The following is a 288,358-nucleotide window of genomic DNA, read 5'->3' on the forward strand; positions in this document are numbered from 1 at the left end:
TATCATTGTGATCTTGTTTATTACTCTCGTTTTCTTCTGCTTGCTTTCTTTTTTCTTTCTCAACAGGTGATCCAGGTGATCGATATATGTATTTTTTGTCTGCTTATTCTGTTGGTTTTTGTTTTTTGCCCTTTTTCCCCGTCCCTCTTCTCAGGTTTTTTTCTTTCCCTCTTTCTTTCTCCACATTCTCTCCTCCAGTCAAGTCTGTCCCGTATTCAGCAAGTGAAAATAAAATAAACAATAAAAAGTTGAATCAAATGGACCATTACGGCAAGGCTGGGATGGTCCATTTGGTAAAGTAAATCCGTTGGGCATCTTTCTTCGCCTTTAGACAATAATTCTGATGGCAAAAGAACCAAACGGGACAGGTTAAAAAAAAAAAAAAAAAAAAAAAAAAAAAAAAAGAGACAGCATAATTTGTCAGGTGCTTCCTCTCTTAAGAACACATTGGAACATTTGCACCCCCCCCCCCCCCCCCGTTTCAAATGTATTATTGTCGTAATAACACGAAAGTTATTAAGATTATGTGCCTCCATAATCTGCCCCTATTCAACCTTTTGAGGACAGATGTAGGATAAAAGAACATTAATCATGTTCTTGATAATTGGAGGTTGAGGGTGCATGTTGTGTGGCAGGTGGTGGGCCAGAACCATCTCCCAGGCATCGACCAGATGGACATTGAAGCCTTTGAACACAGCCTTGAGTACCTTTAGCCGCTGAAAAGTGTACCAGTCGCTGTTGACAAATGCACCAGAGGGTGTAAAAGATTTGGGATTTCCAGTCCGAATGACAACCACAGTGCCTGGAGCCCTGGACAGTAGCCTTACCACTGCCCTGCGGATGGACATCAGTCGGCGGATGTAGAACTCAATAGGGAAATTGTCAAAGTGTGCCCAAATGCCAAAAACTACTACAGTGTTACTACCTCCAACCACATTGTCCAACTCATTGGCAATATAGTGCAGCTCCACGGATGGGACATTGACAGTACGCAGAGGAGGACCGTGGGCGCGGTGCGTCACAAAGATATTGTTTGCATAGTCCAGCGCCATTAAAGGTCCGATAGACTTGGGGCTATGCAGGTTAAACTCCTTTAGATCTAAAAGAATTCCAAAAGGAATACGTTAAGCTACATAAATAAAATAGGGTGAATAACATAATGTTGGTCTACAGAAGGGTTTGCAGAGAAGCTACCTGGTAGTGATGCATTAAGGTACTCAAACCACTGCCTCATTGTGGAGTCTCCATACATATGGACCACCTTTCCTTTCAGACACTGAGTGATGGCTGAGGAAGTGTTGAACTGATGAACTGTGGTGCCATCTAGTGCTCGCCACACACCCTGGTAGTAATAGCCAGAGGGTTCAGACTCCCCACTGCTGCTGCTCACCTCTGACTGACCTGGTAAGCAGGAAAACAAATAATTGTGTGTGTTTTTAACTTAAAATGAAATACCAAAACAAAACCTTTCTTTAATCTGTCTGTAGCAATCAAACCCAAGTCAAATTCTTAAAAATGTATTGCTTAATTTTTCTAATTTTGATTTCATAAAACATCTGGTCAATGGAGTGTTCTACTCTTACTCAAATAAATGGGTTTTGACATCTACTGTTTACATTCTCCAACAGATCAATATAAATGTACTTAACTAGTGATTTGCAGAACATTACATGTACAATTAAGTTGAACAATTAAAACCTACAGCACGAATCAGCAGGGGATAATAATTTTGTTGTGTTTAAGTTAAACTTATCAAATGCATGAATGTATTTCAAAAGCTGAAAAAAGCTTAACAAAGAAGCTTTACACTTGGAAAGCCTGACACAGCATTGCACCAGTTCAGCTGTTGTATGGCAGGTGTGATGTGATCAAAAGTTCTTGTAACCAGGCCACAATAATCGTTAACATGATTTAAATTTGGTCAAATTTGCTTGAAAATTGGTCTTTTGCTTGTAAGAGTGGTTTACTGAATAACACTCTTTGGCATCAAACTCTGATCATCACTGGAGCATTTTTAAAAAACTTTTTGAGACACAAGTAAAAATTACAGAAGATTATCTACTGAATGAATAGGTACTGGTTCAAATCCAGGAGCCAGGACATGGGCCCATCCTCCTGCAGGCCCACAACCCACTGGAGGCACTGTAGGGGTCGTGTGCACTGTGTGCCGGGCGGCAGCCAGGAGCGGAGGCCTCGGCGGACTGATCCCCGGCTACCAAGACTGGCAATTGGGACATGGCATGTCACCTCTCTGGTGGGGAAGGAGCCTGAGTTAGTGTGTGAGGTTGAGAGGTACCGGCTAGATATAGTCGAGCTCAACTCAACGCACCGCTTGGGTTCTGGAATCAGTCTTCTGGAGAGGGGCTGGACTCTGTCTCAGGCCATAACGAACACCATGTTGGAACATAAAAGTGCCCATAAGTGCACGTGGCACCAGGACGCTCTAGGCCGCAGGTCGATGATGGATTTTGTAATCATATCACCAGACCTGTGGCCATATGTTCTGGACTCTCGGGTAACCCTCACTATAGTGAGGGTGTGCTGGGAACGCCTAGTAGAGGCCCCAGTCCATGAGATCTTCAATGGATACCTCTGGCAGAGCTTCAACAGCATTCCAAGGGAGACTGGGGACATTAAGTCTGCATAGACCATGTTCAGCACCTCCATTGCTGAACCTGCTGCACTGAGCTCCGGCCACAAGGTGGTTAGTGCCTGTTGTAGTGGTAACCCCTTAACCAAATGATGGACACCAGAGGTGAATGGAGCCACCGGGCTGAAGAAGGAGTCCTATCAGGTTTGGTTAGCCTGTTGGACTTTGGAGGCAGCTGATAGGTACCGACATGCCAAGCAGAATGCACCTCAGGCAGTGGCTGAGGCAAAAACTTGGGTGTGGGAGGAGTTCGAAGAGGACATGGAAAAAGACTTTTGGACTCCCTCAAAGAGATTTTCGCAAACCGTCAGGTGACTCAGGAGGGGAAAGCAGTGCTCTACCTGTACTGTGTATAGTGCCAGTGGAGCGCTGCTGACTTCGACTGAGAAAATTGTCGGGCGGTGAAAGGAATACTTCGAGGACCTGCTTAATCCCACTTTCACATCTTTGTGGAGGAAACAGAGTCTTGGGATGAAGGGAATGACCTGCCAATCTCTGGCGGCGAGGTCACTGAAGCAGTTAAACAACTCCTTGGTGGCAGCACCCCTTGCTGTTAATAAGGTCCGCTCTAAGTTGGTGAAGGCCCTGGATGTTGTAGGGCTGTCCTGGCCGACATGCCTCTACAATGTTGCCCGGAATTCAGGGGTGGTACCACTGGACTGGCAGACTGGGTTGGTCGTCCCCATTTTTAGAAAGGGGGACCGGAGGGCGTGTTCCAACTACGAGGGGATCACACTCCTTGGCCTCCCTGGGAAAATCTATGCCAGGGTGCTGGAAAGGAGAGTCTGTCTGTTAGTCAAACCTCGGATACAGGAGGAACAATGCAGTTTTCGTCCTGGTCGTGGACACCGGATCAGCTCTTTATCCTCGCGAGGATACTTGAGGGTGCATGGGAGTTTGCCCTACCAGTCTACATATGTTTTGTGGACTTGGACATGGCATTCGACTCGGGGTGTCCTTTGGGAGGTGGAGGACTTTTACTTAGGTGGACTCAGAATCTCATCGCAGATGATGTGGTTCTATTGGCCTCATTGGCTTATGGCCTCCAGCTCGCACTGGAACGGTTTGCAGCCGAGTGTGAAGCGGCGGGAATGAGGATCAGCACCTCCAAATCTGAGGCCATGGTTCTCAGTCGGAAAAGGTTGGTGTGCTATTAAATTCAGTTCTTTGTATTCTTTTAATGGTGAAGAAAGACACGGCTCAAAGTGGTCTAACTCAAAAAATTATCTTTAATTTTACATTTTCCGGAAAATGGAGACTGAGCACAGAGACACCAGCTCAAGTCTGAATGTGTTAGCAGCCAGTCTGGTTATATTTCTGCAGCACGTCACACACACCGTTTACTCAGTTCCTCTTTTCTTTGTGTCAAATTTCCGGTGCAGCTTTGCACTAACTTCCTCTTTCTAAAGTCTGTTGCCAGGGCAACGTGTCACCCTTAACCTAGTTCTTGTCTCGTCTGGGTCTAGTTTATAAAAGCATACATAAAACAATGTAATCAGCAAATAAGCACTAAGAATATATATTAAATCCATGACAGTGCCCACACTGGGTTGGGGATGAGTTCCTGCCCCAAGTGGAGGAGTTTAAGTATCTTGGGGTCTTTTTCCTTAGTGCTGGGAGAAGGGAGCCAGAGATCGACAGAGAGATTGGTGCTGCGGCTGCAGTGATGTGGACGCTGCACCAGTCCGTTGTGGTGAAGAGAGACTGAGGGTAAAAGCGAAGCTCTCAATTTACCGGTCGATCTACGTCCCTACCCTCACCTGTGGTCATGAGCTGTGGGTAGTGACCGCAAGAACGAGATCGTGGATAAAAGCAGCGGAAAAGGACTTCCTTCAAAGGGTGGCTTGCTTTCCCTTAGAGATAGGACAGGGTGAGAAGTTCGGCCACTCGTGAGGGGCTCAGAGTAGATGTGGAGTAGCCGCTGCTCCTCCACATCGAAAGGAGCCAGTTGAGGTGGTTTGGGTAGAAGGATCCCTCCTGGGCGCCTCCTGGGTGAGGTATTCCAGGCATGTCCCACCCGGAGGAGGCCCCGGGGCAGACCCAGGACATGCTGGAGAGATTATATCTCTCGGCTGGCCTGGGAACGCCTTGGTGTTCCCTCGGACAAGCTAGAGGAGGTGGTTGGGGAGAGAGAGCGGTCTGGGCTTCTCTGCTTAGGCTGCTGCCCCCACGACAAGGTGCCAGATAAGCAGAAGAAGATGGATGGATGAAATGACAGTCATAGCACAAATTGACAAGCATAAAATAGTATGTTTGTACCAGTACGTTGTTTTCTAAAGACCTTTGAGCTTCAACTTAACAAATCTCAGCATAGTGTGCAAAGAAAGTGGCAGGCCTGAAAATAATCAATAAAATATCTATAGCTAGCTGTCCTTAAGAAACAGGGAAAAACATCCAGCAAAGGACCCAGACCCAGAAACTGAGATTGCATCTGGCCCTTCAGTTGATCAATCTACTGTTTGCTAAAGCCTCATCAAAATAGTCCTAATGGAAGACTTATCATCAAGGAACTATTTTTATGATAGGGAAACACAAAAACACAAAAAAACATAATCAGATTTTAAACCACAATGCAATACCATCTGGGAAGCATCTGATTGCCAACAATTTCCTTTTTCACCATAGCAATTACCCCAAACACTGCCAGTGCAGTCAACGCATACCTGGATAGAAAATAAAACAAAACACACACAATGGAACAATAGCATTCATAAATAGGGATGGGAACTGAGAACTTTCTCTTGTACATGTTGCAGGTACAGGGCTAGACAGGGAGACGTGGCTTGTCATTCCTGAATGCTCCGCCATTATTTATTCCACTTCATACTCATGCACTATTTTTTTCACCTTTTAGTATACAACTCTTTGTTTACTTTTTCCAAACATATCTCACATAAAGAATGGCATAATCATCACCATCTTGATATGTGCACTGAATTTGAGTAAACACTTTATGGCAAAAAACAAGCAAGTATAACAATACACGATAAAGGTGGAGCCATTCGGCAACATTACAAAACGTTGAAGGTGTGTGTTGAGTATTGCAGCATCGACAGCGATCAACTCGAAGGAGAAAATGACGGAGGCAAAAATGTCCTTAACAATTTGGGAACTTTATTGAACCCGCGGCAAAACCTTTCTCCTGGGTGCCATTTTGTTGGGGGTACACTTCTTATTTTTGGGGCGTGACAACGCAGCATAGCGCCCTTACAACAAACAGTGCCTCCTTGTGGTGACAACCAAAACACCGTCTCTGTCAAACATACTGTACAACATGAGTACATACAATGAATATCTTAACACCCCCTCTTGTACTCAGGTTGCTGGAATCTAAAGAAAAGTTGTACAATAAACAATTGTACACTCTACCACACTTCCTTTTTCTTTTTCTCTCTCTTTTTTTTCCTTTTAAGTACCAAACATAACGTCAGCAAACTTTGCAAGTTTTGGCTTAGAAACAGGTTTGGTCATAACATCTGCAACCATTTCTTCAGTAGTGCAATATAACAGACACATTTTCCCTTCATTTACAATGGACCTTACAAAATGATATTTAATGTCCACATGTTTGCACCTCTGTCGGCTCACAGGGTTTTTAGCCAGGGTAATTGTTTCCTGGTTGTCCTCGTACACTATTGTTTGAGTGTATTTGTAGTCGTCTATACCTTTCAAAAGCTGTTCTAAATATATACACTCTTGCATAGTGGAAGCCAGAGCCATATACTCTGTTTCACAGGTAGAGAGCGCCACAGTGGGCTGTTTCTTGGTCTTCCATGAAACTAAAGAACTGTTGTTACATAGATGTACACAGTAACCAGTAGTGCTGCGTCTGTCGGCGGTGTCACCTGCCCAGTCAGCATCACTGTAGGCCACTAGACCCAAATTTTCATCTGTGTTTCTCCTAAAACACAACTTCTTGTCTTTGGACCCTTTGAGATATCTCAACACACGTTTCACAGTTCCCCACTGTTCTTCTGTAGGCTCATGGAAATGTTGTGATAACTTGCTTACCACAAAACTCAGGTCAGGACGGGTACCTGATGCGAGGTATATAAGGCTGCCTACAGCCTCTCTATACATCCTCACATCTCTCATCGTAGTAGCACCTTCTGTGTAACACAACTTGTGATCACAGGGAGTTTCTCTGGGTTTACAGTTCTGCATGTTAAACCTCATCAGTATCTTGTTGACATATGTTTCTTGTGACATTGTTACACATCCATCAGACTGAGTGAAATCAATACCCAGAAAATGCTTAAGTCTGCCCAAGTCTTTCATCTTAAATTTGACTGAAAGCATTTCTTTCACATCCTTCATTACCTTTTCATTGCCAGCAGCAATTATCAGGTCGTCCACCCAGATGATCATAATCACCATGCCATGTTTTGTCTCTTTGGTATAAACACAGTGGTCTGCTGGGTTTTGCCTGAAACTGTTCACTGTTAGGTATTCATGCAAGATCTTATTCCGGTTACGACCAGATTGTTTTAACCCATACAAGGATTTTTGTAATCTACAGACTAACCCTTCTCCCTCTTCATAACCTTCTGGCTGATCAATGTAGATTTCATAATCAATGGGAGCGTGTAAATACGCTGTCTTCACATCCATTTGATGAAGTAACAGGTTCTCCTGTGCTGCTTTCTGTAACAAAACTCTTATGCTGGTTAAGTTGGCTGTTGGTGAGAATGTCTCTCCATAATCTATCCCCAGCTGTTGGCTGTAACCCTTGGCTACGAACCTTGCCTTGTATTTGTCGTTTCCCTCAATGTCACTCTTAACAGAATAAACCCACTTCCCCCCCACTGTTTTCTTACCCTTTGGCAAGGTGGTTAGGGTGAAAGTGTCATTTTCCCGTAACGAGTGAATTTCTTCATCCATGGCTTTGATCCAGTTCTTTGAGTTAGCTGATTCTATGGCTTCCTTAAATGTGTTTGGGACACCACACACTGCCCTGTAGCAGTAGTCTATGGTAGTGTGGATCTCATCGCTGCCACTGTTGGCAGCTACAAAGTCATTTAAATGTCCCGGTTTTCTTCTCTCCCTAATAGGATACCTTTTGTTGACAGATCCATCACTTGCCACACTTGAGCCTTTTCGTTCACGCTCATCAGATATACCACTTTGTGGACTTTTGTCCGTCACAATAGGTTCTGAAACCTCCTCATTGTCCTTGTCACCTTTCTCTGAAGGTCTGTTAGCCATAGGCTGTCTTACTCTGCTACAGTCATCATTTAGTTCTCCCTCATCTGTCTGCGTTTGTCTTTCTACATTTACTTTGCTCACAAACTTAACAAGTCTATGTTTCTGAACTTTCTCTGTTTCGGGGTGGTAAACTAAGTAGGCGGGACTGTTCTTATCATAACCTACAAAGAAACCTTGGTCACATTTTGAATCAAGTTTCCCCTTGTCCTGTTTGTATGCATAGCACACAGACCCAAATTTCTGCATCCTTGACAAGTCTGGCTTTTTACCTGTCAGCATTTGGTAGGGCGTTTTCCCTGTTCGCTTATTAAAGCACCTGTTCCGTGTTACAGCAGCAGTTTGAATGGCATAGTTCCATAGGCATTTCGGTAGCTGACTCTCAATTAGCATGCACTTGCCCATCTCGAAAAGAGTACGCCACCCCCTCTCGGCTGTACCGTTCTGATGGGGTGAGTACGGGGCTGATGTCTCATGCTTAATGCCATTTTTTCTTAACAGGATTTGGAAATCTCTGCATGTGAACTCTGTCCCATTGTCTGATCTAATGCATTTTACATGGTGCAACATCCGCTAGAAATTTCTCTGTTGCCTGCACTGTATCAGTTTTCGTCTTCAGGAAATATACGAACACTGAGTTTGAATAATCATCAGTGAATGACTGCACATATTTGTACCCATCAATAGATTCAGTGGCTATCGGACCTGCTAAATCTGTGTGTACCATTTGTAAAGGAGCCTCTGCTCTTGTATCAGGATCTCTGTTTCGGGTTTGTGCAAACTTTCCCTGGATACACACTTCACATTCCTGGTCAGGTCTATCAGTTCTCCCCTTAATCTGCATACCGTTAACCACACCCTGCAATCTTACTACATCTTCATAGTTGCAATGACCTAATATCTCATGCCATGCCTGTATGTCATGACAGGTGTTACACTCATCATTACCCTCAACTGCAGTCTGCAAATAGTACAACTTGCTATACACATGAATGTTAAAGTTAGTACCGTCTTTGTGGGTCAACATGTCCTGCCCTTGTTTAAAGGTGACTGTTGCTCCTAATGCAGTGGCTGATTTTACGGAGAATATGTTCTGGGGGTATGATGGAATAAACAGTGCATCTTTCAGCGTTGCTTTGCGTCGCTGGCCTGTATTGTCAATCAGGAACACCTCTGCGTCCCCCCTCTGTTGGGCGATGCCTCTGCACTGGGTACCGTCTGCCAGTTCCACGCTGTGTGACTTCGCGTTGTCGAAGCTCTTGAACTTGGCGATGTCATTAATGATGTGTGAGGTAGCCCCAGTGTCGACCAACAGGTCTTTCTCCTCAATGCTGTATGCTGACTGCTGGACTTTGATGTCTGCGCCCTTAATCCTGAAGGCATAATCCGGCGTTTCTGCTTTGGATCCGTTGCCGCTCTCATCTGCGACCTTCCGCGCGCCATCTTGTTTGTCTTTATGTCTACATGTGGTATCACTGTATGTGTTGCTTTTGCAATGCCTACACCACGTCCTCCGTCTGCACACTTTTGCTCGGTGGCCTTTTAGTCCACACTTGAAACACACAATGTCCACATCGCTCTTATATCTGCATTGTGCGCTGGATCTCGTGTGCTCACGCCCGGTTCTTACTCCTGTTTTCATTACGTTGTCGCTACACTCCGATGCGCTTGACTTTTCGGTGTCTTCGAAACTCCGTAGCTTTGTTTTGAACTCAGCAAATGTCATATCGTCTTTAGCGTGGGTAACGTGTATTGCAAATGGTTTAAAACTTTCAGGTAGTCCTTTTAAAACCATAGCAATCAATAATCCATCACCTAAAGTCTCACCTGCATTGCGCAGTGCTGTAATGGCGGCCTCTGCTCTGATGACATAGTCTGTGACAGTCTCTTCCCTCTTTTTCTGAAGCGATGTCAGCATGGTGTACAGGTTGATGATTCGGGGCTTCCCCTTTCCAGCGTAGTAGTCCCTCAATATTTCTAATGCTCTTCTCCCATTATCGGGGGCATCTCTCATAATCAGTGAGAGGCTTTTATCGTCCAAAAATTGGATTAACTCGGCGTAAGCGTCAGCGTTCTTCTTACCGTCTGCCGCTACTTCAGCCTCACTGTTCGATTCCTTCAGAACAGTGTCTTTTAATCCCAACAAGTGCAAATATCCTAGCACCTTAGTTTCCCAAAGTTCATATTTGGTCTCATCTCCGTCAAACATGAGTCGAGGCAGCCTGCTTGCTCCTCGTTGATCCATGTTGCTATTTAGCCGTTAGCCCGCTATCCGTTGCGGCTCCGGATCTTCATAAGAAAAAAAAACTCCTCTTCGAGTCGGCCCTGGGCCCATAACCTGTTGAGTATTGCAGTGACAACGCAGCATAGCGCCCTTACAACAAACAGTGCCTCCTTGTGGTGACAACCAAAACACCGTCTCTGTCAAACATACTGTACAACATGAGTACACACAATGAATATCTTAACAGTGTGTGATGCAAACTGACATGCTACCAATATCATGCTGCTAAAGCAGTAAACAAGCATTTACAAAATAAACTCATTTACTAGACTCAACAGTGTTCTGTTATTTCAGCTTCTGACCTTACATGACTAATCTATCTCTCTGTATCTCTATCTATCTCTCTATCTATCTATACATATATACATGCACTTTTATGTTCTATTTTGGACACAATACTAACCTGTCAACAGGAAAGGAATGATTAGACAGGGAGACGTGGCTTGTTGTTCCTGAATACTCCGCCATTATGAGAAAATAGTGTGTGCTTCTGGCCGCTAACAACAGGCGAACTCATGGTCTCACACTGACACCTACTGGTATAAAAATCAAGCAGCAGCTACAATGTCCCTGACTAGCCCTCCTAGTACCCTGTTACCCTAAATGAGGATTTTGCTCATTTTTTGATTTTTTAATTCTCAATCTATCAGTCATTTTAAAGACTACTCGTCTTAAACTTGGCCAGGATGTGTTTTTTAGGATTATTTTTAAAATTCAATGATCCCTCTATGGTGTAGCGTATAAAAAAAGGAGATTGGCATATATGCCAACACTGTTTGCCCTCATACCTTTTTTGTGCCAATTGAGTCCCATTATAATCATATATTTCAGATATACTGTAATCCTGACATGTTATAACACTTTTCCCATGAATACCTAATGGATCTAAGCCTCTGTCTTCAGAATAAAAGAAAAATAGGTTTTGGATGAAATGAGCACTCTCATCACCAGATATAGGCAGAGCTCCACCTTAGACATTTTCAGTGGAGGCCTTGTCTTGAATGTAGGACCTGGTTATCTTACCTTGCAAAATGCATGACAATAAAACAGCTAACCACCACATTAGTCTTGATGTGCTGGGATTGATATTAGGTGTGAATGTGATTGAGAATATATATATATTGTGTGTGTGTGTGTGTGTGTGTGTGCGTGCGCGTGATTATCAAAGGCCAAAAGGGCTGTGTTTATGTTTTTTCTTGATCAAAAGAGCCTCCCCTCTCTTATTGGATGCATGGTATAGCAAGTTTATGCAGGTGCACCTTTGAAGTCTGTGAGAATAGTTTGCAGCCTGGTCTTACTGGTCATTTCTGCACAGACACCATGAAGCGCACACTCAATTTAGAGGAGGCTGTTGCTGCAGTTTTGCATTCTTCCGAAAGCAAAAAAGATAGCACTAGCAGTGCTATTATGAAGCATGAAGAGGCCCTGCCATTTTTTCTTCCTCTCATTTTAACCCCAGGACCAACCCATTATGCAATTGCTAGGATGAGCAGCCCTGTGAGCACTTTTGATCTTTGTTTTGTGGAGGACATTATCAGCTAATTAGCTGATAATGATTAGCTACAGCTAATCCTGCATTTTACTAACCTGCAGCAACATGAAGCTACAAAGAGCCTGTGGAATAGGTGAAAGGATGTGTTGTTTTTCCTGTCACAATGTCACAAAAAAGATTCCTGCAAATTAATCTGGCCCTAAGATTTGACGATTGTCTTTCCCGCCCAGGTCGCTGCAGGGGGGACAAGCTGGCTCCTATAAAAGGATGGCCCTGGTGGGGACTCTGAGGTTGAACAAACCTGAGCTGCCCCACAGCTGCTGATGATTCAACACAGAGAGGTACTGTCCTCTGTCTTTGCTTTCAGTTGCAACAATGCTGTGGTATCCTGCATGCCAAAGAAATCAAAAAATATTCTCGTGCTGAGCACTAGGCAACATGAGCCACAAGTTCAGGACTCTGGCAAGAAAAGCCCCAGACCATCCTGGACTATAACAAGTGCAAAGGGGCTGTGGATCATCTGGACCAGGTAAGCACAATTATACATCAATTATTTGCCAAATTATTTACTGTTACTCATTGTTATAACTGATAAAGTCCCATCAGTTATCTGATAACATAAATGTGCTTATGTTTGATGCCCATAGGCAGAAAGAATCTCTTGTCTATGGCTGTATAAATCTATTCATGTCATCTGATCATTTCTTTTTCTTTTGCAGGTTTGTGGCACCCACTCCTACCATTGGCAGGCATGTAGGTGGCCCATGTGTCTGCTCTATCACATGATTAACATGATTGATAAAGTGCTACAACGCTTTTGTCCTCGTCACTGCTGTGGACCCAGACTGGAACAGAGCAAAGCACTACAGGCAGCGTCTGTTCATAGAGCAGGTTGGCAGAGCCCTCATCACCCCAACCATGGTGAAGAGAAGCCACCTGCCTAGAACACTGTTTGCAGCCAGCCTGGTCTTACAAGCCCACTGCCAAGTGCAGGAGAAGGAGGAGCCTTCCAAAAAGCGGAAGCAGTGCGCATCGTGCAAACAGCGTAGCACGATCTTAACCCCCTGCTGCAAATGTGGTGCTCCTGTCTGCAAAATCCATCTGAAAACGTTAAGTGGTTCATGTTATAAAATGTAAATTACATCTTCTGTCATTTACAACATTACAACAAGTTGAACTTCTGTTCAGTTTGTTGTTTCATCTTTGTTCACTTGGAGTATGCATCAAAATCAATGTTGTTATCAGTTCTTGACCTATTCAAAGCTGTATTAACCTCATGCCAAATATTTTATTTTGCAACTAATTTTTGGAAAATATTGCAGATTTTGGGTTTTTCTCATTAAAAAACAGGGGTCTTTATGACAATAAGGGCATAAAAACAAAAATATTTAGAAAATAATGAAAAACTTTATACCTATGGTTAGGTCTGAAGTTGTTGAAAAGAATTAATTTATATACGATATTGCTATATCACCTGTTGCCTTGGGACCTTCTGGGGTCCCAAGGTTAAACTGTCTTTTTAAATTTTAAATATACTACAAGGGCTAGATACTAGGTCTCTAGTTGAAATTCGTTAATTTAGGGCATTTTCAAATGAAAATATCACTTACATTTAAAGTAAAATAACTTAAATATAAATGAATTCATACAAATGTGATCACACATTAGTTGGTATCACATACAGAACTGGTTTCCAATAGTCCAGTTCCTTGGAATTCTAATTCTGCTTGTCGATCCTGTTTATTGGTTTCAGTTGCACTTGCACTTCCGTCAGCTGATTTCAGTTTGCAATGTTGGAGGAGGAAAATAGCAACACCATCTGCAGTGTGGATATAGCTATTACTTTTATTACTTTTAGCAGTACAATGTAGAAACTGCATAATCAGCATGCAAACTCTAAACTAAGAACCCAGAATGATGTTAAAGCTAAGTGAATTCTGACCCCAGCCCAGCAGCCAGAACCTGAACTTCAACTTGTAAGAAACTAATGAGCAGTCAGGTTGCCACCTCTGTTTCTCCCTGTCCATGTTTCTATAGCAGAATCACTGCTATTTTCAATTCCCATTCCTAGTCATTGATTGGCTTCCAACGATCCTGGATCTTGAAGTCATTGAAGCAATGGGGATCTCACTGACAGAATGACAGATAAACAAGAGACAGCCAGTGTTCAACAATGGGCTTTAAAATGCCCTTCTAGCCCTTCTAGATGAGAGATCAGTCTAATTTTAATGAGGTAAAGCTCATTGTACTGCCCAATTCCCAGAAGTTTCTTTGTAATTTGATAACAGACCCCTACAGTAAGTTAATTTCATCCAAATCTTGAACTATGCATACATAAAAACACTCCTAGCTGTTGGTGTTATCAATAAAGTATCAATAAAGTTCTCCAGATCTCCTGATCACTTACTCTTAAAATAACCTTGACACATTCTATAGGTCTCCAATATCCGGAAGATGCTAGTAAAATGTTGTGAAAGTTTTTATTTTTTTATTCATGTCTGACCTGCCAACTGCTTATAATATATATCACAACATTTTTTTTTTTAAATATTTCATTATGAAGATGTTAGCGTACCTTTCTGTTTTGGCAAAACGGTGACACTGGCTGGTCCTGATGCCGGAATGGAAACTTTCATATTTACACCTCTGAAGGAAAGCATACACAATATAACGTCTTCACAAAACTGGGAAAGAACGTCTTTTTAAACTAGAAAATTAAATGTATTATGCACAGTACATCATTTGTTAGTAACTCCAGAAATTTAACACAGATAATGCTCACCTCTGAAAAAGCTTCTCCATGGTTGTCAGGTTTTTTTTATATCCTCCATTGTAGTTGCTGATCCTGGCATTACAACTCAGATTTGTTGGCTTGTAGCAGAACCATGGCTCACCTGTATGGAGGTCAGTGTAGTTACACACAGGCTGCTCAGTTGGACGTAAACATACGTTACACGTGGTCGTTCTAGTGAACAAGCTTGAGCGGAACTGGCTCTTGAAGAAGATCCTGTCAGGTTCCTCTATGTTCATCCTGCGCAGCTCTGTGACTGCCTCACTGGGATGAACCAATATCACCTGGTAGGACAAAGAATCAGAGCATTGAAACAGTATCACATAAATATGTATAATGATGACAACCTTTTAGAACAGACTCTTTTTGATGGTAAGTAATTTATTCAGATTGTCTTCATGCTTGCACGCATGCAGACAATGACAAAGTCAAAGTCAAATGTATTTATATATCACAATTATATCACAATTGCTGCACAATTAAGATAATTAAAAAAATAAACACATAGGGAGACATGATAAGAGTTAAGAAAAAGAATCATAAAATTAGAAGATTTGAGTGAGAAATAAGATAAATAAGAGTAATACAAACTCATTCTGATTTAAAAGCCAAGGAATAAAAGTGGGTTTTCAGACGGGCTTTAAAAGTGTCCAATTTTGGGGACGTCCTGATGCGATGGGGCAGTTCATTCCACAGTTTAGGAGCAGTTACAGCAAAGGCCCGATCTCCTCCGTGCTTTAATCAGGACCTCGGGACAGCCATGAGCAATTGATCCGCAGACCTCAATGATCTTGCAGGACTGTACCAATTTAAGGATGTTTAATGATATTCTTTTAACTATGGATTCTAGCAGCCTTGCTGCCCTCTTGTTGTTGTACCTAACAGCAGCCTTCGACACGGTCGACCATGATATCCTGCTATAACGGCTGGGAACATATGCTGGCCTAAAAGGCTCTGCTCTTCAGTGGTTTTTATGTGGAAGGACTTTTTATGTTAACATGGGCCTTCATAGGCCCATAATAGCTCCTCCTAATTATGGTGTACCTCTATTTTAGGTCCTGGCTTCTTTGCACTTGTAACTTGTAATGGAGACCAGGAGTTCCATTACCCTTACTTGTATTTTTATTAATTGACTGACAATCGGTAATAAAAAACATAAATTTTTGGTCAGGGATTCTTTATTAGGTTTATTTGGGTCAGTATTTAAGTGACTGCTCATGAAAGGTGAAGAGACGGGGACTGGCCATCCATTCTGTGTCAGGAAAATAACCTGATTTAGAGTTGTTCACATTTAACCGTTTGTCTGTAACCAAAATTATTTGTATATGTAAAAAGTAGTGATGGGTCCAGCAACACTGACGCACCGGCGCATGTATCAAGCTCACAGAGCGAAACCTGTATCGGTGCGTGCGTCGCTTTAAGAAAAAGTCACGTGATCGATACAGCTGCTGTATCGCTCATTGCCAATGTGCCAAACTGTGTTTAAAAGGTACCGCATCCGCATCTGCCAACGGAATGAGTCGCCACCAAAAAAACCCACGAAATTACTCTCGCAAAGATAAAAAAAAATACACATTTCTCCATAACAAAACGGAGCCCAAAAGAAAAAGAAATGTTTCTGCTGTGTGGGATCATTTTGATCTTTTAACTGCAAATAAGGTAATAGTTTGTCTTTGTTTCAGTGTAATCTATCAGAATAGGAAAAACAGCAATGTGACTTGCAGTGTAAATTATTTCATTTTATGCAGGTTAAATGTCGCATCTGTTCTGCGGAGCTTTTTACACAAACAAAAGCACCTCCTCAGTGTTTAAGCATTACAGAGCCAAACATGCAAATGAGGAGACAAACACACCGAAATGAAAACAGGTAGGCCTAGATAGACACTGAACAGCTTTATCATCATTTTTTTAAATTGATATGTGTTTTATTATTTTGAAATCAAGCATGTATGAAGACTGTTAGTATTGTGGAGTGTCGGAGAGAAACATTCCAAGATCAGAGGATCCTCTAACGTACTGGGGGAATAGGAAGACATCTCATCCGAACCTTTTCCACCTGGCTTTACAGTTTTTGTACCTCAGCTTCATCTATGCCTGTGAGTTTTCCAAAGCTGGGAAATTGTGTCAAAAAAAAAAAAAAAAAAAACGCAATAGACTGAATGCAAAAACATTGGATAAACATATTTTTCTGAATAGAAATTTATAATAAACTCTGAGTCAATTACATTTAAATGGGTAATATTACATTCACAATACTTTCATTTTAATTTTCACTTAATGTCATTCACAATATATTTTAAAGATGTCTACAATATTTGCAACGTAAAAGATATAAATTGATTCCATGGAAAGTACAATACCTTACAGTGTATACAAGGATGACTAGGTCATTGAATCAGTGTCTGTTGTGAGTCTCAAGTTGCCTGCAATGATATTTAAGGTCCAGCAGGTGTCAGTATGGAGCAAAACAGCAACACTGTGTCGACACAGTATCGATACAGTTTGGGAAATGTGCTGAAACTAGTGATGTGAGGTTCTGTATCGAGGCTTCAAAGCTTGTGTCGAGGCTTGCTTAGTTTATGGGAGGAGCTGAAAATGATGACGTCCGAAGCCTCGCTGCCTGGCTGTACCACGCGACTGGTTCAGGAAGTGGTTCGAACTTTGCCGCGAGCTATGACAGCGATATAAACCCCTCAGACTTCATTCAAAATGTGGGTGTTTGATGGAGAGTTGCGGTTAGTGAGAGTTTGGAGGTTTAGGAGAGTGAGGAGAGAAAGTCAGGAGAGAATGGAGCCAGCTAAGAAGAGGAGGATGTCCTCCCCTGTGTGGGAACTTTTTGATCTTATTCCTCCCAACAAGGTATGTAAATTTCTACAGAAGATGTATTTTCATAATACTGATGGTGCAATACAATTTATGTTAAGCTGTCTTTACTTTTGTACAAGGTGAAGTGTTTGCTATGTGCCAGGGAGCTGGAATATAACAACAACACCTCATCCATGCTTAGGCACTACAGAGCTTTGCATGAGAATAAGGGGGACACCGATTGTGGAGCAAGACCAGGTGAGCCATCAAATGCCATGATAATATAGCATGCTGCAATGTTACTAAATGATATAACAATATTATACAACTGTAATAAGTTACGTGTGTGATATTTATATTTGTGCTTTGTTTTTATTGTCTTTCCTCAGGAGAACAATCTCAAATAGATGAAGACCTGGTTAGCATGGTGATTGAGGACTCCCAGCCATTTAGCATTGTGGAGGACAAAGGATTTAAAAGATTTGTTAAATCATTAAATCCTAGCTATGTTCTCCCCACTAAAAAGGTCATAACAGCAGTGAAAATGTAGTTTTTACAGAACAAAATGTGAACAGGCAGGACTGAGGCTCAAAGCCTCAGTGTGTAGCTACACTACACACTGAGGCTCAAAGCCTCAGTGTGTAGCTACACTACACACTGCTTCACAGCCACGTCGCACTTTTAAACAAAATGTTTTTTCTTTCCTTTAGGCCCTGAAAGTCATGGTAGAGGCCAGGTACCAGGAGATGAAGGAGAAAGCTAAGGCCAGCGTTGAGAAGGCAGCAGCTGTGAGTCTGACATCAGATATGTGGACCTCCATCAACACAGACGCCTATCTTGCAGTCACCTGCCATTTTGTTGATGAGTCCAGCACATTAAACACCGTTGCTTTAGGAGTGCAATATTTTCCTGATGCACACACTGCAGAAAATATTGCACAAGTGACAGGCTCACTCATGACAGAATGGGCAATTACTGACAAAGTCACATGCCTAGTAACAGATGGGGCTGCCAATATGGGGGCTTGTGCAAGGGAGCTACGACTCAAACATGCCATATGCATAGCTCACACCCTGAACTTAGTGGTGAAGAAGGCCCTTGACCAGACCCCTGAGGTCTCTGACATCCGAGCCAAGTCCAGGAAGATCGTGGGATATTTCAGGAGCAGTACCACTGCAAAGGCAAGTTCTTAAGTGGCTTAATTACAGTTTCTTTAATGCTACTTAAGTGTATAGTTCTGCTCCCTTGACAATCTAATGTATGCTCTTTTAATTGTATTTTGTAAGGAGAGGCTTTCAGTGGTGCAGGAACAACTAAGGAAGCCTCAACTCAAACTAATACAGGAGGTGGAAACCCGCTGGAACAGCACTTATAATATGCTGCAAAGACTGTTCGAGCAATGGGAGGCAGTGGGTGCTGCTTTGGCAAGTCTCACAACAGACATCCCACCTGTTTCATCTGAGGAATTTGGTATAATTTCAGAGTGTCTGGTTGTCCTAGCACCATTTAACGATGCAACCACTGAGCTCTCTCAGGAAAAATTGGGTGTCTGGGTCAAAGGTCATACCTTTGCTCACTATGCTGGATCATTGCCTCAATGAACAAATGGAAAAATCACCATCCTTTGGGTCTTCTCTGGCTCAGAAGCTGAGGATGCTATTGAGAGAGAAGCTGGATAAAATACAAACCATGAGCATTATGTTCCTTGCGACACTGCTGGACCCAAGGTTCAGAAAACTCTGGTTTCTCAGCCCTGCAAGAGCGAGCGAAGCAGAAAAACGACTGAAAGCAGAATGTGCTTCCATAATGAGGGCCTCCACCACCTCCTCTTCCTCCGCACCACCACCACAGCCATCAACGTCACAAACTGTTGAGGCTGTTTCCCACGGTACTATTGTTATTGCATTTGAGTTGCATTTATATAAACTGATTGTTGGGTTTTCCTCTGTATCTATTATTGTACGATCTACTGTACAATATAAAGCGCCTTGAGGCGACTGTTGCTGTGATTTGGCGCTGTATAAATAACATTGAATTGAAAATTGAATTATTAGTATCACATAAAACTCTCCTTATTGTTTAGGTAACAACCTGTGGCGTCGCCTGGATGAAAGTGTCAGGCAGGCACAGACACAAAATGTGACAGCAGACGCGAATATTGAGGTCCAACGGTACATGATGGAGCCAAATATTGGAAGGCTGGAGGACCCCCTTAAATACTGGGAGAGACAAAAATATGTCTATCCTCACATGTATAAGTTTGCACTGACATACCTGTGTACCCCTGCCTCATCTGAGCCCTGTGAGCGAGTGTTTTCAAAAGCAGGGGAAATATTGTCCAAAAAATGAAATCGCCTACGACCTGCCACAGTGGAGAAACTGTTTTTAAATAAAAACCGATGATGTGTCCCCTAAACACTAATCACTGTCCATACCTCAACGTTACAAAAGCACAACCACTTTCCATACCCCAACCACACCTCACCTCACAGTAAATGATCATTTCCATTTTAAGCATTTCCAAATAATCATTTTCCACACTGCCAGTATAAATATACACAGTATACTGCCATCACTACAATATACATGTTTTACACACTCCTTTTGTTGTTGACATTTACAGGCTGTGTGCAAAATACCACACTCTTCAAATTCATGCCAACTAATATTTTTACGTCCAGTAGATGTCCTACTAGAGCAAATGAAGCTTCAAGACGCTTTGCGCTGGGGTGAACCAATTGGATGAAACGCTTCAGTGCTTCATGAAACTTCATCTGCCCATCACTAGCTGAAACGCTTCATGAGGCCTCATCTACCCATCACTAGTAAAAAGAGAAGTGTTAACAGTACTCACCTTTCCTGGTTGCTTCTTTTGCAGGATGTGGAGCAAAAGAGTAAAAGCAGCTCAATCACCTGCTTATGAGCTCCTGGACCAATCAATGTGCCAGGCTAGGGGAGTGGGGTTAGGTTGTTTTAATGTATATAGAAGTGGTTGAAGTCTATATGTTATTGAGTTATTTGTAGGACTTGTTACATATCTGAATATGTCTATCATATGTTATATTGTGGTTGGATATTTTCTCATGGGGAGGTTTATGTTTTCATTTGGTTTGCTGATCCCCAGACTTGGGCTATTCCAGCTGTTCACCTGAATGTGTAGAGTATAAAAGGAAGCCATTTGTTTTTAGAGGGGTTGGATTCTTTGCTGTGTGTTGCTGTGTCAACATGTGTTCTCTTTAATAAAGTCTTCTATTTGATGGATACATTTTACTTCAGTCTTGTGCCATTTAATTGGAAGTGGCCCGTGACCGCCGGCCAAAACTGACACAGCTAACCAAGGTTAGGCCATACCTTCCAGCTAATATCTTTGAACGTGTTATTCACTTGTTCATTACTTACAGACTGGACTACTGCAATTGTCTGTTCTTTGTTTTGGAATAGGCCTCTCTTTATCGTCTCCAGTTGGTCCAAAATGCAGCTGCTTGTCTGCTAACTGGCACTGAAGGGAAGGAACATATCACCCCAGCTTTGGCCTCTCTACACTGGCATTTTAAAGTTGTACTTTTTGTTTTTAAATTGCTTAACGGCTGAGCCCCTTCTTACCTGTCTGAGCCCCTTTTTATTTATGCTCCAGAAAGGACCGTGAGGTCCAGGTCAAAACTAACCTCAACTATTCAACGGACTAAACTTAAAGTCTCGTTACGACAGGGCTTCTCTGTGGCAGGTCCCAGACTCTGGAATAGTCTTCCTCTTAATATTAGATCTGCTCACTCGAACGTTTCAAATCGTTACTAAAGACACAGTTTTATGGTCTAGCTTTTAACACACTTTGACATTTTTCAATATTTTACTGCAGCATTGTTTTAAGTAGGTAAGGTTTATTTATTAAGCGCTTTTCGTAGACAGGCAGTCACAAAGCGCTGTACACAAAGGTTAAAATAAAGAAAATTTAAGTAATAAAATAGACAATATATATAATGCAAATTCAAAAGTGTTGATTAACAAAAGGCCTGTTTAAATAATAAAGTTTTTAACTGCTTTTTAAAGGATTCCACAGAGTCAACAAACGTAGTTGTGGTGGTAGACCGTTCCACAGCCTTGGTGCCACAGACTGAAAGGCTCCGCCCCCTTTCGTCTTCAGTCGTGTACGGGGAACAACCAACAAACTCTGAGCCTGTGAGCGAAGACAACGAGCTGCAGTGTATTTTATAAGAAGCTTGGATAAATAATCTGGGGCCATTTAGTGCTCTGTATGTTAAAACAAGAATTTTAAAATGAATTCTAAAATCTATTGGGAGCCAATGTAAAGAATATAAAATGGGAGTAATGTGAGCACGCTTGCTAGAACGAGATAGTAGCCTGGCCACTGCATTTTGTGTAGCTTGGAGGCGAGAAAGAGGTGATTTATCCTTATCATTAGCTGGTAAACAGGGCACTGCAATAATGTAAACGTGATGACACAAATGCATGAACAATTTTTTCTAATTCAGCTGAGGAGACCATATGTCGGAGTTTAGAAATGTTCCTTAAATGAAAGAAGCAGGAACGAGACAAAGACTTTACATGTAAGTCCAGGCCCAGAGAAGAGTCAAATATTACTCCAAGATTTCGAATATTTGACTTGGCAGAAGGACAGAAAGAGGCAAGAACCTGACTGATTTTAGAATGTAGTTCAGGAGGAGCTACAATCATGGTCTCTGTTTTATTTTTGTTTAAAACAAGATAATTGTTAGAAAGCCAATCAGAGATTTGAGTTAAAGACTGGACTAGGGTGGACAGCCTATCCAGCTGGTGAGGCTTAAAGGACATATACAGCTGAATGTCATCAGCATAGAAATGATAAGAGATGTCGCTAAAAGATTGAATAATGCTAGCTAAAGGAAGAATATAAAAAGAGAATAATAATGGACCCAAAACTGAGCCGTGTGGAACCCCACAGGTGGCAATGTTAGAGGAGAACCTATCAGTCCTAACAGAAAAGGTCCTGTCTGATAAGTAGGAAGAAAACCAGTCTAAGGCTGATCCAGATATTTCAGCCAAAACCTTCAACCTGTTAAGTAGGATTTTATGGTCAATATATAATATTATAGACCCTTAAGAGAGTGGTCTCAGTGGAGTGCTGTTTTTGAAAGCCAGAATGAAAAGGGTCAAAAATCTGTAATCTGCATAGTAAGGACCTGAACTGATTTTCTACAATTTGTTCCAGTAATTTGCGTAAAAATGGCAATTTTGAAATAGGCCGGAAGCTAGGATCTAGATTCTGTTTTTTCAATAGAGGAGTCACCTCAGCATGTTTAAAATAGGACAGAGCACAGGCTTGCCTCAGTGAATTCTTGATGATGGATAGCAATGTGGGACCAATGATGGTGAGAGTACCAGACAGGACAAAGGGAGGTAATATATCTAAAGAGCGTGATGAGGATTTTTACCTATTACTGTAATTAAGTCATTACGTGTGATTGGAGAAAAGGAAGTAAATGACCCAAAACACCGAGGGGCATCTTCATAAGGGGAGGCACTTGAGGAGATTTTGGATCTCAGGTCCATCACCTTATTTGCAAAGTGATGGAGAAAAGTATTACAGTCTTCATCAGAAAGTAACGCAGCATGCTGAGTTGGAGGAGAAACAATACTGTTGATGGTATCAAACAGAATTCTTGGGTTATTCTTATGACGATTTATAAGATTATTGAAATAAGAGGATCTAGCCTCTTTCATGTACTTGTTATATAAGTGAAGATGATCTTTGAAGTGCTCACGATAGACAACCAGACCAGTGGACTTCCAGAGACGCTCTGCTTTTCGACAGGAGCGTCGAAGACCACGAGTCTGATTACTTAACCAGGGTGTGCAGGAACTAACAGAGCAATGCCTAGTTTTAAAAGGAGCAACCTGATTGAGAACGGCAAGACAGCATTTATTAAAAGAGTTAATATGGAGTTCAACATCGTCAAAAGAAGTCTTAAAATCAAAAAGGGAAGAAAATTTAGAAATAACAGAGTCATCAATAAAGCGCCTGCGCCTAATAAAACCTTGGGGAAGAGACTCTGAGTTGACAGACACATTAAAAGAGACTGACTTATGGTCGCTAAAAACAACGTCATTTAAATTCAAGTGGTCAAGGGAAATGCCATAAGTGAAGACCAAGTCCAGAGTATGCCCAGCAGTGTGAGTAGGGCCTGATACATGGCCTGCATGGTAAATGGCCTGTATTTGTATAGCGCTTTACTTAGTCCCTAAGGACCCCAAAGCGCTTTACACTACATTCACCCATTCACACACACTGGTGATGGCAAGCTACATTGTAGCCACAGCTGCCCTGGGGCGCACTGACAGAGGCGAGGCTGCCGGACACTGGCGCCACTGGGCCCTCTGACCACCACCAGTAGGGTGGTGGTCACATGCTGAACAAAATTAAAAGAGTCCATGATGCTCAGGAACTCCTTAGGGGAACTCCAAGGTGCTTTGCATTTTATTTATTTTCATGGCTTTTTACATTGTTCACTTTGTAAATAAACTTAATAAGCTTGACCTTGACTTTAACCTTGATAAATTTTCCAGTGATTGAAAAAAGGACAGACAGTGAAAGAAAAAGGTCCCTACAATTACATTCAACATGAGTGTTAGGATTACCTGAACCTGTGCACTTCCTTCCCAGAGTAAAGAGAATACAGCAGAGTAGGTGCCATTGAGATAATCTGTTATATGCCCTGCCACACCTGCACCAAGAGTCAAGTTGTTCAGCCGGGCTAGTAAGACATCTCCGCCGGACTTCTTTGGACGGCCCTGGAAGTCATACATTTTTATCATAACCTCCAGTTTATCACCTATGTACCACTGTTCTCCCCTCTTCCCTGGGAGAATGGTGAAGGTGCTATGGGCTGGATCACTGGTGTTGTTCAGAGAAAGAGGAGATGGTAATGGTGGAGTTTTAGGCCAAGCGATGGACTCTAGTACAAGGTGTTCTTCAAGAGCTTCCTCAGGGGACAATGGTTTTAACTTGCAGAAGTTAGAATACATGTCAGCAGGTTGGGTGACAGTGGCAGCTCCTGGGATGATGATGGTGATGTCCAGTTTATCCCAAAACTGAAAAATTGATAAAGTGTGGCAAATACAAAAAATAGCAGATATACTCATTCATAATTCAGCTTTAGTTTTTAACACAATATGATGAAAGATTATTTTTGTGCTGGCATCCCTACTTTCATTGTTTTGCATAGGTTAATGCAGTTTGTCTGCCACCTTGTATTTCAATAGAATAATCATGGAATTAAGACATATAATAGCTCTGTGCATTTTTAGCCTTGCTTGAGCCATTATCCAATTTCAAAAAGAGTAAAGACTGCTGCCCCAATCTATCACTCTGAGTTTTCCCCTTAGACCAGCTGCCTAAAAGCAAACAACAGCACAGCTAATGCCGAGCTACAGAAGAGAAAAAAAGGTACACTAAAAGTGTCTGAAGTTTTATATATATATATATATATATATATATATATATATATATATATTTTTTTTTTTTTTTTTTTTAATAACTTTTTTCAGCAGATATTTTTTTAACAGTAAGGCAAGCATGCTGCACACTTACAAAGTTGTTATCAGCTAAAAGTAAACAATGTAATGTTTAAGTATATAGAATTATAGGTGGCTGCTCACTACAAATATACTCCAAAAACTGATCAACAGATGTGTTTCAACCTCCCATGTCTCAAAATAAACATTTTAAGAAACTGTAGTGTGGTAGAAGGAGTCGATATTACCCAGAGACTTGATTTGATATGAATCATAGTATGGCTGCACATACAGTACATCATTACTTACAATGCATTATTACAGAAACTTGAATCAAACTCAGAATTTGAACCTTGGGCAGAAGGTTAAAGCTGATAATAAAGACATTATTTGCCTGTAAGTGTGTGGAAAAACTTGTGCTTTAAATTTGTTTACTAGTATTTTTTCAAGTCTCGGACCACAAATCCTGTGTCAGAGTCTGTGTTTGCAGACTGTGTGGAGGTTGGATTGTGGACCCAAAAGCAGACACATGGAAACAAAACGTGAGCCGTATATTCAAAAATAGAAACGGGAGGTACAGAAATTCTCTTCTCTGTTGTCTACCTCATAAATCTTTCCATAAATTGCAGTTAGTTCAAAACACAGCTGCTCGTATTGTTTCCAGAATTAGATCCACTGAACGTAGAACAGCTGTTCTTAAACAACTCCTTTGGCTTCCAGTTCACCTCCGTGTCAATTTCAAGATCCTGCTTCTTACTTTCAAAGCACTTCATAACCTCGCTCCTCCATATTTATCTGATCTTCTGCATACGCACTCACCCCATCGTACACGCCGCTCTGCTTCAGCTTCCCTTCTGTCTGTTCCACCTGCTCGCCTGACTACCGTGGGACTCAGAGCCTTTAGTTGTTCTGCCCCAAGACTTTGCACTGGACCACAAATTCTCTCATCACTTTTAAGTCACGTCTCAAAACCCATCTATTCAAAATTTCATACACCTGATTCTGTCTTAGTCCATTTTTACCTTGCTCAGCTTTTATACTTTCATGCTTTTTGGGTTTTTTTTGTTATTCACCTTATGTCTAAATTTTATTTTGCCATGTTTTATTATATTGTATTGTATTGTTGCTACTGTTCTGTACTATTGTAAGGTGACCTTGAGGGTCTTAAAGGTGCCTATGAATGAAATGTATTATTATCATTATCATTATTATTATTATTGAATTTTAAGTATTTTTTGTATTAACATCTAATGAATAATTTGTATATTTTTTTAATTAATACAAATATTTAATTATGTATTAAGTTAATTCATTTTGGTACTCGAGGTCCTCCATAACTTCAGGGTGTCATGGTCCTGAGTCTGACGACTCAGTGTTTTGTGTTTCTTTATATTATTCTATGTTCTTGTTTATTCTGTTATATCTTTTGTTAAGGTTTGCCATTTGTTAGGGTTTTGTTCTATGCCTGCCTGCTCCCACTTCTCTCTGTTCCCTCTGTCTGTCTATGGCAGGGGTCCCCAATCCCAGGCTCCGAGGGCCGGTGTCCCTGCAGGTTTTAGATCTCACCCTGGGTCAACACACCTGAATCACATGATTAGTTCATTACCAGGCCTCTGGAGAACTTCAAGACATGTTGAGGAGGTAATTTATCCATTTAAATCAGCTGTGATGGATCAAGGACACATCTAAAACCTGCAGGGACACCGGCCCTCGTGGACTGGGATTGGGGACCCCTGGTCTATGGTGTCACACTGTCTGCTTGTGAATCTGTCTGTTAAGTTCAGTGTCTTGTCTGGTTCTCTGTGTCTGTGAGTTTCCTGTTTTATTCTGAAGGTCTCTGTGTCATGTGAGTGTGTTCAGTTTATGTTTCCCCTGTCCCGTCAGCTCTGATTTCTCCCAGGTGTGTTCCCCTCCTGTCTCTCATCCCCTGATTACTGCTGTGTGTATTTAAGCCCTGTGTGTTCTCCTGCCTGTTGCTGGTTCGTCTGCATTATCTCCCTCCGTCATCTGTGTTCATTCCCTGCTTCATTCTGTGTCATCTACCTGCTCCCTTCTTCGCCATTTCAGGTCTGTGTTTTGTTAGCTTTCTCCAGTTTAGGTTTTGCTTAGTTTCCGTCACACCTTTGCCTTTTCTGTTTGTATTCCTCCTCAATAAAAGCCCACTCACATCACTTATGCCTGCATCTTGGGTCCTTTAATAAATTCCACACGGCTCGCCTCGCTGACCATGACGCAGGGTTGAAGTAAATGGCCTGTATTTATATAGTGCCTTAATAGTCCCTAAGAGCGCTTTACATATCCAGTCATTCACCCATTCACGCACACATTCACACACTGGTGATGGCAAGCTACATTGTAGCCACAGCCACCCTGGGGCGCACTGACAGAGGCGAGGCTGCCGGACACTGGCGCCACCGGGCCCTCTGACCACCACCAGTAGGCAACGGGTGAAGTGTCTTGCCCAAGGACACAACGACCGAGACTGTCCAAGCTGGGGAGCGAACCGGCAACCTTCCGATTACAAGGCGAACTCCCAACTCTTGAGCCACGATCGCCCAAGTCTTTAAAGCTTAAAGTTCCTACTTCAGTTATATTGACTAATGTGGTGGTGAACAGAAGCAAAGCTACAAAAAGTGTCTTAGTAAAATAAATGATGCACCCAAACCCTTTTTTTTTTTTTTTTAAATTTGTGCTAGTTGCCCTTTCTTTTCTTGTTTCTGATTTTGAGAAAGTAAATAAAATTAAGAAAATTAATTAGTAATTAATTACAAAAACAAATAATAATAATAATAAAAAAACTCACATCCAGAATGTCCATGATGTAAATAATCAGGATCAAGACAAACACAATGAGGAATACGAAGATGTAACCAAGCTTCAGAAGGCAGGTGGAGTGTTTACACACTAGGAACTTCATGATTGGAAAACAGTCCTCATTTCTTGTTGCAGTGTTGTGCTGTGACCAGTTCACCTGGTAGTGGATGTAAAAGTGAGAAAAATAATATATCCCAGTTTCTTGACTGTGCTCTGCATTGTGTATGTGGAAACGATCTTACTTTCACATTCCTGAAAAGTAAACAGACAAACAAGTACATAAAGTCTAGTGATTCGTTGTTTCCAACTATAAATGTTTGGAAGAGTCTTTAAGAAATATTTGTAGTGAAAGAAAAGTAATGTGAATTGAAACAGCAAATGCTTTAGTGTACATACAAGTGCACATGTGGACAAAACAGAATTTCCAATGCTTTCATCATTCTAACATCTTACTTTCTTCATAAGGTATCAGGAAAACTGTCTAATGTCATGTGCTGCATAATCTAATAAATATAAAATACTTTGTAAATAAATGTAAAATTTCAATCAGGAAAGAGGTACGTCAAAGGTATAGAAATATACAGTTCAATAAACAAGTAAGAGCAAAGTACGAGACACAGAAGTAATGTATATGTAATAACTGGAATATCTTCTGCAGGAAAATGTGGATAAACAGTGTAAAATTAGCCACAGTGTTTATCCACAGAAATATGTGTTAAATAGCCTTCTTAAGTGTTTAAACAATGTCAGTAATACTAAGTAAATCAGAATCTGACATTTCTTACTTTAGTGGAGGAGATTATTTTGCCGAGGATCCAGTTCTGATGCTGACTTGCTGTTCAGTCCTTTTTTCCTGTCTTTGCTTCAATCTTGTTGGCTTCCAGGTAATTAGTGCAAAAGGACTGTGACACGATATAGCACGTCAGCAAACATACATCACACATGTACAATCCAAGAGTAAATTCAAGTTGGTGCTTTTTGGATGAAACCAACATACCTTGCTCGTTTAATTTTTGGTGTCATTGTCAGGAAGTGGGCGGAGAGAAAGGTCTTTGGATACTCATCTTTGCACAGAGGGTGTTCTTTTATTATGTCAACAGACCAGGCAGATGACAGAGAGAGATATCGTTCAGGTCAGTTGTGAATTTATTATCAGACAGCTGTAGTTCAGTTTACCTCACCTCCAGGCACCGGCATGAACTGACAATCCATCACGTTTTGGTTCATCGTGATATCTACAGACCTCCAAACTTCATGTGGCCTTCAGATAAGCTTGAGAACAGTGCATAGTAAACTAGATGAAATAGGTTTCCATGGCTGTGCAGCTCGATCCAAATCCTACAGCATCAACTACAATGCAAAGCCTTAGATGAAATGGTGTAAGGCACACTGCCACTACACTCTTGAGCAGTGTAAACGTGCCCTTTGGAGTGACAATTCAAAACTTCTCCATCTGACAATCCAATGGATGAGCTAGGAGAACAGTACTCGTCTGACTAGGTTGTACCAAATGTAAAGTTGGGTGCAGGGGAGTGTATGGGGATGGCCCCTTTCTGTTCCAACATGACTGTACACCACTGCACAAAGCCAGGCCCATCGATGAGTGAGTCTGGTACAGAAGAACCTGACTGGCCCACATAGAGTCCTGACATCAACCCGACAGACCACCTTTGGGATGAATTAGAGCAGCGACTGTGAGCCAGGACTTCTTATCCAACTTCAGTTTCTGACCTCACAAATGCGCTTCTGTAGGAATGGTCAAAATTTTCCATAAACACTCTCCTACACTTTGTGGAAAGCCTTCCCAGACTTGAAATTGTTACAGCTGCAGAGCCGACATCAAAAGAATGGGATGTCACTTAAGCTCATATACGTGTGAAGGCAGGCGAGCAAATACTTCTGGCAGTATCATGTGAGTGTGATTGTTGTTTTGTTTCAAACTACCTCTGGGTGCTTTTTGGTTTCTTTGAGCCCCAGCTCCTCTATGTATCAAAGTTGTTTTAGCTAAGACACTGAGTACATGTAAAAGACAGACTTGGACATGGGTTTATGAACTAGGCATCCCAAGTGTGAAACCAAAGGACACTCATATTTATGTGGTACCTAACTGTCAATCACAAAGTAGGTTCAATGCTGAGCACATCCTGTTTCAGCATCCTTGTAGATACTAAGAGTCTACAGGATAAAAATCCTGACTAATAGGATTTGAAACTAGAATTTAATGCCAGAAATGTATTTCACACCTAAATCATACATACAGAAATTTAACATTGCAGCATGGACAACAGGCGACATGAATTTCTCCATGAACTTATACTTTTGTAATCACAGGAGTGTCCCATAGAAAGGATGTAAGTTTAAGGCACATTCTTATTTCTTCATTTTTCAACTCAGAAGGTGCGGCCATTTGTTTTATGCAGTCTATCATCTAAACACATCTCTTTATAGACATACACTCTATAACTGTCTGGGAAATGATCTACAAATATTTCCTTTATGCCAGCTCTCTGTTATGGACATTGGCATTAAGGCTTCACCTTTGCTTTTGTTTTTTTGGTACCACAGATCCTGAAGCCAGAATGGAGACCTTTATGTTGACATAATAAAATGCCTTAATAAAACAATTTAAGAGCTGATAACTGAGAAACAGCTGAGCATTGCAGTATTATCTTGGTTTGGTTTTATGACTTTACAGCTTCAGTTCAGTCACCCCTTGACAGATTGTACCTGACACAGCAGGCAGCTGTTTTAGCAAAATGGCCCTAATAACCACTGAAGAAACATCTATTAGACACGGTGGAGAGTGGATCATTTTTCAGCTTAAGAGGAATATATTTCTTTGTATCATAGCTGGAGAGCAGAACATAGAGTGAACAGTGGAGTTGTACTTGGTGGGTGTACTTGTGTTCATTTGTAACACAAGTATAAATGAAGAACTTTGTAAAGCACCTTAAAAACCTGAAGCACTATTTTTACTTTAAGTCCTTTATTGTGATTCAGACCAGTGTCAGGGTTTTACCTTTCAGATATTTTTCATCACTGTGGCTGTGATGATTTGTTAAAATCTTCACATCGAGTATTTAATCCTAGTATCACAATGTGGTTCTTCTGGCTCGTAGAATCACATAAAAACACCTCTGTGGAGGTCAGTGTAGCTGCTCACAGGATGCTGAGTCAGTTCCAAACAGATGGGTCATAAAGTAAATCCTGTTCTCTGGTTAGTCTGTGCAGCTGTTCACTGGGGTGAACTAGTGCTTGTGTGTGTATGTATATATATACATACACACACACACTGTTGTTGTATTTTGTGTATATATACACACAAAATACAACAACAGTTGCTCAAGGCACTTTCCCTTTTGAATTGATGCCTTTTTTAGATTTCAGTGCTGCTTTGCTTGTGTATGTATAAATGAATATATATATATATATATATATATATATATATACATATATATATATATATATATATCAGGTACCCTGCTGGGGTAATAGGCTGGCCAAAGGAGGAGATAGAAGCCACTGACATAAAGACAAGAAAGCTCCTGACCATGCATGGAGGGTTTCACCCCAAGTCCAGCACCCTGAGGCTGTACGCTAAGCGGAAGGAAGGGGGCCGGGGACTGGTGAGTGTCAGCACCACAGTCCAGGATGAGACAACAAACATCCACGAATACATCACGAAGATGGCCCCAACTGACAGCGTGCTCAGTGAATACCTCAGGCAGCAGAAACCCAAGAAAGAGGAGGAAGGCGAGGAACCATCATGGAAGGACAGGCCCCTGCACGGTATGTACCACCGGCAGATAGAGGAGGTGGCTGATATCCAGAAATCCTACCAGTGGCTGGACAAAGCTGGACTGAAAGACAGCACAGAGGCACTAATCATGGCAGCACAAGAACAAGCACTGAGCACAAGATCCATAGAGGCTGGGGTCTATCACACCAGGCAAGACCCCAGGTGCAGGCTGTGTAAAGATGCCCCTGAGACAATCCAGCACATAACAGCAGGGTGCAAAATGCTAGCAGGCAAGGCATACATGGAACGCCATAACCAAGTGGCCGGCATAGTATACAGAAACATCTGTGCCGAGTATAACCTGGAAGTCCCGAGGTCAAAATGGGAGATGCCCCCAAGGGTGATGGAGAATGACCGAGCTAAGATCCTGTGGGACTTCCAGATACAGACGGACAAAATGGTGGTGGCTAACCAACCGGACATAGTGGTGGTAGACAAACAGGAGAAGACGGCCGTAGTGATCGATGTAGCGGTTCCGAATGACAGCAACATCAGAAAGAAGGAACACGAGAAGCTGGAGAAATACCAAGGGCTCAGAGAAGAGCTCGAGAGGATGTGGAGGGTGAAGGTAACGGTGGTCCCAGTGGTAATCGGAGCACTGGGTACGGTGACTCCCAAGCTAGGCGAGTGGCTCCAGCAGATCCCGGGAACAACATCGGAGATCTCTGTCCAGAAGAGCGCAGTCCTGGGAACAGCTAAGATACTGCGCAGGACCCACAAGCTCCCAGGCCTCTGGTAGAGGACCCGAGCTTGAAGGATAAACCGCCCGCAGGGGCGAGATGGGTGTTAGAATATATATATATATATATATGTATAAATACATACATATATATATATATATATATTCTCTCCTGTCTGTTTGCATCCAAGCTTTACATTGCTGCCATCATTTGGCTTGTAAGGAAGAGGACTACCATACTATTATATATATTATAATCTGTATAGCACTTTAAAAGCCCCTTTCACTTTATTAAAAGCACCTTATCAAGCAATTTATTTAGCGTCACACTTTAACCAAGGATTTGCACAGAAGAAGTTTAATTATTTAATATTCATTGGGTATTTTAAAATCAGTTGCATCAATAAGCTACAATAAGTTGTGTGCATGGAGATGAACACAGGTACCCCACTGCTGAGGTTTACCTGACAGTGGGAGGTCTAACCTACTTGTTATTGGTAGCTGTGGTTCCCAGTTTGCCATATTCAGTTGGTGATGACATCCCCACTCTTTTTGATCTGATACACCAGTCAGATTATGACCCCAAGTGAGTGTGGAGAAAGACATTCAAGCCTTAGGTGATGAATCTGGAGGCTCACTTCCTCTAGATATGACAGTTGAACCACCGAAACCGACTGACGTAATGAATTAATTAAATACACCATTAAATAATTAATTAAAATTGGAAATAATTAATTACATAAATATTTAGGACACATTTAATTAATTAATTATTGACACATTTAATTAATTAATAACACATTTAAATAATTATCGACAGTTTTAATTAATTATTTAATGATTTATTTATTTAATTCATTTTGGCACTATGTTCCCTTCATGTCTCACCTTGAAATCATTTTATCTGTAAGCCTCACCCATGAAACTAAGGGGGCGGGGTTAACGCTGCCACTGCAGCTTCTCTAACATTTGATTGGTTGCCGTAAAAAGTAAGTCAAGACAGGTCGATCCTAGATAATCGATTGCTTGTGTGGACTTGGGGCAGCCAGGTATCCCAGAATGCATTTCAAATCACAGGCCGGTGCTCGATAAAACGCAGTGTCGGAGCATTTTTCTGCACAAGATAAGTAAATATAGTTTGTTTCCTGAGCGCAGAGCTGCTGGAGCTTTTCCCAACAGAGCACTTTATAGGCGAACCCACTTTATCAGCGGCTGATGTCCAGTCACCGGCACACAGCTTTGAAACCTCACCTGAGTTTTAGCTCTCAGTGGTTAAACACTGGACTTAATTCATTCAAGTTTTGTCTGTCGGGTCACGTTTACTTCGCTGTTTTATTTACAACTGAGCAAATCGGTTTGGCTGAGGGTAAAGTTACGTTTCAGAACTGCATAGTTTTACTGAAGTTTAATGTGTATACTGTAACAACCATCAGGTGTCCTGCTCTGCTGCTCCTCCACCCCTCCTTCTCCTGGGGCAACAACACACTCTACATCCAACTCTGATCTCCTCATTTCATCCCCATTCTGTGCTGTACTGACTGCAGGTTCAGCCTCCACCCTCTCTTTCGACTTAGTTGTAGTCATGCAACCACTTACCTCACTCCACACCAAAGCCGTAGCATTTGTGGGAGAAAAACCGACTTCAGCTCGCACTGGAGGCACAGCCTCAGGCGGGGCAACAGCAGCCTCACCCCGTTTAGTGCCTGCTGCCCACTAATCCCCTCGCCACTATCATTCACAGCAGGTCCTGCTGCAAGCTGTCTGTGAGGACACATTATTTTCTTATGACCCACATCTCCACACTCAAAACATTTCATGTTCCCGGGACTAGCATACAGAGGTGTGGACTCGAGTCACATGACTTGGACTCGAGTCAGATTCGAGTCATTAATTTTATGACTTGTGACTTGACTTGGACTTTTACACCAATGACCTGGGACTTGAATTGGACTTGAACCGGTTTACTTGAAAAGACTTGATATTTCACCCCAAATCTAAAATTTAACATGCATATTATATAGAAAGTGTGCACCATTAATTCAATTCATTCATTCATTTATTCAAACCACACTCCGTACGTATGTGTGCGTGAGCTGTAGTACAGCCAATCAAATTAACCAGATTTATTTTTAAGAAGAAAAAAAACTGCTCAAAAATGCTGCAAGGAGTTATTTTTTTCAGGTACACAAACTATGAAGTAGTCAACAAAAAAATGAAATGCAATATGCAAAACATGCAAGAAGAGAATCACAGACAGAGATGGAACAACTTCCAACTTTGTCCGACAGTTGAAGTTGCATAAAGAACGGTAGGTGGTGCTTCTCTTTTGCTACGATGAGATAGCTGACTTCATCAGGCTATGTTGATGATACTGTTTGGTTTTAATGTGTATGATATTTTTGTCATGCTATTTTAAAGCCGGTCCTACAAGCGCATCCAAGAATAACATGCAGCTTATCTCAGAATTGTCGGTGAAAATTATTCTTGGAGCTAAGTTTAATTGAGCTGCATTTTATAGAGGTGCAATTTCACAATTTGCGTATATTTTCTAAGTTCACTATTTCATCATGTGTTGAGAAAAACAGAGATTTAAAAATCACATGGTCTAATATTTACATTTAACATATAACTGCAACATTCTTTTTTTTTTTTTAAAGACTCGAAAGGACTTGAAATTCAAAGTTTCAGACTTTACTCGGACTTTCACACCAGTGACTTGAGACTTGAGGATAAAGACTTGAGACTTACTTGAGACTTGCAAAACAATGACTTGGTCCCACCTCTGCTAGCATACACCATGTAGAACCCTTCTTCATGTCTGACACGGAAGGAGACATCCAGTGTCTGTGTGGGGGAGTCTAAAAACATGAACACTTGCCTCCAAAGGGACTGAACATGCTTTAACTTGGCGTCCTTACAGCCCAGACTCACTGTACGGAAGCCACTTGCAAATTTCCCAAAGCGCTTCAGTTCTTGATCCAAAGCCGCATTGGGACTAAACGGAGGCACCCCCGACACCGTGATCTGAGTGGAGGGCACTGCAAGGGGTGAAACCTGCATAAATTCATCATTTAAATACAGGCCACTCTCTATAAGCTGATTGACAAACCCCTGCTCTTTCAAAAATATGACAACCGCTTTATTCATACGTGAAGCGTATGAAATGTTTCCATGTCCCACCTGCTCACCTACAGCCAACAACACCTGCTCGACAGTGGTGCTCGGCTGTGGCACCACCCTGACTCTGTCCTACTGGACGCCATCCCTGTCAAACTGAAAAACAAACTACAGAATCACAGACAGCTATGAAACGATCATACAATATACATAGCGAGAAAACTGAAAAAAAGCATTTAATGAAAAACTCACAGACTCTCACTCAGACCCACCAAACTCACTACCATCAAACTCCCAGCATGCAGTGCGAGAGAGAGACAGAGTTGATGTGAGTGTCTGTGTGCAAGTGTTTTATCATAGAATGTACTTGAAAAATGAGAGTGTGAGACTACAATAATGCCAAAACCCCCTGAGAGTCAGAGGCAAACAGGGAAAGACCCAGGAGACTTTGGCCGTCCACGTCACCCAAGAGAGCTGATCTGAGGCCACAGCTGATCTGGGAAGTAGCAGGGAGGGGAATCCCCCGCCCTCAATACTAACATCTAAGAGGGACTAAGGCACAGTGAGCCTCAGTCCCAGGCCTAGCCACATGCACATACACACAGAGAAACTGCACAGACCCGCACACCCATCCTCATCCACTCCAACCTCTGAAGTGTGGTGGACAGGTGCCACTCCAGAGCTTCGGTGACACAGACTGGACATCCAGACATGGGCCAACCCACCCCACATGGTGGAGCGGCCAGGGGGCCACAGCATTAGTGTTTATTTCTTAAAGGAAACACCACTCAAAGCCTGTTTGTATACTTTCTGCCCAGTTTGACCCATTTAGCAGAAGTCAGCCTGTTTAGGGCTCTGATATCTATTCTGTATGACATAAGGAGTTATGACATGGTCTGATTTTCTCACCCAATAAAGGAATATTTCATATATCAGTCTACTCTTCATTCTATCAGAAACAGTAACAGTAAATTTTCTTTTCACCCATATTTGTAAGCATTCAGAAAGATTTAGTAATGCTAACATATTAGAAGAACAATATGTATAATACATCTATATATACACTGTAAAAGATACTTGTCTTTGAGTAAAGATATAAAGTGATAGAAATTTTAAATACTTTAAAAACTTGAATCTTTACTGAAGCTCAGTATTTGACACAGAGTTCAAGCTCACTGCTGTAATAAATCTTAATTGATATAATAATAAATAAAATTGACAGAGGATTTCTAAAAATCACCCCGCGGCTACTTAGCTGAGACACCTGAGTTAGAAAACACAAACACTGCAGTTGTTTTTACTCGCGAGGATGGTCACAGAGCGCTTGTACTCGCATGAGACACTCACAGACTCGCACTCTGTCACCGTCTGCGTTCTTTATTTATACAATTGAAATGAAAACATTTGTTCAGTGACATGAGCATGTGCGTATGTGATTGTGTGTCTGTGCGAGGTCAGAACTGCTTGTTCAACTTCTTACTATTGCTGTGGAAAGATTCAGATACAAATATCAGAACACGTTTCATAAAGAACAATCAGTTCTGAGCAATGAAAAGAGCAATCAGTTCTAAACAAGAAAAAGATCATCATGCAGCATTCTATCACAAATAAACTTATGTCATTAAAAGCTTATACTGACTAAAAAATACAATTTTCTATTGACAAAAATATTGGCCATATTGTATTTACATTACCAAAGTGAGATGACTTTAGTCTCATGTGTAACATTAGCTAACTGTTATTTACTAGCTAATCTTAAAGTTACAGTTGGATACAGAAATGAAGCCCAACAATCATGTTTGTACAGTCCCGTGGTCTCAGCCTCAGATACTCAACTAATCAAAACATCTAAAAAAAACCAACAAAAACAAACGAACAAAAAACATGTTTTCTCCTTCATTTCTGTCAAACAGTTCTGTATGAAATGTGAGCAGCGCGACAGAGGCTAGACCGTCCCATTTCACAAGCCTCGCATTTCCACCCTTCTTGCTCTTCGGAGTACCCGGCCCACGTAGACCATTCTCCCGAATTTCTCACAATTTCCACCCGGACAACAAAATTGCTGGGTGAGTTGTAGGTTCGTGGAAAAGTTGGTTAGCAGTTGGTTAAATGGAATCCACACCTGGAATCACCACCAGGTGTGGACAACAGGTGAGATGACGAAGGCTCAGCCCAGAGGTGGAGACCACAGCACTGTGGCAGAACACTGCCACTCACCCAGAATATTACAGGCCCCTTAGTTCCTGCAAAAGAAACTCTTAATGTTTCAGCAAATCAAGATGTTTTGGACAATTTCTTGCTCCCAACTTTCTGGGAACATTTGATCCCTTCCTGTTCCAACATGACTACACACCAGTGCAAAAACAACAACAACAACAACAACAATCTTTATTTATAGAGCACATTTAAAAACCAACGGTATGCCAAAGTGCTTAACATAAAACAAGGAAAAATCAGGGTCATAAAAATGTAAAAATGTAAAATGGTAAAATTATGTTCACAGGGAAAGCCACAAGTACACAATGGGGATATGACATACACAGCACGAATAAAAGCATAGTAGGAGAATTAATCGAATAAATCTATGCAACAAGGCCGGCATTAACCGGTGGAAAAAGCAAGATTAAACAAATAGGTTTTAAGTCGCGATTTAAAAGATTGAATAGAATCAGACGCCCGGATGCCAAACGGAAGGTTGTTCCACAGCTCTGGTGCAGCCAGGGCAAACGCTCGGTCACCTCTAGACTTCAGCCGAGATCTAGGCTGCACCAACAGCAACTGTGAAGATGTTCTCAGAGCCCTAGCTGGAACATATGAGTTAAGGAGTTCCTTAAGATAGCTCGGTGCTGTGTTATTAGTGATTTTAAAGGTAATCAGCAGAATTTTAAATTGGATACGGTATTTCACAGGCAGCCAGTGCAAATCAGCTAGGACGGGAGTGATGTGGGCAAACTTCCTAGTTTTGGTTAGAATGCGTGCTGCAGCATTTTGGACAGTCTGCAATCTATGAAGGAGAGCAGAGTGGAGACCAAAATAGAGTGAATTGCAGTAATCCAGCCTTGAACTCACAAAGGCATGGATGAGCTTTTCCAGGTCTTTATGCGGGATATACTGCCTGGCCTTAGAAATAAGGCGGAGTTGGTAAAAACTGGATCTAACAACAGCAGACACTTGTTTATCAAGTTTAAACGAGCTGTCAAGTAACACGCCCAGATTCCTCGCAGTATCAGGAAAGGAACTAGTGAGAAAACCAAGAGCATCACGAAGTTGGGCACGAAGAACATTACTGCCAAAGACCACAATTTCCGTTTTCTTATCATTAAGGATAAGAGTATTTGCCAGGAGCCATTGCTTGACCTCGCACATGCACTCTCGAAAACAATTCAAGGACAGAGCTAGGTCATCATTTAACTCAAAGTAGATCTGAATGTCATCGGCATAATAATGAAAAGCGATGTGATATTTCTCAAAGATAGCGCTTAAAGGAAGCATGTACAATGAGAACAGAGTAGGGCCTAGCACAGATCCCTGTGGGACACCACAGCAGGCAGGTACAGTGGAGGAAGAGCAAGTGCCCAGGTTAACCGAGGAGAGCCGATTGGAGAGGTATGATTTAAACCAATCCAGGGCAACACCCTTGATGCCTACAGTATGCTCAAGTCTCGCCAATAGGATGTTATGATCAACCATGTCGAATGCCGAGGATAAATCCAATAGCACTAGGACCGCGGAGCGTCCATTATCAGCGATTAGTAGAAGGTCATTAAGGACTCGGAGCAGCGCTGTCTCAGTGCTATGATGTGGTTTGAAGGCCGATTGGAATTTATCATTAATGTTATTCTCATCCAGGTACGCCTGGAGTTGAAGCAAAACTATCTTCTCAAGAATTTTGGCCAGGAACGGAAGCTTGGAGATCGGCCTATAGTTCGCATAATCATTATAATCGAGGTTCCTTTTTTTAAGGACAGGTTGAATTATAGCATGTTTAAAGGCTGATGGTACGCAGCCGGAGAGCAAGGAAGAGTTCAGTAGCGACAAAATACTAGGTCCAATTGCACTGAAGCAGTCCTTAACTATACGCGATGGGAGAACGTCATATACGGGATTAGTATTATTCAGTTGTTCAACTAGACGCTCAAGAGTAGGGAGAGAAATGGGTTCAAACTGATGGAAAGTAGACAAACAGTCAGGTGTAAACGCAGGGCCTGTCATTAAAGGAAGAGCAGATTTAAGAGATGAAACTTTATCTAAAAAATGATTTAAAAATTGTTCACAAAGAACCGGGGAGCACGGCAGCGGCATAGTAGGGCAGGGGTTGACCACAGAATTAAAAATTTTAAATAAAATTCGAGGGTTGTGACCATTGACTGAGATAATTTTTGAAAGGAAAGCTGCTTTAGCCACTTTGGCAGCAGTTTGAAACTTCAAGCGGCTGACACGTAGGATATCATAAGATGCCTGGAGTTTATCTTTCCTCCACCTCCTCTCATCACGCCGACACACACGTCGTAGGGCACGAACAGAGTCGCTTAACCAACATTGTGAGTAAGTTCTGGGGCGCTTCATTTTAATAGGTGCAACAATGTCGAGGATAGAGGAACATGTAGTTAACAGGGTGTTGGCAAAATTCTCAACCATATGAGGGGTAAAACAATCTAACGTAGTAAATGCAGAATTCAGAAAAGAAGCAGAAAAATTCACCACAGTATCAGCATTAACTGTACGCATAGGGCAAAGAAGGGCTTCAAGGTGCAATTCGGTATTACCTAGGTCAACATCAAAGATAACCGGGAAGTGGTGCATATATCCACGCCATATGTAAAGACCAAATCAAGGGTATGGCCTTTAACATGGGTTGGTTCATTCACCCACTGAGTAAGATTAAAAGAGTCAGTCAATGCAAGAAAATCTTTGACCAATGGGTCATTCATACAGCAAACATGTATATTAAAATCACCAGTGATAATAACACAACCATATTTGAAAAGAATGGATCCTAAAAAATCAGCAAATTCAGAAATAAACATCTTGTGGTATTTAGGCGGACGATAGACCACAACACACAGAGTAGTCCGAGAGCCAGTTAGCTCCAATAACTGAGCTTCAAAGCTAGGGTAGACGGAGGAGGATAGCAGCCGAACTTCATGTTTGTTTTTAAAAACCGAGGCTAAGCCGCCACCTCTGCCAGTGAGCCTCGGTGAGCTAAAAAAAGCACAGTCAGGAGGGAGAAGCTCAGAGAAGGGGATGAACTCACCCGGAGAAGTCCACGTCTCCGTCAGAAATAGAATGTCCAGTCCCATGGTGAGGAAAAAGTCATTTAAAAGAAAAGCCTTATTCGACAGAGACCTGACGTTAAATAAAGCTATCCGTGTCCGAGGAGCTAGGTCATCAGCGGTGGCACATCGCAGAACGCTGAGGTTGTTATGTTGGACGCCACGACCGAGCGACGTTATCCAGGACCGAACAGGGAGGCAAGCCACTGGGAGGGCAGGGTAGGTTTGAGGACCAGCAGGGCAGATCCAGCGATGACTCAACAGTCTAGCCACAGGGCGACTTCTGGTATAGTGGATGAAGCGTGAGAATTCACGGCTCGCGGAAGGATAGCCCATAGCCATGGCTTTAAGGTAAGCCTTGAAGCGAACGCGAACGCCACTCCTTTTACCCCGTTTCCTGAAGCGTTTCCTGCGCAGAGTGGGGAAAGGTAAGTAGGTCGCACTGGAGGGGGAATCGGGCATTAAGGGGATTGCATCGCCCAGGGTCCCACAGAGGTCCGGTCGTTGGGAATAGGAAAATCGAAGGTTCAGAAGCGTGTGTCTGTCATAAGTAATTAGCGTGCAGTCACCTAGTGAACATAAAACCAAGGATAAAACAACAAGGAGTGCTACGCCAAGGCGCAGTCGAAGACGGCCAGCCATGCACACCGGCGCCATCTTGGCCGGAGATCTAGAAGCAAGGTCCATAAAGACACGAGCGAATGGAGACTGCAAACCAGTCCTTCTCGTCTGACTGGCACTCCCATCACTTCTGTGTTCTTTCTTTTACTGAAACATAGCTTCACGGAGGCATCGCAGACCACACTATCCAGCTAGACAGGCCAGCTGGGGTGGCTGTGGCTCAGGTGGTAGAGCAGATCAGCTACTGATCGGAAGGTTGGTGGTTCGATCCTAGGCTTCCCCAGTCTGCATGTCAAGTGTCCTTGGGCAAGATACTAACCCCAAATTGCCCTCCGATGCATTCATCGGAGTGTGAATGTGTGTGAATGTAGTTAAAGTTTGCACTTGCGTTTAGAAGTGCTTGTATGAGTGGGTGTGAATGGGTGAATGAGGCATGTTGTATGCAGCGCTTTGAGTACTCCGGGAGAGTAGAAAAGCGCTATATAAGAATCAGTCCATTTACCAGCTAGCTACGGCACCAAAAGAGACCCACTATCATCGAAAAATACGGGCAGTGGTGGACTGTGTGTTTACATCTATGACAGCTGGTGTAGGGATGCAGCTATTGTGTCTGTGCATTGTTCAGAACTTGTGGAGGTCTTAACAGCATCCCACCTAGTGCAAGCACTAATGCTAAAGCTATTGGAGCACTCAATGAACTCTACAAGATTATCAGTGATCTGCAAACAGCCCACCCTGACAGCTTCTTCATCGTCACTGGGCATTTTAATAACGCCACACTTAAATCAGTCCTACCCAAATTTAATCAGAACATTGACTTGCAACAAGAGGCAACAACATGTTAGACCTTGTTTGTGTAAACAAACACATCGTACAATCAAACCACATCTCCAGACTTCTCACCCCAGTCTACATACCCATCAACAAACAGATCAGACCAACCTTCAGAGAGGTGAGAACATGGCCAGAGGGGGCCATACTGTTCTGCGAGATTGCTTTGATTGCACAGACTGGGATCTGTTTAGAGAAGCTCCTACATACACAGACACCGTGGACCTGGAGGAGTACAGAACCTCAGTGACCAGCTACATCAGCAAATGTATTGAAAATGTCACTGTCTCCAAGACCATCATCACCTATGCAAACCAAAAAACCCTGGTTCTCTGCAAAGTTACGCAACCTGATGAAAATCAGAAACTCTGCCTTTAAGTCCAACAATAGAGAAGGTTACACCACAAACGACCAAGTACTCTGTCTGGCCACAGCAGATGTCAGGATGACACTTTGCAGAGTAAACCCACGAAAGGCTGCAGGACCTGACAACATACCTGGCTGGGTGCTTCGAGAGTGTGTTAGTCCGCTGCTGTTCACCCTGCATGACTGTACTGTACTACAGCTCAAATCACATCATCAAGTTTGCAGATGACACAACAGTGGTGGGTCTCATCACCAACAACGATGAGTCTAAATAAAGAGAGGAGGTACAACACCTGGTGGACTGGTGTCAGAATAACAACCTGTCTCTAAATGTTCAGAAGACTAAAGAGATGGTTTTTAACTTCAGGAAGAGCTCAACGACCCACACCCCGCTGCACATCAACGGATCTGCTGTTGATATGGTCAACAGTGTGAAGTTCCTGGGTGTGCACATATCAGATGACCTCTCCTGGAACCTGAACACCGGCATAATGAAGAAAGCCCAACAACGTCTTCCCTTTCTTAGGAAACTGAAGAAGGCCAGTCTCCCTCCTCCCATCCTCACCTCATTTTACCAGGGAACCACTGAGAGCGTCCTCTGCTGCTGCATCACTGCATCATCTCTGGTACGGGAACTGCACTTTAGCTGTAAATAAGTTTCTGCAATGGATAGTGAGGACAGCAGAAAGGATCTTTGGAGGCCCTCTCCCACCTCTACGACAAACACATCATCCGATGTGCGAACAGCATAGTAAAGGACACTTTCCACCTTTCACATGCACTGTTCTCCCTCTTTCCATCTGGCAGACAGTTTTGCAGCATCGAAAGTTCCACAAATCCACTACAAACTGGACCTGGGAACAATATGCTTATTTGCACACTCAGTCACATTGTTACTGAACACACATCTAAATTATTCTATGTTTGCACATTTTGCATCTTGCACATGTCTTCGTCCTGTGTCGTCTACAATATCCTGACCATAACTTGAACCTGGTATTCAATACCTACTGCACAATCCACCTCATATTGTCCCTGTCCTGTCTTTGTTTATTGCACAGTTAGTATTGTATAGTTATTATTATAGTATTATATAGTTAGTAATTAGTACTTTTCCCCCCTGTTTTTATCCCTTAATTTCACCCAAATTTAGCAAGTTATTTATAATTCTTAGTTTTATATCTCTTTGAGATATATCTGTTATATGGGGTGAAACAGCATTTTGTTATGCTGTATACTGTTTTTGTATTGACAATAAATTTCTTGAATCTTGAAACATTAGTTCCACATGACTTTTCTGCCAGGGAACTTGCACCCCAACTGTCAGAGGTCTACGCCCCACCAGTGAAGCGCCACACACTTTGAGAACGATTGGGTTATGTTATACTTTTTGAATGATCTTTTTCTGTTTTGCATTATATTTACTGTTCCTGGATTCTAGGATTCTGTTCTGTTTCTTTTCTCCGTGTGTTGTGTGCTTAGTCTCAGTTTTCTGTCTTTCTTCCCTGTGTTCCATGTCTAGTTACTTCTGTCTCTGTGCTTCTTGTTCCCTCTGTTCCAGAGTCGGTCATGTTTCCACGTCTATTGTCTGTGTTTTTTTGAATTGTCTCATGCTTCCTGTTTTACTTTGATAGTCCATGTCCTATGTCAGTGTATCCTGCTTTGCTTCCTGTATCTCGTTATCTCAGATGAGCCCCAGATATGCTTCCCTCCTGTTTTTCTTTCCCTCATTATTCCCTGGTGTATGTCCATTGTCATGTCATACCCTTACCGTGCTGTTTTTTTTTCCCTCCGTGTTTCTGCTAATGTTCTGGTTCTCTGTTTTCCGGTTTTCTTTTCTAGTTTCCCAGTTTTCTAGTTTGAGCTTCGTGTTTTGAGTTTCTAATTTCAGTTTTCTTGTATTTCATGTTCAAGTTTTCTCCAGCAATAAAGCTGCCACCTTTAGTTAATCATTCTGTCTCAGAGTCCTGCGTTTGGGTCTTACATCCTGCCTGCCAAAGCTCACACCTTGACAGAACGACACGACCCCGACATGGACCCAGTGGACTCAGCCCAAGAAAGTGACCTTGCCCGCATCCTAAGCCTGGAGAGGCGAATTTCCCATGCTTCGGATAAAAGGACAATATCCATTGGGCTAAAAGCCATTGAAGCCATTCATGATCTGAGGCAAGCCAGGGAGGCAATACAGGCTCTGGAGGTAGCTGACCTCATCTGCTCCCAGGCTTGTACGTGTAATGGTGGATTTAACAGGTGTTATTCTAAGAGGGAAACCCTCCCAAAAAAACGGACGGAGCAGTGGAGCAGCCAAGGCAATAAACGATATAAAAACTGTATCACTAAAATGTAATTTATTATACAAAGACAGTTAAAAATGTAAAAGCAATTAAAACAACCCCGGCCAGGGAGAACACAGAATGAAAATCAATAAAACATAATCATTAAAAGTCCAGTGGCGTCCGCCACGGCATAAAAGTCACTAAAAGTCAAAATCCGGCCAATCGGAGCGGGCAGGGAAAAACCCGGTGGCGTCGTCACCGTCCTGTCAGTGTCTCCGCTCAGGGGTGCTGGAAGAGAGGGGCAGCGACAGTCACTATTGTTTACAGTGGCTCGGTTTATTGTAGTACGATAAGTCGCGAGACTTACCCCGGATGGGCAGAGCTCCAAACTCTGCCCGCCGCTTTTCTGTAGCACGCCAGCACTATTGTCTTGCCGTGGGAGGTAGGGCGCTGTCCCGCTGTCCACTGATTCCCCACCGTAGCGTAATCTGGCCTCCAGCTATTCCAGCAGCAGAACAGCTCCCTCTGCCTCTCCACTCGCTGGCGTCGTATGCCCTCGCCACGTACTGCACGCCAACCTGCACCAGCCCGTCTCACCAACGCCGCCGCCGCTTGCGGCCGTCACCTGCCACTCGCTATTTCGCCATCTCTGCTGCCCGTCTCTCATGCCTCCAATCTGCCAGGCCCTCTTATTGGCTTCTGAGACCTCCCAGGTGTGTCAAGTTCATAATCAGGGAGGGGCGGAGTCTTTCCAGGACAAGTCAAACAATAAATACAATAAAAACATGCAATAAACCCACAAGAACAAAACACAGTACAGTATTAAAAAAAATTTTTTAAAAAAAGGAAAACACAGCAACTCATGCACAATAAAAAACCCTAGGTAACTTGTCCCTTTCCACCCCGTGACATCCCCCCACACTGAAAGATTAGCAGTCCCTGCTAAGGCCCAGCTTCCGGTCGTGCAATCTTCTTGGAGTACTGTTTCCACCCCGTGACATACGCTGCTGCAGTAGCGGCGGACAGAGCTCTCCGTGATGTTACAACGGCAGCAGTGGCAGCAGGCAGAGCTCTCCGCGATGCTAACAGCAGGTGGGCTCTGCCGTTGAATCACTCACCCTCCATGTCCTGTTCCGGCCCTCGTTCGCATGCCTCCTTCCTCACGGCGATGTGGTCGGAGGATGAGGAATCAGTCACCAGCTCTCTGCCCTTACCGGTCTCCTCCGTTATCTCCGGTCCCTCTTCTGGTAGTAAGCAGCGCCGCCAGCGCTCCTCTCCACAGCTGGATTCAGAGCAGCCGGCTGTGGTGAGTGTGAGAGAGACACTTTTTCTGCTCCTCGTGAGACTGAAATTACAAAGATAGCTTTTCCTGAAACTGCAGTGACGTTAAATGACTGTTTTTGTTCTGCTCCTTCCGAGCTCGGAGTTACAAACCTTGAGTCTGTCTTCCCTACTGAAGGACTGTGTCTGCTGAAGGACTGTGTCTACTGATGGACTGTGTATTCTGAGGATGTTTCTCCAAAATTTTTGGATTGAAAAGATTCTTTTTTGTGTTCCTTCCGAGCTTGGAAATTCAAAAACTGTTTCACCTGGGCTGTTCTCTTTCGGAGACTGTTAACCTCTGCTCGGAGGGTGTAAACAATGTTTCATCTGAGCCATTCATTTCAAAGACTGTATTGCTGCTAAACTGGTCCTAAGAGCCTAAGACCCTCCCCAGGGCTTCCTCAGAGGCTGAGCTTCTCATCTCAGCATATTCCAGACCCCTGCTGACTGTCAAGCCAGTGCAATTTATTCAGCCACCGCCACCATCGGCTGAGAGCTTAGCAGAACCCTCTTAGCCCCCTTCAGCTGCTTAATCTAGGAGCTCTGCTTGGCAATCTCAGCTGTAAAAAAAGCAAGCTCCACTGAGAGCTCAGACGAGCTCATCCAGCCTTCAACGGACTTTGTTTTGCTGCAGCGTGAGGGGCATCCTGAGCTTGCTGTGCACCCTTCCACGCGGCTGTCCATCTCCGCTGGGGGCTCTGAGGAGTCCATCCAGCTGTCCGCAGTTTCCACACCGCTGTCAGTGTTGGCTGGAGGTTTTGGAGAGTTTGTCCAACCATCCGCGGCTTCCACACCACCGCTTTCCTTGCTAGTGGCTCTTGCTAGTGGCTCCATCCAGCTGCCAGCACACCCTTCAGTGCAACGGCTTGCGGCTGTCATGCCACTGCCTGCAGCTCCGCCACCTGTGGCTTCCACACCACAACCTACTCAACTGCCTGTTCAACCATTCACAGCTGCCATACCGGCACCAGCTGAACCGCCTGCAGCTGCCACACTGCCACGCTACGTCTGGCCCTGCCTCGTCTGGTCCTGCACGCCAGCCATCTGCCCCTGAACCTTCAGTCATGTCCACATCCAGCACCGCTGGTCCACGTCCAGCATGGCCTGCACACCAAACCACACCAACATCATTCATCCATCATATCACAGACACTGGCCGCCTTCCAGACCATGTACCAAGGAGCGTTGCTGCTGCCGCCGCCGCCTTCTTTGGGTCTGCCTCCGGATCTGTTTTCCTGCCGCTGCTTTGCATGCGGCCTGCCTTCGGACTGGCTTTATCCACCTCGGTGCTGCCGTTTTGTGCGCGATCGGCCTACAGATCTGCTTTGCTTGCACTGTCGCTGCTTTCCGCATGGTCGGCCTCCTCAACTGTGTCTGTGCTGCTGCTTTCCATGCTCCAGAACTGTCTTTTTGGACATTTGGACTCCTTGTGCTCCTGTTTCCTTTTCTTTTGGTCTGAAAAAATAAAAATACTATAGTGGACAAAAATTTGCATAGCAGTCTGTGGAGGGTATTTGGGGAATTATATAGAGGAGGATTTGAAAAGATGCCACCGCTTTCAGAAGCCTTTCTGAAAGCGGTGGGTGCAATTGATGGCTGCCACATCCGCATCAAGTGTCCAAGCGGCCCGGATGGTCAGTGCTATACAAACAGGAAGCTGTTTCCATCTATCATCTTGCAGGTAGTTTTCCATCTCTCTGGCCATATTCGGCACAGATTTTTCTGTATACTATGCCGGCCACTTGGTTATGGCGTTCCATGTATGCCCTGCCTGCTAGCATCTTGCACCCTGCTGTTCTGTGCTGGATTGTCTCAGGGGCATCTTTACACAGCCTGCACCTGGGGTCTTACCTGGTGTGATAGACCCCAGCCTCTATGGATCTTGTGCTCAGAGCTTGTTCCTGTGCTGCCATGATTAGTGCCTCTGTGCAGTCTTTCACAGCCACTGGTAGCATTTCTGGATATCAGCCACCTCCGCTATCTGCCGGTGGTACATACTGTGCAGGGGCCTGTCCTTCCATGATGGTGTCTCCTCATCCTCCTCATTCTTGGGTTTCTGCTGCTTGAGGAGCACACGGTCAGTTGGGGCATTGTTACTGATGTATTCATGGATGTTTGTTGTCTCATCCTGGACTGTGGTGCTGACACTCATCATTCCCCGGACTCCTTCCTTCCGCTTAGCGTACAGCCTCAGGGTGCTGGACCTGGGGTGAAACCCTCCATGCATGGTCAGGAGCTTCCTTGTCTTGATGTGAGTGACTCCTATCTCCTCCTTTGGCCAGCTTATTATCACAGCAGGGTACCCGATCACGAGCAGGGCGTAGGTGTTGTCAGCTGACTTCTCAGGACTTGCCTGACCCTCTGCAGGTACTTGGTGGTTGCAGCTTTTCTAGCGACCTCTTCATGGTTCCCATTTGCCTGCGGGATCCCCAGGTACTTGTAGCTGTCCTCTATGTCCGCAATGTTGCCTTGTGGTAGTTCGATCCCTCAGTTCTGACTACCTTCCCTCTCTTTGTTATCATCCGACTACACTTCTCCAGTCCGAACGACATTCCGATGTCATTGCTGTATAGCCTGGTAGTGTGGATCAGTGAATCGATGTCTCGTTCACTCTTGGCATACAGCTTGATGTCATCCATGTACAGGAGGTGGCTGACAACCACTCCTTTCCGTAGTCAGTATCCGTAGCCAGTCTTGTCAATGATCTCACTGAGGGGGTTCAGGCCTATGCAGAACAGCAGTGGGGACAGAGCATCTCCTTGGTAGATCCCGCATTTGATGGTGACTTGTGCTATGGGCTTGAAGCTGGCTTCTAGTGTTGTTTGCCACATTCTCATGGAGTTGCTGATGAAGGCTTTTAGGGTCCTGTTGATCTTGTGCAGGTCTAGGCATTCCAGTATCCAGTTGTGTGGCATCAAGTCGTAGGCCTTCTTGTAATCAATCCAGGCAGTGCACAGGTTGGTCAGTCTGGTCTTGCAGTCTCAGCTGACTGCTCGGTCTACCAGTAGCTGGTGTTTTGCGCCTCTGGTATTCTTGTCAGTCCCTTTCTGTGGCCCACTCATGTATTGATCCATGTGCTTGTTCATCTTAACTGATATGATGCCTGACAGGAGCTTCCATGTGGTGCTGAGGCAGGTTATTGGTCGGTAGTTGGAGGGGACCGGTCCCTTCTCGGGGTCCTTGAGGATCAGGACTTTCTGGCCTATGGTTAGCCATTCAGGGTGTCTCTCATCAACTAGTAGCTTGTTCATTTGTGCTTCCAGGTGCTCATGGAGTGCAGTCAGCTTCTTCAGCCAGTCGGCGTGAACTATGCCGGGGCCTGGTGCTGTCCAACTCTTCATACTAGAGACCCTTTCTTGGATGTCTGCCACTGTGATGGTTACTAGTCCCTGTTCAGAAAGGTTGCTATGGTCTGTTCTGAGATCGATTAGCCACCGAGCATTGCCGTTACAGGTTGTGTTCTTCTCCCATATGCTCTTCCAGTATTTCTCCGTTTCTAGCCTTGGTGGTACCGTTCTTATATTGTTCCCTTGCCACTGAGAGTACACATTGACTGATTCCATGGAAAACAGCTGGTTTACTCTCTTGCCTTCAATCTCTTTGGTGTACCTCCTCAAGCGGCTGGCCAAGGCTGTGAGTCATTGCTGTGCAGTTTCCAAGGCCTCAGGTATGGACAGCTTGCTGTACTTGTTAGGCACCTTCTTCATCGCCCCCTCTGCAGCTCCGAGAGTTGAGTAGCCTCCCTCTGTGCTACCTTGACCTTGGCCTCTAGTCTCCTTCTCCATGGAGGGTACTGCTCCTTGTGGCTGTTGTTGTGGAAGTTTTCCATTTAATAAAGCCCGCAGACAAGCGGTGAGCGGTAGCTAACATCCTTTAATAAAAATACCAAAGAAGAAACCAAGCTTAGTAAGGGAATGCATCATCGCAGGGCAGACGATCAGCAGTCAACGTCACCGTAGGATCTCTTCAACCTGGGGCGCCTCTGTCAGTGCGCCCCAGGGCGGCTGTGGCTACAACGTAGCTTGCCATCACCAGTGTGTGCGTGTGTGCGTGAATGGGTGAATGACTGGATATGTAAAGCGCTTTGGGGTCCTTAGGGACTAGTAAAGCGCTATATAAATACAGGCCATTTACCATTTATTTTGGATTTTGCAGTTGTTCAAAATCTCCTCATGACGATCTCTAGGAAGCTATGTATTACAACCCTCTGCTTTAACTGCTCTCTGAGTTGTCAGCCATGCTGGAAATGGTCCCTGCTTCTCACTGGTCCTCTTGAAGCCTTCTCTCCCAGTAATCTGCACCTCAGTCGCTCCTTCCACTCCACTCACGTCACGATCCCTGCAATTTAAAAGTGAAAGCTCCCCCGCAAAACCCTCTTTTGCCACATGGTCTTCGCCATGCATCAACTTAACACAATTAGAGATGCACAATAAAGTTGCACATTCTTTCTTAAAAATTCCAGGGCTTTTCCCTTAGAGAAGCTCTGCTCCAGGACTGTAACCCTGTGTTAACCCTGCTGTAAATCATGTGATTAAATCACATGATTGACCCTCTGCTGTGGAAAAAGTGATGTAGATGTTAGCACAGTGCATCTGTATGCACACTTTCTCACAGTGACCCATGATGTTGCTGTCACCTTTTTGCTCCTGTAAAAAAAACCATACATACATACATACACCATTTTGTCATGTTGGGGTGATCCACTATCACCATCATATTCCTGGCAGTTTCCACTGCCAGGAATATGATGTAATTTCAAAAAAGAAAAAGAAGAATTTAGACTGGAGTACCTCGCTGAATCATTTTAGACAGGGACTCACTATCTGATTGCATCCCAAATAGCTCGGTAGAGCAGGTCATCTACTGATCGGAAGGTTGGTGGTTTGATTCCTGGCTTCCCTTAGTCTGCATGCCAAATATCCTTGGGCAAGATACGTTTCCCGAAATGTTGTGTAGCGCTTTCAGAGCATGGTCCTGGCTCGTTTGACCCAGCGTTTTGTGTTTACTGTCATTATTATCTTATGTTCTAGTTTATTCTGATTTTGGTATTTTGTTCAACAGTTCTTAGGGTTTTGGTTCTCAGTGTTTTGTTATTCCTGCCTGTGTGCTCTCCCGGTGCTACATTCGTGTTCCTGAGTTTGTGTTTGTAAAACAGTTTGTGTTTTCCTGTTTTACTTTGAAGGTCTGTGCCTCATTATGCCCATTAGGTTCAGCTGTGTGTCATTTCCTGATTACCTTGTGTATTTATAGTGTGTGTCTACCTTTGCTCGTCGTCGGTTCATCTGTCTTATTTAGTGTTTCTCCATATCTCTCTGCTTCTCGCCTCGTGTCTCCCCTGTGTTATGTTTTCAGGTCAGCTTACTAGCTTTCCCATTTAAGTTTATTTTTTAATTCTTACCACCGATTTGTGTTACTGACACCAATCATCAATAAAGCTCACTCGCATCACCGCTGTTGTCTGCAACTTGGGTCCTCCTTCTCCAAACACCACTGCTGGGTTTATATTTTATTATTGTCATTTGTATTGAGAAACATATAATCATTTATGCTTAGAAGTATATAGTTGATTTCATATTGAAAGAATGTCTCATCCTAGGAGGTCTGTAACAACCCTATGTAGCGTGAAGAGGGGAGTGCGTTCACTCCTCTTCAGAGTGTTCTGGCATAGATCACACACCTCCTAGGGTCATGAGAGAGGTCGTATCTTCTTTTGCTGATATATGGTATAGCAAACACACGTATATCTGTTTGAGTGTAAGAGCCTTTTGTTTAAGTGAACTGCTGGACTCCCTGGCGCCAGTAGGTGGGGGGGGAGTCTTCGCAGGGTCACACCTTGACCACACACACACACACACACACACCTACACACACACACACACACACATACCTACACAACACACACACAAGGTACTCTTCGTTCACATGTATACGTATGTAAGACGTCATATGTTAATGAACTTATGCATATTCATGTAACCTCAATAAAGAGCAGTGTTACGAGGGAGCAGACGAGAGCAACTGGGGTCAAGCGAAGGAACGGCGCTCGTCACAGTTGTCTCCCTCGTGCACGAGATCGAAGAGCTCTGTTTGGTGTCCAATGCTTTTTGCTGTTGTAGTAGAATTGTCTCGTTCCAGCGAGGGGTTTGTGCTAGACAGACCCATCACCACACAACTGCTGCCCCAGCCATGACAAAAAGAGAGAATTTGCCTGTTATAGGCTATCCATTAGCATATTCAAATGCACAACAGGACCAATGGACAGTAGGCTTCTCATTTAGTGAAGCTCTTCTTTTAAATCTATGTATGTATTTATTATTTTTGTGATGGCATGGAAGTGCAATGGACCTGTGCGGTGTAACCCCTCTGTCCAAATCAAATTTCTACCAAGAGAGACAAATTAAGAGACTTTGACCTTGACTTTGAAAGTGCATGAGAAAATAATAAATAGGAATTTAACACCACAAAACACATTGTCACAAATTAGCTCAAAGTAGGTGACAAGAATGGAGTTCACACAAGAAGCTTACTTAAATATAAAATAATTTATTAAACATAAACTAATCATGACACAAAGATCACTAATCGGCAGTGTTGGGGAGTAACAGAATACATGTACCGGTGTTACATATTTAAAATACAAAATATGAGTAACTGTATTCAGTTACTGTTACTGTTTATAAAGGTGATATTCAGAACACGGTTACTTGGTGAAATAAATGGATTACACGGCGGTCTTTTCCTGTTTCATATGTTAGGCTCAAATGCCCGTGGCTCAATCTCGCAGCCCATGTCGCTCCTACTTGCAGTCCGCATAATGACGTGAAGAAATATTTTTTTTAATTATTATTCAAAAATTTATTTAATATGAATGCAACAGGCAGAGTGTTACAGGCATAGCCCTAAAGAATGTAGCCTGATGGGCAGTGTAGTCCGTGCTGCAGGGAGAATGGACTGCCATACCTGTTATGTGTCTGTGAGCGAGGGAGGGAGAAAAAGGAAAAGTATGAGCTGTAACCGAGCAGAAACGGGAGCTGGAAGCATGTAAATATAATAATAACCACTGCAGCCAAGAAGAGAGCCTGACGAGCCCAGTTGTAAGTAAGCTATTAAGACTCGACTGTACACTGTGTTCGTGTTTTCCTCCGAAACAATAAGTTCGGTTGGAACAGCCTTTCAACGCCTCTATCTGTCTCTCGCTAGCAAAGTAGTTTTCGGCTACGAGACCGACATGGAACCTGACATATTAGCCAGAGGTCGCGGAATAGTTTTCTATACGAGATCGCTGCAAAAAGTGCAGCCTTACCTAATGTCCACCTACTGTTACTCATTTTATATTAAGATTTAAACATCTAGTTGATATTGGTATGGCGAGTAACCTTCAGTAATAGTAATAAATCACACAGCATGTAGTTGTAAAAAGCATGACCATATTGCAGAGAGCGTATTCCTCTCTCGATAGACCCAACACCACAGTTCGGATAATGTTCTTCGACTTCTCTAGTGCCTTTACCTTACCCTAACCCTAACCCTAACCCTGCCTACAAAAAGGGTCTGAGCCGGCTTTACTTTCTCCAAAGGCTCAGATTCTTCAATGTATGCATCAGGCTGCTTTATACAGTGGCTTGCAAAAGTATTCGGCCCCCTTGAACTTTTCCACATTTTGTCACATTACAGCCACAAACATGAATCAATTTTATTGGAATTCCACGTGAAAGACCAATACAAAGTGGTGTACACGTGAGAAGTGGAACGAAAATCATACATGATTCCAAACATTTTTTACAAGTAAATAACTGCAAAGTGGGGTGTGCGTAATTATTCAGCCCCCTTTGGTCTGAGTGCAGTCAGTTGCCCATAGACATTGCCTGATGAGTGCTAATGACTAAATAGAGTGCACCTGTGTGTAATCTAATGTCAGTACAAATACAGCTGCTCTGTGACGGCCTCAGAGGTTGTCTAAGAGAATATTGGGAGCAACAACACCATGAAGTCCAAAGAACACACCAGACAGGTCAGGAATAAAGTTATTGAGAAATTTAAAGCAGGCTTAGGCTACAAAAAGATTTCCCAAGCCTTGAACATTCCACGGAGCAGTGTTCAAGCCATCATTCAGAAATGGAAGGAGTATGGCACAACTGTAAACCTACCAAGACAAGGCCGTCCACCTAAACTCACAGGCCGAACAAGGAGAGCGCTGATCAGAAATGCAGCCAAGAGGCCCATGGTGACTCTGGACGAGCTGCAGAGATCTACAGCTCAGGTGGGGGAATCTGTCCATAGGACAACTATTAGTCTTGCACTGCACAAAGTTGGCCTTTATGGAAGAGTGGCAAGAAGAAAGCCATTGTTAACAGAAAACCATAAGAAGTCCCGTTTGCAGTTTGCCACAAGCCATGTGGGGGACACAGCAAACATGTGGAAGAAGGTGCTCTGGTCAGATGAGGCCAAAATGGAACTTTTTGGCCAAAATGCAAAACGCTATGTGTGGCGGAAAACTAACACTGCACATCACTCTGAATACACCATCCCCACTGTCAAATATGGTGGTGGCAGCATCATGCTCTGGGGGTGCTTCTCTTCAGCAGGGACAGGGAAGCTGGTCAGAGTTGATGGGAAGATGGATGGAGCCAAATACAGGGCAATCTTGGAAGAAAACCTCTTGGAGTCTGCAAAAGACTTGAGACTGGGGCGGACGTTCACCTTCCAGCAGCACAACGACCCTAAACATAAAGCCAGGGCAACAATGGAATGGTTTCAAACAAAACATATCCATGTGTTAGAATGGCCCAGTCAAAGTCCAGATCTAAATCCAATCCAGAATCTGTGGCAAGATCTGAAAACTGCTGTTCACAAACACTATCCATCTAATCTGACTGAGCTGGAGCTGTTTTGCAAAGAAGAATGGGCAGCTTTGCACATCTGTAGATGTGCAAAGCTGGTAGAGACATACCCTAAAAGACTGGCAGCTGGAATTGCAGCAAAAGGTGGTTCTACAAAGTATTGACTCAGGGGGCTGAATAATTACGCACACCCCACTTTGCAGTTATTTATTTGTAAAAAATGTTTGGAATCATGTATGATTTTTGTTCCACTTCTCACGTGTACACCACTTTGTATCGGTCTTTCACGTGGAATTCCAATGAAATTGATTCATGTTTGTGGCTGTAATGTGACAAAATGTGGAAAAGTTCAAGGGGGCCGGATACTTTTGCAAGCAACTGTATGTTTTATCAGTCTGTTGTTGCGAGCACCATCTTCTTTGCTGTGGCATGCTGGGGTGCAGGGCATCAAAGCAAAGGATGCTCGAGAGGAGTTGATCAGTGACAGAATGCTGCCATGACTGCTGGCAGTTATGGACAATGATTCCCATCCCCTCCATAACACACTGGACAATTTGAAGAGACGTTTCAGCAACAGGTTCCTTCAACCTCACTGTCTGATGGAAAGTTACAGGAGGTTGTTTCTTCCCGCTGCTATCAGACTCTTTATTTCATCCACTTGAGTCAGATCCACACATGTGGAACAGAATTAATCACACCTCACTGCACCCTGTCACTTTTGTGCACTATATCTAAAACAGCAATAAAAGTTGGCAAACCTGGAGATGTCTGTGTGATCTGGGGGCGGGCCAGTCTTCCCCTGCCTCCTGCAAACACTTACCCAAGGAAGGTTACTGAGGTGGAGTGAAACTCACATTTTTCGGTTATCCACAAGGTGCTGTAGGATGAACTAGACATGAACTTAATGCTCCTCCATGGTCCTAGAAAAGATCAGAATCTCATCCAAATATACAAACACGAATGTATTCAGAAAGTCCCTTAGGACGCCATTGACATGAACCTGAAATACTGCAAGTACATTAGGCATGACCAAATACTCAAAGTGACCCAAGGGTATGTTGAAAGCTATCTTCCATTCGTCCCCCTCCCTAATATAGACTAGGTGGTAGGCGTTGCAAAGGTCTAACTTCATGAAAATTGTGGCACCACGGAGGGGTTTAAAGGCTGTTTTAATCAACGGAAGAGGGTACTTGTTTCTTACTGTAATTTCGTTTAAACCTAGTCTATGCACAGACAGAGGGTCTTGTCTTTTTTGGCCACAATGAAAAACCCTGCACCTACTGGGGAAGATGATGGGCGGATGAATCCGGCAGCCAGGGATTCTCAAATATATTTTTCTACAGCCTCTCTCTCCGTCCTGGAGATGTTAAGCAGCTGACTGGAGGGCAATGGAGCTCCAGGGAGGAGGTTAATAGCGGAGTCATATGGTCTGTGAGGTGGAAGTGATAGTGCTCTGTGTTTACTAAATATGGCCTTCAGTGAGGATCCTGGGGGAAGAACTAAGGTGAGACAACTGGCCAGGCAAAATCACCACTCCAGCTGATGATTTTACCACCAGAACCATCAATATGTGAATTGTGTTTTGTTAACCAGGGGAAATCTATGATTGGGGCGAGTTTGGAGAGGTAAAAGTGAAAAAGGTGATTATTTTGCAGTGATTGCCTGATGTGATGAGAGAGACTGGATCAGTTTGATGGGAGATATGAGATAATACTTGATTATTAATAATTGGCAATTCTGTGCCAATTAGATTTTTGCTCAGTAGTGGAGCATGAAAAGCACGGGAGTTTTGATCAAAACAAAGTGTAACAGGCAGCATTAAACAGTGCTCTAAGCTGTTTTACATCCACCCACCCCCAAAGTTACCGGCAGACGGAGCCTTTAGACCAAGCTGAATAGTTGGCTTAACTTAATAAAAAGATTTGTTTCAGTTTTACAGCTTGACAGTCGCACTTAGCATGTTTAACAAACAAAGCCACAATTAATAATTTAATCACGTTTACATTCATGTTCATTTCACAATAATAATAATAATGATAAGGTCAAATATATGAGAAACTCATTTCATCCATCGAAGTAAATACAGTTTACACTAGTTATTCACTGCAGGGCAACTTGCATGTGACAAATAAAGGCTTTCTTGAAATGGCGTGTCACAAATTTAGAAGATCATCATTTAGCCTGGAGAAACAGTTTGTTGCTTTATAAGAAAGCCCTCCACAAAGCCAGAACATCTTACTATTCATCACTGATTGAAGAAAATAAGAACAACCCCAGGTTTCTCTTCAGCACTGTAGCCAGGCTGACAAACAGTCAGAGCTCTACTGAGCCAACCATCCCTTTGACTTCATGAACTTCTTCACAAATAAAATTCTTATCATTAGAGAAAAAATTACCAATAATCATCCCACAGATGTAATATTGTCTACAGCTACTTTTAGTACCATTGATATTCATTTAGAGTCTTTTTCTCCAATTGATCTTTCTGAGTTAACTTCAATAATTACTTCCTCCAAACCATCAACGTGTCTTTTAGACCCCATTCCTACAAAACTGCTCAAAGAAGTCCTGCCATTAATTAATGCTTCAATCTTAAATATGATCAACCTATCTCTAATAATCAGCTATGTACCACAGGCCTTCAAGCTGGCTGTAGTTAAACCTTTACTTAAAAAGCATCTCTAGACCCAGCAGTCTTAGCTAATTATAGGCCAATCTCCAACCTTCCTTTCATATCAAACATCCTTGAAAGAGTCAAACAGCTAACAGATCATCTGCAGAGGAATGGCTTATTTGAAGAGTTTCAGTCAGGTTTCAGAGCTCATCACAGCACAGAAACATCTTTAGTGAAGGTTACAAATGATCTTCTTATGGCCTCTGACAGTGGACTCATCTCTGTGCTTGTCCTGCTGGACCTCAGTGCAGCGTTCGATACTGTCGACCATAATATCCTATTAGAGCGATTAGAGCACGCTGTAGGTATTACAGGTACTGCACTGCAGTGGTTTGTATCATATCTATCTAATAGACTCCAGTTTGTGCATGTAAATGGAGAGTCCTCTTCACACACTGAGGTTAATTATGGAGTTCCTCAGGGTTCAGTGCTAGGACCAATTCTGTTTACATTATACATGCTTCCCTTAGGCAGCATCATTAGAAGACATGGCATACATTTACACTGCTATGCAGATGACACCCAGCTCTATCTAATTATGTGGATTTTACATATTATCTTTGCATTGTTTCTGGGGGTGGTGTATCAAGGTAATCCATGCATGAAAACAAATCTTTCTGTCTGTCTAATCCAGTCAGGAGAAGAGGTTTCTTCTTTTGCATTGCCTTTCTGGCTTTTAATAACCTGCTCTCTGTATCTGCATCTGACATCATCCTACAGCCACCGCCTTCACATCTGTCACGGCTGGGCATAACTAGGATCAAGAGAGACATGAACATAATTTTGAACAGGAGCATGAGAGAAGCTATGAGACAAAAACATAAACCTGAAAAATCAAAACACTTGAAACCTGACATGACGTGGGGGAAGGAAAACAGATGACCGGACATTGAACAGAGGACTTAAATACATAGAAGCGTAATGAGGGAAGTGAGAACACCTGGGGAAACACAGCTGACACAAATGAACCTGAACACCACAGGGAGAGCAAAAATAAACACACTGAACATGAAACACGAGACTCTTCAAAATAAATCTGGAACAAGGAAAGGACATATACATTACAACATGTAACACACTGACATGAAACACGTGAAACACCGGGGAGACACGGAGCACCAGGAGAACCTACATGGACAAAGAGGCATCGAAGAAACATAAACCAGACTAAAAACTCAAACAAATTAATAATAATACTAGAACTTAACATATCTCATAATAACAATCCTTAATACAAAATAACTCAACTATACTTTTAACTTAAGAATAACACGTGAATTTAACATGATTTCAACATAAGAAATCAACAATACACAATAAGTGGAAACACTGGCTCACAGCCCCTGACATGATCTGCAGTTTCTGACAGGGAGCTGAAGTCCAAAACTTTCACCAGCAAAGCCTTCCATCCCAAATCTTTTTAGCTCTCCTTTTTAATATTTAGTACAGCAATTAAGGTATTGGTCAATAAGAGACAGATTTTGCTTAGCTCTTTAATACAATGCTTTTAGGTCAAACTGATTGATCAGTGGTGTCTTGAATGTTTACCAAATCCTCAATATTCTTTTTCCCAGTAGAATGACGGATGTCAGATTGTTTGAAAATAGTCCCATGCCCCTTTTCAGATTGATAGCCAACGGTAATTACTTCTCTAAGATCATTGCATTCAGTGATCTGCTCCTCTATCTGCTGACGTAACATAACCCAGATCCTCCAGCATCCATGGGATGGTGCCAAAAATGATACGGTAAGTGATGACAACAAGTAATCATAGAAGCCATTTTTAATAAAAGACAAGGACATTTCAGTTACTAGAAGATGAGATATGGTATAATAAATATGTGTATATAGAAATGGAAGTGAGCTGTCTCTGAAGAGTAACGTGTTCAGGCATGCGGGAGGTAGCGCTACTCCTCCAGTTGATTGGCTTCATTGGTGCCTCCTGAGTGATGAGTTCCAGGCATGTCCTACTGGGACACGCTGGAGAGATATCTGTTGTATGTTGGCTGGATCTCCTTGGTGTTCCCCCAGATAAACTGGAGGAGGTGTCTGGGCAGAGGGAGGTCTGGGCTTCTCTCCTTTCGCTGTTGCCCCTGTAACCTGGCTTAATAAGTGGAAGAAAAATTTCCTTACATGAATTTTTTTGTTGTAATTCTAAACATTTTTGGTTTACGGTGTTTTGGAAAACTAAATAATAACGGAAATGCAATAATAAAAATAATTATAATTGATATTATTAATAGCAGTAGTAACAGTAACCTATTCATTTTAACTTCCTACGGCAGCCAAGTGTGTCACTTTTTTTCACACATGAGTGGGAGTTTAGAAAGTGTGAACCTTTGTTCCTGAAGTACAAACAAACTCAGGTAGAAAAGTATTGATAAGTCATTTATTTTTGTAAATTAAACATTCATACACATAATGTAGCCACGGATTTGTGCGCACACACTGTTAGAAAAAAGTCCAGGTCTTAATGTGTGTCATAATCCCAGCTCCTTGACCCAGTGACAGCTGCTTTTCTGTTTGACTATTAGTTTACTTATTATTCACATTATTTCTTTGTATTGCTCCTTAGCATTTTCAGTCTTGAGTATTTAGTTCCAGTTACTCTTTGTGTTAGTTTGTTTTACAGTTTTTCTTAATTGATTTGAAGGCATCTGTTTCTCACATCACTAACACATTAAACATTATCATTGTCTTTACACAGCTATTGTAAAAACAGCTATTTGTTACTGTGTTGATGCACTTTTCACATTCTCATCGAAACAATTTGCACTTTTGTCAAATGCACACTATTCTAAATACTGTCCAGCATTACATTAATGTTTTTATTCAAGTTACTTATATATAAATAGCAAACACAGTAACACATTGTCATCAGTTTAGTTGCAACGAATAGAAATAAATGTTTCCTTTTTTTAGCAAACAGGTGTGGCCTTTAGTGTGATCTTCTGTTAGTGTAGCCTATCTGCTTCAAAGTCCGTGCTTTCAGAGAGCTCTTCTGCATAGCATAAATGAGTTACTATTGCCTTTATATCAGTCTAGCTTTCTCCTCTGATATTAACAAGATATTTTTATCCAGAGAAGTGTTGCTCACTGGATATTTTCTCCTTTCAAACCATCTGCAGCATACCCTGGAGATGGTTGTGCTGCAAAATCATCATCAGTGTTTGAAAGACTCCAGCTCAACAACCATGCCATGTTCAGTCATCTTTCTCCCTAATTCTGATGCTTCGTTTGAATTTCATCAGGCTTCATCTTGACCACGTCGACATGCCTAAATGCTTTGAGCTGCTGCTGATGTGAAAGGCTGATTGGATGTTTTGATTACTGTGACTAGCAGTGGAACAGGTGTACCTAATAAAGTGGCTGCTGAATGTATGTAGCGTGACCTTACTAGAATATACTCTAGTTGAAGTTCTCAGATTGTATCTGTTTTCTGATACATGGTTTCATGTAGTTTTTGATTTTCTTTTTTTATAAAGTTTTAAAAACTTCACATTTCAGTTTTGCACAACTCTCCAAAGTCAGTAAAGTTTTGAGTGAAAAAAACATTCTGATGACTCCACCTTTAAAGCCTGGGAAAAGTTTTTATTCATTCATCCCAGAGTTGCAGTGAGTGACTTACAATTCATGCTTTGACAATCTTTTGCTCAGGTGAGTCTGTGTTATGAAAAACGCCCTGTTTTGGAACTGCATGAAGAGTGGTGAGAATAACTTTCCTGCTCTGAGAATTGAGCCAAATCAAGCCAAATAATTGTAGTAATAGTAGTAATAATACCATAGCTTATTTGACATCTTCTTCTAACGTTATATTCTAGCAAATTATCTACAGATCAAAAGGATAGCAGGTTTAAATGTACCCTCAACGGTATAGTTATTCATCAATAAATAGGACTTGTGTTAAGGAAAGACTAATTTCATGAGACAAACCAGTGGTAAATATTTCATTACAATGTTAGACAACAAAAACTGAAACTTGTTCTGATGATGCAGGGACACTAATGTGACCTAAAAACTGACTGGGTGCTTATATTGTGTCCAAAACACAGTATGCATCTAAATGCATCTATACTACAGTATAGTTCTTTGCTGGGGTCACAGTCCAAATTTATTGTTTTTATACTATTCATATGTGAGCCAATCATTACATTCAAGATTAATCAGTGATTCCTCAAAAAAATCAACTGTTTTACTGGTTTGTTCACATCAGCGTTTTTTCCCCAGAGTGACAAATCCACAGTCGATGTAAACTTAATGAAAAGATTTGTTTCAGTTTTACAGCTTGACAGTCGTACTTAGCATGTTTAACAAACAAAGCCACAATTAATAATTTAATCACGTTTACATTCATGTTCATTTCACAATAATAATAATAATGATAAGGTCAAATATATGGGAAACTGATTTCATCCATCGAAGTAAATACAGTTTACACTAGTTATTGGGGTTTTTTTTGTTTATTTTTGTACAGATTAAAACAAAATATTTGATTGGTATGGAGTTATTTTTGTGCCACTATTCTGAGCACATGCAAAAAGAAATTGCAGGTGTAAGTGTTGCATTTTGAGGAGAAATTTATTTTGAGCGAAGAAAAGCTAAATTTGAGTGACCAAAATGCATCGCTGCGTGCAAAAAACAGCCCCTCTCGCTCCATTTTTGCATTTGCGCTCGCTCTCAACGTGTTGCTCGCGCTCTCAACATTCCTGCCCGTGCGTGCTCAACTCTTTCTCTACACCGTTATATTTGTGCCACAAAACCAGCCAATCACAGACGTGGATGCAAAAAAAATCTGATTGGCTGTTTTGGTCTCCAATCAGCTCGAAAAGACGAAATGCAATATCCCAGAATGCATTTTGTCCAAAAATGGCAGAGGAACGCTGAGTAGCGGAGTTTGAAATATTACTCTTTCTGGGTCACAAAATAAACTTTTAAGATATTTTCATGCGAGAATGGTGCTGTGTGAACTTCAAATATCGGCTTGATTTATCAAGACATCACATATTTGCAAAAGTGCTCTAACGTTTTCGGAGATGCCTGTTACCCACCAGCTGACCGCATAGCTGGACTGGCCATCGGGCATACCGATGGTGATTTTTCATTTGTTTGTTTGTTTGTTAGTTAAAGTTCAGCTTCAGTATTAAATAAAACGGTCCAGTTATGAAGTCTTACTTGGAGAGCTGTCAGTCTATTTTGAATTTCACCCGTCATATTATGAAAATGTTTCCTTCTGAATTTAAATATTTTTTTATGTTACATTTAATTCAGAGTCAGCTGTTTAAATAAGAACATCAGGGGATATGATGGGTGAAATTCAAAGTATACTGACAGCTCTCCAAGTAAGATTTCAGTATTAATAAAACAGTCCAGTTATGAAGTTGAACTTTAATGTCAGCCAAAGCAGTTTACTCAGGAACAAATCAAACACTGAAATAAACCAAACATTAACATTTAGAAGTTATCTAAGTGACTTATATATCATGTTTAACCCAAGTAGCGAAAGACCGGGGGGTGGGGGGTTTGAAAACGATGTGCTGGGAGTCCACGCCTTGACCACCTGATCAGCCAGGGCTGGACTGGGACAAAAAATCGGCCCGTGCATTGAGACCGGCCCACCAGGTATTATAGGAAAAACCATAAAGCCTTTGAATGAAGACTAATGCTGTGACAGTCATGTACACTGTCTTGTTGGTATATATGTATGATTTCTATACAGTTTACATCTCCTGGTTTCATCTTCATGTTTCCCTCTCACCACATATCCAAACCGACATCATGACCAGCAGCTTTTACAGCTGTGGCTCCAGCAAACATCAGCTGATACTAGAAATTAATATTAAATAAATTCCAACAACAGCTTATTGAGCTTAATAAATTTCTCCTCAAAATGCAACACTTGCAAAAATGTTTTTATGTGCGCTCAGAATAGTGGCACGAAAATAACGCCATAGATTGGTAGCCATCCTTGTGTCTTGTATTCATGCAACTCATGTGTTTCCTGTTTTTCAGAAGTTATTGAATCAGCATGTTTTGTTGTTCAGGTGAGTACGCACATTAATAACAAAATAGATGTCTTGTCTATTACCATCAATTACATAACATTGTTAAGGTAAAAGAATAGATTTATACTTCATAGAAACTGATTGTAAACAGTTTTCCTGATCTGAAAGATGATTAAATGTGCAAAATCAGTGTTTTGTCTATTAAAGACTGATGAGCCTGAGCTGAGTTCCTTACCTGACAGCTGTCTGATTGATTACTTTGCTATCTCATTAATGTAAAGCGGTGACCTAGGCCCAATTGGAACTGCATAGTTAATACGTTACATCAAACCAGGAAATCAGTAACTGGATCTTTACAAATCCAGAATCAAACCAGAATCAATTCACGACAGGGCACAGTTATTTCCCATCCCTGTATCACTGAGAGGTATGGATGTTGAAGACCTGTTTTTGAAACTGTTCCCAGTCTGGCTTGCAAAGTGGCAGCTCTGCTTGGAAGTGCTTCCAGAACCTACAGGCCAACACAAGGTGATTAAAGTTCATACATTCACAGTGTACTAGTACAGTGTCCATGTGGATGTAGCCTAAGTTACTGTTCTTTAGCTGTAACTGACACGTACCCTAAATACATCACATGCAGGTAATTATAAAGTTAGTCAAAAGAGAGCAGCATCAAGGATTTTCCATTTCCAGCATTACATGGTTGTGATAGCTAAGCTAAGAGTTATTAGGCTTGAAAATGGCAAAGAATATTCTTAACAAAATAGCCAAATAAACATGGCAACATACATGCTGTAAAAACAGACACGTGTCTGAGTGCTCCTCCTACATAAATTAAAATACATCAAAATTATATTTTGCTAAATAAATTGTACTGTGTATTTTGATATTTGTGTATAATCAGATATGTTAATGTGTAACTAAATGTGCGTATAGATATTTATCAATGATAGTCTTCAAGTTTAGCTCTAAAGCACTGAAAATGCAGCATAGTTATTCGAACAATTTACAGCATGACAAAGAATGCTCAAACATGTGAGATTAAATGTCTGTACTTGTGGTGGTAGATGTCTGGGTCTCGGCTGATGCGGTTCTGAAAGCCGATGTACAGGTCATCCCACAGACAGCCATGCAGCACCACGTACCTCATCACTCCAATCCTGTTTTTAATCTAAGATGAAACCAAGAAGCATGAGCGTAACTGCATGTAAATAAAGTATCCAGGCAGAACAGGATTTTTTCCACGAGTTCCAGATGTTAGATGGCAGATGTGATTATCTCCTCGTGATACGCTGGGAGTCATGAGGAAATCACTATTATTCACATCCTGTTATGCTGCTGTCTGTTTGTTTAGTGACTCACCTCCAAGTAGGCGTGCTCTCTGTCAGGTCTCTTTGTGGGGAACGATAGATCCAGAAAGTCCACCAGATAGTCATAACCATCAGTGAGGCATTCAAACTTGTCATCTGTTTCAATGACCTACACAGAGACACATTCTGAGTAAGACAGCAATGCAACAGAAAAAAGAGTGAGCCAAGGAGATCATTAACAGCTAGAAGGAAGCGAAGAGGTGATGAGGAATCAGAGCATAGAGCTAGTTGTTTGTTTTTTAAATTTCATCATTGCAGGATGTTACCTGCACATGTATTACCAGCTTCTGGTAAGTTACTACAGAGGCTGCTGTAGCATGAAGGAAAAGAATTATTAAAAAACATATAAAAATAAAATTTCTGCTCAGATGTAAAAAAAAAAAACAACTATTTATTGCTTTAAAACACTGAACACGTCTCTATCATAGCATAGTTACAAGTACAAAAAAGTACAAGTAAAATAAGGGACGAAAACCCCAAAAAGGAAACCCAAGGTATGTTCATCAAAGAAGAAAGCTTAGTCTGAAAACATCTCAGTTCTTTTGATTTTTGTTGAACTTCTACATTTTTCCATTGGATTTTGTGCTTTACAAGGTTAACGGAAAGTAAAATGATGCACACATCACTACTATGTGCATGAAAAAACCCATTTCATTCATAATCACATTGCTCACTGCTTGGCTTGTTGGATAAGTTCAGTACGGAAGATCTTTAGTCACACATCTGTCTGCTTCCCAGGTTTTTGGGGGCTAATCTCAGCTTCACATCACTTTCACAGTCAAGCTGATTGTGACATCACTGGTCTAGTCCAATCATCTTTTTTCAGGCCAATCATCCTCCACTCCGCACACTTTAATTCTCATCTGTTCTTTTCCCTTGCAGACGTCTTCATGCAACCCACCTCCTCCCCATCTCCGCCTCTCCCATATTACTCAAGCTCTATCCAAACCTCCACCTTCATCTCCACCCAGACTCCCATGGTGGTCCTGCCCTAATCCCTGTCACTGCTGGGATTATGTTCTGCTGCGATGGGCCTTCAGACTACAACGGCAAAATATCTTAATTGAATTCTGTACATTGACGAATCATGCTCAGTTCCTTCTAATGATCTCTCCTTATTGAACATCCACTCATCCATCTGATTTTCCAGTTCATGTTGGCTTTCACGGGGCAGGAGGCAGGGCACATCCTGAGTGGGTTGCCGGTCTAATCTCAGGGTCAAGACGCGCAATAGTTTTTATTTTGTTTTTTCTTAATGCTTTCTCCCCCAACCATATAAAAATGGACAAAGTAGATATTTTTACAGTCCTTTATTGCAGGCTCATGTGTTTTATTTCGTTTTTGGAAGCAGTAAGCAGAGAAATGCTTTTAGGTAGAAAAAAAAGTAAATGCAGATAAAGGTCAGATGTTGACTGCAGGACAGTTCATGACAAAAAAAGAGTCAAACAGCTCTGCAGAAGAACTGTCCAGAACATTTACCCGCACAACAAGGTTGTAGTTTTGAAAGCCAGCCCACGTGTAATAAACCTGGATCCAGCTTTGATGTTTAAATATGTCCGACTTGATGGCACTGTCCAGCTCGTTCACATACAGGTCGAACTCCCAGCTGTCCTTGTAGAGTTTTGCACTGGCTGGTGGATTGATGATGGCCTCACTATGGGTGGTCATAGCAAAGACAGTTGTAAAGAAAGTATTTCATTTAGCACCTGGGTGTTATTTATATGATCATTTTAGTTTTTTACAAGTTGTCTTGTGCTGTTTCTACTGATGATAACAGTTGAAACAAAGTAATAACATGATGTCAGCAGATAACATGGACATGCAGTCAGATCTGATTTTCTGACTGACATGAGATAATTGAGTAGCTGTAGCTTGTTGTAACTCGGTTAGTAAGAATAAAAGTCACACACAGCTACTGCATACATATAAGAAATATATAAAGTCGAAAAAGACAGGCTGAAGCTACTGTCCAAAGCTTTTGAATTTTACATTTGCAGTGCAGACTGTGAGTGTTTGGACAGTGAGACTTTTTTTTTTCTCATCAGACTCTCAGAAACAAAATGACCTGTTTATTCACTGGCCTTTTAGTTACTGACATTAGTGTTTAAATGTCTATGGTCTATGTAGTTGTATTAGACAGATGGAATAAGAGTCTCTTTCTTTCCCACAGTGACAAAGAATGGAAAACAAAGAATGGAAAACTTCTGGCGCTGCTCCGAGCTGGCAGCCAGTATCAGCAGCTCCGACCTGACCGAGTCCTTTATTCTCTTTTTTTGTTGTTATTGTGTTTCTTGTTCTTGTTTTTTTTATTGTGGACTGTACTACTCCACAATGGAGCTCAGAATATTATGGACAATCGTGTTTTTTGATCACATTTTTTACGGCATCTGTGTCCGGAGAGTGCGTGGAGGTCCGACCTCCCATTGTTTACAGCAGGGATCAGCTGTTAGTCCTCGGAGCCTCCGCTGCCCTGCCTACCGCCGAGCGAGCCAACATCCCCCGCGAGGTGAGGAGGAAGTGACGCGGCACTCGGGCAGGGATCAGGCATCGCAGTAAGGTTAGGAGGTACCGGCCAGTGATTCCATCTGTTATTATATTATGGGGAACGTGAGATCTCTCCTCAAAGATGGCGGCGCGTGCACACGCAGCGGCTTCTCTCTCTCCCAAACAAACTACTTTTTTGTGTTTTTTGTGTTTTTCGTCCTGTAAGTTGCAGTGTCTTTGTAAGTCTTCGTCGCATCTATCTGTGTGCAAGCGAAGATATGCCCGAACATTTCTTCTCGACATCGGCAGAAACAAACTTTTTAAGTTAAACTCTGTGGACACTGAGGAGCTGAAAGATCTGGGTCTGCTCCGAAGGCCTACTCAATCACCGACCCCCACTCCTGCACTTCGCCCACAATGGAAGCGCCTCAAGCGGTGTGAGAGGAAGCAGAAGAGGGGTAAGCGCGGTGGCATCCGAGCTAGGCTAGCGGCTAGCCCACACAAACCCGCCGTCCCCTCTATCGTTCTGGCCAACGTACGCTCGCTAGAAAATAAACTGGACGACATCCGACTGCTACGTTCATCTCATAGGAATGTAAAGGACTGCTGTGTTTTTGTGTTCACGGAAACATGGCTCAGCGACAGTGTCCCGGACCATGCCATTCAGCTCGACCAGCTAACATGCTACCGTGCTGACAGAGTCATCGTCGCGGGAGGTAAGACCCGCGGGGGAGGACTTTGTGTTTACATCAATGATGCCTGGTGTCGCGATGCTGTTGTGGTCTGCAAACACTGCTCACCAGTGCTGGAGTTTATGGTTATTAAGTGCCGGCCATTCTATCTACCGAGGGAATATACAGCCATTCTACTGTGCGCTGTGTACATCCCTCCCTCCTCCAATGTTAACAACAGGAACGAGGCACTGAATGAACTGTACCAGCACATCAGTGAGCAGCAGACAGCCCATCCTGATGCTTTTCTCATCCTGGCTGGGGATTTCAATCATGCAGACTTAAAGTGCGTGTTTCCAAAAATACAACAACACATAGACTTTCCAACAAGGGGAAATAACACACTGGACTTTGTTTACACCACCCGGAGAGGAGCTTACAAAGCTTTTCCCCTCCCCCACCTCGGCGCCTCAGACCATATCACTGTCATGCTAATGCCTGCCTACAGACCGCTCGTTAAAGTCTCCAAACCGGTTCGTAAGCAGATACAAGTGTGGCCAGAAGGGTCTTCAGAGGCTTTACAGGACTGTTTTACCATTACAGACTGGAACATGTTTAAGCAGGCTGCCACCTATAACAACACCACTGACCTCCAGGAGTACGCAGAGACTGTTACTGCCTACATCAACAAGTGTATTGAGGATGTAACAGTCACAAAAACCATAACTGTCCGGGCAAATCAAAAACCATGGATGACAGGAGAGGTCTACAGGCTGCTGAAAGCTCGGAATGTTGCCTTCAGAGAAGGAGACGAGGCGAGCCTGAGGACAGCTAGGGCCAACCTTTCCCGTGGCATCAGAGAGGCTAAGAGACAGTACTCCAGGAAAATATCTCATCACTTCAAAGACAGCAGAGACTCACGGAGCCTGTGGCGGGGCATTCAGACCATCACAGATTACAAGCCCCCACCACAGACCTGTGATAGCACTACCCCCCTGCTGAACGAGCTGAACACTTTCTTTGCTCGCTTTGAAGTCCAAAACAGCACCACTGCACAGAAGACCCCACCCCCTCCTGGCGACCAGGTGTTGACTCTGTCCCCGGACAGCGTGAGGAGATCCCTCAGCAGGATCAATGCACGTAAAGCTCCGGGTCCTGACAACATTCCTGGTCGTGTACTGAGAGACTGTGCGGTGGAACTCACTGATGTCTTCACAGACATCTTCAATATATCACTTATCCAGGCTGTCGTCCCCACATGTTTTAAAGCCACCACAATCATTCCAGTTCCAAAAAAGTCATCTCCCTCCTGCTTTAATGACTACCGTCCGGTTGCACTCACTCCCATCCTGATGAAGTGCTTCGAACGACTAGTCATGCAACACATCAAGACTGTCCTGCCCCCCTCCCTGGATCCCTTCCAGTTTGCGTATCGGCCCAACCGCTCAACCGATGATGCTATCTCCACTGCTCTCCACTCAGCACTCACACACCTGGACAAAAAAGACTCATATGTTCGAATGCTGTTCATTGATTTCAGTTCAGCATTCAACACTATAATCCCCCAACAGCTCACTCAAAAACTGGTCCAGTTGGGGCTTAACACCTCTCTGTGCAACTGGCTGTTGGATTTCCTCACCGGAAGACCTCAAGCAGTACGGGTCGGCAGTAATACATCCAGCACCATCATTTTAAACACGGGGGCCCCGCAGGGATGTGTGCTGAGCCCCCTCCTCTTCACTCTGCTGACCCATGACTGCACTCCATCATACAGCTCCAACCTCTTCATCAAGTTTGCGGACGACACAACGGTGGTGGGTCTCATTAGCAACAGGGATGAGACCGACTACAGAAGTGAGGTGAGACGCCTGGCCACGTGGTGTGTTGACAACAATCTCTCTCTGAATGTGGAGAAGACGAAGGAGATTGTTGTGGACTTCAGGAGAATGCACACCCAACATGCTCCTCTGACCATTGACGGAGCGTCTGTGGAGAGAGTGAGCAGCACTAAGTTCTTGGGTGTGCACATCACAGAGGATCTCTCCTGGACGCACAACACCACAGCACTGGCCAAGAAATCACAGCAGCGTCTCTTCTTTCTCCGCAAACTAAGAAGAGCAGGAGCACCAGCCCCCATCATGTACACTTTCTACAGAGGCACCATAGAGAGCATCCTGTCGAGCTGCATCACTGTGTGGTTTGGAGCCTGCAATGCGTCCTGTCACAGAACCCTCCAACGCATAGTGAGAGCTGCAGAGAGGATCATTGGTGTCTCTCTCCCCTCCCTCCAGGACATTTACAGCACCCGTCTCACTAAAAAAGCCCTTTGCATAGCGGCTGATCCCACGCACCCAATGCAAAGCTTCTTCAAGCTGCTGCCGTCAGGGAGGCGACTGAGGAGTCTCCAAGCCAAGACCAGCAGACTGAAGGACAGCTTCATCCATCAGGCTGTCAGGAAGCTTAACTCCCTCCCGATTCTGCCCCCTCTCCCCTCTCTCCTCCACGGTCTCACTGAACTCTGTCACACACACACACACACACACACACACTCTCTGACTCACTCACTGGCCTGCACCAGTTATTAGCCACCTGTGGAGCATTGGACTGCCATTACCTCATAAGACTTTGTTCTGTTACACTACCTCCTACCGTACATTACCAAATCTCCATTTGCACTATTTGCCTATTTGCACTACCCTGCCTGGTCTACACTGAATGTCATCTACCGTTACCGTTACCTGAATATTGTATATTGTATATTGTATATTGTATAGCTTGTACTGTATTTATTCAAATTTTACTTTTTAATTATTTTACTTGCATTTTTAATCTCTCTCTTATATTTAAATGTTCATTGCTACTTCTTCTAGGGTTTGAGAGTAACGGAATTTCTATTCTCTGTATGTCCTGTACATATGGCAGAATTGACAAATAAAGTTGACTTTGACTTTGAAAAAAAAAAAAAAAAAAAAAAAAAAAAAAAAAGTGGATGAACTGGCGGCTCTAACCCGACATCAGAGGAGCTACAGGGAGTGCAGCTTGATGTGCTTCACAGAGTCGTGGCTAACCGCGCTAACTCCGGACTCACACGTAAACATGGATGGTTTTCATCTGATCCGGGCCGACAGAACAACGGAGAGCGGTAAGAAGAGAGGAGGGGGTCTGGCTGTGTTTGTGAACGATAGATGGTGTAACTCTGGGCATTTATCTATCAAAGAGACGCTATGCTGTAAGGACATTCAGCTGCTAGCGGTTAGTATGAGACCGTACTATCTACCGCGAGAGTTTACGCATGTCATTGTGATAGCTGTGTATGTCCCGCCCTCTGCTAACGCTGCAGCAGCCTGTGAGGTCCTGCACACTGTAACCAGCAGACTCCAAACACAGCACCCTCAGGCCCTTTTCCTGATCTCTGGTGACTTTAATCACATCTCCCTGTCCTCCACTCTCCCCACCTTCACCCAGTACATCACCTCCCACACCACAGACAATAAAACATTGGACCTATTGCATGCTAACACCAAGGAGGCATACAGCTCATCACCTCGCCCTCCCCTGGGGGGCTCAGATCACAATCTGGTTCATTTCCAGCCTGTGTATAAACCAGGGGTCCCCAATCCCAGTCCACGAGGGCCGGTGTCCCTGCAGGTTTTAGATCTCACCCTGGGTCAACACACCTGAATCACATGATTAGTTTATTACCAGGCCTCTGGAGAACTTCAGGACATGTTGAGAAGGTAATTTATCCATTTAAATCATCTGTGATGGATCAAGGACACATCTAAAACCTGCAGGGACACCGGCCCTCGTGGACTGGGATTGGGGACCCCTGGTATAAACCTCTAGTACACAGAGAACCAGTAGTGAAATGCACAGTTAGGAAATGGTCGGCAGAGACTGAAGAGGCCCTGAGGGACTGTTTTAGTTCTACTGTGTGGGACAACCTCTGCAGCCCCCTGGAGGATGACCTCAACAGCATCACAGACTGCATTACGGATTACATGAACTTCTGTGTGGACAACACTGTACCCATCAAAAAGGTATGGTGTTTTTCTAACAACAAGCCATGGATAAATCCTGAAATTAAGGCTCTCCTCAGGGAGAAGAAGAGAGTCTTGAGATCTGGAGACAAACAGGAGCTGAGAGTTGTTCAGAAGAAGCTGAAATGGAAGATAAGGCAAGGAAAGGAAAACTACAGGAGGAAGATGGAAGAGCAGCTGCAACAGGACAACATCAGAGGGGTTTGGAACAGCCTGAAGACAATCTCAGGACAAAAACCAACCCCCCGGGCTGCAGGAGACTTGGGGTGGGTGAATGACCTAAATAAATATTTTAATAGGTTTGATCAACCACCCACCCCTCCCACAGCATCGTCCCCCCTGCTGCAATCTCCTTCATCTTCAGGGACTGCCTGTCTTTTATCTCAGGACTTCACACCTCTCAGCTTCACACCTCCCAGCTCCCAGCCATCACACCCACCCCCGGCTTCTGTGAACTCCAACTTACACCCCCCTCCCCCAAAATCCCCTCTCTCCATCTCAGCACTTCAAGTGAGGAACGAGCTTTGCAAGATCAAGGTGCAGAAGGCTGCAGGTCCAGATGGCATCAGCTCCAGACTCCTGAGATGCTGTGCAGATGAACTGTGTGGCATCCTAGGTTATCTGTTCAACCTGAGCCTGTCACTGGGGAAAGTACCACAGCTGTGGAAGACCTCCTGTGTGGTACCGGTACCAAAGACCTCCCATCCCAAGGACCTCAGCAGCTACAGGCCGGTAGCCCTGACATCGCATCTGATGAAGACCCTCGAGAGGTTGGTTCTAAACCATCTGCGCCACCTGGTGAGGTCTTCATTGGATCCGCTGCAGTTTGCTTACCAGCCCAGCATCGGGGTGGAGGACGCCATCATCTACCTCCTTTCAGAACGCCTACAGTGTGTGAGGTCACAGGGCTGTGTCTCTGACACGCTGGTCTGCAGTACGGGGGCCCCACAGGGAACTGTGCTGGCACCGTTCCTCTTCACCCTCTACACTGCAGACTTCTCCATTAACTCCCCACGCTGCCACCTACAGAAGTTCTCTGATGACTCTGCCATAGTCGGCCTCATCACAGGTGAGGACGACTCAGAGTACAGACAGTGGACTCTGGACTTTGTTGACTGGTGTCAGCAGAACCACCTGCTGATCAACGCCGGGAAAACCAAGGAGTTGGTGGTGGACTTCTGGAGACGCAGACCCACCACACTGACACCGGTGAACATCCAGGGAGTGGACATTGAGATAGTGGACTCTTATAGGTACCTGGGTGTTCACCTGGCTCCAAACTGGACTGGAGCCACAACACTGATGCTCTTTACAGGAAGGGTCAGAGCAGACTCTACCTGCTGAGGCGGCTGAGGTCATTTGGAGTACAGGGAGCACTTTTAAAGACCTTCTATGACTCTGTGGTGGCATCTGTCATTTTTTACAGTGTTGTATGTTGGAGCAGCAGTTTATCAGCAGCTGAGAGGAAGAGGTTGGATAAACTCATCAGGAAGGCCGGCTCTGTTCTGGGATGCACCCTGGACCCAGTGCAGGTGGTGGGAGACAGAAGGACTCTGGCCAAAATAACATCTCTGATGGACAGAGTCTCCCACCCCATGCATGTAAATGTTGCTGCAGAGCTCCTTCAGTGGCAGACTGCTGCATCCTAGATGCATGAAGGAGCGTTTCCGCAGGTCCTTCCTCCCTGCAGCTGTCAGACTGTACAATCAGAACTGCTCCCAACAAACATAGATGTTTACATCAGCGCTGTAACTTGGCACTATTTTATCAACCGATTCACAACCTGAGTTTGCCTCTTATCTGTATTTAATTTTATTTAATGTAATAACGGTACAGTACTCTGTTTTTGGTAACCATTGTCCTTGATGTAAATATGTAAAAACTGTGTATGTTTCTGTTCTGTGTCTTGTGTCCTGTTTGTTTGTATTTGTGTCTTTCTTGCTGCTGTTACACCCAAATTTCCCCTTGTGGGACAATCAAAGGATTGTTCTATTCTATTCTTCTACACAGATAAACATGTGAGCTGTTCGAACCTGCTGGTGGGGCCTCTCAGAGCGAGGCCGAGGTCCAGCACAGCACCTGGCTGCGGTGTCCAAGTCTTGATTGCTGGTGCCAGCTTATTAATGAGTGCACTGAGGTCCTCTGCACTGTTTTTGATATTAGTATCTTTTATGTATCTACACCCAACACACAGTACAAACAGACAGAAAGTAAAAGGACACATAAAGAACAGGTTAGGTTCATGTTTCCATTTAAATGCTACATCTGTAACTTAACAGTCATTAGCAGTCCTGTCACTGTCCAAAGTTTGGGCCACGACTGTGTCGTACAACCCTGTTTGCAGAAAAGTTGGGATGCTGTGTATGATGTAAATAATACTAGAATCTCAAAGAGAGAGAAAAAACCCCACTTTAGTTTAAATGTTTTATGCTAACAACACGTTTCAAAAATGTTGGAGCAGTGGCAACAGGAGACTGGAAGAATGCTAAAACAATAAAACACCTGCTAGAACATTTTAAACTAATGATAAACTGAACTACTGTCAGTTATAAACACAATTCAGTGCAATAGGAGCAGCTCATGAAGGTGGAGTCGTGGTTGTAGAGATAAACTGCAGCTCGTACACATCTGAAACAGAGCTACAGATAAATAGGCACTAGATACAAAGAGGATCCCAGATATAGACTCTGTTTTATCAGTTATTGGACGTAGTTGTTCTTTAAATATTAACTTGCCTAGATGAACTACACATCAGCTTTGACCTTGGGGTCTATCTGCATCAGATCAGCTAACTTTGTTGTGAGGATTCTTCCTGTCAGGGAACATAAAAGTCATTCCAACCCTTTTGCTCTTTATTGATGCATCTCTGATGCTGTGCAAACCTCGTTACAAACTCTACCTGTCTGACGGATGAGCCTCCACAAAGTATCCAGCGAATGGGCAGTAGATCCTGGGCTGCAGGGATTTCACCAGTGTAGCTTTGTAATTCAGCAGCTTCTTCCTCTCATTCTTGATAAACTCTGCCTTCCAGGAATCTGGAAACACATCAACATTTGCTTTATCTCAGCAGTTTGGTGCACTTTGACACTGTTGATCACAACATATCGGTTAAACAAGTCAGTTCCCGCGTGGCTAAAAGAGCTTCATGTGTCTGTCAAAAGACTGTAACTTAGACACTGCTGTGTGCGGGTGGAGCTAAACGCTAACTAAGCTAACCTAGCTCAGGCTCACCGCTGTATTTCCCTCCATAGAAGGTCATCGGGAAACCAGACGCTCCTCCAGCGAAGTCAGTCATCATCACGTCCACATTTTGTGGTAGCCTGCCTCCGTTTGGTCTGGTGCAGTCCACAGTGTTGAGGATCATGTGACCTGCAATAAAAACTGAGTTTTATATCCTAATCTGACTTATTTTCACAGCATCAGTATTGATATTATTAAAAATGACACCTTTGTAGTCAACAATGATGCAGGTGTCCATTTCAGGATGTACGCCATCCATCAGGATCATGAATCTCAGGTGCTCATCAATCTGAGTGAGACAGTAAGAGCCATTTTACTTCATAATCATATTTCCCCCAAATATGTACTATCTATATAATATTGAAATGAATCATTTTACAATGCAACATTTTCCAAACATGTTTATTGTAAATACTCTTGACCAAATGATAGAGGTGTGACTTACATTTTGCCAAACACCAAAGGGAATGACTTTAATGTTGGTCAGCTTCACTTGGCTTTGCTCCAAATACCTGTCACAGCAGGATAACAAACTCACTTTGGATCAAAGTTATTTCCTCTGTAATTTATGGGGAAGATTGAGCTCCACTTCATTACTAACCAAAACACAGGTCTGGATGTGTCACCAACATATATGGGGACATCGGGCCTCCTTTCTGCCAAGACCTTCAGTGTGGGATAACTACAAAGCAACCAGAACACGTCAGCACGCCACTGTGTCAACATGAAAAGTATCCAAGGCTAAAAATTGTACTCTTTGTAGATTCTGAAGTTTCTAACCAGAAAGAAACAATTTTATTTAATATTCCAAAAACTGCTTTGGTTTCTTTTCATTTCTAGTCAGAAGTGACATTAACGTTACTGTGTGGAGTCGTGAGCCACTCCTCTTTCTTCATATTGCTCTTCACAGAATGAGCTCGTTGTTAATTACAAACAATTACAGGAATACAAATCCTGTAATGTTAAGGGTTTGTCATCCTGCAAAGTGGAATAAACTGGAAATGTATTTTTGAATCTCAGTAACAGTTGTAATTATATTCTATAGTTTTCATTGCAAAATAACCAATAGAACTATTTGCATGATTTTATTTGTCTTTGCTAATAATATTGCTTTACGTGCACAGTCACTTCTAAGGTTTTACATATCACAACATCATAAAGAAAGTAATCTGGTCTTGGTTTTATTATATATTTCTCCATCCTGAATTGTTATTACAGTGTCCTGTATATGATGGAGTCCTTTTACAGCCTTTAATCTAAGAACAGTTTCCCCTCCCTTTGCCATGACTGTATAGAGTGTGTGCTCTTTTCCTTTTTTGGTCATGGATCAAACACTGTGCAGTCCAGATGAACCGAACAGCTGAAGCAGTTTGTAGATACCGTACTGTGTTTTCTCTGAGTCATTTAGTTGCTTCAAATAAAATCAGCAGTAATATGCAATTGTTATTTGTATGTATATTTAACAGCATTGGCAGAGCTTGCCTGAGGTGGTCTGAGTGCATATGGCTGATGTAGATGAGACCTGCACCACAAAGCCTGTCCAGAGCGTCTGCTGGAGGCTCATGGAGAAGCCACCACCCTCTGGCAAACGCAGGACCCTTCAACCAGGGGTCGAACATGAACCTTCTCTCACCAAGCTGTAGCTCCATGCAGGCGTGGGTTAGGTAAGTCACCTGAGAGGAAGGTCAAAGAAAATGTCATTTTTGGAGACAGCTGATGCACTTTTCACTCTTCATTCATTCACAATTGAGAAAATTTGAGATTATTGTTATTATTACTTAGATTATTCAAGTTTTAGATAATTTTGCCAAACAGTTTCATAAGAGTAGCACAGTAGTATGCACAGTGTTGTCTGAAAAACTGGGGTTAAATATTTGTTATCTAAAGCGTAATATCAAAACACGTACTTTGACTTCTCCTTCCTGGAGCTCCAGAGGCTCTCGAGGATCAGCCATCCAGGGGTCAACAGGGCTCAGCTCCACCAACTGCAGCCCCCCATCATCCAACACTTCGACCTCTGCGAGTGCAACAACAAGCTCAGGTGTTGTCCTTACATGGCATTTATATTATTATCATTATGTTATCCTCGATGCATTAAATAGAGCTATTCATACTACTACCCAAAGTAGTAGTAGTATTTAATACAAGCTTCACTATAGCACCTTTTCCATGTTTCTTATAACTGAGTTACATCATTTATGTAAGTTACTATTTTATATGATTCAATTAAACAACACATTTAAAGGGGTTTTATTATTATTATTAATTATATTCTGCTTTATCTTCAAACTGGATCGTTTGTGCTTGCAGAAGAACAACACAGAGAAGACAGTAAGCAGTGTGTTCACTGTGCTACAAATAAGTAAAGCAGACAAACTGTCACGGTTCTGGGTCAGTTTGACCCAGTATTTTCAGTTCTCACATTTTGGTTTGATTTTGTATTTTTGGGTATTTTCTTGATCTATTGTATGATGTTGATGATTATTTAGCAGGTTTTAGCTCATTCTGGTTTAGTTCTGCCTGCGTAAAGTTTGTGTTTCTTTGTCTACGTCTTTGTGAATTGTTTCCTGTTTTATTGTGAAAGGTTGTGCCTCATGTCAGTGTGTCTAGCTTTGCTCCCCGTGTCTCATTAGCCCAAACCCTCCACTAGCTGTGTGTTTTGCCTCCGTGTTTCCAGTGTTTAGTCTCCAGCTCCTGTTTAGTATTTCAGTTCCAGTGTTTTAGTCCTCCAGGGTTTTTGTTTGTCTTTTGGTGAGTTTAGTTAAGTAAGAGGTTTTTCCCAGCAATAAAGCTGCGCATTAAGTTGTACTTCCGTGTCTGAGTCCTGCATTTTGGATCCACCACTCCTGCTTGCCTGCCTGCCACACAGCCAACCATGACACAAATGTGCTGTGCTGTAATGTACCGTGTGCACATAACATTAGAAGGAGCTGTTTAAGAACAGGTCCTCTGTGAGAGATTTATGAGATCGAATGCAGAGAAGAGAGCTGCACTGCAGGTGGTTAATACTGTGATGATGATGATGGGCAGATTGGATGATAGTGTATGTGCTGTGAGGAAGAGAGCACTGCTGACACACAGACTCCAAACCTGAGAGGAAGATTTCTGTTATCAATAAATGATGAAACTGAACTGTTTGATTTAGACTGGAGTCAGTAACAATTATTCACTTTTTACCAAGTTTAAGAAAACTGCGAGCAAACCAAACTTTGATTATATTTAAACATTCATAAGCAGGTTTGTGTGAGAGAGCAGGAGTGCAGGTGAACCCGTGAATAACTGTCTCTTAGTTCCCCTGATGTTTCCACTTCCCCTGATTACTGCTTGTCTGTATTTTTTGCATTAGTTTGTGTGCATATTTTACTGTATCAAATTATTTTCCTCTGCTGTATTTCTCTTGTTTGCCCTCATTTAATATATTTGGCACTGATTTTCTTGGTTACAGTATTTGTCGGAGGGATATCTACTTTTTTTTTTTAAATGAACCTGAACTCCAACGGGCTGTTTATTGTACTTTACAGCAATTTATGGCCACTGTTGAATTCCTGGAAACCTGCACAAAAACGATAACTGCTAGCTGCTGGCTAATGTTTAACCTTGGATTTAAAACATATATATATATATTGTCCAGGTGGGTGTGTATTCAACCACCACACTCTTAGATAATGCAAGTAAATGGAAGAGAGATACCTTTTTACACAGATTAATCAGAACAAGTGCAGTCACAGAGCGATGTTGTTGAGTGCTGAGATGCATAGTGCTGGGCATAAAACCAGAGGGCTAAGAGAGCTGTCCCTGGTTATATTATACAACTGGTTATATTTACTATTCTTTGAGGGGAAAAATGACCCTGCAGAGAAGAAAATTAGATGACCAAGTTTACACTCCACTCATGTGCAGCATGGAAAATGTCTGTTGGAACGAATTAGTTTGACATTGCTTCACCATTACAGTTATTGGCACAAATTGTCAAATTATTTATTAGAAGGGGCCCTCTGCCAATTTAGCATTAAAACTAAAAAAGCACAGAAAGTAGTTGCTATTCTGACTGTTAGCGCCGACTGTGGCAAGAGTTACAAGCTATCCACACATCCCATAATGCAGCTTTGTGGTTTGCATATTTAGATTTCAGATCCACAGCTCACATTGCAGGAAGTGGAATATCAATATACAGGAAATGGCACGGTGCAGACAGAACTTACCGAGCTCATCCTGCAAGAAGCTGTCGGGCGGGTTCACATATTTCATTGTTGACACGTTCAATTTCCAGTTGTGTTTGGTGCATTTTACAGTCCTGAGGGAACAAACAGTTCTGTCAGCTATAATCAAAAGTCGACCGTAGATAATCTCTGAAATCTGTTCCTGTTCTCACATTGCATCCAGGTCTTCAACGTCTTTGACGAACAGCCCCCCTTGATGCTTGCACTGGTTTTTGCATGCTTTAAAGTCATTGTTGCTCTTAAATATGATGTAACATTTGCCGTCCTCTGGGCTTTTCTTGAAATTGACTCCTTCTTTGAGTGAGCCGACTGCTTCAGCATCCAATGACAACAACAACTTTGCTATTTGAGAGGCCATTGCACCTAAATGTTAAAAATCAAAAAGAAGAGTTTTAACTCACAGTATTTGATGCTAGCACAAAGAATCTTACAATAGGTTTGATTCAAATGACAGACTTCAGATACTGAAAAGGACGTTGCATTAATCCTTACGTGCTGTTGGGGTCAAATTTGATATTTAAGTACAAGTAAAAAAGCCCAAATGTCATTATTCACCCAGATTTGATTACTTTTCCTAAAGTGACTCAAAACCTGTAATCATGTGTAGGAGTAGTGTGGAGTAGTCTGCAAGTTTTTGTACAGTGAGGCTGTTGGAGGACCAAGTTAACCTACATTAATATTGAGATGGATTTTTAATCCACCCGTTAGGGTAAAATCAATGAAAATGATTATTTTAAAAATCTTGAAAGTGAAAAAACATGAAAACACACAAAATAAATAAAGAACTCTGGTTGCTATTATTAACTGACTATATATTTGTTTGTGAGCATCAACTCTGACGATGTTTTCACAGTTTCAAAGGTGTCGTCCAAACTGACCTCGTTTCTCAGTCATCTTTGGCAAAGGTAATGTTAACCTTTACCTGACCTTCAGCTGCTTCTTTATGGCAACTACATCTTTATGACACACTCCCATAAACTATATCAGATAGCTAATGGCACTGGCATAATTTCAGAAGGTAAAGAACAATGTACACATGGAGGACAAAAGTCTGGTTTACAGTATGAGCTCAGGTCTAAATTCTTCAAATGAATGTAAACATTTATAAATCTCTTTATGCACATTGCTCAACAAATACATCTCATACTCTACATCAGTTCAGTTATCTGCACTGAGAATTTTCTCTATCACCAATATTAGTCCCTTTCTTTTTCTACGGACACTCAAATTTCTCCTTATCAATAGGAATACAACTTTAACACAAAATGAACCCATATTTCAACCAATTTGGGAGCGAAGCTAAAAAACACTTTAATATATGATTCATTTGGTTTTGTGTACAGTATGGTTGTTCAAGGTCAACAGAAATAATTCAGTTCAATTTATTTATACAGCAAATCACAACAACAGTCGCCTCAGGGCGCTTTATATTGTAAGGCAGACCCTACAATAATACATACAGAGAAAAACCCAACAATCATATACAGGGTCACCTGGTCCAGCCCTAACTATATGCTTTAGCAAAAAGGAAAGTTTGAAGCCTAATCTTAAAAGTAGAGATAGTGTCTGTCTCCTGAATCCAAACTGGAAGCTGGTTCCACAGAAGAGGGGCCTGAAAACTGAAGGCTCTGCCTCCCATTCTACTTTTAAATACTCTAGGAACAACAAGTAAGCCTGCAGTGTGAGAGCGAAGTGCTCTAATAGGGTGATATGGTACTACAAGGTCATTAAGATAAGATGGGGCCTGATTATTTAAGACCTTGTATGTGAGGAGCAGGATTTTGAATTCTGGATTTAACAGGAAGCCAATGAAGGGAAGCCAATACAGGAGAAATCTGCTCTCTTTCTAGTCCCTGTCAGGACTCTTGCTGCAGCATTTTGGATTAACTGAAGGCTTTTCAGGGCGTTTTCAGGACATCCTGATAATAATGAATTACAGTCGTCCAGCCTGGAAGTAATAAAAGCATGAACAAATTTTTCAGCGTCACTCAATTCAATTCAATTCAATTCAATTTTATTTATATAGCGCCAAATCACAACAAAAGTCGCCTCAAGGTGCTTTATATTGTACACAGCATGTCTTTATCCTGTCTTCCTTCTCTCACCCCAACCAATCACAGCAGATGGCCCCGCCCCTCCCTGAGCCTGGTTCTGCCGGAGGTTTCTTCCTGTTAAAAGGGAGTTTTTCCTTCCCACTGTCGCCAAAGTGCTTGCTCATAGGGGGTCATATGATTGTTGGGTTTTTCTCTGTATCTATTATTGTACGATCTACTGTACAATATAAAGCGCCTTGAGGCGACTTTTGTTGTGATTAAATAAAATTTAAAAATAAAACATTTAAAAGCCTCCTGCAGATTTGGGGGACAGTCCCTTGATCTCTTACATTTATATTTCTTCAAAATTTCTAATTCAGTGCCTACTTTTCCTGTTATTTAGTACTCTGTGTTCCTGTACCCTTCATACACACTTTTGATCAAAACATCTCCTCCTTCCTTTAACAATCAATCCTTCCTTCATGGTGCTACACTTTGATTCTGTCTCCTTTGCTACACTTGTCTTTATCCCTATATGGCGTGAGTGGTTATATACAGAGTCTTGATGTACAACAAGTTCATCACCTAGTTCTGCTTCTTGTCTATAATTACCAAAATGTGTTAGACGGCAGATAGTGCTACGTTTTGCATAATGCTACTGCACCTTTTCCTGTAATGCTGTTTCGTGATAACTATTTGCTCCTGCAGTTACACAGGGGCCTGCTAGCAGTACAATACTATCTACAGTTCCACACAGGCAACCCAGAGATGAAGAACGATATAAGAATGGTAAATGGCCTGTATTTGTATAGCGCTTTACTTAGTCCCTGTGGACCCCAAAGCGCTTTACACTACATTCAGTCATTCACACACACATTCACACACTGGTGATGGCGAGCTACATTGTAGCCACAGCTGCCCTGCGGCGCACTGACAGAGACTGAAAGAAATAAAGGACAGAAAAGGAAGATATCATTTTCAAAGATAAGACTGCTCAGCAAGTCACGTTTTGTAAACATTAAACCTTATTTGTCACATCCTAATAATCATTTATATTTGTTTTTAAATCAGGTATTTCATATATACATGATCTGTTGCTGAATTAAGCTTTTGTGAAGCAAAACTACAAAACTGAAGTATACTTCAGCTGGTTTTGTGCTATTATTTTTTATTTTTTATTTTTTATCTTTTTTATTGACATTTAGGAATCACTGTACAATACCATCAACTTCAACAATTTGTCACTACATGCATTTTTCTTTTTTCTGTATTTAAACAACTAAAATATCCATACAAAAGGAAGAAAAGAAGAAAAAAGAAGAAAGAAAATAGAAAAAGAAGCAAAGCAGAAAAAAATAAATAAAAACAATACAAAGGGAAAAAAAGGCATGTAGGGAGTGTGTTTTTGTTTCCATTAATATAACTCATATTTCCTCTAGTCTTCTAGTAGTTAACACTGTCAAAATCATGCTATTAAAAGGTTGCATGAAAATGTGTACTAAGCAGTTTAGTGCTAAACCAGCTAGTTTGCAGTATTGCTGTTTAGTTTACAGTGATGCACTGTGTTGGACTGTTGCAGGGCAGGCTGTGGCTAAATTGAAAGTGACGATGCTGATTAGATTCACTCATCTTTATCAGTTTTTAGTTCAGTTTTATTTATGTACCACCAAGTCACAGAAACAGGCCTCGAGGAACTTTATATTGTAAGGTTAGACCCTAGCTTTGTTTTACTAGCTTCACATTCTGTAGTAGATTGTAAATCTGTTATACAGCTCTGAATTCATTTTGACTAGATCCACAAATAACAGTGAATACTAAAAAAGCAGCGTGCATCAGCTGATTGTTGGCTTAACAAACACATGATTATGTTCCTTAACTCTAAGCCCTGCTTTTCCCCATACTGCACAACTACATCCATAAGGTTACCTCACCTGCCAAAACTCTGGTATAGTTTTAATCCTGAACTGCACCGTGTGATGGAAAGTTTCAGGATTCTTCTCTGTTGAGCTGATATGGCTGAACATAAGGATCGTGTTTTGTCAGTTATACTTATGTGCTTCAGCAAACATCCAGCTGCACAGTGTACTAAGGCAAAGCTACACAGAAACTCTGTGTGAAGATGACGCTGTGTGCATGCTGACCACAGCACCGGCAGTCTGAACATTTCAGGAGGAAGAAAATTCAAAGATGAGCAGTCAGACTTGTAGCCTCTCTAATTCTTCACGTTCCCCCCTGGAACCACTGTGGTGATAACGTTGAAATGTCTTTGTGCTGCTTTTTATCTTTGCTACATGTTGTCAGCTTTATGTTCATACATAAAAACTAACAAAAAGATTGTGTTTCTTTATTAGGATTGAGATTTGTGTTGGAACTGCATCTGTGTTATTTCAGATATCCATAACATTCTTCCCCCAAATTACTGGATATTAATAAATTATGCTTAAGGTATTAAAATGTGGTATCAACGGTTCCTGAACAAGAGTCAATATGGAGCGAATGTCAAAGGTCACTTGTGGTAAACAGTTTACTCGTAGAGTGTGAGCTCTGTCTCTGATACTCGTTTAGATGACTGCATCAATGTGCAGACAAACACTGGGTCTTATTACACCGTTATCTTTATGACACACTCCCATAACATATATGACAATCACATGTTTGTGATTGATAGAAGAGACCATGAAGCTGTTGTAGTTTGAGCCTCCGATCTGGAACAAACTTTAAAAAGTTCGTCTGGATACAGCGAGTACGTTTCTGTCACTCATTCAATGATTTCTTCAGGTGCAGCACACTGCAGGGTTTCTGAGTTTAATAAACAATATACTGTATTTGCATAATGACCAGTATTTCCTAAAAGTATTGCCTAAAAATAAACCACAAGTTTCAGGTTCTTTGCTAAAGTGATGACACATGATAAATTGGCCATGAGTGCTTTTCACAGAGACCTGAGTGATGGCTGCTGACACTACACTGTGAGATAGCCTCAACAAGTACAGTTTAAATGAAGAGCATGGAAGCCTTGACCTTTTTATTTAGTATTTTGTTTTCTCTACATGCACTGTTGTCTATAATGTGACTGTACAGTGTTTATCATTTGTTTGTAGCACATGAACAAATGTGCAGGTAAATATGGTAAATACATGAGCAGGTCAAATATGGATAAATCTTGGAACTGTGGCTTCATGCACACTGTTGTGTCTACACACCGTTTCATAGTTCGAGTATCTTGTGAATGGAAATGCAGGACACACGCCAAACTCAAAACAAGCATTTAATACAGATTAATCAAGAGAAATTACAAAGTCCAAAAATCCAAAGAGCCACGTAATGCTAGACTGACTGAGACAATATATACAGAAGGTAATTAGATTACTTTAAACAGGATAGAAACAGCCAAAGGTGTGAAACCTAATACAAGACACAGAATACAACAGCTACTATAAAAAAAATAGTTAGACACAAGTGAACGGTAAACAAGATTAACTGGACATAGGACATAAGAAAAGATAAAAACAAGACAGAAATTAAACTAGGACCAAAAAGGGACTGAAGCTAAATACATGCAGGAAGTAACAGCTACTTAACCGAGACCAAAAGGAATCCGTGCAAAACACAAACTTATAAATGCAACTGAAAAGAGGCTCTAAAATTATTAAACAAAAAATGACCAAAACTCAAATAATTTTCAAAACCCAACAAAACCCATCAACAAATAACTCAAATAGCACATTGTTTCTAAATGAGGGCCAATGATACCAAGCACATAAGAACATCTACATAACATGGCTGCAGAGAAGAGAAGTGTTGCAGCGGTCCAGTCAAAGTTCAGCACTAAACTATGACTTTCTGTGTTCACCAGTCAGAAGAGCCAGAGCCACACATTCAAGCTGCCAATCAAGCTAAAGTGAGTTCATTATAATTAACAAGAGAATATTCTCGGCTCTTAATGAATAAATGTTTTGATGGATCTGTTTATTCACACTTTAAGGATGTTTCGAAACATTTGTAAAACTGTACAAATAACACTTTGTGGAGTGTAGATGTTAACACTGGCAGCAGACTGAATACCAGAGTTTTATTCGTCTAGTTAATTTTAGAGTAAGTGGTAGACTAGAAACAAATGCGGTACATAGAATACATCCCCCTGCATGACCGCACATTAACACATCAGCTCCATCAGGTGCTGCAGCTTGTGAACAGAAAAGCGCGCGTTTTAACATCAGAGTTTATTCAACTCACCGTCAAAGACGCTGTTTTCAAAGAGATGCTTCTCAAGAACCTTGGAATGCAGTTACTTCGGTCAAACCAGTGAAGTCTGATTTTTTAAAAACCTTGTTGGGGCGGGGGCGGGGCTCTGCTCCGTAAGATAAGCGCGTGCACACACCGCTCAATTTATGAATCAGTCCAGTGCTAAAATGACTTTTTAGATGCAACAACAACAACAATAGTAACCGAGTATACCTTGAACTGTCTTTGTTTACCGAGGCTGTTTGCTTCTGGCTCATATGATCAAAAATGTTCACACAACATTGATCACTTGTGCACCGTCTATGTATTAGAACCATTTTCATGGAACACGCGACCAATAAAGATATAACAGCGAATGTTACACTGGTGCTGCAGATAAGACGAGCGAGTAATGCTGTATGCGCTGCGTTAGGATGCGAGAGGGGGGCCGCTCCTGTGTTCCTCCCGTTGGGGGGCGGGGGGGGGGGGGGGGGGGGGTTACAACGGATGTGCACCGGACTCGGTTTCAGTGAAGGAAGCCATGCAGACATATTGAGACATATGACGCATATTTGCGCCACTTCAGAGGTGCGCGATTCTTTACAACATTATTAAGAAAAACTCTAACAAGGTTTTTGTTCTGTTTATTTTAGTAAATATAGAACAATTAAGTAAACATCACAGACCAGATCTTGATGAATGCACAGTTCTATTTAAAAACCTTTCCTGATAAATATTATTATTATTATTATTATTATTATTATTATTATTAACTCCAGTGAGAGGAAACGATGTTCCCTAAACTTTCTCACACTGTGTATTTTGTCTGTGGATTGTTGTTGTGGAGAAGACAAACACATCATGATAACAGAGTTCTTGCTGATCGGAGCTGGCTTGGCCCTGGCTTATCGAAGATTAAAGAAAGCTGAATCGGCTGTTCAAAACCTCACAAGGCTGCTCGCTGTGATTGAAGGGATGGGACAAGGCGTGAGTTCTCAAAATGGGCTCATTGAACGCAGCACGGATAAGATCTTGGAGAAGCTTACGGCTGCCGTGAATACTCAGAATAAGACCGCTGAGCGAAAATTGGATCACACCTTGGAGAAGTTCACGGCGGTCGTGAGTTCTCTTTGAGCGCAAGACTGTTAACATAATGGAGAAGCTCGTGGCTCTCCAACAGGAGATTGAGAGACCAGTGTGGGACTGCTAGAGCAGCTTTCAAATTCACATGAGTTGTTCGCACTAAAGTAAAAACCACCATCACTTCATGCAGCTATCCCTTCGGCGCCAGCTGTGGTCTCAAGGCTGGAGCTGAACAAAAACACCCTGATAACAGACGGTGTTTAGACATTTTCTTCCCATCCTACGCGAGGCCACCTGGGTTGGCTGGAAGACTGTTTACTTAGCCTGGCAGGGCGAAGGACACTGTCTCAGCTGAACTCTGGACACACACACACACATGGAGATATACACTCATCCCCCCTCCCCTTCCAAATGCCTTCGATGCTTATTCCCTCCCGATGCAGACAGTGGATCAAGGAGACCAGCGCATATGCTGCACGCCCGGGTGCGCTGTCTACACGGGCTGTCTCTCACCTGTTGCTTGTCATGTGTTTCTATGGTGTATTAAGAGTTTTGTAGAGTTTTGTTTTGTATTTTCCATTGTTCGGTTCCTGGTCGCTGCTCGTGCGGCCAGCTACCCAGCCTGACCTGTCTCCCCAATGTCATGTTTGTGTATTGTATGTACGGTCGGCAAGGTCAGTCTCTCAATTGCCCCTCGGGGATCAATAAAGTCTTCTGAATCTGAATCAGTCTTTACAATGATCACACAAGTCATCAGTTTTTAGTAATAATTGAGTAAGATGCAATATTAATGGCAATGCTACTTGTATCATATCTCACAGAAATACGAGGTATGCACATCATGAGACTAAAACAAATGTCGTCTGTTGCAGGGTTTTTAAAACACATTGTATTCAGAGGTGAATGGCCTAATAGACCCATAACCCTTTATAATCATCCACACACTCATTGAAACACCAACAGGCTGTGGCCTTGTTCACTTGCATTGAAGCTCTCAGACTGTCAGTGTGTTAATTTACTTTAGTGTTTTCATGTAGTGAAATATCTTCACTCTGTGGTTTTACTTTGGAAAACAAGCAAATAATTAAAAACTTTTTAAAACTCTTTAAACTTTTTTCTTTCACATAGCTTATTAAAATACTGCAAAGATTATTTATTTGTTGTATGCTTTAAACTTGAATTTGTTTTCAGTTTCGTGTTTTGTTCTAATAACACACACTGCTTATGCTGTGATTGGAAGATCCTGGCCTTCTCTGTGTTAGGTTGTCCTGTCTGAATGGAGGATCCATAGCATCATGTTTTGGCTCAGTATAATCTGTGAATACAAATATCATTGACAGCACACGTTACCTGTGTACAGGTTCTGTTTTAGTTCTGTGACGATGGCAGGTGCATAACGCTCTGGGTTATCCGTGCATTTAAAAAATGCATCATCGCTCTGTTGCTTTAATCAGTCACATCTTTCCGTGAGAGGGACAGGGTTGATGCACATACACAATCTATAAAAGACTCTGTGCTTGTTTCCGTTGTCTGTTAGAAGCCGTGCAGACTGCTGCACTGTGGATTGTTTCTTTGATGCAATCAAACTGAAGCCTGACAAAGGTACCTGTTTGTGTCATCGATCTGCTTCAGATTTCCATAATAATGCACAGCTTTGATTATCACAGCACAAATGATGGTGTATCCCAACCCACAGAGTCCATCTGTGCATTACAATAATACTAGCCTATTATTATTATAGTATCAAACAGTATTACCTTATTGTTATGAGGTTATTACCACTTTGAAATCTATACATTAAAATTCTAATGTACACTTGTTACTACTTTAACATTAGCAGCTCATCATATTGTTAGCAGTTGCATACATTTCAGTGTAATATTACAGAGCTTACATTGTGTTTGCAGGTTATTACTTGGTTATTTTCATATTATTACCTTCTTGTTTCAATCTTTATTAGCAAGTTACAAGACAAAGTGCTGCTGAGATCCGGTTCCAGGTCGCTGCTCGTGCGGTCGACCAGCCCGTCAGCTGCTCTTTTATACTGCCGACACTTTATTCACTTTTAGTCACTTACAGTTATTTATTCATCTATTCGGTCACTTTAATGTTAAAACTGTGTATATACTGTATATTCTGTGCATTTATTATCTCACTCTTACTGCCTGTTTATGCCCTGTCCTTATCTTCAATGTCATGCTGCTCTGTTGTATCTTAATTGCCCCTTGGGGATAAATAAAGTCTTTCTGATTCTGATTCTGACATGCCAAACAAACAAACAAACAAACAAACAAACAAACAAACAAACAAACAAACAAACAAACAAACAAACAAACGAGTGGTCTTAAATAATCTTATATATAAACATAAACTTGCCTCACACTTCATGACAAGAAAAATGCATTATGTCATGATGTATTTATCTGTCCTTACACTGGTTTTTAAGTCGAGTGTGTTCAAAGACACAAGTATAGCTGAAATGTGTTTCACTGGTTGAAAACAACATAAAAATGTCAGCAGCAATGTAGATAGAGATGTAGGTAGAGACGACTGATCCTTTGTTATTACAGCTCAGAAACCACGAGAATGTGAGACGTGCGCTCTATGAGAGGCTACTTTCAGTGTTGTAACAGCTTAGTTGTGATTTGTGCAACATCTCTAAAGTTAGAAATATCCTGTCTCAGAGTGACGCTGAAAAACTAGTTCATGCATTTATTACTTCCAGGCTGGACGACTGTCGTTCATTATTATCAGGAAGTCCTAAAAACTCCCTGAAGAGGCTTCAGTGTAAAGAGTTTTAGTAAATTTAACAGTACTTTATGAGGATTTGTATCATAAGATGCTGTCAAATGTTTTTACAGTATTTTACTGTACAAAGTAAAGGGTTGTGGGAAAATGTATCGTCTCTTTTGTCACTAATGTAAAGAATTTTGCAGTAGTGATGGGACCCAGGAAAAACCGACCAATAGCAACAGAAACTTCTTTCAAACTGAAAAAGAATTTTTTTTTTTCTGGAGAAAACATGAACTCAGCAGAAGGTCAGCATGTTCTTATTATGTTCGACAAATAAAATGATTTCCCAGATATGTTTCCTTCTAAACTGATTCTTTTTCGTCATTGCAATGTCATTCAGACTGGAGAGGTGCAGTCGGATAATAACAAAGAGAGGGAAGGTAGTCAGAACTGAGGGGATCGAACTACCAGAAGGCAACATTGCAGACATAGAGGACAGTTACAAGTACCCGGGGATTCCACAGGAACATGGCAACCATGAAGAGGCCGCTAAGAAAGCTGCAACCACCAAGTACCTGCAAAGGTTCAGGCAAGTCCTGAGGAGTCAGCTGAACGTTGAGAACAAGATCCAGGCTATGCCCTGCCCGTGATCAGGTAGCCTGCTGGGATAATAAGCTGGCCAAAGGAGGAGATAGAAGCCACTGACATCAAGACAAGGAAGCTCCTGACCATGCATGGAGGGTTTCACCCCAATTCCAGCACCTGTACTCTAAGCGGAAGGAAGCCATAACTATAACATAAACTGTATATAAGCCTGCATAGTATACAGAAACATCTGTGCTGAATATGACCGGGAAGTCCCGAGGTCTAAATGGGAGACGCCCCCTAGGGTGGTGGAGAATGACCGAGCTAAGATCCTGTGGGACTTCCAGATACAGACGGACAAAATGGTGGTGGCTAACCAACCGGACATAGTGGTGGTGGACAAACAGAAGAAGACGGTTGTAGTGATCGATGTAGCGGTTCCCAATGACAGCAACATCAGGAAGAAGGAACACGAGAAGCTGGAGAAATATCAAGGGCTCAGAGAAGAGCTGGAGAAGATGTGGAGGGTGAAGGTAACAGTGGTCCCCGTGGTAATCGGAGCACTCGGTGCGATGACTCCCAAACTAGGCGAGTGGCTCCAGCAGATCCCAGGAACAGAGCTCTGTCCAGAAGAGCGCAGTCCTAGGAAGAGCTAAGATACTGCGCAACGTAACCCACCCCGAATTAAAAATACACAAACTAAATACAAAATAAAAACAAGTCTACTACAAAAAGAAAATACAACACCTCGGCCAAGTATTACTCTGTCACTACCATGGCTCTTAATATCGCTTCATTTAATGTCTGAATTAAGACAAGAGACATTGTTCACGTTTGCGATTCATCTGTCTTCCTGTAGGGGGCAGTAATGCACTACGGTGCATTCTTCAGCCTCCACCCAAACCAGGAAAAAGAAGAAGAAAACGTCGCCTTCCGGGAGGCTTGTTTTGCAGCGAGCAGCGGGCTGAGTTTTGGACTCATGTACGTTACCGAGAGTTTTCACGTTGACCTGACTGTGTGAGGTTACTGTTTCGCGTCTCTCTTAGCACTTAGCAGCGTTAGTTGCTTGCTACACTGCTCCTTCCTTCCGCGGCTTCACGGGAAGATGGTTTTGTCAACATCACAACAAGTCGCTCTGGCTTTCACGGGCGTGCTCTTCATGTTTGTCGTGCTGCCGCGGTTGTACGGCTTTGGCAGCGGGACCGCGGCGAAGGACGCCAAACTGGACGCTCGTCACAGCAGAAAAGGTAGGAACATACAACTGGTTCATGGGCACTCTGAGATTCACTTTGCACTAGTTATCGCGAGATTTGGCTTGATTGCCGCATTTGCTTTGGGGGTTCACGTTGTACTAGTTATCGCGAGGTTAAAAAGCGAGTGTATTAAATTTTCCGGAGAAATGTCTCGGTGATTACACATTCTCTGTGTGTTTATACATTATTTATATATTTATTTATGTTTAAGTGTGATCAGATCCACCCTCGGTCGGTTCAGTTTACACACATTATTCCTAATGAAATGACAGTGGTGCATCTGATGTGTGATTGGTGGAGATCTGTACACACATGTGAGTTTGTGTATTTATGTCTGTGACATCCTTCATCCGTGACGCCGTGATGTGGAGGCTATTAATGAATGATGTCCTTCCATCCCAAAATACACATGCACCTTTATTAGCCGCACACCTGCGTATTCATGCAGTTACTCATCATCATTTATGTGTTTCTACAATATTGCAGAACTTTAGTTAACGTTCACTCGAAACATCAGAATGGGGCAAAAAGTGTGTCCTGAGAAATCCAGCTACATCATGCTGAAAAATGGCTAAAGCCCTCATTTGTAGGAGGAGGACAAAAGAGTTACAGGTTTTGCAGTCATGTAACTGCTAACCACATAATGTCAGTGCACTGTGTGAACGTGTCATGCTGGAGGCTCAGGTGAAGAAGGCCTGTCACCTAGACCCAGAGCCCACCAGTCAGTGGGTAAAAATGTGCATTCCTCCACCAGCTGGTGAATGTTTGGTGGCAGTGAGAAAGTGACATTGGTTGCAAAGAAGCATATAGAGCTGTCTCAGAAACCCAGTTAGGATTGCTTTGATCGCTGGCAGGTTGGTGAAGGGGGAACATGGCGACTGCAAAGTTGGCTAGCAGCGGTGAAAAGTGTAACAAGTAGAGACCATTTACCTTCAGAGTAAAAGTTCCACCTTTTAAAATGTGTTGGCCTCAGCTTTTACTTTGAAATCCAAGGTTCCCCATTTCTGGTTTGTGTCGCTCTTTTTCTAAATTTACATCTGCTCGTTGGTCGTTAGCAAGAGTTTGCAGACAAGTTGGCATCTTCCATGTAACCTGTGGGCGACTGCAACAGTCTCCTAGCTACTAAAGCAAGGTCTTTGATGCAGGGCTGTCTTCGTAACTGATAACTTTTGTTTACATACAAGTGATAACGTGTAACATAAAGTGTCAACTCCCAGCTACCACACGGAGAGAGGCAGGGTACGGCCTGGACGGGTCGCCAGTCCATCGCAGGGCTAACACACAGACACATACAACCATTCCCACTCACATTCATTTAGAATTACCAGTTCACCCACTATCAATTAAGGGTAATACAGCCTGAACAACAAGACACACCCTGGCAGGTCAAAGCCTCCAATGGCAACTTAGGAAAAAAGCAGCTACTTTAACACTAGAACTACCACAACAGCAGTAATGGCACATACATCTTCTTCTTGATAAAGCTCAGTTCATTTTCATTGAATCTTTGTCATTACAGTTAATGTTATAGTTAAAATAGGACAGAAGCCTAATAAACAAAGGGTATAACAAGTAACACAACAGCTAACAGATGTAAAACATATCATTGTGAAAGAAGACGACCATGATGAAGAGTTAAAAAAAGAAATTTTGGATAGTGTGTGGGATTAAAGATAAAAACGAGAGCACTGAAACAGACTGCCTACATTTTAATACTGACCTCACAGCTAGCTACAAAAATGTAAGAAACACGTTTGAAATAATGATTGTAAAAGTAGAGTTCATCATCTCAGCCACGTCTGACCAGAACCTGCAGTCTCTCATCCAGCGCTCCGCCTCAGTCTGCAGCTTCACCTGCTCACAGCCCTCAAACCTGTTTGACTGCTCTGCCCACTCCTTATTTGCCTGGATAATGAGTTCTCCACACTCTGGATCCTGTGCTCAGCCACAAACCTGCCTGCTTCTCCACTGTGCTCAAAACTCCAGCCTTCATCTGTTTGCAGTCCCCTATAGATTCATTTATTAATAAGCTAGCTCGGCTCGTGTTATAGCTGCGTTAACATCAAACCGTGTGTAAGCAGCGGTCAAACCTGTGTGCCATACTGGTTTTACATTCATCTTTATGGGATGAACTTGGTGGTGTGGTGGTTAGCACTGTTGCCTCACAGCACGAAGGTCCTGAGATCAACTCCACCATCAGGCTGGGGTCAGTCTGTGTGGACTGGGTGTGTGTGGTGTCGTAGGGTTCATTGGTTCACCCTTTAAAGCCCACCATAGAACCAAGTCTGCCAGAGCTTTGCATTTTTACATTTTTACATGCTGCAGTGCCATTTTTGGACTTTTCAAGTTGCTATACATCAATACAAGCAGTATATCCCAAATTGTAACAATATGTACACATTTAGTCCACAGGAAATTGCAAAAAAGTGCAATAAACTCCAAAAATCGTTTTTGTTTGTTTACACATATTTCTAGTTAGAGAAATTTCAGAGTTTGATCCCTCAGAACTGTAAATACAAAAAAAGCTGCATAAAATAGTTTCAAAGCACAGAAAATTTATTCTGAGCATCTTCATAGTTTCATTTGATAAACTGCAGGAAAAATGAAAATAAACATTATTGTGCACAATTTGCAACAAAACAGCATCAAAACAAACTGTTTCCAACAGTGCAGTGTAAGTTCTCAGCATCCCAGAAACTGTCAAAAACGCCAGTAAAGCTTTGAAAGGCCCAGTAGGGGAAAGTTTCCCGTGTGAAATGACGTCCCTTCCGGGTTTCGTTCTGACATGATGACGTTCCAACGTAGGAAGTGCTATTAACAGCTGATCAGATCGGCAGAGGCTGTTTCTGAATGATAATGTTGTTGTTGTTGGGACCGTGTATTATGCGGCCTTTACAAAGACATTTGTGGAAGGAAACTGCGAATGCTGAATGCATAAGACGCACGTTAAACTCCTCTGGTGTCCTACAAAAAAAAGATTGTGCTAGCTTATTTGGTTGCAATCCTACAAGGATTTAAAAATGGATACAGAAATCGGAGCGTATGTGCTCCCGTAGGACACTGTTACAACAAATCTGTACCAGCATTAATGTGGATGACAACTGGCTCCGCCCTAATTTCTTTTTGAAATCTCCAGTCTGCTGAGCTCACGTGTACGTGACTATGATTGTGTTCATACAGCTTTGTGTAAATGGAGGAGCCTGCTCTGAAAAACCTTCCACGTGGTAGAGGAAGAGGTGACGGATGTGGTGATGTAGCAGCACATTAGATGTGGCTTAAAGTATGATGATGATGATTATGTGTGTTGCCCCCATTAAGCGGCATTAGGACTGAGGTCAGTTAAAATCTGTGGTCAAATGGTTCCCAGCACCAGTCTCTAGTTGCAGAGTACTGCCGCACACAGTGTTTGACATTGATCGTCTACACGTGTTCCTTATGTGCATATTTGAGCACTTGTTGTGTACTGTGTAGAGAAAACATATGGGAGGGTGCCAAGAGGACCTGTGGAAGCAGAGTGTGAGGATGCTGCACGACGTGTGTGACGGGGTCGGCTGGTGATGACATCATGACTCGGAGACCTTTTCTGTTTGCAGGAGGTCTTTAGCAAATATGATTATTGAAGCTTGCACACACACACACACACACAGTCTCATTGGACTCCTTCACACAGTAATCACACTTCATGATTATGATTGTGTGCTGTTCTAATCCAGTCCATAAAATGTGATGCTGACATTTGTGTGTCACCTGTCAGGAAACAGCCTGAAAGCAGCTGTTTAGAGATGAACTATCACACTAAGTAAACTATGAAAGGCTGTAAAAGCAGGGTGGTGCATGAAAGGCCTTTAACAGCAGATGATTGCACTATAAAAACTCCTTCTACTGTCATACAGTACTACTTAAACATGTGACTTAATCCCCTACTGTAGCTTGTTGGGACACACCCCTGACCCTCACCTCACTATCTGCTGTAAGACAAACGATTTGGAACGGTGCTTATGTGCCATGAATGCAGTTTCTTAGCGTGTCTCTTACGTCCGTCACGATGTTGTGTCAGCAGGCCCAGCGCGAGGTCAGCCCATCAGTATGAACGGCGCCGGCCAGTCCCCGGAGAACTTGCAGCAGATGAAGAAACGGGTGGAGCAAGAGCTGAAGGGTGACAAATACAAATCGAGCAGCAATAAGGGCTACGTGTTCACGCTGATGCCGCTCTACGCCATTGGAGTGGGAGTGTTTGCAGCATACAAGTTTTTGAAGGTAACTACATACACCTGCAGCACCTCAGGTCTCAGATAGCATCTACAGTTTGAGCCGTCACGTGTTTGTCCTTGTTCCAGATCAGGTCTACAGACGACAAAGCCCAAAAGGACAAGTTTGCAAAAGGGGCCAAAAAATCCATGGAGGCAGGTGTGTGTCAGGATTTGTGTTTGCACGTTTTATTTGGTTTCAGTCATGGTTTCCCCATCGTGTGTGTGTGTGTGCGCGCGCGTGCGTGCGTTTGTGTTTGCTTTCATGCAGAGAACCAGTTGAACGAGCTGGAACAGAGGCTTGCACAGACAGAGAGGATGCTCAATTCCATCCTTACCCAGCTGGACCCGCTGACCAACTGGTGAGTGACGTTCCCAGTCAGGTTTCTCCAGGTGTTCCCCACACAGCTCTCAAACATGACTCTAACCCGTCTACAGGACGGCGTGGAGCTGATCACCTGTGTGCGTGTCGAGTGCTGATTTGTCCTTTTCACACATGCATCAGACACTGAGCGATGCTGTTTAGGAGTTTCCATGTCTGAAAGGCATTTCCACAAACGCTGATCACCTGACTTTAGTTTCATGTAATAAAACGGCCGTTATGACACAATCACAGACCCTGTGAGAATCGTCTCGTCTCTTTTCTTCCTCCAGCGTGAAGTCGGTGGCCCAGGAACAGAAGAATGAGATCATGTCTCAGCTGCAGACCATTCGGTACCTGATGAAGAAGAGAGGAATGGACTGTCCACCCCTCCACGCCACCAGTGGGTTGTTTGTTTTTAACCGTGCAGCATAATTCAGTCACTTTGTGGTGATCAGAGTGAATTTGTCAGGTGTTGCAGACCTGACTCTAGACTGTGTGGTAGCTGTTTTCAGATTGTGTGCAAAATAGAAACACAAACAGTTTCTATTGTTCTTACTGACGAATGAGGAGAACGCTCTATTAGTGTTTGATTGACACTGTTACTGCACATCATTGATGTTTGAAGGAGTGTGATATGTTTGATTGTTGACAACAATGGTTCTCATTAACAAAGCCTGTTTTGTTCTTGCGGTCGTGTCATGTTAGTGAATTAGACCTGCCTGTTGTCTGCACGTGACACGCCCACATGTCTCTGTATAAGCAGAGCTGACCCACCAGAGGAGAAAGAGTGAGTGGGCAAAGTGACACAGGCAGGCTTTGTAAAATGGTCCACGCTGCAGCGAGGACATCTTTTTAAAAGAGAGGCTGTGGCTGAAATACAGGCTCACTCAAAGCAGATATTACAGTAATAATAATACAACAGTAGTACTAATTGTAGTGATAGTATGCATTTGTTCGTACGCATGGTGAGAGGCACTTCTAAGTTTGTTCACAAACTCCATAAATTCAGGTGCAAAAGTCTGAATAAATCACTGATTGGTTAAAGAAATGTTTCTACATCAGCGCCTGCACAGATCAGTCCATGAGAGGAAATCTTGATGCAGTGCACCGTAGTGTGTCACCGTAGTGTATCAGTGTAGTGTGTCACCGTAGTGTATCAGTGTTGTGTACAGTGTCTAATTCTAGGTCTCCTTTGAACGGAGAGGCATGTGTGTGCCTGAAGCGTGGCAGGTCAGGACTGTGATGCCGACACGTTTCTCTCTGTTTTGCATTTATGGTCAACGTTGGGTTTGCAGTAACTCAGCATTCAGCACTGTTCGATTTCCATCCTGCGTGTGGCTTGAAGACAGGCTGTGTTTTAAAATCAGGTGGTTGATGCTGACAACCACAGTCACACCTGACGGCAGAGCAGAGTGGGCTGCAGGGTTGGTTAGTGTCGCTCTCTCCTCAGGTTCTTCTTTCTAAAACTGAAGGTGTGATCCAAAATATTCCACCACTCCACCCGTGAAAATCAGAAACCACGTCTGATTCAGTTTGGCCTGTGTGCCTTTTCTTGCACCATTTTTAGCCACATCCCTGAGATCTAGTTGTAAGCCCTTATAGTGTGCACTCTGCTGTTTGACCACAAACCTCACACTTTACATGCATCATCTCTGCGGATGGCAGCTGGGTGTCCAGTTTCAGCCAAGCAGTTTCCAGTTGAAGGCTCCACAGTCTCACGTGTTGGTGGAGCGTACTCTGGATCCTGTCCATTGTTTCTACTTCCACAAAATGAAAACTGAGTTTATGTGACCTTCAAACCCACTTTGGTACATCGAGACACATAAAATGGAGTCAGTCTGCGATCATCTTTCATCAGCGATGAATAGCTATGCTGTGCCAGAGGCAGGCGTGTCTCAGCTACAGAGTGGGGCCAGTCTCTCGTTCACACATTTAGAAACAAACAAATGTAACTAGTTTATTTCGTTAATGAACAGCAATCTGCCACGAGCAACCTGGGGACCAAATGAGGGAGCAAGCAGAGTAAAAATGCACGTTTCACTCTGAAATCAGTGTGTTTACAGAAGTGTAGAGAAATGAAAGCAGGCTGAATAAAAGTCAGTAAAATGTTATTCACATAGCACCTTCATAGATAAAAGATCACAAAGTGCTTCAGACATGTGATGTGTGGAAGCAGAAATACTACGCTCAGAGCTGACGGTGCTGTGTGCGCCGATGGAGACCTGTCATCCCCTGCATCATCGCAGCATGGACATTTATAGACGCAGCAACAAAATGCCATCATAGCAGATACTTTTTTTAGGAATCTGATCTCGTCTTGTTTTCTTTCTTAGCCTGAAACTGAATTCTGTGCCGCGACCCTGTAACATTATTATTATTACTACAAATTAAATAGTGAAACTGAGTGACAGCACTCAATTCACTTCTGGCTTGTAAAATTGTTTGTCTTTGTCTTGTCAAATGCAAAGAGGACGGCTTGGATTGGGAATGTTGTGCATATGAATTTAACCAGCAGCCACACAATCGAACGCACTAATACGGCCCTGCTATAGCTGCATTTTGACTGACACCACCTTTCACAGGAAGTGAGAAGCAGAAGTTGCTCTGTGTGCACACTGCTGAGAAAAGGCACGGAGAGCTGTAACACTGAAATCCACTGCTGGCTGTAAAAGGAAAAACAAGATATCTGCAGGTTTTGGTCCTCCTGTCATCAAGTTCACTTCAGTTCTGCTGTGTTTCAATAATGTTAGTAATGAAAACATGTGGGGCTCTAAACACGCAGAGTAAAGAGGGCGGAGATTTGAAGCTCTAGCTGTGCCGCACCTCCTATCACACACACATTAGGTGCAAAATAAAAAATACTGTTCAGTAAATTTGCTACAACTTTGCTGTAAATTTTTGGCAAACTTGAGTAAGTCGAGGTGTTGAACTGGTCACAAAAATATCTTTGAGTGGAACATACAATGTTATTTGTAGTCCTGACTCATAAAGCTTATTGCTGGCACTCTGGTATGTGCACAGGAAGAAATGTTGTTCTTTAATCAGTTTCTTTTTTTCCAGATGGTGAGCGTAATCTGGACGACCTGATTGAGTCCCTTGGGGCAAGTGATACTTCAGACAAGCAGCCGTCCAGCGAGAAAGCAGAGCCTGCTGCAAGAGTTTATGAAGAGCACTCAGACATTAAACATGAAGCAGAAGGTGAAGAGACGAAGGAAGTGAGACCAGAGGAATATGATGGAGACGAAACAGTGGAGGAATGTGACAGAGAGGAAGAAGAGGAGGAAGGAGGGTGGGAACACTCGGAGCTCATACCCTCTTTAGAAGCCTCACGTGAGACAAACGCTGAGGAGATTGGAGCGGAGCAGCTCGTGTCCGGCCTCAGGCGACGCAACAGGCCTGAATGAACCTGGACTGTGTAGAAATGTGACATTATTACAAATATTTATTCTTTAAAAATGCTTCAGATGTTTCCCAAAAGCCTGTCTGCATATTCATCGAGGACGTATGATAGAGTCTGTAGGAAAAGAAAGCCTGGTAACATGTTCCCAAAGATGGTGATTCTCTTCAGCTCCACCATGAATTTAAAAAATCTTAGCATCAAAGACACTCAAGGTTTAGCTTGTAGTCAGTTCAGCTTATAAAGTCAATGATGCCAGTTTGCAGCAATGTTAACATTTGATATATATACAAGGTAAAAGGTTCAATGAGGCTCAAAGCTACCTGCAGACCTGTAGAGCAGGATTCCCATTAAAGAGTTTCCATGTTCCTAAAATGTTTTTTAAATTCATCCTGTTGCATCCTAACAGAGTCTGTCAGTGATGGTTCGCAGCTTTGTCTAACTTTGTCTGCATCCTGTCGCCTGTACAAACTCAGCCACAGCACATTCGGCTTCTCTTCTTTGTGCTGTAGAGAAAATAAGAGACAGCAGTTTCTTTAAGCTTTGTCATCAGTCGTTTTTATACACCGATCAGATCTATTCCTGACATTCATTTTAATTTTGCTCTTACTTGAATATTTAAACACAAACACGTGTTGTGTTTACCGACCAGTGGGCAGCTTGTGCCGGCTGTTTGCTCAGCCTGCAGAGACAAAGCTTGTGAGCTTGTTGTTCTCACCATGAAGCAGGACGACCGGACTCTAGTGCAGGGCTGTGCTGCCACCCTCAGATTGCTTTCGGCCTAGTTGTGATTGGACAGCTGGGTTTGGTTCCGCTCGTGCAGAGTCTGGTAGTTTCAGGATTTCTTCCCCACAAAGAAAATGTCGATTAATCCCTTCTGTGCTAATGGAAATGACCAGGTGCTGCCGCTGGATCCTTTTGGAACTAAAAATATGTCCAACGTGTGGAAAGTTGTTTATACATGAAAACATTGCATGTTTGACCTCCTTGTGTGTACGCAGTGAATGCACGCCACTTGTTTTTCTGTCTGTGAACAATGACCATCACCTGGTGTGATAGAAACGTTTATATTTCATTTCTGTCAGCACGAGTCATCACTTTACCTCTTCTTGCTGTTATTTATTTAAATATTTATTTGATGACATTTTAATAGTCAGAGCTTACTGTGACGAGGCTCCTGTGTACCTCAGACTGTTTTTGGGTTCTCAGTAGTTTGAAGGCAGCTTCTCTTCTGCCTGTTTGCTGACTTGAGCTAATAGTAAGTAGTACTTTCACAGATGAAGTTATGGTCATATTAAGCATGTGTCTGTGGTTTGCATCTAAATGTGCTACATGTGGGACTAATGCCGATGTAGTAAAATGAATTGAATGACTTTGAAATAATAGAGGCTGCCCTGAGTGTGGTCTTTACTGTGTCTGTTGTCAGACCAAAGCACGACTTTGCCTTACATGTGAAGAAATAAAAAAACAAGACGTCTTTGTCACAGTTCTGACACCAACTACTCATCATCACATTTTGGAAAGCACTAATGTCTGCCTTAACCTACCTACTTACATGTTTCATATTGTTATGTTCCTATTATGCATATTAACATTTGTGTATTGAAGGTTGTGTGTTTTGTGTGTCTGATGAGTCGTTAAACTTGGCTCGGCTTAGAACGAAATAAAAATATTTCAAAGTCACTCTTTGGTTCTGCTTGTTTTCGGAGTTTCAATGAATATGAAATGATCATATTCATTGATGTTTTCGCCTTCATGTCACTTATAAAGAAGTTTTCATCAATGGTGCGACACACACATATAAAACTGCCAAGCAGGGGCGATTTTAGCCCATTTTTGGGGGGTGCTTCGGCCCCCCCAAAAATGAATCAAAGCACCCCCAAAGATTTCTCACTTTATTTTGACAATATTTGCTGTTTGTGTGACACACAAAAATATAAAAAGCATACAGTCCTTGGTTGAGACGTAACATTTTAACAACAAAAGTATAGATACCCCCCCCCCCTCCCAAAATGGTTTGTTCCAGCTCTCCCCTGCTCTGGCTCTAGCGCCCTGTCTGCCAGAGCGATGGTGGCTGAGACGCAGCGGAGCGGAGGTGGAGTGCCTGGCTTAAAACAGGACATATTAGCTGCATTTAACCTGCAGTTACCCTTTATATAGTTAGGTAGGAGTCAGGCCATGTTTCTTTTTAGCTGAAAAACATTACACCCAGGTAACCTGCTGGGTTAAAAAAGTGTTTCCCGACTATGTTTGCTACCCTACAATCCGTCCTACTCTGTAGTAAAATCAGCGACATTTGACCGTCCTGTTTGAAATGGAATGAGAGAAGCTGCTTATTTTGTCATATGTGCCGATATTAAACCCAGGAGCCACATTCAGGTAAGAGTGTAAGAACAAATGATCCGTCAATAAAGAATAATGTTGGATCAGTGTTTCAATATTTATATCTTTTTTTAGATGTACATGTGGTTTGGTTATTTGCCTTTTGGTTGAAAGTACACTGAGAGAGGATTTTTTGTTAGTGATCTTAATATTTTTTTTTCATATTAATGTAATTTTTTCATCTAATTGAATAAAATCTATTTGTGTATGATTGTGGGTCCAAAGAGGGAGAGAGGAAAGAGGGGGACGTGAGGAGAAAGTACAAGGTCAGGAAGAACCAGGTAAGGAAACAGACAGAGAACAGTGACAGGCACAACAGAAACTATTAAACTGCTTGAGAGTTGACCACCAAAAGTATTTGCCAACTTCAAGGTGAGGCGACACAGGTTAAAATAAAAGAAATAAATCTGCAGAGCCATGGTAGTATCTGCAGTAAAGATATTTTCATACATTGTACCATAGGCACAGTTGCCTCCATTTTTATATTTTTTTCATCAATAATTTGTACATTTCAAGGACTCTATTTTTGGAGTCTATTTTCATATATCTGTATTATATTATACATACACATTAAAAGTGAATCTCTGTCCAAAAAATGCACTCAGTTTACTTCTTACTCACTATGATCATCATTCATCATTTTCCCCCAGTAAAGTAATTAAGGTTAGGATATGTATTATTTTTAATCCAATCCATCCTTCTTTAGCAGCACTTTAATAACCTTTATCAGATTTGATGGTTTTGTTACAGACTTTAAAAAAAGTGTTTTGCTTTTCTTTCACACATGTGGGGATTAAATTGTGTTAAAATGTACAAAACAGTGATGTCATGTTTTGTGACGAGGACCCAGGCACAGAGAGACTTGATGAATTTAAGAATCTTATGATTTAATAAAGAAATTTGCAGACTTGCACAGAGAGGGTAAAATTATGATGACTGATAGCGGAGATGAAGACAACAGACGATGAGGACAGGGAGGAACAGGGGTTTAAATGCACCAAGAAGACAGTCAGAGAGATCTCGGGACAACTGGAGACATTTAAGGATGCAGGGACTGACAGAGACAGGGAAGAAGTCTCATTGTGACATGTAAAGTTTATCTTGCCTGGCTGGGCAGCTCTCTGGGTGCTCAGCACCCCCAAAGCTCTGATCCTAGAATCGCCCCTGCTGCCAAGACTCACAGCCTTGGCCAGCTGCTTGAAGGGATGCACCAGAGAGATCGAACGCAGGAGAATAAACCAGCTGTTCTCCACAGAACCATCCAAGGTGTACTCTCAGTGGGAGGGGAACAATATGAGAAAAGCACCAGCAAGGCTGGAGACGGAGCAATACTGGAAGAGCATATGGGAGAAGGACGCAACCCATAACAGCAATGCTCAGTGGCTAGTGGATCTAAGAACAGACCACAGCAACCTCCCTGAACAGGGTCCAGTAACCATCACAGTGGGAGACATTCAAGAAAGGGTCTCCAGTATGAAGAGTTGGACAGCACCAGGCCCCGGCAGTCAGTGTTGGGGAGTAACAGAATACATGTACCGCCGTTACGTATTTAAAATACAAAATATGAGTAACTGTATTCCGTTACAGTTACCGTTTAAAAAGGTGGTATTCAGAATACAGTTACTTTGCTGAAATAAATGGATTACACGGCGGCATTTTCCTGTTTCATATATTAGGCTATGCTCTCTCTATTTTTGCTTTCCACGCCCCAAACAAAACACGCATTAAGAGGCTCTAATGCCTGTGGCTCAATCTCGCTGCCCATGTCACCCCTACTTGCAGTCCGCATAATGATGTGAAGAAATATTTAAAAAAATTATTCACAAAAATGATTTAATATGAATGCAACAGGCAGAGTGTTACAGGCATAGCCCTAAAGCATGTAGCCTGATGGGCAGTGTAGTCCGTGCTGCAGGGAGAATGGACTGCCATACCCGTGATGTGTCTGTGAGCGAGGGAGGGAGAAAAAGGAAAAGTACGAGCTGTCACCGAGCAAAAACGGGAGCTGGAAGCATGTAAATATAATAATAACCACTGCAGCCAAGAAGAGAACCTGACGAGCCCAGCTGTAAGTAAGCTATTAAGACTCGACTGTACACTGTGTTCGTGTTTTCCTCTGAAACAATAAGTTCGGTTGGAGCAGCCTTTCAACGCCTCTCTCTGTCTCTCGCTAGCAAAGTTGACCCAGACAACAAAGTAAAGCTAGTTTTCGGCTACGAGCCCGACACGAACCCGACGTATTAGCCAGAGGTCCCTTTACTACGGTTCGGAGCCGCGGACCTGTTTTATATACGCGCGGAATAGTTTTCTATACGAGATCGCTGCAAAAAGTGCAGCCTTACCTAATGTCCACCTACTGTTACTCATTTATATTAAGATTTAAACATCTACTTGGTATTGGTATGGAGAGTAACCTTCAGTAATAGTAATAAATCACACAGCAACAGTACATTCATGTAGTTGTAAAAAGCATGATAATATATTAAGTAATCCAAAGTATTCAGAATACGTTACTCTCACTGAGTAACGTATTCTGAATACGTTACAAAATACATTTTGGGGCTTGTACAGGGTGGGCCATTTATATGGATACACCGTAATAACATGGGAATGGTTGGTGATATTAAAGTCCTGTTTGTGGCACATTAGTATATGTGAGGGGGCAAACTCCTCAAGATGGGTGGTGACCATGGTGGCCATTTAGAAGTCGGCCATCTTGGATACAACTTTTGTTTTTTCAATAGGAAGAGGGCCATGTGACACATCAAACTTGTTGGTAATGTCACAAGAAAAACAATGGTGTGCTTGGTTTCAACGTAACTTTATTCTTTCATGGTTATTTACAAGTTTCTGACCACTTATAAAATGTGTTCAATGTGTTGCCCATTGTGTTGGATTGTCAATGCAACCCATGCATGGAGGGTTTCACCCCAAGTCCAGCACCCTGAGACTGTACGCTAAGTGGAAGGAAGGAGGCCGGGTACTTTGAGTGTCAGCACCACAGTACAGGATGAGGCAATGAACATCCACGAATACATCAGGAAGATAAGATAAGATGACCTTTATTAGTCCCACACGTGGGAAATTTGTTTTGTCACAGCAGGAAGTGGACAGTGCAAAAGTTATGAAGGACAATTAGAATAAAATAAAATAAGAATAAATACAGTACACAACTGTACAGAATAGAATAAAAATAGAATACTATATACAGTAGAATAAAATAGAATAAAATATACAATAGGATAAAAATAGAATACAAATGCTATATACAACAGAGTGAAAAATACAACGATGCCAGAAAGATTATTGCACATTTGTGTTATTGCACATTTGTGGATGTGTGTGTATGATCAGTTAAAGTCTTTGTTGTGGAGTCTGACAGCAGTGGGGAGGAAAGACCTGCGAAATCTCTCCGTCCCACACCGTGGGTGCCGCAGTCTCCCACTGAAGGAGCTGCTCAGTGCTGTCACAGTCTCATGCATGGGGTGGGAGATGTTGTCCAGCAGGGATGACAGCTTAGCCACCATTCTCCTGTCACTCACCACCTCCACTGGGTCCAGAGGGCATCCTAGAACAGAGCTGGCCCTTCGGATCAGCCTGTTCAGTCTCTTCCTGTCCCCAGCAGAGATGCTGCCGCCCCAGCAGACCACACCATAAAAGATGGCTGAGGCCACCACAGAGTCATAGAAGGTCTTCAGGAGTGGGCCCTCCACTCCAAACGACCTGAGTCTCCGCAGCAGGTACAGTCTGCTCTGCCCTTTCCTGTAGAGGGCGTCTGAGTTATGAGTCCAGTCCAGTTTGTTGTTCAGATGAACACCAAGGTACCTGTAGCTGTCCACAGTCTCAATGTCCATACCTTGGATGTTCAGTGGTTGCAGTGGAGGATGTTTGTGCCTGCGGAAGTCTACCACCAGCTCCTTGGTTTTACTGGCATTGATCTGGAGGTAGTTCAGCTGGCACCAGTCCACAAAGTCCTGAGTCAGTTCTCTGTACTCCTTGTCGTCCCCATCAGTGATGAGGCCGACTATAGCAGAGTCATCAGAGAACTTCTGCAGGAAGCACTGGGTGGAGTTGTGGGAGAAGTCTGCAGTGTAGATGGTGAAGACGAACGGAGCCAGAACCGTTCCCTGTGGGGCCCCCGTACTGCAGACAACCCTGTCCGACACACAGCCCTGAGTCCTCACATACTGTGGTCGGTCGGTGAGGTTGTCCAAAATCCAGGTAGTGAGGTGATGGTCCACTCCAGAGTTCTCCAGCTTGTCCTTCAGAACCGAGGGAAGAATAGTGTTGAAGGCACTGGAGAAATCAAAGAACATGATTCTCACAGTGCTCCCAGCGGTCTCCAGGTGAGCGAGGGAGCGATGTAGGAGGTGAATGATGGCATCATCCGCTCCAATGCCAGGCTGGTAGGCAAACTGAAGTGGGTCCAGTGATGAGCTCACAAGGCGCCGAAGCTGAGCCAGGACCAGCCGCTCCAGGGTCTTCATCAGGTGGGATGTCAGAGCCACCGGCCTGTAGCTGTTGAGGTCCTTGGGGCGTGAAGTCTTTGGCACTGGTACAACACAGGAGGTTTTCCAGAGCTGTGGGACTCTTCCCAGCCTCAGGCTCAGGTTGAAGAGGTGCTCCATCACCCCACACAGTTGGTCCGCGCAGGACCTGACGACCCTCGAGCTGATGCCATCTGGACCTGCTGCCTTCTTGCCATTAATCCTCCTCAGTTCCCTCCTAACCTGGGTGGTTGAGAGAGACAGTCTGGAGCCTTGTGTTGAGTGTGTATTGGATGCTGTTGTTGGGGGTGGGGAGGAGTGAGCAGGGTGAATAGAGGAGGTGTGAAGTGTCTGAGGTGTCAGAGGTGGAACAGCAGCAGTGGGGGTGGTTGAGTCTGCAGCCGATGTTGGAGACTGCCTCATGGCTGAATCAAATCTGTTGAAGAAATGATTCAGTTCATTTGCCCACCTCACATCCCTCCCAGGCAGAGAGTTCTGATGTTTGTGGCCCGAGATGGTTCTGAGGCCTCTCCAGACTTCACCAACGTTATTTTGCTGAAGCTGGTTCTCCATCTTCTGCCTGTAGCTATCCTTCCCATTCCTTATCAGTCCCCTCAACTCTCTCTGCACCCTTTTCAACTCCTCTTTGTCTTTGGAGATGGCCCCAACCAACCAAGTGCTCAGTGAATAAAAACAACCTTTTATTTTTTAATACAACCCTTATTTGTCACATACACAATTACACAGAGTACAACATGTAGGGAATGTATAATGTAGTGAAGTGCTTGTGTCCGAGCTGTGGACAGGCTGCAGACATTCCCGGGCTTGGGTTTCTTTTAGCATGTGGGGGTCTAGCCAGGACCCTTACTGGGTACCCGGTGGGAATCGAACTCTGATACTTCAGGCAGCAGAAACCCAAGAAAGAGGAGGAACCATCATGGAAGAACAGGCTCCTGTATGTCTCCCGTCTTCCCAAATAAGGGAAACTGTATCAGACTAAATGTGTTTGTGGGTAAGAGTGGAGTTACATCAGAACCACCCCATTGCCATTTTAATCATTGGATGGTTTAAGTTCTCTGTGACAGAGGATTATGAACACGCTTTGTAAGTGGATCAGAAGTGAGAGGACATGGCTGCAACCACAGACACAGGTTTGAGGAATAACAGGTGAAAAGACCTTACAGAGTGAAATATGCTCTCAAGGTCAGTGCCATTCAAATGAAACGTTATTGTTTCAGCCATTATAGTAAAAGATGCAGACGCACAGTCAGCGAGTATCAATGAGGTCATTCCAGGCGAAATGTCAAAGCACTACCTGGAGATGGAGCCACAGGAACATAGTTACAGCAAAGGCAAAAGGGCTCAGCACTGTTTACTGGGTGTGCGTAGTTTTCTATTTATTTAATGCATTTAAAAAAGGATCTATTTATTTATGGATAGTCAAACAGAAAACAATTACATGGGGAACAATAAATGTTCCAGTACAACAGACCTCTTTACGACCCTTCTCAGAAGCATCCTGGTGATACGAACCTCCTCTTCTAATCGAAACTTATAATTAAACATAACAAAGTTTATTAACAACTTCCTCCCATGCAGCACAGAAAAAAGGTCTGGGATTCATTGCAAATTAGCCCGGCTCTCTCAATTAGGAAAGCAACATTTAATCAGCTCAGTTTTCTTCCACTGGGATTTCTGCCTAATTCCATCCAAGAGCCTGTGGTTAGCAGGATAATGTGTGTGTGTGTGTGTGTGTGTGTGTGTGTGTGTGTGTGTGTGTGTGTGTGTGTGTGCGTGTGTTTTAATGACTGTATTCCACAGTTGTGAGACAGAAGCTAAAAGTACAGCACGACCTGTGCACAGAACTAATTCCCTCACAGCTTCCTTCAGGGCTACACTGGACTTTTAATCACACTGAAAGCATTCTCAGTTAGAGCATTTATAAAGTGGATGTATGTGGAACTGAAATGTTTCAGTCAGGTTTTCTTATCTTCATTTGAAGATATAATCGACATAATTTGTTCAACTTTTGTTAAGCGTGTTTTTAACACAGTGGATTTTTGCTTTTGTGCTGTGTGGAGTGTAATGAATAATTATTGCTTAGCTGACGGTTTAGGTCCCTGTGCAGAGATCAGCTAGTGGTTCTGATGTAATGCAAGCTTATATATTACATGTTAGCAAAAACATGAAAGAAAGAAAGAAAACAAGTACTGAGTTTATATGCAATGCATTAAAATGTAGCTAACTGACGAGTCAATATTGCAGCTTCACGTGAATTCTGATTGTTCCATTATCACATCAAACACATACAACTAAAAACCTGTTACTTTTACATAATGAATGAAATGTAAAGCAAAGTAACCTGAAGTTATTCAGATTTTGTTATCTAGCCTTTTGTTCACATGCTAAGTGTGTTTTAGGTCACTGAAAACAGGAAGATTTTGAAGATTTTCAGAAACTCTGTCTCTACATTTACATGCAGACAAAGGAAGCAGCCGTGCGCCTGTTACTCCTTTTTGACATCAGACTGTGTGATTGTCCGGAGGCTTCTGAGTGGCCAGCGATCAGGGTCATATCACCACCTGTTATAAAAAACTACCTGTGTACATGTGGATGTAGTCTTGCTTCATTATTTCCCAACACTGCACCAAACTGCAAACTTTGAAAAATTGACTGTACGTGTCGACGTCTGACCTGGAACAAATTCCACTTTCGATAATGTTACAGCGCTCCACTATTCCAGCTGTCTTAGAGGCTGCTGGTTCTGCTTTTAGTCATTTTTGTTGTTGGTTTATCTGTTTGTTAGCAGTCTAGTGTCCACAGATTTCAAGAAATCGATTTCAGCTGTGATGTCCTTTTAACAGGAAGAAACCTCCGGCAGAACCAGGCTCAGGGAGGGGCGGGGCCATCTGCTGCGACCGGTTGGGGGTTTAAAATACTCCAGGAACAACAAGTAAGCCTGCAGTGTGAGAGCCAAGTGCTCTAATGGGGTGATATGGTACTACAAGGTCATTAAGATAAAATGGGGCCTGATTATTGAAGACCTTGTACACACGAGCTTTTATGGGTCACAGCAATATTCTGGGTCTTGGGGGACATGAGTACCTAGGTTGGCTAAGCATTTCATCTTGACACTCACTGTTAGTGCCCAAGGTTAAAGTTTACCTTGAAAAAAACCTTTTCAAGAAACCGTATTGAGTATGTGATATAAAAGGGCATGGAGAGAGCTGAACAACCCCTTTTTATCTTTTCAATACGGTGTCTTACATCCCAGTGACACCATAACAAGCTGATGCCAGCATGTTGTCATGAAACATCACAAAATGCACTGTGAGTTCTTTGGGGGTTTAGAAAATATAAAGAAGAATCATCCATTTACCATTTAGCATCCAAAACATTCAAGTTTTTAGGTCCTTGTCGCTCTTGCTGTGTTCGTTTTTGGTGCTTCTGTAGCGCCTGAGCTGACGGCTGTGCGTCGCTGGCTTTTTTCTCCCATCCTCATTTTTTTCATAATAATTTAATGCTATTCCTTTAACTGCTAGCTAAATGCACCTGGGAATAATTGAATGTATGACTGCTTGGTAGTAAAGACAGGTGTTTATGTTTTCATGCAGCGAGAACTCTTACTGATAGCATTAGGTTCACCATATTTACTTCCTGTGATCACATCTCTGTTTGTTGGTTTGGCGTTTTTGTTCCTAATTCCTACAACGCACAAGAGATTCAGAGGAAATACTCCAGCATGACTGACCTCTGACTGTTTCCCATACAGACTCCCAAGTTGCTGTTAATTGTAAGCTGGCTACCAGTACCATAAATGAATACGTATAAATAAAAAAATGGATTTAGTATATTTGTTCTTTGGCCTCCAGGATAAAAGCTGTTTTGAAGGTAAAGATAACTTTGTTTGCGAGACATGTTGCTTCAAATGAAAAACAATTTGACTTTCTGCTTGTTGTCACAGATGACATTAGAAACTTAAACACTTCATCAAGACCTGAGCCTGACTCACAGTACGGATGTTCAGCAAGCTGTGAGGATCTGCATGAAGAGTCCAATGAAGGTGATTATAGGAAATGTGTTCATGCTATAAACTAACTGTCGGCTTCTTTTTCATCATTTCTGTCTCTCCCGAGTCTCTCAGCCTTAAAAAAGCTCAAACACAAGAGTACCAGTTAAAGCAGATATATGACAACGGCATGCGGTGTTTTGGCTGAGATAATTTTGCATTCCTGCGGTGCAGGTCACCGTGTCACATCAGAAATAACACAAGCTTGCAAGCTTCATTTATTGTCATTATTTGAAGCGCCACGTGAAATGGCAGTGTTTCTATTTTAGGCTTCAGACAGAGACGTTTTCTTTTGGTCCCAGGATGCGTTCAAAGGCAGCAGGATGGTGCTGTCGGAGCTTGGGGATGGAGGCAGAGGTGCTGCGCTTCATCAGATATGATCCCAGCAGACAGAACAGCACTGAAAGTTCAGAGTGAAAGGGCAGAAAGCTCTCTGTCTGACTGGACCGCTGCCTTTGTGGCGCCAGTTCAACAATCCTTGTCGTTTCTTTGAAACTCACACTGTGATACTTATTGTCTCCTATTTTGTATTCTATGAAGTGTTCAGGCTTACATTTCTGTTACTACTGTCCTTTTTATATTCTACTGTTGTGTTTTCAGTGAGGAGACTTCCTGCTGCCGTTGCCTTAAAAATGTTTCTGGGATTATTTTCAAAGCAGGTAAAAAATGAGACATTAAAACAAATTCTTCAATTTTCTTTGCTAGAAAACAGAAACTGTAACCATACCCCAAGGCTGGGTGGCGAGCCCCGAGCGGGTCTGATTCTGCAGCTGACCAAGGACGCTGGCCTCTCAGCAGACCCTGTTTTTTTAAACTGTCCAGTTCCTGATAAAGATCAGCAATCTGGCTGCTCTATTTTTAGTAAAGATATTACTGGCAAGGAGGGGATGGAGACTCCAGCTTTGTATGCTGCTTGCTTCCTGCATCATCAGGGATGGCTGATGTCTGAACCCCACTGCTGTGCCCAATGCTTCAAATTATATGATGATCAGCCTCATTAGCAAAACATTAAAGGGTCTCAACTCCCCACATTCAGAACTCAGTAGCCTGTGTTTAATTGAAATGGGATAAGGCACATTGTGGAAAATGAGAACTGTTATCACAGGAAGAGTTCTTAAAGTCTGTGACCTGATCCGACCTCTGGTGGTGATCAATAAGAATTCCAGGCAAAGCCGACGCCCACTGTCCTAAAACCACATTCACTATATAGTGTACAGTACTGTGCCCCGCATTTCTTTTTGTTTGCCAGACCTTGCGGTCATTTTTTAAGTCTTCTTGAGCCGCAGTTCTCAAATCTTTCAAAGTTTTCCTTTGGACATTGGCTGCTTTTTCACACATTTTCAGTCCTTGTGCCTGAACATTTCAGAGGATTATTCTTTGTTTGAGTTTTGTTAGTTGAATTACTTAAAACTGACCTCCGAATAACTCCAAACAGCTTTTTTTGTCCTTGACACAGCTGTTTCCATAACAGAACATCACATCCTGGTATGGAAACAGCTGGACCAAAAGGACCAGCAAGGACCAAAAAGCTCTCCAGAGAGTGATCCGTACAGCAGAACGCTGCTGCAGGACTGCTCTCCCCCCACTTCAGGACACCTACACCAGGAGATGCCGGACTAGAGCAGCGCAGATACTGAAGGACCCGTCCCATCTTGGCAACAAACTGTTCCAACCTCTGCAATCCGGCAGAAGGTTCCGCATCATCCGGGCAAGGACAGAGAGACTCAAGAGGAGCTTCTATCCCCAAGCCATCCGTGCCCTAAACCAACCCCCAAATTCTCGCAAAGCCCCTTGACCTGAGAAATGCACAATAAAGAGAGAGTTTGCATGAATTAGAACACTTTAAAGTAAACACAGTTACCACTTGGCTTCTAGTCAAGGTGTTTGGAGCAGCAGTGTTTGTTCACTTTCCTTATTGAATAATGCCACTTTAAGTGCTTAATGATTTGGCCGACTGCCTCCAAAAGGGTTGAGAGACTGAAAAAAATGCTGTGTGTTTTTCTCCTCCTTCCTCACAAGTTGTTCTCTACTTCTGGTCAACACGATTGACCCTTTGGATTGATAATTCAAGTCCACCTTAAAACTGGTGCATTATATTAAAATCTGTCATTATTATTATTCTTAGGTCATCCAACTATTTAAGTTGATTTTGAAGGTAACATTATCCTGAAATGAGGTTTGCAAATCTGAGAAGAGCTGACTACATTTGATAGTATACTATGGGATATCCTGTACTATGTAGAATTAGAAGTAGTAAGTAATTAGTAGTAATTATAAGACGAGGTCTGATTGTCCTTTGGTGTTTGTGTCTCGTGTTAGTTACTGACTGATGTGCTACAGTGTGCTGAATGTTTTCCTGCTGTGGTGATCGTTCACAGGGGTTCATAAAGAGCTCTGTTGGAAATATTCGCTCCACTTCTGGTCAACAGTCACTTGTTTGGAGCTCCTCCCCCTCTATCTGCCAGTGCAGTTAGAAGCTAAATTAACTGCAGTGCTATTAATACAGTTAGGATTCTAGATCAGCTCCCCCTGCCACTTTAGGTCCAGTTAATTTTGTTACAAAAATAATTAAAACCATGAGAGAGACCAACATGAGCCCCACTAAAATACTCTGTGTTTCATTCTGATCCCAGATTTTATAGATGTGATGAAGACGGAGAGTAACTCGGTTACTCAGAGTTTCACTGAACAGCCGTACATCAGGGAATAATGATGCATGTAATTACAGGCAAATCAGCTGCTGTGTCTACTTGTTGATTGAGCTGTGCTTGGATTCCTGAAAGATGTCACTGTTTCCTGCTCGTGCACTCTGGGGAGACGACGGCGGGCCTTCTGGTTGACGGCAGTCTCAGCTGTAAAACCTCCTGGCTGAAAGTTTCGCTGAGGAAAAGGAAACTTCTTGGTTTTGTCACTGATGTTTGTCACCTGATGCAAAAACATCACAAATAATTTATGAATAAGCAACAGTGTACTTTACCTTGACACTAAAGTACATATACAGCTTATATTTGAACTGCTGCTACGACTTCTGTTCACACCATGAAGTACTATGGTACTTTTGTTACAAGTTGTACTACTGATGTTACTACTCCACGCATCGGAGACTCAATCGCAGCCTGAGTAAAGTGGGCTGCTGTGATTAGGTCTCAGGCCTTTGAGGGTCCTTTTTTCAAAGGTTGAAGATGGGAACTAATACATCGGTTACACAGTTACTAACACAGCTGCAGTGGTAACCAGTTCTGTGTGTTGGCTTTGACGTAGAAGGATGCTCACAGACTGGTGAGTCTGAGACAGCTGTCCAGGGCCAGTACTGTGGGCCTCGTTTGCTTTCATCAATAAATAAAGAATACATCAAAAACATAAAAGTAGTAAAGGAAAATGCTACACAGAGTTTTATATCAGAGTAAAGAAAACTACATGCAGAGTTGCACGATACTGGATCGTTTGCAATCACAATTATCCCAGACGATTATACAATATGAATTTTATATTATAACTGTATGTCACTGAACGTTGTCAAGTATTATTTGCACTACTACTGGTGGTGGTCAGAGGGCCCGGTGGCGCCAGTGTCCGGCAGCCTCGCCTCTGTCAGTGCGCCCCAGGGCAGCTACAATGTTACAATGTAGCTTGCCATTGCCAGTGTGTGAATGTGTGTGTGAATGGGTGAATGACTGAATGTAGTGTAAAGCGCTTTGGGGTCCTTAGGGACTGAGTAAAGCGCTATACAAATGCAGGCCATTTACCATTTACCATCACTTTAAAATGTATATTAAAAAAAAACAGAACCCAATTTTTATGACACCTATTAAGCTGATTATGAAAGGAAGTTACTCCCTTCAGTTTTCTCGCTGGTCACTTTGTTTCTTTGTCGGGATTGTGCAGAGATTTTCTTGTCCTTTGTAAAGAAAACATAAAAACGCTCCTTTGTGTGATATAAATGTCAAGTCCTTCCTTTGGCTTTTCATTTACAAACATACTAAGTGCTGCTGTAAACAAACAATTTCTATGCGGGTTTTATTCAGTATCTGAGCCATAACTGTCTCTGTCCAGCTAGATTTTGTAATCAAGAAAACACCTGTACAATGCACAGAGACAGCTGTTGTTGCTTCTTCTGCCACTGTTAACACAGTTTTGGTTTTGTGGTTCACTTGGCAGAGGACAGATCAGCTCCTCCGTCCCAGCCTGCCCTTTACGCACTAAAGCTTTAATCGGTGCCCTGGTTACATGATTACTGTCTGTGTGTCGGTCCCTGTTATTCTCCTGTTTAGTTGACAGTTATGACTAAACTAATACTTATTTAATTGTTTAAAACACGCGTCACGTGTTTTCGCTACTGTGCGTGTGATGTGCTGTCAGGAGGACAGATGTCTTCTTTAAGGTCAGTATTTCATTCATCTGCACACATTTATAGACAAACCGTTACAACAGGTGTCCCTGTGGTGTTGCCTCTGTATAAAGACACATGAAGTCCTCGTAGATGGGAGTATTTAAACCTTCACTCACAGCGAGCTGTGCGATCTGTGCTGAAACTGAAGCCTCCTGGAGGCTCATTTTCTTTCCTGGGTGGAAATTTCCTCTATTGAGTCCAAACCGTGACGGCACGGAAGACGGGTGCAGATCAACGTCCTGATTTTCTGAAGCAAAGAGTGAGGCGGTGCCACAATGGGTGACTTTAATCATGTGATAATGTGTAAGGTGTCTACATCACTCTTGGAATCTTGGTGCTGCGTTATACATTTTAAGTAACGAGCCCGACGATGACGAGCGGCTGTGCGTCTTGGACGCCGGAGACGCGCAACGGCATGAGGAGCTCAGTCTGTTTGGAGCCACCGGCTGAGATCATTCATCACTCCCAGCACTGACCGACCGGCTGACTGAACAGATAGCGGGATACAAACAGACTCCTTATGTCTCTGTGAGATATCCGTCAACAAAAGATGGATGTCCTCCTCGCCCCCCCCAAAAGATACGACAGCGACGGGTGAGTGAAATCGGAGATGCTGCGCACGGCGGCCAAAATCCCGGAGCTTTTGTGAACAGGACTGTGGGTGTGTGCGCGTCAGGCTCGCTGTTAAACCTTCAGACTGCACTCGCCAACTTCCCCCGCTTTCATCAAGTCATGTCTGATACAGAGCGATGGGCAAGTTTGACGACAACGAGAGGATAATCCTCAACGTCGGGGGGACGAGGCACGAGACCTACAAAACCACCTTAAAGACGCTGCCGGGGACGCGACTGGCCCTGCTCGCCTCCGATTCGGACATCGACTCCGTGCTGGATCAACTGCAACAAGTCCCCGGCTTCATCGAGTACAACGCGCGGACCAACGAGTATTTCTTCGACCGTCACCCGGGCGTCTTCGCCTATGTGCTCAACTACTACCGCACCGGCAAGCTTCACTGCCCGGCGGATGTGTGCGGACCGCTGTTCGAGGAGGAGCTCTCCTTTTGGGGCATCGATGAGACGGACGTGGAGCCCTGCTGTTGGATGACATACCGACAGCACCGGGACGCGGAGGAGGCTCTGGATGTGTTCGAGCTCAACGTGGACAACGGAGACGAGGACGACGAGATAGGGAAGAGGCTCGGCATCGAGGACGTGGCTGCCGACGGGAATGTCAGCCTGTGGAGGAAGTGGCAGCCGGTGATCTGGAATCTGTTCGAGGACCCCTACTCATCCAGGGCGGCGAGGGTAAGAGCGCACCGCTGCGTCTGAGGCTCTCCAAAACACACAATGAGCTCCACTCTGCTAACTCTTTGCCTTTCATTCACAGAAACAAACAGCAGCTCACGCTGTTAAGGGTAGCTCCACAGTTTCATAGCATGAGTCAAATTCACAAGTTGGCAAGTTGTCTCAAAACTTGCCCACCTCCCCCAAAATGTGAGCGTTGCGCTCCTGAAGTGTTTTCTTTGCAACCAAAGCTTTACTGTGAATAGGAAGAATCCATTGCTTTATAGTGAGTCCTGCTGATTTACAGATTTAATTATGCCACTTTAAAAATAAGCAGATTTTTCCAGTCATGATCAAACAAGGTGCTAACACCGTCAGGGTGGATATTCATAGCAGCAGTGTTGTATCCTGTATCTGTGTCTCTCAGTGCTTTCTGTTTATCAGCCCCAGCTCGAGAAATATCACTCCATCACTGACACTGTTTAGATCACAGCCAGCGTTTTCTAATAAACTGCATCAGCACTGCTCCAAAGAAATGTGTGGGACTTTCATTGTTTCTAAAATTAGAGCAGTGCCTCGTGCTGGGAATAATAGGGATGTCAACTTATAGGCCACATGTGGCATCTTCATCTTTCCTTTCTGCTCATCTTTTAGTTATTTTAGACTCGAGCACAATGTGAAATCATGGCCTCCCATCAAAGGATTTAACCACCTGGCTCACAAGGCTTGTTGTTTACTGAATGTGCAACACCAAGATGTTAGAACCAACCCAGACAAGCACACGCTGCCCTCAGGTGTTAAAAATCAATCGGGAATAGTTCATTCAGTCTCTCTGCAGAAGTCCACATCTGGAACAGCTGCCTGTCTGCTTTCAGAGCAGGAGCTGTGGTAAGCTCGCCTCAGGCTGCTGGTATATTCTGGGTATTTGGGAGCAAATTGTTCCCTCATTGGCTGATTGATGTGCTGTAAGAGGGAATATGAGCAAGCTGTGATGTCATGTTGTGTAAATGGAAATTAATGCCACACAAAGTCTTCAGGATGTCTCAGACAGCATGCTGCTGCTGCGCATGTTTAAGTGATGTAAGTTATTTGAAGGGTAATTAAACACAAACACAGCGACGCAGGAACAAAGCGCTCTGGTGAGGTTTGATCTAAGTGTCAGGGCAACAAACATCTGACCTGACATCACTGTTCAGGGTGTGGTTAGAGGTCAGGGGGGCTGGAAGTTTGGAGCTCCTGAAGTGCTCATAGCTGAGACCACATGTATGATCTATATAGAAACCAGGGCTCAAATCTGTCACATAGAAATGATCATCTTTCACTGTGCGTGGTTAAAGGAACGTGCCACGCTCGTTTCCAGTCTCACATTATTCTTCCTCCACTCGTACCTGAGTGACCTGGCATCATTTACAGTTCAAATGAAACCTTGTTTATCTCGTGCTGTGCCGTCTCTCCGTTCATGCACTGTCTGACATTTTTAACTAACTGTCTTCTGATTCGCTGTCTCATAAATGTAAGGTAGATGGTACTATCATGCTGACAGCCAAAACTGAGAAGACTACGTCAATCATATCCGATGTGTTTGACATCAGAGAGCCACAGACAGAGAAGAAAACTGTCTGAAATGAAGCTTTTACAGTAACAGTAACAGTATATTGTTACTGTTACATGGATATATTATGTATATAAAAAGGAATGATAAAGTAGGTCCACTTTGTTGTAATGAAACTGTTTGTTGTAACCACAGTGAATGAAAAAGAAACATAAATAAAAGAACCGCAGTGCTAAAATGAGGCTCCCACTGTGGACGTGAGTCAGAGTTCTGCTTGACAGTATTGTGATATTTTCCAATGCCAGTGCCACTCCTCACACCTCCTTCATCAGCCTTTCAAAAAGAGCATTTTGTCTTGGTGTCCATTGTTGCTGCAGCTGCTGTGTCAAAGCACTGATGCCAGCTTGTTTCTCTCTGCGACACCAGCGGCTCTGACAGAACGGCACTACTTGATCATTGATCTGTGGATTTTTAATAAAACTATTTGTTTCAACACACTGTGATCTTGATGTTAGTACAAGATTAATATTTACTATTTTTCAGCATTATTTAAAATAAATGCATTTTGAAAACCAACCCTTAAAAAATACGGGCAGCACAGTTAGCACAGCAACAAGAAAGTCCCGGTTTGAATCCCCACAGCTGTGAGTGGTTGTGTGTCTCAGCCTTGTGACAGACTGGCGACCTGTAGCCTCTCGCCCTGTGCTAGCTGGGATAGGCTCCAGCACCCTGCCACCCTGAAAAGTGGGAGAGGATGGATAGACTTGAATATCTGTTAGCTGATATTGTTTTTATTTCTTTCTGAAGTTGGTTTTCCCACATTTGTAAGTTTTTACAGCATTTATAATATCCAAAATTTCAACAACCACTGATCCTTAAACCAGGGACAAAATCATCTCAGAGAAGATCGGCAAATAAAAAGGTGGTGAAGGCTCCTGCAGTGCCACAAACTGAATATCTTCACCATGGCACTATTGTTGCATCCAGTACAGCCCTTTAGGCTTTTCACCCATAATCCTCCGAGGCTCTGAAGGCGTCTGTAAGTCAGGCACAATTGCCCCGCCCACAGGCTGATATTAGGCTAGATATAACCTACAGCTGAGGGAAAATATGCTTTTATCTTTTTTGGTGAAAACATGTAAGCACAAAGTAGATTTCTGTGCTTCGTGCATTTATCGTATCGCGTCTGTGCAGAACAATAAGAGTTGCTGTTATATATTCACCACACATCCTGCTCATTGATAAATTTCCCCTCAGTATGTTTGAGCGTTTGCTTTTCCTTTTGTCAGTAAGCTGAATCAGGCTCTGCCTTCTTCACACAGCAGCTCGTCATCTAAAAAGAGAACAGCAGAGTCCGTTTTCACCATTATATCATTCCTCCTCTTCAGTGTCTGCAGGAGTGCCATGAGGTTGATGTTTAAATAAAGAAAGCAATGTTGTTGCCTCACACAACAACTCATCAGACAAAGTTTGCCGTAACAGCTGGCGATAAGACAAACATACATTTCTAATTATGTTGTAATGATACGCTAATTCTATCATAATTCTGTGGTGAGACAAGAATTGTTCCAAACTGTGGAAAATTGCAGAAAAGCCAGAATATCAGTGTAAGTTTGTTCACTCATGGAATTGCTACGAGCCCATGTTCTCGGGTCAGAGGAATCCTCAAAGATCAGCAGGAAATGAAAATGTTTCGCTCCTCGTTTCAGAGTCTGACTCTATAATTTTACCAAAGTGGAGGTGTTGGGCAGGATGAGAGTGTGTGGGTGGGCAGGTGGTATTGGCGGTGACCTCGCCCCAGATCGCTTGTCCTCCTCTTTCAGTCCATCAACAGACTTTGAGCGAGGATGACGGCAGGGAATTTTTCCTGTGTGTGAAAAGGCTGACGTTCCCACACCCGCTGACAAATTTGAGCTTGGATTTATTTCACATCATTAATCTGTAAATGGAAACTCTAACTGACGGGGACAAAATTCAGTCTTTCCAGCCTTTTGTTCCTCCCGCTCTGCCGCCAGACGTGGCTGCTAATTTCTTGGAAGTGTTTCTTGGCGATTACCCTGCTGACAGAGGAACGAGCAGACGTGTAACAGAGGTAAATATTGAGTTAGTCTCCGCGTCGCTTTAGTAGCAGGACGGAGTAGATGGAGATGAATGCTCGTGTTTACAACACGCATACGTCTGCCTTCCTGTACCAACACTAACCAACCGTATTTTCCTGCCACCAGTACAATAGAGAAGCATCTGCTTCTACGAGTGCCTTCAAACCTTTATTGTCTCCATGAGAATCACATTCCCTCACTGTGATGTGATAATTGCAGCTTTTTTCTTCTTGTTTAAAGCACTCCTGTAGCATTAAAGACCAGCTGGCGTCTGGTTAGCCTGATAATACAACTCTTACACAAGTGTTCGGTGTGAGCCTGAAAGAACCCACTCAGGGCATTAATCTACTCCCTGACAAGGTGCTAAGGTGAGAAGGAAGGGAAATTATCCTCCAAGGAAAGGAAGCATGTCGTTTGAGTTCACCTGCAGCCCTGACACCACAGCGGGGACAGCGTTAACAGTAAAGTGCTCTTTAACAGCAGAAAGATGAGACGTGATTGGATCCTGTTTGTCGTCACTGTCGATTTGGTTTATGTCATTTATTAATAGAAACAAGTAAACTTTCATATGTTCTGTTTTCATTTTGACGATTATCTCATAGCGCATGAAAAACATCAGATGTCAGCCTCGTGTATGCCGATCCACCACAGACCACTTCACATGCAATCAATATAGAACAGGAATTTAATTATATATATGAAAAACAACTTTTCCTTCATTTTGTGAGATTTACTGCTAACGATGAAGTTCCTCTCATTGGACTGAAAGTCTCCGTGGTGTCTGTCAGACTCACTGTCACATTACACGTGTGCATTAACCCAACGCAAAATTTCAGTTCTTCTTACATTCATTTGGAGGTTATTTATGTTCCAGCTGAGACGTAAAGCTGATACAATCATGTATTAACGAAGAAACAGAGAGTATAATTTCATATTCATGATTTTTAGTTACGAAACCTGGTGGGCAAAAACGTAACTTCAAGTCCCGCCACATTACCATTACTCTACACTGTGTCCTTACATATGCAGAGCTCCCCATCGTCAAAGCAGTGTTGACAGGTACAACCAGCTAGCATCAGCCCTAAGCTTCAGGCTCACTGTAATCAGCAGTGTGGGGCATTAGTCTGTGTAAGAGGACCGTAATATTCAGGTCAGGTAATCACAATCTATTATGACATAAATCTAATCAAAGCTCATTGCCAGTGTAATTTTCAGTGATCCACCACTAAGAACCCGGCCTGCTGTACAGGATTGGTTACATATGGCTAATGCATCTGTATCGAAGGGGTTAACAAGAAGTATAGTCCCTTTGCTAGCAATTGTTACAAACTGAGTAAACACAGAAAGAATCAGTGCATTTGACTCAACAGCCATCCAGCATTTTGGCTGTGCTGCGCTAAAACGAGTTCAGACAGCAGAGGAACGAGTTATTTTAACCTGCAGGTGGTTATTTCTCAAAAAACTACAGTTAAAAGTCATTTACTTGTTCCTTTGGACATAAAGGTCATCAGCAATCCTCTTCTAATGCAACTACACTGCAGTAAACAGGGTTTAAGATCCAAAGTTCTGACTCTTTAAGCATATACAGCAGTAGATGGTTTCCACACATTTTTCCTTGTGTAGCTGCATGTGATAAATATTACCTGCTGAGTAAGTTGTAGCAATTCTCAGGGTTGTGATCTGCTGCAGTCCCAGTTTTCTTTCTAACTCACTGTGTTCAGGGACCCATAAATTAAAGACAAGCTGAAATCCATCAGAAGACTGAAATCTCACCAGATTAGCTGGGTGGCATGCACGGCGTGATGGTGTAAGGATTTTCAGGGGGCAGCTTTGGCCAAACGAAGTGCATAGCTAACAACCTAACACTTTCTTTATATCCAGTGAACATGTCAATAATGTGAGTTACATTCAGACTGTGCTTATGCCAGAAAATTCACAGCACAGATCAGCTCACACACACTGACCTCAGACCTGCTGGATGAGGAAGCAACAGCTGGATGTGAACTGGGATTGTTTCTGGTCACAGTCACTGAAACCACAGAGGTGAACCCTGTCACAGGAGCATATCTGCTTTACCTAATTTTATGTCCTTACATTTGTAGATGTTATTGAGTTTTGTCCTCTTGGAAGTAACTGACCTCTCTAGTGTGCAGTATCATCATCTTGTGACAAAAACAGGAAAACTGATAGAAAATGCAAATTACATTCAATTATGTTAAATTGTGCGTTCATATGATATGACCTTCAAAACTGTTGTGCTTTCCTTAATAATCTCAAAAAATCTCAGTCCTTGTATTGTTTATTGAACAAATGCGTTTTAATTTCTGATTGTCCCTCTACAGACACAGAGATGTTACTAAACCCCGAGTACGCTAGGGTGACCTATCATATACTCAGTATTGAAAGTAACTAAAGGTAATACTGGATCTGTGAAAGAGTGATAAAAGAACTATCTTTAAGTGATGACGTATGAACCCTGCTTCTGGGTCCAAACTACTCTGAGTTTATTAAGGCTGTTGTGTTTTTAATATGTTTTAATGCTTTGTATTTTGTTCTATTTAATCTCAAAAAGCCCCTAAAAACAGCCGGTGATCACTGTCGGCCTCTCTCCGTTTTTAAAGCTCAGTTTTTAAACCCTTACGATGTAACTACAGCCCAGCCCATGCAGCAGTACATTAATGACTAACCTCGTATTGTGGATGGATTATCTCAGCTGTTCTACTGACTGAAGTTTGGTCCGTTTACAGCATCCTGCCATGCGATTGCATTTGTCCCTAACCATCAGGAACCCTCACGTTAACTTTTATCGAGTGAAAAAAGTTAGCGTTCATCCTCCAGCTTCACTGTTTATGTTATGCTAACATACAACAATCGTGTAGCACATCATTATATACCAGCTAGCCCAACTTCAGTAACCCTACAAACGTCACTGCTGTTTAGTTTTCTGTCTTCATTTATGATGGAAGTGATAGCAGAGCTGTACGTTTGAATTTTTCAGAAATCTCTCAGTCAGAACATGCTATATCATGTTTAGGTGGAAACTAGCGAGCTAACTTCCTGCTAACTTCTAACTCCGTTAAATGTAATAAATTCTGTTTTCATGGATGCCTGGATGTTAAACTTAATTGTTACACCTGGTAAAGCAGCAACGCTGATCATTTTATTAAAGATTAAAGAATTTAGACAGTTTGTAACTCTCAGTGATGCCGCAGTGTTCGTTTGACTTTGGGACCTGAAGCAGAGTTTGGACCCAGGCACGGCTAATGATGTCACACTTAAAGACTGGATAAGCCACTGGGGAGACATTTTGGAAAAAGTTTGTGATTGCTCACCGAGCAAAAGTTCTTTCCGATCATTCAAAGTCTTTAATGCTCGCAGATGGCAAATGCTGTAAAAGCATGTCCCATAATAAATGTACTATTTCACAAATGGACCGAGCAAAAACATCCACCTTGCAAACAGTGCTACAAATTTAAGGGTAGCTGATAGATTCAGTTCCATTCAGTTTTATTTATATGACGCCAAATCCCAAGAATAGTTCCCTCAAGATGTTTTATATTGTAAGGTATAAAACATCTACGTTTTCAGATGCTATAGTTTTGTCTTGCGCAAGATCATTTGTTTATAATGATATCACAATGGGTGTGACAATTCTCCTCATGACAGCTTCATTAACAGCAGAATAAGTGGCACAAGGGCATAGCTCTGTGTCAGATCAGCCGTCTATAGCGGTCAGAAAACCTTTCATGTGTTTGCCTCTGCAGGTAAGCTCAAATCCCAAAGTCTGAGCTGTTCCTTTAACCAGCTCATATGCGAGTGTTCATGTGCCAGCAGTCAGCGGTAGCAGGCGTGTTTCTCTGGGCTCCCCACACTGTTTCTATTGTTGTAGCTATCCTGTTCTCTTCTCACTCTCAGTGCTGCCTCTTTAATCTGCATGCAGTGTGTTTTAAGAGTGACTGTCCGCATGTCCACTGCTGTGTGTGTGTGTCTCTAATAGTAGGAAGTCTGAATATTTCTGGTTGATTATGATTCTGAAAAGGAAAAGTGAATGTATTTTGGTTGTGTGTCTCTGTGTGTATTTGTGTTAACCTGTTTGTTTGTCCCTCTCATGTCTCTGTAGTTGACCATGGCTGGATTAGGAGGGTAACAAAAGAAAAGAACAAAACAAAACAGAAAAGCGCACCCACTAGCTTTTCCATTTCCCCTGTGTATGCTTTGAGGCACAGTTTTAAATGATGCCTGATTTTGTTGTGACCCCCACCCACACCCCACACCCCCAATTCTTCACAAACGCCTCACCCATCCACCCACGCCCACAGCCCCCATTTTTCCATGATCCCATCTGAAACCGCAGCTTGCTTTCTGCCACTTAAAAGGTTAAAAACCCAAACCGTCTGGGTGCCGCCTGCCGCACGCCTGAAGATACCGAAGCCAGGCTGCACGCTCAGCCTTCCTGTTGTCATGGCAACATCATTGCTCATCACCACGGCCTGTTTTCATTGAGATGTGTCCGGTCCGTGAAACTGATTGATTTCAGAAACCTGCTCGACCGTGAACCCTTAATGTTCAGTAACCCCTTGCGTGCTGGCTTGTTAGTTCTGTGATGCAAAAAAAAAGGGTGTTTGAGAGTCACTTGCACAACAGATCTGCATTTGCATGTCTCTTTAACTGTTTTCTTATCACTGTGAGAGGTGATACATGTTGATTGTGATGTAGCTTCTTAACTTTTTGTCACTGTCTGTCTGAGCTACAGGTGTACAGGCCCTCGTGCCTCATCAGAAACACTTGTTGAATGCCGTTATGCAGAGGTTGAGGCTGTAAGACAGGAAATGTTCCTGATCCACTGCAAACAGACTGCAAGGCCACGCTGAGTAAATAGAGTCTGACGTGTAAACAGCAGCAGACCTGACACTGGGTAGGAGAGCAGGGCGAATGGCTGCCTGAGTGTGGGTGGTGATGGCACGCCGCTGGGCATGTTTGTAGCCACTGCCAGTCACGTTAATCTGCCCCGCCAATCATCATCCTGCGCTGCTTTGGTGGGCTATAATAGCTCGTGTGCAGGGGGGAGCGTGGGGGGCTGCAGCTGTGGTAATTAGATTAGTATGAGTAAGATTAGGCATATAAAGGAAACTATTCTAAAATCATTGAGGAATATTAGATTTTTCCACATTTTTATTCAGTATCCCATCTAAGGAATTATGTTCCTTTCAAAATCTTAAAGTTTTCTTTGTAGGCAACAGAACACTTTGCCTTTGACCTCATGTGCTGTATGGCCTACATTTTTTGGAAAACAGAAACCTGTGCAAAGGTATGCAGAATGCAGTTCCAGTGTGTATCACTATCTCCATCTACAAAGAAGGAAAATGGAACCCATAGAGACAGCACGTCACAAATAAACTCGAACTCTTATATGCAGTGCTGCCAAAGACCCTTCATCTGTCTTGAGAAGATCAAATCTTCTATATACTGAGATCCTCTCTAAGATCTATCTACATGGAATCAGCTGTGGAAGTAGCAAAGAACACATTCTCTGGATGGGACATACTATCCACATGGCTGGCCATCACCTGCACCACCAAACTTTCTATAGATAACTCAGCAATGCACAATGCAGGCAGACAAAAATGCTCTATAAGTGAAGTCCCCTCTGAGGATCTACTAAATGATGTGAATCCAGCACTCCAACCATTACCAAGACTAACCAGCGGATCTACATTACGCCCCCATGGATCAGTGCTTGGCTACAAGTTAAAAGTTGAATGCTTAGTGGCTAGTGGATCTAAGAGCAGACCACAGCAACCTCCCTGCACAGGGTCCAGTAACCAACAGAGTGGCAGACATCCAGGAAAGGGTCTCCAGTATGAAGAGTTCACGCCTACTGGCTGAAGAAGCTGACTGCACTCCATGAGTGTCTGGCAGCACAAGTGAACCAGCTGCTTGTCAACGAGAGACACCCAGAATGGCTAACTGGAGGCCAGACAGTCCTGATCCTCAAGGACCCCCAGAAGGGGCTGGTCCCATCCAACTACCAGCCAATAACTTGTCTCAGTACCACATGGAAGCGCCTGTCAGGTATCATAGCGGCTAAGATGAACAGGCACATGAGTCAATACATGAATGAGGTACCGAAAGGGATTGGCAAGAATACCAGAGGTGCAAAACACCAGCTACTGGTAGACCGAGCAGTTGGCCGAGACTGCAAGACCAGGCTGACCAACCTGTGCACAGCCTGGATTGATTACAAGAAGGCCTATGACTCGATGCCCCACAGCTGGATCCTGGAATGCCTAGACCTGCACAAGATCAGCAGGACCCTAAGAGCCTTGATCAGGAACTCAGTGGGGATGTGGCCAACTTCAAGGCCAACTTCAACCCCATAGCAAAGGCTGCCATCAACTCTTCGGCCATTTTGGATGGGCTGATTGATGTTGTGAAGTACAACCCTGGCGCTGTCCCTGACTCCACGCCACATGATTAATGTCATTATATTATGATATAAACATAATCACTGGCATTCAGATCTCCTACACTGTACTTGATGTTTTGGACCCTGGTCACTGATCAGGTATTTACCTGACTCTTTTTACATTTTGAAATTGACACCTCATCCCCTACATTGCCACTGAATCCAGGTAGCTCATTTTTTTTTAAGAACAGCTATCGTGAGGTGAGGGTATCCCTAATTTTCTGAGCAGTAAGGCTCATATGATGTGTAATCAAACTGTTTATCGAAGGGAAAGTAGTTTTTTTTAGACATTTGGGATGACAGAGTTTGATGTCATGGCATGACATTAGCATATATTGTATGTTGTTGTTTAGCTGGCTTTTCTCAGAGGGTTGCACGTCTGATCTGCTGATGATTGATTGTGACAATAACAGCTTAACCTAACTTCAGTTCAGGAGTGAAGCTTCAAGTGAGAGGGAAGAGGATGGAGATGAGGAGGAGGGTAGTGGTGGAGGAGGCAGATGAAGATGATGAGAAAGAAAAACCCATAAAGAGATAATGAAAATATAAATGTTACATTTTTAAATATTTGAAACGATGCAAAACCTCGATATGATCCAGAATGAAAAACGCTGAGAACAACAGAGTGGGCTGTGTCAATCAATCAATCAATCAATCAATCAATCAATCAATCAATCAATCAATCAATCAAAAGTCTTTATTTTGAACATATAGGTCACAGGTGTTACCCCTTAAAAGTTTTGGCTTCTGTCCTGATCAATGGGGGCGTGTCCACAGGGAGGTCATGTGGTGGTCCTGCCCTCCAAACTATGTCTGGACCCTCACTAGCCCATCTCACATGGCTTTGGGCTAGAGTCGTTTAGTCTTACGATGCATCAGTGATGGAAAGTACTCGAGTACTTTACTGAAATGCAGTTTGACTATATTCTAGTATTTCTACTTATGATCTGTGCTGCTTCTATTATATTTCATAACGTTCACTTTAACCTTTGTTTACTAATTTTTTTGAAGATTACAAATAAAAATAACTTCTAACATGTTATATTATAAAAGGCCACATAACTGTATATAAGCACATGAGATACTGTCAGGAGCTGAAGACCCAGTTCTATTGTTTGCTTTATCTCAGTCAAACAGAACATTTCTTTTGTATCCAAACCCACCAGATCAATCAGAATATCAAGCATTTGACAAATAAACACCTTTTTGTGCTTGGATAATAAAGTGGCTTTATCGCTTTTGTGTTTTATGAATTGGCAAATAGATTAGCGAAGCAAATATTTATCCTTTATGATAATGCAGTGAGCATCCACCACCAAAAAGATGATTGGAGGATTGTGCTTTTGTGCACAATCAAAAGCAGAGGTAAGACAGAGGCCTTTTGGATAGTTTATGACAGAGAGTGTTGAGTATGCATGGTTGGATCCCTTTCCTCACAGGTCTCGCTGTTTGCTATATGCAGGTCTTGCACTCTCGGTCTTTCTGTCAGACTCACCCTTTCTCACATATTCACAGTCACAAGCTTTCCACTGAAGAACACAGAGACTTTTAAATTATTACCCCGCAGATGAAAGTGCAGCTGTGGCATACATGATGACTGTTACTCTAAGACGCTAATTTGGGTTTCCGTCATTCTTTCTCTTTGTAATAACTGTTGAATATTCACAGGGCGATTTGAAATCACTTTTAAAAATAATGTTCTTCATGACTGTTTTATCACATTTGCTTGGAATTATTTTTAGTAACTGTTAGTTCTGACACATTTGTCTTTAATCGTCACGCTTTTGCAGTCAGTTGTTTAAAAAAAAATCCCAGTTGATGCAACGGCAGTTTGAATGAAAGAGAAGTAGTGGACTGTGGGTAATAACTTCTGTGGAGATGTGTTCGTCCTCAATGGAATAGCTGGGAAAAAAGACCACAAGGTTCCTGCATTTCATGTAAAATACATACAGTATGTGGAAGGCAGTCGGCATGATGTGCATTTGATTGTGAATGTAGAAGCATTTTGCAGCATGACACAATTAATGCATGTTTGACATCCATGACTGCAGCACTCCTCTCTGTCCTGATGGTAGTTAGTGTCTTCCATTAAAAACCAGACTTGGATTTAGGCACACACCTCAGGTGGGTGGGATGGGTTGCTGCACACAGTCAGTTTGTGTGACAGTCACCACAAAAATGTTGGGTGGTTTTCACAGAAAACGTATGGCTCAATGTCGCCCAAACAGGAAGAGCTTTAATGTTCAGTTTGCAAACAGAAAAAGATGCGACCATGGGTGGAGACTGCGAGGAGTGCTGCTGGAACCAGAATGGATCAAACCGAAGGAGATAGGTCTTGTTCTTTGATGTCTGTGTCAGCAGGAGGACACCTTGAAAGATACTCAGTTATACAGTAGAAAGACATGCTTCAGAAGTGCACTTAGGAGTGGGTGAGATACTAGCTGAATCATGCATTTATGAATGTAATGCGATGCATGCTAAAGGTGTGCTCCTCCTGTCTGCGTGTGCTCTACCCATCGACTGCCAGGAGGGGCCCTGACGCAGGCCCCAAGATACTAGATGTACCATTTGTTTGGGCTTACTGCTGAATAATTAATGCTTATCCATTCACTCTAAGAGACTGAGCGCTTCCCAAGGACAATGGATTTACTGAAACTTCTTTCCTCTGGCACCATTTGCACAACCTCAAGGCTCATGCATTAAAAGGTAATTAATAAATCAGGCTTTTAGTCTGATTTGTGTTCAAGTCTGTGCCCCAGTTGACTGACTGTGGCTCAGGTGCGCCTTACATAGCATAGCACGAGTTCACTGGGACCAGCTTAAGCTTGGTTTGATGATCCTGTTTTGTCCCTTAAATCTCAGCAGTTACTAATTTTGTGTGTAAATTGTGGGTCATAAACCCTTGACTCATTAATTTAGCCAAGCACATCACATATTTGTTGTTAGTAAATCGAGTCATTCATCAGCTGATGCAGATGATACTAAACATTTATGAATCTAAATAGTGTCTGAGAACCTGAGCTTCTGTAACCAAAGGGGTATTCATTGTTTTGACCATGTGGGGGCGCCACAACAAGAAATTCTCTCCATGCAAACATCCAGCACGCAGAGGAAAAGATGAGTATTATTTTGTAGCAGTGTTGAAACGACAGTGGAATGTGTAACATTTGTCCTGTAGCTGATATCCCAGGAACAAAAGGCCACAACACTGAATATTGGATTTCTATTATAAGAGAGACATAAAGTGGTCAGAAAATTAGACCTTTACTTCTTCCTCCTTCAGCTGCTCCCTTAAGGGAATAACCTATTCCTAGCATCCTCCATGTCCTCTTACACTACATCCATGAATCTTCACTGTGGTCCCTCTTTTCCTGTGTTCTGCATGATTTGTCGAGTATATCCACAGTTCCTCCTCTGCACATGTCCAAACCATCTCAGACTCACCGCTCTTTGTCTCCAAACTACTGCTCCTGAGCTCTACCTCTAATCCTGTCTCCAAACAAGACCTCGTAGCACATCTCACTACCATTATATAAATCTTCCATTTCACTTTTGCTGCCATCGCTCTGTCACGCATCATCGCTTGCACTCATCTCTACTCAGTCCACCCTCCATCCATGTTTGCTACCTCTGCACCTTGCATCTTCACCAATACACCAGTCTCCCTCTCAGACATGTATTTTGTCTTGCTTCTGCTGACTTCCATTCCTCTTCTCTCCAGAGCATACCACCACCTCTGCAGGCTCTCTTCCACCTGCTCTCACTACAGATCACAATTTAATCTGCAACCATGAATAATAACTTCATTAGGGGTGGAATAGCTGAGTGAAAACAATGTGACACTGCCCATGATAATGGTGGTATTTTAATACAACAGTTCTGCAACACTCAACACACCATTAATAAGACATAAAGATGTGTAAACCAAGGAGATAATATAACCCCATCTTCATCTTCTGTTTGGTGCTGAGTGCAGTGACTCAATCACAAGTTGTTGTAAACAGAACAATGTATTGAAAAGCACAATCTCTGTCTCTCTTCCACAGCATGTCTTTATCCTGTCTTCCCTCTCTCATCCCAACCAATCACAGCAGATGGCCCCGCCCCTCCCTGAGCCTGGTTCTGCTGGAGGTTTCTTCCTGTTAAAAGGGAGTTTTTCCTTCCCACTGTCGCCAAAGTGCTTGCTCATAGGGGGTCATATGATTGTTGGGTTTTTCTCTGTATGTGTTATTGTAGGGTCTACCTTACAACATAAAGCACCTTGAGGCAACCATTGCTGTGATTTGGCGCTGTATCAATAAAATTGAATTGAATTAAAAAGCAATGTAGATCCCAGACTGCCTATAGAGTCATGTGATCGTGATATATATACAGGTGTTAGAATATCATCAAAAAGTTGATTTATTTCACTAATTCCATTCAAAAAATGAAACTTGTATAAATTATACTTTCATTTCACACAGACTGATATATTTCAAATAATTATTTCTTTTAATTTTGATAATTATAACTGACAACTAATGAAAACCCCAAATTCAGTATCTCAGAAAATTACAATATTACTTAAGACCAATACAAAGAAATGACTTTTAGAAATCTTGGCCAACTGAAAAGTATGAACATGAAAAGTATGAGCACGTACAGCACTCAATACTTAGATGGGCTTCTTTTGTCTGAATTACTGCAGCAATGCGGGGTGGCATTGATTCGATCAGTCTGTGGCACTGCTCAGGTGTTATGAGAGACCAGGTTTCTCTGATAGTAGTCTTCAGCTGTTGGGTCTGGCATATCGCATCTTCCTCTTCACAATACCCCGTAGATTTTCAATGGGGTTAAGGTCAGGCGAGTTTGCTGGCCAATTAAGAACAGGGATACCATGATCCTTCAACCAGGTGCTGGTAGCTTTGGCACTGTGTGCAGGTGCCAAGTCCTGTTGGAAAATTAAATCTGCATCTCCATAAAGTTGGTCAGCAGCAGAAGGCATGAATTGCTCTAAAACTTCCTGGTACATGGCTGTGTTGACCTTGGACCTCAGAAAACACAGTGGAGCAAAACGAAACCATCACTGACTGTGGAAACATTACGCTGGACCTCAAGCAATGTGGATTCTGTGCCTCTCCTCTCTTCCTCCACACTCTGGGACCCCGATTTCCAAAGGAATGCAGAATTTTCTTTCACCAGAGAATATCACTTCACCGCTCAGCAGCAGCAATATTGAATCTTTTCACAATGATTCTCTGAGATACTGAATTTGGGGTTTTCATTAGTTGTCAGTTCTAATCATCAAAATTAAAAGAAAAACACTTGAAATATATCAGTCTGTGTGGAATGAACTTACATTATACAAGTTTCACTTTTTGAATGGAATTAGTAAAATAAATCAACTTTTTGATGATATTCTAACACCTGTATATATATAACAACAACAATCACCCCAAGGTGCTTTATACTGTAAGGTAAAGACAGTCAAACCCCAGCAATCATATGACCCCCTATGAGTAAGCACTTTGGTGACAGTGGGAAGGAAAAACTTCCTTTTAACAGGAAGAAACCTCCGGCAGAACCAGGCTCAGGGAGGGGCGGGGCAATCTGCTGAGACCAGGGGTGTGGGGAGGAAGACAGGACAAAGACCATTCTGAGATGAATAATAACTAATGCTTAAATGCAGAGTGGTGTATAAACACAGGGTAGGTGAATAAAGAAGAAACACCCAGTGCATCATGGGAATCCCCCAGCAGCCTACGTCTATTGCAGCATAACTAAGGGAGGATTCAGGGTCACCTGGTCCAGCCCTAACTATATGCTTTAGCAAAAAGGAAAGTTTGAATCTTAAAAGTAGAGATAGTGTCTGTCTCCTGAATCCAAACTGGAAGCTGGTTCCACAGAAGAGGGGCCTGAAAACTGAAGGCTCCCATTCTACTTTTAAATACTCTAGCAACAACAAGTAAGCCTGCAGTGTGAGAGCGAAGTGCTCTAATAGGGTGATATGATAACATGAGGTATTTCAGATAAATGGACGCTGTTTATTTCCAGTACTCAGATAAAATATTCAGACTGGTGTAACATATGCAGAACTGTTCTTTCTAATCTATTAAGCTGTGATGATGGTACCCCAGACTTTGGTGTGAGCATCTGTGGGTTTGGTTAAAGTGTAACTGTGTGAGACAACGAGGCCTTTTTAAAAAGCATTATAATACATCAGTGTTTTATCACCAAGTTAAAACATCGTCAAATAAAATGTAGCTCAATAAAAAACTGGACATCCTGGTAAAGCTAATGTTTTGACCCAATAGTGAAATGCTTTCAGTCACGTAAAAGAATATTTCTGTCTGTCTCTTCTCCTACCCAGGGTTTGAAATCCAGTCACTTAGCAACTGAAGGCTGATGAAATCTAATAAGCTGCACATCCTTCAGACCTATTTTTTCTTTAAGCCAAAGTAAGTGTTGAAGAAATGCTTTCCTGCTGCTTGGATTAACTCACATCTTGTAGGAATGCACCATCAGAGCCTCTGACTTTAGGCAAAGGTCAGGCTGCATTTCTAAAGACGTGTTTATGCTCAGTGGCATCTTATTTATCTGCCAAGAGTCACAGTTGTAGCACACAGGCTTTTGGCTGACAGCACACTGCTCAGCTATCCTCACAGCTTTGAAAAAAGGCCAAATATCCATTGTACCGACTGCACACTGTCAGACACACAAGGGTCAGGCTGCAAAAATATTATACAAACAAGGAAAAGACAGACGTGCACAAAAAGAGCTGCCATCTCGTAATAATGGAGCAAGCTGACCCCCGTAACAGCTGAAGGTGTTGTTGGTGTTTATTTCTGTCCCTACAAAGTGAAGTGCAGTAACGTTGGTGACGTTTGCTTGGTCATTTTATCTGATGCTAACTGAGTGCCTGGTTACTCGGCAGCATCAGCCCCTGGATCTCTCTGTCGCTCTACGCTGGCTTAAAGCCAGACCATTTAAAGGGGGTCCACTGTCAAATGCAGCCACATGTGAGCGAGCAGGTGTTCAGTTACATGGCGAGACAAATCAACACCTCAAAAAGAACAAAGTGACAGACCGACAGACAACTGAGGACCTGTAATAAGTTGATACTGAGTCCCACAGAGTGTGGAAAGGAGTTTATCCAGTGAATCACACACACATGTAGCTTCAGTGTGAAGGGAAACATTTGTGTTGATTTGAAGGTTTTCGCTTGTATTACAACATGTAAAACCAGCCTGTGTATAACAAGCCTGTGGTTTCAGACAATGCAGAGAAAACAGTTCATCATTTTGTGTCCTTGGACAAAACCAACAATTCACTTGGTCAGCAGCAAGCTTAATGCTCCAAATGATCCAAATGTAAACTGAGCTATTGCTGGGACTGTCTCGCCGATAGTGTCACAGAATCCATCCGAAGACAACACAAGGACAACGCAAACCTTCTCTAAGACTGGAAAGCATCCACTGATCGGGCATAAGATTCAGACCACTGACAGGTGAAGTGAACTCACGACTCCTCGATGCACGTGGGGAGCAAAGCTGCCCCCATGTGGTCCAATCCAACAGACGAGCTACTGTAGCTTTCTCCAACTTGTCAAAAATGTAAAGCTGGTTCTGATAGGACGGTGCGTCACAGTTTGTGGTTTATGAAGCTGCAAAGCCACAAAGCACTCTGGGTGCCCATGCTGACACCTGTCTACCACTGAAAGCACCAACAACGGGCATGTGGGACCACAGAGCAATGGAAAAAGGTGGCCTGCTCAGGTGTGTGTGCATTGCTTAGCCTTGGGAACACCAAGCACAAGGATACACAACGGAATAAAGGCAAGCTTTGGGTAATGTCCTGCTGGGAAACCTTGGGTCCTGCATCCACCTGGAGTTACTCTGACACATGCACCTACCTACCTAAGCACTGTTACAGACCATGTCCACACCTTTAATGGGAACTCCAAATTCTCCAGATCTCAATCCAGCTGAGCATCTGTGGGCTGTGATCCATAGAGGCCTCAGCTCACAACTTACAGGACACCACAGCACATCTTCAGAGGTCTAGTGGAGTTCATGCCTCAACAAGTCAGGGCTGTTTGGCCAAAATGTTATGACTGGTGTTCTGTATGCTAACTGTAGGGTGAGGAAACCCAGCACACCCTCAGATATCCTCAACATGATAAAGATCTGGCACCAGAGTCCCTCTAGTCCCCTCATCCAGTTTGCAAACAGACACACTCCCTGTGTGCTCCATGAAATAAGCAATGCTATTCAGGGCATTGCCACGCATCCAGAGCCTTAAGCACCGATGATCATCTGAGTTCACAGTGAGTTATCAAACAGTAAAGTCAGACACAAGCACCTTTTTTCTTTTTTTGGTAATTTGGCAACAGTTTATTAAAGGGATCAAATATCTTTATCTTAAACTGCTGAACATTTAGAATTAATTATAAGGTGTAAGGTAACGTGAGTGTGCCGGCTCTGTGCTTTCTACCAAAAGTCAAAGATAGTCATTCTCAGAGAGAAACAACATTAAACATTCAAAGCGCTCTAAGGTACCGTGGAGAGCCCAATATGGAAAAGAAATACATTTTTTTTGCATCGACTCCATCAGTCATGTTTGTTTCATAAAAGCAAAAGTAAAAATGTAAACAGGGTCACTGAGTGACCCTGTTTACATTTTGTCTGTTACCATTTATTCCATTTCTTTTCTCTTGGGCAGACTCAGGAACTGTAATCAGTTACTGTAAATACTTTTAATGAAACTTCTGTCATCATCATCAGGAGTCTCTCTGGCTGGTAGTAATAATACAGGGTGTGACTGCAGCCAGTGAAAGAGTCCTCCCAGTGGGTTGTTTCTCTGAAAGTAGAGCCTCTGACCTCTGACAACATCACAGTCAGGCCTGAGGTGGAGCTGCAGAAAGGTTTTTTATTTCATAGCTTCCTCCAGGAGGAAATCTGCATAAGATGTGAAATGGATATTGTCGAGTACGTAAGAAGGAATTGGATAAAAACACATTTTCACAATAATGTAAATAATGACTCAGATGTATAGCTGAGGCTTCAATCGCTGTATGAATCAGAGCGAAGACGTTCTCCTCTGCCTCTGCTGATGAACCTTTATCAGACTGCAGACCTCTACCACTTAAGTCTGCTTTGCAGTTTTCCTCCTGGGATCTGCAGCTTGTTTGATTTGAAGCGGAAAATGTTGTTGGGTAGACGTTACGCTCGGCTGAACAATCCACTCTCTTCTTACTCACTGCACACAGTGATAGGACGTCTCTCGTGGTATAAACCCTGCTGAGAGTGTAATTACTATAAGTATCCATACAGAAAAAGCTTTATGGAAGGCAAAGGCAAAATTTCATTTTACGGTACTCGATCTGTTCAGTGGTCAGCCCTCCTGGGGTTAGAATTAAGAGTACAGATTATTTTTGTTATTGTAAGGTTTTGGGTTTTTGTTTTTTTTTACAAGCTTTCACATTTAGATGTTCTCTAATTAGGAAAAAACCTGATTGGAAAAGGATGGATGTTAAACCCAAATCTACAAATCCCTTTGGTTTGTCAATTATTATCAGCGGACTCACTAATGGTCAATATTTCTATATTCTATTTGTGTTTCTGCTGAACAGTTGTTTCTGCACAGGGGAAACCTGGTGTCATTGTAAGCTCCATTACACCAAACGGATGGGCCGTGAACATCTCTGAGCACTCGGCTGCTGATAAGCAGCACATTCTTTCCACACGACGGTGGAGACCATGTGATCAATTGATCTCAAAGGTAAATGGGCTGATTCTGACAGCTTTTCTACCCTCCTCAGAGCTCTTTATACAACAGGCCTCATTCGCACCCACTCAAACAAACACTATTTAACACTGGAATAGCATGTCTGTATTGTCTGACCAGCCTGTTGCTGAAATAACAATACTGCTTAAAGTTTAGCCTTCTACAGTGGACGTATACATTTAGATTGAAACGCTCGAATCTACCGATCGGCTTGATTAGTCAGTTATTCATCATAACAAGTTAACAGGTTTCAACGTCTTCAACCAAGAACATATTTGATGCATCTTGTCTGCATTATAAAGGAACGGGATGCAGCACATGTACGGACACAAAGTGGTGAAATTAAAGGTTACCAGAGAAAAACTGAACTGTCCATGTTGGGATCAGTCTGAGGACAAAGTGTGCTGAACATATTAAATAAACAGTATGCCTCAGATTTATTTTTAATGCAACCCTAACCCAACAAACCTAGCAGTGATGTTGGGTGGATCTGCAGCTCTGAGAGTAGAAGCATTCATGCAGCAGACATCCAAATGTTTGAATATTTTTAGGTAAATTTAAAAATTCCTCATTGTTAAAGCTCACATGTGATGCTTGAGTGATGTTGGAAAATGATGACTTAAGCGTCAGTGACAGAAAAAAGCACATTTTCTTTTGTTGAATCAGCTTCGTGGACTGACTAAAGTGAAGGCGAGCTGGCCCTAGCTTCTCAGTTTGTATTCTGTGGTTCACTGACACAGACCTGACACAACCCATCCCATTAGTAATTCTCTACTGGATTCAGGTTCCTGTGGTCTCAGAGGAGCCCTCCACTCACACAATCCTCTTCTCTCTGACGGGCACCAGGACAGAGGATATTCATGCCTGAGTGCTCTTCAGTAACAACCACACAAGCTTTGCCGGTACAAAGTTGGAGTCCTGTTTGTGAAGAAGGACTTTAAGAGGCCGCTGCTGGGTACGCTCTAGTTCTCTCATTGTGCTTGCAACATCCTTTAAACATTTTTTATCCTCATTCGTGGTAGCTGGTGGCCAGCTGAATTCCTCCTGCATCCTCTTGTTGATAAGACTTTTGTTGGAAGATGCGTCTTCACTGCGTTTATTAAGGAAACAATCAAGATAAAACAGGACTAAGATGAGTTGTAGATATATTTCCCTCATGCTATTTAAATATGTCAGATGTCTGCAGGTTATTTGAAGCCTCGGCATGTTTGTAAAGATTGTTATCACAGCTGAAAGGCTTAACAATGCCTTTGTAAATGATACGGGTGATTAATCGAATGTTTGGTGCATCACCACAGTAGATGGACTCTTTCCACCTGATGCCCCCCGGGGATTTCTCTTCAAACCACAGATATGTCACTTGTTAGTCAATGTGTTAACTACACTACACGTCTACGTGACACAGTTGTGATTTGGTAGCAAAAAGTAGAGCAGCAGTCTTCTTTGTTTTGAACTGATGGTGCAGTTCCAAAAACGTGTTTGGGTGAAATGGAAAGATCAGACAGAGCTTCGGGCAGGTGGATGGCAGGATGGTAAATATTTAATGATTTTTATGACGCCTTTGGTGAAATCTGAGCCTCAATCACAAGCCTCACTTTCCCAATTCAACTCAGAGATCAGTGTCACGGCCTGCTACAGAAATTCGTACTAATTAATGCAAATCAGTGAGTTTCCAATGAGGCATTTAGTACTAATTATCCTTGATCGTTTGGCACCAATAAACATGTAAAAGATGTAAAAGAAGAAAGAAATATTATTTGAATTCTGCTCCTGAAGGAGAGACTAACATTAGCCTTGAAACAAAGACAGAAGCTGTGGACATACAGTTTACATGTCTGTAGATCAGTATGTCATCAAATTTAGATTTCAGCATCAGCCCAGACTCCAGTGCTGGAATAAATCCTTCAATGCTTTAAAAAAACAACCATGGCAGTGTTTATAGGTTTCTACCTTTCAGAGTTCATTTAACACCTTTGGTCATGTTGGGCAGGTGCCCCGGGGCTTCTCAGCTGACTCCGCTCACTACTTGTCAGTTGGACGTAAGTGTCACCAAAATTCAATACTTTGTGACAATGTTGAATTTGAGTTATGATATCAGCAGACCGCTCACTCTGACACACAAAGCCTGAAATACAGCACTAACAGTCGGTTCCTAACTAACTCGAGCATCCTTCATTTATCCAGGTAAAAATCTCACTGAGATTAAAAATCTCATTTCCAAGAGACCGGGCGTCATGGCAACAAAAGTCAAAATACACGTACTACATAAGTATATAACATTTAAAACAAATACAATATCCTGTACAAACATGTGAAAAATGTACAATAACAAATCATTAAGAGCGACATTAAAAACAATCACACTGAGTAAAAGAGTTGTTCTCTCGTTCCTGTAAGATGGACTTAAACTCCTCCAAGGTGACCAGTTCTGATCTGCAGATTATTCCAGGAAACAGGGGCAGTGTATTTAAAGCCTTTTTTCCTAATTCTGTTCGGATTTTTGGGACCATCAGTTGTATGATATTGTGAGAACGAAGGCTTTGTTGGTTGTGGTTTTTACCCACATCAACACATAATAAGAGGGAACCAGCCCAACTACAGATTTGTAGATAAAGACCAACCAATGGAAAAGTCTGCATGAGGCAAAGAATACAAAGTAACAGCAAGAACGAGCAGCATTTACACATGAACGACTTCATAAGAGTCATAAGCCCTGGAGCAAAAGTCACACTTTTAAAAATATGATCCAAAACCTGAAGTACAATTTATAAAAGCCATATAAATGTAACAATGACCACTAAATGTGATTCAATTAAAAGTTATTCTGTGTATTTTGAGAACATAGAACTCAAATGACAGAATGATGTCATACCAAAGTAAAAGAGCTCTAGATCAGAGGTGTCCGACTCCAGGCCTCGCGGGCCGGTGTCCTGCAGGTTTTAGACGTGTCCTCGATCCAACACAGCTCATTTAAATGTCTCGAAGTTCTCCAGAGGCCTGGAACTAATGAACTGATTCAGGTGTGTTGAGCCAGGGTGAGATCCAAGTGACGAAGCGTTCGCCCACAAAACGCTACGTCCAGATGAACAGAATCAACTTTTGGAAATCACAGTTTTAGTTTTTCTCAGTTTTTGAAATCACTGACTGGAATCATCTCCTGATTAAAAGCACAACCACACAGAATGACTGCAGCTGTGTGCAGTGAGCTGGTGATCTGGTTGCTTTGCAGGTCTGTGATCCTCGTCAGAGCTACTTTGGTGCATCGAGATGACATGAAATAGATGGACTCAGTTTCCCATCAGTTTGTGACTTCATGGATATAAACTAAATGCATATAATGGGAATTATTTGCATTTTTGTGATAATATTGATCAGCATGCTAACCTGCATATACAGAAATATGTAATAAAAATAAATGTCACAGTTCATCCAGAGGATCATTGATAATAATAATAAAGATCTGCAAACATCCTTCTGTCCAGGATGACAGAGTACAACCAGCTGCTGCACACACACACACACACACACACACACACACACACACACACACACACACACACACACACACTACAGATGTGCACACATTAATACAAACTGACTGCAACATGACAACAATTTGTCTCTGTGTGTAAATTCTAATTATTTGCCCTGATGATGAGCTCATAATATTAAAATGTTATAAAGTTCCTGACACTGCAAATGACCATCTACATGAATCTGAACACAACACAGCGTCAAGTAGAACAACTAGTATGACAGTATTATTATTATAAATTCAGGTAAATAGTTAATATGACTTATGAAGGAAGGCAAATACGATTCATAAATGGTTGATATGGGACTAAATGGGCTAAAGAACACAGTGTTTGTGACTAACTGTTATTTATGTCATCATCATTGTGTCAACAATGTGAAACTCAGTGTTTTAAAAACATTTACTGAAATCAAGTTACATTAATGAAGTTAACTTAATAATATAACTTAATTAGTTTTATTAGCAGAGATTTGATTTATAAGCTAAGACATTATTTATATTTCTGCTCTTTAACTTATTTTGTTTAGGATTGGAAATATTAATGCGGTCATCTGTCGTTGTTTTGTCACCATCCACCACAGAGTCCTTCCCAGTATGTTTCCAGCATCGTGATAAAAAATCATTTGCTCTGAATACACTATGGCCCATTAGTTATGGTCAAATTTTGAACACACCTGGAATGAAAATGTATTAAATTAAAGGTTTAGCAGCAGTTTATAAGCATTCTAATACAAGTGTTATAATGCTCCAGTGTGCGACTGTCCGACTGTTATCTTGGTGTTTGGTTAAAGATGAAGTTATTGTGTTGATAGGCAGCACACGGGGCACCATGTTTGTTGTCTTCTTACATACAGTCCAAACAGTACCTGTTTATGCAGAGATGATATGGATGGGAGCCTTGATATTATCTCAGCCGGAGAAAAACTGAGTGTGAGTGAGGTGGAGTCGATCCATTTGGGAAAAAATATTCTGCATAATTTCTGTGTAAATGTTTCAAAAGAGGAGCTTTTTTCTCAAAGGACATCGCTGATTCACTCCCACGTCAGTGTTGCAGGTGTGAAGCTGGCATGACATCACTGCCCCTGGCCGTTTCTATAAATGACTCCAAAATTCAGCTGTTTAATGATATTTATGGTCCAAATGCCTGTGTCAGTGACGCGTAACCGTGTGGCACAGAGAGAAGCTGCTGCTGCAGGTCAGCTCACTGATTGATTCCACCTGGCAGACGGTTTCATAATCAGCCCGTCCTCCGAGGAAACGTTTGATGGTGGATCAAGCAGAGGACCTAACTGCTGCTGTGTCTTACTTTGTGTTGCATGATAGTGGCCGTGTCCATGTTGGACAGCAGTGTACTTCAGAGCTTCTAATACCTGTGTTAACGGTTGAAAAATGATTTTTAACTCTCCATCTTTGATGTTTTTGCCAGAATATCAGATCTCTATAATAAAAGTGACAGGGAAAAGTGCATAATTAAGGTTGCAGTTAGCAGAGCTTTTGATTTTTCTGGTTTTATGGAAAGCCTTCACACAGACTGTGAGGAAACAACAAATGAAACCATTGGTGATGCAGTCACACATTTAAGCATTTCTTCGACTTTGTAGTAAATGACTGAAAGAACTGCTAATGCAGGGGTGTCCAACTCCAGGCCTCGAGGGCCGGTGACCTGCAGGTTTTAGATGTGTCCTTGATCGATCACAGCTGATTGAAATGGCTAAATGACCTCGTCAACATGTCTTGAAGTTCTCCAGAGGCCTGGGAATGAACTGATCATGTGATTCGGGTGTGTTGATCCAGGGTGAGATCTAAAACCTGCAGGGACACCGGCCCTCGAGGCCTGGAGTTGGACACCCCTATGCTAATGGGAGTGAAGGATGCTTCCTGGTATCCTGTATATTTCAGAGGTTTTCTGTGACTCTGGAGATGCACACTGTATGTATTGGAGTTTGAATACGATGAGGCACTTTTCACTTTTGAGTTAGTCTAAAAATGAATTTCAGCAGATTGCTTGATGCGCACATCTCTATGAAGCTCACTTCCAGCCTGAGCGCTCCCACCTGTTCCTTGAATGCTCCTCTGGAACAGTAAACTGAATGTTGTGGGATCAGATTATTTTCCCACATATGGCTCGGTGTAGAGGGTCACCGGGCGTCTGTTCCTGCAGGCAGAGGAGCCATTATAAGAGTTTGACTTCAAAACCACTCAAGCGCACCAGATGCAGCCTCTCGGCATTATGCCTACTGTTATCCAAGGACAACTGCATCGGTGCCAGGCTCCCAGTGTGTGGTAATCCTCACCTGACCAGGTGCATGACACTGTTTCACAGACGCTAGTGCCTCCTGCTGTGTCATATATCTTAAATTGCCACTGGTGTTTGCTGCCAGAAGAGCTGTAATGTTTCAGGCAGCAACAGAATGCATGCAGACAGTATTATGTGTGCATGCCAATACAATAGGAGTGTCAGTCAGCACGACTGCTATGGCTCAGTATGAACAGACCGTCTTTATGTCTCTGCTTTTGTCTTTTGTCACCAGTAAATAAAAGTGACTTTGGGAATTAGAAACCATCCATCACTCTGCCTTTGGCTTGTTTTACAGGTGTAATATGTCCTCACTATCCTTCTCCATATATGAGAAAATAAAATTATTTTGACATCGTTTTATCCAAGTTTCATTTGTCCAGAAAATACTCTTCTAAACCTGCTTGGTTTAGTCTGACTTTGGGCAATTCTGTTCTCTGAACTGGTCACAAGTTAGCACGTCGACTCGAACCCCTGCTTGTTTTCTTAACTTGGGTCGATGTTTCACAGGGTTTTTCTCTGCCATGGAAAAGATGTTGTGATCATCCCCCGCTAAGAACCAGGAATTAGCTTTGCTTGCTGCCCAAAAAAGTTTTCATTTCCACTGAAACTTTATTTAACCACTTGTTTAATATGATTTACAGTCGTAATGTTCAACTGTTATTTTCTTTTAAAACCATGTTTATTGTGCAAGTGCGGGTTCCCATATGTTCAAAAAGATACAATGAAGAAATAGAAAACCTGAAAAAGGGGTACAGATTTTTTTAAAGACAGCAGTAATTCTTTGATAGTTGATGTAATGGTTTTGTTCGAACACTTAAAACCAAAAGTCTGCACTTTCCAACATTTATCCTTTCACGGCTGTAGGAAATAGTTCCAAGTAGCAAACACAAAGATGTTTGAAACAACAAAAAAGAAATTTGTAACAAACAAAACTTCCCAGACTCTGCAGACTCCATAAATGAAGAAACAAAAAGTCACATTTGAGGAGCCAATAATCCATCCATCCATCCATCTTCTTCCGCTTTATCCGGGGCCAGGTCGCGGGGGCAGCAGCCTAAGCAGAGAAGCCCAGACCTCCCTCTCCCCAGCCACCTCCTTCAGCTTATCCGGGGGAACACCAAAGCGTTCCCAGGCCAGCCGAGAGATATAATCTCTCCAGCGTGTCCTGGGTCTGCCCCAGGGCCTCCTCCCGGTGGGACATGCCCGGAACACCTCACCCAGGAGGTGCCCAGGAGGCATCCTTGTCAGATGCCCGAACCACCTCAGCTGGCTCCTTTCGATGTGGAGGAGCAGCGGCTCTACTCTGAGCCCCTCCCGGATGGCTGAACTTCTCACCCTATCTCTAAGGGAGAGGCCAGCCACCCTTTGGAGGAAGCTCATTTCGGCCGCTTGTATCTGCGATCTCGTTCGTTCGGTCACTACCCACAGCTCGTGGCCATAGGTGAGGGTAGGGACATAGATCAACTGGTAAATTGAGAGCTTCGGTTTTACACTCAGCTCTCTCTTCACCAATGACGGACCGGTGCAGGGTCCGCATCACTGCGGCCGCAGCACCAATCCATCTGTCGGTCTCCGGCTCCCTTCTCCCATCACTCGCAAACAAGACCCCGAGATACTTGAACTCCTCCACTTGGGGCAGGAACTCATCCCCGACCCGGAGTGGGCACTCCACCCTTTTCCAGTTGAGAACCATGGCCTCAGATTTGGAGGTGCTGATCCTCATTCCCGCTGCTTCACACTCGGCTGCGAACCGTTCCAGTGCGAGCTGGAGGCCATCACCCGATGAAGCCAACAGAACCACATCATCCGCGAAAAGCAGAGACGAGATTCTGAGGCCACCCAAGTTAAAGCCCTCTGCCACTTGGCTGTGCCTAGAAATCCTATCCATAAAAATTATGAACAGATTCGGTGACAAAGGGCAGCCCTGGCGGAGCCCATCACCCACCGGGAACGAGTCCGACTTATTGCCGGCAATGCGAACCAAGCTCTTGCAATGGTTGTATAGGGATCAAATGGCCCGTAGCAATGGGCCAGACACCCCATACTCCCGCAGCACCTCCCACAGGACACCCCGAGGGACACGGTCGAATGCCTTCTCCAAGTCCACAAAACACATGTAGACTGGTTGGGCAAACTCCCATGTGCCCTCAAGTATCCTTGAGAGGATAACGAGCTGGGCCAGTGTTCCGCGACCAGGACGAAAACCGCATTGTTCCTCCTGTATCTGAGGTTCGACTAGCGGATGAACTCTCCTTTCCAGCACCCTGGCATAGACTTTCCCAGGGAGGCTGAGGAGTGTGATCCCCCTGTAGTTGGAACACACCCTCCGGTCCCCTTTCTTAAAGATGGGGACCACCCCGGTCTGCCAGCCCAGGGGTACTGCCCCTGATCTCCACGCAACATTGTAGAGGCGTGTCAGCCAGGACAGCCCTACAACGTCCAGAGCCTTCAGGAACTCGGGGCGGACCTCATCCACACCAGGGGCTCTGCCACCAAGGAGTTGTTTAACTGCCTCAGTGACCTCGCCCCTGGAAATTGGCGGGTTGTCCCCCTCATCCTCAGACTCTGCTTCCTCCTCGGAAGACGTGTCAGTGGGATTAAGGAGGTCCTCGAAGTATTCCTTCCACCGCCCGACAATTTTCTCAGTCGAAGTCAGCAGCGCTCCGCCAGCACTATACACAGTGCAGATAGAGCACCGCTTTCCCCTCCTGAGACGCCTGATGGTTTGCCAGAACCTCTTCGAGGCAGTCCGAAAGTCTTTTTCCATGGCCTCCCCGAACTCCTCCCACACCCGAGTTTTTGCTTCAGCCACTGCCCAAGCCGCATTCTGCTTGGCCTGTCGGTACCTGTCAGCTGCCTCCGAAGTCCCACAGGCTAACCAAGCCCGATAGGACTCCTTCTTCAGCCTGGTGGCTCCCTTCACCTCTGGTGTCCACCATTTGGTTCGGGGGTTACCACCATGACAGGCACCAACCACCTTGCGGCCGCAGCTCAATGCAGCAGCTTCGGCAATGGAGATGCTGAACATGGTCCATTTGGACTCAATGTCCCAAGTCTCCCTCGGAATGCTGTTGAAGCTCTGCCGGAGGTGTGCGTTGATGATCTCATGGACTGGGGCCTCAGGTAGACGTTCCCAGCACACCCTCACTACGCGTTTAGGTGCACCGGGTCTGTCCAGCATCCTCCCCTGCCACCTGATCCAACTCACCACCAGGTGGTGATTAGTTGACAGCTCAGCCCCTCTCTTTACCCGAGTGTCCAGAACATATGGTCGCAGGTCTGGAGATACGATTACATACGATTACAAAATCGATCATCGACCTGTGGCCTAGAGCGTCCTGGTGCCACGTGCACTTATGGACACTCTTATGTTCGAACATGGTGTGCGTTATGGCCAAACTGTGGTTTGCACAGAAGTCCAACAACAAAACAGCACTCAGGTTCAGATCAGGGAGGCCGTTCCTCCCAATCATGCCCCTCCAGGTCTCGCTGTCATTACCAACGTGAACATTGAAGTCTCCCAGTAGGACAACAGAGTCTCCAGGTGGAGCATCTTCCGGCACCCCACCCAGGTACTCTAAGAAGGCTGGGTACTCTGAACTGCCACTCAGCGCATAAGCGCAGATGACAGTCAGGACCAGTTCCGAGACCCTAAGGCGCAGGGAACAAACCCTCTCATCCACCGGGAAGAACCCTACCGTACAGGCAGCAAGCCGAGGGGATACTAGGATACCCACCCCAACCCGCCGCCTCTCACCAGGGGCAACTCCAGACTGAGACAAAGTCCAGCCCCTCTCCAGGAGACTGGTTCCAGAGCCAAGCCATGCGTAGAGGTGAGCCCGACTATATCTAGCCGGTACCTCTCAAACTCACGCATTAACTCAGGCTCCTTCCCCACCAGAGAGGCGACATTCCATGTCCCAATTGCAAGTCTTGGTAGCTGGGGATCAGTCTGCCAGGGCCTCCGCTCCTGGCCGCCGCCCGGCACACAATGCACCCGACCCCTCCCCTCCACCCCTACGGCGCCTCCTGCGGGTGATGGGTCTGTGGGAGGATGGGCCCATGTCCCCTTTTTGGGCTCGCCCTCGGGCACCCTTCCCGGACCTGGCTCCAGGGCAGGACCCCGGTAACCCTATCCTGGGAGACCAATAATATTATGTTTAAAATGATGTCACAGCTTTGTGAAGGCCAGTCAGCAACATTTCATGTGGTCTTCACCTGGAGCGAGGCATGTTGTTATTGTGCTGGTACACACACTGTTGACTGCTTGAGGCTTTCTTTCAAAATCTTCACACATCATTCATAATTCTTTCCACCTTGACAATAAGCAGCGAATCTTCCCCACAGCGTTTTACTCGCTCCCTCTCCCTTCTTTCTCCAATCAGCTCTAGTTTCAATGATGCACCGTCTCTGTCCAGGTTGTCCCCAACATACTTCAGTCTGGCTTGAATGTGTCTTCACTCGTGTCTTTGGACACATCTCTCATTAGTTTTCCTTCCTGAGTCTTTGAAACCATGCTTGCTCTGTGCTGTGTGGTTCTCTTTCTTCTCACTCCAGTTCTCGACACTTGGAAAAGCTATGAAAACTTCATATATGTGTTTCCTACTTTGTGAACATAAATCATTCGTTTTTCTCAACTGATGTCTTTCTGTTTACATAAATGACAGCTTCAACAAACAAGCAAACAAACAAACAAACAAACAAACAAACTTTATTATTTGCTGAAGTTTTTATAGTGTGTATAAATTGGGGAGATAATTCTCAGTTTGAACTTAATTAATTTTACAAGCAAAGCAAGCACAGCAGTGGTTTGTGCTACGGTCAGCTTTTCAGGAGGTGAATGGTTTTGATTTTAACTCTGGAAAAGTTTCTGAAATCATTTTGTTATTGTGTGCAAATATAAATAATGGATGCTTTCTAAGGAAAACTAGCGTGTAAGACATACTATGTTGAAAATCCCTTGGCCAACTACAACAGCTACTCCATAGTTTTATCAGGATATAGAGCATCATGTGCACAGCAACACAGTCTTGTGAATATAGCTGTGATGAAATGTGTCCAACTGAAAATAATGATGAAAGCAGAAGAGCCTGTGTGTAGACTGTAGTCTGGCTGGACTGTGTGTATCTGTTTGTTTAGTGATGTGAGGGTTGTACGTCACACATAGTCACGGGTTTAATGAACGCATTTGTGTATGCATGTATAAAGAATCAGCATACACTACTTAAAAAACTTATTTTATCATTTAGCAAGAAGATAAGAACTTTAGCAGTGCAACTGACAATATTAATATATGAAATGACCATGTTTGTGAGAGCCCAGGTCAGTCAGAGACATGAGAGAAAAACGTGGCTCCATCAGACAGCGCTACCATCTTTATTTGGAAGATATAATAAAAAAAGAAAGAGGTTATTTTACTAAAGCACCAACCTAAAATACCTGCAGCCTGTTGGCCTTTTATGAGCACTAGATGAGAAAGAGAGGACAGCAGGCAGGATGGTTGCTGTAAAAAAGAGAAAGAGCTAAGTCACTGCATGTCTGGAGTTTTATTTAAATGACCTCCGGTATCACATTCACCCAGATGCTGAAATGGGTCTGCTGTTCAGGTAAATGGCTTGACTTTGACGGGATTACACTTTTAACTTGAGGTAGCAGAAAGGCAGAAGCCTTGCTAGGATAAGCCTTACTCAGGTGTGGGTCACTGAAGGACAGCAGACTATTTAGAAATCTGCTGCTCAGAATAACAGTCAACATGCTGAGTTCGTCCCACTGCACATTTAATGGTCTGATCTTCATAAAAATGTTGACTCAAGTCAATAAAAGGCCAGTGGTATATGCAGCCACGCTTTACAAGTGCATACTATTATGAATACTGAGAAAGAGAAAAAGCTCCAAGACTGTAAATTCAATTCAATTCAATTCAATTTTATTTATATAGCGCCAAATCACAACAAAAGTCGCCTCAAGGTGCTTTATATTGTACAGTAGATAGCACAATATTAAATACAGAGAAAAACCCAACAATCATATCATATGACCCCCTATGAGCAAGCACTTTGGCGACAGTGGGAAGGAAAAACTCCCTTTTAACAGGAAGAAACCTCCGGCAGAACCAGGCTCAGGGAGGGGCGGGGCCATCTGCTGTGATTGGTTGGGGTGAGAGAAGGAAGACAGGATAAAGACATGCTGTGGAAGAGAGACAGAGATTAATAACAGATATGATTCGATGCAGAGAGGTCTATTAACACATAGTGAGTGAGAAAGGTGACTGGAAAGGAAAAACTCAATGCATCATGGGAATCCCCGGGCAGCCTACGTCTATTGCAGCATAACTAAGGGAGGATTCAGGGTCACCTGGTCCAGCCCTAACTATATGCTTTAGCAAAAAGGAAAGTTTTAAGCCTAATCTTGAAAGTAGAGATAGTGTCTGTCTCCCGAATCCAAACTGGAAGCTGGTTCCACAGAAGAGGGGCCTGAAAAATGAAGGCTCTCCCTCCCATTCCACTTTTAAATACCCTAGGGACAACAAGTAGGCCTGCAGAGCGAGAGCGAAGTGCTCTAATAGGGTGATATGGTACTACAAGGTCATTAAGATAAGATGGGGCCTGATTATTTAAGACCTTGTAAGTGAGGAGCAGGATTTTGAATTCAATTCTGGATTTAACAGGAAGCCAATGAAGGGAAGCCAAAACAGGAGAAATATGCTCTCTCTTCCTAGTCCCTGTCAGTACTCTTGCTGCAGCATTTTGGATTAGCTGAAGACTTTTCAGCGAGTTTTTAGGACATCCTGATAATAAAGAATTACAGTAGTCCAGCCTGGAAGTAATAAATGCATGAACTAGTTTTTCAGCGTCACTCTGAGACAGGATATTTCTAATTTTAGAGATGTTGCACAAATGGAAGAAAGCAGTCTTACATATTTGTTTAATATGTGCCTTGAAGGACATGTCCTGGTCAAAAATGACTCCAAGGTTCCTCACAGCATTACTGGAGGCCAAGGTAATGCCATCCAGAGCAAGAATCTGGTTAGATACCATATTTCTAAGATTTTCAGGGCCGAGTACAATAACCTCAGTTTGATCTGAATTAAGAAGCAGAAAGTTAGCGGCCATCCAGGTCTTTATGTCTTTAAGACATTCCTGCAGTTTAACTAATTGGTGTGTGTTATCTGGCTTCATGGATAGATAGAGCTGCGTATCATCTGCATAGCAGTGAAAATTTATGCTATGTCTTCTAATGATGCTGCCTAGGGGAAGCATGTATAATGTAAATAGAATTGGTCCTAGCACTGACCCCTGAGGAACACCATAATAGACCTTAGTGTGTGAAGAGGACTCTTCATTTACTTGAACAAATTGGAGTCTATTAGATAGATATGATACAAACCACTGCAGCGCAGTACCTGTAATACCTACAGCATGTTCCAATCGCTCTAATAGGATATTATGATCAACAGTATTGAACGCTGCACTAAGGTCTAGCAGGACAAGCACAGAGATGAGTCCACTGTCAGAGGCCATAAGAAGATCATTTGTAACCTTCACTAAAGCTGTTTCTGTGCTGTGATGAGCTCTGAAACCTGACTGAAACTCTTCAAATAAGCCATTCCTCTGCAGATGATCTTTTAGCTGTTTGACAACTACTCTTTCAAGGATTTTTGATATGAAAGGAAGGTTGGAGATTGGCCTATAATTAGCTAAGACTGCTGGGTCTAGAGATTGCTTTTTAAGTAAAGGTTTAACTACAGCCAGCTTGAAGGCCTGTGGTACATAGCTGATTATTAGAGATAGGTTGATTATATTTAAGATTGAAGAATTAATTAATGGCAGGACTTCTTTAAGCAGTGTTGTAGGAATGGGGTCTAAAAGACACGTTGATGGTTTGGAGGAAGTAATTATTGAAGTTAACTCAGAAAGATCGATTGGAGAAAAAGAGTCTAACTTAACATCAATGGTACTAAAAGTAGCTGTAGATAATATTACATCTGTGGGATGATTATTGGTAATTTTTTCTCTAATGATAAAAATTTTATTTCTGAAGAAGTTCATGAAGTCATTACTAGTTAACGTTAAAGGGATATTCCAAATATTTGGGATTATGTTTTTAAATTCATCAGACATAAGCAGTGAGCGGTTAGCAACAAGGTTCTTGGTTCCAGTCGTTCTGTGTGGAGTTTGCATGTGCACGTGTGGCTTTCCTCTCCCACAATCCAAACATGTTAGGTTCAGTGGTTAATCAAAGCTCACTGTAGGGAAGACTGTGGATGCAAACTGGTGTGTGTTTCTATGTTAGCCCTGCAATAGGCTGACGACCCGTCCAGGACCTCCAGTGTTGGATAAGCAGGAGAAATAAAAATATAATCTCTTTAATCTGAAAGGTTAAGAATTGCATTGTACTTGAATAGTACCATCCCCTCACTACTCCAAGGTTTGTTTATTCATTTACCCCCCAGGGTTCTGATAAATACATCTTTCTAGATTTTGTTCGTGCCAGGCTTGCGTGATTTAAAAGCACAATAAAGTCTTTCTGTGTATGTTCTCAGTCCTCCAGGTGACAGCAGTCTAAGCAGCTCCTCAAGTCCTTCTTTGACTTGTTGGGGTCAATATACTGGGAGGCTGTGGAGCACAAACTGAAGCTAAACCTTCACCCCCTTAATCATTTTCTGAACTCAGTGATGTCATCAATGAGCAGCGCGGGTTCCCACGTGTTCTACTGCAGCATGTTTGCACTAAAGCCATCCCACTGTTTATGCACCGAGCAGTCATGGGAGTAAAACACAGCGAGGTGCTGTGTGAGATCTACAGGTCTGTGTAACGTGCAGTGTCAGATTTAAATGGTGTGTCTGCGCACCACCCAGCATGTAAATATAACCCTCTCCTCTGTAGCACCCTCATATTCCCACCCTCCTCAGACACAGGCAATTATGCTATTCATTCTCTGCCAAGCTCTACCTCCATCCATGACTCTCTTCACATTAGAAGTCACTTAAGCAGCATGTTGAAGGAGGCTAGTGCGTTTGTGGAGAGGGTCTCTTTTTCACTTAGACCTACACTTAGAGTGTGCGTATAAGTAGCTTTCCAAACACTAAGACATCCCAATGAGGGTGACAGCCAATAAAGCTCCATCTTCATCTCCTGCCCACTTCAGCTTTCAGCACTTGGTTAAATTGCGCTCAGGAAAGTTTTAGACATCCAACTTTTAATTTCCTTCGTTCTCATTTAGTTTTGGGCCATGCTTAAAGTTGCACCGTGTGCCACTCCTGTGAGCTAAGAACAGGAAGCTACAATTAACACAGGATCAATAGTATTGAACAGCAGAAGATTGGGAAAGAGTTTCCTGGTCAGGTGAGTCTCGATTTTTGCAGCGACATTTGGATGGTAGCCACGAAGCACCCTACCTCGTATCACCAGTTTAAACTGCTGCTGATGGTGTAGTGGTGTGGGGGATATTTTCTTTACCTACTTTGGGCCCCTCAGCATCATTTAAATGTCACAGACTACCTGAGTACTACTGCTGGCCATGCCCATGCTTTTACAGCTTCCATAATTATTTGTGCTTAGCCTCGTTTTGGTAAATGGACTGGTTCTTATATAGCACTTTTCTACTCTTCTGAGCACGCAAAGCTTTACGCAACTTGTGCATTCACCCAATCACACCAGCATATTTTCTTAGTGCTTTCTAACTAACATTCACACACACATCCATACTCCGATGGATGCATTGGAAAGCAATTTGGGGTTAGTGTCTTGCCCAAGGATATTTGGCATGCAAAGTGGAGGAGCCAGGGATCGAACCACCAACCTTCCAATCAGTAGGTTATCACAAAAGGCAACACGTTCTCATTCCGACGCTATGTGACAAATCGCCGCTATGTTACGCTTTCGGAGGCACGAGAGCCGTTTGGAATGAATCTATACATGTAAATGTGTTTTACCCTCTGATCATGAATCACTTTGGAAATCTCTATCTGATGGTTATGGTTAAGATGGCTGGAGCGTGTGTTACCGCTGCGAGCAGCATTCTATTGGATTCAGTTGAGAGTCTGGAGCGTATCATAAGGATGCCGAAGGGTACCTGTTACTCCCCTCGAGTCTTAATAAAGCTCAACTTGTTCTTTGCGTTTAAACTGACATTTATTTTGGACAGGAGGATTCTTCGACATGCCTTAACATGTAATGATGTCCAACCACAGCCGATACAATGCCGTCAGAACTAAAAAGAAATACAAACTTAAATGAATATTCTTAATAAAGTCCTTAAGCATTATATGACGAAACATTCCAACAAAAGAATCAATAAAATACACATTACACTTCACACTGAGGTAATTGCAGTGAAATATCACGCAACACTAGCGTATTTACATGCAACGATAATAAACAAAATAAAACGTTTACCTCATTGGCCTCACTCAAAGGGAATAAAACTTTCCTCTTTACATCGTGGGGTAGTCCAAAAAGGCACTCTTTTACAACTTTCTGTAGACGTGCAAACCTCGTGGCTCGTCTCTTAATTAGCTTGCTGAGTGTGCCAGCCAAGAAAAATGCCCTCCTAGCAACAACAGACAGAACTATAGAAAAGGTTCCTATCTAATTGCACAATTAGCACAAATAACACATTTAAACATATAAATCTAATCAACAAACATGAATTACTGTCTATTTATTATTTCTTAATATTTCAACTACTAATTGTTTCAACATTAAATTCAATAAAATGAACTTAAATGCGAGAGTTGCCTTTGACGGCAGCTACAGTACCTTTCGCGTTGCTATGAGACGCCTCGGGACAAATCGTCGGTATGTTACGGGAATGGGAATGCTCTGTCCTACCAAATAGTGAAATTACTTCTATTAATGTTTATTTGCCAACCAGGGTTCTCCCAAACCCTGATTACCGCTTCGCCTTAGCTTTCATCGGGGAGACCAGTCTAAAATCAGTGGATGGAGTCTTTAATTCAATTCAATTCAATTCAATTTTATTTATATAGCGCCAAATCACAACAAAAGTCGCCTCAAGGCGCTTTATTTTGTACAGTAGATAGCACAATAATAAATACAGAGAAAAAGAGAAAAACCCAACAATCATATCATATGACCCCCTATGAGCAAGCACTTTGGCGACAGTGGGAAGGAAAAACTCCCTTTTAACAGGAAGAAACCTCCGGCAGAACCAGGCTCAGGGAGGGGCGGCCATCTGCTGCGACCGGTTGGGGTGAAAGAAGGAAAACAGGATGAAAGACATGCTGTGGAAGAGAGACAGAGATTAATAACAGATATGATTCGATGCAGAGAGGTCTATTAACACATAGTGAGTGAGAAGGTGACTGGAAAGGAAAAACTCAATGCATCATGGGAATCCCCGGCAGCCTACGTCTATTGCAGCATAACTAAGGGAGGATTCAGGGTCACCTGGTCCAGCCCTAACTATATGCTTTAGCAAAAAGGAAAGTTTTAAGCCTAATCTTGAAAGTAGAGATAGTGTCTGTCTCCTGAATCCAAACTGGAAGCTGGTTCCACAGAAGAGGGGCCTGAAAACTGAAGGCTCTCCCTCCCATTCTACTTTTAAATACTCTAGGAACAACAAGTAAGCCTGCAGAGCGAGAGCGAAGTGCTCTAATAGGGTGATATGGTACTACAAGGTCATTAAGATAAGATGGGGCCTGATTATTTAAGACCTTGTATGTGAGGAGCAGGATTTTGAATTCAATTCTGGATTTAACAGGAAGCCAATGAAGGGAAGCCAAAACAGGTGAAGGCATCACTTACCTTGTTTTAAAGACCCGAGAATGTGAACATGGTTAGCAGTTTCAGTCATGTGACGTATCTCTGCCATCCCTTTTGATCTCTTGCTCACCGACGGCAGCGGGGCCACGACACTGGAGGAACCCTGCCTCGACACCATCTGTGCAGCTCTGGCTCTCCACGCTCAACATCACATGATGACACTAACGTCACTGCACCACCTGCTGCAACACACATACATTCATACACATTAACGACATACATGCTCTCAATCTAACCAGCTCCCAGCACAGCAATGAAATTCATGCCCAGCATGTAAGTATAAGGCTGCTGTCAGAACTTCCTATCTGACAGATTGTAGTCTGGTTGTCTACATGTCTGTCTTGTTATCCTTCACATGAAATCTGCCCTCATGGACTCTCAGTGTATATTTTTACTTTGCTGTCATATGTTGCTATGTGATTCAGAAACATGCGTGATATCTAACTGGTTCCAGCTGAGTATGTGTTTCAAAGGCATATTCTCTAAATGTCATGGGTAAGCCATTTCATCACACTGCGTCCATGGAGGTGTCTCATTAAGGAGACATCAGACTTTCTCTGTCTCTTGCTTTGCTGTGGAGGACCCTCGGCTCACACATCTTTAAACCATTGCTTCAGTTCACTGAAGATGGTGGACATTTGTTTATGCACAGCTCTCTTAAGTTCCCATCACAGCTTCTGAGTTGAGTTCTTGGCTTTGATTGGGCCACTCTGTTGCTGTATTTGAACTGTCCTGTTGCATGATCCAGTTTCTGCAAAGCTTTAGTTGTTATAGAGTTATAGAAAAGAATAAGGGGGTAGTTTTTGCATGACTGCATACAGCTGCTCTGTATATTATGCAGCAATTTTGACACAACTCTCTAAACCTGTCCTGTTTCTTTGTCGACTGTTGGTGACCATTGTCCTCGTGCAGTTGGAACAAGCTTTATTAAAATACCTGATCTGAGTCCCAAGATTCTGCTTTGTTTATTTAACTGCAGTAAGAACTCGGTTCAGTTCCTCCAAGCTGTATCCCAATAACCTCACAAATACACAAATATCAACTGAAATAAGAAAACACTGAGTCATTATGCCTTATATTGTTAAGAAAAAATCCCAAACAAAACCAGATTCAGATATCCTTCTGTATCCAAAGACTTAGGAATTATGCATGTGGGGAAATGTTCTGCCTCGGAAGAAATATGGCAAGAAGTCAAAGTGTGCAATGAGTTTGGGGCGAGTTTTACCGCTCACGTATAAACAGGTGGTCTATGTCTGTGTTACTTTCAGATCCCATTAAAGTTTAAAATGGCTTGGGTGGCTGGTTTTTGTAAGGCTTACATTTACTGGCTTGCATGAAACAAGCTGGAAAAGAACCCTTTTCTAAGCCCCGATGGGGAAATGAAAACATTAGAGGCAACTTTCAGTGGATCTCACCTATTCAGTGCTGTCCTGTGCTAACACGATATGGGTCATTCTTCTCCAATCAAAATGTAAAAAAGGAACAAGCCAAAGCAGCAGAGTCCCTTTGTTGTTTGTCTGATATTTCTTTATTGAAGTGAAATATACCCCAGTGTTTTCCTCTCACTGAGTATATCCGGTGAGTCATCTTCTGTGCCTTACCAGCTCTTAAAATATGACTCAGGTTTAGCGTCCCGTTATAGTCAAAATGCTGTCTCAGAGGTGCTTCCACACTAAGAAGAGTACAAATCTGCAGAAAGCACTAAATGCTTTTAATCTAAAAAATATCTGCAGTGCTCTTTGAAGTCAAACGTTCTGCCCAAACACATCAAAGTTGTTCTAATTCTGACAGACAAACAAGAAAATTAAAGAAAATATTAACCACCACATGCTGAATTATGGTATGATACACGCCTGTTTCCGTCCTTTCTGTTGACTAAAGCTATCAGACAGATTGGAGAACTCGTGTAGTGTGCAGGTTATAGAGTTACTGTGTCGAACAGTGTTGCTTTCAAGGCTCTAACCCAGTTTGGCCTGTTTACACAGCTGTCACATGTAAACGCTGCTCTGCTTGAATTCATTTTGGACATGACCCTAGAGTTATTCATAGTGTGTAGACATTGTTGATGAATGGGAATTAATATTTGGATGACAAATGACACTTTTACAAGCATCTCTTAGCAGTTTATAGATTTTTTTTTGTTTTAAGAATTTGGGCTTAGACACATAGAAAGTCAAATATTTGATTGGCTGCCACATTGTCCCTTTTATGATATTTATGTCCTCGAGCAGGTCATGTGCTTATGTAAGCCACTTCACCCAAAGGTTTCCTCAGGTCAGAGTGTCCAAAGCTTTTTCAGACTTGTTGGTTATTGTGTTGTTTATAGGTGTTGACATGTAAAGTCACTCACATACGGGCGTTCTGGCCACCCCAACGCTCACACACTCAGCAACCTCACGACCAAGGCCACAAAGTGCTGATGGGTTTCCCAACAGCTGCTTAAAGAGCTCTAAGCCTGCGGTACGACAGCCATGACAGGCACACAGGTCAGACTTTTGTTTTTCCAATTCTTACACTCCAAATAAACAGTCCTTTATCGACCTATACAACTGCTTAGTTCCTCTAGATTTAGAGGATCACTTAATTAATATTTATATACTTTCCTGGTCAGTGGCTCTGTTATCCTCTCAAACTGAAACCAACCTGCTGAACAACATAGGTGTTTTGTGCCGTTATTCAGTGCCTTGTCAGTCCTTGTTCTTTGGGTCTTTGAAAAAAGATTTCCCCTTCAACATTTAGAAAGCTTGCCATGCAGAAACACTGCAGATGAACTCTTGAGTACACACTTATGTCACTGCAAGCTTCTAGTTTCTCACTAAAGATCTCCTCAAGTTAAAGTGTATGGTGAGACTCTTGATGCTGGACTGCGTGCTGTTAAATTAATGCAGTTTGTTACTCTGCTTTCTTCTGGACATTGACCAGTTTCCAACAGATTTCCTATCATGGCTCATCTCCGAGCTACAATCTCAGAGGAGTTCATGTTAAGGTCTCCATTTGTTACAAAGTACATCTGAATTAGCACCCTAACCCGTTCACTCCAGAGGAAATGCCAGCCACTCCTGTCACTGTTGAAACTGTCAGTCACGATGAGTCGCGCTGGATTCATGTTAATATGGAATATAAGAGGTCAAAGAAGCTGTTTGTGTATGTTTTGAATGCGGCTTGTATAACAGATGACCATAACTCACCCATTGGTTATGGACTTTGCATTTTGAAGCCTTAATGGTAACATTTTGGGGTGGTTTTTTTTTTGGAGCCGACATTTCCTCACTTGGATAGCAGGCCAGAGAAGTTTGCAGGTAATGCTAGGAGAAAACGGGCTACAGACATAATCCATCCATAATAAAGCTGCAATGCACTAATTAGAAATTATTGCTAATAATAACATACTAGAACTTTATTGCAGGAAACTCAAGCACAAGTGTCCTGGACAGATACCAGCCATCATACGGGGGGGCGGAGTATCCATACAGCCTGGATGCAAACATGGGCGTTTGTGGGAACTGTCTCACTTTGGAGGCAATGTAAAGCAGCCATTAGAGGAACTGCAGTGTTTTGGCCATTTATTGTCAGCACTGGTGGTTGCAGCTGCATGCTTCAACGATGACGCATGCAGCAACATGCTTCATCGTTTTCTCTCGTTCACTGAAGTGCTCTTACTTTTTCGGCCTTTTACCGTCTCTTACTGTTTGGTGGTCACACATCTGTTTTCAATGTGAGAAATGTCTCTCTTATTAGTTGACCAAAAAATAATCATCACTTCATGTGTTTCACTTACAAGTGTTACCTTTGCTTTTACACTGTAGGTTTTCACTTTCACATGAATGCAGTCATAGCAGCATTGAATGAATGATGTATACAAGGTTTGCTGAAATCTGCTCAAAGACAAAGATGGTTACAGTGAGCTGATAGGAGGAGATATTGGCTAAAAATGACAGTGTTAAAAATAAATTAGCTGGACCAAACTCACAAATGTTTTTGAAAGGGTTGAAGTATGGTGGCCCTGAGAGGTCAAATGCACTGCAACTTTAGAAAAATAACAAAAACTCCCAAAACACAGCAGATGCTGAATAAAACACAAAGGAAGTTTCAGTGCATCATCATGTTTGGTGTATTTTTGCAGCATTTTCTATTAGCTGGTGTTTTCTTAAGTTGGCCACCATATTTAAAACATGAACTAACACTGCTTTTATTCTGTAAGTAAAAGAAGCAAACACTGAGCCAAAACAACAAAAACCTGCCTTAGACTGAAAAGTGTGCTTTCTGTAGATGATGGGTGACGACTGCTTTTAAGTACACTGTACATATGCTGGCTTTATGTTAATACAGGCTGTTCCTTTAGTGTGTACATGACAGATGACTGTTTATGTAATGGAGGGAAACTGAACCAGATGCTTGTTGCTAATCAGCATCTTATTCGCTCTGCCCTTCTTGATGTTTGTCATAGTGACTTAGACCATATGTCAGGAAGTCCTTCTATTGCCCTTCACCCCTCCCCTCCTGTCATCCCTGACTGTGTTAATCCGTAGTTATCCATGTTTAGTGACCATGAACACAGTCAGTGGTGTCAGAAGGGACTTGTAAAAGCGTCACATTGGGAATAGCCCCAAGGACAGAGATTAGAGCCTTTGAAAAGGTCATGTTTTATGGCCCTTCCTTTAACCCCTCCAAATAGAGGTGATTATGGAGGAGAGCACATAGCCAGCGGCCTGCTGTCATGTGTTCCCTCTAACCTTATGCTCACATAACAACAATCACAGGGGCCTATTAACGCCTCAACAGTCATGGCTCTAAAATCTACAGTATAATGTCCCCGAGTCTTGAATGACACTCGATGACCAACCTGCATGCAGTAACCTGATAGGCTTCATTATATCATTGTGCCACTGTGCACACGCCCTCAGATGGCGAGCAGAGATTCTGCTCCATAAAAGGAAATTTGAACACAAACTGATAAATATTTGTAATCAAACATTTATGATATCTGTGATTATCTTACTGTCGCTGTCGCAGTGTTCACGATTCAGTGTCTTTCTGGCTGTTGGGTTGAGTTTTGATTCCTTTCTGATTACTTAAAGAATTGTGTAAACTCTAGTCTTTGGTTCAGCTTTGCAGCTACTTCTTGTTGGACTTCTTTATCAGCTAAAATGAATCATTTTCTTAAACACAGAATGACGTTGCTTTGAATACCAACAGTATCCACTTTGTTTGGATAGAGTTTCCTGTCCAGTGGCATCATTTCTTTCAAGAAGCAGATAATTTCACTTTGAAACTTAAGACTGAGACTTATCTCAGAGGTCAGTTCAGTTCGATTTTCTATTTCAAGAAGGGCACAAAGGATCAGTTTGGCATTTAAGCCTGAAAAAGAATAGGGTAGGCAGAGTTCCTGTCACTGGGACAGACAAAGATAGCCACAGGGATGTGAATCACGTCTGAGCCACCGTGTACCTGTGCCAAAGTGCTACCACAGAATAACACATCTCTCCTCACTTAAATCCTGTTCCTGGAATCATCATCTGTCTGCACCTTCTAAACTTGCCCTCTGGCCTTTCCATTTAATTCAGGGTCATTTTGTGTTTAATCACACGCTGGACTACAGACGTTTTTCCTACAATGATGGAACCCGATGAAAGTGATGTTAGGTAATCAATGAGTGACTTACTGGCCTGTAAGAAGTGCCAAAAGCATCAGTTGAGCCAAACGCAGGTGACTTCTACTGAATGTTAAGAGCAGAACAGTCTTTGATGATACTTGGAAGCAGCCATAGTTCATAGATGATCAAAGCTGTGTGGAAAGTGGTCTAAATCAATAGGTGTTAGAGAGGAAAGTCTAATGTTTAAGTGCTTTAAATGGCAGTAGAGCTCACAGTCTAAGCTGCTGGGGGAAAACAAAAGGAAGACGGTGTCTATCATTACGGCTCTACTGTTTCCGGGGAAGCGCTGGCCTCAGTAAATCAGCTGACAGGTTTAATGGTCACAAAGAGAAAACCACAGACCTAAGATGATTACCATGGGACAGGCAGCCATAATGACAGAATAATGTACACTGCTGTGACAAGAAAGATGACTTTTCCTTGGATTGAGAAGGCTGGATGCATTCCCAGTCATTTTGGTGTGTCCTCTCCTCAAATGTGTCTGTGGAATAAATCACTTTGTGGGAATGCCACGAGAGCATCCCTCAACAGCATCCCGAGTCCAAACCTTGATAACCACAGAATGTTATTGGCAGGATTTCATGCATGAAGTTTGTCATGGAGATGATTTTAATAACCGCTCTGCATTATGTGTTAGTCAGGTACAGCAATGATGTTCCCAGGGCAGGTACACACGAGTGTCCAAAGGGTTTATAGCTCATTATTACCAATCATGTCAATCAATATTATTGAATACTGTTCTATACCTCTCACACATCACGGTTCAATCAGTACGTATCACTCATTTTTCATAAAAATTGTATAATATAACATTTTTTATTTAAACTTTAAATAAATCATTTTTCATGACATTGATTTTTTAAAAATACATTTTTATTTTTTTAAAGAATAATCATAGCTACGAGCTTGACGCCGCTCGTCTGTCAGTTATCACCTCGGACTGCTCTTCAGAAAATATGAAGCCTTACAGACATCGAGGCACAAAATACACAGAATCCCACAGACTGGCTGTCCGGCTTCCCAGGTCAGGAAGAGGACCCCCAAATATCCATTGCTCCAGTTCTTCCCCAAAACATGCGCTCATTTGGAGAATGATTTTCTGTAGTGAGTTCTGCATGACCAGCTCAACATCTTTGATGTCTGTCACACAGCTCACTGCCACTATAGACTCGGAGACAAACAGAGTTAGGGCCACATGCACCTGCTGCATTATTTGCTTTGCCACCTGCATTATGCATGCCATTATGGCACATGCACCCACTGCAGTATTCTCCTGAAAGATAGGTGTCACCATTCATTCATCTCTCCTTGTTAGTACAGGTAGCAGAGGAGAAGAAATTCAAACTGCTGCAACATCTCGCTCTGTCCAATCTGTGAATGTCTGCGCTTCTGATGTCACCAAAGCAGCACAGTAAGACGTGCACGACTGGCAGCAACAGTGGCTTTGTCGTACGGCGCCATGCACAACAATCTCAGCACTGACAGGAAAAACCTCATGCAGCCCTAACTGACCTAAATGTGTGTGATATAACAAAGGATGCTGCACGAGTGCTCTTAGTTTTTAGTTTTTATTAGACTTTAATTTGATTTTTTGTAACTTTTAAAACAAGAACAAAAAAAGAACAGAAGTTATCAAAGACAGTGGTACTTTACCCTAAAGTATGATATAACTCCAACTGATTTTACGAGCTGTGGACTCTTCAGTCTGTATGTACCCAACCAGTCACATGACATAATATTGTGCTAACTTCCTGTGTCTTTGATTCTGTTTTCAGTTATCACATCTCCCACAACTCCCTCCTGTTGCCTGCCTGTCGGGAATTTGGACAATCTTCCAGACTTCAGTGAAACTAAAACTTCCGGTCGGCCATTTTAATTTGTATAAAAAATAAAGCAGGTTTGCGCGGTGACTGGCTGTAGAAAGACCGTTTCTTAGTTTCACAAGTATTTCTGTTGACTGAGCACACAATTGCTCTCTAACACCAAGCTGTTGCCAAACGTCCTCTTGAGTTCAGGTTCTCAGAACTCCCTCGACTCTCCAGGCAGCATCTATTCCCAGCTCAGGTAGCAGCGAGCAGCGGAGCAGGAAGCCTCACCTGTAGAGGAAGCAGGGTGATCAGTCAGGAACAGGAAGAACACAGACACACCAGGGACCAGTTTGAACCTCCCGGTGTTCTCTTTACGCTCTGTCTCTTTGGCCCACATTCACAGTATTCTGAGATGTGCTCCATCTGTAGAGTTTCCATGTTTAGGGGCTAATTTTGTGTAAAATGAAATGATCCCTGTTCTCTCATTAGTGTGTTTACTTGGACCAGGCCTGATCTTTGATCTTTTTCTGTGTCTGTGTCAAAACTGGATGTCAGACGTTCATTCATGCAAACATACGTCATTATACAGAATCCATTGCATTTGTTTCTTCTTAGTTTAAGTCAGGTTCTTTAGCCTTCACCTCCCCAACAGTCATGAAAACATCCTTACATACATTTCATATCACTTTGCTTAGACAGTAGCTTTCCCCCAACCAAGGTGACCTGTGACCTGGAAGTGTTTACCTCAGCCTCAGCTGCATGCTCTCTGGTTATGTTCTCACAAAGCCCACAGGATCATGTGACCTGCTAAAAGCCTCCAATCCCTGACTACACTCACGGGCAGAATATATGAAATCACTATCATTAGATGACTTCTGTGCTCAGCAGCACTTTTCAGAGAATTCCTTCAGCTGTGTGAATGCTGTCTCTTATCACTGAGCAGAGCATCAGACTCTAAACACATCTAAACTCCTGCTGCAGTTCATCTGGTGGATGTGTTTGTGCACTTTGTCGTCCACACCATGCACCCCACGACACGCAGCAGGGTAAGACTGATGTTGGCTGATGTGACCTCACATTTGATCTCAGTCATTATTTTATTTTAGATTTTTTCAGTTATGGTTTTAATGGCATTACTGTCAAAGCCATTCCTCACACAGTTTTCTCATTTCGCCTTTTGTTATTTACAAACAGCCGACTCAGCGTTTTCATTTGGGAGAAATGGCTCCACCCCTGCAGTCAGCCAGCGTTGGACTTTTCCTCCACGATGTTTCTGGACAGGTCAGGGTCACGTAGGGAGTGTTTAAAGTGCTGAAGAATTAACAGCATTTAAAAACAAAGACCCAAAATAACTGACACGGGACACAGCTTTGATTCATTCCCCAGCCCTAACTTGATGTGTGCTTGTTTTGTATCTTCAGTTTTATTCTGAAGGAAAAGGTTTTTGCATAAGAAGACAGCATGGCTCTACTTACCTCTGTGACCACGCAGACACCAAAGTGTGTTTTCCAGCTATGCATAGCCGAAGTTCTCGATGCATATCCACTAATCCACCTCTTTTTTCCAAGTGTTTGTTGTTCAGGAAAACACGGTTTTACATGGTTTCTTTGTTTTCCAACCTTCAGACATCTGGAGCTGTGCTGCTGTTTGAATGTTGGTATTTTTAGAGCATTAATGAATTGAGTTAAAGTGTAAAATGGCCTCTATGGGAGGTCAGACTTTGGCCATTTGTCATCAGAATGAAGTAAGCGAGCTTGAAAGACAGAAATAGCTTTGTTTGGAGTGCCAAGTCATCTCAAGCCAATCTACTGGAACCAGAGACAGAATTTTGTAGGCCAGTTTGGGGAGCCAGTTCTTTGAGGCTCTCCTTCATCTTTCCTGTCTCACATGGCCTTCAGGCATTTTCCACCAAATGCAAAGACATCAATATCTCCACCATGAGCTCACATCTTCCCCAACTGTGTAAAAGTGCCTGTGAATGCTGTGGAAAAGTGGATGTAAGTTGAATCCAGTCCCCAAGGTGTAAAACAGGCCTCTGGCAAAACATGTTTTCCTTTTTGTCCCACAGTTTGCAGGTATTCTCTATTTTTCATGCTCTAACCATAAACTTCAATTTCCCCAAAACTAGGTTCCATTATAAGGCAGATTCACCCAGATCGGTAATAATAAAACATTCGCTCTGAACTCTGTTATCACCTGCAAAGCAGTGCATGAATGTTGAAGCTGCAAACAGCTGAGATTAGCAGGAGGAGGTCACTTTCTCTGTGCATGAAAAACAAGACAAGGCCAAGCAAGATGCTTCTTGGTTTGAAATTTGGTTTGAAATATTAACTATGTGTGGCATCCAGGTGAGTGTATATTAGTATTCATAACTATTATAAACTAGTTGGAAAAAACCCCCAGTTCTTTTCCCTGTTTTGCTCCTCAGACTGTGGGAGTGGAAGACCACTGACATCTTCATCAATAGATAGAAACAAAAAACTGAGCTGAAAGGCCACATCCTTAAATTCAGGGTACCAACCTGCTAATGCCAATGCTGCTTAATGAAACAAACCAACACTTGTATTAAGTTCAGGAGATAATCCTAATCTCCAAAGACCCGAACTGCATTTTTAATTTGTCTTTGCTATTTGGGCTGATTGGGACCTGATGAATGTAAAAATAAAGAATGATCTTTTTACCTGATGTAGTTTCTGAGAAGATGACATCAGGGCCTTGTAGAGGAAAATTTAGTATTGTGGTCTAGACAACCCAAAATGTGATGTCCACATATGTGGACGGCAGGTCCTGGGAGGTTAATGCTGGGCAGGAAAACTTATTTCTAAAGTAGAAGTTTTGTTCATGGTTTTCACCATGAGCTGGAGCTGGCTCAGGCACACTCACACAACAGTATAATAGAGAGAAAGTAAAGGTGACACCCCATTATCTGTACCAATCAATCAAGTGATCAGGCACAATGTAGCAGAAAGACTGCTGGATGGAGAATATTTCCTAAAATGTGAAACTTGTCCTTAGGACTACAGCTGCTCTGATGCCTATGGATTCAAAATGCAACGTTCAGAATATACCATTACCAGATCGGTCCAGGACCTCAGACTACCCCCGAGGGGTAGAACAGGATGTTGGCTCACTGTAGGGTTTTTTTTTATTGATTTTGTAGCTGCCAATAGGCTGACTTGGACACTGAGTGTGGTTTCACCCAGTGTAGAAGGACAATTCTCTATAAGTTATATGAGAAGGCAGGCAGCGGTGCAACTCTTTATTAATGCTTCCATACTTGTGTTAAAGACGGCTCTTTGGCGTCAGTGGCTCAGGGCAGACAGCGGTTTGTCCTAAAATGATGTAGATTTGTGATGATTATCAGCTGAAGTGAGTTTCAGTCTTATGTGCAAGTGGAGGAGAGTTTGTGCGTTTGCAGCGGCAGCTCTGACATCAGTGGTTACAAAAATACAGCAACACTCCTCACCGGAGTGAAATCCAGCTCTGCTCATTAACACTGGAGTGTTCATTAATTAGCAATAAAATGTTTGTGAGGCATGCTAGCTGCTTTACATAGCTCCTGGTTGCCATGAGTAACTGGATAGTCACAGGCCAATTCTCTGCCTCAGATTCAGTCTTCCTGTGGGTTAAATGTCAGCACAGTAAAGAACTGGCTTAAAACAGCACGTGTCTCTGTGGACGCTGAAAAGCCTCTCTCTGCCACTGTGAACACAAACGTGAACCTTTGCTGTTACTGGGGTTGGTTTTGGGGGTGGGGATAGGAATGATAAAGGATGGTGTGTGAGGTGTTTTTAACTCCATGTGCAGTGAATCGTTGCATGAACTGCCCTCCAGCACAAAGCCTCATTGGTCAGCATTTACTCCAGCCATTTATCTTGTTATGAAGTGATATAGAGTTGGTGGCAAAATCACTTTCTATAACAAAGAACCCACTGACACCACATCTGCTGCCTCTACATCTAAGGCTTCTACACTATGGCCGTTACATCAGTGGGTAAACCTAAGAATGCAAAGTAATGCTTGATTTCTAAAGTCTTCAGGTGTATATTTATGGTTTCACCTGAATGAACTGGCTCGGGCATGCATGTGTTCAGGTGCAAAAATGGGTAAGGTGCACCAGTAACAACCTTGTGATTGGTTTGTTGGAAAGAAAAAAGATGGGCAGAAACAATCAACGGGGTCAATCTGCACTTTGTACTGGACCCTAGACATACTTCTTAATGCTCTAAATTTGGGATTTTGTGGGAATGGAGTCCACTTTGGAACCAGCAGCATCTGGAGGAACTGCAGGTTTTGCAGCTGCATTTTTAAGCTCTATAAATTAGCTCTTTGTAAGTTCCTATAAATAAACAGGAGCTTACAAAGCTCACAGTCACAGCCCCTTCCCTCCTCCTGGATGGCAACGACCTTGAGACATTGGAGAATTTGGAAATCACAAACCCGTTAGACAGTCAAGGGAGGGATGGATGTCGATGGCAGATCCCAGGCCTCATTTAGAAGCTGGGCAGTGTGAGCAGGGGAAGTGTGTGCTTTCATTACGAGAAGCTGATACTCGGACCCGCTGGTGAGAGGGAGACAGACTGGAGCTACAGACAGTCAAAGGAGGGAAAAGGGGGCACAGGATCCCAGATGAGAATGCGTGTCCATTTTTGGTGTTCTCTTTCTGACTGTCTTTCACATTTTCTTGTCTTTAACTTTCTTTTCTCTCTCACTACTTTTTGCTCTCTCTACTTTCCCATAAATGCAGGGGAGGTGCCGTTGAATCTCACACGATGGCTTGCCGTTCGCTCTCAGAGCTGCTCATTCACAAACAATTCATGTTCCCACACACGCGTACAAACGGTGACGCACATGCCTGCAACCTCCATCTCTGCTTGATCTCTTATCATATCTCCAAACACTATACAGCTTCCCTCCCTCTGGCAATTCATTTCATGTTAACACAACATCAATCTGCAGGGCTGCCCTCTCACTCCACACATCCGTCGCTGGGCTGCTTATCTCAGTCACCTTCAGGGAAAACAAATAATGTTTATATCCATCCTGCCTCACCGCTTAGATCACCTCCACCTCGCAGTGCTTGTGAAATCCCTGCACACTGAAAGGAGTCTGGTTAGCTCATGCTACACACAGGTGCTGTAGTTTTCTGTCTGTGAAGTGCTGTTTGAAATCTGCAAGAGGACTAGAACAGCAGACATACTGTAAACATACAGGACAAGAATATTGTTGTATCCTGGTTATTTATTAGAGTTTTAATTCTGAGGCCTGTTTCTTAAATATTGATTATTGCCATTATTATTATAATGTATCATAATCAAATCCTGTTGATTCTGACACGTTTGACTTATTTCTACAAATCCATGACACACTCCTGGGCTGATAAATGCATTTGTCTGTTTGTGGCTGCAGTAGGCACAGGTGCTCCATTGGCTGGTGCTGTGACACAAAGGTTTATGGAAAGAGTATAATCTTATAATCTGACTTATGGATACCTGTGGAGCATATTTATAACAGGTGTGACAAACTTCAGTTCATGGGCAACATGCGGACAACTGTTGTCTCAGAGTGGATAATTTACCATTTTTTAAAATATTTCAACTATAAGTTTATTTATGAAGAACAAAACAGGTAATTTTCGGCCTGACATGTTGAGTGCATTTTCAACATATGACACCCAACTATGTGGTCTAAGGAGGCATCCTCGTCACCCACCACAGCTGACTTCTTTAGATGAGGAGGAGTAGGGGCTCTACTCCAAACTCCTCCCAAATGGCCGAGCTCTTCATGCAGACTTTGACTCACCAAAGACGTTTTCTGTTTTGGTTTTTGGGCCATTCAGAAGTGGACTTGCTGGTGTGTTTTCCAGTCACTTTCCTTAAGGGTGCTTGAGTTTCGGGGTGTGAATACTTTGAATGTTTCATCTCCACCACATCCAGAAACACGGCATTCCACAACTAAGTTTTTGAAAAGAAGCACGTTCTAGAAGCTGAAATGAGTTACAGTCTGCATGTAGCACCTGCACACCCAATCCATGGCCTGGAGGTTATCCACAGTAGCACCTTCAGTCAAACATTGATTTTTGTGAGCACCACAGGAGGTTATGTATATTAGCTTCTACAAGCTTTTTATCTATCTATCTATCTTAGAAGATTAAGGCTGGACTTCATGGTGGGAAATAGTTCATTCTAATCACTGCTGTAGTCTTTTTTAATCTCCTGTGCCGGCTCCTCTGCCTTCCTACAGGCTAAGTGGCATTACCTTGATGTAAAACACCAGATAGGTCCATCAGTGATGCCTGTGTTGATCTTTCTGCTGGGCAGGGAGACTGCTCTTTTCTGTTTCAGCAAAAGCACCTCACTGCCTCAGCGTGAGACACAGACAGTGGAGAGGGGGGTGAGTGAGGTAGTGGTGGGTTGCGTGTCTGCTTGTGCACCAGACTGTGTGTGTGGTTGCAATATTGTGTGTCTGTCTGCAAGTGTGTGCCAGATATCTCCATGGTACAGCGCTAACATACCGAATGGCTGCTCTGAAATGTCAGTTTGTGTTGTGCATGCTGCCTGGCAGAATGTTCAGGTTGACTGAGCACGCTAATTGGAGAAGCCACACTGTAGTGAAACTGCTGCGTATTTACTCTTTATCCAGATTATCATAATTCCAAACCTCATTATTTAAGCCTAATACTGGAAATAATAACTCATTATTGTAACTGCTGTAGTCTGCGAGCTGTGAGAGTCTTAGTGAAAAAATAACAAACCTACATGTGAAATTTGTTAAAGATCACAAAATAGCAAGCATGGGTGTTAGATTTGAAAGGCGCATTCTTTATTTATTCTTTGCATGCTAAATAAAGTATGGGAGTGAAAGCTTCTGCACTTAAAGTGACAGTAGCTTATGAAGCACTGAAAAAGGCTGAGATGTCAGTTAAAGTCAGTGAAACAAAGTCTTTCTTTGTTTCTTTTATGACTCCTGTAGAAGATTATTTTGTTAATTTGTTTTCAAGTGCTGAAAGTAACTGAATTCTTATTGAAAGGTTTGGGGAAAAGCCGGTCATTTGCTGTTTCTGAGCTCTCTACCTAAATACCAACTGCACTGCAGTTCAGTTTATTCATTATCGCAGTCACATTAACAACAAATCCAAAATCTGCCTTTCATTCTGCATCTGGCTTTTTTCTCATACAACTTTTGACTTTCTGTTCTCAGGTCCCATTGCCTGTGCTGAGCTACCTGAAAGCTGAGTGGTAGCCATCACCATATTCAATATCATGTTCCTCCAAAAGTGCAGCACACTGTCTGTGATTTAATGCTCTTTCCCTGATAAACCTTCTGCTGTATAGTACCATCTATAAATACTTCAGTTTTGCATTGTTAATATGCTGGTTTTTAATGGCCAAACACCCAGCAATCACAATCACATCTCAAAAATGGTTGAAAAGCTGCCGCCTTGCTGGACAGAAATGGAAATATTATTATTACATTGGTGGTGTAATACTAACATCCACCCTATAAAATACACCACCAGCAGTCATTGCTTTAGCTTTGCTGGGCAGCAAGAAGAAAGTGAGGACTGAAGGTCAAATGTTCGATTCCACCTGCTCACCAAACCTGTTCTTTCTGTTAATGAAAGTCAAGCTTCATATTGCTATAGTTCAGCTCCTCACATGTCCTTTACTGAGGCTGAGTTGGTGTGATTGTAATGGGAACTCATGATCATTAAGCACTTTTTTCCCAGCAACATAGGGCGATTTCACTAAATTGATGTGGACAACAAGCTGCTTTCCTATCTTATCTATATTATGTAACACGGAGCAGTTGGACAATGGAGGGTTGGGATTGTCCTGTGTGAGCACAGCCATCAACCACGTTCATTATTATCTCTGCCTTTCTTTGTCTTCCTCCTTTCCTCTTTCGTTACTTCTGTTATCTTATTTTTCCCTCAGTCTTCCATTCTTCATGCCTTCCTTTTAGCATCACTCAGTGTTACTTCCTGTACTCACTGCCTTTTTATCACTGACTCGATCTGTGTCTTTTTCTCTGAGGGTTTTAATCTAATTACAGAAATGTAATTATTGAATTAACTGTAAATTTTATCCCTGAGAGCTTTCTGGCACACTGCTATTACAACTAGGCAGGAAGAAGTTGTAACCATGGTATAGTAATTTAAATTTAGAACATGTTTACATCTTTTTAAAACAAGTATAAAGCTTTTTTACATTTTTAAGCAGTGTGGCTATCTTATAGCATAACAATACATAATGCAATAATTTGAGGCCATTGTTCAAGACTAACTGACGTTTAAAGTAAAACAAAACAGTTCTGAAGGTTAAATTATGTTTCTGCATATAAACAATATTGTATGTCTGAGTAAGAGATCTGACCAATCAAATCATTCAATTTGACAACATGTGCTCTCGTAACCCAAATCTCACACCGGTACCAAGCATGGAAATAATAAAATAATACTGCTTTATCTCAGACATACAGCTGATGCAGCTCCAGGTCAGTTGGCTCTCTGAAATGATTCCACAGATTGTCCCTACTCTGCTAACAAGAGCTCAAACTGCCCCACTAACTGAAACATCCACAAAAGTGGTTGTAATGTAGCTGCCATCACCAGTGTGTGAATGTGTGTGTGAATGGGTCCTTAGGGACTAGCAAAGCGCTATACAAATACAGACCATTTACATTTACCATTTAATACAGCTTCAACTCCTGATAAAACCATTAAATCCTTTTCCCTTGCAGCTCCATCTTCAAAGTCCTTCGCCAAATATATATTTACAACTGCTCGAACTGGGGTCTCCCTCTGTGATACTCCTGTTTCTTGTTGTCCAGCCTGGTCACTTCTTATGAAAATCAAATTTCCCTATTTGAGAAATGGACTGGTTCTTTTACAGCACTGTCCTACTCTACCTGAGCGCTCAAACCACTTTCTAAAAAATAAAATACCTATTTATGCAAGTACTTTTTTATGCTCAAGTGCTTTCTATCTAGCATTCACGCTCTGGTGGATGTATCAGAGGTTAGTATCTTGCCCAAAGATATTTGGCATGCAGACTGGAATGGCCAGGAACTGAACACCAACCTTCCTGAGCTACAGCCACCTCTATCGACTAACCCCAGAAAATTATAGAAACAGGAAGACAAATGGCCAGATGCAACAAAGGGGGTGTCCAAATTCATGGGCTGGATCCTCCTGAGGCCGCATTTGTAGGCCGATTACGTCACAGTGACGCGAAGGCTGTCCAAATGCGGCCGACATTCACTCCCCCAGATTTGAAGGATGGGTCAGGTGTATCCTTCATCGCCCACCATATCCCAGAATTCATAGCGCGGCTCAGCCAATTCCAGCTTCCAACAATGGCGGCAGCTACTTGTTTTAATATTACTCTTATTACTCTTTCTGGGTAACAAAATACACTTTTAACATATTTTCAGGCGAGAATGTAGCTGTGTAAACTTCAAATATCTGCTCGGTTTATCAAGACATCACATATTTGCAAAAGTGCTCCTGACGTTTTCGGAGACGTCCGTTACCCACCAGCTCGATAGCTAGCCGGGAGCTCGATGAGCCGGCGAGAACAGGTCCGCTACTGATTGGAAGGTTGGTGGTTCGATCCCTGTCTCCTCCAGTCTGCATGCCAAGTATCCTTGGGCAGTCCAAGGATATGTGTCCAACCCAATGTGTCCATCGGAGTGTGATGTGTATGTAGTTAGGAAGCACTAAGAACCTTACAAGACTGTGAATGTGGCATGTTGTACAGAGTGCTCTGAGTACTCTGGGAGAGTAGAAAAGCACTATATAAGAACCAGTCCAGTCCATTTAACAGCGAGCTCCTGGCACAAAGTTTCAGACCCTCGCGGTCTTTCCCTACTCAGGTTAAACATGATATACAAGTCACTCAGATAAGTTAAAAATATTATTGTTTGGCTTTTTTCAGGGTCTTATTTGTTCCTAAGTAAAGTGTGAGTGTGAGATGGTCGAGAATTTACTCCAGTGTCCTGTTATAATTTAGATAGCAAGGAGCAGACGGCTGAGTTCATTAAACTCCACCGAGACAGCAGTGACGCAAATCTGAAGGCGAGACCGTCCCATTTCACTGCCTCACACTTCTGGCCTTCTCGGCCTTCGGAGGACCCAACCCACGTAGACCGCAAAGGCCGGGTCCTCAGGAGGATGCAGCCTCTGAATTGGGACATAGCTATTGTTTGTAGTTAATATTTAATAAGTCAACTTCTGATTATTTGGTTCAATTCAATTTTATTTATATAGCACCAAATCACAACAACAATCTCTTCAAGGTGCTTTATTATTGTAAAGACTCTACAATTACAGAGAGAAATCTGCAACAATCAGCCCTATGAGCAAACAGTTGTCAACAACGGGAAGGAAAAACTCCCTTTTAACAGGAAGAAACCTCCGGCAGAACCAGGCTCAGGGAGGGGCGGGGCCATCTGCTGCGACCGGTTAGAGGTGAGGGATGGAAGACTGTGAACTATTAAAAAAGTGCAAAATCTACACAAGTAAACTGTTAAAAATGACTTTATGAAATAAAGTGTTAGTAATACTTTGATCTTAGCCAAACAATAGTTACACTTTAATTCCAAAATTACTTCTAAAAATCATCTACACCTCTATACATAACTGTTTTAACATGACCCTGTTTAAAGGTATCAGATATCATCTGATACTAATAATTCTGTTTGTTTACAGGTACATTTACAAATTTGTTACTTATTTAAGACTAACTGGCAAAAAAAAAGTGTTACAGTTTAGACACAATGTGAGTGGAGGTCACACATACAGTAGCTTGATTTGGGTTTGTCAACATTTAGTTACAAATGGCAGGAATATATTTAAATTATTGCTCACTGAGTGTCGTCCATGGTTTATCACTGAGACATAAAAGCAGATGGACAGAAGGTGGAAAACAAGAATGCTTTCTGTCATACCGTGTCAGCACAAGGACTTTAAACATTACATGGATAAATAATTGATCTCCTTTCAAATTATTTTGCACGTAGCTCCCACGAGTAGAAATAAACCGAATGCTATATCTCCCTGTGACACGGCAAATGGAGTACATCAGATTGAAAAGGAGGTGTTCACATTTAGCCGGGGGACAGTCATCAGTCAAAAGGCCTAGATCCCAGAGCAAAACACACTGCCGTGACCTTCATCTGCATTAACATTCAGGTTTTGTGTGTGTGTGTGTGTGTGTGTGTGTGTGTGTGTGTGTGTGTAGAGGTAAAAGGGGAATGTGATTGCAGCTACATCAAGCATGAATTTATTCATTGCTGAGGTTGTTAAGCCCAGGGGGACCTGCAGAATGAGCCCAGATCTACTCCATTTGGCAGAGACATCAAATTCCACTTCAGGGGAACGATGATTGTTAACAATCAACATTTGGGTCGTATTAATTGCTGTGCCTAAATCTAAGCAGATGTGACCCTTGGGAACTCTGATAAAAGACCTTGTTCTGTTTTAATTTTATTTTCAAAACTAACTGAATGTTAGTGTTGTATATTTGGATTATAAGTTCAGAGGGAGCACATAGGCTGTCCTCTGCAGTTGTCTTGTTTATGCTACAAGTTGTCTCTTCTTAGCTAACTTGCTAATATTAGTTACTCATACATTCAAGATTCAAGAAATTTATTGTCAATACAACAATATACACAGTATACAGCGTACTGAAATGCTGTTTCACCTGTATAGGAATTTCTTTTATTTGTGTATTATTCACATTATTTTATTGTATAATGCCTTGGTGCCACTGGATTTTAACATGTCTCTTGTTGAGTCTTTTGTCTCTTAGGCTACGTCCACACTGGCCTGGAATGATACCAAAACGGCGTTTTCGCCTGAAAACGCTCCGCGTCCACACTAACGTTTTCAGTCGTTTTCACAGAGTTGAGCGTCCACATTGAAACGGCCCAAAACGCTTACGTTCCAGTCCTGCACATGCGCAAAAGTGAGTGAGAACTAAAGAATTTGAAGAAAAGCTATCTGGAGCATGTACAGACTGATATTAATCATTTTTAGGGCTGTCAGAACTGAGAGCAAACAAAACAACTGCTGTATAATGCACTCCGCTAGCTTTGTTTAATTGGTCACATGACTGCATCACATGACTAAAATGCGTCATCGTTTTAGAAAGTCTGCGTTTTCGAGTGTCCACACTGCGACGGGGCAGCTCCGTTTTGAAATGTATGTTTTCGAGAGCGTTTTCAAACGTTGCGTTTTTCCTTGAGGAAAGCGACGTCTCAGCGTGGACGGGAGGCCAAAACGGAGAACGCATCAGTGTGGACGTGGCCTTAGACGACTCTGGGAGGTAGCAAGGGAGTTTGAACCTTAACAGCCATGTACTGCCTTTTGTTCCTGGAGAAGGTATTTAACTGAGAGCCATGTTAGGCTCAGCGAGACTCTGCTGACCGTCTGCCCCGCAATCATGCATGCTCTCCACCAAGCTTGGTTTTCTGTTCTTTGTTATGATTAAAGAATGTTAGCTACCGCTCACTGCTTGTCTGTAGGCTTTATTTAATGGAAAACTTCCACATCACACCCCAAGCCCCCCATGGTGCATTTATAATAATATAAATGATATATCTCCAAGAGCTATAAAACTAGGAATTACAAATAAATAATAACTTGCTAAATTTGGGTGAGAATTAAGAGATAAAAATGTGCTATTAGTAACTATATCAATGTATAATAAACAAAGACAGGACAGAGACGAAGTGGTCATGTGCAATTACAGTAAAGTGAGATGATTGAATACCAACATACATGTCGTTGTTGTTTTTTTGCAATGTTGCGTTGGAGGATGGGACAGTGAAGCGCCAGAGGAAAGTCTGGTCGTTTTGTGCAAAAGCCAAAAAAGAAAAATAGACGAGATTAAAATAGGCGGGAAAAAAGGCGGGACAGTAAATGATAAAAATAAATTATTTTAAAAGAGTAATATAGATTTTCAACTGACAGAAGAAAGTAGAGTGCAGGCAGTACTGTGCAATAGTCTTGAGCCAGCGCTCATTATCTGCATTTTTGTCCCAAGGAGCCAGGAGCTCCCCAGGCTTTCAAATTCTTTTTTGTTGGATATTAGCTGAATTTTCACTCCAGTCCATGCAATTGGCTATTTTCAGAGGAATTTTGCTTTGTTTCTTTGTTTGTTACCAACTTGCACTGACCTTTGAACCATTCATGCATATAAGGGAGAAATCAGTGGCAAAAACCACATTTTAGTTGTGATGTATCACAGGGTGATGCTCTTTCTCTGTTTACTGAACTATGGGGGAGGTTTGGACTTCAATATAAGCAGCTCAAATTGACAAGGAGAGAGAAGTTTATACTCCTGCAAAATAAATAAATAAATAAATGTGTTAATACCATGATACAAAAGTTGTCTGATACTATGAATGGAGATACCATAATATAAATCCTATGGGGAAAAATACTTTTGGTACTAACTGAAACTGTTCTTACCTGATTAGTTCTTCAATAAATGTCTGGTATTTACAGAGGTGGGTCGAGTATCTAAAAATTGTACTCAAGTAAGAGTAGCATTACTTTAAAATATTATTACTCAAGTAAAAGTGAAAAGTAGTCTTCAAAAAAGTTACTCAAGTAAGAGTAAAAAAGTACTTGGTGAAAAGACTACTCAAGTAGTGAGTAACTGTTTGAAATGTCCGATTTATTTTATAAATAAATGCTATCAGACAAACAAAAATAAATAAATGTGATCGATCCAAAAATGTGCCATTTCTTCACTCAGTGAGGTGATGGTTAAGCTTCAGCAGCAGTTTGCTCTCAAGGTTCTTTCTGTGACGCTGTAACTGTTCAGCAGTGAACAGGAGTCCTGCATGACTGAGAAGTCCTTCACAGGCTCCAGATGCAGGAAAAGCTGTACTGATTTTGATCGACAGCTTCTTGATGTGAGGAACGCCATGCAATAGATCCACACCTCCAGTGAATGGACATGAAAGGTACCTCTCCAGCTCCCCTGCTTCTGGCTTTCCTGACCCCATGGATCCATCATCTTAGTCGGTTAGGCCGCTGTTTGCACTGGCCTCTTCCAGCTCTGAGTCTAGGTGATGTCTGATGAAGTTGAGACCTGTGGAAAGATGTATGGTTTTTGAAAGAATTAGGTCTGGTCATTATAGTGTGTATACACTGCCAAGCTGCGGATGTTTGGCAAGACTTGTGACTTAAGTAAATACCGTATTTACTTAAGACCCCTCCAAAATGTGAAAGTTGTATAAAAGCAGCTGCTCACCTGTCATGAATCCAAGCAGAATGCAAAGCAGTTTCCTTTTTGAACATTTCCTATTTTTGCCAGTAAACACTCTTCTAATTTTATCCTGTTTATTATGCATGGATCTGCCAAAGAACTGTCAAATGATGGATGTTGGAACTTGTTAAGACTGTTTTTGTCATCCAGGAATAAATATTGAAACTGGAGGCTGCAGAGAAACTCTATACCTCGCCTGTATTACATTCTGTGTGACCCTCAGCAGTCCCACAAGGGACTGGATCACTGGCTGGATACTCTATATGGCAAGTAGCTATATTCACTGACTGCTAGCCTGTGGGCATTCATCCTGCACAGCACGATGGCAATGTGGGACCTGCAATTTCAACTTTCCTGGGGTGGGGGAGAGGGGTCACACATGAGGCAGCAACCAGACTCGACCAGGGGCCTCCCTGCTCTCCAGCTGGAGACAGATAAGAAATTATAAGCTGCAGGGTGGTTTCCTCTGTGTGACTGCTCAAGGATCATTTTTAACTGTATGCGGACACACTTCAGTCATAAAATCATCTTATGACAAAGGACTTGTGACATCACTGCCAAATGAGTAATTAAATCTAAATGAGAGTTTCATACAGGCCATTGTGTTTTGTAATTAAGCCTCTGTCCATTGGTAGAATTATACCTGTACAGTCTGACTGGAACTCCTGTCCTAAACTGGTATTCTGCATTCTGGCTTCCTCCAAAGTCCTAAGATGTGCGGTTAGTGGGATTAAAGTGTGTGATTCTGAATTGTGTGAGTGTGTTTGTGTCCTGGTAACAATCAAAGTAGGTTTTGATGTGAAATAAGCTGCTGATGCTCAGCAATAGATTTGTGCTGATAGTTATTTCTGAAGTCTTTGCAGAAACCTCAGCACAGATCAGATCACACGGCCGGCCTTCAAAGGAACCAAGTCTGAGTTTGTCGTTCATAAGCAAAATGTCAACGTTTGCTTTTCTGATGAGTGATTTGAATTTTTTTATTAAAATAAACTCTTGTTGTGTTTTCTTTTAAAATAGCAAATCAAGCAATGTCAGCTTCACTGTATTTGTGATAAGTCTCTATTGTGTTATTATTGAATTAAACATTGTTAAGCAACATCTGCAGCCTGACAACAAAACGAGCTATGGCAATACAACAGTCTACACAGTAAGATGTCAGTCGGTGTAGACTGGGGTTTAGGTATTTTTTCTGAGATTATTTTACTGCAGTCTGACATAACGACATGCATTCAGTGTGTAAATGTCTAAATATCTGCTGATTTGGAGCATATACGATGAGAATAAAGAACCTGAGGTACGGCACTCCAGTTGGATGTTAGTTCAACACGGTGACGTGTAAAAACACATTAGCATTCAGTGCAGTCGTTGTTGGATTTCGCCTCGTCTTTTGTCAGAGTGCTCACATTCCTCATCGCCATAGCAACAGTGCCTTTCCCTACCTCGTCTCTCAGTTAGAGCCGTGACCCTAAAGATGTTGAATGTTGCTGATCTGCTGTGGAAATCAGTGAATGGGGCAGGTGTGATGACTTTGTCTTACATATCCAACAATTCAGACTTCCTTCATGACTGGTAGGATGTGACTCAGATGATGATGTCATGAAGTCATCATCACTTCTGGTATTCAGAATTGCACATTACCTTTCTGTGTCAGTGGAAAACACAACACAAATCAACAAGTCAGAACCAAGTTTCAATAAAGTCGTTCTGAGACATAAAACTGCATGTATGGAATCACAAGTTAAATCAGACGAGCAAAGCTTCAAAAATATGACAGAATTGCACAAAACATGGTTTAAACATTCCTTCCATTAGCTGTGTGCACACCGTCTTTCAGTCTTAAGGTTTTATACACTGGTGAAAAAAAGGAAAGGAACACTTTTTAATCAGCTGTAGCATAAAGTCAGTTTCCGTTTCCATTAGTACTACTTGGATCGTCTTGCCACGGTTCACCAAGACTCAACTTGGATGGACTGGTTTCCCATGACAATACCTCCAAATATGCGTGGTCGTTGTCTTAGCAATGCATCCGACCGTCCCGTGACATAAATAATATGTAACATGAACACTATAACAAAGGTGGACACCGAGGCAAGAAAATACCTACTGCTTGGTTTGTGTCTTTTCGTCAGACTCGGGGACCACAGCGTTGGGGTTTTTTAGCCATTTCCCTCGTTGTCTTGTTTTTATTTCCAGAAATGAGACGCTCTCATCGAGTGACGCTACTGACCAGCCTATCTGAGACATGCAGTCTGACAATGTCACATTTTACTACCTGCTCGTATCGCTGGGAACCTCAGCTGAGCAGGTATTATTTTAGTACCTGGTACTATTAACTAATGGAAAACACTGAAAACCACAGTGAACCGTCGATCCGAGAAGGTCCTAATGGAAAAGGGGTTTTACACTTCAGGGATGTTGATCTGGTCAGTTGTTAATCACTTTCAACTGCTTCAACAGGGACACTAGAGGGGCAACAATGATACAGCCCCCAAAACAAGAATGGTTTTATGGGTGGAGGAAACTTTTCCCTTCTTATGTTTTTTCACTGGTTTTGCATTTGGCTGCGATCACATTGACTGCTACTGTAATACCTGGATATTATAGAGTTTGCACAGGCACTGCAACTCCTCCAGGATGCCAGATCAATACATGCCATTGCCAGCATGTTTGCTGTGTCTCCCAGCACGGTCTCAAGAGCATGGAGGAAGTTCCAGGAGATAGGTAAGATCAAAATCAAGATAAACTTTATTATCCACGAGAGGCAATCTGATTTGTAGCCAGCAGCATAAATATCACACATACACCCAAAAACCCACAAATCACATTATAGAATTTAAAACATTAATAGTGGTAGGAACAAATGTGAATTTAAATCTATTTGTTTTGCAACAAGACAAAGAATAACTCCTCCCTGAAGGCAACTGCTGATACTCACACAGGATGTTTGCTCTCACCCTTTCTGCCTTCAGGGTCACCCTCCCTCTATACAGAAGGCAAGATCATTTAGCTTTATGCCTCACACTTTGAAACAAAATTTAACAATATGCTCCAACGTCTTTCTATTCCTCAAGCTAAGAAACCCAAACCAGCAGATTAAAGGAAAGTTTAAAACATTTTCATAAACACTTTATCCAATTCGGGCTCAGGGAGGGGCGGGACCATCTGCTGCAACCGGTTGGGGTGAGAGAAGGAAGACAGGATAAAGACATGCTGTGGAAGAGAGACAGAGATTAATAACAGATATGATTCAATGCAGAGAGGTCTATTAACACATAGTGAGTGAAGAAGAAACACCCAATGCATCATGGGAATCCCCCAGCAGCCTACACCTATTGCAGCATAACTAAGGGAGGATTCAGGGTCACCTGGTCCAGCCCTAACTATATGCTTTAGCAAAAAGGAAAGTTTGAAGCCTAATCTTAAAAGTAGAGATAGTGTCTGTCTCCTGAATCCAAAGTGGAAGCTGGTTCCACAGAAGAGGGGCCTGAAAACTGAAGGCTCTGCCTCCCATTCTACTTTTAAATACTCTAGGAACAACAAGTAAGCCTGCAGTGCGAGAGCGAAGTGCTCTAATAGGGTGATTAGGGGTGGGTTTTTATAATCGATTTATCGATTAAAATCGATTCTGGCTTGGATAACGTGAAATCGATTCATTAAAATCCTGAATCGATTTTTTAATATAAATTTATTTTGCTCGAAATGCCAGAATCTCAGGTGAAACCTCACAAAATTTCAACAACCACCAAACAGCTAAGACAGTAAATGAGAGCAGGAACACGGATTCTGCACAAAGACGTAAACACATAGCGCGGACCCGCGGATCAGAATCAGTGAGATGTCGGCTTTCTCACCCGACGGCACGGACACGGTCGGGGCTGAAAGCCGACAGCTCGCTGATTCTGATGTGTCGGCGCGTCCGCGCTTTGTGTTTACGCCCTTTTTGCGCTGATTCTAAAGCTGTTAGTTTTATCTCTCTCCAAACAATATTGACTGAACCAGCAGCAAAAGAAGATCCAAACTACGCTTCACATAAACATCGTCATGAATTCACTCTGATTTTTACTGTTTTGCTTCACCCACGATAAAATCACACTTCATGCACAGCTCTCTCTCTCTCTCTCTCTCTCTGTACTTCAAGAACAGTTTCCAGTCTAAAAATCTGTTTTCTGCATTATTCGCTTGCTTGTTACGCACAAGCCTACCGTTGTTTACAGCGCTGTCGGCCGCTGTTTTTTTTTTCTTTTTACATACTTCCGAAAAGAAAACCTAATTTCTGCCGTTCAATACTGAACAAATTTAAACTTTTTAAAATTATGCAAAATGCAAAACGCTTAGCCGTGTCTCTAATAAAACCGCTGTAACTTCAGAGGTAACGTTCATATGTTGATTAATGGTTTTCTTTTGATGTACTGCAGAATATTTTTATAAAATCCCAGGCCAGGAAAACCACCTTCATGTTTTTCTGTGTTTTATCTTCAGCTACTTTGACACAAAGGCATCTGCTGTGACGCTCACACCTTTGATAAAGTCTCGCAAGTGTCAGCTTCCTTTTTATAGATACAAAAATATGTAAATGTATTGATCTGAATTATAATATTTCTGACTGTCAAAATTTCCCAGATTCAAATCGAATTGAATCGAATCGAATCGAATCGAATCGAATTGAATAGAATCACGGATCGAATCGATTCAGGACCTTGTGAATCGGAAACAAATCGATTCGAGAAATCAGTGACGATACCCAGCCCTAAGGGTGATATGGTACTACAAGGTCATTAAGATAAGATGGGGCCTGATTATTTAAGACCTTGTATGTGAGGAGCAGGATTTTGAATTCAATTCTGGATTTAACAGGAAGCCAATGAAGAGAAGCCAATACAGGAGAAATCTGCTCTCTCTTTCTAGTCCCTGTCAGGACTCTTGCTGCAGCATTTTGGATTAACTGAAGGCTTTTCAGGGAGTTTTTAGGACTTCCTGATAATAATGAATTACAGTAGTCCAGCCTGGAAGTAATAAATGCATGAACTAGTTTTTCAGCGTCACTCTGAGACAGGATATTTCTAATTTTAGAGATGTTGCGCAAATGGAAGAAAGCAGTCTTACATATTTGTTTAATATGTGCGTTGAAGGACATGTCCTGGTCAAAAATGACTCCAAGGTTCCTCACAGTGTTACTGGAGGCCAAGGTAATGCCATCCAGAGCAAGAATCTGGTTAGATACCATATTTCTAAGATTTTCAGGGCCGAGTACAATAACCTCAGTTTGATCTGAATTAAGAAGCAGAAAGTTAGCGGCCAACCAGGTCTTTATGTCTTTAAGACATTCCTGCAGTTTAACTCATTGGTGTGTGTTATCTGGCTTCATGGACAGATAGAGCTGCGTGTCATCTGCATAGCAGTGAAAATCTATGCTATGTCTTCTAATGATAGATGACAGATAGAGCTGGGTGTCAAAAATCCAAAAAAGTAAGCAGGAAAAGTTTTGTATGCCATCCAGGTGCTTCAGAACCATGTAGAGCAAGGTGCACACAGCATCGTCTACCCCTCTACCTGTTCTACCTGTTCTGTTCTCTAGCAAATTGGAGGACGTCTAGGTTTTCCTGAGTGCCATGCAAAAGTTAAGTTTTTGCTAGTTTCTCAAAAGTTTTAATCACAAAGGAAGTCAAAGCAACAGGCTGAAAATCATTTAAAGATTTAGGTGCTTGAACTTTAGGCGCTGGTATAATAATGGAGCCCTTCCAGGTTGAAGGGACTACGAAACTCAAGAGACTTTGAGAAAAGACGAGAAAAAATCCCAGCCAACTGCTCAACACCGTTCTTAAGGATTTCTCCATCTATTTTATCTGAACCTTCATATTTAAGACTTTTAATATTCCTTGACATCCTAAGTGTGCATTCCTTGGATTCATTGCCTGGATCCACATGGATCCTGGATTCCTTCTGGTGCAACACGAGGCCTGGACTTCATGTGACACAAGTATGCAGGCAGTTCCTGGAGGATGACGGAATCGATACTGTTGACTGACCCCACACTCCTCCCGACCGAAATCCATCTGACACAGACAGGTTGGACCTCAGATGTCTGTGAAGCTCTCAGTCATCCAGGTCATCGTAGTCTAAGGAAGCTTGGAAAGAAAAGCGTCTGGACTTCTTTAAGTTGCTTGAAGACGTTTCATCTCTCATTCGAGAAGCTTCTTCAGCTCTAGGGTCAAATGGTGGAGAGTCCCAGATTTAAGTCCTGTGGGAGTATCCCCCCGAGAGGGTCATGGACCACCTATTGATCCTCTACCTAATCACAAAAGCCAAGGTGTGAAAATGGGTGTGGGTCACAATCAGCCAAGGTTTCGGGTGAGCTCATTGTGAAACCTGGCCCCACCCTATCATGTGATTTCCTGAGGTCAAAAGGCCCAGGATGTGAGTGGGTGTTAAGGCGTCTGGGAAGGGATCTCATCACTGGATTATAGATGGCAGACAGTTGGTGTCATAAGCCCCGCCCTCTGTTCAAAGATGGTCGTTCCATCTTGGACCTCAGATTGTCCAGGAACTCAAAGATGCCCTGGTTCAGGTCTGGGAGAAGATCCCCCAGGACACCATTCATGGTCTCATTAGGAGCATGCCTCACAACACTGGTGTCCTTTGCATGTATACAAGTATGTGAATGTGTGCTATAGAAACTCCTGAGTACCATTTTGAGTTGTGCACTAGTTTGCCGCAGCGTTCACTTGTTAGTGAATAAATGATCACTAGAAGCCACGATGTCAGAGTGAATACAGAAGGGAACAAAATATGATGAGTGACAAACAGCACCTCTTTCTGCAGTTTTTCTGTCAGTGGACCTCTAAAGTCATAACTAACCTGCAGTTTTGGTATTCACTGGATGAATCACCGAGTGAACTGAGGTCATCAGAGTTTGTGACCACTATCTGAGCTCATAAGCCCCCCTCCCAGTCTTCCTCCCTGTCCTTCATGGTCCCCTACGTGTGCAGTATATCATAATTTCAGGTTGCAGTTGTCTCACATTTTAGGACTTTATCAAAGCCTGATAATGAAGAATATTCTAGTTTTGGGAGGCCACAGTTAGGATGCTTGGGGTTATGAATTTTCCATAGTGTGGTATTAGCTGTTCCATGATGGAGTGAGAGAAATCTGTACTCGGCCTGCTCTGGTTTAGACACTGCCAGCTGGGCTATTTGTGTGTTTGTGACCCACTTCAGTTTAGCTTTTGTCTAAATTAAGCTGATGAAATCTGGAGCAGGAAACTTGTCACAGCATAAATAATAGCAAAGTGACAGATAAAAGTATGTATGTGACGTGAAGGCTGTTTTTAGCAAAATGAGATTGACAGGAAGTGGTGCAGAAGTCAGCAGTGGGTACTGTCTGTATGTGTGTGTGTTCAGTCACACTCAAAGAGGGTGTGTAGAGCCATTTGAATAGGCCTGTTTCTCTTCTTTATTCTTATCCTCCATATAATTGCATGTTTGTTTCTTTTAAAAGACAATAATGTATTCATGAAATCTTGGGAGGGATGAGTAAATGCCAGCTAGGCTTTTAATCACAACAGAAAAGAGGGCAGATACTGACATTAATTTTAACACTCTATCACAAAGACAAACACACAAATCATATGTTCCTTTTTGCTCATCTATAAACTGACAACAGGAAAAAGGCACATTCTAATCCATATTTATTACATTACTATTCAATGCGTTTGAAAATCCTATTACACTGAACAACACAGTCTCACAGTGTGAAGGAAACAAAGTCTAACCTTGGTCATTGCAAGTTTAAGTCCTCAATCAGTGCAAGCAAATTAGTCCCAAAATATGAAGATTCAGTCAAGTTTAAATGCAGTCCACTTCCAGCGCTGCTTATTGGATGAATACCATGAGCTCTTACAGTGGTGTGTAAGGAAATGTGCTTCACTGTTTGCTGGGTTTTTTCTCCAGTTAAAGTCAAGTGAAAGATTCATCAGGATGATGGTCCCGTGTCTTAAGTCAGGTGAGCAGACTCCAAGTTAATTTTCAGGTCTGGCAAGTCCAAGAAATATAGATTCTCAAATCAGTGAAGACAAGTTTTCATTTAAGAATCAAATTTGTTGCTATTGGACATCTCTACACTTGGGTCAGATCTTAAGGGAATCCTGACACGTTTAAATAATGAGTACTGCCACGCTAGACTTTAGATTAAACACGTTGTGTCAATAACAGCTGCATAGTTAGTTAATTTATAAAAGCCCCATTTGAATATCCAGGATAGACAGACACTACTTTTGCTGTCTGACCTATTTCTTGTTTCCTATGATTTTGGAAGCATTTCTTAAAGTCTGTCAGTGGTATTTTTATTTGTCTTGCTGTTCCAAGGTAGTCAAAGGAGTGTGAAATCAGTTTTTATGCCAAAAACGATTCCCTTCCAGCTCTGGCTTTGCCAGCGTATGTCGGAGCCACCTGGATAGTCAACTTGTCAGTATTTCTCCTGACAGAAGCAGATAGTGTTGAATAAACCTGGAATAACACACATCAAAAAATCTGCTTCACACCTTTTCAGCAAAAACTCTGCAGGTGGGGGAGAGATATTGGAGAGGTGGAGAATAAACTCAACCTGGGTGTCTATTGTCTTGTGTAGTCTGGGAGAAGATTGGATGATGGGGTGGGTGCAGTTTTCTTTGCGGTGGGGTCGGGTGGGCTGCCCTGGACTCTGTGGGGCGGGGTGGCGCTGCTGCTGTGGGCCCGGGTCCACATGGGCCTGGGCCCCCTTCCCTGGCGGGTTGCAGAGTATGGGGGTGCCTACTGGGGTCAGCGGGGGAGCTGGCCCCAGGGAGGGGCCGCTTCCCCCTCCCTTTCTTCCCTCCCCATCCTCAGCTGCCTCCCTCTCCACCACACCCACACACACACAGGGCTTGGGGTGCAGGTGTGTCACCAGGGTGCAGGGGAGGCACTCCCCCTCTGTCCCCTTCTGGCCCCTGTGCCTCAATTTTATTCCACAACCTAAACATCCACATTACTCATACTCTCATAACACATACATATAGGGCCTTGGGGGTGGGCACATTATACAGCGTCCAGAGGATGGTCTGTGTATTCAAACCCACCTCTGGCGCTGGTGCCCTACCCTCAATTTTAAATGCATACAGACACTGAGGGTTTTCGGGAGGAGCCGTGCTGCTCTCTGGCAGGAAGCACCATACCCTCCTGTGTTTTAATGCACTTTAGAACAGCACGCAGCAACACTACATATGAGCGGGCGGAGGGAGGTTTGGGGTCTTCACTCACACCCGTTCTGTTAACCGTCGGGGCTGGGGGGCTGGGAGGAGGTGCTGGCCGTTGGATTGGGGTCTGGGATGCGGGGCCTCCCTGCTACTGCAGATAAGGAGGCAGTCTGCTTTCCTCCACCCCAGAGAGAAGGGTTACATCTCCTGGGTCCGGGTACGGTTTGCCCCTCTGGGGGCAGGGGTACCTGGACCTGGGATATAGGTATGTTTGGGGAGTGTGAATGTGTGCACAGTGTCTATTTGTGTATGTCTCCACGTCGGGTGAGTGCCGAGTATTTGTTTGTGTATATGGGGGTGGGAATGCACGTTTGTGTCTGCGTGAGCCTGTTCGTCTGTGTCTATGTGTCAGCTTGGGCCTTAGACTCCACCTCTCTGGGAACATCTCAGGCTCTCCGAGGTATGGAGGCCTGTCTCACCACACTCCCTGCCGGTGGCTGATGCCCTCAGACGTTGGTGTGTTGGTGGTTCTTGGTGTCTGGGGTTGAGCGCTCATGTATGTACCGACTCACTCCTGGTGGCCGATTGGCGAGGCCTGGTGCCTGTGGGGCCCTGGGCCACTCAGACTGGGCCCCTTCCAGGGGGTGGGGCGTCCTCAGGCCTCTGGCCTCTGGGCCTGAGGCCCGGTCCTCTCTGGCACACCTGGCTGCCGGCAGAGCCCGCGGGCACGTCACTGCAACCCGCTCTGGCCTCTGCTCCGTGGCTGCTTGGTGACCTCTCATTTGGGGCTCTCCTCAGCTCTTCCCAGGAGGGTGGCACGGTTGCCCCCCTGTGGTCCTCCTTGGGTCCTCGTACTCTGGGGCCTCTGGATGTCTGGGGCCTGGATCTCCTCCATACCTGCTTCATGCCCTGGAGGACGGGGCTATGACTCCCCACACTCCCTAGCAGATTGTTACATGGAGAAACCTTTTGAATACAAGCGTGCTGATCCACACAGGTGTACAGACGGGTGTTCACAGACACAAACTACACCTTTCTTGGCTGCTACCTCAAAGCACATTGTGCGCTGTCGATCTTGCGTGCTGCACAATGATCCAATTGGTAAAGTAAATCCGCTTGGCATCTTTCTTGGCCTTCAGACAACAATTCTGATGGCTGAAGATCCAAACGGGACAGGCAAAAAAACCCAAAACACTGGCTTGTATGTCTGCCTTTTTCCACCGTGGCTCACACGACAATCCTGTTGTCAAATTGAGGCTCCTCAACTTACCAGACAGCCAGGCCCAGAGCGCTCTGTGCCATCCTGAGTCAGATGTGTTGTGGACCACGAAGCATCAAGGATGTTAAGTCAAATTAGGCTATTCGTCTTCCACTGGAGCCTCGTCTCTCTGATCCTGGTCTGTTTCACATGATCGTGTAGGACTTGTCCAAGCGATGAAATGTTGTTAATTTCACATTTAGGCTAAGCATGATTTGGACTTTAGAATGAAAAGACTGTGTCTTTTATTAAGAATATGGGCAATCAGTGTTCCTATTGAGAAATACATTTATTACCCTTTCTTGGGGCTATTAATATTACTGTTGATTTGCATAGTGGCATTTTCTTGGGGCATGGGGGGATGGATGGAAACTGGATGGACACTTTCCTGTTTATGTCAGAGTTTCTAATCTTGGTAATATTCTAAAGAAAAATGTCTTATATGTACAACAATTTTATATCTCTAAGCACGATGCTTCAAGTCACAATTAGTTGTCAAATACTGTGTAAATTTGTCAAACTACTGCTTTTAGGTTAAAGGAAAAGTATACATTTTTACTTTTTGTAAGTTTCTATTTTTTAACTGTTATTTATTTATTTTTGTCAAGATTCCAAACACAGCACAGTAAGAGGAAAAATCATTTGAATCCCTGCTGATTTTGTAAGTTTGCCACTAACAAAGAAATGATCAGTCGGTGTATTTGAACAGTGAGAGGCAGAACAATCACCAATAAATCCAGAAAAATGCACTTCAGAAAGGTTATAAATGAATTCCCATTTTCATGAAGGGGATAAGTATTTGATCCATCAGCAAGATTTCTGCCTCCTAGGTGTGTTTTATACAGGTAATAAGCTGACACTGGGAGTCTTCCCAACCTTTATAAAAGGCAGATGTCCATAGAAGCGATCAGTCTATCCAGAACTCTTCACCATGGTCAAGACCACAGAGGTACAGGATTTTGCACCTACACAAGGCTGGAATGGGCTACAAGACCATCGTCAAGCAGCGGGAAGGTGTCAACAGCTGGTGTGATTTGCAAATGGAGGAACCATAAAATATCCCCCTCAGTCTGGAATTTCACACAAGATCTCACCTCGTGGAGTTTCAATGAAAATGAGAATGCTGTGGAACCAGCCCAGAACTACTCGGGAGGAACTTGTCAATGATGTCAAGGCAGCTGGGATCACAGTCACCAAGAAAACCGTTGCCGTGAAGGACTGAAACTCTGCAGTGCCCGCAATGTCCCCCTGCTGAAGAAAGCACAAGTTTGCCCCTGAACATCTCAACGATTCAGAGGTGAAAGTGTTGTGGTCAGATAAGACCTGCCTAAGAATGCTGCCTATGACTCCAAGAACGCTGTCCCCACCGTCAAACATGGAGGTGGAAACATTAAGTTTTGGGGTAGTTTTTCTGCCAAGGGGATGGGACAACTGCACCGCATCAAAGGAGGATGGATGGGGCCATGTACCATCAAATCCTGGGTGAGAACCTCCTTCCCTAGGCCAGGGCATTGAAAATGGGTCGTGGATGGGTATTCCAGCATGACAGTGATCCAAAACACATCGTCAAGGCAACAAAGGATTGGCTGAAGAAGAAGCATATTAAGGGTCTTGGAGCGGCTGAGTCAGTCTCCTTAATCCCAAAGAAAATCTGTGGAGGGAGGTGAAGGTTCGAGCTGCCAAACATCAGCCACGAAACATTAATGACATCCTCTGCAAAGAGGAGTGGGACAGCATCCCCCCTGAGGTGTGTGCAAAATTTATAGCCGACTACGATCCACGCCAGACCTCTGTGATTGCCAACAAAGGTTTTGCCACCAAGTACTAAAGCACAGTTTGCAAAGGGATCAAATACTTATTTCATTCATGAAAATGTATAACTTTGTATAACTTATAACTAAATTTATAACTTTATTGAAATGCATTATTGGTGATTGTTCTGCCTCTCACTGTTCAACCATTGAAATTATGGACTGATCATTTCTTTGTTAGCGAGCAAACTTATAAAACCAGCAAGGGTCCAAATCATGTTTTCCCCGACTGAACTTTTTTTTATGACATACGGGTTCTTAAATACATCAGCACCATTATGTCTACTATTCATGCCACTGTACTGTAAACGTGCTCAAATAAGCATCAACATTCATGAGTCAGTGATTTGTCTGAGCCATAGGCAAAGAGCTGAAATATTGATGGTTAGATGAACAGATGAAAGAGCAAAGCAGTAAGAGAGGCTTGTTGGTTATATTTAGAAGCACAGTCTCACTGGGATCTTCAAGCAGGAGTATTTTTGTCTGACTGGAGAGGTTGAATACAGCTTTTGTTGTAGGTTTTTGAGTGATGTTACGATAAGCGTTCACATGCTGTCTGCCTGCTGTTCACTTTAATCTTTGTCTTCAATTCTTTGTTTTTCTATTTTTTACCAGGCATTATTTGGGCCAGCTTTGTCAGGAAACAACAGCTGAGAAATGTGCTTAGTTTAAGATACAAGGAACATTGTGGTGACACACAGTTTTATTATAGTCAGCTGGTTTGCTCATTGTTCATGTAAGGGATGTATACGTGCATTTCAGCACCAGTGCTTCATTCTTAACAGGTTACACACCTCCCTAATCCATACTGCACAACCTATGGAGCGTATAGGCTTTAAAGAAATGAGTTAAAAGGATGCAACTTGGACTGTTTAGATATTTGTCTGGTACAGTTTACAGACGGCACGATACCACTTATTCTTTATGTCCGATACCGATACCAATATCATAAATTTGGATATCTGCCGATACTGATATAAATCCCATATAGCGAATTTTATAATCAATAAAATGTTTTTTTAAATATCTTGCTGCATTTTGTATAAGTTCATACTCAAGTTTAAAAAACAAAACAAAACTAAAGCTATTCTGTTATACCTGTATGCAAAAAATACACTGCACCCAAAATATTTCATAGTTCAGCAAAACTGATCAATCTAATAAACTTAAACCTGCACCATCCTCCCTGTTCTGGTATTTTAAAGAGTACTTTGTGGAAATATTAAGCAACCCAACTAATAGGGTTGCCAACTCCCAGCAAAAAAAAAAAAAGGGAACCACCCCCCAACCTCCGCCTCGTGATGCTTAATTGACGTAATCAACTTTAATTTAATGCACGTGTAAAAACAAAAAAAAAAATGCACAGAAATCAATTATTTTTCTACAATAATTAAATAGATTCAACATCTTCTTCAACAGAATTGCAGACTGCACAGATGGTACCTTCCCAAAGGAAAAAGTACTATAGCTTACTAAGGTATAAATTTGACTTAATAGTTCTTATACAGTAATGAACTTCTATACATTTTACATCAGATGAAAACTTTGATTGTAAGATTCTGATAATTATTTATTAAAAGCTAGACATGACAATAAGAAAGAAAAGTATTTCTTTGTGCCCCCCTTTCCCTGTTAATGCCCTACCTGCCCCCCTGGCAAAACTTTGCTAGAGCCGCCCCTGCACAGTTACCAGCTGTCAGCTGCGTAGAAAAGGATCCTGGTGTACAAAGTAATATTAAATAAATTCTACCAACAGCTTATCAAGCTTAAACGTGCTGCTGTCGTTTAGCGCCTGGTTTCCTCTTTCTGGTGCAAAGTGGGAGAAAAACTAACAAGAGAGAAAAGCCGATCAGCTGATCATTGATCAGTTTCATGATTGAAGTAGAAACAGGAGAGGGAGGGGGAGAGAGTCAGTCGCTGGGAATGCTTTACAAACATTCAGAGATGAACTTACACACTTGCTTTACTTCTCAGTACGGAGCCCCTCTGATGACATGGTCCAAAAAATAAATAAATTGTGCCCACGAAATACTTATTTGTGCCCTCGAATAGTATTTCGTGGGCACAAATAAGTATTTCGTGGGCACGTTATACCCATTTCATGCCCACGAAGTAGTATTTTGTGGCCACAATTTATTTATTTTTTGGACCATGTCATCAGAGGGGCTCCGTATCTCTGGGATAACTGTCTCGGAGATTAAATGCCGGTTTGGAAGCACGTTGCGAGGCTCCAAATGCTCAACCAGACCGCCGACAGGTCTCGCACGCCACAGCCGCTCTATCACGAGACGCATACTCCGGCGCGCTAAGGTTATGAGCTGGGTTATGCCATGTCGCAAGTTTTGTGAGGTGCTTTTGTGATATTGAATGGATCGGATTACATTTTTTATTTCTCTCCGATATCCGATCCAGTAATTTAGGTCAGTATCGGACCGATACCGATATGTAATATCGGATCGGTCCATCCCTAGGCAGAGACTCACAAACAAGCAGCAAGTAAAAGCTGTTGCAGTAAATGAAGATACGCAGTATTTGGTGATTTCTTTTGGTTCTAGACTTCAGGCATTGACTTTGACTGTGAAGGATCCAAGACTTCAAACAATTCTTATATATAAAATTATATTAGTTTTTCCAGTTACTTATAGAAATACTTTGTATCTAAATAAACAGATTAATATAGTGTTATGTTCAATAAGTTGAATTAAGTCTCCACTTCAGTTATATCTTGTTTGTTAGTGATCCACTGTGGTGATACACGTATACAAAAATATGCAATAAAAACCTTTCTGTACGTAACACCGGCCAGTTTCTTTGGTTTTAGCTGTTCTGATTCCTTAAATGGAACTATTACTTCAGCTTTTGTTATTTTAACTTTTCACATCAGATGGTTTGTCATACAGTGCAGTGAAAAGGCTTGAAAACAGGGCACGCCCTACAAAATGCAGGCAGGTGACTGGAAGTAGCAAGCTATTCTGTTTGTATTAAAATAAAAATGTCCATGTAAAGGCTCTAACAGGCTGCCATTTTCCAAAAATACAACCACTGTTGTGACCCTGTTGGTCAGCAGTTCTCTCGAGATGCTGCCTGGTTTGAACTAGATGTGGTTAAATTTAACACAGGCTGAATCCTATCAACATAATCTATCTCAAATGCTCCATGAACCTAGCTTTGTCACATCGTACTTTGAAGAAGCTCGCAGCAAAACACACTAAAACATGAAATTAATGGTTAATCGTATTGCACAATACCAAAGAAATCATGTGAGCATAAATTAGGCCTTGTGCTCATTAAAGCTGAACTTAATCTCTCTACATTTGTCTTGACCCTTTGAGTCAACAGCAGGGGCTGGCAAGGATTCATTTGTCTCTACCTCAGCTCCCCAACCTTTCCTCCAACGCTGACTTCATCCACTTAAAGTGACAATGAATTATTCAAATTAGCATGCCTGGAAAAAATTTTGATAGGCTATTTTTAGCCCCAACAAGTGGCTGGTTGCCAAAATCTGTGGATTTAGAAGGGTTCCCTCTGTGAGCTGGCTGTCATGTCACAGTGAGCCGTGTAATGAGGGAGCTAATGCCAGAGAGAACGAGAGGAACATTCTGTGGTTTTCGGTTTGCAGTGTGGGGTCGGATGTTGCTTGCTAACATCTGTCCTGCATCATCTGTTGGTTCTCAGTTAGAGCTGAAACCGGTCTCTTAGGCTGAGTGACAGCAGCTAATGTTGCATTGTCATTAGTCTGTGCTAACAAAAACATGTTTTTAGTTCAGGGAAACCAAGGCAGGAAGTGACAGTGAGAGGGGAAACCCTCTCCCTGCTAAAGAACACGAGCATTCATTTACCCCTCTGCTGCCTCCTCCGCCTCCCATTCTTCTTCCCTTTCTCTCTCCTTATTTGCAATTCACCATCGTGAGCGATCACAAAAAGAAAAAAGGAACGGTGCTGTTACCATGGTGGCAGCTGACGAGGATGAAGAAAAGTGCAGTCCTGTGTCTGACAAAAACATGCGTTTGGGGAGGACTTTACTGTAATGTAAGATTAATAGACTCCTATTTTTGCCATCTCTGATATTCCCCACGACTCATCACTGTCCTCACAGCCCCTTGCTTTATTTTTCCCCTGCTTATTTTATAGACACAGGGCTTTCTTTTATTAAATAAAGGCTGAGATGGAAATCAGTTACTTGGTGGTTTAATTATGTATGTGGTACGATGATCTTTAAATGGTCCATTCAGTTAACTACACTGATTAAAGTTGATCTAGCTGCTGTTTGATTTTAGATTGGGAGCTGAATGTGACAGCATGCACAGTGCTCCTACAGGGTGGCCCGGCTATCAAACAGCAAGTCTAAGAACATACACTAACTGTGTATACAGCTAATGGGCTGGACTCTCAGGAGGCAGTCATCCAAAGGTTCTCGATCCCCACAGGGCGAGTGAGCTTTACAGAACTTTAGCTTTAAACGGCTTCAAGATTTCAAAATCTTCTACATCAGTGTCCTATATGCTTGCTGTTCACAACAATGCCAGTTTTCTATACTCTGTCTACTCAGTTCGCTTAGCTTTCAGTGTTAGTATTCAGCAGACTGACTACACAGAGTGGACAGCAGCATGTGCAGCGTATGAAAACAGCATCGTTGGAGGATTGTGTCAGTCACTTGGCCTCTTATTCACACTTGAAAGGTCAAACAAGTGAATAATATCTTCATCTAGACTGAGCTTGTGCTTAAAGAAAGGGCTGCAATCAAACTTGATGTTTCAATTCAAATCAATTTTCACATGAAAGCAGAAAAAGCTGAAATAGACCTGCTTGTGATTTGCAAGGGCAAGTTTTTTTTTCCTCGTCTGATTGTCTGATGTCAACACTAAAACATTAGTTACCTGCATATGTGTTGTGTATATTATTACAAATTCGACAGTGAGTACTGGAACAATACAATCAATGATAATCATGTTTACGTTTATTACCAAGATTTGACACAAATACATTTGGGATGAAACAGAATTTCTGTTTTTTCAAAAAACAAAAAAAATGTGTGTGGACACAAGAAGTGACGCAAATCTGAATCTAATGGGATCATGTAACTGGAAGCTCATTGCAAACACGTTTACAAGCTTCTTCCAAACTTTATGAAAAGTGTTTATAGCTCACTAGTTTAAGTTTCAGTAAGGCTTAAACTAACATAGCTTTGGACTGACAGTAGCTGCTAGCGGTCTGCTAGTCCTGTGAATAAAATCCAAGTGTTAGATGTTCACTTGTTTGCAGCTCTTTGCAGGCATCAGTGTAGACCTGTCCACACATACAGAGCATTGATGTGTCTCGCTGATCAAGCTAACCAAACTTTTATCCAAATATGTTTTTGTTAAATAAACAAATGAATAAATAAATAAAAACAATGACAGTTAAAATGTCAAATGTGAACAACTCTTTATAATTTCATTCTCTGTCCATACTGAAAAGTGATTTGTGGCATAGATAAATGGAGGTTTTTTAGATATGGAGACAGCTCATATCAGCTTCATTTTCAGAATATCATTTGGAGTCTGTTTTGTTCGTCTCTCTCGCTAGCTGCATAAATCCCTAATCTGGTCGGATTACAGACTTCCAAAAGTCAGAAAACAATCACCTGTGGAATCGGTTTGAGTTATGTTTACGAGACTCACTTCATTGGTTACTAGGCAGCACAAAGAGAGGAAGGAGACGGGGTTAGATACACAGACGCTCTCGTCATTATGTAGGTGATCAGTGTCGCTTCCTGGTGTGTTGTCGGAAGAGTGGGTTGTAGTGATGTGAAAGCAAGGAGGGGGAGTTGCTTTGAAGAGACACAACACTACTGAGTGACAGACAGAGGGATGTCTCTGCCCGGGGGTCTCTGCTTCCAGCTGGAGCTAAGCTCAGTGACTGAAGGAGCAGAAAGCTCTGGATGTCTGCACGCTGATCTCTGCCTGTACATCCAGCTAGAGTGATGCACTCTTATACCTACGAGGTAGCAACATATTTACACTGAGAGGATTTGTTTGAACTTTGATCAATCAAATTTGTGTTTAATGGAATAATGCTTTTATTATTTTTACATTTTTTTCAACACTGAAATGAGATAGAGTATCGGTCTTTTTGTTGTTGTTGTTGTTTTGCTCACTTAAAAAATAGCAAAATATTTAACCATCACCAGCTCACCGAGCTTGAACACACGGAGCAGTTCTAGTATTTATTTTGGAGTCGTGTTTTTGGCAGTTTGCTCTCTTTGAGAAATGTCTGGCTCTTTCAGCTGTGAAACCTTCAGTGTGCTCACCATCTAGTTGCCACTTCTGGATGCTGTTTTGTTATGAGTATTATAAATGAAGTATAAATTGAGTTCATCAGAGCTTTTGAAATCTGACTCTAAATGAATCTAATGACTGCAGTAGGTCAACGCAAGCTAGCAAGCAGGTGCAGCACATAGATCCGTGTTTCTGTGTGAATTTCACCCAAACTGAAGAACAGACTTCTTACACAGTCTGCATCACATAGACAGCCATATTATAGTCGTAGCATTCATTCAAACGTTCTCCAAATGCTGATAGGTCCAGTTCAGTTACTCCAGTTGGTGGGGGCGGAGCCTGGCAGACATTGTTACAGCTGCCGGTGTCAAAGCTTGTCAAAACTTACCCAGCATCCAGCTGGATGAATCATGAATTTTAAAAAAGACCAACCCTACAGCTGGTCTGAAGTCTGAAACCATTTATGCAGCAGGCGACTTCCTCACCTGAAGCCAAGTGGCCATTAGACGAACTGCATATTTATTCCTTTTTCTTCATTACAGTTGGTCACCAGAGGACTGTGGTGCTCTGGTTCAGCAGGACGCTTCACTCCCAGTGGTAGCTGTTCACCACTGGGATAAAGTTCATTGACTTGGTAACTCCCCATTTTGTGTTAAAATGTCATAAACCTCATGTAATGTTGGATTGGACTAAAAAGCTAGTGGAGTAGCAGCAGAGCCAGAGGGATCAGGTGTCTTGAGGTGAATGCACCCTCCCAGCAGTACATGCATGCTATCTTTGCATACTGGGAGTTCGGGCTGCGACTATGTGGACGTGCAGTTTAAGCTGAGACATGGAAAAGCCCTGAAACTGAAATTATAACCAGACAATCAGAAGAGAAACACAAGACAGATCACATACAGGCTCAAACCCCACAGGTTTCATTATGTCAGTGTGCACACGCGCGTGTGTGCATGTGTCTGACTTTCTCTCAGACTGTGTTAGCACCTCCAGGGTCCCCTTAGCTTCATGATGTCATAACAGCTTTGCAGGGGGCTTCACCATCACAGTGGTGGATGGTGGTCTCAGGTCCAGGAACCGAACACAGAGCTTCCACTCATAGTGTCAAACAGATGGTGGAGGTGAGGACAGCAAGCGTGCTGATTGGCCAAGCCAGCAGGGCAGTTTCTGAAACAGAGCCTGAGCAGCGCGGTGGACTGTTTGGGTCTGTGCATGTGAATGTGGGGGATTGTTCACTGGGAGACTGCCAAGATTTGTCCATCCTACGTGTTGCTGTGCCAGTATACAAACAAATGTATTGTCCATTAGAGTCGTTCTGTTTTTAGCTCTATGACTGAGACCCAAAGCTGCCGGGATTTACAGAGAATATCTCAAATCGTGGGGTTTAAGACTGGCAGCTGTTAGTCACAACGGACTGTAAATGTCCTTCCAACCTGGCAGCTAATAATCATGGATCTCCATGACAGTTCAGCAGTACTACAACCTCTGACACACGTTAAGCTCTTGCATTGTAGAGGATGTATTTTTGTCTCTATGTGGTATTTACTACATTTCCTGCTAATGCTCTACGGGCCTGTGTACTGTTCTTCTTAGGCTTTCCAAAAAAGTGTAGCCGCTATAATAAATCCAACTGCTGTCTGATCACTATTACAAATGGAAGCACCTGACCCAGGCGGAGCAAATGCCTACAAACGTATGCATAGATGGAGGTGGTGAATCAAACACAGTCCAAAGTGTTTCTGTTTTTTAAAACCATGTACTGGAGTCCATGAACGAGAACACAGCAGATGTGATGTGCAGAGTAGAGGAAGCCTTGACTTCATGTTTAAATCAGGACAAGGCTTTCTTTCATGTGTCAACCCTACCTGCAGAAAGCTGTGGAGTCACACAGGCTCCATCATCATTAAGGGCACTCCAGGTGGGAATCGAACTTGCGACTCTCACTCCAGAGGTGTGTAGACTTACCACTACACTCTCTAGTTGTTGTTATTGTGTTGTTGGGAGTTTTTATTTATTTTTTCTGTGTTACTTTAGTTTTGCTTTTATTAATTATTTGCTTACTACTAATAAGTGCCACATATGGGGCGCTAAAGGAAGTCCTGGCACAAGATTATTGTACATCACGATGTAGGAGCCACTGTTAAGATTTTATGGGTCACAGTGGAGATTTCCGTTTGATAAATGGACCAGTCCCCACTACTCTGTTTAAGGACATTTACCCATCCACACACACTTTCCATTGGTGTTGAATGTGACATCTGTTGTGCTACCAGGCCAAAGGCAGTTGTAATGCACTGGAAGCTGGTGTGTTTGCAGCAGTTTGATCTGGCATTTTCCTCGTGTCTCTTCTCCTGGCTGCGGACAGGGAGAATCCCGGTGACTGGCAGGAATGCCTGGTGAAAAATTGTGTGATTATGAGGATGGCTTCCATGGTTCAAGTCTGACAACTATCAGACCCCATCAGGGTTTGGGGAGGTGATGGGGCTGCTGACAGAAACTCCTAATGAATCACACTGTTTGTACAGTGCATCTAACAGAGCTACTACATGGATGACTTTTGACATCTCCTGCTTTTCATTTCTCAGTCATTATGAAATCCTGGTTTCATGATGCTGCTTATGATTTTTCTGAATAACCAGAGCTAACACTACATCATAAGATAATTTAATAAAATAAAGTCTTTCCTGAAGGAGACAGTTCTTCCTCTGAGTGGCAGATAGGGAACCAAGCGTAACGTGATGCAGCAGTGATATGAAAGCATTCAGCTCAGACACAATAAAATAACACAAAATCAGCGCCTGAGCAACATGAAGGTCTCATCTTTTTCCAAGCCACTTGTTGATGTTCAGTAAGAACAAACAGCTGCATATAGTTTGTTGTAAGGGGAGAGAAAGATATGCTTGAGATTTCAGTCATGCTTAAAGCAATGCTAAAGGTTATTGCTGTGCTAGTTGCCCTTGGAGACCAAGATGCTCCATTCAGTCTGCAGAATAAATTCACTGGACAAGCAGAGCAAACAACACATTGATGATTTGTTTATTTTATTTTATTGGTAGTGTGTTAAAAATGCCAAATCAGCTTCAGAGGCAACTTTGAGATTCATCGTGTTTAGACCAAGAGTGCATTCAATCATAGAGACCATGTTAGAGTTCACTGATACAACAGTTCCAGTCCTTTAGTAGAACTGATGCTATGTTTCCTTTTTGAGGAGAATTTTTCAATGCAGGAGATTTAAAAAAAAAAAGGCCATATTTCTAATTTGTTTTTCATACAGTGTTCTGTAGTAGAGCACCCCTATTTAACTGGACTGGTAAATTGGTTTTAAAAAAAAAATCTATCGATCGATTTTCTCACACTTATCCAACATGATGGCAGAAAAGGAGGCATTGTTCCCCCATTCTCTCTTTACACATAAAGAATGTTTCATACTTAATTTTTTTTTTTAATTGATCAGCAGAAGAATTAGAAATTATAATTAGACAAAGATAACCCGAGGAAAATCAAAATCCAGCTTAAGTGAAAAGTTATTCAAACTACTTTATTAAAGGAACAGCTTTGAAAAACTGCATTTTGTATTTACTTGGGTTCTTTTTTTACTTTGTCTAATTTTATAATGTGTTTAATGAACTGAAACATCGGAGTGTGACTGTAAGGAAGAGGACTGCCTTACTATTTATATTATAATGTGTATAGCACTTTAGAGCACACCTTTCACTTTATTAAAGGCACCTTATCAAGCACTTCATTTAGCATCGCACTTTCAGCATGGATTTGCACAGTAAAACATTTGCACACAAGAAGTTTAATTATTTATTGAATATTTATTGGGAATTTCAAAATCAGTTGCTAGCCTTGTTTCAGATCCTGTGCAGCTGCTCTTCATCAAGGAATGTGGTGGTGTCTGTGAGGAGAAAGGAATGGTGATTGAGAGAACATAAGGTTTCACCAGTAAGGAAAACTAACGCAAATGTGTGTGTGAAAAGTCTACAATTAAAGGAGGTGCAAAGAAGCTATTGTAAGATGTTATTACTCACCTTTCTCTCCTGTGTTTGGGCAAATGTTTCCCTGGGGGTCCAGACACCATTTAAAGGTTCCGGGAGAGACCACGGGTTAAGGGAGTGTGGGGAATCTTTTGTGCTTGGGCTTTTGGGTTTTTATAATATTGGGTTTGGTGTAGGATTAAAGTCTAAAATATTTGTTAAATGTGAAATGTATGTATTTATTTATTTATTCAAATTGGTATATTGTATACTGTGGTGGAAGGTTGGGATTTAAGAATTCACCTGTGAGTGGAATAATGGTTTAGTCTGTGACAGCTGGAGGTATTTAAGGCTGCTGGTTGTCATTAGAGCAGGTTGATTGTGCTGTGAAGAACCTCAAGAGTGGATTGTTTGTAAGGAGAGCTGTATAGCAAATAAATATAAGTTTGTTCCACTAAAATTGTCCCGTTTGTCTCACTGTAAATCCAGCTGCTGAGGGCTGCCTTGTTATAGTGACAAATAAGCAAATAGTTTTTGTCAGCAGTATTGGTGGACATACTTTTTCTACTATCAAATCTACAGTCTCTACCCCATGTGCACGTGACGTGGCAGCCGTACTTGAAGGTCACAGGTTGTAGCTCCTCAGCAGCCGTTATCACTGTGTCTGAAAAATTCTGAAGAAGCATGCCAGACAAATGGAGCTCATCCGCTGGCTAAATTAGATCTGCATTGTTCAGAAATCGACTGAACAGTGTGTGTGTGTGTGTGTGTGTGTGTGTGTGTGTGTGTGTGTGTGTAGTGCTCCCTGTGGTGGCTTTAAACAGTGACTTATAGAAGCACAGGACTTCTTCATCATGCAGAGTGCATGTGCTGCAATCACATGATAAGTTAGCACATTTGCATTTTTAACACCTACCATAAATAACCTTGTGAGGCTGTGTGTGTAAACAGCGGCATCAGTGCGTACACCAGCATGTGAGTGTGAGTTCATGTCCAGCTGCTGTACTGTGACATGATTCAGCTTTTAAAGGCTGCTGTATGCTACATCCTTTCTCTGCAGACGTGAACACATCAGAATTACATCCCAGCATGAGACAGAACTAGTCATTAGTTGGCGCAGCATCCACACAGCTACAGGAAACAGCTCAGGCAGTCCTGCTGCTCGTTTCAGCCAATGTCATGATAAGAGGACAGAGATGGAGACAGCAGGGAAGGTGAAATAAAGACATCATAAAAGAAGCACAGGAAAAAAGAATGAATTTTGAATTGGTGAATTTTTCCATTTTTCTGTTTAATGTACACAAAAAAGCAACTACAAAACAAACAAAAAACACTATGAAATTTTAAAAGAGCTTCCACAGGAGCTCTGACCTATCGGGGCATGCAAACTGGAACTATGGTGGCATCCTGTGGTGCTGGCAAAGGATTGTTTGGTCCTGCTGGTTAGCATGTTACAGTGCATGCCACATATGCTCCATCAGATTCAAATCTGCAGTTTCAAAGCAGGGTCAACACCTTGGCAGGGTGCAGTGTCTTGCAGGCACAGGCTGCTACCATGGGTTGGTGCCCGTCTTTGGTAGGGTTAAATGTAAACATAATATCTACACGTACAGCAGTAGTCTTAGATTTCTAGCAGTACACTGCATTCTAATAACGTGATCAGTATTTTTCATGTGGCCTGTTGTGGTTGTGGCTGATAAGCACACTTGTAAACCCTCTAAACCAGAGGTCCCCTCTGTAGCTCTGCTTTAAAAGAACGTACGTACCTGGGCCCGCCTACTATCCTCGGAAATGTAAAATGATTGGCTAGAATCCAAAGTGTATGACATCTCAGGAAAAAAAAAGCACCGAAATGAAGCACCGAAATAAAGCACCGAAATGTGCGCTGCTTTTCAGTCTGGTTACGACCGTTTATGTCAGAACCGGTGCCATGATGGCACCGGATACCGGTACCCATCCCTATTCATAACACACGGGAAAAGACCCAGGGAAACCAAGTTAACAATAAAAATGATTAAAAAAATAATGCTAAAAACCGATAAAAACTCTGAAAACCATGAATTTCACACCTGAGCCTCAACTCTCGCGGCCCAGTACGGGTCCGTAGCCCGGGGGTTGGAGACCGCTGCTCTAAACCACAAAAACAAACTTTTTACTCATTCAGCTCTCAAAAACTACGCTTATGTTCTGTATTCAAAATGACGTGAAAACTCGTGTCAGTTGTTTAGATCTTGCATTTTGGAATCCTTCAAACAGTTTGGACAGACTCACCCACGGCCCTCGAGAGGGAGCATTATTCTTCTGAATATTGTTTATTTTTGCAGCAGGTATCAGAATTTGATTGCATCCAGATTGAGTCTGATGATTTGCTTAATTTCTTAGCAAAATCAGAGAAAAAGTAAAATCCTTCACATGCAGTGCACTGTACTGCACTGTGTTAGTTCAGAAGTGACATCCCACTGCAGCAATGGCGTCTTGTTTACCTCCGCCTACAGCTTGGATCAGTCTATAGTACAGGAAAAATAAACTCATAGCCCAATGTCAGAGGTGGGAACTGAACAGCCTTGTTATATTGCCTCTGTCAAACTTTTTACAACACTTTCTGCATATCTATCTACATATAGTATATAATCAACAATCTCAAAATACATATAAACTGAGTACATGGTGTTTAGTGATACCGACTTATCCCCAAACACTGTGCTGAGGCTTTAAATTTGTGCCATTGAAAGTGTATGAACAAAAACACTTACAGGGTAATAAAGATACATAAAGAGAGGCACTTGAGTGAATGTACACACACAGTTCAGCATCACAGTAACCCAAATAGTGGCAATGATATTTATGAGAGCGTGTGAGTCATGCAATCCAAAACAAGGCCGAGTGTGAAACGACTTCTTTAGAGCACAGTAGGTAGAGCGCACCAGTGGAGGGACTGTGGGAGGATGGTGGAGAAGCAGCATACCAGGCTGTAAATCTGCTCCATCTAGCTCTTACAGAAAGTCGAGCGTGTCTTCTTCCACAGCAGCTCAATGTCTGGATTTGAGCTCCGCATCAGGAAGCTGTTTCCATTGAGGATTTGCAAAATATGTCAAAAACATGAAGTAAAATAGCTTAGGAAATTATCTGTGTTACTTTAATAACATGCAGACTACCTCTGGGAAAATGAATAGATTTCTAATGCCAAACTGATGTCAATGATATATTTATCGTAGATCTATAGATTTAGACTTTACCACCACAACAAATTTCTATCTGCTCAAGGATGTCCAGTAAGGTACGCTACCAGTGAATGAGTTAAGAACAAGTCTGCAACTGGGTGCCAGTTAACCTATTATAGCATAGCAGTTTACTATTGGCCTTTCAAATAATACTGCATCTTACAGGGTTTGATAAGGTATGGCATTTTCCCAGTTGTCATACGTCACATCTTACTCCAAAGACGATTGCTTAGCACTAACATAAGTGACAGAAATAAGGCCAAAGTCAGTCGATCTGTGTAACTTAATATGCAAAACCAAATGAAGAGATTCCCCGTCACCTTTCTCCACTGGGTTTGAAGTCTGCTGGGCCTTTCTTGCTTTACTAGACTGGATCTGCATTCCCAGATTGAGTCTCCGCACTTTAGTCCCTTCGAAATGATGCAAATGTAATAAACCTGTTGTAGTTTGTCCTTTTCTCATGAGAACATTTATTGAATGATTTTGGTGTCAAATCTATCCTAAATAGTGTAGGAAGTCATGGTTGAAATGAAATGTAATGGCCATAATGTGTTTTTCTCTTTTTTGTCTTCTTTCTCTTAGTTTATTGCCTTTGTGTCTTTGTTCTTCATCCTGGTTTCCATCACCACCTTCTGTTTGGAGACTCATGAGGCTTTCAACAAAATCATCAACAAGACTGATGTGGCGCGGGACAGCAACGTGACCGACTCAGGTCCACAGTATGAAATCGAAACTGATCCTGCTCTTACGTATGTGGAAGGTGTTTGTGTCTTCTGGTTCACCATTGAGTTCCTGGTGCGTGTGACCTTCTGCCCAGTCAAGTTGGAGTTTTTTAAGAGTGTTCTTAACATCATCGACTTTGTGGCTATCTTGCCTTTCTATTTGGAGGTTGGGCTGAGCGGCCTTTCTTCAAAGGCTGCCAAGGATGTGTTGGGTTTCCTCAGGGTGGTTCGTTTTGTTCGTATTCTGCGTATCTTCAAGTTAACACGACACTTTGTGGGACTTAGAGTACTGGGCCACACGTTACGGGCTAGCACCAATGAATTCCTGCTGCTCATCATCTTCCTGGCATTGGGAGTGTTAATTTTTGCCACAATGATATACTATGCCGAAAGAATTGGCGCCAAGCCCAATGATCCCACGGCTACCCTCCACACTAAGTTCAAGAACATCCCCATCGGCTTCTGGTGGGCCGTGGTAACCATGACAACACTGGGATATGGTGATATGTATCCAGAGACCTGGTCAGGTATGGTCGTGGGCGCATTATGTGCTTTAGCTGGTGTGCTGACGATAGCCATGCCTGTGCCCGTTATCGTCAATAACTTTGGGATGTACTATTCTCTGGCTATGGCCAAGCAGAAGTTACCCAAAAAGAGGAAGAAACATATCCCTCAAGCAGTGCAGGGAGGGTCCCCCACCTACTGCAAAGCTGATCTCAACACCACCTGCAACAGTACTCAAGGTGACCTGTGCCACGTCAAAGGGAGCAGGGTACTAGAACGCAACCGTTCAGGTAAGACCATATGTTTAGACAAAGGTCATATGGAAAACAGAACTACTCTTAGTTCGCTTTGTTTAACAGTTAATTCAGATTACTGAAGGGGGTTGTTTATGTAGTGACAATGAAGAGAATTCATGAGGGACTTCCTTTCAGTTAGAAAGCCGTGGCCATCTGACAGATTCCCCAACACTAGACATGATTTCCCCATGTGACCCATAAGCTCCAAAGCAGTTCCCCAATAGATGACTGAGCTGTTTTTACAGCACCAATGCCAAAGGTACAGAGAGTGGGAGATAAGCATTCAGACTCCTTGTTTCCAAGTGTTTCTTCCTGTAAGTATTGCTCATTTGGTGCTCAGACCGTAGGTGGCTGTTTTTCCCTCTAGTACCATATCAGTAATTGACTCTGACACATCTGATATTGATGGAAATTAATGTTGACCTCTGTGTACTCGCTTTCTTTCAATTCTAATACAGACATTCCTCAGGGTAGGTGCTCCCTACTATCTGTTTATTAAGTCCCTGAAACTTACATTTAATAACCGCAGAATATTTCATGATTCATTGACTGGATGCACAAACAGAATCATTCTGCCATAGTCACCTCTCTGATTTTCTCAAAGGTCATTTAGAATTTAAGTCTGCAAAGATACTTTCCTCCCGTGTGTCCTTTAGATAGGACATATAGATACCAGCTTTGTACTGAGTCTGATAGTTCATACAACCCCCAACCCTGTGACATCAGAATATGTTGTTGTTTGAACTGTTGTTGGTAATGGCACACGTTTCTTTTCCAAATCATACAACTTGTTCTGAACAATTACATATTTTTGCAGTTTTATGTTTTTTGTTGTTGTTTGTTTTTAAATCAAACAATCACAGTGTAATCAAAGTACAGAATTTTAGCTTTTAATTCAAAGAGTTTTACAATAATGTTTGCATTTACTGTTTATGAATCAACAGCCATAGTTCCCCATTATCAGAGGCTCAAGGTAATTGGACAAACTGACATAATTTTAAATGTAAGGACTGTTTTGAATCCTTTCAAGTCTAGAGCCCACGGATGTCATTATATATATTTCCGCCACTGAGACGCTCTGCCAGGTCTTTATTTAGTTGCCACTCGTTTGTAAGTTGTGCCTTCAGTTTTTGGTTTTGCTTTTTTGGGGGAGGGGCTCCTTGCACTGATGTCTCTTTGGATCAAATATAGAGAGTTCAGGTAACATATATGCGAGTTAATTCATTGGAGCCATGAAGGTGCATCTGAAATTAAGACTATGTCAAACAATTGACTCTAATTCCTGAACAGATAGTACAGTTTTTGCACCCGTTCAGTTAAAGTCTGCACCAATCACGTCATCACTGTTTGATTTAACCCTTTAGAGCCGAGCGTAGCGCCCACGCTACGATTTGCGTATCTATTTTTAAATCCCTGTATCACTGCAACCACGTAAGCTAGTGCAATAATTTTTTTTGCATATGAAACCGGAGAAGTTGTACTTACATCTTATGCCATCAGCTTGTCCTAGGTCACGGTTTCCTTCTACATATAGCTTTGCAAAAACTGCATAAAAAGCGCTTGCAGCAACAAAAACATAATATTCCAGAAACACGCTTTGCCGATCCGATCAGCTGTTCATAACACTTCCTACGTTGGAATAGACGTCAGCATGTCCACCATTACCTGCCCGAAACCGGAAGTGACGTCATTTTCGAGGAAATGTAGTTTTTTTTACTGTCAGGGCCTCAGAGCCTATACTGGTGTTTGTAAAAGTTATCTTTGACTTTATGACTTTCTGTGTCGTTTCTGGGATGCTTAGAACTCAAATTGCACTGCTGGAAATAGTTTATTTTGATGCATATGCTGCTTTTTTGCAAATTTGCACTATAATATTTATTTTCGTTTTTCCTGCAGTATATAAAAATTGGTGTATTTCAAAAGTAAAACTATGAAGACACTTCAAATAAATTTCCTGTGGTGGGAAACTAGTTTGTGCAACTTTTTTGTATTTACAGTTTTGAGGGATAAGCCTCTTAAATTTCTCTAACTAGAAATATATGTTAAAAAAACAAAAACGATTTTCAATTTTTTTGTAGTTTATTGCACTTTTTTGCAATTTATGTAATTACTATGCACTTAATGCATACATATTATTAAAATTTGGGCTGTAATGGTTGTATTGATGTATATCAACTTGAAATGCTCCCAAAATTGGCACTACAGCATGTACAAATATAAAGTAAGCTCTGGCAGACTTGGTTCTATGGTAGGTCTTAAAGGGTTAAAATCTACTACGTTTGAGGGCACAGATGTATAAATATGTGTAGCTATGGTAATTGCTAACGCTCCACACTGGTGTTATTTAATCTTGATACTTTTTCATCTTTTTATCAAATTGATATGATTCTCCTGCAAAGGGAAACACTGCTATACTTTATTCCACTGTGCCAAGTACCTCCACTGCCATCCACAAACTATTAGAACCACGTAAATGTACCAGCCCTTCAATTTTATGACATATTTAATCATAAAAATTGACATGGCCAATTGTGAAACTGTCAGTACGTGTCTTTAGTCCCCAAAGAGGAGCTCTATGACTGCCAGAGCAAGAAGAATGTATTAGCCTGATCTCCTTCCTAATAATGGATGGAATATGTCACTCAAATGCACAGTCATAGCTCTTTTATATAGACAAGGCAAAAACTACATCAGGTTTTGGCTCTATGAATTATGCTATTTGGCAGGGTTTTCATTTTTGGGGAAGAATGGAAACATCAGTCTCACCTGTATCTTTTCACAAGGTTAAAGTAAAAACAGATTTCTTGAAATCTTTGAAATCCACTGGAGTGTCGTCATTCCATGGATTCAGATCGCAGTTTCTTCCTGTTTTAACAGGAAGCCTTTAGGCAGACGTGAGGATTGTAGTTTCATTGCTTGGTAACTTCTTCTGTTGTCATGTCTATAAGGGAAAAGTACCACAAAATCATCAGTTTGGTGTAAATTGCATGAATGAACAAAAGCGAATATGGATGTGCAAATGGATTTTTTCTCAGTTCTGTCTGTAGACTGCAGCAGGGGCAGCGACCTCACCATGTCTCCTGAGGAGAGGGTTCCCATGCGTAGGTCCAGCACCCGAGAACAGGACCGCCGGAGTGGGGGGACCTGTTTCCTGCTTGCTGCCAGTGACTACACCTGCCCTGCAGATGGAGGGATACGAAAGACAGGTAGTTTAACTGATATGTAAAATTTCTAATGTCATTTAATTCAACATAGAATTAGAACATTGTGATGTCATTTTATAAAAGTATTCTAAAAAGCATGCAGATCTGTTGTTTGTTGGGAAATCATTGTCAAATCCACGCTTGCTGTTGTGCACTGCTACTGATTAGTTGTTTGAATCATCAGGCATCATTAGTGAAGTTCCCTCGAACCACCGGTCTGAATAAACCGCCTATCATTTTAGAAGGTACTTGTCCAAATGCTCATCAGCTGATCCATGTCCTTAGTGAGTGGCACACCAACATCCCAGGAAGGGGGGAGGCTTTATGTTCAGCCCTAGTCAGCTCAGGTAACGTAACCGGTTGATGTGCTGTCGCGACTCTCCACAGACACACTGCATAACATTTTTGGCATTTCTGAGGGGCAAACGCATCCCGGCAGCTGACTCAGAACTGTTGCTTTCTTCACAATTTATTCCTGTTTTCTGGTTGCCTGGAAACAGTTGAATAAATTTCTGACCCAGTGTCTTACTTTTTTGGCTGTGGCCTGGTCCACTGTCCATCCACAGCATGCAAGTACATCATTTGCCTGTAAGGTGATGATACACCAGCAAATAGTTTTTCACTGTCAGAGAGGATAACAGGTTAAGGAACCAGATTTTAGTCAACTCATAAACATATTTGACTTCTTCATTTTTATTATTGGCTAATGGCCAAGGCAAAGAGCGGTAGAGCCAAGCATTAGGCCATGAGCGATTTATCAGCAGACCAATATTATCAGCTGATATTAGTTATATGCTGCTCTATTTGACATGGCCAATAAATGAAAATCAGCAAAAGAGATGAGTGTTGATACTGCGTAGTTTGTCCATCCAACGACACTCAGTAACTTCCCTGTGGGCAACACACATGTTTGGGATACAACAACAAGCTTATCCAAGCAGTAGGGTTTAAATCACCAATGGACATCAGCTGGGTACCGTTCTTAAAAATCCTGTATTGGCTGAGCCCTACCAAACATCATCATCAGAGGATATGCAGGAAAGAGACGAGGTTTTAGTTTCTGTTTGTAACTCTTGGCCATAAAGGTAACATTTATTTGTAAAGACTGAAGCTAGCTGGGTAGGGAAGCTTACATTATCAGCTCCTGTTAGAATTGATAAATACACTATTGTATCAGTTTCTTAAACTTTTTCTCTTGTACCTTTGGTTTTTACATTATTTAGCAAACCATCAGTTCCAATAAAGCAGTTCTTTGAGTTTGAGTTTACAGAAAAATGAAGAAGTCACTTTCCCAAATATTATGAGTTGGAAATAGCTCTGATTGCATGACTGAAATACTGTTTTTCATAAAACTACAGGAATAAAATTCATCTTTATTTGCTGTCAGACTTGCCCTCCTGAATTGCATAGCACATGTCACCTTGTACATTGTGAAAAGGTCAGACTCAGAAAGGGCTTGCTAACACTTTGACCCAACCTAAAGGTTATTGTTAAGTTTGCACCTGCTGAATTTCCTGAAAGTGTTGTTGCTGTTCTGTATGATATCAAAGGCAGAAAAGGTCAGGAAACAAAGCGCATAAATCAAGCAGCTCACAGAGCAGAGATTAGTTCAGGCTGCAGCTTTTTTGATAGATGCAGATTATCTCTGCTAAATAGAGAACATACCAAAATGTCATTTGGATGCTATGTGAAACATACAGCATGTCATTCAGATTGCTTCTTCTATTTACCTGCAGAGACATGAATCTTGTGTTAATCTGCAAAGTAAAGTGGAAACGTTAAGCCTTGGCTAACTGCCTTGTATGAGAAGGTAGCTGCATCTCCAGGAGCCTAGCTGAATATCTGGCTCCTAATGTTATTGCTGTAAAGCCACCGAGCACTCATTGGATGGCAAGCAAATCAGTGCTTCTGTTCCACTGATTATTTTGCTAAAGCACCCATTATACAAGAATTCTAATGAATGCAAATCATTCATTAGGCTTGCTAACAGAGCCTTATTTTTCATTGCATTAAGCAAAAGAAACAACAACAACAAAAAAAAAAACAACTGCTGATGGCTTTGAGGTGGTTACTGGAATAGTCTAACAGGTTAACCTGTCCACATCTTCAGCGACAGCGCATCATGATTTTCAGTGAAGTCAGGTGAGCAGCTTTCCCTTTTATCCATCATGGTTGCAGTTGCCACCACACTGACGGTAATGCATAAAACATGGGTTCCTTTCTTGTTCCCACTACCTGTTGGCTCAGACCCAGGCTCTCTTTTGTTCTGCTCGCTTGGCTCGTTCTGAAAGAGCCCCAGTTTAATTTGCACCCATGCTCTCAGTGAATCAAATGGTGGTGTATGCAGAGTGGTAATGAGGCAACATTTCCATTTGCTGTTCCTCATCAGCCGATTGGCACGCTCCATTAATGCGCTGGCTGCTGTGGCTTGTTTGTTTATTTTGAACCCAATGCAGATTTACTGATGTGCATCACATGCAGCATTTTCAGAAGTTTGAGCTGTTGTTGTTAAGATGATTGAATTAAAGTGTGTCGATTATCATCATCATCAGTATGTGTCTGGATTCATACACACAAATACAGTAATATTTGATACATAATCTAAGACACATGCATGTTGTTCATTTTAAGCTACATATTGTGGCTCAATATATGAATTGGTGGTTTATATGTGCACTTGTTAACTTTAACCGTTCCTTGGAAATTTTATACATTTCTAATGGGAGAAAATACTAATGATGGTGTCACTGGTGCCATAACATGAACGACTGTTTTTGTTTTCAGCCCTAAAGTTAAAGAATTATAATATCTCTCATTTAGCTAAAACGACTCTGACAGAGTTCACAGAAGTATTTCTCAGGGGTGGAGCTTGCTGTGGAAGTTACAGAAATACAATTATGGAGGAGCTCTGCTGGCTTGCAAAGTTCAAAGAACTTCAAGATACATACAGCTTCAAATGGCAACACATACAGTTTCCAAAATAGATATACTACTTACTAATTACCTAGCTAACTACAGGGTAGCACGACTGCTCTATTATTAGTTTAAGTTTTCATTACAAGCACCAAGAAACAGAAACACTGTTTACAATATAAACAAAATCAAAAGCTGACCTTTTCTCTTCCGTCCCATATCAACTTTTCATTAAGTAACTAAGCACCACTTTTTCAGAGGAAAGATTTTCAGCAAAGTAAAAGAGAAATGAAGTAGATTCCCAGCATCAGAGGACTGACTACAAATCCCACGAATGTTCCTGTTGTGCGTCAAACACCGGCCTGATCACTAACCTCAGACTCCCTAACCAAAGATAGCTATGCAGCTTCTTTTTTCAACTTAATTTCACCAAAGCTGCCATCTGTGACGTCGTGCAGCTATGTGGGGCATCTCTGATGAAATTATGGACATGCCGCTGCCGCTGATAGAGAGGAGCAGCCACACGCCAGTAGAAACAGATAACCTTTACCATGACTAATTCACTAGTTCACTGACCATCCACGAGTTAGCAAACCTGTGGTCCAAGATGCTGCAGAACAAATCACAGAGCTTTCTTTTCTGTATCAAGATCTGTAGATGTGGGTCAAAGCAAGAACAAGTTCATTAAAGCAGAATGTTTTCTTAAGAATCTACTTAAAGGAATATTGATTATTTTTAAATGACAGCATTTTGTACTGTTGAAATTCAATATTTCATCTTAAAAGTTTTAAATAAATAGCACAGCTGGCCAAATAGCAAACACAAGTGAGATTCAACTCTGACATGCTAAACTGCTGACCCTAAAGAGAAAAACATGAATACTGTGCATGGTGGGGTTTTAAAGTCTTCCACTTTTTCATTGCTCAATTTTAAAACATTTAGACAATTTGATGTGGCATAGAGATTTTCTTGCCATCTGAAAATATAATATTATTGGGCAATATATTGATATAGTAGTGCATTGTTCAACAATAAAAGTAGCCTTTTTTTCAACATCTGCTGTGACGACAAGGCTACCAGTAACTCCCTGCTAGCATAGCATGAATGCAGCATAAAGAAAAACTCGGGTTTAAAATGTCGCCACACAAACGGCAGCTTTTTACACTTATTTTGTTTAAGAGTAAGCAAAGATTTAAATAAAGAGAATTTAATTTAATTATGTATCGATTTACTGCAGGAACTAAAGATGTGAACAGCTATCAGTGTATCCAATTTTGTTTGTATTTGTTGTAGATGTAATGGATTTCATATTTCAGTTACTTCAGCAACAATATAGATAGTTTGCACTTAAAGCAATCTTAAGAAGCACTTTTGAGCCAGTGAGGTTGTTTCTTCCTGTCAAGCAGCTCCAGGCCTAAGAATTTCAATATGCTTTATGGCCACTGTCATGAAATGTGCTGCACATGCACTCACCATACAGTATGTTACTGTTGCTATGTCTCACTCCTGTCTCCTGTCTTGTCTCGGTTCACTCGGCTGGCTCGGATTTGGATCGTTGCCTGCCTGCCTGCCTGCCTGCCTGTGCGTGTTCATGTCCTGTTCCTGCACAACCACCTCCACCACCACCACCACCTTTGTCGCCCCCCTCATCTGAAGGCTATGAGAAATCCCGGAGCTTAAACAACATAGCGGGCATGACTGGCATGGCTGGTAACACTCTGAGGTTGTCTCCTGTGACCTCGCCCTATGGATCGCCCTGCCCGCTACGCCGCTCTCGCTCCCCTATCCCTTCCATCCTGTGAGATGTCCACCTCTGGACCGCTTTGACCCCAACCAACCCACATCTGTTCCACTAACAAACCACATCCCTCTGGCATCAAATCCAAACTCTGTTTAGTTCTTGTGACTAGTGGAAAAGTACTCCACCATCGTAGCCAAGAATCGTGTAAATGTCTCGAGTAACCTGAGCAAGTTCTGCGCTTTTCCTTCAAGGTACATCTGCTTAGCTCACATTTATCTCCTGATGTACCTTTTAGCTCGATATTATCATAATGTGAGTCTTGCAATAAAAAAACTGTTACTGGTGGCTTCAGAGGTAGCAGCCATAACGTGTAATAAAGGACATTTAATAATCAGGGATATTAGATGTTGTTATATTTAGATACCTTGAAATAGATGTGCTTCCAGAAAAAGAAAGAGAGATGTCACTTTGTTTTAACCTCACACAAACTGTGACTTTGTTGGTGGTAAACTGTGTTATAATTGGGTTGGAGTTGGAGAGGAGGGGCAAGTCGCTTTTCACCCGCTGTTGGGCCTGCTCATGTTTTTTGCATGGATCATCCTGTAACCATCGTCTTCGAGCAGCGTGCACAGAGGAGGGGAGGAGAGCTCGAGGATCTGTAGAACAGACTTGGAGTTGTTTCTATAAAATGTTGTTATGTTGGGATTTAGGCGAGGGGGGCGTACCCGACTCGTACCATGTCTCATTTTGCCATTGGCTTCAGCAACAATCCACTGAGGAGACTGAAAACACAGAAGCCCAGCTGGGCGTTGCTTTCTGCTCATTTGCTGCTATTTCTGAATAACTTTCTCCTCCTCTGTGTCTAATTTTCTTTTTCCTCTGACGTAGTGCCACCAAAACTGTTCTGTTTCTGGTTGTTTACTCACAGATAACTGCAAAGAGGTTGTCTTTACTGGTTTTACACAAGCAGAGAGCAGCGTTCTATCTTAATGGCTTGAAGAAAGGCACCGCCATAGTGGAAAGGTAAAGGAATGAGGGTGCGGTGCCATCTCACCCTTTTCTTGGCTATTTTTCAGTATGTGTGTGTGTGTGGGGGGGGGGGGGACAAGCATAGACTGGTAGCATTTTATTCATGAGATAATGTCCACAAAAAATAAATAGATGTACGTCCCCAGACTAAACAGTTGAAAGTGAAGCTAATCAGTCTTTTTGACAATGACAGGCATAAATAAACTGCCTCTGCGTACCAACAGGTGTGGGAAAGCAGACGTAACCATGCAGCAGTGTGCCTCGCCCATCACTACACTATGTCTATAGAAGTAGCAGGACGTTGCTAAGCAACTGGCTCACAACTAGATGCATCTTCCACGTAGCTCGGCAAAAAGTCAAACTATCAGAAAGAGGAGCTTGTCTTTGTCTTTGCACCAAGTTATTGATTCACGCCTTACATGAACGACCCCAGCACACAGACGAGCCTTTAGAAATAAAATTTTGTACTGTTTTGATTTTTGTGCATATATTTTTAAACAGACAGTGTGTGCATGGTGAGATCTGATGCATTTCTTTCATCCAGACATGTGTTTATATTTTATTTAGACAATTCATTTCCTATTTGAATAACAGCGGGATAAATTGTCATCAGTATGAGGACCTATTGCAGTGGGAAGACCTCATTTGGAGCCATAAGGCCACGCCTACAGGACAATAAGAATGAGGACGCACCCGAGAGCCACTGACTGACAGGCTGTCGGTGAGCAGACTGGACGCCTCACAAAAAATTCTTATATTGTAAAGGAGAGGAAAGCAAACTGTGCTCGTCCTTAAAAGAGACTATCTAGTGCGTAGATTCTGCTCCTGTAAATACAAAACAACACAGCACATCTGGGCCATGTGGCTCTGTCCACACATCTGTCTTTTGATATAGCGAGTCAGGTACGAGGCGGCTCGCTGCTACGTTGCGCCTTTGACACTCTGAGTCGATCATATTTCTTGCTGTGGTATCCCTCCTTGCAATAAATGTATTGAGACGCATCAGTCGAGGCACTTTGTGTTCAAAACAAGGAGTGTGTTCATATATGAAATTCTACATCGAGTATATACAGTGTAGAGAGGCAACGTTGAATAAGTGTGACATTACGATCATCTCTGCTTTTGTTTCTCTCAGTAATTTCAGTAGGTTAATTGCTCTACTGTGTGTAACTGTGTGTGTGCGTGCGTGTGTGCGTGTCCTAACAATCCAGGGTAAGGTCTATAGCTTGAAAGGCCCGGTCAGAGAAGACCAGCGAGTGGACTTGATGCTGTCACTCTTGTACATTTAGCACAAACACAAATGAGACAGAGCTCCCCTGTGATGCAGTGCCGTTGTAGAAGTCCCCTCTCTACCCTGCGTTAGTGCTGCAGACGTTCATCTCTATACAAACCAAATTATTCTTACCAGACTATTCCTCATGACTCCTGGTGGCTAACAAAAATAACTTGATTCTTCCAGATCTTTCCCCTTGTGGGGGTGAAGCAAACGTGTAGCAGAAGTTTACCAAGTTATACAGCGGGACTTCTAGAATGGCTACATCTGCACCGTAGCAATCCCACATACCCACACAATCAGATTGGATTCGCAATAAGCACCCGAAAAACAAAAGCACCGATCCACACTGTGATTTCAGGAGCCTGTTAAAACAGGAAGGTGAAGGAAAACGAGTGAAAAAGCAGCTGTAGAAGCTGCCAGGCGAGACCTGAAAGTGGCACGACCGGCACAGTTGTAGGCTAGCTGTTCCAGTGTCGCCCTGAACCCACCATCCTCCTCATGTAGTACACACGCTGCTTCACTCTTTGAATTGACAAAGGGGTACCGTTCTTCGTGTATTTCTAGGATGATGTTATAACTTGAAAAAAAAAGGTGTTTATTTTTTTGAAACCAGAACATGTATTTTTGTGTCTTACTGTTGAGTACTTTGCTCTTTCCTGTAAAGTCCTGGTAGTCTGATGCTGTGCTTCTACATCGTGTCCTCAAACTGTCAGGCTTTTGATCCAAGTTCATGTTTCGTATGTTTTACTGTGAGCATAATTCTAGTTTGAAGTCTGTATTTGTGGAGCCTTTTGTTGGCAAGTGCATGCTGAAAAGAAAAATCATAATGTCAAATTGTAAAAAAAAATAAGATGACATATTGTATATCACGTTCAAAACAATGTGTATAGAGTAAAGGTAAATGCTATGTGAGAGACTCACATAAACTGTTTATCTTTTAACTGATGGTCTCTGTCTTTGCTTAATTTCACCTGTTTTCTTCTTGGTTGTCAGAAAAACACAAATGTGTGTTTAACCTTCACGCACACCACACAAACCCTCACTTTTCATATAGGAGTCAATTGTCTCCACTTTTCTAAATAGAAAATCGACTTATTTCTTTTGATAATGCTTAACTTCACCTATTAAACCACCTTCAAACTTTTCCCTTTACATTGGTGACTCAGTCACACTGGAGTGGATTCCTCCCTGTGAATAAGAACAATCGGTGGTTACCTGCTGATTTCATTGATTTTTATTTAATCTCTGCACTTGGATAGTGATTATTAGTAGTTGTAACAACCCAGAGGCAACGTTCAATGGGCAGAAATCTGTGCCATCAGAAACTGAATTTGAATAAGTTCAATTTGAATTTGAATTGCTCGGATTGAATCTGAATTGTAACTTGAATAAATGCTTTTAAAAACTGAATATGAATTAGCCTAATTTGAAATTCAATTTATTGGTTTGAAAATGATCATCACTAAATTAAAATTTAATTTTATATTTTGAAAATGAATGCATTTGCTTTGAAACCGTATTTTATCCTTTAAAAATTTAGCTCTCGAATAATTTCAGATTCACTTCTCACCACTCAGTTTCAGTTCTACAATTCAATTTCAGTTCCAAAATTCAATTTCAGTTCTACAATTCAGTTTTTTGGGACTTACATCCAGTTCCGGTTCAAGAGTATTCGAGCCCAGATTTAATAGAACTATGTAGCGGACCGAAAGTGTTACTGACGGGAATCTACAGCGTCTTGAGCTTAATTAAGACTTCAGAAGTCATTCGTCATGTCGAATGACCAGCGGATAAACTCTCAGGTTGGTAATAAATGTATTACATGTATAAGAACCAGCGTCATGTTAACAAATGATAGCCGTACGGTATCTTTTATGCTTATTGTAGCTGTTAGCTAAAAACGCTAATTTAGCGTAGTTTGCCCTGGATTCAACTTTGACAAACAAATATGATCGACTGTTTCTAGTAGAATTCCAAAGTTGTCATCTTGTACCCTCTCAGAGCCCTGTATGCTTGCAGAGACCCCTACAGTAGGGAAACATGCAAAACGGTGTCCAAACCTTTGTATTTGAGCTTTATTTATGTCTTACACAGCATCCCAACTCTTTTCCTTATAAGGAAAATGCTCGAAAGCACTCTCCACCTGTGAGCAAAAACAGCCCCCCTCCCAACCTCCCCAGCCTTTCCTATTGGTGGAAAAATGTACCATGTGGACCAATCAAAAAATGATATGGCAACATGGCATTTAGCTGTTTAGGAAGGGGGAAGTTTTAGGAGTGACGGCGGTGTTTGAGATGTGAGAGATTTGCGACGTTTAGCGCAAATCTTGTGTAGTTAGTGTGTAGTGTAGTCAATAGTTTTGTTGTGTGTGTCAGAACAATGAGGCGACTGCTGAATGTTACAGGTGTTACAGGAGTGATACATCTCCTGTTGTCAGGCCTGCAGGTATCAGCCTGTTGTTCTCCTTTATCTCATAGTGGACAGAAATTATTTTTTGGAGTGGCACAAATAATTTGTGTGCCATCAGATTTGATGCAGAACAGCTGATTGTTCTGTAAATAGTTTGAAATGTTTATTTAAAAAAACGCCTTGGCTGCATTTTTAGGTAAACAGCTGCAAAAAACTTTGTTGTTTGCAAAACTCAGTTACTTTTTTGAAGAAGTAACTATATAATTAATTGCCCAACATTGGTCATTATATACTGTATTTTGCAGACAGAGTTACAGGACTCTCTCCCAGACCACAGACTCATAATACAAGTCAGAGCTTTATAAAAAAAAAAAAAGAAAGAAAGAAAGTTGTGTTTTCAAAATTGGAGTTCAAGTTATTTTTACTTCCAATAGTGTTAACATACTACACAGGTCATGAACAAGATTTTTTTAATTTTCATTGTAAGTGGGCTAAAGCAGTTATTTAAAAGTAGTCTAACATAAATGTAAATGCTGTAATTTGATTATTTTAATAAACATGTAACTTGGATGGATTCGATGCTGGTGTGACCACAGTGCACACGTCTGCTGTTGCTCACAGTGAGTCCAAGGGACCGCTCAGGGAGTTTGTGTGTTCGCTCAGACACATGAAAAATTAGAGGGAACATTGCCCAGAGGTTACGTGTGAAACATCCTCAACACTGAACCAGCCGTCCAATGGCAGCCAACCTGCCCGACTTAAACTGACTGCAGTGAATCTCTAACAGATACATTTTTTTGATATGATATATGATTTTCATCATTTATAGATTTGATATTTCTGCCAGTTTATTACAGTTAGTAGCCAACTTGTTCCTATTCAGTTAACTACTGAAACTAGGTTGTGTCGTGGTGACCATGCTGACTGCTGTTGTCCTTAGTGTGATATTCCTTATGAGGACATTTGAGCGATGGTGGGGGTGTAAGGGCCATTTGACACTTGCCGTGAACACACCAACTGCGCTGGGCGACTGTAACATCGCTAGCCCCATTTCTGCATACATGAAGCATAAATAGAGGTGGCAATGTAATGACGTCACTGACTACACATGTGACCAACGCTGGGGGTATACTGGTGTATACTCTAACCTTGAATTAAAGCCAGGAGGCAATAGTTTGTGTTCCATCACCTTGTTCCTTTAGATTAATGGTATAGACTGGTTCTGATATAGTGCTTTTCTACTCTGAGTGCTCCATAGCAATCTGATGGATGCATCAGAGATGAACTTGGAATTAGCATCTAAAAATAGTTCTGCTGTCTAAACATTTAGAACCACACACTGCACTTAGTCTGGTTTCCAGAGTTTTGCTCATAATGTTTGAAAAATGTCAGAAAGGTTGCCAAGATGAGCAGAACATACATTTACCAAACAGATTCGTTCATGGACTTCAGGGATAACTGTCAGGAAAGATCTTTATGTAGAAAACAATTGGACATTTTCTTGAAAGAAGACCTGAAGACGTTCCTCCAAAATGAGTCTCTCCTCTCTCAGCAGAGGGGTCTTTATCCAGCCGTGCAGAGCTTCATCACATTTTGTTTTTTGGGGTGTTTTTGCATTCTGCAAATAAAAATTAAAAAAATCAAGTCCAGTAATTATTATATGGCAAGTATATACTGCAGAAAGAATGGAAACTAGATCCCCAAAAATGTAAAAGTTTATTGGGATAAAGCTTTTGGGAGATTTTTTGAGAGAAAATTTACTCATATCTTTAAAAATGTTATGCATGTGATCATATTTCACTGATGTGGTTCAAGCGAAATATGTCTAATGTATTGCCTCAGGTCAAACTGTCATTCAGTAAAATGTGCAGTACTCCAGTTTGATGGGAAGCTGATTGTTGTAGCTGCATTTCCCACTCTTATAACACAGGTGTGTTTAAAGCCAAACCAGTGCAGCTGGGAATGTCATCTCCAAATGAGAGTAAAAGACAAACCAAGCAGCTGGTCTTTGTATGGAGACCAGCGCTGATTATTCCCACAGGTTCAGGCTGAGATGATGGTGAGTCAGCACCTTCCTCTCCCACTTCCTGTTTTCCCTGCTCATTTTCCACCTCGGGTTCAACAATCAACAGCACTCGGCACACCATATCTCTGAGACATCCCAACTTCCTTTACTCCAGTCGCTATGGAAACAGCCACAGACATGCCAAGGAGATGTAAACACCCAAAGCTGGGAGTGTGTTTTTCAGGACAGGAACTCTGCGTTTCCCTTCTTCTCCTCCACCCACCAACCCTGCCTCAACCTTGGCACGGTGGGGGTGGGGGACGCTGCTGAAATCCGAAATACCAAATCCGTGACAGGAATATTGCATCTTTGGGGGGGTCAACTTTATTAGATAGATCAGTGAAGAAAGGAGTGGCAGAGAGAGAAGGTGGAAGACATGCGGCAGGTTGGACTCGAATCCGGGCCGGCTGCTCTCAGCCATTAGGCATGTAGGCGCCCACTCATCGCACTCTGAGCTAAACCGGCGCCCTGAAAATTCTTATTTTACCAAAGTAACCTCTACATTTTTACTGGTCTACAACAAGCCTTTCCATTGGCCACTTGAACCACTGATCCCTTTTGTATTTCTTGTAAGCAACATGTGTTGCACATTAAAATTAAATGTCTCGCCTGTTTCTACTACAGTTCGGACTCCCAATTGAAATCGGTCTATGAGTCAGAGTTCGTCACTTCTGACTGATAACAGCCATAAAACTGTGAGTTGTTGAGGATATCCTCAACTGTCGTTAAGCATTTCTGGCACTGTTAGCTACTGTTAGCATCTGTTAGCTGTCGTTTGCCAGAAGTGAAACTTTCTTTGAAGTGGATGTAACATTGCTGGAGTCTTAGTGAATAAACTCATATGATATGAGAAAGTAATTGTTTATCAGAGTGAAAGTGTAATTTTTTAGGACACTGAAGCCTAACATTAGCTGGCACAATGTTACGTCATAAACCAGCTATTGTTGTTTAGCCAGCTCTTGCCAGCTGTCCAGAGACGAGAGGCTGCACGTCTAATCTGCTGACAACAGGTAACTGTGACAATATTGGGAATAAGTAAGCATGTTTATGCGCATTTTGTATGTTAGTTACAACTCAGTAATAAAGGGGTAATAGTAGGGTAACACTCAATTACCTCGGGTAGTTTCTGTGTAATAAGCAGGAAACAGAGCTGAAAAATGCAGAAGTGCTTGTTTCTATTTATCAGCACATTAATAACCAGTTAATAACCTTTTCAAACACACTTAAAGAATAGTAATGACTACCCGGAAACACCTGTGGGAGTTTCTCTCTAATAAGCAGGAGTTTAATACCATGGTCATGATAGATGATTAATAAAAGCATCAGGAAGTCTTAAAGAATAACACATATGAATACATTGGATTCACACAGGAGTGTAGAGGACCCTCCCTCACTGCATAGATTATACATGGATGACAACACATAATATAGTAAATATATTTCAGGTAGGAAAGAAAGTTGAGCAGATGTCCAGTACACAAAAATAACACGCCATCCATGTTCTCCTGCTTGTCCACTTCAGCGTTGTAGGGGGAGCAACACTATCATCCTGCACTGCCTCAATCATTGATTGCCACCCTTCAAATCTACATCTCTTCTTAAAGACTTCACATGGTATACTTTACATGATGAGGAATGGAACTAGAATAACTTAAGTTCACCCACAAAGTGTCATTAAAATCAACAGAAAATATCACATAATAACCAATCAGCCCTGCTTTATCTCCTTATTTGAATTCCTCTTTTTTCTTAACAAACTTAAAGTTGGACGACTAAATAATCCCTTTGTGCTGTCCATACCTTACAGCATTTACAATTCAGAGAACTGCAGCGGTTGCATTAAAATAAACTGACAAAAATAAATAAGATTAATTTCTAAGAAAGGATTCCCCTGGTAAGTGTCATGATAAAAGGTACCTGACAATGACTGTTGTAATGATGACCCTTTGTATATTTATACACACTGCTGAAATGCAAACAAGATGCTAGGTCCTGGAGCTGCTACACAACGGCAGCGTGGCATTTAAATCCTGATAAGTACCATGTAATGAGACTGGCATAGTCGTCGAGGGCAGAGTGAGTCAGGCAGTAGAGTAGGGGCTCCGTTTACAGGCTTTGTTATAGGTAAATACTCAAAAAGCCACAGGAACAGTCTAAATGACTCACACACTGACATGGAGACCCTCACTGAAAACCAGAAGGGCAGCATGCAGTGGCGTGCGCTAAGTGCTAGGACCTGCTAGGGCTCTAAATACCAGCATCAGTTTTGGGAGATGACAGAAAGTTAACAATTAAGATAGAAAGAAAAACACAGCAGAAATGAGAGGAACTTCAAACTGCAAAGACACTCCAGCTGCAGCAGGAAATGAGTCCACACATCAGCTTCGCAGGGAAGCGGCCCTTGAGCGATCCTGCGCACCACTTCATGACTGTAAGTATGTGGGATACCAATGTGTACTCCTCCATAGTTTAGAGTTTTCATCCTTTATTTAGCTGCAGGAAGAAGGAGTCATGGCAGTGCAAATGTTCTCTTCAGCTACATTAAATCGGTTTCATAATATTTGTTTATGTACTGCTTTGTGAAGGTTTGCAGGACTTTAATGATCCCTGACCACACCAGGAGAATGCTGTAGATACAAAATAACAAAGAAAGTATTTCTCATCACTTCAAGGCCTTATTATTAATAATAATAATAATAATAATAATAATAATGATGATGATGATAATAATTAGTATTGTTATTATCATCATCATTGTTGTTGTGGTTGTTTTGCTGTTATTAATTTTATTAATTTCCTACATAAAATTGTCTCTCTTTTCACAGAGAGGTCAGAGGTCACCCTGTGGCAGGTAAATGATCCACAGAGAGGGATGAATACTGAATAGATTTATGTTGACGTTAATGCCATTCTGCTTCTTCATAGACTTCTGTATTACTAAATAGTGTAAAGCGTCACAGCAACTTCTCTCGTGTCTGTCTGAATACAATGGGAACATCTAGAGGAAATCAATGTTTGAATGTTTGACAGGTGTTCGAAACACCATTCGTTCTAGCAGGAACTGCACACTGCGAAACAACTGTCATCCTGATTCTTCTGTTCCGTTCCCATTAACATTTTCATCAACACTTATGGGAACTGAAAGAGGTTTTTGAGGCCTTGTTTGTGACACAGACAATGAGAGCCACTGTCTCAGCATACCACTTCTAAAATGAACTATCCCCTCTGGGCCCTGAGGGTTAAGCTGACCAGAGCTGACCACAATGTCTGATGGAAGAAAAACAAAGCGTTTGACTTTGTGAAATAAGCTGTTGTTTGGTTCTCTCACCTTTCAAAGCTTTTAAAATGTTCCTATCAAGCTCTACATTGTTGAGGCTGCCCTATTTTGATGTGTTTTTTTTATACTTCTTAGTGTAAATAGAAATGCAGATGTTTAAAGTTACAGTCTTTAAAGACAATGTAGTGTGTGGTTTGTCTGTGTCATGGGTCAGGCGCACTAGAAAAGCTGTCCAAGAAACGTTAGTATTGATATTAGCTGTCGCAACCACTCTGCGAGGTGATAGCGTAGGTCACCTGGTGGCAAAAAATCAGAGTCCTGCATTGGGCTAACTGGAATCTTTCTCAGACAGATTGGTTGCGGTCCATCAGAGTTTCTTTGCAACAGATGACTCAACTCAGCTACTTGCCAACTGGTTGTAATATGGTTATATTCCTACTTTCTATAAAAGCATGGTTGCCAAGCCATGTCATTTTGCAGTTAAATCATCATTCTGAAGCAACTAGTTCACTATTTATGGAGGAATTTCAGAATTTCTTTTCCTGAGTTTCTATGCCTGTCACGGTTCTGGGTCATTTCGACCCAGCATTTTGAGTTCTTATCTTTTGGTTTAATTTTGTATTATGGGCTATTCTTAATCTTTGGTTGTGTCTTGTTGATTATTATTATTCTTAGTCTATGTTTCTTTTTTTTTTTTTCTAACCTGTCCCGTTTGGTTCTTTTACCATCAGAATTATTGTCTAAAGGCGAAGAAAGATGCCCAACGGATTTACTTTACCAAATGGACCATCCCAGCCTTGCCGTAATGGTCCATTTGATTCACCTTTTATTGTTTATTTTATTTTCACTTGCTGAATACGGGACAGACTTGACTGGTGGAAAGAAAGGGGAGAAAGAAAGAGGGAAAGAAAAAAAACTGAGAAGAGGAACGGGGAAAAAGGGCAAAAAACAAAAACCAACAGAATAAGCAGACAAAAAATACATATATCAATCACCTGGATCACCTGTTGAGAAAGAAAAAAGAAAGCAAGCAGAAGAAAACGAGAGTAATAAACAACATCACAATGATATATGGGAATATGACAGTAAATACTAAATATTAAAAATTATTGTGCAGCACGTGAGATCGACAGCGCACAGTGTGCTTTGAGGTAGGAGCCAAAAAGGGTGTAGTTTGTGTGTGTGATCACACGTGTGTACACCTGTGAGCATGGACGCGCTTGTTTTTTTAAAAGGTTCCTTCATGTAATGATCTGCTAGAGGGTGTGGGGGGCCACTGCCCCGTCCTCCAGGGCATGAAGCAGGTATGGAGGAGATCAAAACTCCAGACATCCAGAGACCCCAGAACACAAGAGACCAAGGAAGACCAACAGAGGGGCAGCCGCGCCACTATCCCAGAAAGAGCTGAGGAGAGTCCCAGATGAGGGGTCACTCAGCAGCCGCGGAGCAGAAGCCAGGGGGGGTTGCAGTGACGTGCCCGTGAGCTCCGCCGGCAGCCAGCTGTGCCAGAGTGACCGAGCCCCAGGCCGAGAGGCTGAGGGCACCCCATCCCCGAAGTGGCCTGAGCGAGCCCCAGGCTCCAGGCCCCGATAAGCAGCCGCCAAGGAGTGAGCCGGTGTGTACCTGGGCGCCCATCCCTGGACACAAAGAACCATCAACGCACCGATGTCTGAGGGCGTCCGCCACCGGCAGGGGAAGTGGTGGGGTGAGATAGGCCTCCATACCTTGGAGGGCCTGAGATGTCCCCAGAGAGGTGGCGTCTGATACCCAACCTGACATATAGACACAGACATACAGGCACACACAGATACAAACATCCATTCCCACCCTCATGGTCTCATATGCAATTACTCAACACTCACCCAACGTGGAGACAGACATAAAGAGACGCTGTACACACAATCATACTCCCCAAGCGTACTCTAAGAACCGGGTCTAGGTACCCTTGCCCCTGGAGGGGGAAACTGCACCCAGACCCAGGTGGTGTTACCCTTTTCCCTGCCTCCTCTGCACCCTGGTGACACACTCCTACCCCAAGGCCCTGCATGTGTGGGTGATTGTGGTGGAGCGGGAAGAGGGAGGCAGCTGGAGATGGGGAGGGAACGAAGGGAGGGGCAAGTGACCCCTCCCTGGGGCCAGCTCCCCCGCTGACCACAGTAGGCACCCCCATACTCTGCAATCCGCCAGGGAAAGGGGGCCCAGGCCCATCCGGACCGGGGCCCAGTGCAGCAGCGCCGCCCGGCCCCACAGAGCCCGGGACAGTCCACCTTACCCCACCACAGAGAAAACTGCACCCACCCCACTCATCTTCCAGACTACAAAAGACAATAGACGCCCAGGCTGAGATCTTCCTCCACCTCTCCTGTATCTCCCCCTCCTGCAGAGAGAGTTCCTGAAGAGAGGAAAGCTCCTGCAAGATGTGACAACCTCCCCCACCAGTTGAAGAGCCCCCCAGGTGGCTCGATGCACCGGCGGCACCCTGCGCCAGGGCCGGGCCCCCATACACCCACCCGCCCACAACCTCGGCAACACACCAACCAGGACCCAAGCCCCTGAGGCCCGGCCAGGGCCCCAGCCCAGAGACGGAGCGCCCCCAGAACCTCACGCCCGTCCCGGACCCACCCAGGGGCAGCCAGGCTACCAGGTCAGTAACCCACGTCCGTCAGCACAGACCCTCCCCTAGCCCCGCTGCACGCAGCCACGAGGAAACCGTCACCTAAGAGCCAACAGAGCCCCTAATTGGCCATGACCGCTACCCCGGGTTGAGCCCTCCAAGGAAGATGCTCCTGGGGAACCCCCCGACGCCCTAAGCCTGTCCCTACCCCCACACCAATCACAACAGTGAAGGTGGGACCAAACTATGACCCCCCACCCCCACTAGGTGATGGAGCTGATCAAAGGAGCCCAGAGCAATTGATCTGATGTGGTGGCAGAGGCTGTATCAAGACTAATGTAATCTAATAGATAATTTCTATATTGGTTTGAATTAAGATTATTTTTATTTTTCCAGTTCATGAGGACTGTTTTCTTGGCTATGCATAGGGCAGTGAAAACCATGTGGGCTATATTCTTTTCTGTAGTGACATTATCTAAGCTGCCCAACAAACACACTAAAGGGGAAGTTGGAATGTTACATTTCAGACACTTCGATAAGTCTTCACATATCTCACGCCAAAACTTCTGAACTGGTGGACAGAACCAAAGAGCGTGGATATAATTGTCCGGTGAATTGGTTTGGCAGTGTGAGCAGTTGTTGGTAGACGTAAAGCCCATCTTGAACATCTGATGACCTGTATAGTGCACTCTATGTAGTATTTTGTATTGAATTAATTGAAGACTGGGATTTCTAATTAGATGAAAGGTTTTTAAGGAAATCTGAGACCAGACGTTTTGGTCTAAGTTAACTGATAAATCCGCTTCCCATTTTGCAATAGGAAGTGATATTGATTCATCTGTTTTAGAAAGCATTCTGTATATTTTGGATAGTAATTTGGGGGTTTTAAGAGTAAGAAATTGAACCACACTTGGTGGTGTTTGTAGTTCAACTTGACCCGGTTTAAATTTCTTTTTTACTATGGATTTAATTTGTTGATATTCTAAAAATCTTTTCTTGTTGATCCCATATTGTGTAACTAGTCTGTCAAATGAAATAAATTCTGTTCCTTCTAGTATATGTTCTAACAACACGTTCTCACTCCCAACTCGTCAAATGTGTGACGCATGGTCAGGCTCCCTCTGCTTCACTTATCGACGCGAAGGGTACCCCCCTGGCGTCGAGAATTGACGTGCAGGGTCCTCCTATTGAATACTATGCAGCTCCCTAATCGTTGTTTATCGACGACAAGAGATTTCGGCGGAAGAGCCAGTTGTTCGTATATTTATACATTTCCAAAATCACATTGTAGTGACGTGTACTGAACACAATATATCATATAATGTAAACAACTACCTGAGAAACAGCAGATACAGCAGATAAATTAATTATAGGCCATTACTTTTGCATCGTATATTGCATTTATGGAGGGAGAGGTGTATGCTGGGTAATGGCACAGCTAGCGACCGGGTGACTTTATTCACCCGCTTCGGCTGTTATCAGTCCATACAATGGGCGTTATTAGCAGAAATCAGTCCCATAGATGTGGGCCATCCACCTGCTAGATTGTTCAGAAGGTTGTTATCATTCATCCAGATGGAGGATCACTGACAGGAGCTTGGGAAGACTCCAGAATCCACTCTGGCTGGAATCCGGTGGATACAGCAGTGTTACAGGTAAGACCATTTAAACGGACAGCATTTATAGAAGGACTATTAAAAGTCAGCGAGTGTCAATAATGTTAATGTGGTTATGTTAGTAATACACCGAGTGCTAATATAACAGCTGTAAGATGCATTTGTAGATATTATTACGTGTTTTACCGTCTTTATGGTGCTAGCTTAAAGTTACGGTGTAAACGTTAGCTTATATTGTAGTAAAGCTGTTACTGTTTAAACGATGTTAGGACAGAAATATTAGCTTCTGTCATGACTGATGAAGTTACTAGTTAATAAAGTTTCCAGTAAAGTGATTAATCGCAGCCACAGATTGACAGTAAATATCCAGATTAGCTTCAATGCATCTGTAATGAATATGTGCAAGTTTCAGTGCTTCGTTTAAACTGTATGATACTTATACTGACCCAGGGTCAGTGTAAAATACAATCCTAGCTGTGTGAACAAAGCCTGGCTCTTTTAATCCTGCATGACAAACCTCATGATGCAGGTTCTTATTACTCTTTCCTGCTGGTACACCTGTCACACCTGAGAGTCAGCTAGAAACTTACAGTGACGTGGACATCATGCAAAGACTGCCAGACTCTGTAATACTGTAAATGATCAGTGACTCAGGTTAACACTAAACTTTAAACAGTACCTCTGTGTCTCTGTGTGTGCTGAACATCTAGGAATCAGATTGAGTCAGGCTGCATCAGCTGAAATGTTATATGTAAATATCAACATTTTTGATTCAGGTGTGGGGATAATATGTAAGACTGCAGTGAAGCGATGTACCAGATTAATCCCTGGCCAAAGGTATCGTACTTAAATCAGACTATTGATCCAGGCACATCAGACTTTTGTGAGGTCTGTTTAAAGTAGACTTAAAATGAACTGCAGGTTCCTGAGAAGTGGACTGAGAGCACAGAAACACATGTTCATACATACAGCTGTAGCAAGCTTACATTAATTTTAAATAGATTTGTTACTCTGATGTCTGTCTCTGTGTTAGTCCTCTGACAGACTGGTACCTGTCCAGGTGTGCTCTGCCTATGACTACTGGGACAGGCTCTGGCTCCTGTAATAGAAATGTTCTATTATTCTCATTTAAAGTATTTAAGTGCTTATGCATATGCTTATTTGTGACACTGTTATAGACTGATCAGTGAAAGTTTCTAAAACTAGATGAACTTACTTCAGCATCAGCAGTTTGAGAAAACAACTCCCTTTACAGGTGCTGATAAGGCCAAGGGCACAAAAGAGCTTAACCATTGATCCGTTAGGTTTCATAGCGAGGCGTGTGAAGTGTGGTATGATCAGTTTGTAACTTCCTCCCTCTTCCTTGGAATGCATAAAGGAGTGGGAGCACGACTTCTGTGGCAGAGCTGACATGACTGTGAACTGTGATGTTTGATGTGTGTTGGCTCTCCTGCGCGCAGTAATAAATAGCTTGATCACAGGTCTCTCTGTGTTGCAGACTTTATTTACAAACTTCCACGATACCCCCCCCACCCTCCCACTGTGAACCTGAATTGAATATTCAGAAGAAAATGAATGGATAGACTGACATTTGTTTAAATACTTCTAGAAATCTGAGCTGTTGGTGTGGTAATAATATTAGAGCTAGCAATCTTTCTTACTGAATCTCTACTATGAGTCATGTTACCTGAGATTAATTCTATGTTTACCTTACAGCCTGGACAAATGTGCTGTGTGAAGGATGTAAATCAAATCAAATTTTAACTACTTACAGTTAAAGAACTTGTTCATATTTAATTGTAATATGAACCAATGATTTTTTGATTGCTGATTCTAAGACAGTCTTTGTGGAAAGCCTGTTTGGCTTTTTGTCATTTTAATTCTCTTTTCCATTTTCCAGAACAGTTCTCCACAGTCACTGTCCACATGGGTCAGTGGGACCAAGCAGCACTCTGCTAATGTGTGGACTCTGACCAGCAACATCCAGCAAGACCCAGGCAGTGTTTTCTATCTCCCAGCTGGAGTTTCTTTGTTTGTCTGTGACTGGAGAGTCAGATTTTTGTTGAAGCTGGAGGAACAGCCTCACACTCGCAGAGGTAAGTCAGTTTGTAGAGATCCCTCCCACCCTTGCTTTTATGTGCTAGATTTCTTATCTGAAACAGTAATATTTCAGTGACTGCTGCTTATACCACAGGTTAATACACGCTACTGATCCCTGATGGGAGAATCATCACCTCTGCCAACAAAGAAGCCTGGTGGAAGTTTGTTTGCAGTCTGATGATGGGACATCAAAGTTTGTCTCTTGATTATTATTCATACACAGTAATGTGAATTATGCTTATATCTAGTATAACTGGACCAACCTGGTGCTCTTCATTTATGGAGGCTGTTGAGTCTGAATGTTGGATGTTGTGTATCTCGTGTTCTCTGGGCTTTGTTGTCCTCAGTCTTTTTGCAGAATCAGAAAACAAAACCAGGATGACCGTAAATGTTTCTTCTCCAATTGGATGATGATAAGACCGTGACACGGTATGCCACCTTTAGTCTTGTGATGAAGCAAAGCTCAGGATGAAGTATGATTAAATGGTACCCACATGTGTGCTGCTGAGAAAGATGTACAGGGGCACCTGCAGCCAAATCCAAGCCTCCTCAGGTTAGTTGTAGTTGCAGAATGCTATAGGACTGAGACAGCTGAGACATCAAATGTTTGATTAAACGGATGAAAAAGTTTCTTCCCTATAATTATCACTTTTTGAAATCTTTAGCAACTTCAAGTCTGTCAGCGTGCTGAGGTCACAGAAACATGATAAGAAGCTTGACTTCAGAGTGTTGTTTACAGTTTTCTGTCATCAATTATCTCCCCTGAAGTTTATCACTATTAGGCAAGCAGTAAGTCCACAGTACTGTAATGATGATTCTGACTTTGGTCACGGTTGCATAATATTTCAATAATATACAATTATTTTTTGTAATTCATATTTTTTCTGTTAATCAAAAATTTACTTTGTGAAATTTGTATTAGAGAATGCAGAATGTGACAATATATTTTTGTTCAATATTTAGTTTCTTTCAGTTGCAATTGTTAAATAATATATATATATATATATATATATATATATATATATATATATATATATATATATATGTTCTAATTTAGCAAACTAATTTATCAAATATATATATACATATATCTGTATTAGTTTTAATACATTAATTTGACACCTGTATTGAAAATACCATATTGTATTCATACAGAATCAGTTTGGTATCATTGTGTCTGTTCACTGATTGCTGAAACTAAGAGCTACTTTGATTTTTAGATCTAAAGTATCCAAAGTTGAGCTCTAATGTTTCTTCACCCTTGTGTGTGTGATATGTGATTTCCTACATGCTGGCAGAGCAGAGCTTCAGTTTGTGCTCACAGATGGTGACGGTGTGGAGAGACGGTGGTGTTTCATCAGAAGCAGAAGAACTAGCAGAGTCACCAAGGGCACGAGTCCATCTCACCACCTTGACTTGCTGACTGATGCTCGTCTGCACTGCACAGAGGAAATCAACTGACTGAGGTTTGTCCAGTGATGTGTTATGAAATGTATATTTGTTTTATGCTTAAAGATATGTTTTTCTTGACAGAGGGGCTCTGCAGAGGTTAGACAAAGCAGAGAAAATATGTGCTTTACATTTTACTGTGATTTACTGGGACATTTGTTGCCTGATGTTCAGCAGGAATGGAGGAATGGAATCAAAGGGAGATGTTTTTGATGTTTTTGTAATGTGAGTAAATCTTCAGTATTATTTATTTGCTTGGTTATTTTAGGAGTGTTTCTGGGTGAGGGAGAGAGGAGTCATCATCCAGGTAAAGTGACGTGGATCAGTGGACACATTTGTCTCCCCTTTAAAGGAGATAGAGAGACGATCCGAGTCATCCCTAAATGTTAGTGCTTTCAAATACACAAACATTTTTAAAGGACAAAAACGAACATCCAACTTTGACTGTAATACAATTAAATCTTTGCATGTGTGTTTTCAAGCTCTCAGATGGGCAGGATATCAGTCTTGGACTGTCTAACCTGCCGGAGCAGCACTGAATGACCACCACACATGGGCATGTTCCTGCAACATTCAGCAGCTTTGCTTTTGGTAAGTAGAGTTACCTAACATACAGTAACTATAAACACATGATATCCATTTCTAACGGCCTGGTTACTTCCTGTCAGTTTTTTAGAAACCATGTGGTCACCTGACCTAACACTGTTTCTTCTTCTTCCCCTTAATGTTGAAGTGTCAAATGTCCAACAGCTGGAGAGGAAACTAAACCAGTACTGGGCTGTTTCACCAACACGTGCCAAATGCTGTTCCTTCATGGTGACATCAACAGAGACAGCCCCGCCCACCTCATGATCTCGCCATTGATCATGATGATTATAATGATGACAGCGAGCGGAACTAAGACTGTAAAAATCCACGACCAGAATGTTTATATGCTTTCTAATTATTAATGAATACTGAGAGCCTCTTTCTGTGTTTTGTCTGTTTTGGGTTGTTTTTTTACCTCATTTGTTACTAACAAAGTTCACTAAACTCACACAGTTTACATTCTGTATGTTTCCATCTTTACCAGCCACACTCTGCCTGCATTTAGAAAACAAACCTTAGAAATCGTCGTTTTTCTCTTTTGTAATTTTTTTAATTCAGTGAATATACTGCGCTGCTTCCTTTTATTGCGTCACACATTGCTTTAAGTTTTTCAGTGTCCAGTTATTTTTTACTGCTGTTTAAATTCTCTGTGTTTGACCCTGTAGACTGTTTGATGGACTGCTTGTCTTCCTGTTTGTAACCGCCGCCTGTTTTTGACTAAAGATTTGGATTTCTGACTTTAACACAGCCTCTACGTGTCCTCCCTTTGTGTCCTCTTCCTCTGTGAATGTGTTGCATGTGTCACAGATTCATTTTATTAACAGCTTTCACACAGTGAGTTGCATCAGCATTCATTCACAGCACATTTCAGAAGGATTCAGATTAATACAGTGATCTTACAGTCAGAATTATCCTGACAGACTGCCACTGTAAATTATCTTTCATCAGGTCAATTTTAAAGTTCAGTATTTCAAAGCAGGAGTTATGAAGAATCATATTGGCATTAGGACTGTAACAATATGTACTAACAAAGTCAAAGTTTTTTATTATGCTAGAATATTGGAAAACAATCAACTTTTAGTGTTTTCTGCATATTAATTATACTGAAATAGAGATGGTGACCCTAACTGTACAGAAGTGTACTAAACAACTGACAATCTAACAAACATTATTGGCCTGAGCCGTCATGCACAGTGAGTCTGATCCTGTGCTGTGAGAGTCTGGCAAGCATGTTTCTGGTCAGTTTGGAAGAAATAATATCACAATGTTGATCTTTTTTTCAATATTCCTTCTCTTTTACAACATAAATTGTGATCAAAGCTACTTATGTTCACAGCATGTAATAATAGTGACAGTCCAGGGCATTGTGGTCTGTTGAGCTAGGGTTAGGGTTAGCAATTCAGACATATGTAATCAATCTTTTGCTGGATATAAAAAACACCTAGGAATTCATATTATAATTTGATTTTCATGAAATATTCATATTTAGTATCAGTCATTTTATATTATAACCACGTATCCACCCGGGCTCATGATGGGGCAGGGCTCTGTCCTGGGATGCTTGAGTGAAAGGTAATGTACACCCTGACCAGGTATCCAGTCTGTCAGAAATGCTTTCAATATTTGGTTCTAAAATATGAGTGAAAACAAAAATCCAACTAGGATTTTTGCACATGATGGATGAAGTCTGTCTTTGTCCAGCTGATCCATCAAACCCCAGCAGGTGAACCTTATTCATGACATAACACAGTAACAATGTAAAAAATTAAACAGCAACAGTCTAAATGTAAAGTGCATTATAAACTCCTCTTCAATAAATTATTTGAAGTGAGTCCTTCAGGACTGTAAAACGTGAACTACAGAACCCAGAGTCTTCATCATTAAATCTCTGGTTGCTTCATTTTTCTATCCTATATCAGACACTTTAAAGGTTTTAGTAAAGTTGCATTCTCATGGTGAGGCAAAGTGCTTTATGTGTGTGTGCGTGTGTGTCATGAACGGCTGTAAAAGCCCTTTAATTACAGAACAAAGCGGGGTTTGAGTTCGAGTTACGGCAGACTGGCGCTACTTCTAAACGGAACGCAGCCTTCCTACCTACGGCGGACAGCTAACAACAGGAATCGGACGCGCGGTCCACCCTAGTCCACAGCAACCGCCTAGCATGACTTTAAAAACATATTCTGTCTTCATAACTATCAAAAACGTGAAATGATTTGTAAAGCATGAAAGTGTTACAGCTGCAGAGAGCTATGGCGGTATCTTTGGAAGCTGTTTGCATAGCTAATAATGTACGATGTAACCATGGAGACAGTCAGTCACGTGAGCTAGCAGTGCACGTTTACTACAGTGATTAAGGTGATTGTGTGCACAGCGTCCACACGCTGCAGAGCGTAAAGACATTACTTCAGTATTGTTTTATATTTATATATATTTGCCTTGTGTTGACCATCACCTCAGGTTCACCATTACAGTTTCAGCATACAGATGTACACTGTCTAAATATGAACACATTCAAAAAAAATCATGTCTCATAAATAACCACAGCTGTTCATGTTTGTCATTATAGTTTTATTTGTAAGAAAATTGTGAACTTCAAATTGTTTATCAAGTCAAAGAACATTTGACAAGTCTGAGTCATTCCTTTGCCCTATGAGAGCTGGAATAAATATATATCCTGACAGTTACAGTTGAAACAGTAGAGACAGGTAGAAATGGGATCAGATTAATCTTTGCTTAGTCAGATACCTCCTGTGTTCAGTCCATCATATTAAAAAACAAACAATAGCACCAATTTCCAAATTGTAGTCAAGCAGCCCAGTCTCATAAATAGGTAACAGAAATGTCTCTATTGTAGACGTGTACAGTCTAGTGTAAGCATTAAAAGATCATAAAGGAAACACTACTATTTATGTGAAACTAATTGTAATAAAATATGAGCAGGTGCTTTATAGATTTAAAAGAAAGAATCTGAAAACAACACTTTTTTGGTCTAAGTGGTCAAAGTAGAAAACAGAACTGATGTTCAAGAACAAACCGTAGCTGCACTGATATTACACATCTCGATTGTTGTGGTGAACAGACATGTTGCTTTTAAAACCACATGCAGTGTGTGACCATGACTGTCCACTGAGACCATGAACGCCACTTCGCTGAAGTCTTCTTCTTCTTCTTTTTCTTCTTCTTGCCATCAAAATTGAAGCAGAAATAGCACGAGCTGCTTTGATCTACAGAAAGGAAAAAGAACATATGAGCTGAAACCACTAAGATAGAAACAATCGCTCAATGCAGTGTCTCACGTAGCTTAGCCTGTTACAACTGTTGATACAAGCTCAGTACAGTTAACACAGTGTCAGGGAACTCCAGTGTGGGAACTAGTGGCTTTAGGTTTATAGTCATTTAAATTTCATCCATTCATTCATTTAATTCAGGAGGAAGAAATGTTAGGTTGGTGCAGGCTGGTTACATGCATTTGGTCCCATGCTGTCTTTAACCAAATGACTTGGTTCACTTTATGGCTGGGCTGTAGGTGGGCTTATATAATGTTATTTGGGCAGGAGTACCTGTCCTCTATTAGGCTTAGAAAGTTTCTCCATAAGCAGAGCTTCTAAGTCTTTTAGCTTTTAGCACATCTGTAGCTGTGCAGGCTGACAGGTTTTTGGTGGCTCTTTTTACCCCTACTGGTTGTGAGTGTGTAAATAGCCCCACTAGTTCTTTTGGGTTGCAGTTAACTTGGGAGAAAGGGGTGGGTCTGCCAGGACTAGATAAATAAAAATGATCTGGGATACATAAATTTCATAATGCATGCATATATCTCTATCAATTAAACCTGGCCTGAGGGCTGCCATTTTTTGCATTCAGTTCTTTCTCTTAGAAATGCTGGATCTAAATAATGAATGTGTTACAGTCAAACTGACACTGGTCAGTGTAAATGGCTCATTGGGACATAGAAACCTTTAAATTAAATACCATCACCTGATATCGAGTGTCAAACAATATCAAAGCTGTAAAAGCTGTTTACAGTCAGAATTTACAAAAACTATGATTGTAAATAAAATCAAACAAGTGAGCTTTTCTCTTCGTGCTGAATATCAACACTGTGACTTCTTAGACTGTAAGCTTCACATCAGCACAGTTGTAGAAGCCGTCACTCCAAATGTCTTTTGATAACAAGAAAAAAATACCTTGTCAGTACACGGCCTGAAGTTCTTCTCCAAAGATCTTCTGCCATCGGCTTTGTCTGCTGGTTTGAAGACAATAAACCACAAAAAAGATGATTTAGTCACTTTGTCTGCATCATGCAGCTCGAATGTGTTGTGCAACGATGTTAAATAGCCGTCGTTATCCCTCTGCTGTGTCAGTAGGATTGTACTGTACAGCATCTCATTGATATGTGAGGAATGCTAATGTAACACGATAACAGACTTCTGGTCTTACATCATTAAAATATAACGGGCAGGAAATATTTAGATAATTTTTATATTTATATTACATTTTATAGCTGACAGATATTACTAAATAGATAGAATTTACTAAATGGTTGAAAACATGAAAATATGTCCATAATCACAAATGACCATGAGAGCCAGTAGAATTAATTCAACTGGACACTCAAAAGACGTCCTTAAATGTCCTTTAAGTGGCAGAACAAACAAACAGTTAATCGCTTACTTGAGATGAAATCTGCTCAGCTACTTTGAAAACAGCTTCTAACTGGTTCCTCTTTTAACAGGATGACTGCTCAGGGGTAAGGCCATCATGCAGTCCAGCAACCTTTATGGTTCTGCTTTGATTCACCAGGAACTATTAGGGAAACCTTTCAGCGCCTCCTGTGAAAGACACAGGCATAACCACACCAACATTTATTAACATGTTCCACAGTCTTCCAGTTTGATGTTCTCATCCTGTGGACAACAACGTACAGGGAAGCAGGTTTATTGTTAACTTTTGTAAGGTTTCTTTACTGAACATATCCAGCTGCAGCTCCACTGTGATCCTGAACTGGATAAGCACTTAAGAAAATGTGTCAATAAATGCACATACATCAGCTTACTATATTTATCCAAACAGACGGGACTTCACTGAGTTAGAGACTTTAACAGTCTCTTCTATGTAAGAATGTCTCGTGCTGATGGACCTGCAAACTTGACAACAAAGGTTTTTCAGACTACATGTAGCTGTCCTCTATGTCAGCTAACACATTTACATTCATGTCACACTTATTTCTGCTTTCCCATTTTTATCATTATTACTTACATTTTGATTGGATACCTTGAGTTTGTAAATGATCAGATTACATAATTGGAATACAATTCAATATAATTCATGTATCCAATTCAAGGTCGCGGGAGGATGAAGCCTATCCCAGCTGATACAGGACAAAGACAGGCTGCCAGTTATCGCAGGGCTAACACAATAGGTGTAACAGAAAATCCACTTAAATGTTTGATATTTCTAATAATAATCATAATTATGACTATTATTTGAAATATTATTTAAAGGTTTCTCTATAAATACATTTCAATTTTTTTATAACCCCTAGAATATAAACCTGTGCTGTTTCAGATTCTGACCTCTGACCTCAGTGACCAGGCTGTGTCCTCACTGCAGCTCCCTCTTGGAAGTACGTCTGCTTCTTGTCTTCCCCCAGTGATGACCGCCTGCCCTTAATATCAAGTACTGTACCTGAGGAACAAAAAAGGACAAACACTTGCCTTCATTTAAGAAGTACATTCATACAGAGATAATCTATGGAAACACACTAGTTCACCCTTTGGGAGGAATCGGTTCCTGTGAAACATTTCTGTAAATCAACATCGTGGAGAATGAAATGAGTTCTTCAGGTGACTCAGCAGTCCCACACTGACAAATGAAACTTCTGTGGAAGAAGAATCTGGACTTTTTTGATTTCCAATCCAGTTAAACTATTAAGGATGAAGCAACAGTGCTCATCTTTGCTCTTCTGAAATCTGTGTTAAACAACAACAAACATAAATTAGTAACAAAGCTGAGTAGAGGCTTTACAAACCACCAGCAGCCATAATGCTAAATTTTAATCTTCAAATGTTTCTGATCCGTCTTCAACCAGCTTTTAACACAGAAAAGTCCCACAGTCAATGCAGCCGGACTCAATCCAGATGTTCAGCACACACAGAGACACAGAGGGACTGTTTAAAGTTTAGTGTTAACCTGAGTCACTGATCATTTACAGTATTACAGAGTCGGCAGTCTTTGCATGATGTCCACGTCACTGTAAGTTTCTAGCTGACTCTCAGGTGTGACAGGTGTACCAGCAGGAAAGAGTCATAAGAACCTGCATCCTGAGGTTTGTCATGCAGGATTAAAAGAGCCAGGCTTTGTTCACACAGCTAGGGTTGTATTTTACACTGACCCTGGGTCAGTATAAGTATCATACAGTTTAAACGAAGCACTGAAACTTGCACATATTTATTACAAATGCATTGAAGCTAATCTGGATATTTACTGTCAATCTGTGGCTGCGATTAATCGTTTTACTGGAAACTTTATTAACTAGTAACTTCATCAGTCATGACAGAAGCTAATATTTCTGTCCCAACATCGTTTAAACAGTAACAGCTTTACTACAATATAAGCTAACGTTTACACCGTAACTTTAAGCTAGCACCATAAAGACGGTAAAACACGTAATAATATCTACAAATGCATCTTAAAGCTGTTATATTAGCACTCGGTGTATTACTAACATAACCACATTAACATTATTGACACTCGCTGACTTTTAATAGTCATTCTATAAATGCTGTCCGGTTAAATGGTCTTACCTGTAACACTGCTGTATCCACCGGATTCCAGCCAGAGTGGATTCTGGAGTCTTCCACGCTCCTGTCAGTGATCCTCCATCTGGATGGATGATAACAACCTTCTGAACAATCTAGCAGGTGGATGGCCCACATCTATGGGACTGATTTCTGCTAATAACGCCCATTGTATGGACTGATAACAGCCGAAGCGGGTGAATAAAGTCACCCGGTCGCTAGCTGTGCCATTACCCAGCATACACCTCTCCCTCCATAAATGCAATATACGATACAAAAGTAATGGCCTATAATTAATTTATCTGCTGTTTCTCAGGTAGTTGTTTACATTATATAATATATTGTGTTCAGTACACGTCACTACAATGTGATTTTGGAAATGTATAAATATACGAACAACAGGCTCTTAGGGATCAGTATAGTATTCAATAGGAGGACCCCGCACGTCAATTCTCGACGCCAGGGGGGTACCCTTCGCGTCGATAAGTGAAGCAGAGGGAGCCTGACCATGCGTCACACATTTGACGAGTTGGGAGTGAGAACGTGTTGGTTCTAAATATTTGATTCCTTTACCACTCCAATCTGAAAAGTTTATCATATTATTGTTTAGTAATATGTCAGGGTTGTTCCAGATAGGTGTACGTTTGCATGGGATTAATGAAGACTCTGTCAACTTCAGAAACTCCCACCATGCTGTCAGAGAAGAGCTGATGTTGACGCTTTTGAAGCATTCATGTCGTTGGATGTTTGAGCTGATAAATGGTAGATCTGAAATCTCTAGATTATTGCAAAGTGCTTGTTCTACATCTAGCCAAGGTTCATCTAAGAGGGTATGTTTTTGCCATCCTGAGATAAACTGAAGCCTGTTGGCTAAGAAGTAGTGCTGAAAGTTAGGTAGTTCTAATCCTCCTTTATCCTTGGTCTTTTGTAGTGTTTTTAAGCTTATACGTGGGGCTTATTTTTCCAAAGGAATTTGGACATATATGAATCTAGAGATCTGAACCAATCTTGTGGTGGTTTAGTTGGGATCATTGAGAATAAATAATTTATTTTTGGTAATACCATCATTTTTATAGCGGCAACCCTTCCCGTGAGTGATATGGGTAGACATTTCCACCTAGCCAGATCACCTTCTACTTTCTTTAAAAGTGGGATATGGTTTAATTTAGTTAGATCTGCAAGCTTGGGAGAAACATTAATACCTAAATATTTTATATTTGCCGATTGCAGTGGAGTAGAAGAGGAATTATGGAAGGAGCAATTAATCGGAAGGACTGTAGATTTTGACCAATTGAGTAATCTGATATTCTTGCAAAAGAGTTTATCAGTTCAATCACCCCAGAGAGATTGGTTTGTGAATTTTGGAGAAAGAGTAACACATCATCCGCATAAAGGCTGATTTTATGTTCCACATTCTTGCATTTTATGCCCTTAATTACTGAATTCTGTCTAATTGCTGCTGCTAGTGGTTCGATAAAAATTGCAAACAGTGAAGGGGAGAGCGGGCATCCCTGCCTGGTGCCCCTCAGGAGACAGAAGCTGGAGGATGTCTGGTCATTTGTTCTGACACAAGCTGTTGGGGAATTATATAATATTTTTAACCAGTTGATGAAAGAAGATCCAAAACCAAATTTGTGTAAAGTTGCAAATAGAAATTTCCAGTTAACTCTGTCAAACGCTTTTTCTGCATCTAAAGAAAATATTGTAGTTTCAAGGTTTTTACTGTACGAGTACTCTATCAAATTAAGTAATCTACGTGTATTTGTTGATGAGTGCCTACCTCTTATGAAACCAGTTTGGTCAGGATGAATTAAGAGGGGGGTTATTTTCTCTAGTCTCTTTGAGAGAGCTTTGCAGATTATTTTAAGGTCTACATTTATAAGGGATATTGCTTGAGGGATATACAGGGTCTTTGCCTGGTTTTAGCAGGAGATTAATGTTTGCAGAATTCATATTTGATGGAAGTCTGCCATTTTCTTTGATTTACAACAACGTTCTGTAAAAAACTGGTGCTAGAATCGTCCAGAATTCTTTGTAGAATTCTGCAGGAAAGCCGTCTGGACCTGGAGCCTTATTATTGGGCATACTTATCAGGGCTTCCTGGAGTTCACCTGATGTCAGTGGCGAATCCAGTGCCATTGCTTGAGTGTCTAATAATTTTGGAAGAGTTATGTTGTCTAAAAACTGATCAATTTCCTTTTTAGATGGGTTTATTTGTGGTGAATACAACGTTTTATAGAAATCCCTGAAAATGTTGTTTTTTTGTTTCGGTTCATATATTGTGTTCCCAGATGAATCTTGAACAGCACATATAGTTGTTTTTTCTTTATTTATTTTTAGCTGGTTTGCTAGAAATTGACCGGATTCATTACTATGTTCATAATTTTGTACGCGTAGTCTTTGTACTAAGAATTTTGTTTTTTTATCAATTATCTAATTTAATTCTAGTTTTGTTTTGCGTATTTTGTTCAATGTTTCCTGATCTTGGTCGGATGCGTAGGCTTCTTCTAGTGATTTGATGGTTTTTTCTAATTCCTGAATATTTTTGTTTTCTTTTTTCTTTTTATGTGATGAGAAAGAAATTATTTTACCTCTCATCACAGCTTTCCCTGCTTCCCATAGAACAGAAGCTGATGTTCCGGGAGTGTCATTAAAGTCTAAATATGAAGTCCACTCTTTTTTAAAATATTTAATAAAGTCTTCATCTTTAAGCAGTGATGTATTAAATCTCCACTTTTTACTTGGCGTAGTATTATTCTTGTGCATTAGTGTTAAAGATACAGGAGCATGATCGCTGACAGCTATAGGGTGAATCTCAGTGTCTGAAATGTCCCTCAGCAGTGAGCTGCTGACCAAAAAATAATCCAGACAAGAGTAGGAGTGATGGACATGTGAGAAAAAAGTATATTCCTTACTGGTGGGGTGAAGGGAGCGCCATGCATCGCAAAGACCAAAGTCGCTCATATACTGTTTGATTATATTTATGGACTGCCAATTACGCTGAGTTCCTGCTGTATTGAGCCTATCCATTTCTTCATTTAGTCCAAGGTTGAGGTCACCTCCAAGAACAAGTGTGCCATCTAAGTGTTCAGAGAGTGCACTGAAAAAACTGTGAAAGAATGAGGGATCATCAATATTTGGACCTACAATACATAGCTTTTTATCAAGTATAGATAGTTTAATGATTAAGAATCTGCCCTCTGGATCTATAACTGTATCGAGTACTGTGAAATTAATATTTTTATGTATTAAAATTGCTACTCCCCTTTGTCTAGAATTATAACAAGCTGAGAACACATTAGGAAACTCAGGTGTTTTAAGTTCATTCGAACCTCTAAGAGGTCTGTGGGTCTCTTGTAAAAGGACAACATCTGCCTGTAGTTTTTTGAGTTGGTTAAATATTTTTAACCTCTTTTCTCTGGAGCCAGCTCCATTTACATTCCATGTAACGAATCTTAGTGCACCCATAGATGTCTGTGTATAACTAAGGGTGTATGCTGTGTGTGTCACTTAGACAGGTGGAGAGAATACATCACTTGTTCATAAATAAAGAGAGGGAGAGAGAGAAAGAATGTGTGGCGAGATGCTCCCCGAGTCTGACTATGTGTTTGCATATTTACTAATATGAGTACGCTTGGCTTAAGTGTGTGTATCCTATAGGTCTGTGTGCGCTGTCTGACTGATGTAAATGTGCTGCCGTTGAGCGCATGACTGTGCGTGATCGTGCTGTGCGTATGTGTCGAAATAAAGGATGTTGTTTGTGGATGAGTGTGGAAGCAGGTGATCGAAGCAGTGAAAGAAAGAAAGAAAGAAACCAAGGACAAGGGTGAGCAGCATAAAAACAAGAGGGGGAAAAAGAGAGAAGAAAAAACGAGAAGAAAAAAAATCCGGAAACATTCCGATCAAACCATTGACGGAGAGTGACGGTGTTAATACTGCTATGATATCACACCTAAGATGTGATTTGATACTAGTAAGTTAAACATATGTTAATGCAAGTTAGTGTGAGTGGGTGGGGAAAGGGTGTAGCGGATTCTTATCTGGTGTGAAGTTAATACAGCCACGGAGTGATGTCGGGGTCGCGGTGGAGCTGTCCGTCCACGTACAGCCGGTCCACAGCGATGACAGCGCGGGAGCCCTTCTGGATGAAGCCGCGTCGGATTGGGAAGAGGACCCTGCGTCGTTCCAGGATCACTTTGGGGAACTGGTAGTTCACGCTGAAGTCCGTTCCTTTTAATTCCCTGCCGCGGCTTTTCACATGTTCCTTTTGTTTGAAGTGGCCAAATTTGGTCACGATAGGACGTGGTCTCCCAGCCGCAGCCCGAATGGGGCCGAGGCGATGCATCCTATCGAAGACGATGTTTTTCACCGTGTCCTCCGGCAGCTTCAGGTGGGTTTTGATGAAGCTTTTTACCGTGGTCTCCGCGTCCTCTCCAGCGGCTTCTGGAATACCAGAAAATACCAGATTATCACGCATGCTGCGAGCTTGTAGAATAATAACTGTTTCTTTTATTTTTTTATTTTCTCTATTGAGCTGGGTAACATTTTCTGTGAGACATTTCACCGACTCCCTTAGCGTGGCATTTTCAGCAGCGAGCGTTTCCACCTGCTGCTGGCTGAACTCCAGGGATTCTCGCAAGCATTTAAATTCCCGGTGAAGAATCTCCACCAAGGACAGCCTTGCGTCGAAACTGGACAATCGCTTGTCGATTGACTCCAGTATGTCGGCAATATCTTTGCCGGCTGGCGATGTTGTGCCGGGGGAATCTGCCGGGCGAAGTCTTTTCGACGATGGCATCTCAGATTTGGCCGGGGAAGATGCACTCTGGGCCTTCTTCATCACGAGATCCTGAAAGCATTGATCAATGTAATCTTGGAGAGCCTCTAAACTCTCCCCGTTGTTCTCCAGGGTGTTGGAGATTATTTAGACACATATTGTTAGTTATATGACAATTGATAAGTGTATTTGGTAATACTGAAGCTTAAAGGAATTTGTTCAAATCTAAACTACCATTTGCTTTAATTTTCCGCCAAAATCTCCGGCGTCTGATGTCAGTTACAACATGAGTCGCTTACCTTGTCCGTCACTTCCGTCACTTACCTCCTTAGTCTATGTTTCAGTTAAGGGTTTTGTTCTTGTACCCTCGTGTTTAGTATAGCTTAAGTCCTGTGTTAAGTCTGCATCATTGTGAATTGTTTCCTGTTTTACTTTGAAAGTCCGTGTCCTTTGTCAATGTATTGAGTTTTGTTTCCTCCTGGTCTTGTCATGTCTGATTACTCCCAGCTGTGTTCTCCCCCTGTGCCTCGTTCCCCTCGTTATCCCTCTGTGTATTTAAGCCCCGCGGTGTCATCTGTGTTTCGTCCCTCAGGTCATGTAAAGGGTTTTTTCAAGATTTGTTGCAGGTCATGTTCTTATTGTTTATTTCAAGTCAAGGTTTTCTCATGGTTCTTTCATGCATTGTTCATAGCGCTCATAGCCATAGTCTCCCTAGTTTTCATAGTTAGTCATACTGTTCTCCAGTTTTGATTCTAGTTAAGTTTAACCTCTGTCCCGGCCGTTTTTGTCATGTCATTGTTTCAGCCACAATAAAGGCTCGCTTTTCATTTGAGATTCAGATTTGTTTATCTGTGTCCGCACCCGGGTCCACCTCACTCTCTCCACTCGGTCTGCCCTGCAGACCGTGACAATGACACTGTGGCTGGACATTCAATGTTTTATGTGAATGCCAAATTTGCCACAGATGACGATTTTTGCAGATTTGTCACAGTTTATCACTATCTGATTATAAAAAAAATCATATTTGCCAGCTTGAAAGCATTCAGTCACAAACTGACAGCAGACTGGTAGCAGACTAATCATTTTGTTGTCACATTTGCTGCCTTGACTCGAAATGACTTTGAAAATTGCAACAACCTAATGGTCACAGACGTCTTCTCCATCTTTTTAGCAACCATTTCAAAATCAGTGGCAGTAGCTTTCCATAGTGTCGCTGTAGCATGAGAACACTTTTTGCTACAGTCACACTCGCAGAGTCTGCCAAGAGCTTTCCGAAGTGAAAATAACCACAGATGAGACACAAATATCCAGAGACAGAATAAGACCATTAAGATGAGGTGAATGTCTTTTAAGCAAAAATGAGTGTCTCAGCTATTTGATGAGTACTTAATGGAAATATAAACCTTTTTCAGTGCCTACTCTATTGCTGCCAAAAATACATTAAAAGCCTGTACTGAAAAGCAAATGACTGAACAAATGATGAAGATTTACAACATACTGAGTCAATTTCGAGTATCTTCAGGTTCCCAGAATTATTTTATGTACTGTAGAAGTGAAGCACCTGACATGCTGAGCGATGATATCCTGACGATAAACAGAGTGGTGGGTGGGGGTTAGCGTCAGACATACCCACTGATCAGCCCAGCCTTTATCTAGCTCAGCTGCCTCTGTGTTATAACACAAAGAGAGATCACAGGCAGCATGTGCCCAGCAGCATGTTAATGAGCCAGTTGGAGTAAGGTAAGCCGATGCACACCGTTGCATCAGGCATTGCGAGGGGCACTCATATCAGCCAGTTAAATTTAGCATGGTGGATTTTTGATCTCACAGTGGTTGCCGAGCTTTTCTCCTGTTGTCACAGTTAAGCAGCCAGAGTACCCGAGGACGCTCTGAAGCTTTTAAGTGTCTGATATTTTTGTAGTGTATAGAAAAGCTTTAGGCTCTTAATTTTGAATGTGGAAATTTGAGCCAAAAAGACATTTTGTCAAAAGTATTAAGCATGAAAAAGTTTGTTTGAGCTTACAGAACTGGAAAGTCACTCTTTGGTGGAACAACTCAAACTTAGTACACATGCAGTATGTGATGAGGGTATGTAGACAAGGTTTACTTTTAAGGGGAAATATTATTATAAGATTAGAAACTGGATAATAAGCCTTTCAAGAGAAGGTAAAGGAAACTTTTAACCTATTTGCAACTGTAGGTTTGCTTGTTTTTACACGTGTGCCACATGTAGTAGGAATGCAGTACCTCTGGTAATTTTAGTTCCTCATAAGAAACGGTATAATTTAATTTAATCAAGTAAATGTGTGTGGAGTCTACTCTGTTCCTACACTGTGAAAAGAACAGAAAATAAAAATATCTTTGCATTGAAAGCTTCTGTGTTAACCTGGTCTGCTTTAAGGACAGAGTAAGGTTTAGGTGTGTTAATGGAAATGTTTGACTGTTCCTCCAGAAGTGCATTTGTGAGGTCAGACACTAATGTTGAACAAGAAGGCCTGGCTTGCAGTTTCTGTTTTAATTCATCCCAGAGGTTTTCTATCGGGTTGAGGTCAGGACTCTGTGCATGCCTGGCAAGTTCTTCTGTACCAGACTCGCTCATCCATGTCTTTATGGACTTATGGACGTTTTGTGCACTTGTGTGCAATCATGTTGGAATAGGAAGGGACCATCTCTAAAGTGTTCCCACAAAGTTGGGAGCAGGAAAGTGTCCAAAATGTCTTGGTATGCTGAAGCCTTTTACTGGAACTAAGAGGCTGAGTCGAAAAACAAAACAACCTGACACCAAACTTTCCACTTGGCACTATACAGTCACACAAGTATCATTCTCCTGGCTACTGCCAAACCCAGACACCTCCATTGGATTGCCAGTTGGAAAAGGGTAATTTACCACTCCAGAGGACATGTCTCCATTGCTCTAAAGTCCAGTAGCAGTGCCCTTTAAACCACTTTGGATTGTGTTGGGTTGGATGCAGGACTGAAAGCCATTCCTTGAAGCTCTCTACACACTGTTTGTGAGATAATCTGAGGGTCACATGAAATTTGGAGATCTGTAGTCAATGCCTCTGCAGAAAGTTGGCAAACATCTGCTGACTATGATTTTATTTAGTAATACAATATTTAGTAGTGAGAAAATTTCACAACTGGTCTTGACATCCTGTCAGGGTGCCATGCTGGAATTGACTGAGCTCCTGAGAGTAACTCATTCTTTAACAAATGTTTGCAGAAGCAGTCTGCATGATTTGGTGGTTGATTTTATACACCTGTGGCCATGGAAGTGATTGGAACATCTGAATTCAGTGATTCGGAAAGGTGAATACTTTTGGCGATATAAGCTGTGTCCCAAAACCCAGGCCGTGTCCTTCAGAGGTCGCATTTGTAGGCCGATAACGTCACAGCGATGCGACAAAGACTGTCCCAATTCGAAGGCTGCTCCAAATGCAGCCGACAAATGCGTCCTTCATTTCGCAGATTTGAAGGATGGGTTCGGTGTGTCCTTCGTGGCCCACCATATCCCAGAATTCATAGCGCGGCCCAGCCAATTCCAGATTCTAACAATGGCGGCAGCTACTGAGTTTTAAAATTACTCTTATTAAACTTTCTGGGTCACAAAATAAACTTTTCACTTTTTTTTTTCAGGCGAGAATGTAGCTGTGTAAACATCAAATATCTGCTCGGTTTATCAAGATATCGCATATTTGCAAAAGTGCTCCGACGTTTTCGGAAACGTCTGTTACCCACCAGCTCGATAGCTGACCGGGGCGATAACAGCAAACTCCCGGCACATCGTTTTCAAACCCCCGTGGTCTTTCACTACTCAGGTTAAACATGATATTCAAGTCATTTAGATAACTTACAAAAGTTATTGTTTGGCTTTTTTCAGTGTTTTATTTATGAGTAAATCAGTTTGGCTGAGATTAAAGTTATAGTTTTCACAATAGTTTATAGCTTTCTGAATAAACGTCAAGCAGACAACTGGTTAAACAGAAGTGTGAGATGGTCGAGAGTTTACTCCAGTGTCCTGTTATATTTTAGATAGCAAGGAGCAGACGGCTGAGTTTAACTCCACTGAGACAGCGGTGACAGAGATCTGAAGGGTAGACCGTCCCATTTCACAGCCTCGCACTTCCAGCCTTCTCAGTCTTCGAAGGACCCGGCCCACGTAGCCCGTGAAGGCCGGGTGCTCCGAAGGAAGCGGCCTAGGTTTTGGGACACAGCAATTATGCATCATGACTCCTGTCACACATGAATATGAAGTGCAAATGAAATGGTTGACACTTATGGACAAAGTGATTGAAACAGATTGTCAGCTTTAATTCTTATATTTTCTAATACTGTCAAAATGGAACTATACAAGTTGAAATAAATTCCTAGTTATGACTTTTCTGTTAAATACTCAACTGAACCACACCATCTCCATCTTAAATTTTCTGGCACAGGTGCCTGGTTTGCAAAAGTGCCTTTAAATTCCTGCACTTTTGCTGGAACGCCATCTTCTGGTCTGTTTTTGGGGTCAAGTAGAAGGGCGCCTACTATTTTGCAGTTTCTAAAGCGCAGCCCTATACGACTCAGTTTCCAAAGCCTTGCATTGGGACCTCATCCCCAACCATAACTTGCTGTATAGTTGATCTCCAAATAGTAAGGATGATTGCAACTTTCCTATTGTGCCTTTAGAGGAATAAGAAAGTTGCAGTGAGAGGCACATTCTGTAATGTATGAATCAGTACTGTCCAAAACAGTGTTCCCCAGAGACTGGACCCTACTTTGACAACAGCAGATCACGTCAGTGTTGTACTTTTCTAACATACACTGTAGAATGGAAATGTGTTTCAAACGTATTTGTAAAACTATAAAACTCATGTGCATCTTTCTACTCATTAAAACAATTTTAATGTCATATAGGAGACAAAACCTTTAAAGCATGGATTCTTAGACGTCTGACTGGCAGGTGTCACACAGAGCTTAACCAAAATTTCATAACAACTCTTCAGTAACCATTTTTACACATGATATTCATAGGCGTTTCAACTTTAATCAGGACATACAAATTTGAACAATTGGACTAAATTACCATTTTGAATCTCTTAGCTCAGCAACATCAATTAGTCATCACATGTCTGGGAGACAGAGAGCACAGAGGGTTAGGAAATGGGTGTTTAATATAGAATTAAAGGTGTGGGAGCTGTAATTCACAGAATCCATTTTTGCTGTTCTTAATTATCTTCTGGATTATTGCCAGAAGCGGTGTCAGAGATAAATTCTAATGCATTTGATAGTTATGCTAGCTTTTAAAAAAGGCAGTAATTACAGCATGGAAGCCTCCCACACCCAGTGTCCTTCTCCTCCCTCCTCAGAATTGTGAATAATAAGATAAGATAAGATAAGATAAGATAACCTTTATTAGTCCCACACGTGGGAAATTTGTTTTGTCACAGCAGGAAGTGGACAGTGCAAAAGTTATGAAGCAAAAATTAGACTAAAATAAAATAAGAATAAATACAGTACACAACTGTACAGAATAAAATAAAATACTATATACAGTAGAATAAAATAGAATAAAATATACAATAGGATAAAAATAGAATACAAATGCTATATACAACAGAGTGAAAAATACAATGGTGCCAGAAAGATTATTGCACATTTGTGTTATTGCACATGTGTGGATGTGTGTGTTTGATCAGTTAAAGTCTTTGTTGTGGAGTCTGACAGCAGTGGGGAGGAAAGACCTGCGAAATCTCTCCGTCCCACACTGTGGGTGCCGCAGTCTCCCACTGAAGGAGCTGCTCAGTGCTATCACAGTCTCATGCATGGGGTGGGAGATGTTGTCCAGCAGGGATGACAGCTTAGCCACCATTTCCTGTCACTCACAACCTCCACTGGGTCCAGAGGGCATCCTAGAACAGAGCTGGCCCTTCGGATCAGCCTGTTCAGTCTCTTCCTGTCCCCAGCAGAGATGCTGCCACCCCAGCAGACCACACCATAAAAGATGGCTGAGGCCACCACAGAGTCATAGAAGGTCTTCAGGAGTGGGCCCTCCACTCCAAACGACCTGAGTCTCCGCAGCAGGTACAGCCTGCTCTGCCCTTTCCTGTAGAGGGCGTCTGAGTTGTGAGTCCAGTCCAGTTTGTTGTTCAGATGAACACCAAGGTACCTGTAGCTGTCCACAGTCTCAATGTCTATACCTTGGATGTTCAGTGGTTGCAGTGGAGGATGTTTGTGCCTGCGGAAGTCTACCACCAGCTCCTTGGTTTTACTGGCATTGATCTGGAGGTAGTTCAGCTGGCACCAGTCCACAAAGTCCTGAGTCAGTCCTCTGTACTCCTTGTCGTCCCCATCAGTGATGAGGCCGACTATAGCAGAGTCATCAGAGAACTTCTGCAGGAAGCACTGGGTGGAGTTGTGGGAGAAGTCTGCAGTGTAGATGGTGAAGAGGAACGGAGCCAGAACCGTTCCCTGTGGGGCCCCCGTACTGCAGACGACCCTGTCCGACACACAGCCACAGTCCAAAATCCAGGTAGTGAGGTGATGGTCCACTCCAGAGTTCTCCAGCTTGTCCTTCAGAACCGAGGGAAGAATAGTGTTGAAGGCACTGGAGAAATCAAAGAACATGATTCTCACAGTGCTCCCAGCGGTCTCCAGGTGAGCGAGGGAGCGATGTAGGAGGTGAATGATGGCATCATCCGCTCCAATGCCAGGCTGGTTGGCAAACTGAAGTGGGTCCAGTGATGAGCTCACAAGGCGCCGAAGCTGAGCCAGGACCAGCCGCTCCAGGGTCTTCATCAGGTGGGATGTCAGAGCCACCGGCCTGTAGCTGTTGAGGTCCTTGGGGCGTGAAGTCTTTGGCACTGGTACAACACAGGAGGTTTTCCAGAGCTGTGGGACTCTTCCCAGCCTCAGGCTCAGGTTGAAGAGGTGCTCCATCACACCACACAGTTGGTCCGCGCAGGACCCGACGACCCTCGAGCTGATGCCATCTGGACCCGCTGCCTTCTTGCCATTAATCCTCCTCAGTTCCCTCCTAACCTGGGTGGTTGAGAGAGACAGGCTGGAGCCTTGTGTTGATTGTGTATTGGATGCTGTTGTTGGGGGTGGGGAGGAGTGAGCAGGGTGAATAGAGGAGGTGTGAAGTGTCTTAGGTGTCAGAGGTGGAACAGCAGCAGTGGGGGTGGTTGAGTCTGCAGCCGATGTTGGAGACTGCCTCATGGCTGAATCAAATCTGTTGAAGAAATGATTCAGTTCATTTGCCCACCTCACATCCCTCCCAGGCAGAGAGTTCTGATGTTTGTGGCCCGAGATGGTTCTGAGGCCTCTCCAGACTTCACCAACGTTATTTTGCTGAAGCTGGTTCTCCATCTTCTGCCTGTAGCTATCCTTCCCATTCCTTATCAGTCCCCTCAACTCTCTCTGCACCCTTTTCAACTCCTCTTTGTCTTTGGATTTGAAGGCCCTCCTCTTCTGCTTGAGGACAGCTTTAATTTCCGGGGTAATCCAAGGTTTGTTGTTGGAGAAACACCGTACAGTCCTGGTAGGTACGGTGTTATCCACACAGAAATTAATATAGTCAGTAATGCATGTGGTAAGGCTGTCGATGTCCTCTCCGTGGTCGTCACAGATCACCTCCCACACAGTCGACTCAAAACAATTCTTAAGAGCCTCCTCGCTCTCCTGCGACCATCTCTGTACTGTGCGGGTGGCTGGTGGCTCCCTGCGCACTAAGGGCTCATACACAGGGACAAGGTGCACCAGGTTGTGATCAGATCTGCCCAGGGGAGGGAGAGGTGATGAACTGTATGACTCTTCAGCATTGGCATACAGTAAGTCCAGTGTTTTATTGTCTCTGGTTGGGCAGGTCACATACTGGGTGAAGGTGGGCAGTGTGGAGTCCAGCGAGGCATGATTAAAGTCCCCTGATATTATGAGGAGGGCTCTCGGAGATTGTGTTTGCAGTCTGCTGACCACTGAGTGGAGAGTGTCACAGGCTGCATCCGCGTTGGCCGAGGGGGGGACATACGCTGTTATCGCGATAACATGCGAGAATTCCCGGGGCAGGTAGTACGGACGCATGCTAACGGCTAACAGCTCAATGTCTCTGCTGCAGAGTTGTTCTTTTACAGTGATGTGCCCAGGGTTACACCATCTGTCATTCACAAACACTGCCAGTCCCCCTCCTTTCCTCTTACCGCTGTCTCTTGTCCTGTCCGCTCGAAGCAGCTGGAATCCCGGTAGTGTCACACTCGTGTCCGGAGTTAGCGGTGTTAGCCACGACTCCGTTAGCATCATGATGCTACATTGCCGGTACTCCCTCTGTGACCAGGTTAGCGACGTGAGCTCATCCAATTTATTGTGCAAAGACCGTACATTTCCAATAATTACAGAAGGAAGAGATGGTCGATAACGTCTCCTTCTCGGGCGACGGCGCTCCTTCCCAGCACGACACCCCCGTCTTTTCCTCCTCAGCTCGCTGGGAATGTCGGGTCTGTCCACCGGCAGTACCGCTGTGGGACGCAGCGCTAACAGCTGATCCTTACTGTAAACAAAGGATCCCTGCTCTGGGTCCCCACACACGGGTGAAAAAAGTAGAAAAAAACTAAGAAAAACGACCAGAACTAGCACAAAACGGTAGAACATGGTTGCAGAGTCTAATTACTAATACGTTAGTTATAGAAAAGTTACGAGAAGAAAAGATAAGAAAGAAAGAAACTCGGAATGAGCAGAGCTGCTGTAACAGGCTGCCGCACATGGGGGGCGCCGGAAGTGTTTTCTCAGATGCCTGTGATTTAAATGCAGCCAAACAACCGTGAACTTACTAGTAGTTTACTCTTGTGCCCAGGTCACAGTATGTACTTTGTTTTTCCATTCCAGCTGCCTCACTTAAGCACTTTCAGCTCATACATTCAAACCTTTTTTGGCTTTTACAGAACACGGTTGTAGAGATCACATGGGTAAAAAACTAATTTCAGTCAAAGTTTGCGTTCTGTCTTATACTGTTTGTTTTTAGTTGATGTTAATATCACGAGGTGTTCTCTGAGAAGGGAAACTTCTAAAACAGTAAGAATGGGAAAAGTGGAGCAAAGGCAGTAGGAAATATAAAAACTAGGTTTCTAAAGTATAATTTATTTAACTTAAAAACAACAATTAAAATACCCTGGCAAGGGACACAAGGATTTAAATATATAAAACAGTACAACTACAAGTTCTAGTCTCAGCCGATCAATTAAAATCAATAAAAGTTTAATTAAGAAAAGTCAACTAAAAAGGCGGCAGTGCCCTCGGATGTCCTCTCCACCACTTCGCTCCAGCGTCCACTGAAGAAAAGCAGCAGTCACGTTTCTTTATTTACGCGGAGCGTCTCCATTAATTAACCGGATGGGAACTTATCCCGAACAACGCGCGCCGCTGTTCTGGGCTCAACACGCGTGGGTGGTGTCTCCCGAGATGGGACGTCCTTCCGTCCTCACTTTGCTGGCCACCACCAGGCTTCCTTTAGTCGGGTCTCGGTGCCCCTCACCACGCCAGCCATCCTACTGCCAGTTACCGCTCCATGGCTCTCCCTCATTGGTTGTAGTCCGCTCAGGTGTGCCGAATTAGTGATCAGTAGAGGGAGGGAGTGTGCCCGGAACAATATGCACAATAAAACATGCGATAAAAATGTAGGAATAAAATACTCTACGTTATTAAAAGATTAGAAATGATAAAGCACAGCAACCCATGCAGAAAGATTAGAAAAAATCCCACCAAGTTAAAACATGTCAATTCCACCCTGTGACATCACATGCAGCTTACAGCCTGCAGTCCATACAGAATGAGTAAAACAACGAACAGAGTCACTGTGGTTCTTCAGAACAATGCGGCAACTTGTATCCAGTTACAGGTGGTATAAAACTAAAATAGCATTTCATAAAATGAACGTCACCAATAGTCAAGCAGGGTGGTGGTGAAGTGAACTTACTGCTTCAGGACCTGGACCACAACTCCACGAATTCTGCTCACTAACAGAAAATCCTGAATGACAATGGTTATGAGCTTTAGAGCATGAAGGTTATAGGACACTGATCTGAAATATATCGGGAAGTTCACCCCTGAATTGTTCAACTAAATCAATAAATGAACATTATGGAATGGCCTATTCAAAGCTTGGCCTTAAATCCAACTGAGATGGTTTCACACAACCTCAAAACAAGCTGCTGACAGGTGTCCTGCGTGAAATGCTACCAGAAGAGAGGAAGGCAGACAAAAGGCCGTCCCAGAGGGGTTATGCTTTTGAACGGAGCGTGGAGGATACGTAATGAAGGCAGCTGTTGTTGTCATTTGGCATTTTATAAATCAAACTGAACTGAAGCGAAAGTCCCCCAGTCTGGCTGAATTCAAACAGTTCCTCCACACCCATGTAAAAGACTCATTACCGTTATCACAAACATTTGACTGCAGTTCTTGCTGCCCAGGGTGATTAGGTTCGGGTGGTAATTACTTTTTTGAGAGGTTTGGATATTTTTTTTTTCTTAATAAACAAATCATTTAAAACTGTTTCTTTTTGCTGAAAAAGAGAAAGAAATCAGGAAAGGACAAACCCTTTTTCACAGTACATCTGCATACAAAACACTTGTTTAGTAGCTCATAATGACAACACAATGGATTTCACTGGAGTCGCAAATTAGATCAATTTGTGAGAAATGCAAATGAAAAGAGATGATACACAGAAGATAAATACTGGTAATATATAAGCAATAATCATCATCCACACCCCTCAGAGGATAGGGACAGTTTTCATGAACATCCTGACATGAGAGTAAAGCAGCTGTTCGTGTGTTCACAGAACGAGAGCTGGGTTATTGATCCTGAGGCACCAGGAAACCCTGTTCTCCCATTTCCACTGTAATGAAACATAATCACTTTAAGAGTGGCAACTTTGCCATGCACAAGCCTCCAGAAGATCTGGGCCTGTGTGTGTTGTAATATGCAATCTGAATACATAAACATAGACTGAAAAGTAACTTCTCTATGTATTGTGTTTGGCACTGAAAAGGTCAATTAATGCTTAAGTAAACAGCAGCCACTGAAACACAAAACAAGGACAATAAAGTCAATAAAACATATTGGGGTTTTTTTTTTAGTGTGACTGGGCTTTGGCATTGGAAGCATTTACAGAAGCACAGTACATACAATTCAGTTTACTTATACAGAGCCAAATCACAACAACAGTCACCTCAAGGTGCTCTATTGTAAGGCAAAGAAGCTGCAATAATACAGAGAAAAATCCCAACAATAAATGGCCTACTGTGAGCAAGCTCGTAGTGACAGTGGGAAGGAAAAACTCCCACTTAAGGAGAAGAAACCAGCAGAACCAGGCTCGGGGAGGGGCGGGGCCATCTGTCACAAACCTGGGGGTGAGGGGAGGAAGACCTGAGACTGTAACTGGCTAAATTCTGGGTTGAGTCATGAACTAACTAATGAAAGCTTAAGCAAAAGACTGCAGGTCTCAGTAATAATCATAGAAACATTCACATTGGAAACCAAAACACATAAGAAAAAAATGCAATCAAAAACATAAAATTAGATACACAACGTAGCTCACCTGGTTTTTGCCTTGTCAGGTTGTGTCTGAACAAACAGAAAAACAAGAGTGAGTGAGTGGAAAAGCCTCAGAGTAAGAAACGTAACCACAGATTAAGCTGTGTGACACAAAACACTTAAACCCCATTTATGGAAAAGGACGAAGGAGCAGAAAAGGAATCACGGGCGTTGTAGTCATGTGTTGTTGCTATCGCAAGTAGAGAGGCACAGCGACGAATACATGACTGGGTCCTTACCTGATGTGATACAAACAGCACCTAGTCTTAATCCACTGTAGAGAATGGCAAGTCAGCCTTTATGTTTCCTGGTAATAAAAACTGAATTCATAGAGTTGATGCTTATTCACCAAGATGATCTGGAAAAAAAAGCTTTATTTCATTTCTTGTTGTGCAAATTAAAATTGGGAGAAACAATTGTGAAGGCTCCATGCAACCACACAACTGAAATACTAATATTAATATTCATAATAATATTCATGTTTACCTTTCTTTCCTATTTTTACATTGTGCTGTAAAGCTTCAGTGATTTTATATTAACCAATTTAAACTTTTGAGTTAGTTTGTAATACATGACAGCAGTAAGCTACAGGCCAAATGATGGCATAGAGTCTGTTTAGTATTGTTTGTTATGGTTTCTTTTTGAATTAGCTGGCTGCCGCTGCAGTCCTTCCTGGTTTGGAGGAGGCTGAGGGTGGAGCTGGTTTAAATGCAGAGGCCAATAACATGGACTTAACCATCTGTAGTGTTCACACAGGGGGGCTGGGGTTCCTTCTTGTATTATGGTTAGCTATTATCTCCGTGGTCAAAGGAGTTAGCAAAGAAAAGCGTCTGGACTTCTTAAAGTTGCTTGAAGACGTTTCACCTCTCATCCGAGAAGCTTCTTCAATTCTAAGGTCAAATGGCCGAGAGTCCCAGATTTAAACCCAGTGGGAGTATCCCCCTAAAGAGGGACAAAGGACCCCCTGGTGATCCTCTAATCACATGAGCCAAGGTGTGAAAGCGGGTGTGGGACCTAATCAGCCAGGGTTTCGGGTATGACTGAGAACCTTCACAGACATTCACAGACATATTATCTCCGTGGTTTTCACCTTTGGTGTATACAACGGTTCATTCACTTACTGAAGCTGTCTCTCATCTGGGCAGGTCAGTTTGCTGAGTTAAGGGTTGTGTCCCAATAGAGATTGAAAATGTGACGTCATTTCCGGGGTAAAACTGCAAAGGATTGTAGGTACAAGTGGCAAGTGGTACTAGCGCACGCAGGCTTTCACAAGACAACAGTTAAACAGTGATAAAAAGAAACACAAAGAACGCCAAGAATCTGTTGTATTATTAACTGCAATAGCGGGTCGCATGTCAGCCACGGGAAGCCGACGGGTAAAAAGATCGGTTTTTATCAGATTCCATCGTGGAAGAGAAATTGTTCAAGCCGTGTTTCCGAAGTAACAAAGAGCCGACGGATGGCCTGGATTGCAGCCATTGGAAGACCAAATATAACGTCCCAGCACACTCCAGCTCACATGTTAGTCTGCTCCAAGCATTTCCACAAAGGTAAGTCTTCTGTTGTAGTTATTACGTAATTTATCATAACATAATTGTTGATGTAGGTTACAAATAAGTCTTATATTGATTTGAATTGAATTCGTTGCGCTATGCTGCTTTGTTCACTGTGGCTTTGCGGGCTAATGTTTGTTGTGTTTTGTAGGAAAACCAGCCTTCAAAAAAAAGGAATGCGATCCATACTGGGCACCCTCTATCAGCCTGGGTCCTACCGAGTTTAAAGCTGCTACCACAGCCAGATTTGATCGGTTAAGATCAAAACAGCCACGAAACGTCCCGCATATATGTGCCCAAGTGTTGTATTGAAGCAAGCAAGTGATGAATAACTGTTTTCCACTATGTTGTTTTGCACTGTTGATTTGTTTTTCACTGAAGCAGCTAATAAAGCACAATGGAATATAATTTTGCCTCTTTCTTGTAAGATTCTATAATAGAGTGAAACAATAATGCCAGTTATAAATAAAGACAATAAATTGAATGAATTCCGAAACATTTATTTTATTTCTATTAGATCTGAAAATGTTGTGTAACACTACAACCTGAAACGACAAATAGATTGTGTTGGCCTGTACAGGAGATAAAGAATAAAAAACAACAGCTGTGAAATGGAATAGTCCAAATCACCAAAGTAAACTGGACCTGGGCTTGTTGCAGGGATCTGAAGTTACTAAACATTTTGTGAGTCTATGCACTCACACTTAGGACCATATAATAATAAATATGTGCGTGATGAAAGTTGGGCAGCACGCTAACGTCCTTACTCCACTCTGTATGCTCGTATGGGTCTGACCCTTTCACTCCTTTGATTTTTTCCTCGTACTTTTTTTTGCCTTTTCGTCACGTCTGTCTTTGTACGGACCTGCCGTGTTATCCTTCGTTTTGTACAAAACTTTTTTGGGGGCAAATAAAATGCAAGTAGGGTTTAAAACCGCAGAATTAATGATGCTGGTGATGCCGGTGCTGGAAATGCTAGCGCTTGATGCGGTGTTTTGATTTTGCTGCCACTCGTACCCACAATGCAATGCGCGAAAGTCACGTGGTCTGTCGATCTCTATTTGCGGACTGCAGCTGTGTCCCAAAACGTAGGCCGCATCCTTCGGAGGACCCGGCCTTTGCGGTCTACGTGGGCCGGGTCCTTCGAAGACCGAGAAGGCCAGAAGTGCGAGGCTGTGAAATGGGACGGCCTGGCCTTCAGATTTGCGTCACTGCTGACTCGGTCGAGTTTAATAAACTCGGCCGTCTGCTCCTTGATATCTAAAATATAACAGGACACTGGAGTAAATTCTCCACCGTCTCACACTTCTGTTTAATCAGTTTTCTTTTTGACGTTTATTCAGCTGTGCAAAAATCCCGGAGGAACCCACCTGATGGATTAATAAAGCTTTATTTAATCTAATCTATGCTAATAACTTTGATCTCAGCCAAACCGATTTACTCAGGAACAAAGAAAACACAGAAAAAGTGTGAATAATGTCACACTCGAGTAAACGGCGTTCTGGTTAGCCTCGTTGGACAAGTTGGGATTCCAATATGGCGATGCCCTCGAAAACGGTTCTTTTGCTAGCCCTCTACAAAAAGAAATTACTACTAAACACATATGTAGCCATAGCTGGACTCGGTGGGCCGATGGTGATTTTTTGTTTTGATCTGCCGATGTTTCTTTTTTTTTTCATCTTTTTTTTTACGTAACGGTATAAACAATGAAAGGTGACAGATGTATAAAAATAACTCAGTTGTTATGGCGGACCTTCCACAGAGGCCAGCAGGTGGATGAGGGAAGGGGGAGGCAGGAGGAGCAGAGACCCGAGGCGGCCGCCGGTCCGAGTGTCAGGTGAACTGAACTTCAGGTAAGAAGTTATGACCTGCAGTCTATCTGGGTCAGATATAAACCAAGTTTAGGTGGAGTTTATTTTCGTTGTGCTGACTCTTTACAGTCAGTTACAATAACTCGTACTGCGTACTAGCTAGCTGACGGAGTTTCTATACAGCTGGGTGGGTGCTATGATGTTACTGATAGTGAACTTTATTTTGTTCATAAGGTTAGTTATTAGAGTTGCCAACTGCCCTTTAAAAACGGAATCGTCTCGTATTCAGAGAAAATATTACGCGTTTCGTATTGAGCTGAAAAGGAACAAAGTTTGGCCCGTACTTCAGACACAAAGCTGGAGTTATTCTGCGTCTTTACGCTGCACAGCTGTTTCTTCTTCTCTCATTCTCTCCCCTCTCTCTCCTGTTGCTACTTCAATCATGAAACTGATCAATGATCAGCTGATCGGCTTTTCTCTCTTGTTTGTTTATCGCCCACTTTGCGCCAGAAACAGGAAACCAGCGGATGTCGCGCTAAACAACAGCAGCACGTTTAAGCTTGATCAGCTGTTGTTAGAATTTATTTAATATTATTATTATAATATTTTTTCTCTCTTTTTCCCCCTCTTGTTTTTATGCTGCTCACCCTTGTCCTTGGTTTCTTTCTTTCTTTCTTTCTTTCACTGCTTCAATCACCTGCTTCCACACTCATCCACAAACAACATCCTTTATTTCGACACATACGCAGAGCATGATCACGCACAGTCATGCGCTCAACGGCAGCACATTTACATCAGTCAGACAGCGCACACAGTCGTATAGGATACACACACTTAAGCCAAGCATACTCATATTAGTAAATATGCAAACACATAGTCAGACTCAGGGAGCATCTCGCCACACATTTTTTCTCTCTCTCCCTCTCTTTATTTACGAACAAGTGATGTATTCTCTCCACCTGTCTAAGCGACACACACACCGCACACCCCTAGTTATACACAGACATCTATGGGTGAACTAAGATTCGTTACATGGAATGTAAATGGAGCTGGCTCCAGAGAAAAGAGGTTAAAAATATTTAACCAACTCAAAAAACTACAGGCAGATGTTGTCCTTTTACAAGAGACCCACAGACCTCTTAGAGGTTCGAATGAACTTAAAACACCTGAGTTTCCTAATGTGTTCTCAGCTTGTTATAATTCTAGACAAAGGGGAGTAGCAATTTTAATACATAAAAATATTAATTTCACAGTACTCGATACAGTTATAGATCCAGAGGGCAGATTCTTAATCATTAAACTATCTATACTTGATAAAAAGCTATGTATTGTAAGTGTATATGGTCCAAATGTTGATGATCCCTCATTCTTTCACAGTTTTTTCAGTGCACTCTCTGAACACTTAGATGGCACACTTGTTCTTGGAGGCGACCTCAACCTTGGACTAAATGAAGAAATGGATAGGCTCAATACAGCAGGAACTCAGCGTAATTGGCAGTCCATAAATATAATCAAACAGTATATGAGCGACTTTGGTCTTTGCGATGCATGGCGCTCCCTTCACCCCACCAGTAAGGAATATACTTTTTTCTCACATGTTCATCACTCCTACTCTCGTCTGGATTATTTTTTGGTCAGCAGCTCACTGCTGAGGGACATTTCAGACACTGAGATTCACCCTGTAGCTGTCAGCGATCATGCTCCTGTATCTTTAACACTAAGAATAATACTACGCCAAGTAAAAAGTGGAGATTTAATACATCACTGCTTAAAGATGAAGACTTTATTAAATATTTTAAAAAAGAGTGGACTTCATATTTAGATTTTAATGACACTCCCGGAACATCAGCTTCTGTTCTATGGGAAGCAGGGAAAGCTGTGATGAGAGGTAAAATAATTTCTTTCTCATCACATAAAAAGAAAAAAGAAAACAAAAATATTCAGGAATTAGAAAAAACCATCAAATCACTAGAAGAAGCCTACGCATCCGACCAAGATCAGGAAACACTGAACAAAATACGCAAAACAAAACTAGAATTAAATGAGATAATTGATTAAAAAAAACAAAATTCTTAGTACAAAGACTACGCTTACAAAATTATGAACATAGTAATAAATCCGGTCAATTTCTAGCAAACCAGCTAAAAATAAATAAAGAAAAACCAACTATATGTGCTGTTCAAGATTCATCTGGGAACACAATATATGAACCGAAACAAATAAACAACATTTTCAGGGATTTCTATAAAATGTTGTATTCACCACAAATAAACCCATCTAAAAAGGAAATTGATCAGTTTTTAGACAACATAACTCTTCCAAAATTATTAGACTCTCAAGCAATGGCATTGGATTCACCACTGACATCAGGTGAACTCCAGGAAGCCCTGATAAGTATGCCCAATAATAAGGCTCCAGGTCCAGACGGCTTTCCTGCAGAATTCTACAAAGAATTCTGGACGATTCTAGCACCAGTTTTTTACAGAACGTTGTTGTAAATCAAAGAAAACGGCAGACTTCCATCAAATATGAATTCTGCAAACATTAATCTCCTGCTAAAACCAGGCAAAGACCCTGTATATCCCTCAAGCTATCGTCCAATATCCCTTATAAATGTAGACCTTAAAATAATCTGCAAAGCTCTCTCAAAGAGACTAGAGAAAATAACCCCCCTCTTAATTCATCCTGACCAAACTGGTTTCATAAAAGGTAGGCACTCATCAACAAATACACGTAGATTACTTAATTTGATAGACTACTCGTACAGTAAAAACCTTGAAACTACAATATTTTCTTTAGATGCAGAAAAAGCGTTTGACAGAGTTAACTGGAAATTTCTATTTGCAACTTTACACAAATTTGGTTTTGGATCTTCTTTCATCAACTGGTTAAAAATATTATATAATTCCCCAACAGCTTGTGTCAGAACAAATGACCAGACATCCTCCAGCTTCTGTCTCCTGAGGGGCACCAGGCAGGGATGCCCGCTCTCCCCTTCACTGTTTGCAATTTTTATCGAACCACTAGCAGCAGCAATTAGACAGAATTCAGTAATTAAGGGCATAAAATGCAAGAACGTGGAACATAAAATCAGCCTTTATGCGGATGATGTGTTACTCTTTCTCCAAAATTCACAAACCAATCTCTCTGGGGTGATTGAACTGATAAACTCTTTTGCAAGAATATCAGATTACTCAATTAACTGGTCAAAATCTACAGTCCTTCCGATTAATTGCTCCTTCCATAATTCCTCTTCTACTCCACTGCAATCGGCAAATATAAAATATTTAGGTATTAATGTTTCTCCCAAGCTTGCAGATCTAACTAAATTAAACCATATCCCACTTTTAAAGAAAGTAGAAGGTGATCTGGCTAGGTGGAAATGTCTACCCATATCACTCACGGGAAGGGTTGCCGCTATAAAAATGATGGTATTACCAAAAATAAATTATTTATTCTCAATGATCCCAACTAAACCACCACAAGATTGGTTCAGATCTCTAGATTCATATATGTCCAAATTCCTTTGGAAAAATAAGCCCCACGTATAAGCTTAAAAACACTACAAAAGACCAAGGATAAAGGAGGATTAGAACTACCTAACTTTCAGCACTACTTCTTAGCCAACAGGCTTCAGTTTATCTCAGGATGGCAAAAACATACCCTCTTAGATGAACCTTGGCTAGATGTAGAACAAGCACTTTGCAATAATCTAGAGATTTCAGATCTACCATTTATCAGCTCAAACATCCAACGACATGAATGCTTCAAAAGCGTCAACATCAGCTCTTCTCTGACAGCATGGTGGGAGTTTCTGAAGTTGACAGAGTCTTCATTAATCCCATGCAAACGTACACCTATCTGGAACAACCCTGACATATTACTAAACAATAATATGATAAACTTTTCAGATTGGAGTGGTAAAGGAATCAAATATTTAGAACATATACTAGAAGGAACAGAATTTATTTCATTTGACAGACTAGTTACACAATACGGGATCAACAAGAAAAGATTTTTAGAATATCAACAAATTAAATCCATAGTAAAAAAGAAATTTAAACCGGGTCAAGTTGAACTACAAACACCACCAAGTGTGGTTCAATTTCTTACTCTTAAAACCTCCAAATTACTATCCAAAATATACAGAATGCTTTCTAAAACAGATGAATCAATATCACTTCCTATTGCAAAATGGGAAGCGGATTTATCAGTTAACTTAGACCAAAACGTCTGGTCTCAGATTTGCTTAAAAACCTTTCATTTAATTAGAAATCCCAGTCTTCAATTAATTCAATACAAAATACTACATATAGTGCACTATACAGGTCATCAGATGTTCAAGATGGGCTTTACGTCTACCAACAACTGCTCACACTGCCAAACCAATTCACCGGACAATTATATCCACGCTCTTTGGTTCTGTCCACCAGTTCAGAAGTTTTGGCGCGAGATATGTGAAGACTTATCGAAGTGTCTGAAATGTAACATTCCAACTTCCCCTTTAGTGTGTTTGTTGGGCAGCTTAGATAATGTCACTACAGAAAAGAATATAGCCCATATGGTTTTCACTGCCCTATGCATAGCCAAGAAAACAGTCCTCATGAACTGGAAAAATAAAAATAATCTTAATTCAAACCAATATAGAAATTATCTATTAGATTACATTAGTCTTGATACAGCCTCTGCCACCACATCAGATCAATTGCTCTGGGCTCCTTTGATCAGCTCCATCACCTAGTGGGGGTGGGGGGTCATAGTTTGGTCCCACCTTCACTGTTGTGATTGGTGTGGGGGTAGGGACAGGCTTAGGGCGTCGGGGGGTTCCCCAGGAGCATCTTCCTTGGAGGGCTCAACCCGGGGTAGCGGTCATGGCCAATTAGGGGCTCTGTTGGCTCTTAGGTGACGGTTTCCTCGTGGCTGCGTGCAGCGGGGCTAGGGGAGGGTCTGTGCTGAAGGACGTGGGTTACTGACCTGGTAGCCTGGCTGCCCCTGGGTGGGTCCGGGACGGGCGTGAGGTTGTGGGGGCGCTCCGTCTCTGGGCTGGGGCCCTGGCGGGGCCTCAGGGACTTGGGTCCTGGTTGGTGTGTTGCCGAGGTTGTGGGCGGGTGGGTGTATGAGGGCCCGGCGCAGGGTGCCGCCGGTGCATCGAGCCACCTGGGGGGCTCTTCAACTGGTGGGGGAGGTTGTCACATCTTGCAGGAACTTTCCTCTCTTCAGGAACTCTCTAACTTGCCCCTCCCTTCCTTCCCTCCCCATCTCCAGCTGCCTCCCTCTTCCCGCTCCATCACAATCACCCACACATGCAGGGCCTTGGGGTAGGGGTGTGTCACCAGGGTGCAGAGGAGGCATCCCCCCCCCCCCCCCCCCCCCCCCGGTCCCCCCCGTCCCCTTCTGGCTGCCTCTGCCTCAATTTTATCTCACAACTTAGACATTCACATTACTCACACTCTCATAACACATACATATAGGATCTTGGGGTTGGGCACGCAACACGGACTCAAAATTACCATCAGGGTGTACAACCTCACCCCTGGCGTCGTTGCCCACCTCTCAATTTTAAATACACATAGACATTGAGGGCTATCAGGAGGGGCTATGCGCTTACCTGCTGCTCTCTGGCAGGTAGCTCCATGCCCTCCTGGGTTTTAAATGCACCTTAGAACACACATACATCAACACTACATATGAGCGGGTGGAGGGAGGTTTGGAGTCTTCCTACACCCCCGTTCTCTGCGACCTGCTGGAGCGGAGGGGCTAGGAGGAGGAGATGGCCATCCGACTGGGGTCTGGAATGTGGGGCCTCCCTGCTGCTGCGGAGTCGGGGCGGTCTGCTTCTCCCCACCGCAGGGAAAAGGGTAACACCACCTGGGTCTGGGTGCAGTTTCCCCCTCCAGGGGCAAGGGTACCTAGACCCGGTTCTTAGAGTACGCTTGGGGAGTGTGATTGTGTGTACAGTGTCTCTTTATGTCTGTCTGCACGTTGGTTGAGTGTGGAGTAATTGCTTATGAGAGCATGAGGGTGGGAATGGATGTTTGTATCTGTGTGTGTCTGTATGTCTGTGTCTATATGTCAGGTTGGGTATCAGACGCCACCTCTCTGGGGACATCTCAGGCCCTCCAAGGTATGGAGGCCTATCTCACCCCACCACGTCCCCTGCCGGTGGCGGAAGCCCTCAGACATCAGTGCATTGGTGGTTCCTTGTGTCCGGGCATGGGCGTCCAGGGACACACCGGCTCACTCCTTGGCGGCTGCTTGTCGGGGCCTGGAGCCTGGGGCTCGCTCGGGCCACTTCGGGGGTGGGGTGCCCTCAGCCTCTCGGCCTGGGGCTCGGTCACTCAGGCACAGCTGGCTGCCGGCAGAGCTCACGGGCACGTCACTGCAACCCCCCCCGGCTTCTGCTCCGCGGCTGCTGAGTGACCCCTCATCTGGGACTCTCCTCAGCTCTTTCTGGGATAGTGGCGCGGCTGCCCCTCTGTTGGTCTTCCTTGGTCTCTTGTGTTCTGGCAACACGTTCTCACTCCCAACTCGTCAAATGTGTGACGCATGGTCAGGCTCCCTCTGCTTCACTTATCGACGCGAAGGGTACCCCCCTGGCGTCGAGAATTGACGTGCAGGGTCCTCCTATTGAATACTATGCTGCTCCCTAATCGTTGTTTATCGACGACAAGAGATTTCCGCGGAAGAGCCTGTTGTTCGTATATTTATACATTTCCAAAATCACATTGTAGTGACGTGTACTGAACACAATATATTATATAATGTAAACAACTACCTGAGAAACAGCAGATACAGCAGATAAATTAATTATAGGCCATTACTTTTGCATCGTTTATTGCATTTATGGAGGGAGAGGTGTATGCTGGGTAATGGCACAGCTAGCGACACGGTGACTTTATTCACCCGCTTCGGCTGTTATCAGTCCATACAATGGGCGTTATTAGCAGAAATCAGTCCCATAGATGTGGGCCATCCACCTGCTAGATTGTTCAGAAGGTTGTTATCATCCATCCAGATGGAGGATCACTGACAGGAGCGTGGAAGACTCCAGAATCCACTCTGGCTGGAATCCGGTGGATACAGCAGTGTTACAGGTAAGACCATTTAACCGGACAGCATTTATAGAAGGACTATTAAAAGTCAGCGAGTGTCAATAATGTTAATGTGCTTATGTTAGTAATACACCGAGTGCTAATATAACAGCTTTAAGATGCATTTGTAGATATTATTACGTGTTTTACCGTCTTTATGGTGCTAGCTTAAAGTTACGGTGTAAACGTTAGCTTATATTGTAGTAAAGCTGTTACTGTTTAAACGATGTTGGGACAGAAATATTAGCTTCTGTCATGACTGATGAAGTTACTAGTTAATAAAGTTTCCAGTAAAGTGATTAATCGCAGCCACAGATTGACAGTAAATATCTCGATTAGCTTCAATGCATCTGTAATAAATATGTGCAAGTTTCAGTGCTTCGTTTAAACTGTATGATACTTATACTGACCCAGGGTCAGTGTAAAATACAATCCTAGCTGTGTGAACAAAGCCTGGCTCTTTTAATCCTGCATGACAAACCTCAGGATGCAGGTTATTATGACTCTTTCCTGCTGGCACACCTGTCACACTTGAGAGTCAGCTAGAAACTTACAGTGACGTGGACATCATGCAAAGACTGCCAGACTCTGTAATACTGTAAATGATCAGTGACTCAGGTTAACACTAAACTTTAAACAGTACCTCTGTGTCTCTGTGTGTGCTGAACATCTAGGATTGAGTCAGGCTGCATCAGCTGAAATGTTATATGTAAATATCAATATTTTTGATTCAGGTGTGGGGATAATATGTAAGACTGCAGTGCAGATTAATCCCTGGCCAAAGGCATCGTACTTAAATCAGACTACTGACCTAGCCACATCAGCCTTTTGTGAGGTCTGTTTAAAGTAGACTAAAAATGAATTCCAGGTTCCTGAGAGCACAGAAACACATGCTCATACATACAGCTGTAGCAAGCTTACATTAATTTTAAATAGATTTGTTACTCTGATGTCTGTCTCTCTGTTAGTCCTCTGACAGACTGGTACCTGTCCAGGTGTGCTCTGCCTATGACTACTGGGACAGGCTCTGGCTCCTGTAATAGAAATGTTCTATTATTCTCATTTAAAGTATTTAAGTGCTTATGCATATGCTTATTTGTGACACTGTTATAGACTGATCAGTGAAAGTTTCTAAAACTAGATGAACTTACTTCAGCATCAGCAGTTTGAGAAAACAACTCCCTTTACAGGTGCTGATAAGGCCAAGGGCACAAAACAGCGTAACCATTGATCCGTTAGGTTTCATAGCGAGGCGTGTGAAGTGTGGTATGATCAGTTTGTAACTTCCTCTTCCTTGGAATGCATAAAGATGTAGGAGCACGACTTCTGTGGCAGAGCTGGCATGACTGTGAACTGTGATGTTTGATGTGTGTTGGCTCTCCTGCGCGCAGTAATAAATAGCTTGATCACAGCTCTTTCTGTGTTGCAGACTTTACAAAATTCCACGAGACCCCCCCTGTGAACATGAATTGAATATTCAGAAGAAAATGAATGGATAGACTGACATTTGTTTAAATACTTCTAGAAATCTGAGCTGTTGGTGTGGTAATAATATTAGAGCTAGCAATCTTTCTTACTGAATCTCTACTGTGAGTCATGTTACCTGAGATTAATTCTATGTTTACCTGACAGCCTGGACACATGTGCTGTGTGAAGGATGTAAATCAAATCAGATCTTAACTGCTTACATTTAAGGAGCCTGTTCATATTTAATTGTAATATGAACCAATGATTTTTTGATTGCTGATTCCAAGAGAGTCTTTGTGGAAAGCCTGTTTGGCTTTTTGTCATTTTAATTCTCTTTTCCATTTTCCAGAACAGTTCTCCACAGTCACTGTCCACATGGGTCAGTGGGACCAAGCAGCACTCTGCTAATGTGAGACTCTGACCAGCAACATCCAGCAAGACCCAGACAGTGTTTTCTATCTCCCAGCTGGAGTTTCTTTGTTTGTCTGTGACTGGAGAGTTATAATTTTGTTGAAGCTGGAGGAACAGCCTCACACTTGCAGAGGTAAGTCAGTTTATAGAGATCCCTCCCACCCTGGCTTTTATGTGCTAGATTTCTTATCTGAAACAGTAATATTTCAGTGACTGCTGCTTATACCACATGTTAATACACGCTACTGATCCCTGATGGGAGAATCATCACCTCTGCCAACAAAGAAGCCTGGTGGATATTTGTTTACAGTCTGATGATGGGACATCATGCTCTGCATCTTCAAAGTTTGTCTCTTGATTATTATTCATACACAGTAATGTGAATTATGCTTATATCTAGTATAACTGGACCAACCTGGTGCTCTTCATTTATGGAGGCTGTTGAGTCTGAATGTTGGATGTTGTGTATCTCTTGTTCTCTGGGCTTTGTTGTCCTCAGTCTTTTTGCAGAATCAGAAAACAAAACCAGGATGACCATAAATGTTTCTTCTCCAGTTGGATGATGATAAGACCGTGACACGGGATGCCACCTTTAGTCTTGTGATGAAGCAAAGCTCAGGACGAAGTGTGATTAAATGGTACCCACATGTGTGCTGCTGAGAAGGATGTACAGGGGCACCTGCAGCCAAATCCAAGCCTCCTCAGGTTAGTTGTAGTTGCAGAATGCTATAGGACTGAGACAGCTGAGGCATCAAATGTTTGATTAAACGGATGAAAAAGAGAAGTTTCTTCCCTATAATTATCACTTTTTGAAATCTTTAGCAACTTCAAGTCTGTCAGCGTGCTGAGGTCACAGAAACAAGAAAAGCAGCTTCAGACTTCAGAGTGTTGTTTACAGTTTTCTGTCATCAATTATCTCCCCTGAAGTTTATCACTATTACCCAAGCAGTAAGTCCACAATACTGTAATGATGATTCTGACTTTGGTCACGGTTGCATAATATTTTAATAATATACAATTATTTTTTGTAATTCATATTTTTTCTGTTAATCAAAAATTTACTTTGTGAAATTTGTATTAGAGAATGCAGAATGTGACAATATATTTTTGTTCAATATTTAGTTTCTTTCAGTTGCAATTGTTAAATAATGTGTACATATATATATATATATATATATATATATATATATATATATATATATATATATATATATATATATATATATATATATATATATATATATATATATATATATGTATGTTCTAATTTAGCAAACTAATTTATCAAATATATATATACATATATCTGTATTAGTTTTAATACATTAATTTGACACCTGTATTGAAAATACCATATTGTATTCATACAGAATCAGTTTGGTATCATTGTGTCTGTTCACTGATTGCTGAAACTAAGAGCTACTTTGATTTTTAGATCTAAAGTATCCAAAGTTGAGCTCTAATGTTTCTTCACCCTTGTGTGTGTGATATGTGATTTCCTACATGCTGGCAGAGCAGAGCTTCAGTTTGTGCTCACAGATGGTGACGGTGTGGAGAGACGGTGGTGTTTCATCAGAAGCAGAAGAACTAGCAGAGTCACCAAGGGCACGAGTCCATCTCACCACCTTGACTTGCTGACTGATGCTCGTCTGCACTGCACAGAGGAAATCAACTGACCGAGGTTTGTCCAGTGACGTGTTATGAAATGTATATTTATTTTATGCTTAAAGATATGTTTTTCTTGACAGAGGGGCTCTGCAGAGGTTAGACAAAGCAGAGAAAACATGTGCTTTACATTTTACTGTGATTTACTGGGACATTTGTTGCCTGATGTTCAGCAGGAATGGAGTAATGGAATCAAAGGGAGATGTTTTTGATGTTTTTGAAATGTGAGTAAATCTTCGGTATTATTTATTTGCTTGGTTATTTTAGGAGTGTTTCTGGGTGAGGGAGAGAGGAGTCATCATCCAGGTAAAGTGACGTGGATCAGTGGACACACTTGTCTCCCCTTTAAAGGAGATAGAGAGACAATCCGAGTCATCCCTAAATGTTAGTGCTTTCAAATACACAAACATTTCTAAAGGACAAAAACGAACATCCAACTTTGACTGTAATACAATTAAATCTTTGCATGTGTGTTTTCAAGCTCTTAGATGGGCAGGATATCAGTCTTGGACTGTCTAACCTGCCGGAGCAGCACTGAATGACCACCACACATGGGCATGTTCCTGCAACATTCAGCAGCTTTGCTTTTGGTAAGTAGAGTTACCTAACATACAGTAACTATAAACACATGATATCCATTTCTAACGGCCTGGTTACTTCCTGTCAGTTTTTTTAGAAACCATGTGGTCACCTGACCTAACACTGTTTCTTCTTCTTCCCCTTAATGTTGAAGTGTCAAATGTCCAACAGCTGGAGAGGAAACTAAACCAGTACTGGGCTGTTTCACCAACACGTGCCAGATGCTGTTCCTTCATGGTGACATCAACAGAGACAGTCCCGCCCACCTAATGATCTCGCCATTGATCATGATGATTATAGTGATGACAGCGAGCGGAACTAAGACTGTAAAAATCCACGACCAGAATGTTTATATGCTTTCTAATTATTAATGAATACTGAGAGCCTCTTTCTGTGTTTTGTCTGTTTTGTGTTGGTTTTTTTTACCTCATTTGTTACTAACAAAGTTCACCAAACTCACACAGTTTACATTCTGTATGTTTCCATCTTTACCAGCCACACTCTGCCTGCATTTAGAAAACAAACCTTAGAAATCGTCGTTTTTCTCTTTTGTAATTTTGTAATTCAGTGAATATACTGCGCTGCTTCCTTTTATTGCGTCACACATTGCTTTAAGTTTTTCAGTGTTCAGTTATTTTTTACTGCTGTTTGAATTCTCTGCATGTTTGACCCTGTAGACTGTTTAATGGACTGCTTGTCTTCCTGTTTGTAACCGCCGCCTGTTTTTGACTAAAGATTTGGATTTCTGACTTTAACACAGCCTCTACGTGTCCTCCCTTTGTGTCCTCTTCCTCTGTGAATGTGTTGCATGTGTCACAGATTCATTTTATTAACAGCTTTCACACAGTGAATTGCATCAGCATTCATTCACAGCACATTTCAGAAGGATTCAGATTAATACAGTGATCTTACAGTCAGAATTATCCTGACAGACTCCAACTGTAAATTATCTTTCATCAGGTCAATTTTAAAGTTCAGTATTTCAAAGCAGGCATTATGAAGAATCATACTGGCATTAGGACTGTAACAATATGTACTAACAAAGTCAAAGTTTTTTATTATGCTAGAATATTGGAAGACAATCAACTTTTAGTGTTTTCTGCATATTAATTATACTGACACAGAGACAGTGACCCTAACTGTACAGAAGTACTAAACAACTGACAAACATTATTGGCCTGAGCCGTCATGCACAGTGAGTCTGATCCTGTGCTGTGAGAGTCTGGCAAGCAAGTTTCTGGTCAATAATATCACAATGTTGATCTTTTTTTCAATATTCCTTCTCTTTTACAACATAAATTGTGATCAAAGCTACTTCTGTTCACAGCATGTAATAATAGTGACAGTCCAGGGCATTGTGGTCTGTTGAGCTAGGGTTAGGGTTAGCAATTCAGACATATGTAATCAATCTTTTGCTGGATATAAAAAACACCTAGGAATTCATATTATAATTTGATTTTCATGAAATATTCATATTTAGTATCAGTCATTTTATATTATAACCACGTATCCACCCAGGCTCATGGTGGGGCAGGGCTCTGTCCTGGGATGCTTGAGTGAAAGGTAATGTACAGCCTGACCAGGTGTCCAGTCTGTCAGAAATGCTTTCAATATTTGGTTCTAAAACATGAGTGAAAACAAAAATCCAACTAGGATTTTTGCACATGATGGATGAAGTCTGTCTTTGACTGTATTGTCCAGCTGATCCATCAAACCCCCAGCAGGTGAACCTTATCATGACATAACACAGTAACAATGTAAAAAATTAAACAGCAACAGTCTAAATGTAAAGTGCATTCTAAACTCCTCTTCAATAAATTATTTGAAGTGAGTCCTTCAGGACTGTAAAACGTGAACTACAGAACCCAGAGTCTTCATCATTAAATCTCTGGTTGCTTCATTTTTCTATCCTATATCAGACACTTTAAAGGTTTTAGTAAAGTTGCATTCTCATGGTGAGGCAAAGTGCTTTATGTGTGTGTGCGTGTGTGTCATGAACGGCTGTAAAAGCCCTTTAATTACAGAACAAAGCGGGTTTGAGTTCGAGTTACGGCAGACTGGCGCTACTTCTAAACGGAACGCAGGCTTCCTACGGCGGACAGCTAACAACAGGAATCGGACGCGCGGTCCACTCTAGTCCACAGCAACCACCATAGCAACAGCCTAGCATGACTTTAAAAACATATTCTGTATATATGTCTATAACTGTCTATAACTATCAAAAACGTGAAATGATTTGTAAAGCATGAAAGTGTTACAGCTGCAGAGCTATGGCGGTATCTTTGGAAGCTGTTTGCATAGCTAATAATATACGATGTAACCATGGAGACAGTCAGTCACGTGAGCTAGCGGTGCACGTTTACTACAGTGATTAAGGTGATTGTGTGCACAGCGTCCACACGCTGCACAGGGTAAAGACATTACTTCAGTATTGTTTTATATTTATATATATTTGCCTTGTGTTGACCATCACCTCAGGTTCACCATTACAGTTTCAGCATACAGATGCACACTGTCTAAATGTGAACACATTAAAAAAAATCATGTCTCATAAATAAGCACAGCTGTTCATGTTTGTCATTATAGTTTTATTTGTAAGAAAATTGTGAACTTCAAATTGTTTATCAAGTCAAAGAACATTTGACAAGTCTGAGTCATTCCTTTGCCCTATGAGAGCTGGAATAAATATATATCCTGACAATTACAGTTGAAACAGTAGAGACAGGTAGAAATGGGATCAGATTAATCTTTGCTTAGTCAGATACCTCCTGTGTTCAGTCCATCATATTAAAAAACAAACAATAGCACCAATTTCCAAATTGTAGTCAAGCAGCCCAGTCTCATAAATAGGTAACAGAAATGTCTCTAATGTAGACGTGTACAGTCTAGTGTAAGCATTAAAAGACCATAAAGGAAACACTACTATTTATGTGAAACTAATTGTAATAAAATATGAGCAGGTGCTTTATAGATTTAAAAGAAAGAATCTGAAAACAAGACTTTTTTGGTCTAAGTGGTCAAAGTAGAAAACAGAACTGATGTTCAAGAACAAACCGTAGCTGCACTGATATTACACATCTCCATTGTTGTGGTGAACAGACATGTTGCTTTTAAAACCACATGCAGTATGTGACCATGACTGTCCACTGAGACCATGAACGCCACTTCGCTGAAGTCTTCTTCTTCTTCTTTTTCTTCTTCTTGCCATCAAAATGGAAGCAGAAAGAGCACGAGCTGCTTTGATCTACTGAAAGGAAAAATAACATATGAGCTGAAACCATTAAGATAGAAACAATCGTTCAATGCAGTGTCTCACGTAGCTTAGACTGTTACAACTGTTGATACAAGCTCAGTACAGTTAACACAGTGTCAGGGAACTCCAGTGTGGGAACTAGTGGCTTTAGGTTTGTAGTCATTTAACTTTCATACATTTATTCATTTAATTCAGGAGGAAGAAATGTTAGGTTGGTGCAGGCTGGTTACATGCATTTGGTCCCATGCTGTCTTTAACCAAATGACTTGGTTCTCCTTATGGCTGGGCTGTATGTGGGGTTATATCATGTTATTTGGGCAGGAGTACCTGTCCTCTATTAGGCTTAGAACGTTTCTCCATAAGCAGAGCTTCTAACTCTTATAGCTTTTAGCACATCTGTATCTGTGCAGGCTGACAGGTTTTTGGTGGCTCTTTTTACCCCTACTGGTTGTGAGTGTGTAAATAGCCCCACTAGTTCTTTTGGGTTGCAGTTAACTTGGGAGAAAGGGGTGGGTCTCCCAGGACTAGATAAATAAAAATGATCTGCGATACATAAATTTCATAATGCATGAATATATCTCTATCAATTAAACCTGGCCTGAGGGCTGCCATTTTTTACATTCAGTTCTTTCTCTTAGAAATGCTGGATCTAAATAATGAATGTGTTACAGTCAAACTGACACTGGTCAGTGTAAATGGCTCATTGGGACATAGAAACCTTTAAATTAAATACCATCACCTGATATCGAGTGTCAAACAATATCAAAGCTGTAAAAGCTGTTTACAGTCAGAATTTATAAAACTATGATTGTAAATAAATTCAAACAAGGGAGCTTTTCTCTTTGTGCTGAATATCAACACTGTGACCTCTTAGACTGTAAGCTTTACATCAGCACAGTTGTAGAAGCCGTCACTCCAAATGTCTTTTGATAACAAGAAAAAAATACCTTGTCAGTACACGACCTGAAGTTCTTCTCCAAAGATCTTCTGCCATCGGCTTTGTCTGCTGGTTTGAAGACAATAAACCACAAAAAAGATGATTTAGTCACTTTGTCTGCATCATGCAGCTCGAATGTGTCGTGCAACGATGTTAAATAGCCGTCGTTATCCCTCTGCTGTGTCAGTAGGATTGTACTGTACAGCATCTCATTGATATGTGAGGAATGCTAATGTAACACGATAACAGACGTCTGGTCTTACATCATTAAAATATAACGGGCAGGAAATATTTAGATATTTAGATATTTAGGTTTCTAAATATAATAATAGGTTTCTTTACTGAACATATCCAGCTGCAGCTCCACTGTGATCCTGAACTGGATAAGCACTTAAGAAAATGTGTCAATAAATGCACATACATCAGCTTACTATATTTATCCAAACAGACGGGACTTCACTGAGTTAGAGACTTTAACACTCTCTTCTATGTAAGAATGTCTCGTGCTGATGGACCTGCAAACTTGACAACAAAGGTTTTTCAGACTACATGTAGCTGTCCTCTATGTCAGCTAACACATTTACATTCATGTCACACTTATTTCTGCTTTCCCATTTTTATCATTATTACTTACATTTTGATTGGATACCTTGAGTTTGTAAATGATCAGATTACATAACTGGAATACAATTCAATATAATTCATGTATCCAATTCAAGGTCGCGGGAGGATGAAGCCTATCCCAGCTGATACAGGACAAAGACAGGCTGCCAGTTATCGCAGGGCTAAGACAATACGTGTAACAGAAAATCCACTTAAATGTTTGATATTTCTAATAATAATTATAATTATGACTATTATTTGAAATATTATTTAAAGGTTTCTCTATAAATACATTTCAATTTTTTTATAACCCCTAGAATATAAACCTGAGCTGTTTCAGATTCTGACCTCTGACCTCAGTGACCAGGCTGTGTCCTCACTGCAGCTCCCTCTTGGAAGTACGTCTGCTTCTTGTCTTCCCCCAGTGATGACCGCCTGCCCTTAATATCACGTACTGTACCTGAGGAACAAAAAAGGACAAACACTTGCCTTCATTTAAGAAGTACATTCATACAGAGATAATCTATGGAAACACACTAGTTCACCCTTTGGGAGGAATCAGTTCCTGTGAAACAGTTCTGTAAATCAACATCGTGGAGAATGAAATGAGTTCTTCAGGTGACTCAGCAGTCCCACACTGACAAATGAAACTTCTGTGGAAGAAGAATCTGGATTTTTTTGATTTCCAATCAGGTTAAACTATTAAGGATTAAGCAACAGTGCTCATCTTTGCTCTTCTGAAATCTGTGTTAAACAACAACTAACATAAATTAGTAACAAAAATACAGCTGAGTAGAGGCTTTACAAACCACCAGCAGCCATAATGCTAAATTTTAATCTTCAAATGTTTCTGAGCCGTCTTCAACCTGCTTTTAACACAGAAAAGTCCCACAGTCAATGCAGCCGGACTCAATCCTAGATGTTCAGCACACACAGAGACACAGAGGTACTGTTTAAAGTTTAGTGTTAACCTGAGTCACTGATCATTTACAGTATTACAGAGTCTGGCAGTCTTTGCATGATGTCCACGTCACTGTAAGTTTCTAGCTGACTCTCAGGTGTGACAGGTGTGCCAGCAGGAAAGAGTCATAATAACCTGCATCCTGAGGTTTGTCATGCAGGATTAAAAGAGCCAGGCTTTGTTCACACAGCTAGGATTGTATTTTACACTGACCCTGGGTCAGTATAAGTATCATACAGTTTAAACGAAGCACTGAAACTTGCACATATTTATTACAGATGCATTGAAGCTAATCGAGATATTTACTGTCAATCTGTGGCTGCGATTAATCGTTTTACTGGAAACTTTATTAACTAGTAACTTCATCAGTCATGACAGAAGCTAATATTTCTGTGCCAACATCGTTTACACAGTAACAGCTTTACTACAATATAAGCTAACGTTTACACCCTAACTTTAAGCTAGCACCATAAAGACGGTAAAACACGTAATAATATCTACAAATGCATCTTAAAGCTGTTATATCAGCACTCGGTGTATTACTAACATAACCACATTAACATTATTGACACTCGCTGACTTTTAATAGTCCTTCTATAAATGCTGTCCGTTTAAATGGTCTTACCTGTAACACTGCTGTATCCACCGGATTCCAGCCAGAGTGGATTCTGGAGTCTTCCACGCTCCTGTCAGTGATCCTCCATCTGGATGGATGATAACAAGCTTCTGAACAATCTAGCAGGTGGATGGCCCACATCTATGGGACTGATTTCTGCTAATAACGCCCATTGTATGGACTGATAACAGCCGAAGCGGGTGAATAAAGTCACCCGGTCGCTAGCTGTGCCATTACCCAGCATACACCTCTCCCTCCATAAATGCAATAAACGATACAAAGGTAATGGCCTATAATTAATTTATCTGCTGTATCTGCTGTTTCTCAGGTAGTTGTTTACATTATATAATATATTGTGTTCAGTACACGTCACTACAATGTGATTTTGGAAATATATAAATATACGGACAACAGGCTCTTCCGCGGAAATCTCTTGTCGTCGATAAACAACGATTAGGGAGCAGCATAGTATTCAATAGGAGGACCCTGCACGTCAATTCTCGACGCCAGGGGGGTACCCTTCGCGTCGATAAGTGAAGCAGAGGGAGCCTGACCATGCGTCACACATTTGACGAGTTGGGAGTGAGAACGTGTTGGTTCTGGGGGCCTCTGGATGTCTGGAGTTTTGATATCCTCCACACCTGCTTCATGCCCAGGAGGACGGGGCTGTGCCCCCCCCACATCCTCTAGCAGATCATTACATGAAGGAACCTTTTAAAAACAAGCGCGTCCATGCTCACAGGTGTACACACGGGTGATCACACACACAAACTACACCCTTTTTGGCTCCTACCTCAAAGCACACTGTGCGCTGTCGATCTTACGTGCTGCACAATAATGTTTAATATTTAGTATTTACTGTTATCTTCCCATATATCATTGTGATGTTGTTTATTCTATTACTCTCATTTTCTTCTGCTTGTTTTCTTTTTTCTTTCTCAACAGGTGATCCAGGTGATCGATATATGTATTTTTTGTCTACTTATTCTGTTGGTTTTTGTTTTTTGCCCTTTTTCCCCGTCCCTCTTCTCAGCTGTTTTTCTTTCCCATCTTTCTTTCTCCCCTTTCTTTCCCCCAGTCAAGTCTGTCCCGTATTCAGCAAGTGAAAATAAAATAAACAATAAAAGGTGAATCAAATAGACCATTACGGCAAGGCTGGGATGGTCCATTTGGTAAAGTAAATCCGTTGGGCATCTTTCTTCACCTTTAGACAATAATTCTGATGGCAAAAGAGCCAAACGGGACAGGCAAAAAAAATAATAATTTAAAAAAAAAGAATTTATTTAATATTAATTTCTAGTATCAGCTGATGTTTGCTGGAGCCACAGCTGTAAAAGCTGCTGGTCATGATATTGGTTTGGATATGTGGTGAGAGGGAAACATGAAGATGAAACCAGGAGATGTCCTTACTGAATCATCAGAGCTGAACAGGTGATGGAGAAACAGGTTTACCTTTTAGGTGACATGAATGAGTTGAAGTTATGAACTGTTTCTGAGAGACAAATAACACCAGGATCCTTTTCTAAGTAGCTGACAGCTGGTAACTGTGCATTGTTTGGCATTTTTACAAACGATTCCCTTATCGATTCCAGTCGCCCCGAATGACGTCACCACGTTGCGGAGCGTCATTTACCTGGCAGGAAACACGGCGGCTCAAACGCTCAAAAGTTTGGTTATACTTTACGAGAACGGATGACAACAGGGCAACTTGCAATACTTGCAAAGTAGATATTTCATTTAAGGGAGAAAACACTACGAATACGCAAAAGCATTTGCTCACAAAACACGCGATGACCTTAAATGAATGTCGTGTTTTTAATTCCGCTCCGGACTCTTGAATCTCAACCCAGCAGCAGCGGTAACGTTTGCACGTCCTCTCCCGTTAATGCGGCAGGTAAATAATCAACTAACAGTGCGTATTATGTTAGCGCGATCTGCCTTATTACAAAACCTGCCATTACTGTGCATTTAGGTGACCATGATGAGAGAGACAGAGTCTGGCTGGCTCAGATGCTGGCAGTTCTCGCTGCAGTCTACCGTTAGCGTCTCCTTTCAGGCCAGGATAGACGAATGTCACCGAGCAGTGACTAAGTTTGTGGTAAAAGCCTTGCACCCATTTGCCACAGCAGATGCCCCCGATTTTCCATAAGTGAATATGTTTAATTGTAGGCAGGGACATTACTGGATATTCTTGTGTAATTGCTACAGAATAATTTTTTTTATACTTTGTTATTGCTACAGAAGAATATTTATTTTATTGTTTTACATTTAAAAAAATTTTCCTGGGGACTCTGTGACACCCTATCGAAGAGCCGTAGGCTGTGGATCTCACTGTTGGGTTTTTAAGGCCATGTTACTCCTAAATTTCTATCTTGTTCAAAGAGAAGATATAAAACAAAGTTCTAAGCTAATCGACCTTAGTGTTCTCCTTTTTAAAAAGAATCGATAAAGAATCGAATCGTTAAACAGAATCGAAAATGGAATCGGAATCGTGAAAATCTTATCAATACCCATCCCTAGTCACAACAGCGTTTGTTTTCATTCAAAGGCTTTATGGTTTTTCCTATAATGGTGGGCCGGTCTCTAGTCAAAATGCCCGGGCCAATTTTTTGTCCCAGTCCAGCCCTGTATGCAGCTCATCTGCAGTCTGGTGTTACCTACATCTTCCTACTCCGAAGGCAGAATTTCCGAGTTCTGAGTACAATCAAAGCACCACGACTGCAGGTTTCCTGTTGGATGTAAAAAGCACATGTGACGCTGTGACGTAGGCTAGAATCATGGCGGCAGTCGATGACGGTCCAGGCGTGGGATTTTTCTCGTGGAAATTTGCACATTATTTTTTCCTTTCTATTGGTAGGTGGCACAGTGCACGTGTGGCAGGATAGTGCTAACATGTAAGCAAGCTAGAAGACTTACAATCTTGCTGGGTATCCAGTTAGGGAAGCAACACATTAACAAGAAAATTTACTTTCCCTAGTAACTAGTTACTTTGAAAGTAACGAGTAACTTGAAGTAATTGAGTTACTTTTGATAGAAGTAACTAGTAATGTAAGTATGTTACTAATTTAAAGTAACTTACCCAACATTGCTTATATATCATGTTTAACCTGAGTGGCAAAAGACAGCAGGGGTCTAAAAAAGATTAAGCCGGGAGTCCGCTGCTCTCGCCGGGTCGAGTGACCATTGAAACCCCCGGTTGGCTAGTGAGCTGGTGGGTAACAGACGTCTCCGAAAACGTCGGAGCACTTATGCAAATATGCGATGTCTTGATAAACCAAGCAGATATTTAAAGATTACACGGCTACTTTCTCGCCTGAAAATATGTTAAAAGTTTATTTTGTGACAGAAAGATTCATATGAGCAATATTACAACTTAGTAGCGGCCGCCATTGTTGGAAACTGGAATTGGCTGGGCCGCGCTATGAATTCTGGGATATGGTGGGCCACGAAGGACACACCCGACCCATCCTTCAAATTCAAGGAAATGAAGGATGCATTTGTCGGCCGCATTTGAAGGAGTCGACGAATTTGGACAGCCTTCGTCGCCTGGCTGTGACGTAATCGGCCTTCAAACGCGGCCTCCGGACGATGCAGCCTACGTTTTGGGACACAGTTCACGTACGGCGGGTACTATGAAGTGCAAGAAGTGCGGAAGTGAGAGGCTCATGAAATGGAACGGTCTAGCCTTTGTCGCGCTGCTCAGGTTGCCTAGCAACCATGATACTAAATGCGAGAAACGTTTCATACAGGAGAAAAAATGTTTTTTTGTTTGTTTATTTTTTATTTTTTTATGAAATCACTTTGATTAGTTGAGTATCTGAGGCTATCTGAGTTCAGGAGACTAAAATCATCTCACTGTGGTAATGTAAATATAATATGGCCAATATTATATTTATTGTCAGATTATTATGATATATTACAGCAGTGAGCCTGAACTCTGTGTCAAATACTGAGCTTCAGTAAAGATTCAAGTTGCAGTTATTTATATTTCCTATCATCTTAAATCTTCACTCAAAGACAAGTATCTTTGACAGTGTATATATAGATGTATTATATATAAGAGACAAATATTGTTATTTTAATATGTTGCCATTACTAAATTTGGCTCAATGCTTACATATATGTGTAAAAAGCAAATGTATGAGCTGTGAAAACTGTTTCTGATAGAATAAAGAGTAGACTGATATATGAAATATTCCTTTATTGGGTGAGAAAATCAGACCATGTCATAACTGCTGTAAGTCATACAGAATAGATATCAGAGCCTTAAACAGGCTGACTTCTGCTAAATGGGTCAAACTGGGCAGAAAGTACAAAAACACATAATATCCTTATAGAATATGATGTAACACTATAGATCAACTTACCTCAGAATATATAAAGCATATAAACAATTACAGCAATATGATGCAACAAACACAGCAGTACTACTAATCCAAAATACTCAAAGCTTCATAGAACTGCACAATAATGTTTAATATGCTGCACAATAATGTTTAATATTAAGTATGTAGTGTTATATTCCCATACATCATTGTGATGTTGTTTATTCTATTACTCTCGTTTTCTTCTGCTTGTTTTCTTTTTTCTTTCTCAACAGGTGATCCAGGTGATCGATATATGTATTTTTTGTCTGCTTATTTTGTTGGTTTTTGTTTTTTGCCCTTTATCCCCGTCCCTCTTCTCCGCTGGTTTTTTTTTTGTTTGTTTTGTTTTTTCCCCCCTCTTTCTTTCTCCCTTTTCTTTTCCCCTGTCCCGTATCTAGCAAGTAAAAAAAAAATAAAATAAAATAAACAATAAAAGGTAAATCAAATGGACCATTACGGCAAGGCTGGGATGGTCCATTTGGTAAAGTAAATCCGTTGGGCATCTTTCTTCGCCTTTAGACAATAATTCTGATGGCAAAAGAACCAAACGGGACAGGTTTAAAAAAAAAAAAAAAAAAAAAAAAAAAGCTTCATAGAACTGAAACAAACATTTATTTTTAGGTCCATTCTGCTGCTGATACATACTTTAGGTTTCTGAATATTAAACTTGTTGCTGCCTTTCATAGTGTGTAACTTGAAGGCCCTGAGTACTTTCTCCCACACTGAAAACACTGGAATGATAACATTATTTGAACATTACCTAATAAGACTGATTCAGGACAGACAATTAGTTATGTTAAACTTTTCTAGCAGTCCTTCACAAACAGGGAACAGTCTGTCTATTCTCTCCATCTGTCAGCTGCTGCTGGCTCTTCCTCCTCCTCTTCCTCACACACTGCTGAGTTTGTCCTGGTGGATCATCAGGGGTGCAAAGCCTCACAGATGATGTGCAGCAGTGGGTCACTCAGTCTGTCCTCACTCTGGACACTTGCAGTTGTCACACATGGAAATCAAATGTGTGATAAGCTGCAGGATTCAAACACAAGTGTAACTTATAAATACATGTTCATACTTTTATTCCACAATCAGAGAGAAAGAAACAGAGAGAGAGTGCAGGACAGACAGACAGGTGACAGTCTCAGGTGTACACACTGCTACAAAACAGTACAAGAGAAGGAGGATTTAGTGTTTGTGTTATTACGAGTGCTAAACAAGAAGAGTTCCCAGATGGTACAGTGGACACATGTGTGACTCCTGTGATTAAAGCATCTTTCTTTCAGCTTAACGAGTGAACCGTCAGCTCGTTCAAACACATTCATTATTAAACATTTGCACATAAATAAGTGACATAATATTCAGTACTTATTTTTGAAAGTTTACTCTTCGGCCGCCCCGCTTCAGCCATCCCCCGTTTTCTTTCTGAAAAAAATATCCACACCCACCACCGCGCTCGGAATCCTGGGATATTTGGGACCACGAAGTCTACACCGGACCACACTTCAAATTTTGGAAATCGACGGCGCATTTGTCGACAGCATTTGGAGTACACTTCGAATTGGGACACGTCGCATCGCTGTGACGTAATCGGTCTCCAAATGCACACTACGAAGCCTGCGGTCGCTGAATTGGGACACAGCCAAGGTTTGTTAAGTGTTTGTTAAGTTGACCTCTTTCATGAGCCCACTTGGTTCTTAAAATAGTTTGTTTCGTCATTTTGAATTTTTCTAATAGTGTTGTCTTTTTGGGGTATAAAACCCCATTTTGTGAAGATTATACCTGTGCCTGTATGTTCTTGGCTGCTTGGTCCCTGATAACAATCCATTAGAAACACAGAGAAAAGGAGCTGAAAGAAGGCAAAGAGCCTTACATTACATTTACTGCTATGCTACTCAGACTTCAACAACAACTTGGATGCCACATATAATTAGTCATTAGCCTGCTAACAAGTGCAAATGGAGTTCATGTTGTTGGGGAGTAAAATTAAACAAGCTTCTTTATTAAACACTTTTCACAGATAAATAGATACAATAAAACAGAGTCAATTCAACAAGAAAATAAACTGCTGTAATAAAAGATCAAGACACAAAATAAAGTGAAAAGGCAATCAATACAAAGCCTGGTGACATTTTTCAAAAAAAAAAAAAAACTGTTAACTATTTGTAAATCCACAGTCAGCTAAGCATAATTACAGTGAGAAAATGTTCCATAGTCTTGGTGTCACAGACTGAAAGGCTCTGCCTCCTCTAGTCTTTAATCTTGTACAAAGAAGAACAAATTCTGAGCCTGTGATCAAAGACTGCAGGCTGCAGAGTGTTTAGGACATTTAGTGCTCTGTATGTACTTTAAAACAAATCCTAAAATCTACTGGGAGCCAGTATAACGAATATAAAATAGGAGTAATGTGAGCTCACTCATTGGATCATGTTCGTAGTCGGGCCACAGCCTTTTGTATCGCTTGGAGGCATGAAAGAGATGATTTATATAAGCCATTAAATAAGACATTACACTAATCTAAGCACAATGACACAAGTGCATGAATTATTATCTACAGTTAAGCCAAAAAGACCATATGTCACAACTTATAAATGTTCCTTAATCGAAGGAAACAGGAACAAGAACAAAATTTTACACGTGAAACAGAAACTAGCAAGGAATCAATAACTTAGCAGTTAAATAAAAGGAGGTAAGACCCTGACTGGTTTTAGGAGGAACTATGATCATGGTCTCAGTCTTGATGGTATTTTGAACAAGGTAATTGCTAGAGAGCATGTATTTGCTCTAACAGTGAATGTCCTATTAGATAAATAAGAAAACCAATGTAACACAGAGGTAGAGATCACAGTCAGAACATTAAGCATGTGCAGTGATATGTTCTGGTCAACAGTATCAGGGTGCACTGAGGTCAAACAGAACAGAACTATCGCCTGCATCAGGAGCAATCACAGATTAGTATAGGCCTTCAAAGGAACAGTTTTAGTGGGATGTTTCTTTTAAAACCAGACCAAAACAGGTTTAAAAAAATCTGCTATTTGCACAATAAGGATTTGAACTGACTTTCCACAACTTTTTTTTACAATCTTGCTATCAAATTAGCAAATTGGCAACTGGCAAATTTGAAATAGGTGAAAAATTGCCAATAATACCAATAATACCTGGCATAATAATGATGTTTTTTAGTAAAGGAGTTAACTCAGAAGGAACACGCCCTTGCCTCGGTGAATTGCTAATTAAGACAACACAAATGGACCGAGCTGGGAGCCCGTTCTCACTCCCGAGGCGTAACATCCCGACGTTTTGTCACGTCCTGCGGCGTTCCTGAGGAACGCGAAAGGTGACCTTCCACGTTGTTATGGTACGCGGCGGTTTCCAGCCCTGTACTGCAGCCCTAAACTTAACCTTATCACTAAGCCTAACCATAACCTTATGCCTAACCTTAACCATAACCTTATGCCTAACCATAACCTTATTCCTAACCTTAACCATAACCGTATCCCTACGCCTAAACCTAACCTTATCCCTAAACCTAACCATAACCGTATACCTAAGCCTAAACCTAACCTTATCGCTAAACCTAACCATAACCTTATTCCTAACCTTAACCAGCACGTTAATGAGGTGAAATAGTGTTTTCTAAAGCGATTTTAAGGGAAAAAGCGAATATGTGTAAATTGAGTCCAAACAGTTCTCATGTGTCCGCAGTTTTCCGATGTCGTGACGTAGGAACGCCTTGGGTGCCCGAAAACGTAATATGTTGACGATTTGTCACCTAGCGTAAAATGTTACGATTTGGGAGTGAGAACGGGTTGGAGCTGGAGAGAATCCCAAGAAGAATGGAATGAGTTAATATTAATGTTAAACTGTCTCTAATGAGAACGTTTTATGTGTACTCGAGTCATCAAGTGTAATCAGAGAAAAAAGTAAATGACTCAGGGCACTGAGGAGTTTGAGTCACCATCATTTTATTTACAGAGTGATATAACAAAAATAATTAGGGCTGTCAACATTAGCGCAAGTTAATCCGCGTTCACGATTAACACGCTTAAAGTTTTTAACGGATTTAACCCATCTGGAGCACAGAATTGACAAACTTTGTACAAACTGCCTGAAATGCATTGACAGAAACGTTTCAGGGATTTTGAGTCATTCTGCGCTCCAGATTGGTTAATTGAGTTAAAAATGTTAATCGACCAACCAGGGGCGATTCTAGGATCAGAGCTTTGGGGGTGCTGAGCACCCAGAGAGCTGCTCAGCCAGGCAAGATAAGCAGTGATTGACAGCGCACAGTGTGCTTTGAGGTAGGAGCCAAAAAGGGTGTAGTTTGTGTGTGTGAGCACACGTGTGTACACCTGTGAGCATGAGCGCGCTTGTATTTAAAAGGTTCCTCCATGTAATGATCTGCTAGAGGGTGTGGGGGGGCCACAGCCCCGTCCTCCTGGGCATGAAGCAGGTATGGAGGAGATCCAGGCTCCAGACATCCAGAGGCCCCCAGAACACAAGAGACCAAGGAAGACCAACAGAGGGGCAGCCGCGCCACTATCCCGGAAAGAGCTGAGGAGAGCCCCAGATGAGGGGTCACTCAGCAGCCGCGGAGCAGAAGCCAGGGGGGGTTGCAGTGACGTGCCCGTGAGCTCCGCCGGCAGCCAGCTGTGCCTGAGTGACAGATGGGTACCCCACCCCCGAAGGGGCCCGAGCGAGCCCCAGGCTCCAGGCCCCGACAAGCAGCCACCAGGAGTGAGCCGGTGTGTACCTGGACGCCCATCCCCGACACAAAGAACCACCAATGCACCGATGTCTCAGGGCGTCCGCCACCGGCAGGGGAAGTGGTGGGGGGAGATAGGCCTCCATACCTTGGAGGGCCTGAGATGTCCCCAGAGAGGTGGCGTCTGATACCCGACCTGACATATAGACACAGACATACAGACACACACAGATACAAACATCCATTCCCACCCTCATGCTCTCATAAGCAATTACTCAACACTCAACCAACGTGCAGACAGACATAAAGAGACACTGTACACACAATCACACTCCCCAAGCGTAATCTAAGCCCCAGGTCTAGGTACCCTCACCCTTAGAGGGGGAAACTGCACCCAGACCCAGGTAGTGTTACCCTTTTCCCTGGGGTGGAGAGAAGCAGACCGCCCCGACTCCGCAGCAGCAGGGAGGCCCCACATTCCAGACCCCAGTCGGACAGCCAACTCCTCCTCCCAGCCCCCCCGCTCCAGCAGGTCGCAGAGAACGGGGGTGTAGGAAGACTCCAAACCTGGAGCTACCTGCCAGAGAGCAGCAGGTAAGCGCATAGCCCCTCCTGATAGCCCTCAATGTCTACGTGTATTTAAAATTGAGATGTGGGCAACGACGTCAGGGGTGAGGTTGTAAACTCTGATGGTCTTCTAGATGGCGTGTAGCGTGTCCACCCCCAAGATCCTATATGTATGTGTTATGAGAGTGTGAGTAATGTGAATGTCTAAATTGTGAGATAAAACTGAGTCACAGGCAGCCAGAAGGGGACAAAGGAGGGGATGCCTCCCTGCACCCTGGTGACACACCTTTACCCCAAGGCCCTGCATGTGTGGGTGATTGTGGTGGAGCAGGAAGAGGGAGGCAGCTGGAGATGGGGAGGGAAGGAAGGGAGGGGCAAGTGGCCCCTCCCTGGGCCAGCTCCCCCGCTGACCCCAGTAGGCACCCCCATACTCTGCAACCCACCAGGGAGAGGGGGCCCAGGCCTATCCGTCTGCTCCTTGCTATCTAAAATGTAACAGGACACTGGAATAAACTCTCGACCATCTCACACTTCTGTTTAATCAGTTGTCTGCTTGACGTTTATTCAGCTGTGTGAAAACTATAACTTTAATCTCAGCCAAACTGATTTACTCAGGAACAAATAAAATACTGAAAAAAGCCAAACAGTAACTTTTTTAAGTTATCTAAGTGACTTATATATCACGTTTAACCTGAGTAGCGAAACACCGCGGGGGTTTGAAAACGATGTGCCGGGAGTTTGCTGTTCTCGTCCCGGCTAGCTATCCAGCTGGTGGGTAACAGATGTCTCCAAAAACGTCGGAGCACTTTTGCAAATATGTGATGTCTTGATAAACCGAGCAGATATTTGAAGTTTACACAGCTACATTCTTGCCTGAAAATATCTTGAGAGTGTATATTGTGACCCGGAAAGAGTAATAAGATTAATATTAAAACTAAGTAGCTGCCGCCATTGCTGGAAGCTGGAATTGGTTGGGCCACGAAGGATACACCTGACCCATCCCTCAATTCTTTATGAAATAAAGGACGCATTTGTCGGCCGTGTCAGGAGCAGCCTTCGAATTGGGACAGCCTTCATCGCGCCGCTGTGACGTAGTCGGCCTACAAACGCAGCCTCAGGAGGATGCAGCCTATGAATTTGGACACCCCCTTAAAATTAAACAGGAAACAAGAGACAATCACAAAGACGCAGACTTGACACAGAGACTGAAAGAATATGACACATGGAACACAAGGAAGACAGCTACTTAAACCAGAACAACAAATAACATCAAGAGAACAAAACCATGAATAACCAATATAGGAACTCAAACACGAAACACTGGGAAACACCCAGGACCATGACATACCTGGTTAGAAAAACATTACAAAACAGTTTGCCTAAGAGATTTCAGGCTGTGTTAAAGAATAAAGGTGGTCAAACAAAATATTGATTTTCAAGCTTATTAGAATGATACAAAGTCTTCTTTTGTCTTCTGTACCATATTATGCTTTCACATTTCAAAAATCACTGCACCTAGTATGAGGAGAGGCGTGAGACTTTTGCAGAGTACTGTATACGCTTAGTAATTAGTAATTCATAAAACATAATGTCACCAGTTTGAGTAAAAGCATACTTGTGCTCTTAGACACTTTGTGTAGCTGTGTAGTTACTTTAAAACAACACCAATTCTGAGGATGCTTGCAACATCAGGACTGTATTTGGTTGATCTACCGATTCACACCCATTGGTTAGGCTTTAATTTTGTTTTCAAAAAGTATGTACTGTATGCTTTGAAGCTCAGAGCCTGTAACTAGCTGCACTGCTATGTGCTTGTCCTTTATGCGTAATGCATGGCTAATATCCAAACTGCAGGTTTCAGTTTGTTCAGGCACTAATGCTCGTTTCTGCTACTTCTTCTGCTGAAGGTGTTAAGCTGTCACCCACTCACATATTTCAAATATCAGTCAACCAATGAATATACTCGCTTAATCCCCTGAGACTTCATGTTAGAAATTAGAAGAGCTACAGCCATGTGTTTTGGTTACAGACTGAAGGACAGTGAAGGACATGCTTCCTAAAGGAAAATAAAGTCAGTGTTGAATTGCACAGTGACCTGTACACATACACATTAGGAGGTTGAGCATTTGTAGCCAGTGACACACTGAGTAAATCAACAGGACCACCCAATTATGCAGCCCCTGTAGGGTTGGTATTGGTCATAGGATAGGTCATTGATAAACAGATGGGTCAAGACTTTATTTAAATGTGTACTGTATGCATGTGTTGGTGGTTTTCTCTATCTGTTGTGTAGTCATGCAAACAGCATTCAAGCATGGCAGTGCTTTGTTGTTTTCAAAGCCAAATTGGGTGTCCCCCATTCTGTAGTTCATAAATCCTCACTTATCCATGCAGCTAATGTGTCCATGTAGATGATGTTTTACAAATGACAAATTTGATGTCCATTCCTCACCACGAGTTATATCCCTTGTTTAATTGTCTGAATTAAAACCAGCTTCCCCTCTAACAGACCGATCAGGCAAGATAATTACTTCCATTAGCCCATTTTCACCTGCTTAGACAGTCAGGATTCATTAAGGTTATCAGTTTTTTAATCCACATGTAATTAAGCACTGAGGACCTCCAAGGTCCTACTGTACAAAGATAATATTGCCTGTCCAGTTATCAACCAGTGAGCATGACCCTATATTTTGGCTCAATTCAAGGAACAGTCAACCGGGTCACCTAAATTGAACTTTCTCTTTCCATAAGCAAAGCTACATTAGATCAGTCTCCTTTTAAATAAAAAACAATTTTAAACAAACCAATTCCACACTTGCCCCTGCGGGCAATCTATCCTTCAAACTCAGGTCCTCTACCAGAGGCCTCGGAGCTTCAGGGTCCTGCGCAGTATCTTAGCTGTTCCTAGGACTGGACTCTTCTGGACAGAGATCTCCGATGTTGTTCCCGGGATCTGGTGGAGCCACTCGCCTAGTTTGGGAGTCACTGCACCGAGTGCTCCGATTACCACTGGGACACTGTTATCTTCACCATTGTGAGATTATTATATTATCTTATGCCACCTTATACCTCTAATTAAAGATTGTGAAATCATTTTGTAGTTTTAGTTTGCATTATTCTCCTGACTTAGAAGAAGGTGATAACTATTACATTTATTAGACTGATTTGTATTACATTAGACTGCTGATTTATTGTGAATGAATTACATTGTTTTATGATGCATTATACTGCTGATTTATAAGAAATACTGTTTTCAGAGAATCATGGCCTTATTTGTCTGATTAGAAAGAACAGAACATACTGCACAGGAAGCCACGGTCATAACTTAGGCTCACTGAGAGAGGAAGGATGTGGATGTTTAGGTTTTATGACTTTGGAGGGAGGCTGACACTATAAGAATGTGAGAAACGGTCAGACACTTCGAGATCTGGCGGACACCCTCCAGTGCACATCTCCCGTCTAGACGTTAATGCTCAAAGTGTTGTATGGAATAAAGAGATTGTTGATGGAGCATTTATACACCGAGTGTTGTTCTTCCTTCAGGCCAAAGATTAAAGAATTGGGATATTTAACACCCTCCATATCTTCTTGAGCTCTTCTCTGAGGCCTTGGTATTTCTCCGCTAATAAAGTGTGTTAGATGCAGAAAAGCATGAACATGTGGACTGGTCTCCCCGTTAGGGTGCCTGGGTCGTTGACCCAGAGTTTTCAGTTTTACATTATTATTGAACTTTGATTTTGAGATTAGTTATCATTTCTAGTCTTTTGGTTTCTTTGTTAGAGTCCTCAGTCTTCTGGTTTCTCTCTCTGTGTTCCATGGTTGCTCTGTCTCCCCTGTCAGCTGTATCCCCTTGTCAAGCCCGCCTGTCTGTGTTATGTTTCCTGTTTTACTTTGAAAGTCCGTGTCTCGTGTTAATGTATCTGGTTTCGCTTCCCTTTTCTTGTTAGCCCTGATTTGTCCCAGCTGTTTTTCCCTCCTGTTTCCCATTCCCTGATTGCTCCCTCTCTGTATTTAAGCCCTGTGTTTTCTTTGGTCTGTGTTGCGATCTCCCTCAGCCTGTACTGTGTGTTCCATCTGCCAAGCCTGTTGAGGTTATTTGTAGTTTCAGTTTAGTTAGTTTTCATGTCCAGCAATAAAGCTGCTTTTGAGTGCATCTTTGCCTACCGTGAGTCTACACTTTGGGTCCACTGTTCCTGCCTGAGACTGCCGTAGTTTCTTTACAACCATGAACAGTATGAAAGTCAGACTGAGTCACAACCAAAACACCTCAACATAGTTGGCTGATCCAGCACCTGTGTAAAATACAGCGACTGTGGATGACGGGACGGCTGACTGCTCTCAAATGCTGTTATTTGATGCTCATGATCTTCATCTTTGCTGGCTACAGCTGGTAGAGTGGCCCCCAAACATTCCTCCATGTAGGACAAACCCTACATTTGTATGTCTGGTGGAAACTAAATGAATCTTGTATCATCAGTCACTGCTCTGCTGCAGCAATAATAGAAGGTGTGAAAAAGCATATGCTACCTTCCTGATTATTTTGCTTGTTTGTTTTGTTTTGCACACTTGTCATCAGAATATTTTATTAATCAGAGAGGAAATGATGTGGTCACAGTTGCTCCAAGACGTTAAGTAGACAGTAGGTGAGTAAACAAGTTAAAGCACCATATTAAATACTACAATACATTACAAAATAGCTCTAATAATACAACAAGCTCTAATATTTAGCAAAAATGAAAATATAAATGAAATTGAAATAATGCACCCCTCTTATCTTACTAATAGTTATTTTCTCTGTAGTGGATTTGCAGATATTAAGTGTGCACTGTTTTGAGATGGAGGAATAGCCAGATAGCATCAGGCTGAGATTACAAAAAAGAACCACTGTGTTGTTCAGTGGTTCTTTTTTGTAATCTCAGTCTCTCACTGAGCCTGCTCCTGGGGCTGGCCAGCACTTCATGGAGTGGGTCGTATTATCCAGCATCTTCATTTTCTTGGAGAAAATCTGCCTCTCTGACATGACCTTCAGAGAGTCCAGCTCCATTCCCATAATGTTACTGGCCTTGTGGGTCAATCTAGTGAGTCTGTTGGCATCAACCTGCTGCCCCAGCATGCAGCAGCATAGAGTAGGACACTGCCCACAACAGAGTCGCAGACCATCCTGAGCATCGTCCGACAGATGTTGAAAGACCTCAGCCACCTCAGAAGATACAGATGATTCTGGCCCTTCCTGTACAGTGCAGTGGTGTTTTAACCCAGTCCAGTTTATTGTCTATTCGTACTCTGAGGTATTTATAGTCCTCCACTGTCTCCACATCAACTCCCTGGATTGGAACAGGGGTCACTGGATTCATTTGTCACCATTTCCTTGTTTTTTTGTTGTTTTTTTTTGTTATGTATAGCTGTAGATGATTCTGCTCACACCACATGACAAAGGAGTCCAGCCTAGTGATCCATCTTATCACCTTCACTGATGCATCCACCCACAGGAGAGTCATCCGAAAACTTCTGTGATGGCAGGTCTCTGTGCAGTGGCTGAAGTCTGTGTTGTAGAGGATGAGGAGGAAGGGGAGAAGATAGCCCTTGTGGTGGGCCTGTGTTGCAGACCCCCTTGTCAGATGCATAATGTTGAAGATGCACATATTCTGGTCCTCCTGTCAGGTAATCTACAACCCAGGACACGAGAGACGCATCCAACTCTCTCGCTGTCAGCTCCTTACCTGGTAGGGTCGACCGGATCATATTTATTGCACTGGAAAAGTAAAAAAAAACATGACCCTCACAGTGCTCTGGATGTGGTCTGACTATAGGTCAAAACTGATAGGGGACTAGTCTCTCCAGGATCTTTACGATGTGAGAAGTCAGAGCCACAGGTCTGTAATCCACTAGGGGCCACTGGGATGGCTTTTGTCATTTGTCTCCAAACCTGTTTGTGAGTAAAAGTGACAAAATAATAA

At 42.2% G+C, this 288,358-nt stretch overlaps 4 protein-coding genes and 4 long non-coding RNA genes across 15 annotated transcripts; 5 read left to right on the forward strand and 3 right to left on the reverse strand.

Moving 5' to 3' along the window:
• Positions 1-545: 545 nt before the first annotated feature.
• On the reverse strand, positions 546-35,855 carry LOC134646735 (NXPE family member 3-like). The gene is made up of 7 exons (XM_065469470.1): positions 35,771-35,855; positions 34,957-35,063; positions 23,858-24,310; positions 14,411-14,703; positions 14,204-14,274; positions 1,195-1,401; positions 546-1,099 (listed from the first exon to the last, which is right to left on the reverse strand). The coding sequence occupies exons 1-7, from the start codon at positions 35,853-35,855 to the stop codon at positions 546-548; spliced, it is 1,770 nt and encodes a 589-aa protein (XP_065325542.1).
• Positions 35,856-63,765: 27,910 nt separating this feature from the next.
• LOC134646736 (cytidine monophosphate-N-acetylneuraminic acid hydroxylase-like) lies at positions 63,766-79,731 on the reverse strand. The gene is made up of 14 exons (XM_063500590.1): positions 79,526-79,731; positions 79,356-79,447; positions 77,061-77,170; positions 76,636-76,826; positions 75,755-75,835; positions 75,599-75,665; positions 75,361-75,442; positions 75,145-75,282; positions 74,813-74,948; positions 73,947-74,090; positions 66,198-66,372; positions 64,711-64,827; positions 64,404-64,519; positions 63,766-63,859 (listed from the first exon to the last, which is right to left on the reverse strand). Exons 1-14 carry the CDS (start codon positions 79,729-79,731, stop codon positions 63,766-63,768), a joined length of 1,749 nt encoding a protein of 582 aa, XP_063356660.1.
• An 11,205-nt stretch (positions 79,732-90,936) lies between these two features.
• On the forward strand, positions 90,937-100,975 carry ccdc107 (coiled-coil domain containing 107). 2 transcript variants are annotated; one of them, XM_063460379.1, is made up of 6 exons: positions 90,937-91,278; positions 95,342-95,541; positions 95,622-95,691; positions 95,803-95,893; positions 96,186-96,295; positions 98,956-100,975. In XM_063460379.1, the coding sequence occupies exons 1-6, from the start codon at positions 91,137-91,139 to the stop codon at positions 99,297-99,299; spliced, it is 957 nt and encodes a 318-aa protein (XP_063316449.1). In that variant the 5' UTR covers positions 90,937-91,136; the 3' UTR covers positions 99,300-100,975. The 2 variants fall into 2 exon arrangements, with proteins under 2 accessions (XP_063316449.1, XP_063316450.1); XM_063460380.1 differs by having other exon boundaries at positions 95,345-95,541.
• A 13,653-nt stretch (positions 100,976-114,628) lies between these two features.
• Positions 114,629-213,457, forward strand: kcnc2 (potassium voltage-gated channel, Shaw-related subfamily, member 2). 5 transcript variants are annotated; one of them, XM_063500417.1, is made up of 6 exons: positions 114,629-115,924; positions 201,463-202,396; positions 205,438-205,608; positions 210,175-210,228; positions 211,188-211,282; positions 211,856-213,457. In XM_063500417.1, exons 1-5 carry the CDS (start codon positions 115,370-115,372, stop codon positions 211,247-211,249), a joined length of 1,776 nt encoding a protein of 591 aa, XP_063356487.1. In that variant the 5' UTR covers positions 114,629-115,369; the 3' UTR covers positions 211,250-211,282; positions 211,856-213,457. The 5 variants fall into 5 exon arrangements, 4 of the variants coding, with proteins under 4 accessions (XP_063356487.1, XP_063356489.1, XP_063356486.1 ...); XR_010096771.1 differs by lacking the exon at positions 211,856-213,457 and having other exon boundaries at positions 210,175-210,510; positions 211,188-211,269; XM_063500419.2 differs by lacking the exon at positions 210,175-210,228 and adding an exon at positions 205,891-205,952 and having other exon boundaries at positions 211,188-213,457.
• An 11,033-nt stretch (positions 213,458-224,490) lies between these two features.
• On the forward strand, positions 224,491-229,402 carry LOC134615759 (uncharacterized). 2 transcript variants are annotated; one of them, XR_010091338.1, is made up of 7 exons: positions 224,491-224,584; positions 226,446-226,641; positions 226,740-227,198; positions 227,949-228,111; positions 228,363-228,479; positions 228,577-228,685; positions 228,828-229,402. It is a non-coding gene; the product is annotated as an uncharacterized LOC134615759 (long non-coding RNA). The 2 variants fall into 2 exon arrangements; XR_010091339.2 differs by having other exon boundaries at positions 228,584-228,685.
• A 2,253-nt stretch (positions 229,403-231,655) lies between these two features.
• On the reverse strand, positions 231,656-234,354 carry LOC134646544 (uncharacterized). Its single transcript, XR_010096753.1, has 4 exons — positions 234,253-234,354; positions 233,351-233,508; positions 232,864-232,922; positions 231,656-231,906 (listed from the first exon to the last, which is right to left on the reverse strand). It is a non-coding gene; the product is annotated as an uncharacterized LOC134646544 (long non-coding RNA).
• A 27,699-nt stretch (positions 234,355-262,053) lies between these two features.
• Positions 262,054-265,112, forward strand: LOC134615702 (uncharacterized). The gene is made up of 3 exons (XR_010091324.1): positions 262,054-262,279; positions 264,093-264,859; positions 264,977-265,112. It is a non-coding gene; the product is annotated as an uncharacterized LOC134615702 (long non-coding RNA).
• A 582-nt stretch (positions 265,113-265,694) lies between these two features.
• Positions 265,695-267,141, forward strand: LOC134615701 (uncharacterized). Of its 2 annotated transcripts, none has more exons than XR_010091322.1 (4): positions 265,695-265,835; positions 266,087-266,203; positions 266,301-266,409; positions 266,553-267,141. It is a non-coding gene; the product is annotated as an uncharacterized LOC134615701 (long non-coding RNA). The 2 variants fall into 2 exon arrangements; XR_010091323.1 differs by having other exon boundaries at positions 266,308-266,409.
• The last annotated feature ends 21,217 nt before the right edge of the window (positions 267,142-288,358 follow it).

Source organism: Pelmatolapia mariae, linkage group LG17, assembly GCF_036321145.2.
Source record: "Pelmatolapia mariae isolate MD_Pm_ZW linkage group LG17, Pm_UMD_F_2, whole genome shotgun sequence".
NCBI lineage: Eukaryota > Metazoa > Chordata > Actinopteri > Cichliformes > Cichlidae > Pelmatolapia > Pelmatolapia mariae.

Bases quoted from the DNA above. Each gene is read 5' to 3' on its own strand.
- kcnc2 (XM_063500416.1), top strand. From the start codon at position 115,370: ATGGGCAAGTTTGACGACAACGAGAGGATAATCCTCAACGTCGGGGGG. The intron at 115,925-201,462 runs GTAAGAGCGCAC...TCTTTCTCTTAG, and splicing joins ACTCATCCAGGGCGGCGAGG to TTTATTGCCTTTGTGTCTTT. The intron at 202,397-205,437 runs GTAAGACCATAT...ATTTTTTCTCAG, and splicing joins ACTAGAACGCAACCGTTCAG to TTCTGTCTGTAGACTGCAGC.
- LOC134646736 (XM_063500590.1), bottom strand. From the start codon at position 79,731: ATGGCCTCTCAAATAGCAAAGTTGTTGTTGTCATTGGATGCTGAAGCA. The intron at 76,827-77,060 runs GTACGTGTTTTG...CCTTCCTCTCAG, and splicing joins TCCAGGAAGGAGAAGTCAAA to GTGACTTACCTAACCCACGC. The intron at 75,283-75,360 runs GTGTCATTTTTA...TTTTTATTGCAG, and splicing joins CATCATTGTTGACTACAAAG to GTCACATGATCCTCAACACT.
- LOC134646735 (XM_065469470.1), bottom strand. From the start codon at position 35,855: ATGTCTGGATGTCCAGTCTGTGTCACCGAAGCTCTGGAGTGGCACCTG. The intron at 14,704-23,857 runs GTAATCCTAACA...TTGTCCTACCAG, and splicing joins AAGGAAGTGCACAGGTTCAG to GTGATATTGGTTCATCCCAG. The intron at 1,100-1,194 runs GTAGCTTCTCTG...GAATTCTTTTAG, and splicing joins CCTTAATGCATCACTACCAG to ATCTAAAGGAGTTTAACCTG.
- ccdc107 (XM_063460379.1), top strand. From the start codon at position 91,137: ATGGTTTTGTCAACATCACAACAAGTCGCTCTGGCTTTCACGGGCGTG. The intron at 95,692-95,802 runs GTGTGTGTCAGG...GCTTTCATGCAG, and splicing joins CAAAAAATCCATGGAGGCAG to AGAACCAGTTGAACGAGCTG. The intron at 95,894-96,185 runs GTGAGTGACGTT...TTCTTCCTCCAG, and splicing joins CTGGACCCGCTGACCAACTG to CGTGAAGTCGGTGGCCCAGG.